This window comes from Lontra canadensis, unplaced genomic scaffold (genome assembly GCF_010015895.1).
Source record: "Lontra canadensis isolate GAN:19392208 unplaced genomic scaffold, GSC_riverotter_1.0 scaffold12, whole genome shotgun sequence".
NCBI classification, from domain to species: Eukaryota; Metazoa; Chordata; class Mammalia; order Carnivora; family Mustelidae; genus Lontra; species Lontra canadensis.
The window spans coordinates 17,121,462-17,406,342 of NW_022631006.1; the positions used below are offsets into that span (position 1 = coordinate 17,121,462).

At 42.7% G+C, this 284,881-nt stretch overlaps 8 protein-coding genes across 39 annotated transcripts in view; 4 read left to right on the forward strand and 4 right to left on the reverse strand.

Moving 5' to 3' along the window:
- Positions 1-271: 271 nt before the first annotated feature.
- Positions 272-24,986, reverse strand: PDIA3 (protein disulfide isomerase family A member 3). The gene is made up of 13 exons (XM_032856638.1): positions 24,696-24,986; positions 19,752-19,830; positions 17,423-17,540; positions 12,488-12,595; positions 10,770-10,899; positions 5,802-5,918; positions 5,369-5,494; positions 4,189-4,371; positions 3,298-3,406; positions 2,578-2,706; positions 1,958-2,037; positions 918-975; positions 272-718 (listed from the first exon to the last, which is right to left on the reverse strand). The coding sequence occupies exons 1-13, from the start codon at positions 24,860-24,862 to the stop codon at positions 605-607; spliced, it is 1,518 nt and encodes a 505-aa protein (XP_032712529.1). The 5' UTR covers positions 24,863-24,986; the 3' UTR covers positions 272-604.
- A 190-nt stretch (positions 24,987-25,176) lies between these two features.
- Positions 25,177-38,524, forward strand: CATSPER2 (cation channel sperm associated 2). 5 transcript variants are annotated; one of them, XM_032856635.1, is made up of 13 exons: positions 25,258-25,419; positions 25,865-26,011; positions 26,511-26,684; positions 26,878-26,946; positions 31,566-31,738; positions 32,258-32,413; positions 32,686-32,810; positions 34,115-34,293; positions 34,508-34,607; positions 34,926-34,982; positions 36,520-36,740; positions 37,098-37,265; positions 38,387-38,524. In XM_032856635.1, exons 2-13 carry the CDS (start codon positions 25,867-25,869, stop codon positions 38,416-38,418), a joined length of 1,599 nt encoding a protein of 532 aa, XP_032712526.1. In that variant the 5' UTR covers positions 25,258-25,419; positions 25,865-25,866; the 3' UTR covers positions 38,419-38,524. The 5 variants fall into 5 exon arrangements, with proteins under 5 accessions (XP_032712524.1, XP_032712526.1, XP_032712528.1 ...); XM_032856633.1 differs by lacking the exons at positions 25,258-25,419; positions 38,387-38,524 and adding an exon at positions 25,177-25,221 and having other exon boundaries at positions 37,098-37,941; XM_032856637.1 differs by lacking the exon at positions 34,508-34,607 and having other exon boundaries at positions 34,115-34,168.
- A 13,907-nt stretch (positions 38,525-52,431) lies between these two features.
- Positions 52,432-68,377, forward strand: STRC (stereocilin). The gene is made up of 30 exons (XM_032857044.1): positions 52,432-52,457; positions 52,688-52,698; positions 53,194-54,003; positions 54,091-54,115; positions 54,854-56,108; positions 57,107-57,169; positions 57,248-57,358; positions 57,527-57,693; positions 57,887-58,073; positions 58,183-58,298; positions 58,562-58,694; positions 59,051-59,233; positions 59,521-59,559; positions 59,719-59,886; positions 60,049-60,114; positions 60,520-60,645; positions 60,958-61,016; positions 61,785-61,908; positions 62,022-62,134; positions 63,682-63,817; positions 64,232-64,428; positions 64,628-64,718; positions 64,921-65,077; positions 65,710-65,879; positions 66,449-66,604; positions 66,983-67,125; positions 67,320-67,468; positions 67,721-67,818; positions 67,914-68,061; positions 68,257-68,377. The coding sequence occupies exons 1-30, from the start codon at positions 52,432-52,434 to the stop codon at positions 68,361-68,363; spliced, it is 5,334 nt and encodes a 1,777-aa protein (XP_032712935.1). The 3' UTR covers positions 68,364-68,377.
- Positions 68,378-68,605: 228 nt separating this feature from the next.
- On the reverse strand, positions 68,606-74,672 carry LOC116867190 (creatine kinase U-type, mitochondrial). The gene is made up of 10 exons (XM_032856646.1): positions 74,483-74,672; positions 73,338-73,655; positions 72,495-72,693; positions 72,196-72,291; positions 71,592-71,813; positions 71,380-71,465; positions 71,136-71,259; positions 69,377-69,511; positions 69,052-69,177; positions 68,606-68,848 (listed from the first exon to the last, which is right to left on the reverse strand). Exons 2-10 carry the CDS (start codon positions 73,484-73,486, stop codon positions 68,732-68,734), a joined length of 1,254 nt encoding a protein of 417 aa, XP_032712537.1. The 5' UTR covers positions 73,487-73,655; positions 74,483-74,672; the 3' UTR covers positions 68,606-68,731.
- Positions 74,673-76,952: 2,280 nt separating this feature from the next.
- Positions 76,953-123,480, forward strand: PPIP5K1 (diphosphoinositol pentakisphosphate kinase 1). Of its 18 annotated transcripts, XM_032856655.1 has the most exons (33): positions 76,953-77,060; positions 80,700-80,795; positions 81,260-81,434; positions 81,895-82,090; positions 82,514-82,604; positions 82,831-82,916; positions 83,250-83,404; positions 83,536-83,637; positions 84,077-84,238; positions 84,352-84,473; positions 85,740-85,841; positions 86,092-86,178; positions 86,296-86,371; positions 86,514-86,623; positions 86,709-86,791; positions 86,962-87,093; positions 87,260-87,381; positions 87,681-87,863; positions 92,505-92,646; positions 93,028-93,251; positions 93,566-93,693; positions 93,907-94,021; positions 94,187-94,294; positions 94,964-95,080; positions 95,236-95,400; positions 97,224-97,373; positions 97,991-98,081; positions 100,905-101,030; positions 101,741-101,803; positions 104,699-104,881; positions 106,385-106,525; positions 116,964-117,077; positions 121,479-123,480. In XM_032856655.1, exons 3-33 carry the CDS (start codon positions 81,288-81,290, stop codon positions 122,423-122,425), a joined length of 4,770 nt encoding a protein of 1,589 aa, XP_032712546.1. In that variant the 5' UTR covers positions 76,953-77,060; positions 80,700-80,795; positions 81,260-81,287; the 3' UTR covers positions 122,426-123,480. The 18 variants fall into 18 exon arrangements, with proteins under 18 accessions (XP_032712546.1, XP_032712549.1, XP_032712547.1 ...); XM_032856658.1 differs by lacking the exons at positions 76,953-77,060; positions 80,700-80,795 and having other exon boundaries at positions 81,288-81,434; positions 121,479-121,762; positions 121,826-123,480; XM_032856656.1 differs by lacking the exons at positions 76,953-77,060; positions 80,700-80,795 and having other exon boundaries at positions 81,288-81,434; positions 93,566-93,669.
- A 945-nt stretch (positions 123,481-124,425) lies between these two features.
- Positions 124,426-144,564, reverse strand: MAP1A (microtubule associated protein 1A). Its single transcript, XM_032856647.1, is given in 8 exon segments — positions 124,426-126,001; positions 126,201-126,421; positions 126,572-128,423; positions 128,425-134,736; positions 134,974-135,114; positions 135,380-135,462; positions 143,218-143,319; positions 144,290-144,564. Coding segments are annotated over 8 exon segments (9,105 nt in total). The 5' UTR covers positions 144,528-144,564; the 3' UTR covers positions 124,426-125,845.
- A 28,888-nt stretch (positions 144,565-173,452) lies between these two features.
- Positions 173,453-247,132, forward strand: TP53BP1 (tumor protein p53 binding protein 1). Of its 6 annotated transcripts, XM_032856648.1 has the most exons (28): positions 173,455-173,581; positions 174,160-174,344; positions 174,532-174,625; positions 174,867-174,951; positions 183,491-183,621; positions 184,897-185,055; positions 185,607-185,736; positions 187,189-187,355; positions 189,794-189,920; positions 190,891-190,985; positions 194,540-194,748; positions 205,490-206,813; positions 213,260-213,379; positions 214,141-214,344; positions 218,753-218,810; positions 221,317-221,409; positions 224,466-224,949; positions 228,585-228,737; positions 234,209-234,480; positions 235,148-235,297; positions 235,573-236,003; positions 238,535-238,726; positions 239,142-239,357; positions 241,036-241,251; positions 244,915-245,009; positions 245,552-245,751; positions 246,247-246,392; positions 246,776-247,132. In XM_032856648.1, the coding sequence occupies exons 1-28, from the start codon at positions 173,575-173,577 to the stop codon at positions 246,961-246,963; spliced, it is 5,931 nt and encodes a 1,976-aa protein (XP_032712539.1). In that variant the 5' UTR covers positions 173,455-173,574; the 3' UTR covers positions 246,964-247,132. The 6 variants fall into 6 exon arrangements, with proteins under 6 accessions (XP_032712542.1, XP_032712541.1, XP_032712539.1 ...); XM_032856650.1 differs by lacking the exon at positions 238,535-238,726 and having other exon boundaries at positions 173,454-173,581; XM_032856649.1 differs by lacking the exon at positions 235,148-235,297.
- Positions 247,133-248,009: 877 nt separating this feature from the next.
- Positions 248,010-284,881, reverse strand: part of TUBGCP4 (tubulin gamma complex associated protein 4) — a 37,335-nt gene continuing 463 nt past the window's right edge. The window contains exons 2-18 of one of the 6 annotated variants that reach the window (XM_032856686.1): positions 280,188-280,316; positions 277,205-277,327; positions 276,766-276,819; positions 275,501-275,557; positions 272,036-272,115; positions 269,360-269,561; positions 265,761-265,926; positions 265,415-265,539; positions 257,927-257,977; positions 257,218-257,323; positions 255,594-255,701; positions 255,030-255,168; positions 252,511-252,688; positions 251,874-252,008; positions 250,108-250,224; positions 249,333-249,472; positions 248,010-248,650 (exon numbers count right to left, since the gene is read on the reverse strand). In XM_032856686.1, the coding sequence (XP_032712577.1) occupies positions 248,638-248,650; positions 249,333-249,472; positions 250,108-250,224; positions 251,874-252,008; positions 252,511-252,688; positions 255,030-255,168; positions 255,594-255,701; positions 257,218-257,323; positions 257,927-257,977; positions 265,415-265,539; positions 265,761-265,926; positions 269,360-269,561; positions 272,036-272,115; positions 275,501-275,557; positions 276,766-276,819; positions 277,205-277,327; positions 280,188-280,316 (1,923 nt within the window). In that variant the 3' untranslated portion in view covers positions 248,010-248,637. Of the gene's footprint in view, positions 248,651-249,332; positions 249,473-249,496; positions 250,225-251,873; positions 252,009-252,510; positions 252,689-255,029; positions 255,169-255,593; positions 255,702-257,217; positions 257,324-257,926; positions 257,978-265,414; positions 265,540-265,760; positions 265,927-269,359; positions 269,562-272,035; positions 272,116-275,500; positions 275,558-276,765; positions 276,820-277,204; positions 277,328-280,187; positions 280,317-284,881 lie in introns of those variants that run through there. The other 5 variants (XM_032856688.1, XM_032856687.1, XM_032856690.1 and 2 more) reach the window with 5 other exon arrangements.

Consider the following 284,881-nt stretch of genomic DNA (forward strand, 5'->3'; position numbering starts at 1 on the left):
GGATAGAAAGTGATGAAATTTGTAAAGGATTTATAGGTTATAACTGTGGACCCAGTTAGTTGGGTCTACAGCAGCATTGACCAATGGTAGCTATTAGCTGTGTGACTATTTAAATCAATGAAAATTAAAATGTGTTCTTAGCCATATTTTAAATGCCCAGTAGCTACATGTATTAGGCAATGAAGATTATAGAATTTTCCTAACATTGCAGAAAATTCTACTGGATAGTGCTGATTTAGAAAACCTTGGTTTCCCCATCTCTTGGAAAAAAGACGGTTTAAAGGGGGCTCATTTATTGTCACTGTTCCAAATGTACAAAAAAAATTAGAAAATAACCCCCCAACTCAATCCCCCCACCCCCATAACATTCCCCCCCAACACAAACAATTTTTCCCAAAACCACAAACATCAACTGGTCCTGGTATTTCCATAAACAGTGCAGCTAAGAAACAGTTTAGAGAAAATTTAACGGGATTCAGATTATATCCATTCTGTCCTCTCTGCCCTGAGAGTAATAATCCCATATGGGTCCCAGTCCTCCCCAACAGTCTTCCCATCTCTGGTGGAAGAGTCCTTTTACAAAGTGGCATTTTTGGCTGCTGCTTTAGAGATCCTCCTGTGCCTTCTTCTTCTTCTTAGTTTTTTCTTCTTGAATTACAGGGGGATTTGTTGCTTCTCGTTGTAGATAGCTAATAAAATCACTTAATTCACGGCCACCCTGAAAACAGAAAGATCACTCTGAAAATTTAACCTTTTAAAGAACTTTGGATTTTTTTCCCCAATAGGAAGACTTTTGACTTTATAAAATAGCAACCACATATATTGACCATGAAATTGAATGTTTCCAGTTAAATAAAACTCAACTGGATATGTATGTGTATGTGTGTATTTGTGGGGAGATAAGACAACCCACTTACTTCATATTTCTTTGGATTTAGCTTCTTGTTGGCTGGAGAGAAGTAGATGGTAGGAAAACTGGATTTAAAAAAAAAAAAGGTGTTAACTCATTCAGATGCTGGAATAATCTAACATATACTTCCCCAAAAACTGTTTCTGGGAATAACTTCTCATGATTTCTATTTCTGTTCTTTCTTTCTTTCTTTGGAAGATTTTATTTATCGGACATAGAGAGCAAAAGCAGGGGGAGCAGCAAGGATAGTTAGAGGGAGAAGCAGGCTCCCCGTGGAGCAGGATGCAGGGCTGGATCCCTGAACCCTAGGATCATGACCTAAGCCAAAGGCAGATGCTTAACTGAGTCACCCAGGCGCCCCCCCCCCTTTTTTTTTTTTTTTTTGAGAGAAAGCATGTGTGCAAGCAGGGATGGAGAGGGAGAAGGAGAGAAGAATATTAAGCAGGTTCCACATCCAAAGCAGAGCCGACCCAGGGCTTGATCTCACAACCCTGAGATCATGACCTGAACTGAAATAAAGAGGTGGCCACTTAAGCAAATGAGCCACCCAGGCACCCCTTATGATTTCTCTCTCTCCTTTTTAAAGATTTATTTATTTGAGAGTGGAAAGAGCATGAGAGCATGACAGCATGATGGCGGGGGGGTGGGGTGGGTAGGGGGAAGGGGGGATGAGCAAATGCTGAGCACGGAGCCCTATGCAGGACTCAATCTCACAATCCTGAGATTATGACCTGATCTGAAATCAAGAGTTGGACGCTCAACCGACTGAGCCACCCTGGTGCCCCAATTTCAATTTCTGACCAGATACTATTCTCCAACAGTGGCTAGGTTACATCCTATCAAAACTCAGTAATAGGAGAGCTCACAAAATCTGTGGCAGTCATGTGGGCCCATGCAGTACAACTCCCAAGCCAGGAAGGCATCAGCAGTTCTGTGCTCAACTGCAATGAAGAATCCACTCCCTAAACTATGCCCAATAAATAGTTTATAACTTATTTTTTCCCTGTCAATTGCCTAGACAATTTTATTAGCATTTAATCTACTTACCCTCTGACTTCATATGGAGAAGGCACATCATTGGCTGTGGCATCCATCTTGGCTATGATAATATTTGGGTCTTTTCTGAGCTGTTAATAAAAAGGTTAGATCTTTAAACTTTCATTTTTTGGTGACTGAGGGACCCTTAGCCAAATCAGAGCTTAAAATAACCTCATTTTTAAACACCCGAATAAGTTCTGCTCAGGTAGGAATAGTGAGGCTTGTACACTATATCTAGCTTTCTACAGTGTCCTTTCTCTCTCGGTTTCTCCATATTAAGACTCTATTTACATCTACCTTCAATATTACCTGGCCTAAATAAGAAAGTACAAGGGCTAAGTCAAGAGAAACATAATGGATTCAAATAAATCACCAAAATTCAGAAGCCTGAATACCTTTAACTATAATCTTTGAGTGTTTGGAGTGGAAGGTCCAAACAGGTGTCTGAAGCACTGTAAAGGCTAGAGACACCAGGGGGCAGTCAGGAGAAAGTAAACAGCAGAGAGCTGAAAAGAAATCTAGCAGTACTTAGGTAATGAGTTCATTAGGATAACTAATTTAGCCAAAGCTGAATATGTGTGTCAACCTCCTAACTCAAATTTTATCTTCAGAATATGGTTCAGACTTACCTTCTCTCCCAGTTCTTTATACTTAGGCTCCAGATTCTTACAGTGACCACACCAAGGAGCATAAAATTCGATGAGTACATCTTTATTTTCATCATTCACTATTTCATCAAAATTCTCCGCTACCACTACCTGGAATACACCAAAGATCCTCTAGTTGGTAAGGCAAGGTGAAGAATAAAATTCACATGCTATATTTGTTTCTGGACCCAAACCCTCTCAAATGTGATGTACTGTCACTGAAAATATGTCACTGAAACCCAAATCACATTTACAGATTACATTAAGGATGTTCTGGTCATTTTCTAACTCATTCCCGTGTTTGTCACCTGTCAAACTTTGTTCAGGAAGCCACAGAAAGTAAGCACTACCCAACCCTTCCCTAATCTCAAAGCAACAATTCTGAAACTATTCTTAGAGGTTAGCTGGCTCTATCCCGAAGAGTAACTTTAGTTCTAATATAAATACCTTCCAAAATTCTAGGATTTTGTACTTTTGCTCCTTCTGAACATTGTGAACTCTGCCAATGCTTATTTTATGATACAAGGAGGGGAGGACAAACAAAACCGAAAACATGACGACCAACAAGGTCTCACTTAAACCCAGCATTTTTTGGAATAAAGAAATGAGGAGAGTCAACTCTATCTCAATAAAACTAAGCACACAGGGGGAAGTGAGGACAGGCTGCTGCTTAGAGCCTTGATGAGGCCGTGAACACCTCACCTTTACTGGCCCATCATTGCTCTCTGGGATTGGCTCAGACTTCAGATACCTCTTCAGGTTGCCATCAAAGTAATCCTGCAGGAATCTTTCAAGAGCCTTGCCATCACGCCTGCAATTAGAAAGACAAGGGTCGGCTTTCTTAATCTTCTACTGAGGATTAAAAGCAATTTCTTAGAATTGTTTCTACATATTCTAGCTTCAATTTCAACGTTAGAAACTGGAAGCTAAAAACAGGAGCTTATCTCTCAATATGCAGATCTACTGACTGAACAAAAACTACCTCCTTATATTTCTAGTGTGTACTTTGTGGATTAGAAAGGTCAGAGAAGGAAACACTGGTCTTCTGGAAATTTACTTCTGCAAAAGAACCAGGTCTTTGTTGCTCTAGAGAACACCGCCCATTTATGGTATTCTGTTTTACTGATTTGTTCACAAGGAAGATTTTCTCTGGTTTTGGTCTCCCAATGTCTCAGAAGGTGAAAAGTCATACTTTTCTAGGGTTTTTAAGACCTTCCCATTCGCTGAGTTTACTTTAGGCCAGGGTAGTATTCCAAGAAGAAAAGACATTCTACAGGGATGGGAGGGGGCTGCAATGGTCTGAAATTACATCAATCTCAGACTGTCCAATGCTCTCTATCTACTATTTCTAACAGCAGGGTAGAAACAATCACCTAAGTATCCCAAGCTGCTGTCCTTTTGTTAGTTTTCAGAATTTACTGAGGATTGTTATCCTTAAATACCTATAATTAACTGAGAAAAATGACAATCGTAGGTCTTAGCTAGAAGACCTATCCTCACATTCTAATGTTCTTTATAAATCCTTAGTAGTATAAAAGGTTTTAAGTGTCTTTGCAGAATCAAATCCCAAACCCACATTAACTTGTAACTCACGAGAACTCCTCTTGCATGACAAACTTCTCTCCTTTTGCAGTTCTGATAGCAACAACAGGAATCTCTCCAGCAGTGCTTTCCAAGCCAAAATCAGAAAGTTCGTGGCTAAAGGTTTTGCGGCTAGCTACAGCAAAGCTGAGTTTGTTTCCAGCATCTAGGAATTTCTTTGCTACCATCATCACTCTGGGGGAAACAAGATATTTATACCAAGATTTATACCCTAGTGGTAAAGCACTTCTAAAATCAAGAAGCAAGATACTAGAAAGCAAAGACTAAATTTTACAGTCCTGCTGCCCTCTGGAATCAGTCTGAACTATATTCTTGGGCACCGACACAGAATTGTGGTACACTCCAATGTCTTACAGAACGTCACTGCCAAACTGGTGGTACCAATCAAATAGTCCATTCCCACTGAAGCTTGCTAATTTATATAACTAAAATATTGTAGGCATAATGACTCATCAGAAAAGAAAATTTATAAGGATACAATGCACTAAGAGTTTCAATGGGCAAATAGGCACAATATTTTAAATATTTATTATTATTTAATATTAATCATCTAATATTTTAAGTTAAACAGTTTAATTAGCATTAAAATATTAGACATTACAGTAATTGATATTTTATATTATCAATTGATGAAAGTTATTAATAATTAATATTTTAAATCACTTAATATTTGAATATTTAATATCTATAGTCTAGATCACATTTGCATCTTTTACTGGGAAGTTAGGAACCAGCTATGTCACAAAGCAAAGGAACACCTATCCTATGGAAGATATGCCCAAGAGATTTTGGAAATAGTTTGTTACTTGTCCTTACAGTTCAATTTTGTTTCTTTTTTTAAAAGATTTTATTTATTTATTTGACAGACAGAGATCAAAAGTAGGCAGACAGGCAGGCGGGGGGCGGGGGGGGGGGAGCGGCAGAGGAGGCTCGAGGCTGAGCAGAGAGCCTGATGCAGGGCTCAATCCCAGGACCCTGAGATCATGACCTGAGCCAAAGGCAGAGGCTTTAACCCACTGAACCACCCAGGTGCCCCTTCAAATGGTTTTTGGGAGTCAACTGTTCCCATTCCTATTGGCCCTCACATCATACACTGTAACAGGATAATTAGAAGAAACTATTTACACACTAGGTAAACCTATTTACTAAGAAGAAAAATGATCCTTATTACCTGTTCCTCCAGTAGTTGGAGCCTTTAGCATTCTTTTCATAGTCCACATCATAGTAAGCCACAAGTAAGTCCTTGCCCTGTATCAAATCTTTATTGTCTTCTGTCATGTGAGGGCAGATTCCAAAACTGAAATAAATAATCCATTATCAAATCTGGTAGGTTTCACTATGTTAGGAACTATCACATATAACTGACAGCACTTACAAAGTAAAGAAACTTTCAACATAAAGGATAAGTACTGAGCAATATACCTTCTAGGGAGTCCTAGAGTCCTAGGGTCCACACATTACTGCTTTAATATAAACTTCAACTATTATTGTTCAATCCTTTGAATAAGGCTATTTAATCCAAAACATAGGTCTGCTTAATAACTGAGGTAAGAAAACTATAATGAAGCCAAGAAACCCCAAACAAGATATAAAAAGGTACTCACATGTTTTCTTGGATAAATTTTTTAATCTTGCCACTAGTCATTTTCTGTTCTATATATGCCACAGTCTTGTCTTCAAACTTGTTCGTTAAATGTGAAGGACGAAACAAAGTGATACCCCTTAAAAAAAAAAAAATGTTACTAGTAGGTAGGCAGCAGCAGAATGATCTTCCATCTTTTTTTTTGAAGATTTTATTTATTTATTTGAGAGAGAGACAGTGAGAGAAAGCATGAGCAAGGAGAAGGTCAGAGAGAGAAGCAGACTCCCCGTGGAGCTGGGAGCCCGATGCGGGACTCGATCCTGGGACTCCAGGATCATGACCTGAGCCGAAGGCAGTCGTCCAACCAACTGAGCCACCCAGGCGTCCCCCATCTTTTATTTAAAGCTCAGACTACTCTTGCTGCCACTTTTACTGTCATGATTTAAGCACACAAGTACTCTTTTCTGGGAATGCAGACTTGGCAACACGACCTCATCAAAGCCAAGGTGCTACGTCACCTTAATCTCAGGTGCAATAATTGGATATGAAGGTTTAATAAACCTTGCACTGGAAAGTTAGGAGACCTTGGTTCTAATTGTAACACCATTAATTTTAAAGACCTTGTGCTAGGTATCAATTGAATTCTCTTGGGCTTTAGCTTTTTCTTCAGTACAAAAGGGGATTTAAGGAGGTTAGAGTAGATGATTACTTTCCAAACTTTTTTTTTTTTTTAAAGATTTTATTTATTTATTTGATAGAGATCGCAAGTGGGCAGAGAGGCAAGCAGAGACAGAGGAGGAAGCAGGCTCGCCGGTGAGCAGAGCACCCGATGCGGGGCTCGATCCTAGGACGCTGGGATCATGACCTCAGCTGAAGGCAGAGGCTTTAACCCACTGAGCCACCCAGGCGCCCCTACTTTCCAAACTTTTAAAAATAATAACAGAACCCAACTTACCCCCAAAACCCAGGGTGTACAATAAAGTAGAGCTTACTCTTACTGGAAGGTACCTTGCCTGGCACGCCCCTTGAAAATCCAACTTTCCCACATAGTAAAAGAATTGCTTCAGCAGAGAAAGTATCTTAAAAGATTTCTTCCAGCTACAAAATTCCATAGGTAGGTATACAATTATAATGTTTAGCTTGAGTTCATTAGAAATTCCTTTGTTCTACACTTCTCTTATCCCAACAAACCAACTTTACCAATTTTTCTCTTGCTGGTACTATTTTGCCCCTCAACCTAAGCCATGCTCTCCTCACTCCACTGAATACTTGAAGCAAATTCCTTCTTTAATTTCTAGAATTGTTCAGCTAAAACTGAACCCCAATTTGGTTCTGACTCAAGGGTTTATATCAATTGCTAGTTTTCCCAGAAAATACTACTATTCTTACTACTAGTATCACACCTCTAGGTTTTCCTTCATTCATTCCTCCTCCCCACACTGCACACAGATCCATATACAATTTATTTATTTATTTATTTAGAGGCAGAGCACCAGCAGGAGGGGCAGAGGGAGAAGAAGACAGAGAATCTTAAGCAGGCTCCATGGAACCAGACAGAGGGCTTGATCTCATGACCCTGATGATCATGACCTGAGCTGAAATCAAGAGTCAGACAATCAACTGAGCTACCCAGGTACCCCCCACCCACACAATTTTATCACCCGTTCTTCTCTAAGCTTCAGCCCTTTAAGTCCTAATATCCTTCTCTCACTCATCCAGTATTAACCACTAAATTTATGTCAATTAAAACACAGGCACTTTAGGGGTTTCTGGGTGGCTTACATGTCTGACTCGATTTTGCCTTAGGTAATGATCTCAGCGTCGTGAAATCAAGCCCCACATCCAGCTCTGCACTCAGCAGGGAGTCTGCTGAAAATTCTCTTTCTCTCCCTTTCCTCTCTCCCCTACCCCCTCCTAAAAAAATTGAAAAAAAAAAAAAAAAACAAAAAAAAACAAAAAAACACAGGCACTTTATAGAACACAGGGAAACTACATAGCAAAGGGAACCTAATACAAACATGCTGGGCAAGCAAAAATGTGACCAGGGCTAATATTGCAGGGGTTTTTTTTTAGTCTAGTTACCAACTTCAGAGCAGTTATTCTCAAAAAATAGAAATCCAGGGGCGCCTGGGTGGCTCAGTGGGTTAAAGCCTCTGCCTTAGGCTCAGGTCATGATCTCAGGGTCCTGGGATCAAGCCCCGCATCGGGCTCTCTGCTCAGTGGGGAGCCTGCTTCCTCCCTCTCTCTCTGCCTGCCTCTCTGCCTACTTGTAATCTCTGTTAAATACATAAATAAATCTTAAAAAAAAAAATAGAAATCCAGCAGTTTCAAATATAACCTTTAATGATGTTACACATGATGATTTTAAGACACCCTTCATGTAAGGTCTTCTCAATAAGACTTCTAATCAGAAGCTGATAGGCCACTTTAAAGGCAGCCACAATGAACAACATATCTAAGGTAACAGACCGATAGGCAATGTGCTTAATGAGCCACAGGTGGCTCCACATCCATTACAGACCTGGTGTGTCTTAATCTAAAAGACAGACCTACAACTTTGCATCTGGGACTTCCTAGTTTCAAATCCTAGTTCTGCCACTTACCGGCTGTGAAGATAGGCAAATTACTTAACCTCTTTGAGTGCTTTCTCCTCTATAAAATAGTAACATATCTGTGTCACCAGTTAAGAGAATCAAATGAGTCAATAGTAAATGGCACATATAAACCAGTAATACTAGCCCTTGGCACACTTTTCTTCTTTATATGCTTACCCTGAGTGATCTCATGTAGTCTCATGGTTTCAGTAATTCTTTAAATGTTTATCTCTAGTTTAGAACTTTCCCTGAACTCTAACCTCATTTATCCAGTTGTCTATTGGGTCTTCACCATCAGGACATCTCACAAACTTTTCACTCATTAGGCCAAAATGAACTCATCATCAATCCCTTCGAATTTGTTTCTTTTCGTCTTTCTCCCAGCTTGATGATGACTGTTGTTAGCCCAGTCATCCAAGTTACAGAAACCTAGATTCATTCTAGATCTTCCTCTTTTCACACGTAGCTAGGGACCAAATTCTATTCTTTACATTTTTTTATACTCTCTCCTTCTCCATGTCCCTAATGCTGCCTTCGTTTAGTTTCTCAGTGGTCACCCTTAGTTTGGACTCTTACTGCTTTGTCATTCCTCCCCTTTCAAACTATCATCACATGGGTACCAACAATTTTTCTTCTGAAACACAAAAATCACATTACTCTCCCACTCAAACAATGACTCTCAAATGACTAAAAGAGAAAATCAAAACTCTTTTGTATGCACTTAAAATCTTCTGTAATTTGGTCTCTGCTTACCTTTCCCTATCACCTCATTTATAAACCATACTCAGTAGTACTACAGGTCTCAACATTCCTAAGTCGTTGCAAATCTTCGGGCCTTCACTTCTGCTGCTCTATCTGGAATAATGTTTTTTTTTTCTTTTCTTTTCTTTTTTTTCTTTTAAGATTTTATTTATTTGACAGAGAGACACACAGTGAGAGAGGGAACACAAGCAGGCGGATTAGGAGAGGGAGAAGCAGGCTTCCTGCTGAGCAAGGAGCCTGATGCGGAGCTCGATCCCAGGACTCTGGGATTGTGACCTGAGCCGAAGGCAGACACTTAACAACTGAGCCACCCAGACCCCCCTTCTTCTTCTTTTTTTTTTTTAAGCATTTTATTTGTCAGAGAGAGAGAGTGAGCACAAGCAGGGAGAGTGGCAGGCAGAGGGAGAAGCAGGCTCCCTGCTGAGCAAGGAGCCCGATACAAGACTCGATTCCAGGACCCCAGGATCATGACCTGAGCTCAAGGCAGACGTGTAACCTACTGAGTCACCGAGGCATCCCAGGAATAATGGTTTTGAGGATTGAACTCATGACCCTGATACCAAGATCTGAGCTGAGATGCCAGATGCTTAACCCACTGAGCCACTCAGGTGCCCCTATCTTGAATAATTCTTTTTTAATTTTTTATTTTATTTATTTTTAAGATTTTTTTTTAAAGATTTTATTTATTTATTTGACAGACAGAGATTACAACTAGGCAGAGAGTTAGGCAGAGAGAGAGAGAGGAGGAAGCAGGCTCCCTGCTGAGCAGAGAGCCTGATGAGGGGCTCGATTCCAGGACCCTGGGACCATGACCTGAGCTGAAGGCAGAGGCTTTAACCCACTGAGCCACCCAGGCACCCCTATTTTTAAGATTTTATTTATTTATTTGACAGAGATAGATCACAAGTAGGCAGAGAGGCAGGCAGAGAGAGAGAGGGGAAAGCAGGCTCCCCACTGAGCAGAGAGAGCCTGATGCAGGGCTCAATCCCAGGACCCTGGGATCATGACCTGAGCTGAAGGCAGAGGCTTTAACCCACTGAGCCACCCAGGTGCCCCTGGAATAAAAAAAAAAATTTTTTTTTGAAGATTTATTTATTTATTTGTCAGAGAGAGAGAGAGAGAGAGAGAGATCACAAATAGGCAGGCGGGGGGCGGGGGGGGGAGCAGACTCCTGCTGAGCAGAGAGCCCAATGTGGGACTCCATTCCAGGACCCCGAGATCATGACCTGAGCTGAAGGCAGAGGATTAACCCACTGAGCCACCCAGGCACCCCTGGAATAATTTTTATCTCAACTGCCATAACCTGCCTGGAAAAACTTATCTTTCAAGACATACCTCAAGAATTACCTCCTCTATGAAGTTTCTTCTGATACCACTCCCCACCCCAAAGGGGGGGAAAAAAAAAAAAATCACTGTTTTTCCAGCACACCCTGCATACATTTCTATTGTAACACCTATAATGCTCACTTAACACTTACATTTTAAAATATATTCACTGTCTCCCCCCTACTAGGTGTATCTCAAAGGCAGCAACAGTTCCTAGCACTTAGCTTAATAAATCTTTTGAAGAACCAGGCATAAAAATCACCAGTTCACACAATTAGTATTTAGAAATTTACAAGGGAGTCACTTACTCTCCATCATCATCGTATTTGTTCACCAGAGATTCCACATTGGTGTGTGCAAATCGGTAGTTATCCCTCAAGTTGCTGGCTGCTTTTAGAAATTCAGAGTGAGCTTCACTGAATAAATCGTTGAAAAAACCTATACAAAAAATGTCAAACACAAGGAAGAAACATTAAGTGCTGAAACATGATCAAACTTCAAAATTCTTCTATTTTTTTGTGCTCACTTCAGCAGCACATATACTAAAATTCCTTTTTTTTTTTTTAAGATTTTAAAAAATCTATTTGTCAGAGAAAGAACACAAGCAGGGGGAGTGGCAGGCAGAGGGAAAAGCAGACTCCCCACCAAGCAAGGAGCCGGATGTAGGACTCAATCCCAGGGCCCTGGGGTCATGACCAGAGCCGAAGGCAGATGTTTAACCAACTGAGCCACCCGGGCATCCCATAAAATTCTTCTATTTTCAAAGCCTTCATTCTATTCACAGGTAAGCAAAGTGAGACTGGCAACCGGACTGGGTCTGCATTGCTGTGACTACCTAGAATATCTGAAAATACTTTGGATGAGAATTTTCCCTCTACCCTTAAAAAAAAAAAAAATTTGTCACAGGGAGCCAAGGGAGAGGATTTGTCAGAGTTTACGGCTTTTCCAGTTTTTCACAATTAGACAGACTTGGGCAAACTGCTTAACTTCTTAAGAGTTTCAGGGACTATTTTAGGTGTCAGAAGGATCAAATAAGACAGTATGTTGAAATAAATCATCAATTACTTCACTGTATTTTTTGACTTGTCAGAACTTCAAGTCTAGAAAAGTGACTGAAACCTAAGTGTTTATTAAATGTCTGCTTATAGTTAAGCAGACTATACAGAAAATACACAGAATATATATTGAATATACAGAATCAGTAAAATCCAGACGATGAGATATAGCTTTTAGTCAAATTTAAATTACAAACCATCTTCTACTGCTAGAAAGTCAGTTTTATTATAATTATGAGATTAAGAGAAGAAAAAACAGATTTTAAGTTTAAATTTAGTTTTTAAGTCAAATAGATTATATATTACATTAAAAAAAAAAAGATTTTATTTATTTATTTGACAGAGATCACAAAAGTAGGCAGAGAAGCAGGCAGAGAGAGAGGAAGAAGCAGGCTCCCCACTGATCCCAGCCTGGGATCAGGACCTGAGCCGAAGACAGAGGCTTTAACCCACTGAGCCACCCAGGCACCCCTATACATTACATTTAAAACAAAAGAAAGAACACTCAAGATGTAGAATGTATTTAACTGCAAGTTATTTTAAGGATAAAATGATACACCGTAACACCCAAGAAAGCAAAGTACACAAATCCTACCAATTCAATCTCAAGAACCAAATCCCCTACTACTGTGAAAACAGCAGACACAGAGGTTTATTATTTACTAGTATCCTCCTATCCTAAAACCTTACTTTCAATCTTATATCTCTGAGTCTGAGATGTGATAGAAAAAGCTGAAGATATTTCTATTTTGGGTCTTTAACTAGAATCACATCTTTATTTGTAAGAACACAAAGCCACTCCAATAAAACCAATTTTTTTCCCATTATAGTAATGATGACCTAAATCTGAGTTGTCTTTTCAACTGCCCCCAAGGTTTCCTAAACTGGTTTAACTTTGTTATTTACTCAGATACAGAGGGTTTTTGAAACCAAACTGATGACTGTTGTATAATCACATATTTGCTACTTACCCACCACAGAAGCATCTTTCTCACTAATGAACTTCTCAAATTCTTCCTCAGTCCTGAGAGGAACTGAAGCTGGTCCCGCCTGCTTCTTCAGGTGGCTGACAATTCCATCTTAAAAGATAAGATGAAAGATCATAGCAACAAAAATTTCTAAATTTTGAGAAGGCAACCATTCACATAATTCAAAACGCAAAAGGTTTAAAAGGGAGGCATCTGGCTAGCTCAGTCAGTGGAGCATGTGACTCTTGATCTCAGGGTTCTAAGTTGGAGCCCCATGTTGGGTGTGGAGAGTATTTAAAAATATAATCTTTAAAACAGACATATCATGCATAAACAAGTAATTACATTTTTATTTTCTTTCTTTTCTCTCCAAATGGCAGCATACACCTATGCTATTCTGTATTTTTTGTCATTTAATATAGTTTGGAGATAATTTACGCCAGTGTACATAAAGAGCTACACCCCAGCATTTTTTACACCTGCATAGTGTTTCACTGTATGGATGTACCATAATTTATTCAACCAGACACATATGATGGACATTTGTTTCTAATTTCTTGCTATTATAGTTCTGCAATAAACAACCTTGTACTAATGTCATTTTGCACATGACTGAATAGATCTGTAGGGTAAATTCCTAGAAGTAGATTCACTGGATGGAAGAATACATGCATTTATAATTGTCAAACTACCTCCCCAAAGAGAATACTTATTTATACCCCTACCAGGGATCTATTAAAGTGTTTATAACAGTACAAATTAATAATGCCTTTTTTCATGTTATTCTCTCTGCCTAGAACACTCTTTCCCCAGATATCCTCCTGGCTCCCTTCCTCACCTCCTTTAGTTTTTTCGGTTTTGTTTTGTTTTTTAATTTTAAACATTTCTATTATTTGAGAGAGAAGAGAGAGAATGCGCGTAAGTGGGAGGAGGGGCAGAGAGAGAGGGAGTAGACTCCCGGCTGAGCAGGGAGCCAGCCCTCCTTAAGTCTTTACTCAAATGCCATCTTCTCAACAAAGTTCTCCCTACCATCGTACTGTAAACTAAAACTTACTCACCTCCAATGGTCCTGAATTCCCTTCCCCGGCTTTACTTTTCTCTATAGCACTTTCATTCTCTGTCCTCATTATTTTCATCTATCTATTCCCACGACAAAGTAAACTCAAAAGGCTTAAGTTTTTTTTTTTGTCTCTTTTGCTCAGTGATATATACCTAGCTCTAGAATAATACTTAGTAGCACGTTAAGTCTGAGAAACATCCACTTTACCAATAAATTAAGTAAACAAATCCTGTATTCTCAAGTAGCACAGAGTCACTTGTAGCCTTACATTTTAAAGGCAGAAAATGCACAAAGTTGGCTAGCTAGTACAATGGTTTAACTATATATAGGTCAAATTATGCCATGTATAGGATCCACCTACATCACATTTTCCTACTGAAGTGAAATGGGCTAGATAAGTAAAACAATTTAGAAAACACAAAAAATCATCTTACCCCTTAAGCCTAGTTGACAGACCATTAAGCTACTTCTGGGGTCCACTAAAACTATTCATAGGCTCAAAATGCCCACACGCCAAAGGCAATGCTCCTCCTCCATAATATTCCACCTCTTGCACCCCTTTCTCTTCTAAGTATTCTACTGATTTGTTACTAGCTGAAACAGAGTACTATTTAACTCTTTCAACATGATCTAGCCTATTCTGCATTTTTTCTCATGTTTCCTCCAGTCATGGACTTTTTTCCCTTGCAAATATTTTCCTCAATTCCTCACATAGAAGGGGATGCATTAACAGATTAACTGAAATTGAATATGATTTGTTTAGTCTCTAAGGAGATTATTATTACTATGTCATGATACAAATTATACAGAACTTTAACTTGTGGCTATGTTGAGAAAGTGTTACTTTTCTCCCTAAACATTTAAAATTCTATGGAAGGCTTAAAGGGAGTACAGAGCAACCAAACTGAGCAGGAGGGCAAACAGCATAGTTCGCAGAGAAGTACGTGAACAAAATCATACATTCTAAGTAGCCAAACATCTGGCCTCCTTGTCAGATATTAAGAAATTCTTAAATTTAAGAAACCTATGTTACAGGCCAAGTGACATTATCTGACCAGTAGCAGTCTCACTGGGTTCATCTATAATTTAGTTAAGACATGCTCAAGTTCAGAAAAACATTTGAGTAATTCTAACTGCTAATTCCATCCTAAATCGAACAAATAAAATCTGAATGGTAACATGGGGCTCTTCATTAATACTTTCACGGTCAGGAAAAAAATTTTTTTTTCTTTCTGTGCTTATACATATCAAATTTTAAGTGTTGGCTAAATGACCTCAGTGGAGTCAAAGTATTTTTTCATGCATTCGACAAAGAGTTATTGAGTATCTACTACATGTGAAGAGTCCGGGTGCTGGAGAAGGAGTACTAAATAAAGTAAACAAAGTCTCTGCTTTCTTAGAGCTTACATTTTAGGTAAAACTCTAAACAATTAAAAAAAATTCCCAAATAAATAATTTAAAAATCATCTAATAACCAGCTCTATGTAGAGAATTAAGAAGATGATATGATAAGAAAAAGCTGGGTGGCTACTTTAGGTCTGGTGGCATGTGAAAGCCTCTGGGAGGTAAAATTCAAGCCATGATACAAATGACAAAAAGGAATGAGCCAAGCAAACAAAGGGGAAAAACATGTCAGGCTGGGAATACAATAAGGACAAAGGTCCAAAGGTGAAACAATCTTAAGCCCATACAAGAGTTAGGTAGTAGCCATGTTATGCAGTGCTTGTATGTAACAATCACATAGACTGAAAAAATTCCACCTCCCGAAGATACCCAACTGAACCACTTTTCTCTTAGCTTTCCATCATGAAAAGGTAAATAAAATGTGCGTCATTACTTGAAAGACTCAAAGCAAAACTGTCTAAAATATTTTTTCTCACCAATTATAGGCCCTAGAGGATCCAGCCTGGGTGGCTCAGTCAGTTAAGCGTCTGCCTTCGGCTCAGGGTATGATCCTGGGGTCCTGGGATCAAGCCCCACATTGGGCTCCCTGCTCATCATGGAGTCCGCTTCTCTCTCTCTGCCTCTCCACCCAACCCTCCCTCACAGTCTCTCGCAAATGCATAAGTAAAATCTTAAAACAAACAAACAAATGAACATCTGCCTTCAGCTCAGTTCATGACCCCAGGATCCTGAGCTCGAGCCCCACATCAGACTTCCTGCTCAATGGGGAGCCTGCTTCTCCCTCTGCTGCTCCCCTGGTTATGCTATCTCCCTCCACTCCACATAAATAAAAAAATCTAAATAAATAAATAAATAAAAAGCTTCATCTAGCACCCATGCTAGTTATACTGCCGCCGCATGGTCTTTCTGTCCCTTGTACTCATCAAGCTCAGTTATACCTTAAGGCCTTTTTGTATACCTTAGAGCTTTTCCCTCTGCGTGGAAGGCTCTGGCCCAGATCTTCTCAAGGCTAGCTCATTCCCATCATTCAGGTTCAGCTCAAAGGTTATAGACAGCCCTGATAACACTGATGATGTGGTACTCCCAAACCCAGTCACTAGCACAACATATGGTTTTATTTCTCTTCTTTAATGCTCTTATCAACTAACTAAATATATCTTGTATATTCAAATTAAATACTTTTTAACTGTGGTAACATATACATAAAATTTATTATCCTATTTTTAAGTATACAGTTCTGTGGCTTTAAGTACATTCACACTGTTGCACAGCCACTCTCCAGGACTGTTTTCATCTCGCAAAACTGAAATTCTACACATTAAAAAACTGTCCATTTTCTCTACCCCGTAGTCCCTGGGAATCACCATTGTACTTTCTGTCTCTGTGCATTTTATTACACTAGGAACCTCGTATCAGTGTCATGTTATTTGTTTGTGACTGGTTTAGCATAATGTCTTCAAGGTTCCTCCATGCTGTACCACATGTCGGAACCTCCTTTTTGAGACTGAATATTCCACTGTGTGTGTGTCTATATATATATGTTTATATATATAATAATATGTGCATTTTATATGGCCAGTTATCCACTGACAGACACTTGGGTTGCTTCTACCTTTTTGCTATTGTAAATAATGCAGCTATAATAAACATGGGCGTACAAATTTATCTTCAAGACCCTGCTCTTAATTCTTTGGGGTATATACCAGGAAGGAGGATTGCTAGATCGTCCAGCAATTTTTTTTTTTTTTTTTTTACTTTCAGGTACTTCCATACTGTTTTCCACAGCAGCAATACCATTTTACATTTACACCAATAGTGCAAATGATTCTAATTTTTCTGCATCCTCGTTGACACTTGTTATTTTCTGTTGTGTGTGTGTTCTGGGATATAGTTATCTATATATACTTCTAAACTTGATTGTTGTCTTCTCTTCATTTCCCAGAATGTAAGCACATAAAGAGTAGGAACCTTGTCCGTTTTGTTTATCAAGAAATACAGAGCACCTAGTATACCTAGAATATCTGGCACAGAGTAAGTACTCAGTAAATACGTCAAATGAAAATATGCCAGTAGACCTTATAACTCAAGTTCAAATATTTCCTACATTATTTATATACTCTGTTTTAAAGAAGTCTTTTGTTAGATACCAAACTGACCTCTTAGATGAGGATTTTTAAGATTTTATTTATCTGACAGAGACAAAGAGAGCACAAGCAGGGGGAGAGGCAGGCAGAGGGAGAGGGAGAAGCGGATGTTCCACTGAGCAGAGAGCCTAATGTGGGGCTTGATCCCAGGACTCTGGGATCATGACCTGAGCCAAAGGCAGATGCTCAACTGACTGGACTGCCTAGGCACCCCTTAGATGAGCAATTTTTAGGATTACAAGTATGTTGTATAGAAAAATGTCATGTTCCTATTACAAAAACAGAGTACTTAACAAATTCAGTTTCCAAAATGTAATCCAGGATCCTTACCGGCAGTCCTGGGTCCATCATAAGCACCAGCTTCTTCACCATCTCTAAATATCTTCAGGGTTGGATATCCACTGACTCCATACTTATTACAGGTGTTTGTGTTGGCAGTACAGTCAACCTAAAGATTAAAATACACGAACCATCTGTTATCCAGATGCTTGTTGCAGGTTCCTCCTGTGTTCCCAAAATATTAAGACTGCTCAAATCATAAGAGGATCAAGCAATTCTTTGCACACATACCACAGAACATATATTTTAAAGGCTGACTGGTGCTGGGCTAGTTATATCACAATCACCATTGCTGGACCTCCTATGAAATGCATAAATGACTATTTAAATTCTTCCCTCAAAGTCTCTATTATTTAGAACAGTAGTCACCACTTTCTTTCTGCCTTAGAATATGTGAAGAATAAATCACTTAAATGACTAACAGTACCTTTCTCCCTCTGATAATGATTACTATAAAGGGGATGGATGGAGGTACATATCCTTTAGGTGGGATGGAGTATAATTTGATTTGGCAAATCATCTAGAGTTATTAGCAAAGTACCAGCACTTGAATATGCTCCCCGAGACAGTCTGACTATGGGCTAAACTCTAACTAGGTACATCTAGAGACACCTGTCAGGAAGAAGGAAAACAATATGGAAAACAATTCCTATCTATTTATCCACTTACTCTCAAGTCGGCAGTGCTACACGTACCCTGCATATGTTATTTCATTTCCTTTTCACAAGATTTGGAGGTATGGTCCCAATGCTTTAACATCAGTTGAGGTGTAGAGAAGTAATGTGTCCATAGTAACACACGCTATAGCCACACAAAGCAGGAATTAAATCAGGACTGAACTTTTTTTTCCCCCCAAGGCAATCCGCCATAGAAACATCAGGATTAAAAGCAGTTTCCAAAAACAGTCCTATATATGTATGAACTATTTATCTGAGGCTGACCAAGATGTGAGCTTTTTTTTTTTTTTTTTTAAGATTTATTTGAGAGACAGACAGAAAGGAAGGGCACGAGTACGTGGGCGAGGGGAGGGGCAGCAAAGAGGGAGAGTATCTTAAGCAGGCTCCACACTCAGCACAGAGCCCGAAGTGGGGCACTATCTCATGACCCTAAGCCAAAATTAAGAGCCTGACACCTAACCAAATGAGCCACCCAGGTGCTCCAAGATGTGAGCTTTTATACTGCAGTAACTATGGGTTTACTATAGAATAATGGCAGAATTCTAGAAGCATTACTATTATTGTAAAAGCAAATACCAAGTTTATTATAGTTGACCAGGTACATACTTAAAACAACCTGTCATTTTCCTATTCCTATCACTATGAATATCGTAAGGTAGTTTAGGGAACTCACTTATTCAATAATTTCCCTCTGACCTAGATGACTATACTTTCCATATTTGCCCTTAATTCTTTTTTACCATATATTTTACCTCTTTCTTATCCAGTAATTCCGTTAGTTTCACTACTTTTAATCTTTAGAAACCATAATTAAGTCAGTTGTGTATTTGCTCAGAAACTAGTATTCCCTTCATGTACCATAAGAGAAAAATGAATGTAAATTTCACAAACTACTATTTATACCCCCCTTTTTAAATTTAGTTAGTTAACATACAGTGCAATATTGGTTACTAGAGGTGTGCCTAGGTGGCTCGGTTAAGGGGTCCAACTCCTGATCTTTGCTCAAGTCATGATCCTCAGGGTTGGGAGATCCGGCTTGGTATCAGGCTTGCGTCAGGCTCCCAGCTTAGTGCTTAGTGGAGTCTGCTTGAGATTCTCTCCTTCTCCCTCTGCCCCTCCCCCAACTCATGCACATGCTCTCTAAAATAAAATCTTTCTAAAAAATTGGTTTCGGGGGCACCTGGGTGGCTCAGTGGGGTAAGCCTCTGCCTTCAGCTCAGGTCATGATCTCAGGGTCCTGGGATCAAGTCCTGCATCAGGCTCTCTGCTTGGCAGGGAGCCTGTTTCCTCCTCTCTCTCTCTCTCTCTGCTTGCCTCTCTGCCTACTTGTGATCTCTGTCTGTCAGATAAATAAATAAAATCTTAAAAAAAAAAAATTGGTTTCGGAAGATGTCAATGATTCATCACTTACATACAACACCCAGTGCTCCTCACAAGTGCCCTCCTTAATACCCATCCCCCATCTGGCCCATCCCCCACCCACCTCCCTCCGTCAACCCTCAGTTTGTTCTCTACCCTCAAAAGTCGCTTATGGCTTGTTTCCCTCTCTCCTTTCCTTCCTTTTCCCCCTTTGCATGTGTTCATCTGTGAGATCATACAGAAAATACCCCATTTTCTTTAATGAAGAATCTGCCTAGACTCACCTTTGCTAATGGGACTATTCCTTTTAATCTGGTTGCTGCAGCTTCATACTCAGGGGCAAGCCTCTTGCAGTGTCCACACCTATATAAATACATTAAGAAAAAAAAAAGGGCCAAATTCTCATTTTAATCCTTCAAGATTGTTAACTGTGTTTCTGTAGGATGAACCTCAAACTATAATGTTACTTTTGAACTAGTTAACTGCTTCCAAAAGCAAAAACATCACCTGAACAACAGCCATTACTGATAAAGTAACCAGAGCTCTCATGGGCAAAAGTACTATCCCTAACCTGAAGCTGACTCTACAGGACTAGTTTAGCTTGGAGGAGGCAAACTGCTCAATTAAATACTTTCTCAATTAAAAGTATAAATGAGCCTTGAATGCTATAGTCAGAATTAATCCCCACATTAAAGAGAGAAAGGGGTCAAGCCTTCTGGACCAATTAATAAGGATAAAATGAGAGCAAGATAGCAGCAATCCCATTTCTGGCAGCATTTCCCAAAGAAGGCACTTTTTTTTTTCCCTTAGGAAACCAGCACTATGATTCTTAAAAATACAGTGACTGAAACCTTATAAGGTTCCAAGTATGATATTAACTCTTTAAAAATCACTATCAGGTACTTTTTCTCCACTCCTTCAATAGGAATCTCTTTGTCTAAAAACCTGGTTTGAGAGGACAGCAGAATGAGGCCCAAAAGGCACTCATTTGCTATAGATATTTTAGCAGCTATTGGAGTCTTTTTTTCTTCTCAACTGAGTTTCAACACAGCATTAGAATGATGTATTTAAGACAGCAAGCCTTATTTTTACAGCTACACAGTTCATCTGGTTGTAAGAACTGATGGGGATAAAACATTGTCAGAGTATTTTCCCAGAGGGTCATCAGAAACACCTGCTCCTGGCCTGGGACGTCCTAAGAGTCCCATAGGCACACTGTATATGCAATGGGGGGGGGGGGGGACTCCTCTTTATCAAAGTATAATTAGCACCAGCTATGTCATCTCTTTAAAACCCACAGGGTTGCAGAGGGACCACTCTGAGAAGGTAAAGTAGTTCTGTGACCTTCCCAGATAGCAAAAACAGAATTAGAAAACAGAAAGAAACATAGAACAAACTTAATTTTATAAATTTCATAGCCAATAGTCTCAAAATTTATTTTATTAAGTGATGGACAAATAACTTGGAACATTTTGCCCCTAAAACTTGTTTAAAACAAAGGACTATATAAGAGCTTATATTCTTCAGGGTCTTTAGGAGTTCTATTCAGAAATAATCATTAGGAAGCTTAACTGAAGGAATGGGGAAGGAATGTAATAGGCTTCAACTGTACTGGCTTTAATTTTTAGACGAAGTGGTGAATAAATGGTATTCCCTATACTGTATTTCATGGATGTACATTTTACCATATCTGAAATTGGCATGTGCCCTGCAATCATGTCATAGTTTCAATGGTCGGACTTCCTTCTTTGTGAGACAGGAAATAAGGATTCCCCTCACAATCCATGTCATCTTACATGTATGTGGAATATGGTATTATTCATTACATCCTCTGTATTCCTTTATATTGCAAAATAAAGTAAAAACTCGTGTACTTGCATTACAACAAAACACAGATCCTAAATGATTTAATAAAATAACCAATGTATCTGAGAAATTCAGGCTGTGGAGAACATAAGGGCTCAAAGATTAAAAATAAAAAGGTTAAAAAATGTTAAAATTGGATCTGGGCCTTTAAAAATTTAAGGCTTCAGCCTGGACCTGTCCTGGGGTATTTTAGATAAGGGGAATAGTAGCGCAAAAGTAAAATTACTAGTGAAAATGATACTCGGAGAACTGTGGAAGGCTGTTTGTTGTTATTAAAAGATAATGTGTTATGTGTATTAAGACTACATCAGTCAGCAATATATATAACAGGAAGGGGGAAAATAGAGATAAAAATAAAAGCCACCTAGAAGATAATATATTTCACACGGCAGATTATGAAAGCTTGGACCAGAGTGACAGCAATGAGAATAAAAAAGAAAAAGAGAGATTTCTGTTGAATATATAATTTTCAAGAAGCTTGAGGCACCAGATTTAAGAATAGTTTTACCTCAACCATCTCAAAACATTTGAAGAGAAAAAAATAGTATAAAACAATTAGACTGGACCAGTGGGTGTCAACCCAGATGCATATAAAAAATACCCATGGAGAGAACCAGCGGTGTAAGGGGACATATGTGTCCAAGTATCAAGGCTGGATCTGAAAACCACTGTCCTAAGCATTTGCTACATCCATAAGGTCATCAAATGCCCAAAGGCCTAAGCTGTTTAACGAGTTCCTGAGAGACCAGAGGAGAGAGGCTTCTTCAAATTCACCAGGAATGGAATCAGGTGGAGTATGAAGATTTACCACTACTTCTTTCACCCAGTCCTAGACAGTATTAAAATAAACAATTCCACCACCTTCAGGGATGGCACCTAGCAGTAATACTGTATCCCAACAATCATTACTTCATGTGACAAATGTCTCTGACAGAAAAACTGATACAGTCCTTTCTCTATAGAAACACCAGTCTAGGAGGAGTGACAGACAATATTAGGCCCCAGCTGAGAGGTGGAAGCAACCAGTTAGTTGTCCAAGGAGCTAAATCTTGTTGAAAAGATGAATTTGGGGTGGAAGGATACATCAGAAATTCCAAGAAAGGGAATCATCATGTATAAAAAGAAATATTTCATTTTATACTATCCACAGTGTTTTTCAATATGTACTCCAGAAACACTGTATATCAAATATCATTTAATACTACTGTCCTAGAGGGTAGATCACAAATCTACAACATAAGTAGATGTTGAGGACTTAAAAGTTAATGTTGATCAATAAATTTTCAGATACTATCACATTTAAGTAGTGCTATTTATTTCCCCAGAGAAATTCATATACTCCCATCTTACAAATTACACAGATGATTAACTCCATAATGGAAATATAAGTCTACAAAGTCAAATGCAAAAAAATCTTTCACTTTCACTGTAAACTGAAAGTGCAAAAAATACCCAAAAATAAATGAGATGAAGAACTTGCTCAAAATAGGTCAATTTTACTTTCAATGGGATTCTTTAACTGTTTCTAACTTGTGAGCTAGTTCTGTACAAAGGATTACAGCAGTCCGAAAACATTTCTAGCTTTAGTATTAATCAAAATAGTTAAATGTAAAGAAATCAGGACATTATTAACAGGAGACTTCCTTGATTCCAAATTAGTCACTCAGAAAACCGATCCTGCTTGCTGGCATTGTGGAGGATTACCTTACCTTCTAGACCAATTAAAAGCAGACACCACAGCAGGGATCCACCCAATTTGGGGGGGGGAGTTTAGTGCATGATGGGATATGCAGTTTTTAGGGAAGCACATGCAACAATTTAAAGTAGGAAAGAATACCTTTAATGGGGGGGGGGGGACACACACTGCTTCAACCTAATAGTCTAGCCCATTAGTCTCCAGGAACTGACTTTATGTTGACCCCTATAGTCACAAAAGCACCACCCAGTTTTGATACAACCCCATCCAGACACTCTAAGTACAGTTACACCCCTTCAAAGTTAACAGCGAGGTTATATGATTGGGAAGTTGCTTCTAAGATGGAATGTGACTTCTGAAGATATATAACGAAAGACCACCTAAGATGTGTAATCAGTACTACCAGCTGGCCACAGGAATGCCCCGCTGGCAAAATCCATCACAAGCTGAAAACAAAATCTCTTGCCCCGATCACATCTTTCTGGTTCAGGTGGTCTTCATCACCAGACTTCTTCTAGTATTACCCCCAGCAAATCTGCTGAACCCTTGCTGAGTGAAGACAGAGTTAGAAGCAAGTGAAAGTTATACACCAACTTTTATTGATACTTTTAAATACAAACCGTTTTTCATTAAAGGTATTGCACCAGGAGTTAAAAAATTAAGTACTGTAATCAGCATGAATACATTGAGCCATCCCAAGCCTGAAAATAATCACGGCTCTCTGTGGTAAAGATTTGGGGCTTTAAAAAAAAAAAAAAATCAGGTCTACTGAGTCAGAAATCCTACTTGTTCTCACCCCCCCACCCCCAACTTTTTGAGTTAGCTGTATCCTAAGGAATTCACACACCTGTTCAGCGGTTATAGCACCCTGAAGCGAACTATTTCTCCCCATAATGGTTACTTTCTCACTGGAGTCTTTCTGGACATTTTTCAGAAATCCTAATTAAAATCGACACTTTAGACAGATTTCTGACGGCATTACGCTTTTCACCTACTCTTTTTGACGGGATTCTGTTGGTGCTGAGATGTGATCAGCTTAATGGAGAAAGTGTGCACCATGCGATGGGACAAAATAATTGTCGGCCTCAAGAAAGCACTTATTACCATTCTGCAGCCACTGAGTGACCTTGGCTAGAAACCAATGGCTGCGGGGCGTGGGGCAAGTAGAAAGGAAGTACTCTGGGGGCCCAGGGCCTCTGCATCTGGCGAAACATTCGCTTCCGACATAAGGCCTTGGGACGCCTCGTTTGCAGGATGGAGAGCATTAACATTGACTCGGCCAGAAACTGTAAAGACACCGTTTGGAAGATGGAGAGCATTAACACTGACTCAGCCAGGAAAAAGATACCAATCTAAGCGGGGTAGGGGGTGGTTAAACCCTCTGCAAATAGGAAGTGCCGCAAGAGCAACGAGGTAAAGATGTGGCCCTGCGTGAGCGGGGCCTTGGGGTTTTCTTCCCGGATCTCGTTCCCAGGCAATCAGCACCTACTTCTCCGCTCTCGGCGAGGCAGCTCGGCTCGCCGGGGGTGGGAAATCTGCCGGCTGCAGCCGGGCCTGCTGAAATGGTGGAGGGCGCTGGCGCTGCGCAGGCCCAACCGTTCCCGCGCCGTCGCCCCCCGCCCGGGCCTCCCGCCCTCCCTCCCGCGCCCCGGCTGAGTGGGCTCACCAAGGGGCGAAGAACTCGACGAGCATGAGGCCCGCAGAGCCCGTGTCGGAGATGCGACTCTCGAAGTTGTCGTCAGTGAGTTCCAGCACGTCGGAGGCAGAGGCGAGACCGGCCGCGGCGAAAAGCAGCGCCACGCCGGGGAACAGCGCTCGGCAGCGGGGGCGCATGGCTACGAGGTGAGGTTAGGGGCGGCCGGGAGGGTCGGGGCTCGGCGGGGACTGCGGAGGCCGGCCGCGACCACACAACCTGTGCCTGCGCTCGCGCGTCTGGCCCAGGCGGACCTGCAGCCGGAGGTCCCAACCCCCCAGCTGGGCTCCGGCCGCAGTGTGGCAGCCGCCGATTGGCTGTGAGGCGCCTGCGTCGGGCGGGCGGGACCAGCTGGTAACCGCCGAGTGGCCGGAGTGCGGGGCGGGGCCAAAGCGGCAGGCGCCCGGGCGAGCAGGGCTGGGAGGGGTCCTGGGCCGGAGGCTGGGGCTGGGGCTGGGGCTGGGCCCGCCTGCGAGCCGGAACCCAGGGAGAGAGTGAGGTGGAGTGGGGCGGGGCGGAATGGGGCGAACTGGGGCGGAGTGGGGCGGGGCTGAGCTAGAGATGGGGCGCCGAGGCGCTGGGAGCCGACCGTGAGCTCATCTTTCGTAGGGAGAGCTGAGTTCTGGGGGCGCCAGAGCGGAGGCGGAGACGCAGACTTGAAGGCGGGCTGAGTGGGCGGAAGAGAGCCTTGGCTGAGGTGAGGCCCAGAAGCGGGAATTGAGAGATGGAGGCTGCACCTGAGGGACGTAGTTGGGACAGGACCTGTTTTCCAAATGCCAGGCTGCTACAATTTGTCCAGTTCCTCTTGGTTTGTCTTTCGGGGGCAGCCTTAAGTCCTCCCACTGCCCCTCCTCATTGCACTGCCCAATTACCTCAGGTCCAGGTGCTGCTCCGATTTCCTCTTTGTCCAGCCCTGGGATGCCTGCCCTGTGGTCACACAAGTGAAGGTGCTTGGCCCCTTAGTCTACTGCGCAATGTCTCTCTTACGACTCTTTGCTCCTTTTGTTTGAGAAAACCTTGAGTCTGGTACAATGTGTTTGACTTCTTTAAGGGCAGAAAGGATGGGAGAAGGAGAAGTAAACCTCTAATCTTTGGTCCTCTCCAAGAATGAAATGACACTTGGTTTTTCCATTATTTTACAGACATGGCCACCAGTCACCCAACAGGACACGTGCAACTGCCCCGAGCGGATGCCATTCGTTCACGTCTCATTGATACTTTCTCTCTCATCGAGCATCTGCAAGGCTTGAGCCAAGCTGTGCCACGACACACTATCCGAGAGATAGTTGGTCAGCAGCCTGTTTCTTAACTACCATAGATTTAAGTCTCCTCGTCACACCCTCCAAAGTGTAGAAAGCAGAGACCATTTTAAGGGTGAAAAACTCAGGGAAGATTGGCTTGCTTGCTAGTTTGTAAATGATATCAAACTTGATAAATCAAAGGCTTTGTAAAGAAAGCTCTTTGAGCCCAGGAGATCGCTCACTTTTAGGCTTAGGATAACTACTAGCCCTGCCCAACTTGGAAGTTTCTATTTCCAAGACTCTAAAAATTTTGAGGGTTGAACCTGCTGCCTTTATTCTTGGGCGTGGATAGTGTTGGTCATAAGTGATATATTAGCTCATATTCCAAACTAATGTTAATTGCAGTGAGAAAGAACAGCAAGGCAAGCTCTGCACTAGGGGACCCATTATGTAACCAGTATCCCTGGCCCTGGTCCTGCCTGTTCTTCATATCCCCCAGAGAATTCTCTTTATATGTATCCACTGTCCCTTTTAATTTTTGGTCTAGATCCTTCCCGTCAAAAGAAGGTTATGTTGGGAGATCAACACCAGCTGGTGCGATTCTCCATAAAGCCTCGACATACAGAACAAATTACACATGGCCGGAGGCTGATGAGCAGGCTTCGAGTGCGCTGCAGTCAGAGGCCACCTCTTTCCTTGTGGGCTGGATGGGTCCTTGAGTGTATCCTTTTGTGCCCCTCATTTTTAATCGTTCGCCTTTACTGCCTCTCTTGCCTTATCATCTGCCTGAGGACTTATTTTCCCTTTTCCAAACTCCCATTTTCTTCTCATCCTCACTGGTTCTCTTCTTGCCCTTATGATATCACCTGTATAAGAAAGAATTCCACTCTGTATGTTTCCTTAAGAGAAGACAGGTCCTCTCTTCACAAACTTCATCATCTTTCTCATCTTTTTGAATACGATTGTACTGATGGTTGAAATAGGTGAGAACTGAGAACTGACATTGGATGGAAGAGGAAGTGGCTGTGGGTCATTTTTCCTATAAATTGATCATTTTTAAATTTTTGAATGTTACTTGAATTGTGATAGAGACAATTATATTAAGTCTTGGAGTAGGATTTATGCAACTGCTAAGATATCAAAATATTTGAAGGGCTCTCAAGAGTGGTAGATATAAAGTAGTCTAGACACAGAGTATAATAGACTTATGGGCAACCAAAGATGTGAAGACCAGTTATATTTCTTCTGTCAGTTTAATTTAATAGTTGTTTAAATTAGCCTTTTGTATTAGAGATATTGGTGCCTATCAGTGAGTGATGCAACATTTACATTTTTTACAAGTATGTTCAATGTTAAGTCCCAAATAAGAAAGCTCACAAAGTATGTAAAGTTAGCTACAACTAAAATATTAGATGAGCCAAAAAATGATTAAAGAGTAAATGATTCTAAAATCAGTCCTAGGGGGACCTGGGTGGCTCAGTAGGTTAAAGCCTCTGCCTTTGGCTCGGGTCATGATCCCATCCATGGTCCTGGGATCGAGCCCCGCATCGGGCTCTCTGCTCGGTGGGGAGCCTGCTTCCTCCTCTCTCTCTGCCTGCCTCTCTGCCTACTTGAGATATCTGTCTGTCAAATAAATAAATAAAATCTTTTAAAAAAATTAAAAAAAAAACAAAAGAAATGTATTAAAAGCAAAAGAACATCTAAAAAACAATGGCTCATTTAATTATCATCTCAAACAAACTGCTCAGAATTGATGAAAAGGGGGCACCTGGGTGGTTCAGATGGTTAGGTGTTTGCCTTCAGCTCAGGTTATGATTTCCAGGTCCTGGGATCGAGCCCCACATTGGGCTCCCAGCTCAGCGGGGAGTCTGCTTCTTCCTCTCCCTCTGCCTCTCCTGCTTGTGCTCTGTCTCGTTCTCTCTCAAATGAATAAATAAAATATGTATTAAAAAAAGAAATGATGAAAAGGACAGTAGAAATACTCCTTGTTTCATCCTCATTGTTTCAGGGAATTTTCCCACTTTAATGTTTTTTGTTTGTTTGTTTGTTTTAGACTTTTTAAAAAAAAATCTTATTTTTTTATTTGACAGAGATCACAAGTAGGCAGAGAGACAGAGAGAGAAAGGGAAGCAGGCCCCCTGCTGAGCAGAGAGCCCGATGTGGGGCTCTGCGGGGCTCAATCCTAGGACCCTGAGATCATGACCTTAGCCAAAGGCAGAGGCTTGAGCCACTGAGCCACCCAGGCACCCTGGAGTTTTCCCATTTTAAAATGGTCTTTTAATGCAATCAGCTCAAAGATATTTAAATATACAACAGTACTTGATACCCACTACAGTATGCTATATACTTTGAAGTACTTATTCTTTTTAGAGAGAGGGAGAAAGAGTATGCACGCATGTGGAGAGGGGAATGGCAGAGGGAGTGGGAGAGAGATAATCTTAAGCAGGCTCCATTCCTCAGCGTTGACTTGCAACGTGGTGTGGGGCTTGATCTCACAACCCTGAGATCATGACCTGATCAAAAGTCAGATGTTTAACCAACTGAGCCACCCAGGTACACCTGTATCTTGACGTATTTTATTTTCTCCCCATTGTGAGGATTTTGAAATAAGTCACCCATATTTCCTATTTCTTGTATGATAACTGGCATGTATTTGCCTTGTGGTGTTAAGGGTATAGTCTTAAGCCTTGGAATAAAGTAAACAGCCATAAATGTCAGGATTTCCTGGATCTAATGGACAAATAAAAATAGAATAGCACTAACCATTCTAGTTGGTAAAACAGTTGGATATGAAACATGATCACTGTGCTACAGGATAGGTAGATTCCTTGAGTGGCCATTATCTGACAAGTTCAGCAAAATTGTATCTTATTAAATACATTCTCATGGTAGAAAGGCAGGAGAGATTTTGCAAAGGCAAAGAATTTGTGACTAACAGATGTCTTTGAACAGACCAATTCATGTGATAGACATTGAGACTGTTTAAGTTTTTAAAAAAACCAATTTTCCAGATCATAGAGAATGTTGTTATAGATAGGGGAAAAAATAGTCATTAACAAACAGTTCTATAGATCAAAGCTCCCCAACCTTTTCTTTCTTTCTTTCTTTCTTTTTTCTTTCTTTTTTTTTTTTTTTTAGAGAGAGTACATATGCTGCTGGGAGTTGGAGGGTTATTAAGCAGGCTCCAAGCCCAGCCCAGGGCCTGACAGGGGACTCCATCTCATGACTCTGAGATCATGACCTGAGCTGAAATCAAGAGTTAGGTGCTTAACCAACTAAACCATCCAGGTGCCCCATCCCCAATCTTTATGGTCTTGTGATTTTGTTTCCCAGTAATACAACTATAAACTTGTAAACCTCCTTAGGAGTTTAATCATTCCATTAGTTCTCTATGAGATAAAGAAGCAAGTTGAAGTAGAAGTAATATTTCAGACTAACATTATTAAATATTGTATTCTAATGTGTATAATATACTTTTAAAAATTATAATGTTAGCACATTTTTACTTTTGCCATTTTTAAGTGATTCCTGCTGTTTTTAAATATATGAAAAAAATAAATATATGATTTGCCCATAAGTGAATTCTTTTTTAAAGATTTATTTATTTGACAGACAGAGATCACAGAGAGAGAGAGAGAGGAGGAAGCAGGCTCCCTGCTGAGCAGAGAGCCCAATGTGGGGCTCTATCCCAGGACTCTGGGATCATGACCTGAGCCGAAGGCAGAGGCTTTAACCCACTGAGCCACCCAGACACCCCCATAAGTGAATTTTTAAAGGCCATTATATATTGTTTGGCTCAGGGATCAAATATATTTATTTTATATATTATATTCTTTTAATTTAAGTTTTCTTTTTTAAACATTGAGATATAATTGACATATAACATTAATTTCAGGTTTACAGCATTATGTATTATATGTTAAGTACATCTTATATGTTAAGGTGTGGAGGAAATTTAATTATGTGTTATGGTATAAAAAAATCTACTTTCACAATGATATTGGTAATTCTACTATTCACTTTAAACATCAGTTGGCTTATTTTTATAATTTTCACATTTTGTTTCCAAATGATGAGAGGGAGAAAAGAAAGATTTGACTCATTTGCAATCCATTTTCTGAAAATAACACATTGCAAGTGTGAATAGTCCTTATTTCCAACAACAACAAAAAATTCATGTATAACGTCATTAAAATTTTTTACATTGGTTTTGAGGTTCTAGAGATATCTTGATGTGCTATATATAAGAATAATTCTCCCAAGTTTATCTCAAGATGATCTTCATCAGAGTCTATAAATTGCATTCATCTGATCAAAAACTTTATATAGCATTAGTGTTCCTTACTTCATTGTGGATATAATGAGCCAAATCTTCTTTCTTTTCTCCTCTCATCATTTAAAAAACATACATGATTTGTGCACAAATGAATTTTTAAGTGACATTATTTGTTGTTTTGGTGTGGGGATCAAATTTGTTTTATGTATTATGTATTATGTTTTTGTTTTTATTTTTTATTTTTTTTGTATTTTATGTTTTAAAATTTAATATTATGGTTATAACCAGCCAAAAAACGGTTACAATTTCAAACTATTTGACTGTCAAAATTGACAGCAGTTTGTGTTGTTCAGAGTGATTGAATATGTCCTTGTAATCTCCATTAACTGCCAAGGATATCAGTCATAGTGCATTTGGAGGCTCTCAGATTGTTCTGTTTCAAAGGGAAACGTATTAGGGGTACCTGGGTGGCTCAGCCATTAAGCATCTGCCTTTGGTTCAGGTCATGATCCCAGGGTCCTGGGATGGAGCCCCACATGGGGCTCCTTTCTCAGTGGGAAGCCTGCTTCTCCCTCTCCCACTCCCCCTGCTTGTGTTCCCTCTCTCCCTGTCTCCCTCTCTCAAATAAATAAATAAAATCTTAAAAAAAAAAAAAAACGAACAAAGAACCAAATAATTTTTTTAAAGATTTTATTTATTTATTTGCCAGAAAGAGCACCAGCAGGGGGAGCAGCAGGCAGAGGGAGAGGCAGGCTCCTCGCTGTGCAGGCAGCCCTATATGGGACTCCATCTCAGGGCCCTGGGATCATGACCTGAGCCAAGGCAAAGGTTAACTGACTGAGCCACCCAGGTATCCTAAGAACCAAATAATTTCTTGTTATAGCTCACTATGTCTCATGAATCTGGCTTCTTGTTCGTACTTCCTTATCAAACACTTTACATATCATGGCCCTACATTTTCATTCTATTCTCAAGGCCCATAGCTTCTTTGTGAAGTTTGGGACTGGAGTGCCAGTGTAGCAGAAGAGTGGTGGTAGTGAAGAGAGCAATCCCTTGGTTACTGTGTGACCTCCGAGTGGGAAGGCAGTGACTTGCAGCTGTTAGACATATTGATACCAGCAGGAGAAGAGTTGCAGCTGTTTTTCATGGTCAATTCTTTCCTTTCTTGTATTTCACAGGTTGAAAAAAAATCAATGTTAAGAAGAAAAACAAAGAAAAATGGAACAGCAATGGGCACACTGTGGTTTATAATAGTTTCTGATCATTCTATACCCTTTGGTTTCCCAGTTCCTTAACCTTTATTCATCCTTTGCTCTACTCTCACAGAATTGCTTGAATCCTCAAACGCCAAATTGTGGTCACTCAAGCTGACTCTGGAGGTGGCAGCTTGGTTCATCTTGCTTATTTTCATCTTGGAGATCCTTCTTATGTGGATATCCAGCTTTTTCCTCTTCTGGAAGAATGCCTGGAATGTCTTTGACTTTGTTGTCACCATATTGGTAAAGATAAATATCCTGAGGATTAGTTTGGTGGGTTGAGGAATGAGCCTAGGTGAATCAAAATGACAAGAAAAGTTAATTAGATCACAAGAATAATGTCATTATTTTGATATTTAAAAAAAAATTTCAGTCAGTCTTTGCAGGAGTTGTTGGTACTAGTAGCAAGACAGAATTTAACCTCAACATTACCCCAGCAAGAACATCTACCAGTTACTAAGCACTTACTAAGTGCCAAGCACCATTCTAAGTGTTTTTCATGTTCTGAGTATTTTCTCACCACTTGAGCTCCACAACAACCCAATGAGGTACGCACTGTGCTTATCCCCTTTGAAGTGCAGGGTTTTAAGTAATTTAGTAGAGGAAGGCTCAATTGGAAACAGTCCTCAGAGAATGCTGTTCAAGGGATAATGCCCAAGGAACTATGAAGAAGATGAGATAGGGGTAACTGTGAAGAAGAAGGGGTAACTGTGCATGGGTGCTTTGGGTACATTTTACTCATAATCTGTGTGTTTCCCACAGTCCCTGCTTCCGGAGGTTGTGGTGCTGGTGGGGGTAACAGGCCAGTCTGTGTGGCTCCAGTTGCTGAGGATCTGCCGGGTGCTAAGGTCTCTCAAACTCTTTGCAAGATTCCGTCAAATTCGAGTCATTATTTTGGCCCTGGTGAGGGCTCTCAAGGTGATTTGACTGTTGCAGCTAAACCAACTGGGCAGGGTGGATAAACATGGGAATTTAACATAAAACAAGGCTGGGTGGGTCAAAGAGGGACGTATAAAATGTCATTGGATGAGAAAGGGCTGGGGGCAGGTGCTGTGGTGTAGAGATAACTGGACTTGGGAGTGGAAGTGAGGGTTTTGCAGGGGGGCAAGAGAGGGGAGGATTGCCAGGGTGGGCTTAACTCTGCTGTAGCCTAGTTTGGCCCATCTCTGACTCAAGGTCATGCCCTCTAGAGCATGACCTTCCTCCTGATGTTGCTGCTCATCTTCTTCTACATTTTTGCTGTGACTGGTGTCTACTTCTTTGAGGATTACACCCGTTCTACTCGCCAGGACCTGGAGTACCCCATGTTCTTCTCGTAGGCAGGACAGGGGTGGGGAGAATTGAGGGTGGGGGGAGAGAGTTTGGGCAAGAGACTGGGAAGCTAGTCCAAAGTAAGTAATACAAAAAGTATGGTCTATTGTAAGGAATTGGAATAGAACACAGTAAGGAGAAAAAAGAAAGCAAAGGAATATGGAGTAGTAGTAGCCCTGATTTTGAGGAAAGGGTGACTAGTTCCAGGTTTGCTCTGGATTTTGAAATTTAAACGTCCCCTCCTCAGCCATCTTTTAGATAGTAGTATACTCCAGTGTCTAAGCTCTGGTTTCTATACTCACTTACCTCTTTTGAAAAATGGAAATAATAGTAGTACCTCGTCAGAATATAGGAATAAGCGTAATACACTTAGCACAGATTTTTTTTTTTTCAATCGAAACCTTGTATTTTATAAAATGGGCAATGTACAGTTAAGGAATTTAGCACAGATTTTGACACAATGTAAGTGATCAACACAGGCTACTATGACTCTGAAGTCACTGGTTTTACCCCAAAGGCTAGGTGTGGTTACACATGCACACACCTAGATTAATTCAAAAGTAAAATCCTGATAAGATCTTTGTCTAGAGAACAGGATTGCCAGTAGATAGTAAATTGGATTTCAATGAGATAATGTTACTCATGAATTGGAATCCAATCTTGTCAGCCCCTCTTAGGTATCAGACTTAAAGGGTAGCTTTGTAAGAGTATTGAGTTGGGAGAGTCCTATATATTTATCCAATGCAGGCCCAGGTATTCTCAATAAGTTGTATATGGAAGACTAGGAAGGAAAGAAGGAAAATTCAGATAACTTCCTGAAATCTTTTGTGGAACATTCATTATTATTCATTGTTTGGGATCACATGTTTATGTCACATACCTATCCATTTACTTAAGGATGACTTCATACCAAGGAACTAAATAGGAATGATGTTTGCTAAATTTTTAAGTGATCTTCTGTTCGATGAAGTCCATAGGACAGTGAAGAATGAACTTAGAAAAAACATATGTAGCTGGTGATTCATTCAATCTTTAAAAATTCAGCCACTACCTATTTACTGAGCACCTACTATGTTCCAGGCAATAATGGAATAGTGAGAGATATTCATGGATTATTCAGGATAAAGGAAAACCTAACAAAACAACTGCAAGCTTAAGAATGCTTAGCTAAAAAGTTGTTAGAAAAGAAGCCAAAGTCAGAGCAAACTACAAAGAAATGTTCTTATGTTGCTTTAAGAGTAAGAAAATACTGTTTCTTAGAGATTTAGATCTCTGTTCTGTCTGTACCCATACCTCCTTTCTCTCTAGGGACCTGCTGAATTCCCTCGTGACAGTATTCATCCTCTTCACCATGGATCATTGGTATGCACTGCTTCAGGATATCTGGAAGGTTCCTGAAGTTAGCCGTGCCTTCAGCAGCATCTATGTCATCCTTTGGTTGTTACTTGGTTCCATTATCTTTCGAAACATTATAGTAGCCATGATGGGTAAGCACAGAAGAGAGGAAACTTGGTTGTGAGGGGGTGGCTGGGAAGAAATTAGGATGAAAGCTAGTATTGAGAGATTATGCATAGAGAGAACCTGAGGTAGCAGGAAGGCTTGGGGCCTGGAATGGATATTTCACTTGGTTTCTCCCCACCCAAGCCCTCTCCCCAGGGCTAGTCACGCAATCTCCCAACTCCTAATGGCCTTTCGGGGCAGTTACTAACTTCCAGAATATCAGGAATGAGCTGAACGAGGAGATCACACATCTGGAGGTTCAGCATAAAGCTGACATATTCAAGCGGCAGATTATCCAAAGGTCTGCTGCCCCATTTTCAAACTCAAGTTTAGTTCTAAAGGGTATCCCAACCTCATTCCCTGTTTCCATTCCTTGGCCTTGAACCCATTTTTCCCTTCTCTTCCACAGAAGATTTGCCCCAGGGTTAGAATTCCCCAGCTCTCGAATATTGCCTGATTCTTTATCCACTCTTGGGACTTTCCTACTCTTTTTACCTTCTTACATCAATGTGTTCTCCTCAGTTTTCTTCACTTTATGATCTGAATTGTTTTCTTTTCCCCTTCCATGCTCCTGCATCAGTATAACTCTCTTCACTCTTCTGTGTTTTTTGCTTTGCAGGAGACAAAATCTGTCCCCTGAGGTAATGAGGTCAAGCATAAGCAAAGTGGATACCAGGTTAGGAGTGTAAATGTGAAATGGGATGGACAAATGTGAAGGAAGAGAAGGTAGAAAACCAAAGACAAAGGTTGACTTTGAGAGATAATCCATGTATTCAATAACTATTTATTGTAGTAGGTTAAGTGGTGCCCCCCCCCAAAGAAATATCCATGTTCTAACCCCTGAACCTGTGAACATGATTTTATTTGGTAAAAGGGTCTTTGCAGATGCAATTTAGGATCTTGAGATGCAATCATCCTGCAATATCCAGGTAGGCCTTAAATGCAGTGAAAGTCCTTTATAAAAGACAGAAGAGGAGAAGACATAGACATTGAAGAAGAGATGATGTGAAGATGGACATAGAAATTAGAGAATTGGAGTCATGCAACCACAAGCCAAAGGAAGCCAATGAATGCTAGGCAACTGCCAGAAGCTAAAGGAAGTAAGAAATCTTCTCCCCTAGTGGTTCCAGAGGGAGTATGGTCCTGGAGACAGCTTGATATCAGACTTCTGTCTCCCAGAATTGTGAGAGAATAAGTTTCTGTTATTTTAAGCTACCAAGTTTGTGGTAATTTATTACAGCAGTGATAGGAAACTAATACAAACACCTTCTATGAAACAGATGTTATTCTAGACCCTGAGTGCTCAGCAGTGGACAATAAAGCAGAAAGAAAAATAAGAAATTCATTCAAGAAATAATTATTTTAGGGGCACCTGGCTGACTCAGTTGGCAGAGTGTTTAACTCTTGATCTTGGGGTCATGAGTTCAAACCCCACTTTGAGCAATAATAATAATTATTATGTATATAAACTTTTTTTAATTAAGTAAACTCTGCACACAATGTGGAGCTTGATCTCACGACCCCAAGATTGAGTCAAATGCTCTACTGACTGAGCCAATCAGGTGCCCCAAGAAATAAATATTGAATATCCATTAGGTGCTTGGGCTGTAGATGAGGAAGATAAAAAGTCCAAGAGCTATGGCTTGGGGCTTCTCAAGAGATAGAACCGAGGGGGCAAAGCTATAGTTGTGGTTAAATGGGCATAGACCTGGGCACCTGGGTGGCTCAGTGGGTTAAAGCCTCTGCCTTCGGCTCAGGTCATGGTCTCAGGGTCCTGGGATCGAGCCCTACATCAGGTTCTCTGCTCAGCAGGGAGCCTGCTTCCCTTCCTCTCTCTCTGCCTGCCTCTCTGCCTACTTGTGATCTCTGTCTGTCAAATGAATAAATAAAAAAAAAATCTTAAAAACAAAAAAAGAAATGGGCATAGACCTACAGAGCAAGGAGCTGAAACTTCGCAAAATAAGGTGGAGTGTAGAATGTGGAAGCCTGAGTAAAATGGAACACAGAAGCTATGTGGTGAGGGGCACTAATAGGGATATACTACACGGGATCGTTGAAGTCAGAGGTTGTTAAAAGCTCGAATTTTGGGAGTGGTTGGGCTCTCATGACCTTGAGCTTCAGGGGATGGCAAGGGTCAGGGCCAGCGTAATGAAAGAACTAGCCACATCTCATAAATGTATCTGAAGGAATAAAATTTCTCCTTTCACTTATAGAGATCCCAATCAACGAAGGGAATCTTTGGTCTTACCAGCAACTTTTGAAGAGTCTAAACACAGTGCTGATGAAGAGGGTTCAAGAACATCTGCACTGAAAATAGAAGAGTCTTTGTCAAAAGCGAAAAAGTCCCCATCTTCCTCCTCCTCCTCTTCTTCCTCCTCATCTTCATCTTCCTATTATTCCTCCTCTTCTGAATCCAGATATCTAGACCCCATCGGTAAGCAGAGTTTCTTTCATTTGAATTCAGACTCCTCGAGGAGACATCCCAGTCTTAGTAGGAGTTCTCCCACTGTATCTACTTCCCAGTTTTCTCCACTAGTCTGATTTTCTGGTCTTAATTGCTTTCTTTGTGCTTTTGTTCATTTCCCTTGTACTTCCGCTTCACTTTGGGTAAGTGTGGCTGTGGCTGTCTTTGCTTACTATAAAAAGCAATCTCTTGGTGATGTTCCCTTTTCCTTCCCTGATTCCTGTTTACTCTTGCATCCCTGCTTTTCCCCCATGTGATTGGATCTATTAGCTCTTACCCAACTTCCACAGATCGAGACATGTGTTTAAGAAGCATTCCTCCCTCCAGGTCAGTTGGACTGGGAGACTCATGTGCACCAGAATCTGCCTGGACTAATGGAAATGGATCAGGATGACCGCGTTGTTTGGCCCAGAGATTCACTCTTCCGATATTTTGAGTTGCTAGAAAAGCTTCAGTATAACTTAGAGGAGCGTAAGCGGTTGCAGCAGTTTGCAGGTATGGATTTAGGGCAGTCATGGGGACCAGGGGTTAAGTACATTGGAGTAGCATAATGGAATAGCATATAACTGGAGAGAAGGAGAAGGGTGTCCACTATTTCAGCATTTCAGCCTGTGAATTTCCACCTCACGCTTAAAAATGTGATTCCTTGGTTTGGTATGCCACATTCTTATGTCCTGATTTTTTATAATCTAGAGAGAACCTGAAGCTTTGCTTCTCCAATAGGGAAAACCTAAATGCTTTGAGGTCTGAGAGTTTGTTTCCCAATTGCAGTTGTTGGATGTTAGGATAATGTGGGCTCTTGCTCCTTTTGTGCAGTCCACTCCCTTTTGGACCTGTTTCTGCTCTCTCAAGGGCATATTTTAGACCTAAGTGGTAGGGCCTCAACCTCAAATTGGGTAGCAATGGGGATTAGACAGTGAGCAGAGAGCTCACAAGTGCCCACTGCTCCTAGCTCCCAAAAGAGGTTTATGAATTAAACATTTTTCTTCCTATCAGCCCCTTTTAGTGTCAGCCTAGGCAAAGAGAAGTATGTACATTATTTAAATAGTAGAGTTAATTTAAGTGGAAAACTACTTGCTCAAAATTCTTTCCCCTAAATTTCACCACTGAGAGATGAATTGGGGTTAATAAATTCTCCCTCTAAAAATACAAAAACTGGAAAAGTTAGGGGTCATTTTTTATAACTTAATAGGGAGTAGTGTTGTCTTCCTCATATCTAATTGAAATCAGCTCAATGTGAAAGTAACAATGAGGGAAGAAGAATGTGTGCGTGATAGGCACAGGAGGGCAATTAGAGGAATTTATACCAGTGAAACATGGAATTTAGAGCAGGATGTCACAGACAGGCTTTGCCTGCTTCAGGTTAATCCTACTCTTTCCAATTGTCCTCCCCACTTGTTCTCTGGGTAGAAACAGGGTGAAAGAGAGGAGAAGGAGCAAAGTAGCTTCTTTAATCTGGGTTAATTAATCTATGGCAAAGATTACTGACTCATAGAGCTTAATGAAAGTAAAAGATTTTCTGTGGGGACCTAGAACCCGGAAAAACAGGGTCTACAGACATTCGGATGTCCTGAATATTCTTTGCTTCATAGCCTCACAGTCCTATTTCTTTACAGTGCAAGCACTGATGAACTTTGAAGACAAGTAAAGCTGACAATGGATGGCTTCAATTTCTTTGGCAAAAATTAATGAAAGGAAGAGTTGGAAATGGAGAATTCAAAGTATAACTGTATAATAAATACTGTTGGTAATTACTTAGTGGTCTGTTTCTGAGACGAAGGGGATACTGAAAGGTATAAAGTCAGGCTGCAAAAGTTAGTTCAGGTGCCAATGGGGCTCATGATGCTTGGTTTTCTACTCTTTGCACAGCTACTGAACCTCATTTTTTTCTTGACTTTGTCCTTGTAACCCCAACCCTTCCTGCAACCTCTACTTCTGGACAGAGTCCTAATTTTACCATCTCCCTCCCTGATGGGTATGGCCCTCTGGGGGTGGGAGGGTAAAGAGATCCCAGGAGCTATAGGGTAAGTAATGGAGAACTATTGTTTCCATTGTGCACTATGATCATTGCTTCTCCTATGCATCATTAACTTTCATCAAATATTGGGGCACTTAGGTGGCTCAGTTGGTTAAGCCTCTGATTCTTGATTTTTGTTCAGGTCATGATCTCAGGGTTGTGGGATCAAGCCCCTTGTCAGACTCAGCACTCAGCACAGTCTGCTTGTCCCTCTTCCTCTGGTCCTCCCTGCCACTCGTGTGTGCTCTCTTGCTTTCTCTCTTTTTCAAATAAATAAATAAATAAAATAAAAATAAAATCTAAAATAAAACCCTGTTAATCAAACATCATTTGATTAAAGGGTCCCTTTATGGGACACCTTGGTGACTCAGTCAGTTGAGCATCTAGCTCTTGATTTGAGCATCCAGCTTAAGCTCAGGTCATGATCTCATGGGTTATGGGATCCAGCCCCATATTGGGTTCCTTGCTCCGTGGGCGGCAGCAGGGGAGTCAGCTCTGCTTGAAATTCTGTCCCTCTGCCCCTCCCCCCACTCACTCACACATGAGGTCTCTCTCTCTCTCTCCCAAATATTTTTTTTTAGCAATTTTTATTTTTAAAATATTTTTATTTATTTATTTGACAGAGAGAGAGATCACAAGTAGGCAGAGAGGCAGACAGAGAAGGGGAAGCAGACTCCCTATAGAGCAGAGAGCCCAATGCAGGGCTCCATCCCAGGACCCTGGGATCATGACCTGAGCTGAAGTCAGAGGCCTAACCCACTGAGCCACCCAGGCGCCCCTCCCAAATAAATATTTTTTTATTTTTTAAGATTTTATTTATTTATTTGACAGAGAGATCACAAGTAGGCAGAGAGGCAGGCTCCCTGTTGAGCAGAGAGCCCAATTTGGGGCTTGATCCCAGGACCCTGAGATCACGACCTGAGCCGAAGGCAGCGGCTTAAACCACTGAGCCACCCAGGCGTCCCCAAGTAAATATTTTTAAAAGATTTGCTCTCAGAGAGAGAAAGCATGAGGAGGGGGATAAAGGGAGAATGGACTCCCCTCTGAGTAGAGAGCAGAACCCTGGAATCAATGACCTAAGCTAAAGGGAGACACTTAACCGACTGAGCCACCCAGGCACCCCTAAATAAATAAATCTTTTTTTAAAGATTTTATTTATTTGACAGAGAGAGATCACAAGTAGGCAGAGAAAGAGGATGAAGCAGGCTCCCTGCTGAGCAGAGAGCCCGATGTGGGGCTCGATCCCTCTGAGCCACTCAGGTGCCCCAATCTTTTTTTTTTTTTTAAGGGTCCCTTTATTCCAGTTCCTTGCCATTGCTCCAGGCAGTGATTCCACTTTGTAGGAGTGTTCAAATCAGTCACTGTTCCATAGATTTTTAGTGTTAGAAGAGGGACTTCAGAGTTCATTTACCTCCCATCAAATCAGGAACATCACTGAAAGGGGGGGGATACCCAATTTATGCTTACATTTGATAACATTTCTAGTTACTGAGGATTTATTATCTAGATGGGATTCCAGTCCACTGTTGGATGACTCAAGTCTTTACAAATATTTGTTATTAGACATCCTGTCGTTTATTCAGTGCTTAACATGTATGAAGATATCTATCATATATATTCATACATAAAAAACACTGAGTTGGGGGCACCTGGGTAGCTCAGTCAGTTAAGCATCTGACTTCAGCTCAGGTCATGAATCCAGAGTCCTGGGACAGAGTCCCCCATGGGGAAATCCCCGCTCAGCAGGGAGTCTGCTTCTCCATCTGCCCCTCTCCCTGCTTGTTCTCTCTCTCTCCCTCTGTCAAAATCTTTTTTTAAAAAAACCCCACTGAATTGTACACTTTAAAATGGTGAATTTTATGTTATGTGGATTAGATCTCAATTTTTTTAAAGATTTTATTTTTTAGGAATCCCTACACCCAACGTGGGCCTCAAACTCATGACCCCAAAATCAAAAGCCACATGCTCCACCAACTGAGCCACCCAGGCACCTCTAGATCTCAATTTTTAAAATGAAGTAAAGAGGGACACCTGGTCGGTTAAGCTTCTTCCTTCAGCTCAGGTCATGATCCTAGGGTCCTCCTCCCTACTCAGCTGTAAGTCTGCTCTCCCTTCCCTCTACCTGCAGCTCCCTCTGTTTGTGCTTTCTCTCTCTCTGTCAAGTAAATAAAATCTTTTACTTATTTTTTTTTTAAGATTTTGTTATTTACTTGACAGAGATCACAAGTAGGTAGAGAGGCAGGCAGAGAGAGAGGGGGAAGCAGGCTCCCGGTTGAGCAGAGAGACTGATGCGGGGCTCGATCCCAGGACCTTCAGACCATGACCTGAACTGAAGGCAGAGGCCCAACCCTCTGAGCCACCCAGGCACAATGTAAATAAAATCTTTTAAAAAATAAAGTAAAAATTGTCTAAAACCAAGAACCAACATTGTTATAAGGAAAACCGTTTTAGGCATTCTCCATTAAAATGAGAAACAAAAATGTTTCAAAATAAACATCAACATATAATATTGTATTAAAAATCCTATCATAAGAAATAGGATATAACTATTTGGAAAGAAGAGAGGGATGCATGAAATATGTGAAAAAGATTAAGAGTACACTTATTGTGACAAGCACTGAGTAATGTATAGAATTGTTGAATCATTATATCGTACACCTAAAACTAATATAACACTGTTAATTATACTCAAACTAAAAAAATAAAATAAAAATCTAAACAGGAATTTAAAAAACCCAAAAAATGGGACGCCTGGGTGGCTCAGTTGGTTGAGCAGCTGCCCTCAGCTCAAGTCATGATCCTAGCGTCCTGGGATCGAGTCCCACATCGGGCTCCTTGCTTGGCTGGAAGCCTGCTTCTCCCTCTGCCTCTGCCTGCCACTCTGTCTGCCTGTGCTCGTTCTTGCTCCTCTCTCCTGACAAATAAATAAATAAAATCTTAAAAAAAAACCCCAAAAATGTATTTAGAAATTAAAACTAGAGGGGTTCCTGTAAGGCTCAGTCAAATGTCTGACTCTTGATTTCCGCAGCTCAGGTCATGATCATGATCTCAGGGTCTTAAAATTTAGCCCTGTGTGGGGCTCCCTGCTCAGCACAGAGTCTGCTTGAGATTATCTCTTCCTCTGCCTCTTCCCCTGCTCTCTCGCTTTCTTTCAAATAAAAGTCTTTAGAAAAACTAGAAATACCATTTTTATTTTTTTTTAAGATTTTATTTATTTATTTGACAGACAGAGATTACAAGTAGTCAGAGAGGCAGGCAGGAAGAGAAGAAGAAGCAAGCTCCCCTCTGAGCAGAGAGCCCAATGCGGGCAGGGCTCGATTCCAGGATCCTGGGATCATGACCTGAGCCAAAGACAGAGGTTTTAACCCACTGAGCCACCCAGGCATCCCTAGAAATGCTATTTTTAGACATGACTGTATACCTAGAAGCCCCAAAAGAATCAACTAGAATAAGAGATAACAGAAGGATTTCAGCTGAATACAAACAGAAGAGGATTGGAGACAGAAACGGGGGAAACAGGTACATTTAAGGGATAGAAGGAGGAAAAGGAGCTGGAAGAAGCCTGAGGAGAAAAACCTTAAGAGACAGAGGATAATCATTGTGCAGTACTGTTCTAAGAGCCAAGATAGACTTTCAAGAAAGAAATGGTCCAGTCAGATCTGGATTAGAGCATCCATTGAGCCTGGTAATCAGAATTCAACAAACCTAAAAAGCAGAGTAAGGAAATATTATTATTATTATTAAAGATTTTATTTATTTATTTGACAGACAGAGATCACAAGTAGGCAGAGAGGCAGGCAGAGAGAGAGGAGGAAGCAGGCTCCCCGCTGAGCAGAGAGCCCGATGCAGGGCTCGATCCCAGGACCCTGGGATTATGACCCGAGCCGAAGGCAGAGGCTTTAACCCACTGAGCCACCCAGGAGCCCCAGGAAATATTATTTAATAAATCTTACATATGCTATCCACAAAGTAGATGCTCACTGAGTATCTTTGAGTAGCTTTGCTCAAAGTGAATCTGAGGACCAGCAGAAGTTGTTTCATCTGGGAACTTGCTGGAAGTGCAGAATCAAGTTCCTGTCCTTAGAGCCTATTGAATCAAGTGTTACTTACGCATGTTAAAGTTTCCAAAAACACTTCTTTATAGGTATTTAATGACATTCCCTCTTGGCTTTCTACAGCTGACTCACTCTTTCTTTCTTTTAAAGATTTTATTTATTTGACACACACAGAGAGAGAGAGAGAGAAAGCACTCACATAAGCAGGGGGAGAAGAAGGCAGAGGGAAAAGCAGGCTCCCCACTGAGCAGGGAGCCTGATGTGGGACTCAGTCTGGAGGCTCCAGGATCATGACCTGAGCCAAAGGCATGCTTAACCAACTGAGCCACCCAGGCATCCCTATAGCTTACTCTTTCAAATGAGTGGTCTATGCAGGCTGCCTCATTCTTTAACTTCTTAATGAAAATGATCTGGTTTCAATTCTACCAGAATGGAACTTCATTCAACAAATATTTGTTGAGTTCCTATGTTCCAGACACCGTTCTAGGCATTAGGATACATCAACGAATGAACAGGACAGAAATCCCTGCCCATCCTAACTGGGTCCTCGTAAGATCACTAGGTAATAAATGATAAGTTCCATGAAGACTGACTTTACTTCTTCTCATTCCCCCCCAAATTATCCTTTGAGCAGCCCAGAGCATGTGATAATAGCTGTACAAAACCAAAAACAAGCAAAATCTTTTCTGAGTAAAGACAAATATTCTCAGGTTGAAAAACCAAGCCCCACTGGTAATGAAGCCATTACTCCTCTCCCTCCCTTTTTATCCTTGCCCTGAGTATCCCTTCTGTAGGAATACCCTGCTATTCTAAAGGAAGAGATTGAAGCTCTATGCCAAATAATAATGAACATTCATCAGGTACATTTTGCAAGTGAAGTTACAACTTAGATATTGTTGTGATATAACAAAATTAAAATTTTTTCATTTATGGTTTGTATTGAGCTTTTATTTTAGAACATAGTTTCTCCCTTTGATCTCTTACATCTTCAAATACCATATTGGAACTCAAGCCAATGCATTGCCACTTGGAAACAGAAAAATTAATATTTGATTTATTTTATCATAAGGTATATAAAAAATAAATCAAGGAAAGAAAAGTTTATAGTAACAGTACAGCTTCTATCTACTGTATTACTGTAATAACTTTGACTTTCACTTTTTTAATGTTCAACGTGGATTTTTAGTTATGAACCTACATTAATTTTGTTTTATTATAATTCTCTGTATATTGTCACTGTGTCTTAAATTTAATATGAATGTTTTAAATTAAAAATTTTTTATTATGCTTTCAAAGGTTTAAAACCTCGGAGAATCAGTAGGTCTCAATCCATCTCTTTCTTGTGACTTTGTACTAGTTGGCCTAATGTTCACAAAGGCATTCATTTATTTTTTCAACAAAAGTGTTTTTTTAATATTTTTTTCTTTAAAGATTTTATTTATTTATTTGTCAGAGAGAGAGGGAGAGAGCACAAGCAGGCAGAGTGGCAGGCAAAGGCAAAGAGAGAAGCAAGCTCCCCACCAAGCAAGAAGCCTGATGCAGGACTCGATCCCAGAACCCTGGGATCATGACCCGAGCCAAAGGTAGCCAGCCAACCAACTGAACCACCCAGGCATCCCATCAATAAAAGTTTTAAATTTCTTTATGTCTCAGCCATGATTTTCAGTTTTAAGGATAGAAAAACTGTTCAGGGGGCACCTGAGTGGCTCAGTGGGTTAAAGCCTCTGCCTTCAGCTCAGGTCATGATCCCAGTGTCCTGGGATCGAGCCCCACATCGGGCTCTCTGCTCAGCAGGGAGCCTGCTTCCCTTCCTCTCTCTCTCTCTCTGCCTGCCTCTCTGCCTACTTGTGATCTCTGTCTGTCAAATAAATAAATAAAATCTTTAAAAAAAAAAAGAAAAACTGTACAGTATATGAATGCAAACCTTTTTACAAGTCACTTTTGGAGAGATTTCTGTTTTTTACTATGACAAGTAGAAATCTTCACAATGTTTTACATTTGTATTTTTCCTATTTAGGTGACTTAGGGTAGAATGAACATTTTTAACTTTTTTATTTTTTATTTTTAAGAGAGATTGAGAGAGCGTACACTCATGAGCCAGAGTGGGGGCAGGAGAGGGCTAAGGGAGAGGGAGAGAGAGAGAATCTTTTTTTTTTTTAATAATTTTATTTTTTACAAACATATATATATATATGTTTTTTCCCCCAGGGGTACAGGTCTGTGAATCTCCACGTTTACAAACTTCACAGCACTCACCATAGCACATACCCTACCCAATGTCCATAACCCCCCCCAACCCCCCTCTGCCCAGCAACCCTCAGTTTGTTTTTGTGAGATTAAGAGTCACTTATGGTTTGTCTCCCTCCCAATCCCAACTTGTTTCATTTACTCTTCTCCTACCACATTAACTCCCCATGTTGCATCTCCTCTCCCTCATATCAGGGAGATCATATGATAGTTGTCTTTCTCTGATTGACTTATTTCGCTAAGCATGATACCCTCTAGTTCCATCCACGTTGTCGCAAGAGAGAGAGAATCTTAAGCAGATTCCACACTCAGTGCAAAGCCTAACACAGGGCTTGATCTCACAACCTTGAGATCATGACCTGAGCCAAAATCAAGAGTTGGACACTTAACTGACTGTCCCAAACATTTTTAACTTTTTATTTTAAAGTAATTTGAGACTCACAGAAGAGATGCGAAGATATTTTCTAGGTACCTGTCACCCAGCTTTCTCTAATATTAACACCTTACATAACCAAAATATAATGGTCAAAATTAATAAATTAACATTGGTAATATGCTATTAATTTAGGTACAGGGGCGCCTGGGTGGCTCAGTGGGTTAAAGCCTCTGCCTTCAGCTCAGGTCATGATCCCAGTGTCCTGGGATCGAGCCCCACATCGGGCTCTCTGATCAGTGGGGAGCCTGCTTCCTCCTCTCTCTCTCTCTCTGCCTGCCTCTCTGCCTACTTGTGATCTCTGTCTGTCAAATAAATAAATAAAATCTTTAAAAAAAATTTAGGTACAGACTTTACTAGGATTTAATCAGTTTTTCCACTAATGTCTTTTTTCTATTCTCAGTTCCAGACCAGGATTCAACATTGCATTCAGTTGTCATATCTCCTTAATCTCCTCTGGTTTCAATAGTTACCTTAGTCTCTTCTTATCTTTCAAGACCTTAATATATTTGAGGAATTCTGGTCAGGTATTTTGTAGAATGGGTTCTTCTGATGTTTTCTCATGATTATATTGAGGTTATGAACTTTTAGGGAAATACCAGTGAGATGAAGTGGCCTTGCCAGACCACATCAGGAGGTACATCATAGTGATATAGGTCATAACTGGTGATGCTAACCTTGATCGTTTAGTTAAGGTGATGGCAACCAGTCTTCTCCACTGTGAAGTTAACTCTTTTCCCCCTTCATCAGTAATAAATACTTGGAGGGAGATACTGTGAGGTTATCCAAATTTCTCGTTTCTTCTTAAAACTTTACCCCAATAATTATAGCTCATCAGTGAATCTTGTTTGCAGTAATTACTAAAGTGGTGTTCTATTTCTCTTGTTCCTTCTATATTTATTAGTTGGAATTCTTTTTTTTTTTTTAAAGAATTTTCCCTACTCTGAGGTGAACATTTTAAGTCTTTATCTTAGTAGAAGTAGCAGTCTTATCACCATAGTAGCCCCTATAATATAGGTCAGGAATGTGTGTGGTAGAATGAATTTATATATTTAACAATGCTTTTTATTTATATATTTAACTATATATATATATATATGTGTGTGTGTGTGTGTGTGTGTGTATATATATTTAACAATATTTAACAATTGCTTAATACTATGTGCCAGGAACTGTTAGGCATTTGGGGTACAACAAGGTGTAGTCTCTGCTCAAGACCTTATATTCTAGTCTAGCATAAGATGATACTTAGATTTCTGTATTGAAGACTGGTAGATTCCTCTGAGCATATAACATATGACCCCACAAAAGCCTTCATAGGACCAAATAATACTTTATCTGACTGACTGATGTCCTTATTTTTAATATTCTCTTCAATGAGGACAAAGTGAACTTCCTCCCCTCAACCTTTGTGTCTCCCCCTCAACACTTCTAAACGAAAGTCTTCACTGCTTCACCTCCCCCACCTGAATCTTATACAAGTTTCTCTTGTTGGCCAACCATCACATGGAGCCATACAGGGAAAGGAATTCTGGGAAATCGGTTCCAGTTTAGCTAAACTGACAAAGTTCAAAACCACTATAGATCATTTGGCCATCGTACCTTCATTGAAAATTTCTCCTCCTTTGGCTTCCTGACACCACTCCCTTCAGGTTTTCCTTTGGATTTCTTCCCTTCCATTTTTGTTGCTAGCCATTTTCTTCCCAAGCTTTAAATGTGTGGTCTGCTGTTTTTGCTTCAAACTCCACAAATTCTCACTAGTTTTGTCCACTTTTATGGTTTCCACTACTGTTTGTATGCTAATGGCTTCTAATTCCATTTCAACCCAGACCTCTCTTAGAAACTCCAGGAAAATTAATCATTTGTCTATCCTTAGGCATTTCATTTGCCTATTCTTTGGTGCTTCATTTCTAATATATTCAAAATTGAATTATTACCATTCCTTCAAAACTGTTCTTCCTCTTCTAACCCCAATAAGGACTGCCAAGCAGTTTTCTTGGGTTGGGGGAGTCCTCAATGACCCCCTCCCTACTTTACTCAACAATTTCTGTATTTTTTCTGAAAATCTTTCACTTAAAACACTGCTTCTTGGGACACCTGGGTGGCTCAGTTAGTTGGGCATCTGCCTTCGGCTCTGGTCATGATCCCATGGTTCTGGGATCAAGCCCCTGGGATCCAGTCCTGGGGAGGAGTCTGCTTCTCTCTCTCCCTCTGCAGCTCACCCTGCTGTGCTCTCTCTCTGTGTCTCTCAAATAAATAAAATCTTAAAAAAAAAAAAAAGCACTGCTTCTCGTACCAATTTTGGTATTAAGATTCTTAGTGGCAAAAAAAATTTATTTTAAGCTAGTCTAATCATAGTAGTAGTAACATTTAGTGGATTTGTGCCAGTGCCTGGCACATTATAGGCACTTTAAAATGCAAGGGCACCTGGGTGGCTCAGTTTGGTTAGGTGTCTGACTCTTGGTTTCAGCTTGGGTCCTGGTCTTGGGGTTGTGGGATCAAGCCCCTCCCCCCATCAAGCCCCACATCCAGCACTGTGCTCAGAGCGGAATCTGCCTGAGATTCCCCCTCTCCCTCTTCCCCTCCTCCTGCTCATGCATGCACATGCTCACTTTCTTTCTCTCTCTCAAGTAAGTAAATAAATCTTGAAAATGCAAGGGAATTAACATAATTGGATTGATGAGTAATATCTCCATTTTACAGATGGGTGAATTATATAGACACTTCTGATTACAGGGGTAATAAATATCAAATTGCAAACATAATTTAAAGTTATCTTAATCAAGAGAAGCCTGGGTGGCTTAGTCGGTTAAGCATCTGCCTTCCACTCAGGTCATGATCCCAGGGTGCTGGGATGGAGTCCCACATCAGGCTCCCTGCTCAGCAGGGAGTCTGCTTCCCCCCTTCTCCCTCTGCCTGCCGCTCCTGCAGCTTGACCTATCTCTCTCTGGCAAATAAATAAATAAAATCTTTTTTTAAAAAGTGTCTTAATCAGGAAAGTCAAAGACTATACTGCAAAAACAAATTAATCCCGAAATCTTAGTGGCTTAACACAAGAAAGGTTTATTTCTCACTCACTGGGCAACTAACTCTTCAAAACAACTACTGTTGATTTTTATTACTTGCAATAGTTATGTTCTATAAAGAAACTCTGAATTAACAAATACTAAACCATTGCTCTTAGGGAAAATATGAGGTTCGTTCCTACAAACCTCTGGTCACAGCATTTTCCTCAGTAGATGGATATATAACCTTGCTTTGTGTATTGTGTTTTATGTAAGGTGTTTCTGTTTGAAGACTCCTTATTTAATGTATGTTGTTGATTCATTAGCACTGGCTTCTTTTTGTCAGCAGCACTGCAACTCACGCCTGAATAAAGTTCATATTTTCTCTGTAAGTCACATCGCAGGTTTCCTGTGCTTAGGAGCACTAGAAAGAACCTGAGCATTAAGCATGAGGGCCATTTTAAATAGCAAAATCACCAACAAAAAGAACAAAAATGTGAAACTTGTGGCACTAAATAGATCATGAAAAGGACATGGATTTCTAGTATGAGAAGGCAGTGGAGTATTGCCTTGAGTAATCTCAGCTGGGAACACGCACATCAGGGGAATCAAATTTTTCACCACTCTGCCTACATCTGTGAGTGATTATGAAAAAACCCAGAAGTTTTGATTTAGGTTCACAAATTTTAATGAGTAGGCTAATTCACAAATACAGAACTCATAAATAATGAGAAGTGATTGTACATGTTCTGTGATAATTTGGAGCTTGAGGCTACTTGGTCTTGTGACACTGCCATCTCAGCCTGCAGTTTCTAGGAAGAGATTACCGTAGTAACATTCACTAACTCTTAAGTTCTTTGGTCATTTAGTAGTCACTGGCCAAAACTAGTCACCTGCCCCTACCCAACTGAAAGACATCTGGAAAATGTGGGTGGGAACTTCTTGGATATCTAGTGAACAACATATAATTCAGTTACAAAAGGCAAATCAAAAAGGGAGAAAAATAATTGTAATTTTCAAAGGGAGGAATGTGTTTTTGTGAGACAGAGTACCCTAGGACAGGTTTGGGGCAGTGAGGATGTTTCAGATTTCCCAACTTCTCTGGCTCCTTCTGGGTACCTCCGTTTCAGCTGCCAGATTACAGAGCATTCCAGTCATCCCCACCAATCTTATCCATTTCACTTTAGCAAGATACATTAATTTCCTATTCTGGACCTCTGTGATTTCAGTTTGTTTAGGTTTTTCTCTCTTTCTCTTTGATCATTCATAGATTGGAACTCTTCTCACTCTTGTCACCAGAACACAGCTGACTGTCGAACAACATGGGTTTGAACTGTGCGGTCTACCTACCTACCATTGTTTGGTTTGTTTGTTTAGATAAATACAGTACTGTAAATGTATTTTATCTTCCTCATTATTTTGTTAATAATATTTTCTTTGCTCTAGTTTATTAGAAGAATATGGTATATTATACCTACAATACATAAAATATACATTAATTCATGGTTGGTAAGGCTTCCAGTTAACAGTGGGCTATTAGTAGTTAAGTTTAGGGGTAGTTAAGATTTTTAACTGCACGGTGGGGTAGGGGTGGTGCCCCTAATTACCTGCCTTTTCAAGGGTCAACTGTATAAGCAGTAACCTGCTTATATCAAATAGTTTGATACATTAGCTATAAACCCTAAACACTTTACCCTCAGTTGGCACATAGTCTGAATCCTTGGTGGCAACAGGATTGCTTAACCCACTACTTGCTCCATCATCGCATGGACTGCCAAGAATTTCCCAGCCTGGGTTGAGGGAGTACTCATTGTTCCTCTCTCTGTTTGAGCCAACTAGTTTCATACCTGTTCTCAAGGTCTTTCAGTCAAGACACTACTTCCTGGTAAGAATCTCTGTATTAATTAGGGCTCTTTAGTTTCAAATAAAATAATTAATAATGAGTTAGTCTGATAACAATAGTAGCAACATTTAGTGAATGTTTATTTTGTACCAGTGCCTGGCACATGAAAGGTGCTTATTCTTTGTTGGACGAATGCCACATACTGTGCTAAGTACATTAAGTGCATTATCTAATTTAATCCTCTCAATAAGTCTATACTAGTATCTCTCCTTTTTATGGAAAAGAACACTATGACACAGAGAGGTTAAGAAACTGCCCACAGGCATGCCTGGGTGGCTCAGTGGGTTAAAGCCTCTGCCTTCGGCTCAGGTAATGATCCCAGGGTCCTGGAATCGAGCCCTGAGTTGGGCTCTCTGCTCCTCGGGGACCCTGCTTCCTCCTCTCTCTCTCTGCCTGCCTCTCTACCTACTTGTGATCTCTGTCTGTCAAGTAAATAAATAAAATCTTAAAAAAAAGAAAAGAAAAGAAACTGCCCACAACACACAGCTAGTAAACATTGGAGCCAGGATTTGAACCCAAGCCATTTCAGTTTTTGGGCTATGTTAGCAAAAAAGGAGAATTTATCATAAGAGGGTTGTTATACAACCAAGGGCAGAAATTCAGATGGATTGCAGGATGAGCTGGAACCAGGAGATAGAAAACTATTGGGAATCCAGGTCTTATTCTCTGATTCTCCTCTCTGCTTTCCAGACTGGATATGGTAACTTTGATGGGTAAAGGGAAAATATCAGCTAAGGGGTACAATAGATCATTTCACTAATACCGAATTTTTATTTGTCTCAGAAAATCCTAGCACTGCCTCAACTTTGGAGGCCTGCCCAAGTCATTCCATTTTGTGTGTGGGGGAGGGTGGGGTCTCAATTTCCTCATTTACAGAATTAGAAGTTTTTACCACAGGATTCCCTCAGGTCCCTTCCAGTTCTAAAATTCTATGATCCTAAGTGAACCTCCTAGGGCAGAAGCTCATTAATAATATATTTGAATGTGTGGGTTTGGGGGATAGAATAGAGGAGGGTTTTGAGGAAAGAGGGACAGAATAATTGTTTAAGTGGAGCCTCAGTGTTGAATTACTATTTAGAGCTGGTATCAGGTAAAAGCCTTTGGGCTTTTAAATGGAGGACAGAAAAGACTTCTCGCCTTGATCAGACCCAATTATTCTGAATGGGATCTCTCTGATCTATGAGCAGTACTCTCTCTTTTTGTGTGTGTGAGCCTGCGTGAGTGTGTTCATTCATGTATGAGTGTGTGAAGTAGCCCCCTTGCACAGTGATGTAATCTGGCTTATATCTCTTTTCTCAGCTCAGAATTTTCTACAGGTCTTTCACCTAGGCCACAGGAAGAGAGCCAGAAGGCAAACCCAAACATTTGAATGGCCCCTTGAGCAAGAAGCACATCCATAAAATGAGAGGTCTTGTCTACGTAACCTCTGAAGTCCTTCCCCATTCTGAGCATTTTGTGGTTCTTGGACTGAATTGAAAGCAGCTTTCCTCTTCCTAAATGTTATGTCCTTGGACCAGAACTTGGTCTTTATTCCTCTTCTCTGTTTATACCTGGCTGCCCAGCTTCTTTTTCTGGGTCCCCTTTCTTCCTTGACTCCTCTGAATCCTACTTGCTTTTTAACTCCTTTGGATCCTCTTTGTTTTCTTACATTTTTCTGCAGAATGCCACCCCCCTACCAGATTACACCCTTATCTGCATCCTGGCTCTTAACTGAGGCTGTCTCCTTAGGCTCCTTAGGAGCGTTAGGCTCCACCAAGGGCCCCCTGGGATCCCCTATAACTGGTCCCTCTCACAGAAGCACACCTTTTTCCAAAGCTAGAGGATCAGGTATTCAGAGGCTCAGGTGACAAACCTGTCAGGTTACAGATATTGTTTCCTGAAAGACCACACTATAGTGTCAGTGGCAACTCGGGCTGCCTGCGGTGCCCTGCCCTTACCTGGCTATCCCACACAAGGTGAGAATAACCAGAACTCACCTCTTACCGGTGCTCACCTGGAAACATGGCTCTGAGCCTCTGGCCTCTGCTGTTGCCGCTATCCTGTGCAGGTGAGAGGAACAGCGAGCAGGGCTGGGGATGAGAGGAATGGTTGCTAAAAAGAGACTTAAGAATGCAGAGATTAACTGGTTTCTATAAAAGACAAAGGAAGGGGTACCTGGGTGGCTCAGTCAGTTAAGCATCTGCCTTTGGCTCAGGTCATGATCCCAGGGTCCTGGAATGGAGTCTGCACTGGCATTGGCAATTCCTAAGCAAGGGAGCCTGCTTCTCCTTCTCCCTCTGCCACTCCCTCTGCTTGTGCTATCCTGTTCTTTCTCTGTCAAATAAATACATAAAATCTTAAAAAAAGAGAGAGAGATAAAGGAAGATGGGCAGAGACTGGAGCTAGGGAGAAAGCGAAGGTTAAGAAAGCAGGTCAAGGGGCGCCTGGGTGGTTCAGTTGGTTAAGCAGCTGCTTTCGTCTCAGGTCATGTTCTCAGGGTCTTGGGATCGAGCCCCACATCAGGCTCCCTGCTCAGTGGAGAGCCTGCTTCTCCCTCTTCCTCTACCTGCCGCTCTGCCTACTTGTATTCTCTATCTCTGTGTCAAATAAATAAAACCTTAAAAAAAAAAAGAAGAAGAAGAAAAGGAAGCAGGTCAAGACTTCCTGTAGGCTGATTCAGTAAAGGGACTCAGCTCACCAAACCCTGAGCTTCATCTTTAGATCTAAGCTAGGGCTGGGTTCCAGGGCAAGGCTGAATTGGGTTCTAGGCTCTTCCCCTTGATTGAGCTCCTGTTTCTCTCTTTACAGTGACTCTGGTCCCTACTGGGATTCAGTCCCTGGACGCTGGGCTCTCCCTCCTGAAGTCATTGCTCTCCACCATGGACCAGGCTCCCCCTGGGTCCCTCAGCCGCTCACAGTTCTCTGCACTCCTAGCCAACATTTCTTCTTCCTTTGAGCCTGGGAGAATGGGAGAGGGACCCATGGGGGAGCCCCCACCTCTCCAGCCCCCTGCCCTCCGGCTCCACGATTTCCTAGTGACACTGAGAGGCAGCCCAGACTGGGAGCCAATGCTAGGGCTGCTAGGGGATGTGCTGGCACTGCTGGGACAGGAGCAGACCCCCCGGGACTTCCTGGGGCACCAGGCAGGTGTGCTGGGTGGACTCGCAGAGGCGCTGCTAGGAGCCTTAGTTCCTGTGGGACCCCCTACCCCTACCCGCCCCCCATGTACCCGTGACGGGCCCTCTGACTGTGTCCTCGTGGCTGACTGGTTGCCTTCTCTGCTGCTGCTGTTAGAGGGTACACGCTGGCAGACCCTGGTGCAGGTGCAGCCCAGCGTAGACCCCACCAATGCCACAGGCCTTGATGGGAGAGAGCCAGCCCCCCATATTTTGCAGGGTCTGTTGGGTTTGCTCACCCCAGTGGGGGAGCTAGGCTCTGAGGAGGCTCTTTGGGGAGGCCTGCTGCGCACAGTGGGGGCCCCCCTCTATGCTGCCTTCCAGGAGGGGCTGCTCCGTGTCACCGACTCCCTACAGGATGAGGTCTTTTCCATCCTGGGGCAACCAGAGCTTGATGCCAATGGGCAGTGCCAGGGAGGTGAGTGCTGCCAGGTCTGCTGGGCTGTGGCAGGGCAAAGAAGGGGTGAGACTGGGAGAGTCCTCTTCCTTACTGTTTCCCTCCTAGGCAACCTTCAGCAGCTGCTTTTATGGTAAGTAACTCTCTTCCCAGGAAAGGAGTTCTGATTGGGCCTGGGAAGTCAGCCTCCAGGGTGGAGGAGAGAACTGATGGGAGGGGTGTTGTTTAGTGGCTTTAGAGCATGACTGACTAGGTTGGTGTCCTAGCTCTACCTTTACCTAGCCATGTGACCTTGGGGAGATTACATTCTCATTCTATGCCTCAGTTTCCCTACTTATAAAATATAGATAATATTAGCCACCATAGAGTTGTGGAAAGAGATTAATGGGTTGATACTGTATGTATAAGCCAATTAGAACTGTGCCTCGCACACAATGTTTCATAAATGTTACCCTGTAGAGATGGGATATGGGAAGAAAGGACAAGACTAGATTCCTCCATCACTTACTATTTCAGCACAACAATGCCAGAGCATGGTCAGATTTCCTCAGTTGCTCGGCAGACTTCCTGAAATGAGGCCAACCAAGGGTTGGACCTAAGCTACCTAAAAGCATATGAAGAAAGGAGAAAGAAAGGAGCCAGGGGGACAGAAGGGACTCCAACTGGGGCTCCCCCTAGATGATTTCGTGCTTTGGCAGGACAGATCTCTCTCCCATTTCCACCTAAACCAGTAACATCTATGGTCCCTGGGAACTTTTGGAAAAGCCTATGCTTGCTACCCCCCTTGCAGCGCTCTGGGCCAGGGTCAGAATGTTCAACTGGAGAAAATGTAAACTGACCAGATGCTGCCTGCTCCTCCCTCTACACCCAGGGGCATCCGGCACAACCTTTCCTGGGATGTCCATGCGCTGGGGTTTCTGTCTGGATCACCACCCCCACCCCCTGCCCTCCTCCACTGCCTGAGCACGGGTGTGCCTCTGCCCAGGGCTTCCCAGCCCTCAGCCCACATCAGCCCTCGCCAACGGCGAGCCATCTCTGTGGAGGCCCTCTGCGAGAACCACTCAGGCCCAGCACCACCCTACAGCATTTCCAACTTCTCCATCCACTTGCTCTGCCAGCACGCCAAGCCGGCCACCCCGAGGCCCCCTCCCAGCCCCGCTGCCATCTGCCAGACAGCTGTGTGGTATGCAGTCTCGTGGGCACCAGGTGCCCAAGCTTGGCTTCAGGCTTGCCATGACCAGCTTCCCGATCAGTTCCTGGAGGCAATATGTAGCAACCTCTCCTTTTCAGCCCTGTCTGGCCCCAACCGCCGCCTGGTGAAGCAGCTGTGTGCTGGCCTGCTCCCACCCCCCACCAGCTGTCCTGAAGGCCTGCCGCCTGTGCCCCTCACCCCAGAGATCTTCTGGGGCTGCTTCTTGGAGAACGAGACTCTGTGGTCTGAGCGGCTGTGTGGAGAGGCGGGTCTACAGGCTGTCCCCCCCAGCAATCAGGCCTGGGTTCAGCATGTGTGCCAGGGCCCCACCCCAGATGTCACTGCCTTCCCACCCTGCCACGTTGGACCTTGTGGGGAGCGCTGCCCAGATGGGGGCAGCTTCCTGATGATGGTCTGTGTCAACGACACCATGTATGAAGCCCTGGCACCCTTCTGGCCTTGGCTCGCAGGCCAGTGCAGGATAAGTCGTGGGGGTAATGACACTTGCTTCCTAGAGGGGCTCCTGGGCCCTCTTCTGCCCTCCCTGCCACCACTGGGACCATCCCCATTGTGCCTGGCCCCAGCTCCCTTCCTGCTTGGCATGCTATCCCAGTTGCCACGCTGTCAGTCCTCTGTACCAGCCCTTGCCCGTTCCACACGCCTACACTATCTCCTGCGCCTGCTGACCTTTCTCCTGGGTCCAGGGGCCGGGGGCACTGAGGCCCAGGGAATGCTGGGGCAGGCCCTGATGCTCTCCAGTCTCCCAGACAACTGTTCCTTCTGGGATGCCTTCCGCCCAGAGGGCCGGCGCAGCGTGCTGCGGACGGTCGGAAAGTACCTGGAAGAGGAGGAACTGCCAACCCCGCTGGGCTTTGAACCCACTGAAAGCCCCAGCTTTGTTACAAACAAGATGGAGCTGCTGGCTTGCTTCAGTGTAAGTGATCTGCCAAGGTGAAAGCCCTGGGAACAGAGGGAAGGACCTCCAAATGATTTCTCTAATGCTGAATGGATAATAGTATAGTATACTCTAGTGGTTTAAGCACATAGCTCTGGAGTCAGACAGGCTTGGGTTCACATCTTAGTTCTATGATCGACCTTGGACAAGTTATTTAACCTCTCTGGGCAATACTTTTTTTTATCTATAAATGAGGGTGAATACTCATGCCAATTTTTTTGTAGGGTGCTGTAAGGATTACATAAGATGAGACATGTTGTGGGTTATGTATATAGCAAGATACAGAACCATGTGATAAATGTTATCTCATTATTCTGACTCTTTGACTCTCCCCCTTTCTGCTCCAAGAAAGGAAAGGGATCAAGTTGGAGGGCCCTAATTCTGTCCCTAGAGAGTGAGACTCGGAGGCTGGCAAAATAGAGGAAGATTAGGCAGAAATGAGGAAAATTCAGGGCAACTACAAATCTGAAGACTTGGGTTCTGGGGTCAACTATGTTACAAATTAGTGTGGTGTTAGGCAAATAATTTAATTTAGGTTATCTGGGCTTCTGTTTCTTCTCTGTAGAGTGAGGGGACTAGAATACATAAATATCATAAGTCATTCATTGGTTCCCTGTTTTATGAAAGGCACTTTGCTAGGTTCTGCAGGGTATGTAAAAATTCCTTACTCCACGTTGGGGCCCACCTTTCTCAAGCCCTGCACCCACTGAAATGATTTTAGACAGATTCATAGCAATTTGGTTCTGATCTCCAAGTATTTATTTATTTATTGAGCCAGCAATGGGCCTGGCATGGAAAGGGATACAGGAGAAGTTACAGACATTGTCCCTGGCCTAAAAGAATTTAATATCTGAGGAGACACACATCCTAGCTTCAGACGAAGGACAAGCATCCTAGCAAGAGGAGTTGGAGTGCCTGGGGAAGCTTCAGGAGGGACAGAGGAAATATCTCTTGGCATCCTATCTTCTCCCCACCAGCCTGTGCTATGGGATCTGCTCCAGAGGGAGAAGAGTGTTTGGGCCTTGCAGATTCTAGTGCAGGTAACAGTTGGACGGGCACATGGGTGGGCTGGGTCACAACCCCGTGAGGCTGTGTCTACCATAACCTCCCACTCCTAGGCATACCTGCACATGCCACCGGAAAATCTCCAGCAGCTGGTGCTTTCAGCAGAGAGGGAGGCTGCTCAGGGCTTCCTGACGCTCATGCACCGTTCCTGGGCCCAGCTTCAGGTGGGTATTGAGAGAGGGGGAACCGGGGTGGAGGGAGAAATCTAGGAATCAAGGGCACTTAGAACCCAGTGTGCAGAGGACTTGCCCAGTGGAAGGAGGATCTCGAGAGGAGATTGCAAGGATGCTGAGCATTTCCAGAGCCAGCATCCATTCCTGTGCCCCCCACAGGTACCACCATCAGAGGAGCAGGCCCTGGGTCGCCTGACAGCCTTGCTACTCCAGCGGTACCCACGCCTCACCTCCCAGCTCTTCATTGACCTGTCACCACTCATCCCCTTCTTGGCTGTCTCTGACCTGATGCGCTTCCCACCATCCTTGTTGGCCAACGACAGTGTGTGAGGACCCTGCACCACCCCTCCTGATCCTGCTGGGGTCAGGCCAACCCCACCAGCCTAGGGCAACCCCTTTCTGAGATCCTCTCTGTTAAAATTAGGGAGAGTCTCCTTCTTGCCTATGATTGTAGGGCTGCAGAGAACTAGGGGACTGTTTGGAACAGGGCCAAAGGTTGAGAGCCATTTCTCTCCCCAGCCTGGCTGCCATCCGGGATTATAGCCCAGGAATGAAGCCTGAACAGAAGGAGGCTCTTGCAAAGCGCCTGCTGGCCCCTGAGCTTTTTGGGGAAGTGCCTGCCTGGTCCCAGGAACTTCTGTGGGCCGTGCTGCCCCTGCTCCCCCACCTCCCTCTGGAAAACTTTCTGCAGCTCAGCCCTCACCAGGTAGGACATGATCCTTTTAACTTCACCAGCCCATCTTGGAGTCCTGGTTGGCTCCTCCCCACAAGAGTCCCACAGTGACCCCAATACAAGCTGCCCCTCCTCATCTCAGATCCAGGCCCTGGAGGATAGCTGGCCAGCAGCAGGTCTTGGGCCAGGGCACGCTCGACATGTGCTACGCAGCCTGGTGAACCAAAGCATCCAGGATGGAGAGGAGCAGGTGCGCAGGTGAGTGGTTGTGGGGTCGGTGATCAAGGTCACATTGGGAGAACGGCGAGGATGGCTGCTGGATAGGTTGGGGTCCTCGGAAGGCAGGGGCAAGAAAGTAAGCAAGGGACATAGGCAGTATTTGATTCCGGGACAGAGTCCTATCTATGGCACCCGTATTTCCTAGTTTAGTGGTCAGAGCGCCCACTCTCTGTACCCACGTGGTCCCCACCTTAGTGCCAGCTTCCGTGACCACATGAAGGCCAGCTTCGTGCTCTTCTCAGGCTGGGGTCCCTCGCCTGTTTCCTGAGCCCTGAGGAGCTGCAGAGCCTGGTACCCTTGAGTGATCCAATGGGGCCGGTGGAACGGGGGCTGCTGGAATGTGCGGCCAACGGGACTCTCAGCCCACAAGGACGGGTGAGCCCCTTGGCACAGGCCTACCAGACTCCAGGCTTTTCTTGAGTCAGTGTGGAGGGCTCGCCCAGTCATCTCAACCACACGTGAGCACAATAGTGCCAGCCCTCCCCGACCTCTGCCACCTCTGTTCCTTTATCCATGGTCATTCTTATCTGTTACCACCTCTTCCAGACCTATGCCATTTGGTTTATGAGACCCCAAGCATACCCTCTGAGATCTTCAACCCAATTTGTTCCTATCCCAACCCTGGTTCTAAGTCCCAGACCAGGCCCTTGGAAATCCAAATGTGGGATCAGACAGGAAGCTTAAAGTTCACTTATCTTTTCTCTTCAGTCCCAAAACTTCTTTGGTTACAGGTGGCGTATGAGCTTCTGGGAGTGTTGCGCTCTTCTGGAGGGGCTGTGCTGAGTCCCCGGGAGCTTCGAGTCTGGGCCCCTCTCTTCCCTCAGCTGGGCCTCCGCTTCCTGCAGGAGCTGTCAGAGCCCCAGCTAAGAGCCATGCTTCCTGCCCTGCGGGGAACCAGTGTCACACCCGCCCAGGTGGGCCTGTCTTGCTCTTTGGTGTCCACCCTCCAGCCCTGGGAACACCAGTCAAGAGAATTACATTCAGGGATACCATTAGTTCCTCTAGAGCCTCCTCCTTTTTCTCTGTCCCAAGGAGGGCCCCTCATCCCCCCTTCTTCAGATCAAGAAGATCCGTGGCCAGGCTAGTCAGTGGGGGTGGTAGAGAGGGAGCTAGAAGTTTTGGAGGGTAGGCCCTCGGGATTTGTTTCAAACCTGGCTGCCAGGACCTGAAAGCTGCTGTTTCCTGTCCCCTCCCACCTTAGGCTGTTTTACTGCTTGGACGGCTCCTCCCCAGACATGATGTGAGTAGCAGCCCCTTCTCAACATCCTCCAGAGGTCCTTGTCCCCCTTTCCCTCCCTCCTGCATCTGCCCCTTTCTTCCCTCCATGCTTCCTAACCTACCACTTTCTGTACTGGGTTTGCTGCTCTTCTTCAGGACTCTTGTCTCTCTTGCTCCCCAGCTGTCCCTGGAGGAACTCTGCTCCTTGCACCCTCTGCTGCCAGGCCTCAGCTCCCAGACACTCCAGGCCATCCCTAGACGAGTTCTGATTGGGGCCTGCTCCTGCCTAGCCCCCGAGCTATCACGCCTCTCAGCCTGCCAGACCGCAGCATTGTTGCAGACCTTTCGGGTATGAGAGTGGCAGGGAGGATGAGACCCTTAAGGATGTGGGCTCTGGGGAAGGAGCAGGGAATCTTCCCTTTGGCCAGGGAAGGTCTCCCACACTTCCCCACTTTCTTACACACATACACACACACACACACACACACACACTCTGCCAATTCTCATGCAGGTGAAAGATGGAGTTAAAAACATAGGTACGACAGGTGCCGGTGCAGCTTTGTGTATCCCTGGTCAGGTACGTGTGGCATCTCCCAAATAAACTCCTCTCCCCATCCAAGGGCGGTTTCATACGGCTGGTGCTGCTTCACACACTCCCACCAAGAGTCCAGGCTGGCTCTGTGGCATTAGTTGCCCTCCCCAGTTCCAGAGAACAGGAAAGCATGATCCACACTGGCCTAGAATGTCAAGGCCAACCACCCTGCTTTCAGATAAAGAGACCAAAGCTCAGAGAGGACTTTAGTCCACCAGGTGCCCAAATAGCAGCAAGACTTGCCTGCAGCCGCCTTGAGGTGAGGGCTCTCAGGCGTGCACCGCTCTAGTGGCACAGACCATCCAGCCTAATCCTAGCTCTGGTCCCTTCCTGCTCCCGTGGCTCCCCTTACCTACTGCTGCACTGCGACATGCACATGGCCACCGGCAGCCTATCCCCACCACCTGGCCAGACTGCCTGCTTCCCCTGCTCCCGCTGAAGCTGCTGCAGCTGGACTCCGCGGCTCTTCTGGCTAACCGAAGGCGCTACCGCCAGCTGCCCTGGTCTGAGCAGCAGGTAATTCTCTCCACTTAGCCCAGGACTAGCCCCTGTGTCCCACCTCTTTTACCCAGCAGCCCTACGTTGGGCACGTTAGCCTGAGCATCCTTTATATATTATAATGTGACTTGCTTGGCTCATTTCTTCTCCCTCCTCCCTAACCTCCATTTCTCTGTCTCTGTCTCTGTCTCTCTCTCGGAGAGGAATGTGCATTTGGGAGAGCAGGAGGCTAATGGGATCTACACGGTGGGGAGGCAAGACTGGGTCCAAGGCATCTTAAGTTCTTAGGCAACTATCTCTGCTGGGGTGCTGCTCCTTTTTCTCTTGTAGGCACAGTTTCTCTGGAAGAAGATGCAGGTGCCCACCAACCTGACACTCAGGAATCTGCAGTGAGTAACCTGTGTTGCGCAGTGAGTTTAATTCGACTAACAATTTTTGAGCACTTACCATGTGCCAGATACCATATGATGTGGTGGGAGATGTAGGGATGAATGACACATCGTGCCAGCCTGTGGTCCCCCTCTTGGCTCTTTCTCCCTTTACCCTCCTGCCCTCCCACAGGACCACAACTACCCTGATGAGTCTAAGGGATTCAGAAAACCTGGGTTCATGTCCCGGCCCTGACATGTATTTGTGATCTTGGGCAAGTCATTTAACCTCTCTAAGCTTCAGTTTTTTCCTTCTATAGAATGAGAATTAAAATAGTACCTACCTCATAGGATGTGGTTATAAGGATTAAATGAGATAAGGCATGTAAGGGACTTAATAGAGTGGCTGGCCCTGTGCAAGCTCCCAACAGACATTTGCTATTGTTAGTTTGATCTGGTTAGTTAATCAGAACCACCAGCCAAGCAGAATAAACTAACTTATACCCACAGTAGAAGAATCATGGTCTTCAGAATCTAAAGACCTAGCTCTAGGCTCAGTTTAGCATGTTTGTAGGAGAATAATGTGGGGAACTTCGCTCGACCTCTGTGAATGTTTATTTTCCTCTCTGATAAACAGTGATGATGTGGGGAGCCAATGAGAACATCCGTGGAAAATCATATCTCAAACTATAAGTTACCGTAAATGAGCATCTGTACTTGTGTTGATACAATGAGCAGACAGACCATGGCATGTGATGAATGAGCATCTGTCCACTCACACACCTACAGGGCTCTGGGCACCCTGGCAGGGGGCATGTCGTGTGAGTTTCTGCAGCAGATCAACTCGATGGCAGACTTCCTTGAAGTTGTGCACATGATCTATCAGCTGCCCACTGGGGTTCGAGGGAGCCTGGTGAGAAGGGGTGCTTAGGCATTAGTTGGAGCAGGGAGGCAGGGACCCTGGATACAGAATCCAGTTCCCAAGCTTAAGTCTGTCCTGACATGTTTCCCCACCCTGTCCTACAGAGGGCTTGTATCTGGGCAGAGCTACAGCGGAGGATGACCATGCCAGAGCCAGAGTTGGCAACCCTGGGGCCAGAACTGAGTGGGCTAGATGCAAAGCTACTCCTGGATTTACCGTAAGTGCTCCAACTAGAGAAACTGGCTCCTTAGAAGTCTCAGCTTGGGGTAGAAGATCTGCCCCTAGGAAGTGCCCTTAAGGTGGTGTTTTTTTTTCCTGACTGTTCCCTGATACTAGTTATAGCCCAAAGTAGAGGATTCTATTCAAAGTTGCTCTGTGTATTGACTGGTTCCCAGAACATGGTCCCAACATGGAACAGCTGAGGGTTGGTAACACTGTGATGTGGCCTTCCAAGCAGTCATGATATAATAGGCTACATTAATAGAGATAGACTATCTAAGCTGAGGGAGGCAATGGTCCAATTCTGCCCTAGAGGATTATAGTCTGTTTAAGCAACCATGTTGTCAGTGTGTCCAATGGAGTACAGAAAGAGAACATGTATGAAACATGCATGATAAATGCCTTCAAATACCCTAAAGGCTATCAAATAGAAAATAGATGGGCATGTTTCTGAAGGGCCATATTGGGCATTGCAAGGATGAAGGAATAAAAATCAGAGTCTTGCAAAATATAAGAAAAATTGATGTAGTGAATTCCCAACATCAACTATTCAAGAACCGTTCAAGCCTAGGTTGGATGGTCCCATAGCAGGAATGTTGTAGAGCACATTCAAGTATGGGTAAGGGCCGTGGGGAGAGAAAACTCATGAACCTGAGTCCTCCTAACACAGACTCTGGGAGTTTATGAGTATCTCTTATAGGCCTCTTTTTCCATTTTACCCCATCCCTACCCCATCGCCATCTGAACTGTAAGTCAGGGTAGAAAAAGGCTAGTGTTAGCCTTCCTAGGGATGAGGTGGTGGTCAAAGTGGTTGACTTCATCCTTACATTTTTATAGGCCTTTCCACAGATTTTGGCCCTTGTGCTACACAGCCTAGTTCCAGATTTGGCAGCCCTAGAGTATACAATATCACTCCTAATTTGGGGACAAGAGGGCTTTAAAAAAAAAGCCATTCAATTCTTTTTAATTTAGATAATTTAGAATTCCAAGGACCTAGATAAGGTGAAAGATCCTAGACCATGAGCTGGAAGACCTGAGTCCCTCATCTGTGAAAGAGTAAGAAAAATACCTTTCTTACCTCAAGATCTTGTCATAAGGATCAAATGAGAGAACACCCAAAAGAACTTGGTAAAATGTGTAGCATGATACAAATGAGAGAGGACCTCCTCCCAACAAGTAGAGGAAGGGTGGTGCTGTAGAAGAGAGGAACTGGGAGTAAGATCCCACCACCTCTGGGAACCCGTCTCCTAATCTATCAATGGGGGGAAATTTCAAAGATAGTTGATATTTGGGGCTTTGGGTTCCATTAGATGGTAGGATCATTGGTCATTTCTTTTCGGGAATACTAGAAGTATGTCATTCCTTTTGTTCCCTCCCTTTAAACACTATGATGGGAATTGCATCTTGGGCAATTTAATATCAGATCCTGTCCAGGGCCATAAGGTTTGTTCTGATGTTACCTCTTTTATCTGGGCAATGTGGCATTCTGTGGTCTCTTTTCAACAGGGCTAATTTCTGAGGGCCCTTGTTGTCAAATTGCTATAGGGTCCGGTTGATGGAGAGACTGTCCAATGAATCTATTATGTTGGTGGTGGAGCTGGTACGAGGAGCTCCAGAGCAGCTGCTGGCACTGACCCCAGTCCACCGTGTAGCCCTGGCAGAGAGGGCCCTACAAAACTTGGTAAGAGTCCAACCTACCAGACTCAGAGTTGCTGCCTGGATAATTTTTACCTCTCAGACAATGCTCTCTGTCTTCTAGGCCCAGCCCCACACTTCTGATGCCAAACAGGTTCTTGTCCCCAAGGCCCCAGCCCCTAGATCTACCTCCAGGTTCTATTCCTTGAGAACCTGCTTCCTATTTCTTATCCACGTTCACTGGAGTCCCAGAAATCCTTTGGATTCCATCTCTTAGCTTTTCTGCCTCCGCCTATCTGGGCTCCTGATTTAAGAAAGTAAACAATGGCAGCGAACATTATAGGATTTTGAGTTGGGAGTTTGGAGGGAGAGAAGAATCAAAGGTTTTGGTGTCTTGATCAAAGAGTCTGGTCGTCTGAGTCAGAGATGCATTGTCCCAAGGCCTGATGCCCCTCTCTAGGCTCCAAAGGAGACAACAGTCTCAAGGGAAGTGCTGGAGACATTGGGCCCCTTGGTTGGATTCCTGGGGATAGAGAGTACACGACGGATCCCCCTACCGATCCTCCTGGCCCATCTCAATCAGCTGCAGGGCTTCTGCCTAGGAGATCCATTTGCCACAGAGCTGGGATGGCTCCTATCGCAGGAGCCTGTTCTTGGGTATGAACCTTCGGAAACTTCCAATTCTAACTCATCCTACACCCACCCTCTTAACCACCATCATCAGTGGCAGCTCATTTAATACACTCAAGGGTCCTTGGTGTCCTGAGTCCCCAATCCTAGCATGTCCTCTTTTCCCCTTCCTTTCCATCACAGTTCTCTCAGCATCCCAGCCCCTGATCTTCTTCCTGTCCCCCAGGAAGCCAGAGTTGTGGAGCCAGGGTGAAGTAGAACAAGCTGGACGCCTAGTACTCACTCTGTCTACTGAAGCTATTTCCTTGATCCCCAGGGTGAGGTGAAGGAACAAGGGAGGGAGTAAGGGCAGAGAAGGGACTGGTGAGCTGGTTCTGGGGCGCTAAGGCCAAGGAGGTGTGGGGCAAGGGTTGTAAAGCCTGAATCTGGGGAAATTGCTAAAAAGAGACAGAATTAGAGCTGCAGCAGCTGGCCCTGACCTTCTAGGTCTCTGCACTCTCCATCTCACTTCTCACACAGGAAGCCTTGGGACCAGAGACCCTGGAGCGGCTCCTAGAGAAGCAGCAGAGCTGGGAGCAGAGCAGAGTTGGACAACTATGTGGCAGTCCACAGCTTGCGCCCAAGAAAGCTGCCTTGGTAGCTGGGATTGTACAGCCTACTGCAGAAGATCTCCCAGGTGAAATTACCCAAATATTCATAAGTCTATAGGAAAGAATATCCAGCAATGGAATCAGAATTTTAGGCTTTAGGTATGATGTACCCTTTGAGAAGATTTACACACTTTCTGTTCTCTGGGCTCGGTTTTCTAATCTACAAACCAAAGTGGTTAGCGGGATGATCTTCAAGGTCTTTTCTAGTTCTAGGGTTCTATAGCCCTAGAAATTTAGAACCCATTGCACTTTGAGCACAAGACTTCCCTTTTCCTATTCTCTTATCCCTGTTAACAGTGACCCAGCTCGTAGGCTCGGCTCTATGCTAGAGTATGGAGCTGTCTCCTGGGAAGATGCTTAGGATGTAGGAGGGAGACCCTCTGGGACCTGAGACCTGGGTTCTGATCTAGACCTGCCATTAAATCCCTAGGCAACCTCCCTCAGTCTTCCATTTATATAATGTGGAGCTTGTCCTCTCTAATCACTTACTTGTTCTAATGTCCTTTGAGTCCTGTAATTCTCACACTATAGTAATCCTTTGGCCCATAGTGTCCACATTACCCTTTTCAAAGGTCGGAGGGGTCATTCCATCTATAGATATTTCTCGGGGCATAGTTTAGTTCTACACTGACGCCCTGTGCCTGCCTTACCTCTTCAGAACCTGTGCCAAATTGTGCAGATGTACGGGGGACATTCCCAGCAGCCTGGTCAGCAACCCAGATTGCGGAGATGGAGCTCTCAGACTTTGAGGACTGCCTGGCATTATTTGCGGGAGACCCAGGACTTGGGCCTGAAGAACTACGGGCAGCGATGGGCAAGGCAAAACAGGTTAGGGATGGAGAGGCCAACATGAGGAAGCTGGTTGGGTGCAGTGTGGAACACAAGGAAATGGATAGCCGGGTAAGAGGTGGGAGAAACAGGAGATTAAAGAATTAGAGAGTTTGGATCCTGAGAAGGGAGTCAGAGGAAAAGAAGCTAGTGCAATGGGTAGAGGGAAGAAAGCAGTGGTTACCAAACTTTACTGTGTATCAAAATTATCCAGGGAGCAGGTTTTTAAAATGCTGATGCAAGGGTCCCATGCCGCTCACTGAAGAATCATCTTAGTGCTATAGGGATCTACATTTTAACAGGCATTCCCAGTGAGTCTTATGCACATAAATGTTTAGAAATCATGGACTAAGAGTGTGCTATTCTTCCCTACTGAGACTCTAGCTTTCAGTAATAGCCTAGTCAAGGAACCTTAAACCATCCTCATTTTACAGCTGAGGAAGCTAAAGACCTAGAGAGGCAAGTGATTTGCCTTCAGTTACACAGCTAAGGTCAGAGGCATGAATAAGACCCAGCATTCTGACTTCTAGACCAATGCTTTTCCATTCACATTGTTCTCTTTCTCCTAGTTGTGGGGTCCTCCCCGGGGATTCCGTCCTGAGCAGATCCTGCAGCTGGGTCGGCTCTTAATAGGTCTAGGAGAGCGGGAACTACAGGAGCTGACCCTAGCAGACTGGGGAGTGCTGAGCACCCTGGGACAGATAGATGGCTGGAGCTCTGTCCAGGTAACACCTTCCCTTTTTCTACTACCTTCCAAACATCCATTCCACAGGTCCAGGCCTCTAGGTCACCTAAAGCCCAAGGAATGTTTTCCTGTCACCCTGCCTGTCCATTCTTTCTATTTTTAAATACCTCATACTTGTGGCACTAGAAACTCTGTGATTTATTCACTTTGAGCCCCTGAACAGGTAAAACTCCCTCCTGCCTGTTCTCCCTGGCCTTCTAGTTTTGGATCCTCAACCTTCTCCATGGCTAGTGGATCTTCTGGTCTTAAGAATATAAGTATATAGTCCAGTAGCACTTATCACTTCCCTAATCACTTCCTCTTCTAAGAATTCCCCATGATTTCTCTCCTTATTCTCTGCCCTCCATCCCCGTATCAGCTCCGGATTGTGGTCTCCAGTTTCTTGCGGCAGAGTGGCCGGCATGTGAGCCACCTGGACTTCCTTCACCTGACTGCCCTGGGTTATACGCTCTGCGGACTTCGGCCAGAGGAGCTACGGCATATCAGCAGTTGGGAATTTAGGTCACCTGTGGAGGGGGGTGTGGGTGGTGGTGCTGAGGTAAAGGTGGACTCACTGGGGTTGGAAGGCTCATGAAGGAGTGAGTGGTCCCAGGGAGGAAGGGACCTCACTTGAAGCGGTCTCTACTCGCATCTCACAACCATGGGCCCTATCACCGTGGTTGAATCTTCCTCCCTTCCACCCCACTCTTCCACAGCCAAGCAGCTCTCTTCCTGGGCAGTCTGCATCTCCGGTGTTCTGAGCAGCAGCTGGAAGTTCTGGCCCAGCTCCTTGTGCTGCCTGGTGGTTTTGGTCCCATCAGTAACTGGGGGCCTGAGATCTTCACTGAAATCGGCACCATAGCAGGTAGGCAGGCCGGACCCCTGCTGGTTCTGGTTGTCATGGGTTGGTTTCTGTACCATGGCTGGACTGGGTGGAGGACTGCTCTGGAATTCTTAAGTTGGGAGTCTGAGAAGGTATTTAGGTAAGAGGTTGGAGATGTGTTGGGAAAGGTGTATGGTACTTTGGAAGAGGTTGGAGAAGGTCTGTAGGTTTGAAGAGAAGGGGGGAGGGTGGTATACAACAGAGTTTGAATGCCCATCCCACTTGCTTTAACAGCAGGGATCCCAGACCTGGCTCTTTCAGCACTGCTGCAGGAACAGATCCAGGGCCTCACCCCTCTTGCTATTTCTGTCATCCCTGCTCCTAAATTTGCTGTAAGTATTGATGGGCTGGCGTTTGGGGTGACCATGAAGAGCCAGGGCCCAACGGGGTCTACAGTGGATGCACTGATTCCTGTCCCCACCCCCAGGTGGTGTTCAGCCCCACCCAGCTATCTAGTCTCACAAGTGTTCAGGCTGTGGCTGTCACTCCTGAACAAATGGCCTTTCTGAGTCCTGAGCAGCGACGAGCTGTGGCATGGGCCCAGCACGAGGGGAAGGAGAATCCAGAACAGCAGGGTGAGTTCCCAAATGCACAGCCTGACCCTCCAACTCCTGACCCAGAATCTGACCCTGAACTTAGTTCTCTCTGGCTCATAAGACTCACTCAGGGAGATCCCTGGAATAAAGGGATCTAGGCAGATAGCTTCCATCTATTAGTGGTTCCTGGGGAACAGAGGTGTAATATTCCTCCCATTCTCTGTCTCATTATAGGTCGAAGCACAGCCCGGGGCCTTCAGGACTGGTCACAACCCTCCTGGGCCATGGCATTGACCATCTGCTTCCTTGGCAACCTGCTACAAACCTGTCTCTACAGTTAAAGAGAGAGATTGTTGGGAAAGAAACTTTAATAAAGTGCAAATGGAAATGCATTCTAATTATCCTCAGGAAGCCGATGAGGAATATGGGTAAAATGCTAATGCCTTCCACCCACCTGAGAATCAGTGTTCCTGGCATGCCATATCTGGAGACTTCTTTCCATCATAAATAACCCCACTGCTTCTTTTCCTTTCCTGGAGGCTAGTCCCTCTTCACCCCAACCATGAGAAATAACACAGACAGCTAGAGCACAGCAAGGAGTCTTTACTAGGACAGAAGGGAGTTGGGGGCATCCAAGGCAAGTAGAATGGGCCACATTAAAATGAGCAGAAGTCTTGGGGATCTTGAGTCATCTTCTGGGGAGGGGGATTTAATGCTTATTGTGGACAAGAGGAGGAGGGATGCGGATATCCTGGCCTCTCTCCAGACGCCGTTCACAATCAATCAAATAGTTCACGCCATCGATGACCAGCTGCACCAGCTCCACCTGAAAGACACTAGCCCTTGATCTCTGCTTCCCATAACTTGAGTTTCCTTCTTCAGCACTGATTTGCCTGCTCTAGGAACTCCTTTCCAGTTGCCTCCCCACTCAACCTGAATTTCATTTCAGATTCCTAGGGCCCATTCACCATCATATTTCAACCCCCACAGACCTGTATCTCTCCTCACCCTAATCCCTAAGGATCTCACCTCTGATTTGCCCAGTCGGTCCAAATTAGAGATGTCAAAGACACTGCCTGTGGCAGCTGTGTCCACTCCTCCAGTACCACGTTTCTGGAGCCTTAAATTTTCCAGGATCTTTGGGAAGCGGCTATCCTAGAGGGGAAGAGATAGGGGTTGGGGGCAGGGTCAATAGGGGCAGAGACTGGTTATACCCGGATTGAGCTCAGAGCCCTTTCCCCTGACATTTCTAGCCACAATATGTCTGGCTCCTTTCCAAAATGCTCACCCCCTCCCAACCACACACAGCCACTGTCCTCACTCACGCTCCACTCTAACCCCACAATTCCTTTACTTTGCTTAGCAGAGGCAGTTTGATGTGCACTCCTGCCCGAAGTCCAGTGCCCAGGTTAGACGGACAGGTCAAGATGTATCCCAAACGCTCATTCCACATGAACTCCCAGCCACGCTCCTGGATCAGCCGCTCCACCTGAGTCCATAAAGGCTCTGTTAGTGAAAAGTCAGGGAAATGTGAACCCTCCCTTAGCCAGACCTACAGGAACTCTAGAAGTATATCAAGAACCAGAAACTTGGGCTGTGAGATAATGACACTGCGGGGTGTGTGTTTGTGTGTAAATGGTTTGTTATTAATTTTGATGTTGCAAGCCCAAAATGGTGTGATTATAGCAAAATATCTTACATGTGAAAGAGGAGAAACTTGGGAGAATGATGCATTTGGGATGATCTAGGGAAATGAGTGGGGGTAGTAGACTGAACTGAGAAAGGGATGATTATTCAATGAGCTCAGCATACATGGATTATCTTTGCTTTGCTAATGAGCCTAGAGTTTGGAAGGGTTCTTTCACACTAAAATGAGGGTGTAGGCTTTGCAACAGGAAGAGGCAAGAAAGCCTTCTGTTAGCTGTGGAAAAAGCACATGTGAGAAGGCAGAGAGAAAGGTGCAAACAGTCCAAAAGAGCCGGACTCATAGTTAAGGGTATGCGTGAGGGGGTTGGGAGGGAAGTAGGGGAAGGGCATTTTGTTTCACTTGAGCATCCTAATCATGGAGATGGCCATTAGAGTTCAAGACACAGGGGATCTGCCAGGGTACTGGACATGAAAACTACCTGAGTAAAGTGGACCCTATTCATAGTTCAGAAACAAAACAAAACAAAACAAAACAAAACTATGGTATAGGGGGCATATTTAACAGGCTGGCCAAGAGGAAACCCTTCCATCTAGAAAAATAATAATAGGAGCTAACATTTACTGAACATTTATTATGGGCCAAGCATTTCACATGCATTATCTCACTTAATCACCACAGTAACATAAAATGTAGGAAGCCTTATTATCCCAATTTTACAGATGAGACACCTGAGGCATATCATTTGTAAAGTACTTCCCTACCCACTGACAGAATATGTTATCTGTTATTTGCCAAAAACAATAAAAACTTCCCAGCTAGAATCTAAAAGAAGAGGAGCTGTCTTTACAAGTCCAAAATAGAATTGTATATAGAAGAACATACAGCAAGAACTGGGTTTATAGGGATTTCTAATCTAGAATAGAATATGGAGACCTAATCCATATAAGACTGAGGAATTCGGTAGAGCCACACATTCTGGAACTTACGCCATTCCATCTTCCATTTACCCCCGTCTTCTTCCTGCTCTCAGCTTAAAACCTAGACATGATACTTTAGTGAAAATGACAGAATCCAGAGCCAAGAACTACCTTGGCTCAGAACTGGGTGATTGAAATTGAATTGAAATCATGGCCACACCAACCTTTTACTCCCTAATTTGATCCAGGCTCAAACTTTTCCTTATTTGAACACTCCACACATCCCAGGCACTGAGTTACTCCTGTGTCTTATACGGCAACTGCTTTATTTACTACCTTGTACTCATGACATTCTTTCTCTCTTTCTATTCTTGTGTGACCATACTGGTTTTACCTCGAGAGAGTCCTGATATATTGTCCTGGAGTGACTGATGATAATCCCCTTTGCTATCAAAAGTGTCCTGAGCTGGTTGATAAAATTATATAGTCTAGTCTTTGGTTTTTCCTTATGTCCTCCCACATAGTTCCCTTATACACTCTTCTCCAACCTCTTTGAGGCCTCGACAGAATCTTTCAAACACTTTCTTCATGTTGCCACCCTTTTCCATAGAGATGACCCTTGTATGATCCTCCTCATTCACCCAGATCAAGAAGCTCTTCTCGTTGTTGTGCCTGAGAGCGGAAAAGAAGAAAAGACAGGGATCAAGAGGCAGGTCCAGAACTGGAGGAGATAGGGGGGAAAAAAGGCACTTAAGGGGCATGGGGACAAAAGAGGTAAGGTAAGCCTCATACCAGATCCCACGAGCATCTGGCCAGTCTCGAGCCATTCCTGCTGCAGTCAGCAATGGGGACACAGGCTTATCAAATAGGAAGTGATCCTGAGGCAAGTAAAAGGACTTGGTTTAAGAATCTTCACAGTAGCCCCTAGGCCCTCTGGCCCACCCTCCCCTCTGATTCTTCTTTCCATCTGCTTCTCAACCCTGCTCCTTCTCAAGGCCCCTCACATCAATAAGCTGCTGCTGTTCAGCCTCCGTCATCTCACTGAGCCGATAGTAACGTCCAGCCAGGTCACCCTTCAGGCCACTCAGTGCATCTACTACAACACGTTCCACCTCTCGTCGCTCAGCCCGAGTGCAGGCTGGAGGAAGACTGAGTCCGCGGATACTTCGGCCAGTTCTGACTCTCGAGGACAATACATACCTCTCATCAAAGTAGCCAGAACGTATCTAGGGAATAAGAGGAATTAATGTAAGTCACAGGAGCACAGTGGGTGCGAACTGAGGGCCTTGGGGAAGGAGAGACCTTCAAGAACTGTAAGGATCCTCACGGCATGCATTAGTAGGAGTCCAATCAGCAAGTACTCCAACAGAAGGGGGCATTAGGAACCCTCCCTCAAACCGCCTACTTTGGGGTATGGTCATTCTCATCAACCCTCTCCTCTCCTCTCCATATCTGCTGCTTCTTAAGATACACTTCCTCCCCCCACACCAAGACTAAAATCTCAACAGTCTAATGACTCCGAGTCAGGAAATGATTAAGGTGAAGGGATTAGAAAACAGAGTGTTGTACATAAGGCAATGCAAATCAGAAGGGGAATGTCTGACCTACCTTGCTGGCATCCAGGTCAGTGGTATGTTTCATTGTTCGGGGGTCATATCCATTGTGTCGCTCTTGTATCACAGGATCAAACAGCTCAGCAAATACCTGATGAGGAATTAAGAGGGAGAGGGTGGTTAAAGAGAGGGGATCCCTTTCCAGGCTTTAGCTGTGGACTGATTTCACTGGGTCAGAAAACGTGCGTATGGAAGGTCCAGCCTTAAGGGAAAGTGAAGGGTCTGTAGGGGGAAGGAGCTGGGATTACTGGGAAGATGAGTTGGGTCACCAGGGAGACTCTGGGGGCCCCCTACCTCATAGGTCTCCTCATCTCCAGCTACCATGCCCACAGTCTTGATGAAGGGGTGGCCGGGGTTGTCCACGCCAGTCTGGATACACTGATCTAGCGTCCAACCAGTGGGTGTGGTCTTGTCGCAGAGCCGGGCATAGACTGCTGGGGTCAGGTGACTGGCCATGCAGTTGTTGTGCTTTCGGAGGTCTGGGTACTCAGCGCTAGGGAGGGGGTACCCAGTAACCATGGAGGGAGAGCACAGGGGGCCTAGACCCAGGGCAGTCAGCTGGGAGCTATCCAGTTAGCCATGACTGGCTTTGCTCCTTGGGAAGAGGGGAGATTAGAGGGAGCCTAAACCTTGGTAATCTCTTTACGGACTTTCAGGGTCTATTCTTTCCCAACAGTTCTAGCTTCCTCTTGCTAACCGGCTCAATTCCCCCAGATTTGCTCAGTTCATTCCTACCATTAACACGACATTAGGGATGGGGGAGGGGAAAGACCAAGGAGGGGAATTCAGGAAATGGGGGGAAACAGCAGGAAAGCGAAAAGGATAGTTCCTGGTTTCTCAATTAGGGATTTGGGCAGAGTGGGTGCAGCCAGAACTCACAGGGCCAGAGCGGGTCTTGGGGGCGGGGACTGCGGGTTACAGGTCCCCAGGAAAGCGTTTAACCTCACGGTTTTGGTCTCAATCCCTAACCCACTGAGGTCTCCAGACTCTACAGCACTCCACTCCAGAGCCTTCGTGATTATAACCCTTCTCTGTTGCCCAGGTCCTCATCTCCATCCCCACCTTCGTTCCCGTCACCACCTACCACCCACCCCACCCCCCGGCCACCCGCCACCCCTGAGCCTCAGACACTGATACCTCGGGGGATACAGCCTTCGTCGTTCACTGGCGGCTCTTACAGGTTCAGGGCGGAGCAGAAACCCAGCGGCTAGAGACCCAGCTCCAGCCAAAGCCAGGAGCCTGAGCCCGGGGCGGGCGGACAGCAGACGAGAAAAGGGACCAGCCATGCCTTGAGGGTCCGGTTACTCAATCCCGGAGCGGGAGCTGGCGGAGGGCAGGAACGGGGAGGGAGGATGCAACCCGGAGGATTGAGGACCGGAACTCGATGCGAGGCTGGAGCCGAAATGGGGGCCGGAGTGGAGGCTGGAGCGGGAGATGGAGCGTGTTCCAACCAGACTGCAGGAGAGGCGCAATGAGCTAGCGCCGGGTGGTGGAGGAGAGGGAGGCCCCAGCCGCAGTCTCCAGGGGTGGGGCTCACGCAGGCTCCGCCTTTCCTCCTGCGACCGTGCTAGGTGTGCGGGGGCAGAGGAGGTAAGCACCGCCAGGTAGATTAGGGGACCGGAGCTCCCCAACTCTAGGCCTGGGATGCGGGCCAACTTGAGAGGAGGTCGCCCAGATTTCAGCACCAAGTACAGGACAGCACCCGAGGGGACCCGAGAAAGCCGAACACCCTTCCCCCAAGCTTCTCCACTTAATCGGGAACCCGATTCGTCACTCTGGGTGTGAAAGGGTGACATTGCACAACCTCTTCTCTAGTTTTTGGCCTTCCCCAGTAACCTCTTCATATTCTCACGGGAGGCGGCCGCTGGAGAAACCGCAGAATAAGTACAGATACCAGAGAAAGACAGGAAGAAAATACACAGGCAGACACTGGAAAAGACACCGGTGGCTCAAGGTCACCTTTTCCTTAGAACCAGGAAGAGGACCAAGGAGCCCTTCTGCCACCCCTGTGCTATTCTTACAAGGTTGTGGAAGCATTCCCTAAGAGGAACCAGAGAAACATTAACTCTTGCCCATTTATATTGTGTTCCATACCCCCACTCAGCCCCCAAGCCTGAAGCCCTGTCCTGCCTCCACTTCTCATGATCTCCCGCTTTTCTCCCCCTCCTCCTCCCCAACCTCTACTTCACCTTTGATCTTTTAATTCTTCATGCTTTATCCAGGTTCAGAAGTGTTTGCTGCCCACAGGACTCCCTCTGAGTATTCTTTGCAAGCTTGCCTACCTGTTGGTTGCACTGGAAATGGAGCTTGGGGTTGGGCTGGGAATCGTTAGTTTCCTCTTTCTCCTCTCCCTTCTCTTCCCTCTTTGTAGCTTCAGTTCCTGGGCCGGAGGAGAGTGTAAGGTGAAGTGAAGGGTGTGGTAATGTGACGAGGTGTAGGAATGGAACAGGCAGGCACAGGTCTCCAACCACCACAAGTTGTTACTTTCTTGGCTTCCTAATGCTATTTAATACAGTGTGTAAAGGGGAGTGGTGTTCAAGGGCCTAAGGTTGCCAGGGAATCTCTCCCTTCCTATGGGTCCTCTGTCCTCTCTTCTCAAAAGGTGTGTATTCTGATTTGAGAGGGTGTGTTCCCACAGTTCAAAGTGTGACTTGACTTAGGTGTAACTTGACCTTTGTCCTGGCAGGAAAGAGAATGAATGCCAAAATAGAGATGTAGGGCTTCAGTATGGAAGTCAGGTAAGGTGGGGTGGGTATGGTGGTGTTAGTCCCTTATCTCAGCTATCTTGGTGTGCCCACAACATAGTAAGATACTTGGAAATCTTATTTGAGAAAGAGAAATTCCCTTCACATGGTTCTCTGGCCCCACTGAAGAGACCCTACTGAGATTCCCTTCATTTCTCTCAGGCTTCCCTTGTGTTTCTTTTTCTCCCCTTCTCATTTGCGGGTATCCTTAGAAGCCATCCACCTTTCTTTTGTGTCTGTCATTTAATTTCTTCTTCTGGTAAGAGAGCAAGTATCGGAGAACAGATAGAGTTCTACAGTTAAGAGTCTGTTTTGGAGAGATGGAAAATGTTACCTGTGGGCTCATTGTCTAGGTTAAGAAGTAGTCATGAGCAAGCAAATATAATTACTTGGAATGGTGTATGTTTACCCACATAAAGAAGGGAGATAATTTTCCAGAGTGGTAGGGTTGTTATTTGATTGAGAGGGTGGTTACTATGATTAAAGAGGTAGGAAACAAGAAGAGAGAATTACAGAAGGAAAAATAAGACTTGCCCAGAGGAATAGAGAAAGCACTCAAGTTTGGAGACTAGCCGTTCAAATTTGAATACTAGCTCCACTGAGAAAAGACATGATGTGTGTACTTTTCTTATTCTCTGTGAGCCTCTAACAGCCACATTAAAGCTCACTTTAAAAAATTATCCTATGGTATGCAGGAGGTAATTGATATATATGTATTTGATTTCTTTAATGATAATGATACCAATACTACTTAACATTTATAAAGCACTTTACAATTATAAAGAACTCTTGTATGTGTTATTTCATTGAATTGGATTGTTCCAATGGATGATCAGGGACTAAGCGTACATTTTTCAGGGTGGGGTGAGAAAGACAAGTTAATTACCTAGAAGATGGTTTAATAACTTGATTGAAAGGTTGGAGTGGTGGAGAGAACACGAGCCAGAGTAGAACTCAGGAGGATTCTATTTCCCTTAGGGACTGTCCTTAGAATCATCCCAATCTCATTCAGGATGCCTTGGGGGTCAATATAATTAGGCACCTGACTGAAAAAGTGGTAGGTGAGGTTGCAGAAGAGAAACAGGGAACTTGGAATTGTCTTGGCCAAGGAAACCTATGTAAGGATGAAAAGATAAGAATAAAAATGCAAACATATACAAAATGCTTTCATATAATCAGTACTGTATGATCAGGGTTTTTTTTTTTTAAGATTTTATTTATTTATTTCACAGAGCGAGAGAGAGTGTGAGCACAAGCAGTGGGAGTGGCAGGCACAAGGAGAGAGAGAAGCAGGCTTCCCATGGAGCTGGGAGCCTGCCGTGCTCCATCCTAGGGTCCTGGGATCATGACCTGAGCCAAAGAAGACACTTAACTGATGGAGCCACCCAGGCGCCCCTGATTAGGTTTTTAAACCACTCTCTTTCAGATGAAGAAATGGAGGCTGTTGGAAGTTCAGTGGCTTGTCCAAAGCTGCACAGCTATTAAAGGCAAGGCCAGGATTCAAACCCAGGTTTGTCTGGTGTCAAGGCTGGAGGAGGGGTAAAGAACGAGCCCAGCGTGGAGATCGGAACCATCTTGTCCAGTCTTCCCTGTCCATCCATTTTCTTGTCTCCTCCATAATAAGTCTCTTTGTTCCTTTCCTTAACTTTCTGAGTTTTCTCTTTGTCTCTTTTTGTCTCCAGTCTACTCCTCTACATCTGTTAACATTTATTGGCTAAGTATGTCATACTCCTTTTGTTTAAACAAACAAACCAACAGAAAACCTGGTTTTGTTTTCAAGGACGTGCAGTGGCACAAAATGTGCCTCTTCCTCTGCATCTTGCTTCTTCCCTGCTCTTGGTCTCCCTGTAAAGTTTCTGTCAAAAACCAAGCATCCGGGCTGTGCCGTGCCAACGCAGTTAGAAATCGGAGGAAGGGGAGCATCAGATTGCATTCCCTCCCCACAGCCGCTAGGGGACACCCTCCTCCACGCAGAAGTGCGGGCCAACGCAGCCTGACTCTGTTGCCGGTGCGCGCCCTCCGCTGATTGGTGACACCGCAGGGAAGCCGCGCTTTGATTGGGCTGCTGTCAGGTGTCGCTGACGGCAGGTTCGGCTGCGCGAGCGCAGGGAGGCGGGTGAGCTAGGGCTGGGGGCGGTGGGGGAGTGGCTGGGGGCTGGGGGCGGTATCTGAGGGGGTGGGCTGGGTAGAGTGGGCTAGGTTGGTGCTGTGGGCAGTGTTTAGTACCCGCTGGGGGCAGCTTCGGAAAGAGGCCGGGCGGAGAGGCCTCAATGTCAGCGTAGGGAGAGTAAGGCGGGGGCGGGCGAAGGCTGGTGGAGTCGCATCGGAGGGCGGTATTCGTGACCGGGAGCTCTGTGAGGAGAGACACCGGAGGGGGTCAGCGAGAGAAGAGCGGGGTTTGAGGATTTGCGGGAGGAAGAGAGAGTTCTGCGTGAGGAGCGGAGGCAGCAGAGGAGCGGGTCAGAGTGGGGAGGTCTGCGTGAGGAAGGGTGGAATGGAGTCGACGCGGGAGAGGATCGCTAGAGGCAGGGGTTGTTGCAGAGAAGAGGGGACCCTGGAGAGAGCTAGTGTGAGGACGGAACGGATCGTAGGCATTCTTTGTGGGGAATCATTGAGGGTTCGATATAAATATGTTACCAAGTGTAGTGATGACTCTGCGGGTTTCGAGAGCTGCTTAACGCTGGAGAATGACTGAATGAGAGGATTAGTTGGATTATTAATTGGATTAGTTGGTCAGTGGTGGGGGAGGGGCAGCAGTGTTGTGAGTGGTTGGAGGGGGGGTCAATGGAGAGTCACTTTTAGCAAATGAGGGGAAGAGAGAAGTATGGTTGGGTTGATAGAACAGGGCATCGGCACAGTTCATCAGTGTTAGAATATGGGTATGTATGAAGGAGTAAGCATTGCATCTAGAGGGAATTTAGGTGGGAAGAAGATCGTGTGGGTGGGCCGAGGAGTTTTATCTTGTTGGAAATATTCTGCCTGAACTGTGTATTAATGTTTCCCCCTTTAGCACTAATGGTGTCCTGTATTAAGTGCATGTCGATTAAGGAAATTAGAGGACTCCTGCAAACAACCCCGAATTCTAAGGGATAAAGAAGTTAGACAGTTTACCCTCTCTTCTGCCCTCTTAGATCTGATTTAACATCCGTGTTTCTGAGATTACCCATCTGCCTCACCCTTTCTCCCTCCCTACCTACCTTCTTCCCACTTCTGACCCTAATCTGCCTCACCCTTTCTCCTCACCTACCTACCTTCTCCCCACCTCTGACCCTCCCTTTTTTTCCGTCTATTTGCATTGATGCAGGCGGGCGTTAGACTACCCTTTAGCCCTTTTGTAGAGCTGGAAGTTTTCTTTTGTTTCGCAACAAAGTACTGAAGGAGAGGGGGATGGGGAAAAGGGCCCAGAAAACGGGAAAAGCTCTTGGAATACCACATCAAATCCCAGCCTTTCAGAGGTACATCTAAATAAATCCTGGCTTATATCATAGCTATTTCTGTCAGGCTTCTATCTTTGCTTTGTTAACTATGAATTTAGGCCTTTCCATTTCTCTTTAGCCCTATGCTTGTGAACAGACTCTTTCCCATTCTATTACACTCCACCCTGCCCAACCCCATTTTAAAGTTATAATAGAATTTCAGGAAAATGACTCTATACATTCAGTAGAAAACCAGGAAGGACTTAATGGGAAAAAAGGGTGAAGGATTAGGACTCTTAGACATGAGGGAAAACCCCTGGTTCAGATAAAGGATAAAGGGTGCAAAAAAATTCAGCTTGCTTAAACTATACAGGGACCTTGGGAATGCCATAGATCATGGAAGTTGGGTCAGGTCACTAAAAAGGAGTTCAAGGAAATAGCGTATTAATCAGGAGAGGGAAGTGTATGTGTAAGACCTGCAATAGACAACTGGAAATGTGGCAGTGGTGGTGTTTCTTTTAAGATTTTATTTGCTTACTTGAGACAGTGAGTGAGAGAGCATAAGCTGGGTGAGGGAGAGGGAGAAGATGATTCCCCACAGAGCAGGTATCCCTACATGGGACTCAATCCCAGACCCTGGGATCATGACATAGGGCTTGATCCCAGAATTCTGGGATCATGACCTGAGCTAAAAGCAAACGCTTCACTGACAGCCACCCAGCCTCCTGAGTACTGGAAATGTTAAGTCGAAGGAGCACATTGTAGTTGAGTAGTGGAGTTAAGCAGATGGTAAAGACTAGAAAGGTCAAGGTCTGCATGAAGGTTAGCTTTAACTTTCTAATCAAAGCTGCAAATCCCACTTGCAATGGAAGGATTTAAAATAAAAATACAAAGTAATTGTTGAAGACTATTTAAAAAGTCCATAAGATGAAATCCACTTACTTACGGTGTTTGTGGCTTTCACTAGAGTCATTGGTTAGTATTTCTGAGAACTTTTAGAGAATGTGAAAAATTGCTGCTGGGTGACTCAATTATATTTTTGGAAAAAAGCAGCATATACTTATCCCTGCAAGTTAGTATTAACAAATGTTAACCTTTTGTGTATTTGCCTTAGATTTTTTGACGTATTTCAAAAAATTGAAGTAAACATTACAGATAAATTTGTAAAGTTCCACTCAGATCCTTCTCACTTCATTTTCCCCTCTCAGAGGTAACCATTACCATGACTTTAATGTCTTTCTTTCCAGTCCATATTTTTAGGCTTTTACTAATTATGTATACAGTCATAAATTTATGTAATATTTTTTACTTATGCAAACTGAATTGTACTGCATGTGTATTTCTGCAGTTTGCATTTGGAAATTGTCCATATTATTACAGCTTTGATTCATTTTTAAAAACTGCTGTTTTAAAAATTGCTGTTATCATTTGTATTACTACACTGTATTTATCCATTCTACTTGTGACCTCTGAGTTTTCAGTTCTTCCTGTTACCAGGAGTAAGGTTATGAACATCTTTGCCCATGTCTTGTTATGTGGAAGAGTTTTTTACTGCAGAAATTCTCAGCCTCGACACTACTAACATTTTGGACTGGATAATTCTTTGGTGTGGGGGAATATCCTATGCATTTTAAACTGTTAAGCAGCATCCTTGGCCTCTACTCATTAGATGTCAATAGCACCAGTTGTGACAACCAAAAATGCTTCCAGTCAAATGTCCCCTGACCAACATAATCACAATTAGTTAAGAACCACTGTGGTAGGTGTGTATATAGAGAAGTGGAGCTACCAGATTGTTCTAACTCAAGTGTAAGTCTTAAGATATTCTTACTGATAATGGCTCTAGACAAAATTTTATCCCATTAGAGCTTCTGGTGTAAGGAACCTTGGCCTAGAACAGACTTGGGTCTGTAGTACCAGGACATGGTAGAGAGAAAACTGATGTTTCGGTCTAATAATGGGTAGAGGCTATTGTATGGATGCCTGTATCCTCAACCTCCCAGTCAGCACTAGACCTCTTTCCTTGGCAGATTTTTCTGGACTTGGGCATTTGTCTTTTAAAGTAGAACATGTGAGGGAGGGACAGAGGTTATAGAGGATTTTAATGTTCTGATATAATGCTAAGGACATAGGGTTCCCTTAGTAAGTCTTTTTTGAGTTAATCCTTGGTAGGAATGAAGATGGGGCTTAAGGTCAAAAGCAGTTGAGCTCTCACATTCCCTCTGCCCTTTAATTAAATTGCTGAGTTCAACACTACTGTGGGGAGATGGTAAAGGGATAGGAACATTTTGGAATGAATCCAAAATGGGAAATGTCACTCTAATCTTTTCTTCTGGTAGGAATCAACAGTAGCCTTCAATGAGGAACTGCCTTTTCCATTTGCTGCTGGAGTTAATGCTGTTTCCTGCTGGTGGAATCGGGGACATGCCAGCACTGTAAGGGTTAACCTGCTTATTCTCTCACCAGTCTCATGGTTGAGAAAAGGAAAACCTTCCTTTTTTCGTAGGCATTTTTAGTCATGTCAAGTCATAGCCTGTCAAGTCATAACTCATGTGCCTCCTTTCCTGTTGCTCCTTCCTTTTTTTTTTTTTTTAAGATTTTATTTATTTATTTGACAGAGAGAGATCACAAATAGGCAGAGAGAGGGGGGAAGCAGACTCCTTGCTGAACAGAGAGCCCAATGCAGGGCTCGATCCCAGGACCCTGAGATCATGACCTGAGCCAAAGGCAGAGGCTTAACCCACTGAGCCACCTAGGCACCCCTGTTTCTCCTTCCTATCATAGTTTTGTTTCGTTTCCCCTAGTCTCCTTGTGGTTCCCTCTTTATCACTCTGCATGCCCCATTCCCACCACTCTAATGGTGTTTGGATTCTGAGCTAATGGGATCCCTCCATTGCAGAGCGGGATGAGTGGGTGCTCCGGCGGGGATGTGGTCACTGCCGGCCAATGAGGGCGAGAGTGCCACAGCCCACTTCTTCCTGGGAGCTGGAGATGAGGGCCTGGGCACCCGTGGAATAGGCATGAGGACAGAAGAGAGTGACAGCGAGCTCCTTGAGGATGAGGAGGATGAAGTGGTAAGACTAAGGAAAATAATGTAACTTGGTGTTGGGACCCTTTTCATAGAGAGTTGAGATTCCATTGGTTGGAGACACTTCTCTGCTCTCTTGAGATGCATAGGTTTCCTGTTATAAACAGGCCTTATCCCGATTAAGTGGAGAGGCAGTAGAAATTGGTTAGATTACTTCTCTTTGAATCCCCTGCCATTATGCTCTCATCCTGTTATATCATTGTTATTGGTTCTCTGGCTCTTTTGCCTGAGCACACATTTCCTACCATGGAAAGACTCCTGTTCTTTAGGCAGTAGGAATCCCTATATGTACTCCATTCTAGACTGAGTTAGGAGACAACATTTACCCCATAGGTCCAAAGTCCTGGCAAGGAACTCTGTGCCCAGAGGAGATGAGATGGAGTTCCTTAATAGGGATGGTCTCAGTGGAAAGTTCTTAAGTTCCTGACAATACTTCTTCTCTATAGCCTCCTGAACCTCAGATCATTGTTGGCATCTGCGCCATGACCAAGAAATCCAAGTCCAAGCCAATGACCCAAATCCTAGAACGACTCTGCAGGTTTGACTACCTAACTGTTATCATACTGGGAGAGGATGTGATCCTCAATGAACCTGTGGAAAACTGGCCATCTTGCCACTGCCTCATCTCTTTCCACTCCAAAGGTTGGAGTCTGTGAAGGAAAATGGGAGGGAATAGAGTTGGGAATGGTGGACTGGGAAATTACTGTCAAATAGTACAGAGGTCATCAGCTCTTCCTGACAGACTGGAGAACAGTGCAGAGAGGTTTGCTTTCCCAATAATCATGGAAGAGTTGCTGGAGGTGGTTTAAAGGTCTCATGTGAAGCTCAGAATCTAAGTCTCTGAGGGTCTCTGACTGAACTGTGTCTCTGGAAGGACCCTAAAAATACTATCTTTTTCACTTTTTCCTGATGGATATTCTAGACTTGGGAAGTTGGGCAGAAGGACAAGTAGTTGGTTGGATGGGTGGAGGAGCTTAGTGGGAACTTTAATACATCTATTTCTCTTGATCTTTTCTCACTCTTTTTCACATTTTTTCTTTGATCTATTTCCTTTGTCTATCCCAGGATTTCCTCTGGACAAAGCTGTTGCTTACTCCAAGCTTCGAAACCCCTTTCTTATCAATGACCTGGCTATGCAGTATTACATCCAGGATAGGTATAGCTTTCTGTTGATTGGTGGGATGGTTGGCCCTGAGATCATATCCGTTTAGAGAGCCCTCTCTGGGAGGGGCAGAGTCAAACAAACATGCCTAATTTTTGTATCATGCCCTCTTGAGTTCTCTACCCTGATATCTACCAGTTCCTCAGCAAATGAAATCCCTAGCCTCTTCCCTTGGTCACGATTGCCCACCTCTCCCAGCTAATTTATTTGGGGGCAACAGGAGGGAGGTTTACCGGATCCTGCAGGAGGAAGGCATTGATCTGCCTCGGTATGCTGTGCTCAACCGGGACCCTGCCCGGCCTGAGGGTGAGTACGTGGCTTTGTCCAGTCCTGCCCTGCCTTGCGTTCTATGACTTACCCCGGTTGTCCATCCTCTAGACATCTCCATATACTACTTATCTCAGTGAGCCTTTGGTTATTGGGTTATGTGTAGAGTTAGAGCTATGGGTCCTTTAACAGAGCCTTGGACCTCTTATGTAAGTACTACTATATTTATATGCCACATAAATATTGCCGTACCTATTACTAACATATGGTCATAGAAATTGGGGGGTTATGGAGATTAAAACTCAGAGAAATGGGAGTTGGAAGTATTCTACAATTCTCAACCCTGGAGATGACCACATACCTGTCTTTCAGAATGCAACCTGATAGAAGGTGAAGACCAGGTAGAGGTAAATGGAGCTGTCTTCCCTAAGCCCTTTGTGGAGAAGCCAGTGAGTGCAGAGGACCATAATGTTTACATCTACTACCCCAGTTCAGCTGGAGGAGGAAGTCAGCGCCTCTTCCGTAAGGTATGGGAGACATTTGAGCATTTGGGGAAGTCAGATAGGTAGAAGAACAAGAATGTGGTTGTGGGGAGGGAAGCTGGAGGATGTGAGGACAATGTGGAGGCAACACTTTTTTCTTCCTTTTCTTCCTGAAGATTGGCAGCCGAAGCAGCGTTTACTCTCCTGAGAGCAGTGTCCGAAAGACAGGATCATACATCTATGAGGAGTTTATGCCAACAGATGGCACAGATGTCAAGGTTATGGTGGATATAGGGATTTAAGAAGTCACAAATGTCTGGGTGGGATGGGGTGCTTGGGAAGCAAGTAGAGGTGTATGGAGAGAGTCATAGAAAATAAAGCATGAATGTGATTTGCTTTTGTATTCGGGTGAAGATAGTGAGAGAAGTGGACCTTTACATGTTACTATCAGAACAAGGGCAATGGTAGTGTGGAAAATGGTATAATGTTGGTAAGTTATTTCTTAACGAGGACTAGATCTGGAGGCCCAAAGAGAAACCTTCATAAAGATATTTTGGTGGGACTCAGTGAGAAAAATGTTGGTCTCCTTGTTCTTTGTACTCAGAGTTTTTTATTTTTGTTTTTACTCTGAAACTAGTTTTCAGACTTAGTGCTCATATTATCTTCTCATATGCAGGATGAGCGGTGGGCATACTCAGTGATGCTATGTACCTGCAGGTATATACAGTGGGGCCTGATTATGCCCATGCTGAAGCCAGAAAATCTCCAGCTCTGGATGGGAAGGTTGAGCGAGACAGTGAAGGGAAAGAGATTCGATATCCAGTCATGCTGACTGCCATGGAAAAGCTGGTGGCCAGGAAAGTCTGCGTAGCTTTTAAGGTGGAGGAAGGCCCATGGTGGGGGGTGCTGTGGAATGAGGGCACAAGACAGGAGCAGGGGTCTGGGAAGAAAGAGTGGCTCTCTTGTTTTCATCTTGCCTCTTTCCACTGCAGCAAACAGTTTGTGGTTTTGACCTTCTTCGTGCCAATGGTCACTCCTTTGTGTGTGACGTCAATGGCTTCAGTTTTGTCAAGAATTCAATGAAATACTATGATGACTGTGCCAAGATTCTGGGGTAAGGGGCACAGTGGTCTGGATTGGGCAGAATGGGCTTAGAGAAGAGAGTTAGAAAGCTTTTGTTTTATTTTAAATATTGTAAAAAGGACTTATGAGTGAGAAAGGAAGACAGGAAAAGGGCTCCTTACCTTCTTGCCTTCCTAACGTCGCACTCCCCAGTTAAAACTGTTAACAATTTTATACATACCAATGTGTCTTCTTCTCCCATGTATAAGCAAACTATATTTATTGTACTAAATGTGATCATACTGTAATACTGTTTTGAAACTTTTTTTTTTAATTTACCACATGTTATTTAAAAATGTGGAAAGAATGATGAATATAGTGAGTATTCATGTGTTCACTGTCAAGCTTTAGAAATAGAATATTAAGAATTGGGGTACCTGGGTGGCTCAGTTGGTTAAGTGGCCGACTCTTGATTTCTGCTCAGGTCATGATCTCAGGGTCCTGGGGATCGAGCCCTGTTTTGGGCTCCATGCTCTGTGGGGAGTCTGCTTAAGGATTCTCCCTCTCCCTGTGCCCCTCCCCCTGTTACATTCTTTGTCTCTAAAATAAATAAATAGATCTTTTTTTTTTTAAGATTTTATTTTATTTTGTTTGATAGAGAGAGACACAGTGAGAGAGGGAACACAAGCAGTGGCGGTGGGAGAAGGGAGAAGCAGGCTTCCTGCCAAGCAGGGAGCCCGATGTGGGGCTTGATCCCAGGACACCAGGATCACGACCTGTGCCAAAGGCAGCCGCCTAACAACTGAGCCACCCAGGCACCCCTAAATAAATAGATCTTAAAAAAAAAAAGAATATAGTTGAGGCCCATACCTTCCCCTTGCTAGTTACATCCCTTTCCCTCCCACCCAGATATAACCACAATCCTTAATTTGGTGTTTGTCATTCCCATGCATTTTTTTTTAAGATTTATTTATTTTAGAGAAAGCGAGAGTGTGTGAGAGAGAAAGCGGGGGAAGGGACATAGGGAGAGAATCTCAAGCAGACTCCCCAGTAAGCACAGAGCCTAATGTGAGGCTCAGTCTCAAGACCCATGAGATCATGACCTGAGCCGAAACCAAGTGTCGGAAACTTAACCAAACAAACCGCCCCTGTCATTCCCATGCATTTGTTAATACTTTACTACATCTACAGGGAGTTTGGGGGGCGTGTTTTTAGACTTTATATAATGTATTCTTCTATAACTTGCTAGTTTTTGTGAGCTTTATTCACATGTGTGCTGCTAGTTCATTCATGCAGTTCTTCATGTTTCTCCTTCTAGGAACACCATCATGCGGGAGCTTGCTCCACAGTTCCAGATCCCATGGTCCATCCCCACAGAGGCTGAGGACATTCCCATTGTCCCTACCACATCTGGCACTATGTGAGCAAAAGTATAAAATCTGGAGTAACCTACTTAAGGCACCTGAGTCAAACCAGTGGTTACTTTCTGACACTGTACCATCTGACTAGTGGAGCCTGGGTGTCTTCCAGGCATTTTCCTTGACCTTGCCTATATGCCTAATCTCAAGATAGTGTTTCCTCTGTTCTTTGACATGTCAAATAAGATGAAATGATGAGAGTTGGCGTGGAGTGGGTTGGAGGAGAGGCTCTAACAACATTCCCTATCTTAGGATGGAACTTCGTTGTGTCATTGCAATTATCCGTCATGGGGATCGTACCCCCAAACAGAAAATGAAGATGGAGGTGACACATCCAAGGTAGGAAGAATGTCCTAATTTAGACAGATGCATTCTTATAAAGGAGATGGGGATGGGGCAGCTCCCCAAGGTTTTAACTGTCTCACCCCATACTGAAGCTTTTCCTTATTTCTTCAGATTTTTCAGTCTATTTGAAAAACATGGTGGCTACAAGACGGGTAAATTAAAGCTGAAGCGGCCTGAGCAGCTACAGGTAATGTGGTGACTAGCTGGGAGGAGCAGTGCTACAGAAAAGATAGAGAAAATAGGATTGGGTGCCTCAATGAGAGGCCAGGATGAAAGGGTAACTTGCCAGGACTTGGGCTCCGGCATGGATGTCCTGTTATTTCCTCTAGGAGGTGCTGGATATCACAAGGCTGTTACTGGCTGAACTGGAGAAAGAACCAGGTGGTGAGATCGAGGAGAAGACTGGGAAACTAGAGCAGCTGAAGTCTGTCCTGGAGATGTGAGAAAGGGAATAGGAAAGGGGAGCCAATAACAGTGAGAACTGGGTGCTGGGGTACAAAGTAAACTGTGAGTTTATCCTACAGGTATGGTCATTTCTCTGGGATCAACCGGAAGGTGCAGTTGACCTACTATCCTCATGGAGTAAAAGCTACTAATGAGGGGCAAGGTAAGATATAATACCCCCTTCCCATTACCATTCAAGTCTCCTCTTATTCTTAAACCTTTAGATGACTTCTACCTCAAATCACCTTTCTGGGCTCCTCAGAAGTCCTGACATTTAGACATCTCCACTATTTTCTTTAGATGAGACCTATTCTTTGCCCCTTATTCCTGCAGACCCACAGCAGGAGGCCCTGGCCCCATCTCTACTGCTGGTACTGAAGTGGGGGGGAGAACTGACTCCTGATGGCCGTGTTCAGGCTGAGGAGCTGGGGCGAGCTTTTCGCTGCATGTACCCTGGAGGACAGGGTGAGTATTTTGGAGGTAAATAGCAGGGCCTGGGTAAGATGGTTAGAGAATAAGTTGATGGAATGAACATTTAGAGGCAATGGGGAAGTTAATGGGGGAAAGAGCATTCTTTCTTCCATGTGGGTATTTACAGCAGTCCATTCCTCTTCCTCCCCTTTACCCTCAGGTGACTATGCTGGCTTCCCCGGTTGTGGGCTACTTCGTCTCCATAGCACTTTCCGCCATGATCTCAAGATCTATGCCTCTGATGAGGGCCGTGTCCAGATGACTGCTGCTGCCTTTGCCAAGGTGAATGCTTAACAGTTCTCCCACAGTCCCAGCTTCCATTAGGTAGAGAAAACAAGAGTTTGGAGATCTAGTTAGAAGATGTTAGGATGTTTATGTGCTGTCTCAGAGAAGTTTCTGCTTGTGTCTAACACATTCTATACTACTGAGAATAAGCTGAGAATAATTAGTGGGGATAGGCCCCTTGACCTGTACTCCTCCTCTCCAAGCCAGCTCCCATTTGATCTCTGGGATCTAGGCCTTCTAGGCCTAGATGAAGTAGACTGGAAGGAAAACTAATAGATGGCATGCTTCCTTTCCAGGGCCTTCTGGCTCTAGAAGGAGAGCTAACACCCATTTTGGTACAAATGGTGAAGAGTGCCAACATGAATGGGCTCCTAGACAGCGATGGTGATTCCTTGAGCAGCTGCCAGCATCGGGTGAAGGCTCGACTGCACCATATTTTGCAGCAGGATGCACCTTTTGGTCCTGAGGACTACGATCAGGTCAGGCTCTCCTTATTTTTGTGCCCAACCTACCCCCATCCCAAATTCCTAGAATTCTAAGTAGTAGTGATCAATAATGATAGGCACTGCTTTCTGTACATTATCTCCTTTAATCCTTACCCTTTGAGGTAAGTATAGTCTATAATCTCTTATCTACAATTTCAGAAACAAAAAAAAGATTGGGCACCAAGATTTATTTGGTAGCAAAACCTGACATGATAAGACTATTTCTAATTCCTGTTTATTTTGTTTAGTGTAAATAGTCATATATTGTGCTGCAGAAATATAAATATGTTTAGTTATGCCCTAAGCCCTATTGGAGGTATTATATAATATGTGGCATATGTACTGTATTAATTTCCTAAAGTTTGAAAATTCTCAGTTCCAAAACTCAGCAGGTCACAAGGTTTCTGAATGAAATAATGTTTCATTTGTTTATTGATGCATAAAAAACTATCCCAAACTCAGTGACTTAAAATAATATCCATTCTATTATCTTACTCATAATCCTAGGCTCAGCTGGTCTTGACTGGGGTGTCCCCTAAAATTGCCCTGCTATTGGCCAGGTTTTGGGGCTGAAACCATCTGAAGGCTCAACTGGGTTGCTAAGATGGCTGGACTTTGTCCTTCTTGCTCTCCCTATAGTCTTCTCCTCCTCCTTGCTCTCCCTATAGTCCCTGTAGTCCCTATAGGGGATCAAGCCCCTGCATTGGGCTCCCTGCTCAGCAGGAAGCCTCTTCTCCCTCTCCCACTCCCCCTGCTTGTGTCCCCTCTTTCACTGTCTCTCTCTGTCAAAGAAAAAAAGAAAAAATCTTTAAAAAAAAAAAGATTTTACTAATTTGTCAGAGAGAGAGCACAAGCAGGGGAAGCAACAGGCAGAGGACGAAGTAGGCTCCTCGCTGCACAAGGAGCCTGATGTGGGACTCAATCCTAGGACCTTGGAATCATGCCCTGAGCCAAAGGCAGATGCTTAACCGACTGAACCACCCAGTCATCCCATAGCCAGACTTCTTAAATGGTAGTTTAGGACACCGCAGAAGCAGAAGCTTCCAAGCTGGTTTTTTTTTAAAGGATTTTATTTTTTTAATATTATTTTTAAAATTGTATTTATTTATTTGAGCACACATGCACACATTTGGAGGGAGGGGCAGAGGGAGAGGGAGAAAGAGTTTTTTAAGCAGACTCGGTGCTGAATGTGGGGCTCAACCCTGAGATCATGACCCAGCCAGAACCAAGAGTCAGATGCTTAACTGACTGTGCCACCCAGGTGCCTGTATTTTTTTTTTAAGATTTTATTTATTTATTTGACAGACAGAGATCACAAGTAGACAGAGAGGCAGGCAGAGGGGGAAGGAAGCAGGCTCCCTGGTGAGCAGAGAACCCAATGCGGGGCTTGATCCCAGGACCCTGAGATCCTGACCTGAGCTGAAGGCAGAGGCTTAACCCACTGAGCCACCCAGGCATCCTGGTGCCCCTGTTTTTAAGGTTGTGATCTCATGTTTGTGAGCTCGAGCCCCACATCAGGCCACCCTCACTAGGGAGTCTGCTTGAGATTTTCTCTCCCTCTCTACATGCCCCTCCTGCTCATGCTCTCTCTCTCTCAAATAAATTTCAAAAAATACTTTATTTTTAAGTAATCTCTACACCAAATGGGCTTGAACTCACAGCCTCAAAATCAAAGAGCTGCATGCTCCACCAACTGAGCCAGCCAGGGGCCCCTTCCAAACTCTTTTAAAAAAGTGTAGGCCCAGAATTAATTAATATAATGTAACTTTGTGGTTCTGTTGTTGTTGTTTATTGGTTGCAAGCAGTCACAGGGCTTGTGCAGATTCTAGGCAAGGGAAGGTGACAAAGAATTAATGACTATATTTAATCCACCATAAGAACTGTGGACTTGTACTACTTTTCTCCCATTTTAGAGATGAGAAAACTTAGGCTCAGAAGAATTGAAGGAACCTTTCCAAGGTCACCCAGCTAGTATGAACCCAAGGAGTCTAATCTGAGAGCCCAGGCTGTTAGCCACTATAGTGCATTGCCTCACAGTATTAATCACAGTGGGTGCCATTACCCAGTGTCATCTTTTTTCTATGTATCCAGCCATGATTGACTAGAGATCACGTGCCAGACAGTAATTTTATGCCATCCTACTACTGGTATCTCATTTCTGATGAGTTCTTTTTTTAAAGAAAATACCTTTTTTTTTAAGATTTTATATATTTATTTGACAGACCACAAATAGGCAGAGAGGCAGGCAGAGAGAGAGGAGGAAACAGACTCCCCGCTGAGCAGAGAGCCCGATGCGGGGCTTGATCCCAGGACCCTGGGATCATGACCTGAGCCGAAGGCAGAGGTTTTAACCCACTGAGCCACCCAGGTGCCCCAAGAAAATACCTTTTTTTAACTGTAGTACCACTTGAATCATTTTCTTTTTTTTTTTTTAAAGATTTTATTTATTTATTTGACAGAGAGAGATCACAAGTAGGCAGAGAGGCAGGCAGAGAGAGAGGAGGAAGCAGGCTTCCTGCCGAGCAGAGAGCCCGATGTGGGGCTCGATCCCAGGACCCTGGGATCATGACCTGAGCTGAAGGCAGAGGCTTTAATCCACTGAGCCACCCAGGCGCCCCTTGAATCATTTTCTTAAACGATTCTTTTAAAATTTTTTTTTAAAGTACTCTTTACACTTAACATGGGGCTTGAAATCACAACCTCAAGATCAAGAGTTGCATGCTCTTTGAGCCAGTGGGCTGCTCCCCACTAGGATCATTTTTAAGCATACATTTCAGTGGCATTAAGTATATTCAGAGTATCACGTAACCATTTCTGACAGGTTCTTCAGTGAGCTAATAGCTATGCACATTGCCTGGAGAATGTCATCTTTTGTGTTTTTCTCTGAGCAAGTCTTGATAAGGGCGGACCTTGCTCTCTTATGTTCCAATCCATTGCTCAATGTCAAACTCAAAAAGCTAAATCTCCCTTGCTTCTTTTTGCTAGCAAAAAGAACCTGGGTTGAATGTATACATTCTACCCACAAGCCTCTTTTCCCTTCCCCATTCTTCATTGACTATTACTGTCCTGAAAGCTTGAGCTAGAACCTCACTCTGAGGCAGGGCCTTTGCTCTAGGTCAAGCTAGCACTTTGTTAAGAGGAATAAGATTTTGTTATCTCTGTTACCCAATCATGAAACATTCTGTGGGGATTTTGAAGGGTTTTGGTTTAATCTTTATTCCCCAGCACTTCCCTTTCTTCCTTCCTTCTTTCCTTCCATTCTTTTTTTTTAAAGATTGTATTTATTTATTTGACAGACAGAGATCACAAGCAGGCAGAGAGGCAGGCAGAGAGGAGGAAGCAGGCTCCCCGCTGAGCAGAGAGCCCGATGCGGGACTCGATCCCAGGACCCCGAGACCATGACCCCGAGACCATGACCCGAGCCAAAGGCAGAGGCTCAACCCACTGAGCCACCCAGGCGCCCCTTTCCTACCATTCATAATTCATTCATTCATTTCTTTCTTTCTTTCTTTCTTTCTTTCTTTCTTTCTTTCTTTCTTTCTTTCTTTCTTTCTCTTTCTTTCTCTTTCTTTCTTTCTTCTTGAGAGAAAGAGAGCTCACATAAGCAGGGTTCAGGGGAGGGGCCGAGGGAGAGCAGAGGAAGAATCTCAAGCAGACTCCGTGTTCCGTGCAGGGCCTCACATGGGGCTCAGTCTCACAACCCTGAGATCATGACCTGAGTTGAATTCCAGAGTTGGACACTTAACTGACTGAGCCACCCAGGTGCCCCTCCCAAGTATTTTCCATGTGTATTTTTAAAATTATTTATATATATGGGGCTCCTGGGTGGCTCAGTGGGTTAAAGCCTCTGCCTTCAGCTCGGGTCATGATCTCAGGGTCCTGGAATCAAGCCCCACATTGGGCTCTCTGCTTGGCGGGGAGCCTGCTTCTTCCTCTCTCTCTCTGCCTGCCTCTCTGCCTACTTGTGATCTCTGTCTGTCAAATAAATAAATAAAATCTTAAAAAATTATTTATATATATATTTTTAAAGATATCATTTATTTGAGAGAAAGAAAGGTAGGGGGAGAGAGCAGGAGTGCATGAGTGGAGGGAGGGAAAGGGAGAGAGAATCCCATGCAGGTTCCATGCCCAGTGCAGAGCCCAATGTGGGGCTTAATCTCACCACTACAACTTGACTGTGAATCAAGCCAAAACCAGGAGTCAGATGCTCAACCAACTGAGCCACCAGGTACCCTGACTTTTACTGGGGGTTCTGAAATACACTTGGGTGGGAGGCACATGTGCTGGACATAGAGCCATGGAGCCTGCTTAAGATTCTCTCTCTCTGTCCCTCCCCAACCCTCTCTCTCCCTCTCTTAAAAAAAAAAAAAAAAAAAAAAAAAGAGCGCCCAGGTCTATTTGATTTCCTCTGGATTCTAAGACTTTTGCCCTCAACCCTTCTTAGATGACTATATGTTAGAGCAGTCCCCTCATCCTAGAACTGATAGTATGCCCTGTAGCCTAGGAATCTTCATTAGAGTGAACCTACAAAATGGATCTTGTGGGTAGTTCCTGTAATAACCTCACAGGATTCTGGTCAATTTATACCAGTTTATACAGAGCGTATCTTGCTTTTCATCTCCCTGTTCCCCATAGCTGGCTCCTACTGGAAGCACTTCCCTCCTCAACTCCATGGCTGTCATCCAGAATCCTGTGAAGGTCTGTGATCAGGTATTTGCCCTGATTGAAAACCTCACTCACCAGATCCGGGAACGGATGCAGGACCCCAAGTCTGTAGGTGGGTATTAATAGTACTATCTTCCCTTCAAGGTTTCAGGTATGGATGGGTTCCTCAGGCATTCCTGTGTCCTCTCCTAAATGTCTGAGACAAGGCAGTCTCATCCCTCTGATTCTACTGCAGATTTTTTAGGGTCTTTTTTTTTTTTTTAAAGATTTTATTTATTTGGGACACAGAGAGATATAGAGGGCACAAGCAGGGAGAGGGAGAAGCAGACTCCCCACTGAGTGGGGAGCCCGAAGTGGGGCTCAGTCCCAGAACCCTGGGATCATGATCTGAGCCAAAGGCAGATGCTCAACTGATTGAGCCACCCAGGCTCCCAGGGTCTTTTGTTAAGAGATAAAATGTTCAGTTCATTCTGACGGTCCATCTTCCTTCCAGACCTGCAACTCTACCACAGCGAGACGCTAGAGCTCATGCTACAGCGTTGGAGCAAACTGGAGCGTGACTTTCGACAGAAGAGTGGACGCTATGATATCAGTAAGATCCCTGACATCTATGACTGTGTGAAGTATGATGTGCAGCACAATGGGAGTCTGGGACTTCAAGGCACAGCAGAGTTGCTCCGTCTCTCTAAGGCATTGGCTGATGTGGTCATTCCCCAGGTGTGTCTCCTAGCCTAGGGGTATGGGCACTGGGAAAGGAAGGGGAGAAAAGCAGAAAGGAGGGATGGTGCGGGGCCCAGGGGAAAGAAACTTAAAGAAAGAATAAGCTGAGTTGCTGTAATTCTCAGGCTCTGCTCTGGCTCTGAGTAAGTCCAAGAGGCTAGCTGAGGAGAAACCTGGAGAGGGGGAATGTGGTGGATATGAAAGAAACCCTAGACCTGAGGTGAAGAAAAACATCATTTTGGGCCTAGGAATATGAGGCAAGAGGGAAACAAGATTCACTGAGGTACTTATTCCTGGCCTGTGGCCCCTAGGAATACGGGATCAGTCGGGAGGAGAAACTGGAAATTGCTGTGGGCTTCTGTCTTCCACTGTTGCGGAAGATACTACTTGACCTGCAGAGAACCCACGAGGATGAGTCTGTCAACAAGCTGCATCCCCTGTGAGGGAGGGCTGGGAGGGGTGCTGGATGGAGGGAGGGGTGTGTCAGGGAGCCCTTGGGGGAATACAGGTTGGGACAGCTTGGGGAAAGAACCAAGAATAGAAGAGATCCTGGGGTGGAAAGGAGAGAAGTATTTGAGATGGGAGGAAGGAGTTTGTGGAAGGGTGGGAAGAGGATTATGTGATGGTGTGAATGACTTAGCTCTTATCTCAGGTACTCCCGAGGGGTGCTCTCCCCAGGCCGCCATGTTCGAACACGTCTCTATTTCACCAGTGAAAGCCATGTCCACTCCCTACTCAGTGTCTTCCGTTATGGGGGTCTTCTTGATGTAAGGATCTTTTCTCCTCCAATCTATGAACGCTTTTTCCAGCATTTTTTTACTCTCCTCATGTTTCTCTTTTACTGCAAGCTTTCTGTATTCTCTTTGTCTCCCTGCCCCTTCCTTAACTCCCTTGTCCTTGGGCATTAGTTTTCCTCTTCTTGTGTTCTGTAGGAGACCCAGGATGCACAATGGCAGAGAGCTTTGGCTTATCTCAGTGCCATCTCAGAGCTCAACTATATGACCCAGATTGTCATTATGCTTTATGAGGACAACACACGGGTGAGGAACTAACAGGGTGGGGTGAGGAGGGTGCCCCCTCTTTCTCCTCCTTCCCATTTTAGAAAGAAACTTTCACATCCTTATAATTTGTAGAATTCAGCAAGGTGTGATACGGAAGCACAGCATGTCACAGAGAGGAACCTGGAGGTTCCTACTGGAACACATAAAGTGTTTGGGGATGTTGAGTGTTGAGCCAGAGAGATAACATAGAGCATAACTCTGCATTAGGGGGGGTATAGAATTTGGGTTGATGTTATAATGAGTCTTTTTCTCTCGAACATTAACACCTTTTTTAATCTGGCTCCACAAAGATAAGTGTGGTATTGTATGAATGTGTATGTTGTATGTATGTATTAAGTGTGCTATTGTATGTACTATAGCAAAGCTGAATGACTGTGGGAGATGGATGGAAAGAGTTGTGGAACTGGAGGTTAGAAAGTCATGTGGGGTGGTGGATCTCAAATAGTGGAGGTGAGGGAATGAGGATCCTTTAACACTAGACTATAGTTAAGGGGAAGATACAATAGATCAGCCCCAGAATGGAGTAATATATTGAAACCTCATCCCTGGGAGGATGTATCCTCTGAGTTCCTTTTTTTGTCCCCGCTTGGTCTTCCACCACCATATCCAACTTTTCCCACTGCCCCTTCATCTGTTGATGCCCCATAGGATCCCTTATCAGAGGAGCGGTTCCATGTGGAGCTACACTTCAGCCCTGGAGTGAAAGGTGTTGAGGAAGAAGGCAGTGCCCCAACTGGCTGTGGATTCCGTCCAGCTTCTTCTGAGGTGGGTCCAAGTGCTGGGATTTCAAATTAGAGGACTTAGGAACCAAGTGATGGGAAACTTGGAAAGAGTGTAAGGAAGTAAAAGGATTGGGGAGTCTGGGATTAGGAGGCTAGAGGCCATAAACACCTTTCCGATCTGTACTTGTTTTTGGGTAGAATGAAGAGATGAAAACAGACCAAGGCAGCATGGAGAACCTGTGCCCAGGGAAGGCGTCGGATGAACCAGACCGGGCATTGCAGACTTCACCCCAGCCCCCTGAAGGCCCTGGGCTCCCAAGGAGATCACCCCTCATTCGTAACCGAAAAGCTGGCTCCATGGAGGTAATGGGAGGGGCTTGAGAGAAAGAAGTTGTGGAATTGCTCATAGGGCAATATCCATGAATCCTCTGAATGCCCTTGGGGGATTCTTGGGACCTTAAGCAGAGTCCTCCTGTCCCTGGTAGATATGTTTTACTTCATTTCTCTTTCACAGCTGGTCTCCCAGTAAAGCTCCTTAAGCTGGCTGCTACTTCTGAGATTAAAGAGATGCTAGTGACTGGTACTTGAGATTAGGATTTTAAAAGATGAGATTGAGGAGGAGGCCTTTGGATGAATGTGAAAATGCTGTTCTTTAAAAGGAAATATAGTAGAAACAGCATGAACTCTGGGCTGAACTCCCAGTCTGATACTTACAAGCTGTGTGACCTTGGACAGGTAACTTCTCCAAGCTTCAGTTTTTCATCTATGAAACACAAGCAATATCTACCATATAGATGCTCAGTAAACAGTAACTATAATAATAAATCAATAGCTATTAAAGACCAGGCTCTCTCCATCTCTTTGTTGCCTTGGGTAAAATTATAGCTCAGATAGGAGCAATTACATGACACTTTAATATCATCCTTTTATCCCAGAAAGGGAAGCAAGTCTGAAGGGCTCTTTGTCTTCCCTCTGTTCTGATGAGGATGGTTATTGGCCTGGACCTATGTCCACTGTTTTTGGTGTCTGTCTCTAAGGCTTAGTTCTAGTTCTCTAGCCTAGAAGGAGGAACTATTGTAATGTCACATTGTGTCCAGCTAACTCTGCTGATACTTTTGTTCAGGTCTTTTTTCTTGGAAAGATTTTTTACCCTCTTTGACTCAGTGACACTCTTTTTGACACCATGATTTATCCCTGTCTCAGGAACTTTGTCTGATTGGGGTCCTGCTTTGACAGATAAATCTATTCACCTGGCTCTGTACCAGCTCTCTGTCTTAAAGGAATTGGTCTTTCATTTTAGGAATATCTCAGAAGAATCTGTAACCAGCTTATATAGGTTCAGCCAGAGGTTTACAGTTCAGATTTTGGAGAAAGCTAAGAAGACAAACTACAGTCTGTTTATTCTTTTCTTCCTCATTATTTTACTGTAGGTTTGATGTTATGAATACTTGGAGCTTCTTTAGGAGGGGTAGGCATTGTTTTCTCTTTGAGGTGTAAGTTAACTTTGTATCCGCAGTACACTAGTCCCCTACAGACTAACGTGGATCAATCAAGTGGACAAGAATGACGTGTAATCTTCCATCAGTAAACTGCTTCTCCACATCTCAACGTCTTCCCAATTCACATGGTCTGCCAGTCTCTCTGGCACTGTTGTGCTTAACCCTTTTTCTTCTTCTGGTTTAATGAGTCAAGAGACAGGCAAAGCAGAGCTCTCTGTGTATCATCTCTCAGACTTGGTGAGTTGGCATTTGTTCTTTCAAGCCTACAGAAAGCTTCCTGTTGTAATCACATTTCTTCGTCTTAGTTCCTTGTGTTGCTTCTACTATGGCTCATCCAGGATGGTGGTTGCCCAAGACATGTTCCTCAGCTTTGCAAGAAAATCTTCTCTCTACTCCTTGGTCACACAGCCTTTTAATATTAATATTTCCTTTTCTTATTCTATAGGTATAGGCATTGCTGTTCTTATCCTTATCAACTATAACCTTCCCCCACCCATCGCTTCTCCTCTCGTCACTTCAAATTTTTGGACAGTTTTAGAATACAGAGTCTGTGCCTTCATAGCAGCTGTGCCCTAGGTGATCATCCTCTCCAGACTTAGAACTAGCTCTGCCCAATGGGCATTGGGGCTTTTGGGAGCCTGGGAGTTAAAGGAGCTGTGACCGGCTTTCCACCCGGTCTGATTGCAGGTCATGAACATGCAGTGCACGGGGAACCTGGACCTGATCCCCTTGCGGGGACGGCGCCGCAGGAGGTCAGGAGACCTCCCCAGGCCTTCCCCAGTCATCGGCCTACAGCCCCGGGCTGTGTCCACCACTCACCTGGCATCCTGCACACAGGTGTCCTCCCCCTACTTCATCTTCCTTTCCTACCTCTGTCTTTGCCTTTTGGGACCTAGGAATTCAGAACACTATCTGGGGGTGGTGGGGTATGTGTGTGTTGTGTTTCGTGTGATTAGGACCTTTGTAGCCTTTTTAGAAATGTCTCCAGACATGGAAGGGAGGGTTTCCTGGTACAGATAAGAAACCAAGTGTGGTTGCCATAACCACAACTGTCCCATGGAAAGAGAAGGTAGCCAGACTTTCCTTCTTATCACAGCTCATTTATTGTGATTGACTTTCTGAGTCCTGTGGAGGGATACATAAGATTAGGGGACCCTTTTCTGCTGACAACTGAGAATGGTTGAATAATCATTTCTCAGATTTGGGATAGAAGGGCTGTGGGGACAGGCATCTTGGAAATACAAGTGCCATCTGGTATATAGGATTCCCTGGACAGTTCTGTCTGCAAAGTACGCTCTACATTCCCTTTCCATTCTTTCTCCCCATTAAAAAACCTTTGGTTCATCCAGACTTTCTGACATTGCTTGGCTTTATAGGGGCAGGAATTCGTGACCTGGGTTTTAGTCGTCTTGTTTGAGGTGGCAAAATGATAATATAGAGTCCTTTTTCTCCAGGTGCTTTCTGAGACTTCATCTTCGAGGCCTGGTGGCTATCGGCTCTTTTCGTCTGCACGGCCACCAACAGAGATGAAGCAGAGTGGCCTAGGTATGGTTTTCCAGCATTTCAACTGTAGTTGAGAAAGGGTGTCTGTCTGTTCTAAAAGGTCCCATTGTGGGAAACCTTAGTCGCGGGTGTTGGGGTCATCTAGTCAATGGAATTGTTGGGTGGGCTAGGGAGGATGAATTGGGAGAAGCCATGTTTAGGTGTGAACTTTGATCCCAGGTGATTGTTTCCATTTCCAGGAAGGTGTTTGTCTTTTGGTTTTTTTACACCCACCCCCATTTCTCTGGCTCAAGGGCATTTTTCTGGCTTCCCCTCTCACTCCTTATCTGTCCTCCCGGTCTAGCCCATACCTTAAGGGACCATGTAGACTCTGAAACTTCAGAGTTATCAGAGACAAAACTATAGAGGTACTTGTTACCTCCTCATAAGTGTCCTGTTCCTCATTTGGAGTTCTTGTGCCATGTCTTCCTCTGAGACCTGTGTTTATTATATCCCTGCTCTGGCCCCTCCTACCTCCATGCCCTCTCCTTCATCCTCTCCTAATTCTGTAATTTTTTTTTCCTTCCTTCCTGAAATTTGAGGGACATATCTGAGACTGGTGTAGTGGCAGAGGCTTCTCTCAGGACTTTGAGGGAATGTCTCTTGATTTTTTTGATTCCTGGAGAGGGGTGGAGAACATCATTCAACCTTTCCTAAGAACACAGACTGCAGGAAGGACCAAGCCTCAGAGGGTATTGTATTCTTTGGGAGTGGGGAGTGGTCCTTGGGAGGGGCTATCTTTGAATACAGGGCCTTGTGAGCCAGTAAGTAAAACTGGCAGTTTGAGACAATTGTGTGGGGTCTGGACTTGGTCCTCTGGCTTCTATCTTGTCCTATTATTCTTTATCTCCTTTCATTTTTCTGTTACTTTTGTCCTTGACACCCAATTTCCTGGCTGCAAAATGGTTAGCTTTTGGACCAGCAAGGGGGAAAAAGATTTTTGTAACTTTTCTGGCTAATTTTATGGAAGTAGGTTGCCTTCTGGATCCCTGAAATGAGGTAGATGGATTGGGACATGAAAAATAAATGACAAATATATAGATCTGTGACATGGACTTCTCTTCCCAGAAGTTTCAGTAAAGAATTGGTTTCAGGTAAGCTGAAAATGAGGATAGTTGTGTCTGGTCCAGTTAAGTAGGAATGCTGTCAAGAACGAGACGGAAGTATGAACGTGGTGCTGGTTGACAGAGGTGGTGGTAAGGTAGACACTACTGTCTGAGATGATCCTAGGCCTGGACAGGGCAGGATTGGCAGGACTGCACCAGAAAATTATTTAGTGAAGGAAGTAAATGTAGAACAAAGCTCTGGTGGTCTGAGATAAAGCCAGTTAGTTTCAGCTTCTCTGAAGAAAAGTAGACATATTTAATAGTCTTTATTACTCTCTGGAACCCCATTCTAGAGCCAATTTACATATGAAAGGTACAAAAGGTTGCCGCATAGAGCAGCAATCTTGAATTCCATATTATTAGCCATCGAAGTTCTCTTGATTTCTATAGTGGCCTTGAAATGCTAAGACCCCTGAAACCATGACCTGCCCCTTGTGGGCTCAAAGGAATTTGACCTTCTTTCCATTCTGACCGTCTCTGCTATGTTAAGTCCCCAAGCCACACCCAGGTTCTTGGCTAAGATGGATTTGGAAGTAGAGGGCCAAATCCCATAAACTTGGGTATCAGTCTCGCCTCTTCCTCCCACTCTGTCCTCATGACCTAGAAGTAGAAGAGAGGACTATAGAGTCCCAACCCTGTTCTCAGTCGTATTTGGAGCATTGACTAGTTTATTTGCTTCAGAGATTTTTAAAGTTTTATTTACTCCTCTGATTGGCAGTATAGCTCACTTTGCTTTCTTTGAACTTAATGTATAGGCTTTGAGCATAGGGCTTATAAGGCTTATAACTTTTGAGAGTAGAAAAAACATGGCTTTTTTTGTTGTTCCTATTTACCAGGTGCTCCTCCTTATTAGGGCCCTCAGCACATAGTAGGCATGCCCTCCATGTAATCACATGACTCTTTACATGTCTTCAATTTGTGTCTGTCTTCACTTCTTTCTTCTTGATGAAAAAATAGTTGTTTCTTTTCTGACTGAACACAATTGATCTTCAGAATCAGGAGACCTGGATTCCAATCTAGTTTAGCTTCTGGGAAACTGTATGAACTTGAGCAAATAAGATCCCTTTTGAATCTCAGTTTCTTTACCTCTAAAATGAGGAGACTGTACTGGATGATCTTTGAGTCCCTTCCAGCTTTAAAAATTCAGTGAGTCTCATACATACTTCTTTTCTTGAGAAAAGTGAAAAAGGCCTGAAGAGAGATAGAAGGAAGGGAATGGAAGGACTTAGGAGGAATTGGAACTTACGTGAATTTGGAATTTGAGCTGAGTGCTCAACACCTAGTCTCTAGTTTCAATCAAAGTTCTTTCCTTTTAAGTCTATAAGGGACTATAACTCTGGCTTCTTCAAACTCTATATCCAGGTTAAGGAGCACTGAATTAAATCTAGAGAGATCTACCTATTCTTTTCGTATTCCTAAGTTGTACCTGGAGAGCATAGTCTACCCCTTTCAGTAACTTTGACTCCCCTAATATGACTAACCCTGTATTTGTAGTGACCTCTTGTATCTACCATGTAGATCTTCAGCAGAATCCCTACCTTGCTTGCCCAGTGTAGCTATGGACAGTAGTGAAATCTGTTTGTGGTTATGCGTAGTGGCCACATATGGGTGGCTCTGAGTGACTATGTGTGTGTGTCTTCATGTTGGCATGTGAAGTTATGTGTACTTCTTGTGGTAATTGCAGCTTTGTGTGGCTACTAATGCACTCCCGGCCTTGCAGGCTCACAGTGTACAGGGCTGTTCAGCACCACAGTGCTGGGCGGCTCCTCCAGCGCCCCGAATCTTCAGGACTACGCCCGCAGCCATGGCAAAAAGCTACCACCTGCCAGTCTGAAGCACCGAGATGGTATGTGGGTGGGTTTTGGGGGGCAGCTCTTTTCATCATTTGTCCCCCAGCACAGATACAGCTCAAGAACCATTCATACTTAAGATGGCACTGACACTGGCCTTATAACAAGTTGCTTCATCAATTATAGAGGGGAGAAGGAACCAAGACCCCATCCACCCCTCCATTTGCATTCCCTCTCAGTGCAATAAATACTACTTATTTACGCTTATCCCTTCATAATCTCCCACATACAGCCCTGCTACATCAATTTACTCCACCTCTATATTCTTTCCTGGATTCTGGCCTGTAGGAGTAAGGACCAAGGATGAAGATCCATGGTCAGGAAAAATGCAGTGGAGTCTTGACTCAAATCTAGGAAATCAGGGATGGGGAAGTTGGTCAGTCAAGGCAGGAAAGATGATATGGAAAGAGATTGGGGGAAGGGATGAAAGGTTTTGCACAGATTTTATTTCCAAATGACCAGAAAGAGGATGTGGTGGTGAAATTAGGGTTGTCTGTGGAGCCATATTGTGGTAGAGATGACACATAGATTCCTACAAGAAGATTATTCCAAAGGAGAAGATTGAAATGTGGTAGTCAGGAATCCGAGGGGGGGTTGGAGCAGGTCATATACTAACTGTAAAGAAAAGAGTATATTGCGGGCAAATTCCAGAGCAGAGGGTGGGGCCAGGGGTGGGTATAATCCCCATGATGTCTTTTCTCCCCAGAGCTCTTGTTTGTCCCGGCCGTAAAACGATTTTCTGTGTCATTTGCAAAGCATCCGACTAACGGTACGTTTGCTTCTGACTCAACGTCATTCCCCCACATCATGTCACCTCCAGACACTTAACCTCTGAGTTCTGACACTGACTTTGCCTCTGCCTTCCACTATGTTGACAACATGCTGTCTCTGAATGAACCACTCACTAAGTGTCCCTCTTGGGGCATACCCTTTGTTGTGACAAACTTTAGTCTTGGCTGCAGCCTGGCTGCCCTATCTGTGTGGCAACTCAGGGACTTATGTCCATGGTCACCATCATCACCATTCTGTCACTTTTTTTAGCATCATCCCCAAAACATTAATTAAACCCTTCCCTTTCCCATCACATGACTGCTGGGCTTTATACAAATTAAACAATGGTTCTCCTTCGTAGGAAGAGAATAGTATTTTCTCTATCATCTCCATGTCTTCTTTTCCCCCCCCTACTCCTCAGCTTATACAATTTTGATCTTTCTGTTTTTTTCTCCAGCTCCTTGTTGGAGTGAATGACTCATTTGTTTCTCTTAAATGGAGCAGTGCTGCTGCAGTTCCCCATTCCCAAACATACCCCTATGGGTACTGGTCTTGAGTTTATGGTTTTCCATCACCATATTCTTACCACCTATCATTGTATGTACTTTATGTGGCTCTTGTGCTCCCAACATCTGCTTTATGTTACTACTAACTTAGGGTCTGGGCCTAGAAAATAGGAGCCCAGATTGATTCGGGATAAAGAGAGAAAGACGGGAGTAGGAGGCATAGGTAAAAGAAAAAGGGATTGTACCTTGAATTATACAGCCTAAATTACCATACAGTTTCCCTGTAGCCCCAGTCTACCTAAGACACTGGTATCTCAGAGAAGCTTGAAGTGCAAGTTGAGATGTCTCCTGGGAATTCTGGGGGAGGGGGGCTTGGGAATGAATAATATTTCAAAAATATTGAAAAATTGATCTAGCCATACAAAGGTGTGAGAGTTTAGAGATCTGTGTAAACCAAAAACTAAAGGGCAGTGGTCTCTTTGTAGGGTGTGGCAGGGCTTACTCCCTGTTTTATCCTTTATATTCTTAGTTTCTCTCTGTCTTGTATCTTGTTTTCAAGGTAAATCCAGTTTTCTTATACATGGTTTTCTTCTGTCCAAGTACTAAGTTTCTCCAAAGGAGGTAAAGTTAGCTTGGCTTCCTGGCTGGAAAAAACTCCTTAGCCAGTGGCAACTGCTAGATTTTAGCCCAATCAGGCCATACCTCTCCACTAGGCACTGCCAAATTTCCTTAAGTTGGCTAACCCCACCCCCCACCCCAGCTCCCATTTGTGCCTGTAATAGGAGCTCCCCTTTCAGAGTGGCATGGCTGTGCCTCCAGATATACTTTCAAATTCTTCTGGCCTTCATGTGCCCAGTCATCTCCAGAGTAGAACCTCATGCACCAGCCCCAGACCCACAGCCTGGGACTTGGACTTAGGAGAAGTGTTACTTAGAGTATAGAATCTAGTACTGGGAACTTGGGCTCCTGAAATCAGAGTTAAATCACTGATCTCCTAGCTCTTAGGCTTTGTGAGAAAAGATCTAGATTCATAAAACAGATCCTCAAACCTATTTATCTCCAGTTCCCCGAGGCCTTGATTAGCAGCCTCACCAGTTAAAGAAGAGATGAATTAATTCTACCAAAAGGAAGAGAAGAAGAAAGACCTGGATAATTCAGTAGAGTACAGGAGAGTAAATTCAAGATCTCTTCCAACACCCTGCATACTTCTTCAGGAGCCTTCTGGCCATTCTTCTTCTTGTACTTGAGTTTGGAAGCTGAAGTGCTTGAGAAGCCAGAATCTGGGATCTCCCTGCTGGTATCAGGAGAAATGTGGAGCTATTCTGTCACTTGCTGAAGATTACCTAGACTTAATTTGTTCCTAAGGACAATATGAGGGCTCTATCCCATGGTCAAATCTTGCTTGACTGACCTAGCAGTTACAGAGGGGATGCTCTGTCTGCAAATACTTAGGGCACATTAGTGACAACAATATGCACCCTACTGTCCCATTGTTATCATCTCTTTGCTGTGCTGTCTCGCTTTGAAAGAGCAGCTGGAAAACCGGAACCTAGCTTTGTAAAGGAAGCAAGGCAGTGCTGTCTCCTTACCTTAGTGACAGAACATCTCTCAGCCATCCCTGCTTCAGTAGTGGATACAGAGTCCCCCGAATCCTGAGATTTATATGAACATTTCTTTAAAATCTGTATATTTGGACAAGAGTAAAGGCTGATTAGTCAGTATCTTCATTTTCACATACTGATTCTGTTTTTTACATACTCTATTTTAAAGGACCTTTATACCTGGTGTCCTGTCAATCTCCTTTGCCATTTGCTTAACACCAGCCCTGTTTATGGCTATTGTAGAGTCTCGTCCAGAAGACCTGGCCTGAGCCTTTTTAGCTTCAAACTTGACCTTAATACCCGATACCATTCTTGACCCTCTTCTCTAAGTGACTTTGAATCTTTGCATCTCTATACCAACTTTATAAATACATTGGTTTGTGAAGCAGTTCATAAGTAGGGTTTCTCCAGGAACGAACAGGGGCCCTAGAGCGCTAATCAAGACTCTAGCTACAAAACTGCCCACTTACCCCCATCCAGAATGATGTGATTGCTGTCTGTAAACACTGACTTAATTATGCACAGTGAAAGAGGGGAGGGTCTTGCTGTATGATGATGTCTCCCTAGCCCCTTCTTTTAGACTCAGTGTGATGCTGACACTCTTCTTCCCTGCAAGAGATACCCAGTTGTTCTGACCACCTCTGCTTCTCTCTTAGCTCAACTTGGAGCTGAGTGGCCCCACCTCCCAGTAATGCTTGTGCCACTCAGTGCCCCCCTCATTGTCTCTCCCTCTTCTCTTTCTTTATCTTTGTGCTTCCTGCCGTGGTCCTCCCCCATCCCCTCCAGAGCTGCTGGATGACCAGCACCCTGTGGTCCGGTTGCTGCGCAGTTTTTCCTCTGACTGTCCAGGGGGCCGGCCAGTCTCCTTGGATGCCACGCTGGCGCATCACCTGCACCAGTGCTCCTACCACCTGCGCCTCTTCCGGAACTGGCTGCGCTCAGGCCAGGATGACCCCGAGTGCCTCTACGGTACCCCCTGCCACCAAGCTGGCTGCTGCCACTGCCCTGGCTGGGACTGACTGCTTTGCTTATTGCACTTCTGGCAGGAGAGCCCACCTATTCCTTTCTCCTATTTACCCTAAGGTTATGTGACTTGCATTTAGTTGCTTGGATATGGGATTGGGCCAGACTGCCTCGTAGCTGTAGCATTGGCTGCTCTTCCCCTTACTGTTTTCCTTCCTTATTGCCTCCTAATGTTACCCATTCCCAATTCTGTTCAGTGTAGGAGTAGTCTCTTGCCCTGAAATCTGTTCTTGTCTCTATAACCCACTGCTAATTACCATCCTCAGATGCAAACGTTTTTCTAGTAGCCATGCTGAGGAGCTAGAGACTGTACTTCTCTGCGCTCCTGTCACAAGAGTACGGGGGGTGGGGGTCGGGGCACGGAATTGAGGCACAAAGGTCTTAATTGAATCTTTGAAGCAAACAAGGGCCAGAGTTAGAAGATGGTCAGGTATAATCCTTTCTAATTACAGGTTTTACTCGTTAGTGAACAGGAGGCTATGTCTTACATAGATATTGCTGTCCTGCCTACTATTAGTTTCTTTAAGGAGTTATAAAGAAACATAGGAAAGATTGCAGGCTGAAACAATGCTTAAGATGACAATGCTTCTTGAACCTCCCATGGAAACATTTTTTTTCATAAACACGCTCTGGGATTAGGGTTATTATATTTAGGTTTACCCTTTACCCTAACCAGACTGGTGAACCTACATGGGGATTGTTGGGTTCAAATAGAGAATCAGAATTTATTCTTCTTCCTAGAGATTTTCCTCATTTTCCTGATGGAATAGAGAAATCCTAGCAAGTCTGGGGTTTTCCAGTGAGAGCAGAAGGGAGAAGCTTTGATGTGATGGAAATGACCAAGAAAGAACTTCCATCCCCCAGCCTGTTCATGCATGTTTTTTTCCCTTGGCTGAGCTTCATGTGTATTGCATGCTCTCCAGCTTGCTTCCAGATATTCTAGCCTTTCTACCCATATCCCAAATCTGCATGAATCCTTCTTCAGATTCCATGCCTTCCTCCTTAATCCGGTTCTCTTTACACAATCCCTAAAATCTGCTGTTTCTTCCCAGCTCCATGACCTCCCTACCTCATTTAGACCTTCAGTTTCACCCCTTACCTCTGGACTTTTGTTTTATTCCCCTAGAAAGAGCAAGAGCAATATAGGTGCTTACCCTATTGGAATTCTGTTGATGTTTCCATGGGTCATTACAGGCTCTCCATGGGTAGGATGAGAGGTGATTTGATTCACTTGGAGGCCTTAGCAGGCAGATTTCTTAGGATTCTGGAGGTGAGAAACAGACACCTGTAGGGGCTCTAAAGAGTTCCCTCTCCTGAAATCTTGGATACCCCATACTCCAAAAGCCACGGATTCTCCTGATGGCTCTCAGGGACTCACCATGCTTCCTTGGACAGTTGGGGTATATCTGGCAGGAATAACATTGACTTTGCCCACCTCTTTTCTAATAGGATTTGAAGGGTGTTCCATGGTGCCTACCATCTACCCCCTGGAAACACTGCATAATGCCCTTTCCCTGCGTCAAGTGAGTGAATTCCTAAGTAGAGTCTGCCAGCGCCATACTGATGCTCAAGCACAGGCATCTTCTGCAGGTATGGAGAATACTCTTCTTATCTTGTACCCCTGTCTCTGTCCCTATTCCTATCCTTCCTAGAATGTGAGTAGTAAATTAAAAAGATAGGCGCTCCAAAAAGACACAGAACTAGCCTTGAAAAATTATTTAATTGCATAGGCCATTCAACATCATAACTTCCCAAGTTAATTTATAAATTTAACATGATTCCAATAAAAATGCTGATGTTTTTCTAAAGTTAGACAAATTGAAAAGTTTTGAAAAGGTGTTTTTTTATATATATATTTTTTCATTTGAGAGAGAGAGAGTGTGTGTGTGTCTGTGCACGAGCTGGGGGGAGGGGCAGAGGGAGAGGGAGAAGCAGCTCCCTGCTCAGAGAAGGGACCCAGGGACTGGGTCGATCCCACATGGGGCTCAATCCCAGGACCCTCGGATCATGACCTGAGCTGAAGGCAGGCACTTAACCAACTGAGCCACCCAGGCACCCCAGAGTAATGAAAAGCTACTAGCCCTATCAGATTTTATAACATTCCATAAAACTTCTATAACGAAAACACTGTTGTATTCATACATGAATAGAGAGAGACCAATCAAACAAAATAGAAGACCTAGAAATAGATGAAGTTAGCATTTCAAAATATTGGGGAAAGACAGACTTTTTTTTTTTTAAGATTTTATTTGATTATTTGAGAGAGAGGGAGCGAGCACGAGGGGCAGACTGAGAGGGAGAAGCAGGCTCCCCACTGAGCAGAAATCCCCATGGAGGGCTCAATCCCAGGACCCTGAGATCATGACCTGAGCTGAAGGCAGACACTTAACCGACTGAGCTACCCAGGTACCCCAAGATAGATTTTTCAGTAAGTAAAGTTGGCACAGCTAAGTGGTCATTTGACAAAAATTAAAATTGAAATCATACTTCATGCTATATATGAAGATATTTGTTCATATATATATATATATATATGAACTCCATATGTTTCAGAAATCTAAATGTAAAAATTAAGCAGTAGGTTGCTCCAAGGGTTTGTCCTTCACAGAAACACCAAAAAATCAATCAAAAACTATCAGAATCAGCTTTGTCAGACCTCTGGAAAATAAAAGTTTGTAGCAACCAGAAAAATGCTAAATCAAGAAAGAGGCACCCTAAGAATGGCAGGAAGCTTCCTATCATTTTTCTTTCTCTTATCCTACCCTCTCCCCAACCTCAACAGCAGTCTTAAAGATAGCAGAGCATGGAGTCAGTGTGAAACTCTGGTCCCTAGTTCCTAAAGGAGCAGAACAGACTTTATTCTCAAAGAATTGTGTTTGTCTAACTTATCCACTCCAACTTGTCTAACTTGAAGAACTGTCACAAGGTGCTTACCTTTGTTTCATTGAATCAGGGCAGGAAAGTAGCTATGCAGAAAGTGTCCCCTGAAAACATTGTAAGGCAAATGAACAACATACTGCTGCCTGGGACAAAAATTATAATTGAGGCAGACAATAAGTGTGCTGAAAGCCTGGAGTGAAAACTTAGGTAGAGAGTTTCTTTGGAAAATTAAGGCATTCAAGGGATGCCTGGGTGGCTCAGTCAGTTAAGCGTCTGCCTTCAGCTCAGGTCATGATCCTAGGATGAAGTCCCTTATCTGGCTCCTTGATCACTGGGGAGCCTGCTTCTCCCTCTGCCTGCTGCTCTCCCTGCTTGTGCTCACTCTCGCTTGCTCTCTCTCTGACAAATAAATAAATTAAATAATTAAATATAAATATTTAATAAATAAAATATATATAAATATATAAAAAATATATAAAAATATATATAAAATATATATTTATTTTAAATATATATATTTTAAATATATATATATTTATTTAAAATTTAATTTTAAAATAAAATTTAAATATAAATTTTAAATATATATTTAAAAAATATATATATAAAATAAAAAATAAATAAAAATTAAATAAATAAATTTAAAAAAGGAAAATTAAGGCATTCAAAAGCCCCCACATATACTAGGGAAGTTAGAAGCCATGTGCATGCCTAGGGAGGGACACAGGCACAGAAAACACATGAGACTACCCTAAGATTTTTCCTCTGCCCGAACTCTAGACTCAGTGCAGGCAAGAATTGAAGGCTAAGAAGGATTTGTAAACAGTCTAGCTAAATGTTGAAGGAATACCTCAACAAAGAACCAATCTGCAAAGACAGAGAATTCCTCTCCCCTCCCTTGGCCTCCTTTCCCCCCATCTTCCTCTTCCCTTAATTTGGTTCTTGGCAGTCAAGGAAATTCTTGTCAGAATACTAGCTGTGGGGCACCTGGGTGGCTCAGTTGATTAAATGTTTGACTTCAGCTCAGATCGTGATCTTGGGGTCCTGGGATCAAGCCTCGTGTCAGGGAGTCTTTGGGGAATCTGCCTCTCACTTTTCCCCTCTCTCTGCCCCTCTCTCCCTGCTTGTTCTCTCTCTCTCTGTCTCAAATAAATAAAATCTAAAAAAAACCCCAAAAAACAAAAAACCACTAGCTGTGAAATAAGCTAAAGGAAAGCGATTTCAGAGACCACATATGACAAAGACAGACGTAACAAAAATAGCTTAGAAAAGTCAATAAACAGCCCCAGCCCACAGCAAACAAGCCCTGGCGGGGGGGATTAATCTGATATTCAGAGTTAGCAAAATTACAATGTTCAAAATGTCCAGTTTTCAATAAAATATGCAAAGATACAGGACAGTATGGTCCATTTATAGAAGAAATGAACAGAAACAGTTGCTAAAGAAGCACAGATGTTAGACTTACTGGGACAAGGAATTTAAATCAGCTATCTTAAATATGTTTAAAGAGCTACAGGGAATGATAGAGAACTGAATGAAATCAGGAGAATGATGTCTCAGCAAATACAGAATATCATTAAAGATATAGGAAATATAAAAAGAAACCAAACAAATTCTGAGAGTGAAAAGTATAACAGAAATGCAAAATTCACTAGAAGGTGTCTTAGAAGATAGAAGCAGGCGAAAGAAAGAGTCAGCAAAATTAAAGATAAGTCATTTGAAAATGTCTAGTCTGAAGAGGAGAAAGAAAAAAAGAACAAGAAAAAAAATTAACAGAGCTATAGAGATCTGTGGGACACCATCAAGAATATGAACATACACAGTTGCCTGGGTAGCTCAGTCAGTTAAGCATATGCTTTTAGCTCAGGTCATGATACTGGGGTCCTGGAATCAAGGCCCACATCAGGCTCCTTGCTCCTCGGGGCACCTGCTTCTTCCTCTCCCTCTGCTCCTCCCCCCAGCTCGTGCTCCCTCTCTTTCTCTGTCAAAACAAAAACAAAAACAAAAACAAAACAAAAAAAAACAGCATATGCATGATCAGAGTCTCAGAAGGAGAAGACAGAAAGAGGCAGAAAAAATATTTGAAGAAATAAGGGCTCTGAAGAGCCCTTTCTCAACTTGGATAAAGACACAAATCTATACATCCAAATAGTTCAAACACCAACAAGGATAAATTCAAAGAGATTCCCACTGAGATATACTATAATCAAATTGTCAAAAGACAAAAAATCTTGAAAGTAGCAAAAGAAGAGCAACTTATCGCATACAAGGGATCTTTAATAAAATTAACAACCAATTTCTTTTTTTTTTTTTAAGATTTTATTTATTTATTTGACAGGCAGAGTGAGAAGCGTGCTCCCTGCTGAGCAAGGAGCCCCATGTGGGGGCTTAATCCCAGGACTCTAGGATCATGACCTGAGCCAAAGGCAGATGCTTAACCCACTGAGCCACCCAGGTGCCCCTAACAACCAATTTCTCATCATAAATCACAGAGGTAGGCTGCCTGAGTGGCTCAGTGGGTTAAAGCCTCTGCCTTCAGCTCAGATCATGATCCCAGAGTCCTGGGATCGAGCCCTGCATCAGGCTCTCTGCTCAACAGGGAGCCTGCTTCCCTTCCTCTCTCTCTCTGCCTGCCTCTCTGCCTATATAAAGTGCTAAAAGAAAAAAAATGTCAACCAAGAATTCTTTGTCTAGCCAAACTGTTAAGAAATGAAGAAGAAATTAAGACATTACCAGGTAAACGAAAGTTGAAGGAGTTTTTCACAAGTAAAACTGGCTTACAAGAAATGCTAAAAGCTTTTTGGGATGAAATAAAACGATACTAGATAGTGACTTGATACCATACCAAAAAATGAAGAACACTGGTAAAGGTAATTACATTGGTAAATCTAAAAGTCAGCATTTCTGTATTTTTGGTTTGTAACTCCTTTTTTTGTTTCATCATAACTTAACACACAAATGAATAAAATAGTCATTACAAGTCTGTATTAATGGGCATGCAATACATAACGATATAATAATTTGTGACAATAACATAAGGTGAGGACTGAGCTTTATAGGAGCAGAGTTTTTATGTTACTGAAGCTAAATTTTCCGTCAATTCAAACAAGATTGTTATAAATTCAGGATATTAATTGTATCTCCATAGTAACCACTATAAAATATCTAAAAAATGTACAGAAAAAGAAATAAGAAGGGAATCAAAATGATACACTACAAACAAATCATTTAAACACGATGAGGGGTGCCTGGATGGCTCAGTCAGCTGGATGTTTGCCTTCAGCTCAGGTCGTAATATCCAGGTCCGGGGGTTGAGCCCTATGTTGGCCTTCCTACTCAACAGGGAGTCTGCTTCTCTCTTTCTCCCTCTGCTACTCCCCACTACTTGTTCTCTGTCTCAAATAAATAAAATCTTAAAAAAAAAAACAAACCCACAAAGATGTTAGTAATGGAGGAAATGAGGAACAAAATACAGTCTAAGATATATGAAAAATAGTGAAATGGCAGAATTAAGCCCCTCCTTATCATTGACTAGTCTACAATGTAAATGAATAAAACTCTCCAATTAAAAGGCAGAGATTAGCAGAATGGATTTTTTTTAAGAATGGATTTTTTAAAAGATTTATTTATTTATTTTAGAGACAGAGAGAAACTGAAGATGGGGAGTGTGGAGGGACAGAGGGAGAAGGAGAGAAGTCCCAAGCAGACTCCCCACTGAGGGTAGAGCCTGATGCAGGGCTCAATCCCACCACCCTGAGACCACAGCCTGAGCTGAAACCAAGAGTAGGATGCCCAACTGACTACCCCCAGGCCACCCAGCAGAATGGATTTTTTAAAAAATCATCCAACTGTATGTTGTCTACATAAAACTCACTTTAGATCCAACAGTACAAATAGGTTGAAAATGAAAGAATAGAAAAAGATATTCCATGCAAATAATAACCAAATGAGAGCTGGGGTAACTATACTAATGTCAGACAAAATAATCTTTAAGTCAAAAATTGTTCTAAGAGACAGATGTCATTATATATTGATTAAAAGGTTAATTCATCAAGAGTGTACAAAAATTATAAATATATATCCACCAAACAACAGAGCCCCCAAATATATGAAGCAAACATTGACAGAATTGAAGGGATAAGTAGATAGTTCTACAATAACAGTTGTAGACTTTAATATCTCACCTTTAATAATAGATAAAACAACCAGACAGAAGATCAGTAAGAAAACAGAGAGTTTCAGTAACACTCTAAACCAGCTAAACCTAAGAGACCTATAGAACATCCTACCACCAACAAAATACAGATTCTTCTTAAGTGCACATGATACACCATATGGTAGGCCACAAAAAAAAGTTAAATAATTTTAAAAGATTGAAATCATACAAAATATCCTCTCTAGCACAGTGGAGAATGGTGCTAGAAATCATTAATGAAAGGAATATGTTGAAATTAAACACATTCTTAACCTTCTTCAGGTCAAGGAAGAAATCACATGGGAAATTAGAATATACTTTGAGATGAATGAAAGTGAAAATGCAACATTCCAGAAGTTATGGAATGCAGCAAAATCAGTGCTAAGGGAGAAATTTACAGCTGTAAACACCTACATTTAAACCCAGGAAAGATCATAAACCAAAAACCTAACTGTATACCTTAAAGAAGTAAGAAAAGAACAAACTAAACCCAAAGCTAATAGAAAGATTGAAATAATAAGGATTAGAACAAAGAAGTAAAGAATAGAAAACACAATCAGCAAAACCAAAAGTTGGTTCTTTGAAAAAAAATAAACAAAATTGACAAACATTTAGCAGACTAAGAAAAATTGAGTGTTGATGCAAAATAACCAAAATTAGGAATAAAAGTGGGGACATTGCTACTGACCTACAGAAATAAAAAGAATTATAAGAGCACTATGGGGGCACCTGGGTAGCTCAGTCAGTTAAGAATTTGCCTTCAGCTCAGGTCGTGTTCCCAAGGTCCACACATCTGGCTCCCTGCTCAGTGAGGAGTCTGCTTCTCCCTCTCCCTGTCCCCTCCGCCCCCCCTCCCGCTCCGCCCCCACTCATGCACGCATGTGCTCATTTTCACTCTCTCAAATAAGTAAATAGAATTTTTTTAAAAAGAGCACTATGAACAGTTACATGCCAATGAATTACATAACCTAGATAAACAAATTCCTAGAAGCACATAAACTATAAAAATTGACCCAAGAAGAAGTGGAAAATCTGAACATAATCTATAACACAGAAAAAGACTGAATCAGTAGAAAAACTTTTAACAAAGAAAAGTCCAGGATAAGATAGCTTCACTGGTGAAATCTACCAAACAGTTCTAGAAGCCAGCATTACCCTGATATGAAAGCCAGACAAAGACACCGTAAGAAAACAACAGACCTGAATCCCTTATGAATATAGAAGCAAAAATTCTCTGTATTTTTTTGGGTAGGTGCCATGCCCAATGAGGGGCTTGAGCTCATGACACTGAGTTGAAGACCTGAGTTGAGGTCAAGAATCAGATCTTTAACCGACTGAGCCAGCCAGGTGGCCCAGAAGCAAAAGCTCCCAATAAAATACTAGCAAACCAAATCTAACAGCAAGTTGACAAAGTGAGATTTATCTCAAGAATGCAAGGGTGATTCAAAATAAGAAAATCACTCAGTGTAATATACTATATTAAAAAAACAAAGGGAAAAACTCAAAACCATCTTAATTTGGTAAAATTAAGATTTGATAAAATCTTAATTTGATAAAATCCACTACCCTTTCATGATAAAAACAACCAGCAAACTAAGAATGGAAGGGAACTTCCTCAACATAATAAAGGGCATTTATGAACAACCCATAGTGCACATTATACTCATTGGTGAAAGACTGAAAGTTTTTCCCCTATGATCAGGAACAAGGCAAGGATGCCCACATTTACCACTGCTGTTCAATATTGTACTGGTAATTTAGGCAGAACAATTAGGCAAGAAAAAAATTGGCTTAGAAATTGGAAAGGAGAAATTAAAACTATCTCTATTCGCAGAGGACATGGTCCTATGTAGAAAAAATGCAGAGAATCCTCAAAAAAACTTCCAGAACTAATGAACAAGTTCAGCACAGTTTGTAGAGACAAGATCAACTCACAAAAATCAATTTTGTGTCCCTATACCAGCAATGAAAAGTCCAAAAAGGAAATTAAGAGAACAATATAATTTATAATGGCATCCACAAAATAAAATACCTGGGAACAAATTTAACCAATAAGTTTAAAGACTTGTACACTGAAAACTACAAAACATTGCTGAAATAAAGATGATCTAAATAGGTAGAAAGACATCCCATGTTCACACCACCCTTCAGTCTTTTTAGACATTCTTTTCCTTAGTAACCTTCCCACAGGAAATTTTAATACCACAAATATACAATATATGTCTGTTTATGGTCCATGGCTATGTGATGGACCACAAACCAATGGAATACCTAAAAATTTTTTTGCCCTTACCAAGAACCAAGTTTGTTGAGAATACATGGTCTAGGGCAAGGAAAGTACAAGGTCATCCTGAGGCATGTTGTAACAGAAGCGAGGAAGCAGTCAAGCCTGAAGAGGCTCTTACCACAACTGGAACATTTTACACTTGATCTTAGCCAAAAGGCCAAGAAGTGATACAACTGGAACATTTTAGCATTCAAAATAATAAGTTACTATAATTGACTAAAGTACACTGAAATATAAAAATCCACAAACTCATAATAAATAATAAGTAAATAATTCTACAAAAAAGAAAGCAAAAATAAAATAATAAAAATTAAATAAATTAATTAATTAAATAAATAAAAATAAATTTTTAAAATCTGCCACATTTGGAAAATACTTTTTACCACCTCTTTTCTCTGAAAACTAATTAAAAGGAAATAAACACTTATTCTACCTTTTCAGTAGGAACTGCATTTCAGTGTAATCAAATAGCCCCAGAGGGAAAGCTCTTTTTTACAGAAAATATACCAGCTAATAAATGTTGGAGGATTGATAGAATTAGAAAATCACCACTTGGGGTGCCTGGGTGGCTCAGTTGTTGGGTGTCTGCCTTTGGCTCGGGTCATGGTCCCAGGGTTCTGGGATTGAGCCCCACATCAGGCTCTCTGCTAAGCAGGAGGCTTGCTTCTCCCTCTCCCACTCCCCCTGCTTGTGTTCCCTCTCTCCCTCTCTCTTTCTGTCAAATGAATAAGTGGAATCTTTTAAAAAAGTAGAAAATCATGACAAACCATAAGAGACTCTTAATCTCACAAAACAAACTGAGGGTTGCTGGGGTAGGGAGAGGGTGGTTGGGTTATAGACATTGGGGAGGGTATGTGATATGGTAAGTGCTGTGAAATGTGTAAGCCTGACAACTCACAGACCTATATCCCTGGGGGAAATAATATATGTTAATAATAATTTTTAAAAAAATTAAAAAATAGAAAATCACCACTTAAATAATTAAGAATCATCAATGGATACTAACACAATTAGGCAAGATGTTGATGGGGTTGCATGGTGCCGAAGGATTACCTCTAATCAGAAGGGGAAAACTTTATGGTGAGATCTTGTGGCTACCACTTTAACCCAGTTAGTAAACTTAGCTTTACTTAATGGGACAGTGAGATATTTTGTCCTTCTAATATGATATAAAAGTACATAGGATTACCTATTTGGTATTTTTAACAAAGTTATTTAAATTGAATCATCCAATCAAAACTTTTATATATAACTTCCAGTTTATAGGCACTATAAGCAATAATGAAACAAGTTAAATGATTCTATGAGGGAGCAATCAGACAAATCCAGAATGTGAGACATGATAGTTCTATGAGACAACTGATCTGTTCTTTTCAAAAAGTCACTCTGAGAGGCATCTGGATGACTCAGTTGGTTAAGCATTCAACTCTTGATTTTGGCTCAGGTCATGATCTCAGGGTCATGGGACCAAGCCCAGCATCAGCTCCATGCTCAGCAGGGAGTCTGCTTGAGATTCTCCCCCTTCTCCCTCTGGCCCTCCCCCTGCTCATGTGCACATGCTTGCTCTCTCTCTCTCTGTTTTTTAAAAAATTTTATTTATTTGACAGAGAGAGATCACAAGTAGGCAGAGAGGCAGGCAGAAAGAGAGAGAGGAGGAAGCAGGCTCCCTGCAGAACAAAGAGGCTGATACAGGACTCAATCCCAGGACCCTGAGATCATGACCTAAGCTGAAGGCAGAGGCTTAACCCACAGAGCCACCCAGGCACCCCATGCTTGCCCTTTCTCTTAAATAAATGAAGAAATTTTTAAAAAATCACTTTGAAAAAAAAATCACTTTGAGGAAAATAAATGGTGTTGGGGGAAATAATATGCTAGATTAAAAGAGAATTTGGAGATGTAACAAAATGCAATGCATGGTTCATATTTGGATATTACTATAAAAGACATTTTTGGGGGGCACCTGGGTGGCTCAGTTGATTAAGTGTCTGTCTTCAGCTCAGGTCATGATCCTGGGGTCCTTGGATCAAGCTCCATATGGGGCTCCTTGCTCAGCGGGAAGCCTGCTTCTCTCTCTCCCTCTGTTGCTTCCCCTGCTTGTTCTCTCTCTCTGTCAAATAAACAGATAAAATCTTTTAAAAAATAAAAAATAAAAGACATTTGGGGAATAATTGTGGGAGATTTAAATATGAATTGGGTATTAGATGATATTAGGGTATTTTTAAATTTTATAACGTTTGTTAATGGTATGTGGCTATGTAGGAAAAATTCCTTATATTTTAGAGATGCATATTGATGTATTTCGAGGTAAAATGTTTCATAATGTCTGTCATTTTTTAAAAAGAACTTCCGCATGAAGAAATGGGTGAAACAAATATGGCAAAATGTTAACACACTATATAGGAGATGAAGATATCAGTATGAATTGTACTGGTCTTCCAACAACTTTTTTTAAAAAGGGGGAATGGGGAGAGAGCAAAAAATGTTTGAAAATATTCGTAATATAAATTTTAAAATATTAAAAACAGTTTAAATGAAGGATCCTTAGGAAATGCTACTTTTCAGCCTGAGAATGTGTAAGTTGGTTTTGACTTATGTTGAGAATGGTGACTCTTGAATGCTTCCTCAAACTCTTTTTTTCCTTCCTTCTTTCTCCCCTGTCTATCCAGCCCTCTTTGACTCTATGCACAGCAACCAAGCCTCAGATAGCCTATTTTCCCCACCCCGTACTCTTCATTCACCCACCCTACAACTCCGGCAGCGCTCTGAGAAGCCCCCTTGGTGTAAGTAATCCTTTTGGAACTGCCTGGAGAAAGGCCAAGAGGTATGGAGGGATTGGTGAGTGAGAGACCTGTCTCATGAGGGAAATGAAGATGAGGGTTGAAAGACTAAGAATAACCAGTAGGGAAACCAGTCTCATCTGTTTCCAAGGTGAAGGGAGGATCTGTTTACTCTATCTCATTATCTCCATTCTCTATGACCCCTCTGTTTCATTGGAGAGGCTCCTAAAAGGTAGTGTCCCAGAGGGTACTTTGGGGGAACAAAGGACAGAAACTTCATTCTCCTCAGATTCCCATTTGGTCTCTATACCGTTCTCAAGTACAGATGACTTGAGAGGATACCTGAGTATATAGAAAAGCTGGGAGAAGGAAACTAGAATTTGCTACTACTTTCTACATATCCCTTTTCTCAAGTTGTCTGTTCTCAGCTGTTCAAATTGAAGTGCTGCTTTTTCTCATCTCTTTATAACCTCTAGCCTATCACAAGGTCCCCCAGGTGGCACAGTTGGTTAAGTATTTGACTCTTGTATTAGGCTCAGGTCACATCTCAGGGTTGTGAGATCAAGTCTGCTTCAGAGTCTCTCTCTCTCTACCTCTGCCCCTCCCACTGGTGCTCTCTAAATAAATAAATAAATAAACAAATGAACAAATAATATCTCTAGCCTATCACTAATTTTCCTTGGTAACAGTGTGAATAGTGGAGTCACAGGGACTTCCTAGTGTAATTGTAGGGAAGGGGAGATCCTGGTGACAGAGGGAGGATAAGGACCAGAGACACCAATCCTTTCCTTATTCAACCTGCCTCCAGAAAATAACTAAAAATCAAACATGGCTTTTATTATTTCATTGGATAGGAGTGAAGCAGAGATTCATATTTCAGCATTGGGTTAAACAGTTGCAGAATTGGCACCCTGTATGCAGAAGAAACATTCTGTTCCGACACCAAGAGCTCTTCCACTGAATTTCATATTACCTTACATTCACCTTGCCATTGCTCCTTTTATCTCTCTCCTGGAATGTTTACAGGTTTTATGCCCCTGGAAATCTTTTTTTTTAATAATACATACATTTTTTAATTTGAGTATAGTTGATATGCAATGTTATACAACATACTAGTTCAATAAGACTATACATTATGCTATGATCACCACAAGTGTAGCTACCATCTGTCACAATACGATGCTAGTACAGTACCATTTACTCTATTCCCTGTGCTGTACCTTTTGTTCCTGTGACTTACTCATTTTATAACTGGAAGCCTGTTTCTCCTACTCCCCTTCACCCATTTTGCCCAGCTTCTCACCACCCCTTCACATCAGCTTATTCTCTGTATTTTAGGTCTGATTCTGCTTTTTATTTGTTTGTTTATTCTTTTTTTTTTCTTTTTGGAGTCTGCATATAAGTGAAACCAGTGGTGTTGGTCTTCCTTTATTTCACTTAGCATAATATCTTCTAGGTCCATCCATATGGTCACAAATGGTAAAATCTTATCCTTTTCATGGTTGAGTTATATTCCTCTGTGTGTGTGTGTGTGTGTGTGTGTATCTTTTTTTTTTTTTTAAATACATCTTCTTTATCCATTCATCTGTTGGTGAACACTTGCGCTACTTCCATAACTTGGCTATTGTAAATAATGCTACAATAAACATAGGGATGCATGTATCTTTTGAAGTTAGTTTTCATTTTCTTTGGGCAAATACTCAGTAGTGGAATTACTGGATCATATGGCAATTCTATTTTAATTTTTTGAGGAACCTCCATACTGTTTTCTGCAGTGGCTACACCAATTTACATTCCCACCAGCAGTGCACAGACTTTCCCTTTTTTACACATGCTCTCCAGCACTTGCTATTTCTTGTCTTTTTTTTTTTAAGATTTTATTTTAATTCTAGTTAGTTAACATAAAGCGTTCTATGTTATTTCTTGTCTTTCTGATTCTAGCTGTTCTGACAAGTGTGAGGTGATTTCTCACTGTGGTCTTGATTTGCATTTCCCTGATGATTAGTGATATTGAACATCTTTGCATGTGTCTGTTGGCCATCTGTATGTCTACTTTGGAAAAATGTCTGTTCAGGTCCTCTACCCACTTTTTAATTGGATTATTTGGGGGTTTTTGGTGTTGAGTTGTGCAAGTTCTTTATATATTTTAGATGCTAACCCTTTATTGGATGTAACATTTGCAAATATCTTTTATCATTCATTAAGTTGCCTTTTTGTTTTGTTGGTGGTTTCCTTTGTTGTGCAAAAGCTTTTTATTTGAATATAGTCCCAGTAGTTTATTTTTGCTTTTGTTTCCCTTAGCCTCAGAAGACATGTCTAAAAAAATATTGCTACGGCTAATGTCAGAGAGATTACTGCCTGTGCTTGCTTCTAGGATTTTTATGGTTTCAAGTCTCACATTTAGGTCCTTAATCCATTTTGAGTTTATTTTTGTGTATGGTGTCAGAAAGTGGTTCAGTTTCATTCTTTTGCATGTAGCTATCCAGTTTTTCCAGGACCATTTACTAAAGACTGCTTTTCCCCCTGCTATATTCTTGTCTCCTTTGTCATAGATTAACTGACCATATGAGCATGGGTCTCTATTCTGTCCCATTGATCTATGAGTCTTTTTTTGTGTCAGTACTGTTTGATTACTACAGTTTTGTAGTATATCTTGAAATCTGTGATACCTCCAGCTTTGTTCTTCTTTCTCAAGATTGCTTTGACTGCCTCTGGAAACTTTATCTTTCTCCTGCTTCTGCTTCTTTCTTTCTTTGAGAGGGAGAGAGAGAGAAAGCATGAGGTGAGAGGGGCAGAGGGAGAAGCAGACCCCCTGCTGAGCAGGGAGTCCCATGTGGCGCTCCATCCCAGGACCTGAGATCATAACCTGAGCCAGAGGCAGATACTTAACCGACTGAGCCACCCAGGTGCCCTTCCTGCTTCTGCTTCTGTCTGACCTCTTTGATTTGCCTGAATCAAACCACTAAGTGGATATTAAGGCTACTTCTATCCTTGGGTAACTCTTTTTCTTCTTGTTTTTAATCTACTATCACATCTTTGACTCAGTATGAGGTATGTAGCCTCATTGGTAAATATTTTCTTGAGGGTTTGTCTGCCGTAAATAGGCCCTGTTGGCCCAAACCATGTTCCTCTTTCTTCTGCTTGAAGCATGCCACCTGTGGCCCTTTATAGAAAAGAGAAAACTGGCATACCCTAAACTCAATGACTGATTCAGCCTTTGCGGCTCAGGCTTGCCAGCTTTCCCAGGTTCTTTTTGATGACAAGATATTCAGGTGCCCCCTATATCCAAAATTGATCATTATTTATATTAGAATACTTTGAATATAAAATTAGAATACCATTAATAAATACATTTACAAAATGGAAAGTAGATTAGTCCCCTGCTAGAGGTCAATGAAGTAGTAGAGATTGGGGTAGGAATTGTCCCCCAGTGTAATTGAGCCCTTCATTTTATTACCGTCAATATGGGATAATTAATTTTTGTGTTGTATATATCTGTAACATCCACAAGCCTCTAACATTGTGTGTCCCAAGACTTAGAAGGTCTTGACCTTGGATCCATGGATGGATTTCAGGGTAAAGTCTTTGAACCCCAGGAATTATTTGTGAAGATTTGTATGAATATCCATATGTATATTTTTCTGGGAAGATTGCCCATGACTGTCATTAGAGTTTCAAAGGGTTCAGTGACTGCCCCCCCCCCCGGAAGATTAATTAAGAACCTTTGCCATTTAGAGATTCCATGGAAGTCTTCAATCTTCGGGTAATTTTCCTTCCTGCTGTTTTCATTCACAATATTTTTCTACATTCTCCTGCTTAACTGCCTCTCGGGCTATAAACAATGATTACCTTTGCCCCAGAGATACATTGATTGCTTTAAAAAAAATGATTCTTTACAAAAGATGTACCTCGGATTTAATTGGGAGTATTTCAACAAAATTTAATTGGGAGTATTTCAACAAAAAACAAAAGGCCATTAGACCTCATTCCCTCTCCACCCCACATGTTTACCCTAAACCTACAGAATTAGAATCTCTAAAGATGGAACCTTGAAATTCGTATTTTTAAAAATTATCTCATTATGAACCACTGGGATACAGCTTGGTATGCTTCCAAAGTAGGAAGTAGACCATGTGAATTCAGAGTTGCATTGGGAGTATATTTGTGAAAGAACTGGATGAAGTGGGCCTCATCACTCTCTCCTGAAGTCTTAGATGTACCTTAGTGCTCCTGTGTACTCATGTAGCTTACATTAGGTCAGAGTAACAGTTCCCTGAGCTGGGCTAATTGAGCAATCTCTGCATAGCTTGGGAAGAATTCAGACTCTAGCATTTGAACAGCATACACAGAATAGAGCCTACTCTTCCAAGTTGCCTGACTTGGTCTCCTGACTTTGTTTTACAGATAGCAGTGGCCCTTCCAGCACTGTGTCCAGTGCTGGTCCTTCCTCCCCCACTGCAGTGGATGGTAACTGCCCTTTTGGCTTTAGTGATCAACCTTCTGTAAGTTCACACATGATTGAAGAACATCAAAGCCTTGGGATGCTCCCTAGGAATGGAGAACAAGAGTTCCCCATTGAAGGGGTGCAAGAGCCTTTTGAACCAAGCCAGTCTTCACAGGAACCACCTGTGGAAACCAGCCAGCCATGCCAGGAGGTTGCTGAGGTGATCAGCCAGCCCTGCCAAGAGGTTCCTGACATCAGCCAGTCATGTCAGAACATCCCTGAAGAGGTCAGCCAGCCATGCCAGGAGGTTCCTGACATCAGCCAGCCATGCCAGAAGAGCCATGACAATGTTGACCAGATATGTCAGAAGGTTCCTCAGATCCACCAGCCATGCCAGAAGGCGAGCCACCTGTGCCAGAAAATCTCTGATGAAGCTTGCCAGCTTTGCCTGGAGAACCCTGAGGTCAGCCATCCATCCCAAGAGGTCCCTGTGGAAGTTGGCAGGCTGGCCCATGGGTTCCCTCGAGAGGTTGGTGACCTAGTCCAGGAAATCCATATGGAAGTTGGCAAGCCAACCCAAGAGACCCCTGAGGAGCTCAGCCAGCCATGCCAAGAGTTCTTTGCAGAGGTTAGCAGGCTGACCCAAGAGGCTTCTGCAATCAATCTGTTGTCTCAGGACATTCTTGAGGCTGATAAACCATCCCAAGAGTTCCCTGGAGAGGATGATCCGCAGGTCCAGGAAGTCCCTGAGATTAATCAGGAGTCCTGGGTGGCCTCTGAGGTGATTGACCAGCTGCCTGGAGAGGGTATTCCCCAAGCCCAGTATCCATCTAGTGATCCAAACCCTCAGAGCCAGTCTTTAGCCCATGACCAGTACTCATCCCTCCCACCAGCAACATGTGATTAATCATGTTCTCATTAGTGGTATCACACTATACCAGCTATTTGAGCTAGCAACTTCTTCTGTTGGCTAACTCACCTGCCAGTGTAAGACCTTGGATCTCACCAGAGGTGTCTGAGGAAGCAGCCCTCTTGGCATGAAGCCAAGAACTGTGCCGGAGCTGGGCTTGTGAAGGAGCCAGTTTGATGCTCAAAGCAGCCATTGACTCCTCACTTGACCATTAGACTGGAATAGGATTTCCATCAAGGGGTGGGCTGATCTATCATTACCCAACCTCCTCTGAGCATCCCAGGAAATTCCAGATTGTTAAAGGAAATGCCATTTAACTGCTGAAGACACCATCCAGGGACAGCAAGTGCAAAAGAGGGCTTCAAGGTCTCCACTTTTCTGGGGAAATATTCACAATTTCACAAGGTACCCTTAGACCATATGTGCATTCAGGAGGACTCTTGTGTTTGCTAGCACTCCTCAGGTGGGCCCAGCATGTCTGTCTGAAATGTCTGGGAAAAAAGAGAGTCCCCTTCCCAACAAACATCCACTGTGGCCACTAATCTTTAGATTGGGCTTATGGGTGTTTTGTTTATCATCCCAAATTCCCCCTCTGCCTCAGACCTGTCCCAATAGCTCCAGGGAGAAATAGGTATTAGATTGCTGTGAAAATTTAAGAATAACTACTTAAAATGCTCTGGGGGTTCTTGGCCAGTCTGTGAAGCTGGGCCTCCTTTTGTTGTGGGGCTACTTGGCTTAAAAGATGATGTAGTAGAGAAAATCAGGTTCTATTTTAAGCAATCTGCAGAGATCAATATTGTACAGACATGAGCAAAGATTATATATATTTCTGTAGTGGTGCCAGGGACAGACTGGCCAAAGACCAAACACTCCAGGGTCCCCAAGAGGTATTTCCTTTTATCATTGTGTGTTTAGGGTCAGGTGTGATTATGAAGCTTTTCCCAAAGATATAGGGATGGGAATGGGTGTGGGTAGGAGGAGTAATGCAGTCACTGGAGTGGGGTGGCCGGAACATTATGAGTGCTCAATAAATATGAAATAATAAGAGTGGTGATGGTGGTGATGATGTCCTTTTGAGTTCAAGAATATAAACCCATCCTGTCTGTGACTGAATTAATCGGAACTACTCAAAAGCTGTTGTAGTTGAGTGGAAAGGGACCATAAGATAAAGAGATCAGGCATCCTAGAAGGTCCAGAGGTCTCTGTGGCAGTCAGCCCACCATCCCAAAATGTCATCTGAGTGGTAGTGTCAGGGAGAGAATTTCTATCTCTGTGAAGCACCACTGAGTACTTGCCTTCTCACCAGACCCTTGGAATCACCCTCTTAGTTTTTCACTCTGATGCTTTGGAGTGTCTGGAGGAGTTGATATAAAGGGGTTATGGTCTTTCTTTGCCTCCTTGACATATTTATATTGGGAAAGCCCAGAACACTGGGAGGACTGCAATATCACCTTTCCCAGATATTTACGTTCTCAACCTGGCCTCTCCTGACATACCCAGGACTATAAAGGGTTTCCCTGCAGGGCAAAATCCAGCCTTTACTCAGTACAAGTCCTAACTGCACAGGTAGTGCTCTTTACAACCTCATTAGACTCTGGATCTCTTAGGGCTTCTCAACTGTTTGCCTGTTTGGTGTTCCCTTATCCAGGTATTTAATGGTGGTTATTCAGTCCTTGGCTCTTGACCCCAAAGTAGGTATATCCCCTTCCTAGAACCCCTGCCCCTCTTCCCTCCCCGAAACCAAATGTATCTCCCCATCCTAGGCCCCTCTTACTCATACTCTGGTGTTCTCATTTTCAGAAATTAGCTGGCTCCCCATGTCTTTTTCTCCCTTTATCTACCCTATGTTCTCTGGCCTCCCTGGGTCCTGGAGCTGCTTTCAGTTATCAAAGACATTGAGATAAATGACAGTGGTGGGAGAAGCAGAGAGGTAGAAGCCAAGGGCCAGCAACTAAGCAATGTATACAGTCAGAAAAAGCCTAAGCAGCACTACAGCATCTGTAATGAACTTGATTTTATTGTTAGAATTGGAGGCGGCTCCATTACAGCAGCTGGGAACTATAGCAGGGAAGTGTGGGGAGGAGCAGAGCACAGCAGCACAGGGAGGGTGGGAGCTAGGAAGAACACAGGCCGGCTCATTTTGGTTTCCACACAGTCATTTGGCAGAGAGAGCCCTGGCGAGCGTCTGGATTTCTCAGTCCGGCAGTAGTCTGGCAGGGCTGCTCATTGGCTTGCTTGGGGAGAGGTCCTCTCCTGGGGTGGTTTTTTTTTTTTTTTTTTTTCCAGCCAGTTTTCATCTTACTCAGTAGGAGTTCAGCTTTAGCTCAGCTTTGTCTCCTTCTTCCCTTCCTCCCTCTCATCTTCCCCAAGTTCTCTGGCATGGCCTCAACCTCCCAAATCCTCTGTTCAAGAGTTTGGGGCTGGAAAGGCAACAAGTGTTCCCATTTCAGCTGCAGGATGGCACAGTGGAATGTTGGGGGAGTCACACATTGCTGGGGTGTCAAATGTTGGGATGTCAGGCAGTGGCTTATTTTTAACCCATTACACACCAGGCCACAGCAGATGACCACATGCAGAGAAGCCAAGCAGGGGACGAAAAGGGATGAGGATAACTGGAATGGGTGGGTGAAAACTTCAAAAGGTCAGGGAGCTTGGAAGAATTCAGGGATTGGGGCTGGGCTCTCCTTGCCCCTTTGTGCTGCCCAATAGGCCTGGTCTGAGCACAGCTCTGGGATGTGAATGGTATGAAGCAGGGACTGGGAGGATAGGCAACTTTCTTCTCTCACCAGTCTATTGGTCAAAAGAGCTTCAAGTTTTGGACTGAGACATTCAGATATGGAGGGAAGCAGTGGGACAGTGTAGCAGCGGTGGACCCCTGGACCCCTGCTGGAACCCAGACCCTGGTGGGTAAGGGATTGGGAGATGGAGGAAAGAGCGCAGCTCTGGGCACCTCACTGAAAGAATCCTGCCCCCCAGGTCACATAAATTACTACTGGAGATCCTTCCTTAGGATGCTAAATAAATAGAGATAAAGAGGTCCCCGGGTCTGGGGATATGATCTCCCTCCATGAGGGAGGAGGTTGCTGAGACCCACCCTTCCTCCCCCCACAATACAAACTCTTGGTAGTGTTAAGAGAAGGGGTGCTCGGGTTCTCAGGCATCAGATGATCTCCTATCCTAATTTTTACCCTCCTTCTACCCTCTCCCTGTTGCCTTTAGTTTTGAAATTCCTTTCAGGTATGGATGAGGGGGAGGGACAACCCTTCCATTTAGCCCAGCCCAAGTTTCCACAATAAGACATCCTGTCCCGTCTCTCCCACCCCAGCTCCCACGTCCCTCAACCCCAAAGGACTCAGCAATAGCCATTCTCTAAGGGAGCTGGGGGAGCAGATCCTTGGGGAAAGGAGAGTAGTTCTCTCAGAACTCAATCTTGCAGGCTGGGAAGGACTCATCCTGCATGACCACGGTGCTGCTGCTCGCCAGGACCAGGACGTTCAATTGTTGCTGCTGCTCATGAGTCTGCTGGTACCACTCACGAGTCACCTCTGTGTCATGAGTAGGGATCAGAGTCACCTAGGAGGGAGACAAGAAGTGCCTGATGTGACAATGTGAAGAGAAGTGAGGAGGATGGATCATCATGCCTGATGGTCTAGGAAGTAATCGCACTGCCCACAGAAAGGGCTCAGTCCTTTTATGAATAGAGACTGTGTTCCACTGTTGCCTCTGAGTAAGCTTTGACCAGACCTCCTCTTCAGCATCCCTTGCCACTCACCTGAAGATTCTCCCCCCACTGGGCCTTGCCCTCCAGCAACGCATCCAGCACAGCCCGGCTCGGCTCTCCATTGACAGGGTCATTCCCACTGACCACATAGTAGGATGCACGCACTCGACGGAAGAAGTCAAGGTCAGCAGTCTTGCCACTGCAATGATTTGGGATATAGGCGAGATCCACGTACACAGGGGGGCCAGAGCCTCCTTTGGAACCCAAGGCTGCTGTAGAGATAAGCCAGGACTCATTGGAGAGGTAAAGTAGAAAACTTTTAGCAATCTTCTTCCTCCCACAGTCCCTCTACTCCTGGAGTCTTTGACCAGCCACACCCAACCCCAACCCACCAACTCTCCCACCTTTCATGTTATACTTACATGATCCTGTTTTGAGTCCATTGACTAGGCCTTTGGACATGGGGCTGTGTCCATCCTTTTCCTCTGCTGGGGTGACCTGGCTTGGAGTGCTGCGTGGTCGGGGTGGGACCCGGGATGCTCGATCTGCAGTCCCTTTACCAGGGGTGGGTGAGCGTTTTCCCCGAAGATCCAGACGTCGGGCAGGAGATGCTGGCTTGGCCCTGCCTGGGGCCCTGCGCCCTACTCTCCCCTGTGCCTTCTCCTTCTCCCGTAGCTTTTCTACCCTCCCAGATTCTGAGCTGAGCCCCTCGGGGTCAGCCATGCACACATCAGGGCGAGGAGGGGATGGGCGGGGGTCTGGTTGAGGGATAGGGGGTGGGTCATGGCCAGGCCTGGGATGGTGAGTTCCACTGACCCCCCCAGCTTTGTCCACAGGCAGGAAGTCCCCATCTTCATCTGAGTCGAGGGCTGCCTCAGCTGTGATGGATGGACACTCCTCAGTTTCTGGTGGAACATCAGAATCTGATTGTGAGGAGCCTGAGTCACTGGCTGATGTTGGGGGTGTCTCATCAGCCACAGGGCATGGGCCCCCTGTGGCCCCTGGGCCCCCAGCCCGGCGCCGTCCCCCTCTTCCTACTAGCCGAGCTTCTTCACTTGAGAGGTCACCTTCATCTGTGGATTGGGGCAGAGGCGGGTTCAGAAAGGATGGGGAGAGTTCCCCACGGTGTGGCCGAGGCTCAGCAGCACATCCCTGGGGCCCAGCCTCAACCTCAGGGGAGACACTCCTGGGTTGACCTCCAGAAGCCCCTCCAGGGCACAGTGGCTGCTCAGGGGAGAGCAGCGTCTCAGGCCGGGAACTCCTCTCTGCTCCCTCAGGCCAGTCCCCACGTTCCCAGGCAGGGCAGGACTCAGCTGCTTCTTTCTCAGCCTTGGCCAGGGCAGGGCCTGGGGGGTTGGGGCTGGTTTCAGTTGGGCCGTTGGCGGCACAATCCCCAGAGGGACTCTCGGAGGGGCTTGGCTTCTTGGTGGGGGTCCCTGTGCACTCCAGGCGGCAGGGCAGAGTGCTATCATCCGTGTCTCCAGGCAAGCTTGGTGCTGGAGCTGGGGCCAAGTCCAGTGAAGGTGGGGGTGCTGGGCTCAGAGGAGTGAGATCCCAGATGCTGTGGGCAGCTGGTTCCATTCCTGGGACCAGCTCTCCAGACCCCCGTTCCGCAGCCTCCAGGCCAGGAGGGAAGCGCTCAGCCACACTCGAAATCACAGGTGTGGTGGCCTCTGAGGAGGAGCCTTCAGACAGGGCTGGTGAAGCAGGTCGTGGCAGACTGGAAAGGAGAGGGGCCTCAGGAGAGCTGGGTGATGGAAGCTGGGGCAGCGAGGAGTCCAGGCTGGGGGCCTTAGTCACTTCTAGATATTCATCATGCCGGGCTCTGGTGGGGGGCCCCGGAGCCAGAGCCAGAGCTCGGTCCCCGGAGAAGGCGAGGGAGCCACAGGGTGCCGAGCGCGGTTCAGCAGGAGAGGGCAGCTGTGGGGGAGCTGGCTGCAATGAGGAGAAGCCAAAGGCTGAAGCAGGGAAGTCCAGGCTGGGTCGGGCAGGACCCAGGTGTGAGTCTGTGAGAGGGCTGGAATGTACCTCACTTTCAGGCCACAATGTGGGGGGCCCTGCAGAGATGGGGTGAGGGGGACTTGGGGACTGGGCCTCTTTCTCTGGCTGTTCCCGAGCCCCCTTCTCCAGCTCCGAGTCACTAGTGCTATCTTCCCAGTGACCCTGGCCTGATTCCTTGGGGGATGGGGTTCTCCTGTCTGGGCTACAGCTCAGGATATTACCATTAAGAGTGGGGCTTGGGCCTTTGCTCAGTGGGATAGGAACACGGGGGGGGCACTGCAGGTGGGGTAAGGCTGGGCTCCACACTCGGTCCTGGCTCAGGCTCCTGTCTGGGGGGTAAAGTGGGTCCCGCCAGGGCTGCATAGCTAAAGGCTGGAGTGTCAGATTGGAGACTCTTGGGTGAGACAGGAGATGAAAGCTCCTTCTCTGCAGATGGGTTTCGGCCAGCAGCCTCCTCCTTGGCTGAGATGTGTGGCAGCCAATCCCCAGCTGCCCCAAGCGGAGGCTCTCTGGTGGGGCATGCAGGGCCAAGCCCAGTGAGCATCATCTGCTCATAGATGTCTGCATACTGAAAACTTCTGTCATCAGGATAGGGTGTGGGCTCTCTCTCCTCGGGCTCCATCTGCTCAGGCTCCTTGGTGGCATGGCTCTCGCTGGCCTCTGGGACCTTTGAGCTTTGAGGGCTGCTGCCAGAAGCACCAGTTCCACCTTCTTCTTCCCTTTCCCCTTCAGCCTTGCGGTAGTCCTTCCCCAAGGGGGAGTATGGCCCACCTTCCAACTCTGCAGCTGCCTCTTGCACTGCCGTCACCACACTGTCATACTCAGCTGTGCCCCAGGAGAAGGGCGCAGGAGTGTGTGGCTCTGGGGCAGGTGTCGGGGGAGCTGGAGCTGGGGAGAGGGGTGCAGGGGGCAGGGGTCTGTCCTTGGGCACCCATGGTGGGATGTCAGCCAGCCACGAGGGGGTGGTGGGTTCGTTCCTCACAGGAGGCATGGGCTCAGGCTCTGGGATAGGGCTTTCCTGTCCTGGGGCAGGAGGAACCCTCTGTCCAACCATCTCAGGTGGGGATGCTGGAGGAGAAATGATCTCAAAAGGAGAACGGGTCAGCTTGTCCTCTTCCTCTGGTGGCAGCCCAACTGGTGACTCAGCAAGCCAGCGCTCCACCTCCAGCCCCTTCTGTGGTGAGGGCTCCTGGAAACCCTTGAAGTCTGAGGCCCAGGGGCTCTGGGGCGCATGCTCCAGTGTGGGCACTTCTTGTTCTTCATCTGGCCCTTCATCGAGGAAAGTGCTCTCCCGCTCTTCTGTGTACCGTGGCCGGGCCCCCTGGCCATCCAGCTCATGAGGAAACCATACCTTGCGCTCACAGCTCAGCTCCCTCCAGTATGTGTCCTGTTCCAGGCCCACATCCTCTCTGCCCCTCCAGTACCTGCCCTCCTGCTCAGGAGAGGTGTCCTCCCATGTCCGGGCAGCCTCTTTCTGTTCTCCAACTGGCTCCACTCTGGACGGGGATGTTTCTTGCCACTCCTGGACCACATCCCGCTCCTTCCCATAGTTTTCTCCCTGATCCCGGGCCTTGTCCTCCTGCACTGGGCTCTCTTCCAGACCCAGAGCTCTGGTATTTTGTAGCAGAGCTTCTTCCTTCTGCTGTATGGCCTCAACTTTTTCTGGAGATTTTTCCTCTAGGATCTTCTCCTTTTGTTTCATGGTTTTCTCCTCGTGCACTGGGCTCTCCTGCTCCTGAGTTTTGTCCTTGTCTTCCAGAGCCTTGTCTTTCTCTTCAGCAGCCTTATTGTTTTGTTCCAGAGCTTCAGCCTTCTGTCCCAAGGCCCAATATTTTTGTTCTAAGGCCTCATCCTTCTTTTCCCAGGCCTCGTCCTCCTGTTCTAGAGTCTTGTCTTTTTGTTCCAAGTCAATGTCTTTTTGTTCTAAGGTCTTATCCTTCTGTCCATGAGCCTTGTCCTTCTGTTCAGGGGCTTCGTCTGTCTGTCCTAAGGCTTTGCCCTTCAGTTCAGGGACCTTGTCCTCTGGAGCCTTGTCTTTATATTCAGTGTCTTTGACTTTTTGTTCTAAGGTTTCATCTTTTTCTTCTAGGATCTTGTCCTCCTGTTCTAGAATTTTGTCTTTTTGTTCTATGTCTTTGTCTTTTGTTTCCAGGGCCTTGTCCTGGTGTCCCAGGACTGTGACCTTTTGTTCTAAGTCTCTGCCTTTTTGTTCTAGACACTTATCTTGCTGTTCTACAGCCTTGTTCTTTTCTTCCAGAGCCTTATCTTTCTGACCAATGGCTGTATCCTTTTGCTCCACAATATCCCTCTGTTCCAGAGTTTTGTCCTGCTGTAGGACTTCATATTTTGGTTCAGGCCCCTCGTCCCTCTGCTCTGGGGTTCTGTCTTTCAACTCTGAAACTTTACCTTCCCATTCCATGGCAATGCCCTCCATGGCAGGGCTTGGCAAAGACTCAGGACTCTTGGTGAGGGAGCTATCAGGTGTCAGAATGTGTTCACTAGGGCTGGTGATTACACCAGGTGAATGCTTCCCATCTCCCAACAATGTAGAATAAAAGAAGGGGCTGGCAGGTAATTTCCTATCAGGGCTCTCATCTGTGGTGTCTGCCAGAGCAGGGAATGCAGTGGTCCCATCTGGGAAAGGCGACACTGCGGCTGCATGGGGTTCTGGAATAGATGCAGGCACTAGATGGTGAGAAGTGTTCTCAGCCTGCATTAGAGGCCCCTTTTCTTCCTTTCCAAGGCTTAGTTCCCCAAACTGGAGGGTGCCAAGGTTTTCTGGAGAGAGCTGCTTAGAAGAGATATCCAGAGAAGTCTCCTTGCTGGGACTCTCTTCTGAGAGAGAGAGTGACTGGGTTACTTCTGGAGATACCTCTGGCCAAAGGTCTTTGTGTAGCTGCTGCTCTGTCAGGCCACAGGGAGACCTGGGGATGGCTTCTTGGTGGGCTCTATCTGGGGAGACCACACTGAGTATAGATACGGAATCCGCATCTTCAGGGGAGAGGCTTTGGTCAGGAAATTGGAGCACTTCATCTTTCTGAGTTTCACCAGGTTCTTGGAGTGATGTTCTCAAATCTCTGGGAAGGGCTTCTGTTCCCAGAATTGGGCCTGGGGGCTCTCTTGCCTCCATAGTCTCAAAGACTATTGCTTTGTCCTGTTCTGGCAACAGCTGGATAGTGCAGCCTGTATGTCCCCCAACAATGCTGACAGGTGCTTCCTGGGCAGGGGGATTCTTGGGAGAAGGCAACTTTTCCTCCTCCTCTAGTGTGACCTCTTCAGGCCCTGGCTTAACTATCTGCTCTATAGCATCTTCCTTGCCTATACCTGGTATACACCTAGTTCCTCCCCAGGAGCCTGCTTCCTGGAAGTCTTGGGGCTCAGACTTTTCTTCCACTGGGGACTGATGAAAGGGTGTGTGGGTGGCACTGGGTGGGCCAGATGGTGGAGGAGAGGCCATCTTCACTGTGCTATCATCTGGGCTGAGGCAGCGCTCCTCCACCTCTCCAAGGATTGATTCCCCTGGATGTAGGGTATGCCCAGGGGCACCAAACATTGGAGCTCCAAATTGACTAGAAAGTTTCTCAGACTTCTCTGCATTTGTGGTCTCCTCCTCTTCCTCTTCCACAGCTTTCTCTCCAGGCAACCCTTTCCCTGCAATCTCTCCTTTCTTCTCTGACTCCCCAGTCACAGAGAAATCCTCACAGGGTGGTGATTTGAAGCCCTTGTCTTCTTCCAGTGAGGAGGTAGGTGAGATGGTTCCAGCCGATGGCACATAGTCCAAGCCCTGAGTGGCTTCAGTGCGGGATGAGGGGATGCTTGTGACCGTGTCAAGCAGCAGGGAGCTCTTGCCTGTCTCCTCTGTCTGGGGAGCTGTGAGCGAAGCCACAGACTGGTCCTCAGCCACGGATGTGGCAAAGGAAGAAAGCTTGTCACACTCAGTGATTGAGGTGGCCGAGGACACATGCTCCTCTTCAGCCAAAGGGGCGGCCACCATGTTGGGGGGGTAGGTGAGTTCAGTCTCTGGCGCTCCGTAGCCTTTGCTGGAGGCAGTAGGAACAGCACTGTCTGTAGGCTGGCTAGCTTCAAAGGGGCCAGGACCTTCAGCCCCAGGGAGGTCATACGTACTTATAGGAAATCTAGGTGGAGCTGGGCGCTCTTCTGGCTCGTCATGAATCTCCTCATCTGAGATGGTCTGCTCTGTCTCTGAGTAGCCAGGGATTGTTTCATCCTGGATGTAAGAGACATGCTCAGTGGCTCCTGCAGGTGTGGCCAGGCTGCTTAGGAAGGACGAGGTCTCCTTCTCAGGAGCTTTGCCCTGGAGTCCTACTTCCCGGCCCCCAAGGGCCTCCCTACCCCTTGGAGTTACCTTCAAGGCTTCCTGCATATGTTTTTGGTAAAAACCCTCAGCCTTTGTCTCTTCCTCTTCCTCCTCATCTGAAGGGTGCAACTCCTCCATTTCTTCTAACTCGGCCTTCTCTATCACATCCTCCTTTACCTCAGGTTCACTTTCCTCTCTGGCTTCTATTCTATCAGGGAGCCTCTCTGTTTCCTTCTGCTTCTTTTCCTCCCAGGTCTCTTTCTCTTCCTCTGTTTCAGCCCCAGAGTCTGGGCCTCTATCCTTGCTTCCTTGTTCTTCAGGGACATCTGAGACAGCCTCTTTCTCCTTCATCATAGGTTCTTCGTGTTCCAGCCCTGGGACAGAGGGTGGTATTCCCTGGCCATTTGTGCTCGGGGGTCCCTTCTCTGCAGTGTCTGGAGGGAATGGTTTCTCTCCTAGTCCTGTGTCCCTTTGTTCAGCCAGCAACCCCCTCTCCTCACGCTTCAGCTCCTCAAAGTCCTGTGTGAGGTCCTCTGGTGAAGACAGAGCCAGTTCCCTGTGCCCACTGACTACTGGGGGTGGTACAGCCCCCTTCTGGGCTGGGGGTGTCCGGGGCTCGGAAGACAGCTCCTTCTCTGCACGAGCAGCCCGACTCTTGTCCATTTTGACCCTGCCAGGGGCCTTGGCTTTGTAGAGGGTCTTACGAACCTCAGGGGTAAAGGGCTTAAGGTCTGGCTTGGAAATTTTCTTGACCTCAGGTTTGGTATCTTTCCTCTTCTCCTCCTTTTTGGCATCCTTCTTCTCCTCCTTCCTTCCTTCATCCTTCTTGAGCTCCTTTCTCTCCTTCTTGATCTCTTTTTTCTCTTTGTCTTTTTTTTCTTCCAGCTTTGATATCTTTTCTTTCAGGTGCTTCTTCCCCACCTTGTCTTTGATCAGCTTTCGCTTCTCTGCCTTCAGGGCCTCACTCGACTCTGTCTTCACCCTCTCAGGCTTGGTAGGCTTCTCTGGGGGCTTCTCGGATGACTCCTTTATTTTTTTCTCTGTCTTGGCTAACTCCTTGGCCAGTTCTGAGCGAGCTTCCTTGGCTCCCTCTTCAGCCACCTCCTCCCGTTTGGCCAGCTTGCTTACAGCTGTTTTGGCAGTGGCCTTGAGGCTCTCCTTGCTGTCAGCCCGCTGTTTGATTTTGCTGGGTTTGAGGTTGGCAGGCACTGCACCAGAGGCCAAGTCCTTCTGTGTAGCCACAGGGTACCGCAGGAAGTCCAGGTGCCTCAGCTTTTCCAGGCCTTCCAAGATCTTGTTCTGGGGAGCATTCCCTGGAAAAAGCACACGTACAATCTTCTCAGTGGGGTTGGCTGGTAGCCAGACCACCAGAGCAGTGATAGAGGTCAGGTAGGGCACCGAGATCTCAGCCTCCTTCCCGTTAGCCAGCACAATGCCTGTCTTAGCTTTACTGTTGCCTGCCCACTTTTGCATGAGGAACTGCATCTCCTTGCTGTCCTTGACAGGGTTGAGGACATACATGTCCAGCCGGCCCACACCCATTTTGTGAAAGAGGGTCAGTGGCTCAATGGTGTTGCTGACCACACGGTAGAGAGGTTCAGCCTGGATGCCCAGGCGGTTTAGGTGTTGCAGAGTGAGGCAGGCCTCTTCAATGCTGCGCTTGGCTTTCCGGGAGGCATCAGGCAGCCGCAGTTTATCTGGCACATTGAAGAAGACAACTCCAAGCTCAGGGGAGATAAGATTCTTCACCCAGTCGCTGTAGCTGCTAGAGCCCTGGGACTGCTCCTCCTCCAGTTCTGCCACTTTGCGCTGCAGGAGTCCATTGATGCCTGGCAGGTTGTCTGCCCCGATGTGTGTGAGCAACACTGAGTCAATGCGGTCCAGGTGCCGCACCAGCTTCCAGAAGCAGGACTTGCGATCAGAACCACCATCCACCAAGATGTTGAAACCGTTGACGGCAAAGAGGGCAGAGTCCCCGCGGCCACCAGGGAAAATGTAGCAGCAAGGCTTGGAGAGCTTGAGGAAGCCCCCTGAGGTAGGGGGCTCTAGCAGGTCAAAGGGAGATGGCACATCCACAGTCTCAGAGACATACTCAGAGAACTCGGCCACACCATCCATGGTGGGCAGCGTGGGCTCAGGGTTTAGTCGGAGGTGCAGGGTCTCTTGGGAACTGGATAGTCCCAGGTGACTCCAATCACCCTCCCCTAAGCAGGAAACAGTGAGGAAGGCCTGGATCCCAGGGTCTCTATTGCTGAGCAACTGGGCAATCTAGAAGAATGGGAGATGAAAGGCTGATCAGGTCAGGTAGAGACCTGGGGTTGCCTTAACCCGACTTAGATTCAATCTGCTAGTCTCCACCGCTTTGTGAGGGGATTTCCTCCTACCTTTCTGCCAGCGTTCCCTCTGGTCAAGCAACCTGAGATTTTCCCATGCTTGCATCCCTCCCCACAGCTCTAGTCCTACCCCATATTCTGTTCCTCCCAGATATGCAGATGTGGAGCTTACCTCTGGGTTGTGAAGGACCTGGGCAAAGTTTTGATAAGAGTAGGTACCGCTCTGAAGGATGAGGTCTCCCCCGGGCTCTAAACTTTGCCCACTCAAGATTAGTAGTTTGTGAGCTGATGGACTGCTAAGGAGATGGTGAACCTGGAAGGGAAAGACGGGAGTAGTCGCGGATGGAGGAAACCCAGGGAAGGGCCCTGGTTATTCCTGCTTGCCCTCAGTACTGCTAGGACACATTCCCCACTTGTTGGCCCACAACGTCTCTAGTGTGGGGCTGGGGATCATAAGGCAGCTTAGATGGTTCAAAGCCAAGTCCAGGCACTTTGGGCCTTCCAGCAGTAGTACTGGCAGAGGCGGGTTATAACATTTCCAGCGAGCCCTAGTGGCAAGGCTCAGGCCCCGATCTTACCTCAGAGCTGATGCTGTCGGCACTGGGGTTTACCAGGATGATGGTCTCTAGGATCTCACTCTGGTGGGAGAGAGTCCTCTGGCCTGAGGGAGGAGAGATGCAGGATTTTGTATTGAAGAGAGTGGGTATAGACTAAAAGGGAGAGGCATTGTGTGGGGCAAGAGAGAAAAGAATATAGTATCACAAAATGGGACGAAGGGGAAAGAGAAGCCCAGATAGCCTTAGATCCTGCCACTCTGGATACTGCTGAGTAAGGTCTAGGAACTGGCTCCTCCAGCCCTTCCCTTTCAGGGTTTCCTCCTCCCCTCTCCCACACCAGCAGTCTTCTCACGCCCTTCATCTGCCACACCCTCTGCCTGCTCAGTCTGGTACCCACATCCCCTCAGCCCGGAACTCCTGCCTCAGGCTGCCCTATTGACAAGAAGCTTTTGTCCCTCTGGAGCACTAAGCTCCTGGTGCTGCCTGGGGATGGGGGGCTCAGCTGGAGGGAGGGCTCCCGGGATCATGATCCTTACTCAGCTCTCTCCTCACTAGCCTGCCTCTGTTCTGGGCTTTCATGCCAGTAGAATCCCTGGAAATAAGGATATAAACACTTCTTTGCAGTGTCTACAGACTCCCCATCCTCCTTTCCATCCCCTATCCAAGGCCAGAATTCCCATTCCAAAGACTCAGTTTCTATCTCTCCAAACCTTTGGGGTTTTACGATTCAAAGAGGAGAAACAGGACTGTAATTTCTCATTCTGTTTTCTACTTCCTCAGAGGCCAAGCCTGCACTTAAAAACATACACACAATCATACTATTGCCACCACCATTCCCTCTCCCTCCTCACCTCCATATCCTCAGGTACAAGAGAGGCTTGGTTCACTGCCCCACAGCCCATTCCCTGTGAACAGTGTCTTCTGTCATCCTTACCCCTCTCCCACGGGCCCTTTGCCATGGAGACAGAAAGCCACAAACTGGAGTTAGGGGCCCACCAACAAGAAACAACCAAGGATGGAGAGATTGAGAGTGTTTCCCAGGCCATGGAGAAAGACAAGACAGCCTCAACTCCCCTATCTACTTTCCTTCTCCAGACTCACAGGAAACACCAAGCAGTGCAGCAAAAAGGTGGTGGGTTCAAAGATAAGGGAGGAGGATGTGGCCATCCCCTGCTCCGGGCCTTCCTAGCTGCTGCATGCAGACTTGAACACTCGGCCTGCAAGGGGCTATCTGGGAGATAAGAGTGGAAGAGCTAATAACCTTCCCCTAGATTATGTGATCCAGCTCTCCTCTTTCTGGGGTTTGGATGAGAGAAGCCTGGGGCCAGGGCCTTTGTTAGGAGGACAAGCCCTAGTGCCAGGATCAGGCAGATCTGGCAGCTCGGGGCCAAACTTGCAGCTGCAGGGAAATGAGCTGTGGATGGGGTCAGAAGAACAAACCTCACGGATGGTGGGTGTGGGTGGGGCCCAAAAGGAGTTCAAGGGTTCTTTTCTATTAACTTGGCAACTGAAGGAAGCTTTGAGGTCAATTCAGAGGATGAGAAACACATTAGAGACAGGCTGGGGCAGGGCTTGGGCCACTGAGGGGTATCAAGGTTCAGGGAAGGGCCAGGCTAGCCCTGGTCTGGTCATAGGCACAGGCAGTTCCTGCACTCCCCACAACACAGATGCACAGGCCCACACAGTCAAGCTAGGATGGTCTGAAGAAAAATATCTGTGGTACAGACTGATTTGCTTTCCTCTTCCTCCCCTTAGCAGCCCGTTCCTCATAGTCCCCTGTATGACCATTAGACTTCTCTGATCCCTGTTCCTGTCTTGGCGAAAGACCCTGTTCCTCACCCATGTGCTCTCCAATTCTGACTGGCAACGAAATGGTCTGTATCCTGTACCCCTCCTTTTGAGGCCTGGGAGAAAGCCTGATTTCTCCCTTCTGCTCCCCCAGCAATCCCACCGAAGGGAGTGGACTTGTTTTTCCTTTTTCTTTGGAAGGGACTTCTTGTGAGGCAGGGGCACTTGCCATGGCCAATGCTGGGATGGAGGCGGGCCGGGTGCTGAGGCTGAGCAGGCAGGAGGGCAGGTGTCTCCGCAGTGAGGCAGAAGGGGAGGGGGGGCCGCTTGGGCAGCTGCAGTGTGCCGCAGTGTGTGAGTGTATGCGAGTGTGCGCGCTGAGCTCAGACTCCAGCTCCGCCCCCACCCCCCACCCCAGCATGACAAGTCATTTTCTTGGCTGCCTCTGCATGGGGGGTGGGGGGGGACGCAGAGAGGGAGAAGAAACTGGCGCCTCTGTTCGAGAGCCCCCATCTTGGGAAGAGAAGCAGAGATGGGGTGGGGGTGGGGCTGAGACTTGGAACCTGTGAGGTTGACAGGACTTGGGAATGCAGGGCAGCTGCTGGGGAGGGAGTGCTCGCGGTCGCCGGAGGGAGCCAGAAGCGGGGGCTTAGAGTCTAGGTCTCAAGCTGGCCGTGGGGAATGGGAGCGGGGAGCCCACTGCGAATAGGTTGGTCTGCGAAGAGGCGAGTGCCACGTCTTAATGACCCTTTACTCCCTTTCCCTCCCCCCCCCAGTGTCCCCCACCTTCCCTTACTTGGCAAAAGCTCGCTATTCTGCTCACCCCCAGCATAGAAGCAGCTGAGCAATCCAGCAGCTGACACCAGAGACCCTCCCATTAGGCGCAGTCCCATAACATCCGCCTTTCCTTCAGATTCTTCTGCTTCTGCCCAAAGACATAGCCCCTAAACTCCTCCAGCACCGCAGGCTGCCAGACAGAGCGAGGGACACCACCCTCTGCTGCTGACCCTCGGGTGATGTCTCCCGCCCCAGCCCAGCCTGAGATGGGACTGTCATAGTCCTGGGTCCAATGGCCTCCACCTGGTCATGGGTCCAGGCCGACCCCACAGCCAGTAATGTTCATCTTCCCTCTCGGTTCCCCCACTTTGCCCATCGTGCTGGGCTAATTCCAAACAAACCAGATTAGGTATTAACTCCTTTCCCGTTACTCCTACGGCAGCATTCCCCCCACCCCACCCCATGCAAAGCCCTTTGGTTAGGTTCTTACCCTGGGGTGTGGGCAGGAGCCCCTCATGGAGGCTGCAGCTCCGGCCTCAGCCGGCAGCTTCAGGGAAGAGTCTGCCGCACTTGGGGTGGGAGTGGGGGGGGGTGCTTGATGGGGAGGGCGGCGCCTGGGCGGGGAAGAGGGGCTGGTCCATGACGAGGCACTGGAGACTTAACTCTTTCTTTGCCTTCATCATGTCATGCTCTGGGGCTTCTCTTTGGCTCCGGGGGGCTGAGGAGTTGTCTAGCAGCTCAAAGAGCTCAGGTGGTTTCCAATGGCCCACAGGGCCCTTCTCCCCCCATGCTGTTTAGTCAAGAAAGACCCTTTTAGCATCAGTCAACAGCCCTGTGCTAGGGCACACTGCAGGGACACAGGAGGTATGGGCTGCCTGGCCCTCCCCCTTTCCTCAGGAACCATCTGCCGCCTCTCCCTTCAGACCCAGGGAATGACCTTCAATTCCTGAAGGAGCAGGAGACAAAGGGACTAGGGACCCGCAAGAATGAAGAGTGAGTGGACCACTTGAGATAAAGGCTGGGGAAGGGTTTGTGCTGAGCTCTGTGGGCTTCTGAGCCACAGCTGCAGAAACCCGGGGAGGGTAGAAATAAGTCTCATTTTAGATTGCAGGGTAGGTTGAAATTCCAGAGTGGACACTTGTCCCTAGCCCATCCGGGGCGGGGCACAGGGATCCTGGGAGCTGCTTGTAGTTCTATGTCAGTGCAACATCACACAGTAGCCACACTAGCACTGATACTTGGAATTCTTGGATCATTGGATCTGAAGAGGCTGGGTGGTTTCTGCCACTCAGTGGCCATTCTGCCACTCACTGCCATTCAGTGAAAGAGTTAACAAGGACCAAGGAGAATCACCAGGGTCCCAGGCCCAAGCAAGATTTACTTACTATAGGCCAATTATTAAGTGCAGCATAAAGTACGTGTTTGGGTTATAAAAAAAGTCTTATGACTTTGTAGGGTCTTGTGTCCCTGTACTCTCCTTGTTTCTGTACTTTTTTATTTCTCTCTGATGTCTCTTTCTTATACTATCTTAATCCTTCCAATGTTGGTCCTGTTTCCCTTAGTCTCTACTCCTGTCTCAGGACTCAAAAGACTCAAAGGGAAGATCTTGAGAGCTCTAGCACAAGGTTCCAATCCAGTGATGCTCATGTTCACACAGAGTCCTTCCTCACCCTCTTCGCATCCATCAACCATCCCCAGTCCTGGCCAACTCCTAATGCCTTCCACACATTGACATCCACCCACTCAAACCCCAGCACCAGCCCCACCCTTGCCCCAGACTGCCAAGAGCTGCTTTTGAAGGTCAGAGAAGCCAAAATAGTCTCTGCTCTCAGCATCCCCCATCCCCCCCTTAACTGTAGCCAGAGGAGAGGAGGAGCTGAGTCACCAGAACTTGGTGGGGGGTGGGGGGGGGGAGTAGGGAGAACAGAGGAGGAGGAATCCTTGCTCAGATCCGGAGATGCAAAGCAGCAACATGGCAACAGCCCCATTTGGATTGAGGAGGCCATCTGCAGAGATACACAACACAAACCAGGCTGAGTTCTGAGCATCACAAAAGGAAAACTCCTCCCTTCTTCAACTTCATATTTCTTATTTCTTCCCACCTCAAACCTTCTATCTCCTACCTGCTTTCTAGGGCTCTCTGGAGTGTGCTAAGAAGGAAACTTGAGTAGACATTTGGCTTGAGAACAAAATAACATATCCCAGCCCAATGCAGAGCCCACCCTTATTCTCAGCTGCTGCCCCCAAGGGCCACACCCTGGGCATAGTTCCAACTCACACTAGAGTCTTCCTTCAGCCCTCACCCTCTGAACAGCCACCCACCACAACTGACCCTCCACCTGCTGTGTTCCTAGGGTCTCGGCAATGAAATGGTGAGATGCCAAAGAGAGAGACGCCTGAGCTCAGACTCAAAATGCGACTACAAGTCCTGGATTTGAGACCTGACTCTACCATTTTATTAACTGTGCTGTTAAACAAGCCACTTAACCTCTCCAAAAGCTTGCTTCCTGAACTATAAAATGAGCATAGCGTTAATACCATCTAATAATGCAGGGAAGAATGAACAGCATGAGAGACAAAAAAGTGCTTCATTCCTAGAATCCTGAACCTGAAGTGCACAAATACCCCTGGAAGTCTGTCTCTCTTTCATGGAGAATTTATGACCAGGGAAATCCTAAATCAGAATCTCAGACCAGACCAGCTCTAGAGTATACCCTTAGCTCCCAGGCAAACCCAGAATTGGAGATGTCTGCAGGAAGGGACTTAAAATACTACACATATTTACTGCTTTCCCTTTTCAGACAGCAGTGCAGACCCCCAGTTGTATGGGCTAATGAGCTACTATATTAATATAGAATGGCTTTCATGTTTGCAGAATAACAGAACTAACACCTTCAGAGCACATCCGTGGTCATGGAGAGTCACACAGAAGGCCTACAAACTGATCCTTCAGTATGTTTCTTAGAGTCTTAAAATATCAATCATGAATTATAAATTACGAAAGTCTCTTCATTTCCTGTAGGTGCGCAACAGAAGTATCAGAGTGTTGTTTAAACTCAGTTTTCCATGTCTTAATAGTTTCTGGGTTTGTTTTATAATGCTTGGAAGCTCCAGATTATCCTCAGAATTTAGAAAGGAAGGCTCCAAGTCACCACTGGAGACTTTCTGGCGCAAAATTCACCTTGTAAAGCCTTTACCAGATTTGACCGCTAGAAGGAGCTGGGCCACTGACTCTCCATCAGTGGGTCCTTCCTTGTCTGTGTTCCAGACAGTGAGGAGTGGATAGTGGATAGGAATGATTGCACTTGCCCTGATACTGTAGGATACATGTTTGTCCCCTTTCTCGGCTTTTTGTCCCAGGGTTGAGGAGAGGTGAGAAGTATGGTGGCCTCGCCTGTGGGGGTGGGGGTGGGGGCAGAAAGGATTAAGTCATAACGGACTAACATATATCCTTAAGCCCATCCCAGCAGCCTGGTTCCTCTTGCCTCTCTTCTAACGGGAGGCTGAAGGGCGGGCACTGTCTGCAGCTGCTCTGAGCTGACTGTTGTTTGTGGGGACAGCTGAAAGAGGAGCCAGCAGGGGTGGGGCTGTGGCTGTCTTGAGCCTTGTGGGTTTTTCCAGGAAATTCTCCACTGTTCTCCAGGGACATAGACAGGCCACCATGAAAATGTCCAAACCTAAAAAAAATTCAGTATGCTAAAGTGAGCCCTGATCTTGGGACTATTGCCCTATGCTCCTCGGGAACACTATGGTAAAAATCTTTGATTAAAAAAGGTCAAGTAGGTGTTTATATAGTAGCGCTCATTTCTGAAAGGTGCCTGAGGGTAACTATGCACCTCTCTGTTAAGTTTCTTCCCAAGGATCTCTGAATGTTAATCTGAAGAATGGGTAAGCGTTTTGGTTTAAGTTCTGTTCATTCTTACACCATTCCAGAAAGCAGCCTACTCTTAAATTTCTGTTCGGAGGACAAAGTTAGAGAATTCAGTGTAAATTGTCAACATCAGCAGATAACCCCCAAACTTCAATACAGTCATTCATTTCAACTGCTGTCATCTCCTTATCCAGCTTACACCAGAGATCCTAGAAGTAATAAACAGCAAAACTGTCGATTTTCAATCATCAGTGCTAATGGAGGGAGCCATGACATGACTAATTTTAAAGAGAAGGCAGTCTCACAACAGTGAGTAGCTAGCTTCACGGGAAGCCAGTCACATGAAGGAGATGCCAGCTTCATTTTTTTAAATGCTGCACATACTCCTAGGATAATGGAATGTTAGTCATATTAACCCTCTCATAGCCTCTCTCTAGGAGCATCTCTAGAGGAGTCAGTGATCAGGGAAATGACTAAAGATGGGGCAGTTAGCAGGAGGAGTATGAAGAGAAGGGGAGGTGACTATCCACTACACTGGCTAATTGAGAACTATCTGTATAAGATATGATTTCAGTCATTTGGTGGCAGTGACTGTTGAGTGGTTGGATTTTACATTCCATAAAGGCACTGGCACATGGACTGGTGTGTCAGCATTTACCAATATCATGACCAGATGCCCACCACTTTTATAATGGGATATAGGGCTTTCTGCAGTCACCCTACAGATACTGACATGGAATGATAACTCCTAAAATATTTTCTTAAATCCCTAACCCATTTTTCCCACCCAGCAGAATAGGAAACTGAATCCTGTGAACTTTGATCTCAGAGCCAAATCTGAGTGTGACCAGCTCTTGTGGCAGCAAATCCAGGAGACCCTGCTTCCACCCTGGATTTGATGGTGCTCATCAGCCTTTGGTACCTGGATTCTGCTCTGCTCTGGAGATCTGTTGGCTGAACCAAAGAAGGAACCAGAAATCCTGTGCAAACTGAGGGAAAGGCGCTAAACAAGGACCTGGGAAGGTGACTGGGGGACTCACAGTTCTCTATAAAGGGAAGCAAGAAGGCTAGGATATACAGAAAGGGGAACACAAAAAGAGTGTATTTTTGCATGGGAGATGATTGATCACTCAAGAGAAGTACCTCATTCCCTTAGTGCATGTCAACAGCTTTCCTTAAACCACCCTCTTCTCAGATAGACATTCTGTTCTCCAGGCTCCCTCCACCATTATACCATCTGTCTGCAAAGGGTACTGGGTATGCAAGGATAGCTTTGGAGGTTTGCAACTTTCCCCTCAAGAGTCCCTCCCTTCTGCCCAACCCAAACCTCTCACAAAGCCAGCTCTGCCAGAGAGACTGGAACTCTGCTCTTCTATAACCAACCCTCACCCAAAGAACTGAAACAAATGACACTAGTCCTAACCTTTGACCTCTGAGGAGAAGTGAGCTAGGTGCCGGGTGATGAAGAGTCTCAATTGTTGGTTCAAGTCAAAGGATGATAAGTCAATATTCCAGGAGAGAATCCCTGTGAGAGAGAGAGAGAGAGAGAGAGAGAGATAGAGAAAGGGCTCTAGATAAGGTCAGTGGAGGTGGACTTAGGGGAGTACTTCCAAAGCTCACAGAAGGGGCAAGGACAGTGAGAGGGTAAGGATTGCCATGATCAGCCTCAGTGACGTCTTTAAGAAAGGTGGCTGGTACTTATGTCTATTTTCCATCTCGTGCATTTCTTGAGCTTTGCCTCAGCCAGAGAGAGAAGGGAAGAGTTTAGGTTAAACTTGGTCATTAATGAGTTTGTATATAGTCATTTTCTTGCAGAGTTGCCCAGATGGGATAGAAGTGACAAGGGCCGGTTCCCAGATATTGGGGGCTGCCTTCCTGGTCTTTACAGTTAAATAATATTCTAGACTCTCCTTCTATGCCCTCTCCTTGCCTCCACCCCTCCCGGGCTTGCTTCCACCCGCAGGTGGCTCCGCAGCACTGCGCCATAGGCAGGCAACTGGAGAGGGAGGTGAGGACTGAGGAGCTTCTGGCCACGAAGGTCACTCTCAGGTTTACCGCTGGCACTGAGAGATTTAAGATTTGTCTGCGGCGTTCAGAAAGCACCTTGTTCCTGTTCAGGGACCCTAAAGAAGAAACTAAGGTAGGAACATGGACTCTGCAGGGGATGGTGAGGACCCTCAAGACATTTGGCCTGAGACACTGCTAGTGGGAGGGGTGTGACCAGGGTGGCCCCAGGGGAGCAGAGCTCCCTAGCCTCCGGGAGATTGCAGAACGCCATGGGATGTGCGGTAGGGATGAGGAAGCGAATGTTAGTAGCTAGAGACGATATGGACGCACGACATGAAAGATGCAGGTGACCGGGACTGATGATACAGATTAACAGGGAGCGCAGATCTCAGTCCGTGCAACCTAGGGATGGAGAATGCAGACGTACACAGATGGCGGGGAAGCACGGGATGGAGGATGCCCCAAGCAGGGCCAGGACAGCGGCTCACCTTGTTCAAGGTGGGCCCGCACGGCCCTCAGCTGACTCTCTGTACCGATATCACCGATCACGATGAGCAAAGAGTGTTTCCGCAGGTCCCAGCGTGCTGCCGCCACTGCGGCTCCGGCCTCGCACAGTGGCTCCGCGGGGTTCTGAGCCAGGAGAGAGCCGGGGCTTCGGAGCCCCAGCCCGGGACTTGTCTCCATGGCAACGCCGCTAGGCCGCCCAGGCCCAGCCTCGGTCTCCATGGAAACTTCGTTGGAGTGCTAGCCCGGCAGCGTCCGCTGCAGGGAGAGTGTGAGCGGTTCTTAAAGGCCGGCGGCAGGACCCGTTCATTGGCTGCTGCCTGTCAGGGGGTGGAGCCCTGGCGCCGCAGGGTCCCGGTTGGGGCAGCGGCGTTCTGGCCCTGCGGACACCCGCGGCGGAGGGGTGGTGACTGCCCCTGTCATCCCCCTCTCGTTTTTTCCATACGGAGCTTCCACCCCGACTTGGGCAGGGGTGGGGCTCTGAGGGACCGGGTGGAGGGGCGAGTCGATTGCCTCGGCGCCGGAAGAAGCTTCTAGTTAGGATGTTTCCCGGATAAGTACTGTCTGGCAATTCCGCAGCCTCGCCAGAACTGAGGGGAGCCATATTGTCCCTCCTGTCTGTCTCCCAGTTTGTATCGTTGTCTCCATCTGTGCCGGTGTATTATCTTTGTCTGGTGCATTTTTTTTTTTTTTCCGGTCCTAGATTCCATCCTTAGTTTACTTGTCCTCATTGCCCCAGGCCCGGGGGATGCTCAGGAAGGCTGCGCAGTATTGGAGGGACAGAATGACCTTCCAGCCCTGAGTCCCTGGTGAGTTGTTATTCCGAAGATAGTGGTTGGCTAGTCTCCATCTCTGCTGAGTGCAGGAGTCCAGTGCAATGAGCTCAGACTGCAGCAAGGGGGATTTGAGTAAAACGCAGGAAAGACTTCCCGACTACGAGTAATGTGACACAGTGAGTCTGGTAACCTTGGGAGACAGTGGTGTTACTTCCCCCAGGGAATTCTCAAAACAGAAGGGGCAATGTTTGAACCGAAGAGGCTGACCAGTCCAAAACCCAAGAACCGCGGATGGGAGAGGACTGAGGAGGCTGGCACTGTTTGATGACCGACTAGAACGTTCTTAGGAAAACGGTGTGTGTTTAGTCTTACCTCCCCTGTTCCTCAGTGTGTCCCCATCACTTACTCTGCACTCCAGCATCTTTTACCCAAGATTTGGAATCATTCTGTACATGTATGTATCAGAGAACCTGTCTTTCGTGCTTGGGCTCCAGCAGCACTTTTTTTTTGGTGGGCGGGGGCGGATTGGGGGATAGTACAGGGTAGAAAGGAGCGCAGTTCCTGATTCTAATCCCCCTCCTATCTGGAGGCCCTGAGGAGGACTAGACAGTGCCTGAATATTAAGTACCTCACTGCAGTCCTAGTCCTTATCATGGGGCATGTATGAGAGCAAAACAGCCAGTCTGCTCTGCAGTCTGTTTGGATATGCCCTTATTTGGAACGAATATTACATGTCAATTATATCTCAATTTGAAAAAATGGACATGGCCCTGAAAATCCTTTCCATAGCAGAGAAGGAGAAATAAGAGTACTAGCAAAATATCAGATGGTGGTGGTGCTTCACCTTGTGTGACACATGAAACAATGTTCTTCTACATCTCTGCCCCACCATTTGCAGATCTGAATCTGGCAAAGCTTGGAGAAGAGATGTGCAGGCCTCATCTTCCGCAATCAGACAAGAGTGCCACGTGGAGGCAGAAAGCCAGAATAGGTTAGGGAGAAGAAGGGGACGGTTTCCATGGCAACCGCAGAGATGAAGCTTTTAGCTAGCTGTAGCCTCTGTATAAGGGTCAGCAGCAGTTAACCACAGGCTCTGCTTCCATCGAGTCTGACAACGAGGTTAGACAATAGATCTGAAAGGTATAGGGAAGGACCACACACTGATCAGATGGATGGTAAGGGCACAGATTCAGGTCTATGATCTCAGGCCCTGCTAGAATTAGGTTTTGTTAATTACAGTTGCAAAGGCAAATGATGATAATACTGAAATTGCACATACATGCTGGATGAGCATTCAGCAGGCTGTTCTTTAAAAGACAGAAAATGTCCTAGAAAGACTGACTGGGGGTATCTCTTAATTACCCCACTCTTTTCTTGGTTTCGTGGTTTTCTTGGTTAATCCCAGCCATTGGGTGATGATCCCAGTGTCATCATCATATTATCAGAAAATATTTTCAAGCATCAAATGGCACACAGCACTGTGTACACAATGCTCTATAAAGAAAACTATGGTGTTTAGCATCACTATCTATGTTTCAGAATTTTAAAACCGAAAACAGTAAACATGCACATATGTAAAAGGCACAGAAAGCTGAATAAAAATATTGAAGAAATACATGCATGAATTGCAAAGTACATAAAAACCCATTTTGTGTTTAGGAAGAGGGTGCTGTGGCAGGAGCCTAATAATAAAAGGATGTCACTCAAAGACCAATCCAAAGGGATTATTGGGCACCTGTGTTATGCATGATTGTGAGGAACACCCATTAGTATGTGGTGGTTATAGAGCCCACTTCAGTATTTCCTTCAACTGTGGACCACTGGAATGACCAAATATGATTTTTTTTAAACATTTTATTTATTTACTTGTCAGAGAGCACAAGCAGGGGGAGAGGGAGTGGGAGAAGCTCCCCACTGATCAGGGAGTTTGACTCGATCCCCGGACCCTCGGATCATGACCTGAGCCAAAGGCAGATGCTTAGCTTACTGAGCCACCCAGGCTCCCCAAAATGATCTTTTGGGAACTCCCTTATTCTGTAGTTTCTTCCACACTCTTGTCATGTAGAATTAACAGATATAGTGATTATAACTAATGCTTTTCAAACTGTTTGTGGTGAAGGGCTCTTGAATTGTAGAAGGGGTCTCTAGGGATCTACTGCTGAAAGGGGAGGTTAGAGGATGCAAAAGGAAGATACTAAAAAAAAAAAAAAAGGAAGATGCTATAATAGGCTCTTTCCTTGGGTGTGCATTGCAGTGGGCATAAGGCAGAAAACTGTATAAATCTGGAATAGTATGAAAGGTAATTGTAGCCTTGGCTAAGTGTAAGTCAGTTAAAGGATTCTCAGAACTTCACCAGTTCATAATATCTAGTGATAAGTTATCGAATGGGTGAATTATGCACATATTTAACAAAGTCAGAGGGCCATATTTAAATATTTTCTGGAAACAATTTCATATTTGGCATTTAAATTAAATGTTTAGTTGTCCTCTTAAGAAAATTGGAACTTTGTAAAGATTAATTGCACTCATCCTAAATGATGTGTATGTGGAAGAGGAAGGCTTTCAATGCTTAAGGTCTCCATAGGACTTAAGCCAGCTCTGATAATTCATAAAGAAGAGACACTGACTCCTCCCTTACTTCTAGCCTGATGAATGTCATTAGTTTTTCTGAGGATCTGAGCTCATTTGGCAGAATTCCAGCCTGCTCTTCTGGATTGCATGGTCTTATCAACTAAAATATCCATAAAGGAGATGCATGCAGCTCAGATTCCCACCCTGTACTCTGTTCTGCCTATAAAGCGTTCTTCACATAGAGAGAGGAGTGTTGGATTACAGGATTGCTGTGTCAGAGGTTTATCCTTGGCTTTTGGGGAAAATAGTGTGATCATAATGTATACTGGCAGCCATAGGGTCACCTCTTAGCATGAACAGCTGGTTTATCTGCAGAGGCACTGAGTAGAATCATCTCTAAAAAGGTTGAGGTGGGGGAGAAACTTGCATTTATTACTATGTCTGGCACACAGAGGAGGTCCACAGTAATTATCTGTTGGATAATTTTCCTAATTGCTATTTGCTAACATTAAATAATGGGAAAAACACAGGCATTGGATTTATCCTCTCCCCAAAGAACATTGCAAAAGGACAATGAAGGTATTTACCCCTTTTTCTCCCTCACTTCCCTCATTCTTTTGTTGAAGAAAATAATTCCCAAGAGTAAAAAAAAGGAACATCTAGAGATACTATTTTCCTTTACCCATTCCTTTAGCCTGTGAGATGGAAGTTAGTGTTTGTCTGTGGTCAGTACTTTCCTTTTGCCTTCTGAGCAAAGCTACCTCTTACTATAGGAACTTCTATGGGTTTTCTTGGGGGTGGTAGAGATGCTGGTCTTAAAGGTAATCCAAATCTAAGTGTATAACTTAGTTTTGAGGCCATGCCTGTGTGTGAATCAAATTTTACATCATTTTTTAAAGGTATTTGTAGAATAGTTACTTGCCTTGAAGGAGTGCTTGAGTTGAAGAAGTAACATTCCCTTCTCAGTATCACAAAACCACAATTACCCTTTCCCTTCCTTCTTAGTTCTTTCTTTAGCTTCCTTCATAATATACCCTAACTTCCCTTTCTAATATTACCTCTTTATATTTTTAAGATTTTATTTGTTTAACACACACACAGAGAGAGAGAGAGAGAGAGAGAGAGAGAACAAGCAGGCAGAGCGAGAGGGAAAATGGAGCTTGATCCCAGGACTCTGGGGTCATGACCTGAGCCAAAGGCAGATGCTTAACTGACTGAGTCACCTAGGTGCCCCTCTAACATCACCTCTTGCAAATACTTTGCATTAACCCTTAGTCAGTCAATCTGAACCACTTGTGTTTCCTTCACTCTTTCTTTTTTTTTTTTTTAAGATTTTATTTATTTTAGACAGAGATAGAAAGCATGAGTGGGGGTTGGGGGGAAGGAGCAGAGGGAGAGAAAATCTCAAGCAGACTTCATGCTGAGCATGAAGCCCGTGGTGGGGCTTGGTCCCACAACCCTGAGATCATGATCTGAGTCAAAACCAAGAGTCGAATGCTTAACCGACTGAGCCACCCACACCTCATCCCTCAGTCATTCTTACACTTTATGTTCAGGCTGTCTCTTTTTCCTTGGATGCTTTGGTTCACCCTCATTCTTATTTAGTGATTTATTTATTTTACCCTTTTTATTTGCTTTGTTTATAGAACAAGTTCCCATCTCATGCCACAAAGGATTTAAGGAGTATGACCAAACTAAAACACAGCTGCTTCTATGAAACTAACTTCCACAGTTGCCAACTGTGTGAACTTGGGCAAGGTGCTTATCCTCTCTGTGCTTTAGTTTCCTCTTCTGTAAAATTATAATAATTGCATCCCATCTTATTGTTATTTTGAAAATTAAGTGGGACAATCTCTTGAATATGCTCAGAACGATGTCTGGAATTAATTTACTTATTCATTCCTTCAGTAATATTTATTGAGCACTTACTGTGTGCTAGTGCACACAATACACAAAGACTCCTGCTCCTGCGGGGCTTGCAATCTAGTGGGGGAGACAGATAATTAGTAAAGAGGTAGATGATATAGTCTGTCAGAAGTGATTAGTGCTGTGGCAAAAAAGAAGATAAGTGTGACTGAGAATGTTGATGAGGGCTGTGGTGATGGGGAAGAATGGTGAAGGGATAAGAGAGGTTGCAGTGTTTGTTTGTTTTTAAGATTTTATTTATTTATTTATCCGAAGAGAAAGCACAAGCAGGGGAGCAGCAGACAGAGGGAGAAGTAGGTTCCCTGCCAAGCAAGGACCCCGATATGGGACTTGATCCCAGAACCCTGGGATCATGACCCAAGCCAAAGGCAGATGCTCAACCAACTGAGCCACCCAGGCATCTCGAGGTTGCAGTTTTAAATGGGCTATGTGTTATTGAGGATAAGAGACTTGAGCAGACTTGAAGACAATAAGGGAGATGGCCACTTGAATATCTGGCAGAGGAGTCTTGTAGAAAGAGAGGATGGGTAGCACAAAGTAGCGGTGTGCTTGGTACATCCAAGAAATAGCTGGCGCCCATTGTAGCTGGAATGGAAGAGTAAGGGAAAGAAGAGTAAGAGATGAGATCAGGGGAATAACAGGGACCAGATCACATTGGGCTTTCCCTTTTTTTTTTTTTCTTAAAGATTTTATTTATTTATCTATTTGAGCGAGAGGGAGAAGGAGGACAAATGAATGGAGGGGCAGAGGGAGAGGGAGAAGCAGACTCCCTGCTGAGCAGGGATCCTGATGTGGGCTCTATCCCGGGTCCCTGGGATCATGACCTGAACAGAAGGCAGACATTTAACCAACTGAGCCACCCAGGCACCTCTCTTTTTTTAAGATTCATTTATTTTAGAGAGAAAGCACTCAAGTGAGCATGGGGGTAGGGGTAGGGGCAGAGGGAGAGAGAGAATCTCAAGCAGACTCCTCACTGAATGTGGAACCTAAGGCGGGACTCGATCTCACAACCCTGAGATCATGACCTGAAATGAAATAGAAAGTCAGATGCTTAACTGATTGAGCCAAGCAGGTGCCCCCATAGGGCCTTCCTTATAGGCATTGTTGGACTTTGGTTTTTTCTCTGAGTGAAATGGGGAACATATGCAAGCTTTTAAACAGAGGGGTGAGGGGCACCTGTGTGGCTCAGTTGTCAGGTGTCTGCCTTCAGCTCAGGGTCCTGGGATCAAGCCCAGCACTGGGCTCCCTGCTCAGCAGGAAGCCTGCTTCTCCCTCTCTCACTCCCCCTGCTTGTGTTCCCTCTCTGGCTCTCTCTCTCTCTCTCTGTGTCAAATAAATAAATAAATAAAATCTTTTAAAAAATAAAAATAAACAGAGGAGTGATATGGCTTGACTTAGATTTTTACGAAATCACTTTGGCTGCTGTGTTGAGAATAGACTGTAGATATTATAAGGGCTACAGTGGGAAGTCTCTCAGGGATCTTGCCATGATCTGGGTAAGCAATGATGTAACTCAGACTAGAGTATGTCAGTGGAGATGGTAACATTCGGTGAGATTCTAGACATATACTATTTTAGAGATTTTTTAAAATTTTTATTTATTTAACAGTGATCACAAGTAGGCAGAGAAGCAGGCAGAGAGAGAAGGGGAAGCAAGCTCTCTGCTGAGCAGGGAAGGCAGAGGCTTTAACTGACCTGAACCGAAGGCAGAGGTTTTAACTCACGGAGCCACCCAGGTGCCCTAGACGCATAGTATTTTAAAGGTAGATCCACCCTGATTTCCTGTCTGATCAAATGAAAAGGGAGAGAAAGAGAATAATTACTCCAAAGATAAACCAAAAACTTAAAAAGAAAATAAATCACTCATAGGAGGACAGAAGAAGCCGACTGTGAGGCAGCCAGGGATGGGAAGGTAGACTTTTAAAAATTTAACTTATTTTGTAGATTTGACTTTGAAATAGAAATGTTTTAAAGAAGTATGAGCCAAAATGAACTCAAAATGACCAATCTGACAAATAAGTGATCCAGAGTATATTTTTAAATCTAGACATCTATAAAGAAAGATAACCCAATTATAAAGTGGACAGTTTGAGTGGATAGCCACAAGAGAAGATGCACACATGGCCAATAAATACAGGAAAAAGTGTTCATCATTAGCCGTAGGGAAATGCAATGTAAAACCACAGTGCAGGGGCCCCTGGATGGCTCAATGGGTTAGGCCTCTGCCTTTGGCTCAGGTCATGATCTCAGGGTCCTGGGATTGAGCCCCACATCAGGCCCTCTGCTCAGTCCCCCCCACCCCCTGCTTGCCTCTCTGCCCACTTGTGATCTCTGTCTGTCAAATTAATAAATAAAATCTTTTAAAAATTAAAAAAATATAAAACCACAGTGCACTATCACTTAACACCCACAGAATGGCAAAAGTTAAAAGACCTATAACACCAAGTGTTAGCAAGGTTGTAGAACAAATAGAACTCTCATACACTGCTAATAGTAGTATAAAATGTTATAACTACTTTAGAAGAGTATTTGTAAGTTTCTTGTAAAATTAAACAAATACCTGTCTTATGACCTAGTAGTTCCATTCCTGGACAGTTACCCAAGAGAAATGAAAACAAATGTGTCTGCAAAAAGAGTTGTGATGGCTGTTCATAGCATCTTTATTCATAATAGCCCCAAACTGGAAACAACCCAATGTCCATCAGTAGGAGAATGGATAAACAAATTGTGGTATCTTCATGCAATATAAAGATAAATAAGAAACTACAAATGTACACAACATAGATAAAAAGTAAAAAAACATCATTCTGAACAAAAGAAACAAAATACAAAAGAATATTGTTAGTTGGTCTCCTGGGGAACTAATGCCAAGACATAATTAGATGTGTAAAAGAGGGGCTCTTTGGTGGCTCAGTTGGTTAGGCAGCTGCCTTTGGCTCGGGTCATGATCTCAGGGTCCTGGGATCAAGCCCTGTGTTGGGCTCCCTGCTCAGCGGGGAGACTGCTTCTTCCTCTCCCTTTGCTACTCCCTCTGCTTGTGCTCTTTCTCTCTCTATCTTTCTCTTTCTGTCAGATAAATAAATAAAATCTTTTTTTTTGGAATATTTTTTTAAATTATTTCTTTTCAGCATAATTATTCATTGTTTTTGCACCACACCCAGTGCTCCATGCAATACATGCCCTCCTTAATACCCACGACCTGGTTCCCCCAACCTCCCCCCCCCCCCACCCCTTAAAAACCCTCAGGTTGTTTCTCAGAGTCCATAGTCTCTCATGGTTCACCTCCCCTTCCAATTTCCCTCAACTTCCTTCTCCTCTCCATCTCCCCATGTCCTCTATGTTATTTGTTATGCTCAACAAATAAGTGAAACCATATGATAATTGACTTTCTCTGCTTGACTTATTTCACTTAGCATAATCTCTTTCAGTCCCATCCATGTTGCTACAAAAGTTGGGTATTCATCCTTTCTGATGGAGGCATTATACTCCATAGTGTATATGGACCACATCTTCCTTATCCATTCGTCCATTGAAGGGCATCTTGGTTCTTTTCACAGTTTGGCGACCGTGGCCGTTGCTGCTATAAACATTGGGGGTACAGATGGCCCTTCTTTTCACTACATCTGTATTTTGGGGGTAAATACCCAGTAGTGCAATTGCAGGGTCATAGGGAAGCTCTATTTTTAGTTTCTTGAGGAATCTCCACACTGTTCTCCAAAGTGGCTGCACCAACTTGCATTCCCATCAACAGTGTAAAAGGGTTCCCCTTTCTCCACATCCTCTCCAACACACGTTGTTTCCTGTCTTGCTAATTTTGGCCATTCTAACTGGTGTAAGGTGGTATCTCAATGTGGTTTTAATTTGAATCTCCCTAATGGCTAGTGATGATGAACATTTTCTCATGTGTCTGATAGCCGTTTGTATGTCTTCATTGGAGAAGTGTTTGTTCATATCTTCTGCCCATTAAATAAATAAAATCTTAAAAAAGATGTGCAAGAGATTTATCTGGGGAGTATATTGGTTATCTATCAATTTGAAACAAATCAACACAAAATGTAGCAGCTTAAAATGGCAAATATTTATCATCTCACATAGTTTTTAAGGATCTGAAACCTAGGAGCAAATTAGTTGAGTTATTTTGGCTTAGGATTTCTCATAAGGTTGTGGTCAAGTTGTTGGTTGAGTGTATAGTAATCTGAAGGCTTGACTGAGGCCGGGTATCTCCTTCCAATATGGCTCACTCACGTGGCTATTGGCCAGAAATCTTTAGTTCCTTCACCATGTAGGCCTTTCCCTAGGTCTACTTGAGCACCCACATGACATGGCAGCTGGCTTCGCTCAGAGCAAATGAGCAAAGAGAAAAGAAGGAAGGAGACACAATGCCCTTTTATAGCATAGTTTTGGAAGTTAGACACCATTACTTCTGTCTTATTCTATTTATTAAAAACAAGTCACTAAGTCTAGTCCACTCTCAAGAGGAGGGAAATAAGCTCTGCCTTTTGAAGGGAATGTCAATGAATTTATGTGCATATCTTAAACCACTACAGGGAAGGATCAGGGAAAGACAGAGAGAGCCTTCAGACCAAGCTACAGGTCTGACATCTGTGGAAGGAGAAAAGGAAGAAATAAATCTTTGAATGGAAGAGTCTTGTCCTACAGCATCATTCCAAGAAAGGTTTGGACTGATGAAGAACCTTTAAGTCAGGCAGGTGGGCAAAATGGGTGAAGGGGATTAATTGAATGGTGATGGATGGTAACACCACACTTACTGATAAGTGATCACTTTGTAATGTATACAAATATTGAATTATTGAGTTATTTTATTATATTGAGTAACATATACAAATATTGAATTAATTGTGGTGCTTGGATGGCTGAGTCAGTAAAGCACGTGACTCTTGATATAGGGGTTGTGAGTTCAAGCCCCAAGTTGAGTGTAGAGATTACTTAAAGATAAAATTATTTTAGAAACCCCAAATATTGAATTATTATGTTGTATACCTGAAACTAATATGTCATACACCATTTTACCTTTAAAATGTGAGCAAATCTATTGGCTTAATGTACCCATTAACCTAAGACCTAATGAATATTAAAATGGCCCTGAAGAACAGGTCCTAGCAAGAAAAAAAATTCAATAAATATTACATCCTTAAAAAATTGCCTTCAAGTCAAAAGCACCTGTTGGAGGCATCTTGCCTATCACAGCATTGGACCTGCTTGTATAGCCCTGCTGTGCTCTGTCATTGGCTGGGATCAGCCTGTGGGAAGTGTGGCTTTGGTGCAAATGTGGTGGTAGATCCCAAAAGGCAGCAGGTGGGGTCATTAGTTATTTATGCCCCCAAACGCAGATTTCAGTGGTGCGTTTTCATGGTCACTACAACTACATACTGCATGGTTAAGTTTTTGTGTAATTCCAGAATGGGTGAAACTAATCCACAGTGATAGAAAGTAAGTAAGTGGTGGCTTGGAGCTGGGGAGGGTGTGATAATTGATTGCAGAGGGGCACAAGGGAACTTTTGGGGAAGGTGAAAATGTTCTATGTCTGATTGTAATGGTGGCTACACACACACACACACACACACACACACACATTTGTCAAACTTATTAAAATGCTACACTTAAAATGGGCACATTTTATTGTACACAAATGATATACAAAGTTTGCTAAAAAACACAATGAGATAGGACTTTACCATGACAATATCAAATGGTAGTGAGATGTGCAGCACCAAAATTTCTCACATGTTGTTAGTGGGAGTAAAAAATTATACAGCCTTTTGGAAACTTTGGCAGTTTCTTACAAAGTTAAGCAAATGCCTATCCTGTGACCCAACTGTTCCACTCTTAGATATCTATGCAAGAGAAATGAACATATATGTCCTTGAAAGACCTATTTGTGAATATTGCAAAAGTTTATTTATTTATTTATTTATTTATTTATATTAACATAGAATGTGTTATTTGTTTCAGAGGTACAAGTCTGTGATTCATCAGTCTTTTTTTTTTTAATTTTTAAAGATTTTATTTATTTGTTTGACAGACAGAGATCACAAGTAGGCAGAGAGGCAGGCAGAGAGAGAGGAGGAAGCAGGCTCCCTGCCGAGCAGAGAGCCCGATGTGGGGCTCAATCCCAGGACCCTGGGATCATGACCCGAGCCAAAGACAGGCTTTAACCCACTGAACCATCCAGGCGCCCCGTGATTCATCAGTCTTACACAGTTCACAGTACTCACCATAGCACATACCCTCCCCAGTATCCATCACCCAGCCACCACTCCCTCCCATCTTCTTCCACTACAGCAACCCTCAGTTTGTTTCCTGTGATTAAGAGTCTTTTATTGTTTGTCTCTCTCTCTGGTTTTGTCCCATTTTATTTTTTCCTCTCTTTCTCCATGATCCTTTGCTTTGTTTCTCAAACTCCGCATATCAGCAAGATCATATGATAATTGTCTTTCTCTGATTGACTTGTTTCACTTAGCATAATACCCTCTAGTTCCATCCATGTCATTGCAAAAGGCAAGATTTCATTTTTTTAATGGCTGCATAGTATTCCATTGTATATATTACCGCTTCTTCTTTATCCATTCATCTGCTGATGGACATCTAGGCTCTTTCCATAGTTTGGCTATTGTGGACATTGCTGCTATAAACATTCAGGTGCACATGCCCCTAAGGATAACTACATTTGTATCTTTGGTGTAAATACCCAGTAGTGCAATTGCTGGATTGTAGGGTAGCTCTATTTTCAACTTTTTGAGAAACCTCCACACTGTTTTCAGAGTGGCTGCACCAGCTTGCCTCTCCACCAATAATGTAGGAGGGTTCTCCTTTTCCTGCATTCTCACCAACATCTGTTGTTTACACACTTGTTAATTTTAGCCATTCTGACTGGTGTGAGGTGGTACCTCATTGTGGTTTTGATTTGTATTTCCCTGATGCCAAGAGATGTTGAGCATTTTTTCATGTCTGTTGGTGATTTGGATGTCTTCTTTGCAGAAATGTCTGTTCATGTCTTCTGTCCATTTCTTGATTGGGTTTTTTGTTCTTTGGGTGTTGAGTTTGATAAGTTCTTTACAGATTTTGGATACTAGCACTTTATCTGCTATGTTATTTGCAAATATCTTTTCCCATTCCGTCTGTTTTCTTTGGGTTTTATTGACTGTTTCCTTTGCTGTACAAAAGCTTTTTATCTTGATGAAGTCTCAAGAGTTCATTTTTTACCCTTACTTCCCTTTGTCAAATGCATTTTCTGCATCTATTGAGAATATCATATGGTTCTTGTCCTTTCTTTTATTAATGTATTATATCACATTGATTGATTTGAGGATGTTGAACCAAACTTGCATCTCAGGAATAAATCCCACTTTGTTGTGGTAAATAATACTTTTAATGTACTGTTGGATCCTATTAGCTGGTATTTTGGTGAGAACTTTTGCATCCATGTTCATCACAGTTATTGGTCTGTAATTCTCCTTTTTGATGCAGTCTCTGGTTTTGGGATCAAGGTAATGCTGGCCTCATAAAATGAGTTTGGAAGTTTTCCTTCCATTTCTATTTTTTGGAACAGTTTCAGAATAGGAATTAATTCTTCTTTCAATGTTTGGTAGAGGGCACCTGGGTGGCTCAGTTATTAACCGTCTGCCTTTGCTCAGGTCATGACCTCAGTGTCCTGGGATCAAATCCCGCATCAGGCTCTGTGTTCAGCGGGGAGCCTGGTTCTCCCTCTGCCTACCTCTCCCCCTGCTTGTGTCCTCTCTCTGACAAATAAACAAATAAAATCTTAAGAAAAAATAAATGTTTGGTAGAATTCCCCTGGGAAGCCATCTGGCCATGGGCTCTTGCTTGTTGGGAGATTTTGATTACTGTTTCAATTTCCTTACTGGTTATGGGTCTGTTCAGGTTTTCTATTTCTTCCTGGTTCAGTTTTGGTAGTTTTTGTTTGTTTCTTTGTTTTGTTTTGTTTTGTTTTGTTTTACAGATTTTATTTATTTATTTGAGGGAGAGAGAGTGAGAAAGAGCATGAGAAGGGAGAAGGTCAGAGGGAGAAGCAGACTCTCTGTGGAGCTGGGACCCCGATGTGGGACTTGATCCCGGGACTCCAGGATCACAACCTGAGCTGAAGGCAATGGCTTAACCAACTGAGACACCCAGGCACCCAGTTTTTGTAGTTTATACATCCATTTCTTCCGGATTGTCTAGTTTGTTGGCATATAGTTGCTCATAATATGTTCTTATAATTGTATTTCTTTGGTGTCGGTTGTGATCTCTCCTCTTTCATTCGTGATTCCTTTCTCTTTTCTTTTTGATAAGTCTGGCCAGGGATTTATCGATCTTATTAATTTTTTCAAAGAACCAGCTCCTACTTTCATTGATATGTTCTATTGTTCTTTTGGTTTATATTTCATTGATTTCTGTTCTGATCTTTATTATTTCTCTTCTCCTGCTGGGTTTAGGCTTTATTTGTGGTTCTTTCTTCAGCTCCTTTTGTAGGGTATTTGAGACCTTTCTTGTTTCTTAAGAAAGGCTTGTATTGCTATATATGTTCCTCTTAGGACCACCTTTGCTGCATCCCAAAGATTTTAAACAGTCATGTTTTCATTTCTATTTGTTTCTATGAATTTTTAAAATTCTTCTTTAATTTCCTGGTTGACCCATTCATTCTTTAGTAGGATGCTTTTTCACCTCCATGTATTTGAGTTCTTTCCAACTTTCCTCTTGTGACTGAGTTTGAGTTTTAAAGCATTGTGGTCTGAAAATATGCAGGGAATGATCCCAGTCTTTTGGTACTGGTTGAGACCTGGTTTGTGACCCAGGATGTGATCTATTCTGGAGAATGTTTCATGTGCACTAGAGAAAAATGTGTGTTCTGATGCTTTGGGGTGGAATGTTCTGAATATATCTGTGATGTCCATGTGGTCTAGTGTGTCATTTAAAGCCCTTATTTCCTCATTGATCTTTTGCTTAGATGATCTGTCCATTCAGTGAGGAGGTGTTAAAGTCCCCTACTATTATTATATTATTATTGATGTATTTCTTTGATTTCATTATTAATTGACTTATATAATTGACTGCTCCCATGTTAGGGGCATAGATATTTAAAATTGTTAGAACTTCTTGTTGGATAGAACCTTTTAGTTTGATATAGTGTCCTTCCTCATCTCTTATTATGGTCTTTGGTTTAAAATCTAATTTGTCTGATATATGGTTGCAACTCTCTGAAGTGAAGAAAATGTTTTATATCTTGACTGGTATGTAGGTTTCACAGATATATACATTTGTTAAAACTCATCACATTATACAACTAAGCACTGTGCATTTCATTGTATTTAAATTTAATCTTGGGGCGCCTGGGTGGCTCAGTGGGTTAAAGCCTCTGCCTTCGGCCCAGGTCATGATCCCAGGGTCCTGGGATCGAGACCCTCATTGGGCTCTCTGCACAGCAGGGAGCCTGCTTCCTCCTCTCTCTCTGCCTACTTCTCTGCCTACTTGTGATCTCTCTCTCTGTCAAATAAATAAATAAAAATCTTTAATAAAAGATAAATTTAAAAAATGAATTTCATCTTAGTTAAAAAAATAAAAATAGTCATAAAATAAAAAACAAAATGAAATAAATTAACCACTGCATTAAATTAGTAGAATTATTTCAAATGACTCTAAAATACACTAATTTAACTGTACTGTTTTAAAAATTTTTTATTGTAAAATATACATAAAATTTACCATTGTAGCCATTTTTTTTCCATTATAGCCTATTTTAAATGTATAGCTCAGTAATACTAAATATATTCATAGTGTTGTGCAACCATCACCATCTCTATTCCTCTTTTTATTTCATAAGACAGAAACTCTGTACCCATTAAATTCCTCCTCTCTCCCCAGATCTTGGCAGCCACCATTCTACTTTCTGCCTCTATGATTCTGACTACCCTATATAATTATATAAGGTATATAAGTACCTCATATAAGTGGATTTGTCTTTTTGTGATCAACTTATTTCCTGTAGGATAACGTCTTCAAGATTCATCCATGTTGTAGCATAAGTCTTAACTGTACATTTTTTATGAGATGTGCCTTAAGGAAAAAATTAAACTGGAGAGGAATGTTAAACTTTTTTCATTAATTGTCTCATTAGTAATAATATTGGTATTTTTCTGAAATGGTTATATATATATAGAGAGAGAAAGAGAACAGAATAAAGATTAAAGATAATGTTAACATTATCAGGAACCAAGTTGTTAATCATAAGAGAGATACAAATATAAGATCAAGAAACTTTGGTAAAATCCCTGAAATCCTAAAATTTAATTGGAAAAAGCAAAACAGTGACCAATCCAATGTTAGCAGTAAGCTTTCCAACCATCCAAATTGTGGTCTCTAAATGTCATTTACTACTAAAATGAACCAAGGCTTCTCAGAACATCTGATTCCAGATCTGCAGCAGGAAATGAACAAGGTGAACTTGGAACATCTTCTTACAACAGAGAACAAGGAAGCTACCAACGACCACTGGAATCGAGTCAGAAGGACTCTGGAGCTAATCTGAAGGGATTTCCACAGTCCAAAGATGTGATGATATGCATTTCAAAATAAGCAATAACTGAAATGTACTGGATATGCTAAATGTGTTAAAATCCATGAGTTCATAATGAGACTAAAACCAAAAATCTCATTGGTCATTTTTGGAGTATGCTAAGGAATTTCATCATTTGGAGAGCTATTCTCTATTAGTAGAGAACCTCAAGTCATCAATTTGAAAACTAGCAAATCAAAAGAAAGAATCAAGCATTTATTCTGCCTTTCCTTAGGTAATCAAATGTTTGATGAAGGAAAATTTCTTAGTTACAAAAGAATTCCAGCTAATAAATGAAGACAGTATGTTAAAATTAGAATATCACTATTTTGCAGCTCTTCGTGAGATAATACATCTAGGTAATGCTTACCAATGACTGCTAAACTATCAAGTAAAAAAAAAATAGTCATATTTGAGCCCACTTATCAATTATAACAAAACAAAAATACATTCAACAAGATGTTATATGTCTCCTGATAAGATGCAATAGGAAGAAACTAATGATGTAGTATATATGAGCTAATTGAATTTAAATTTTTAAAAAAGGTGCAATAGGAAGTAAATGATAGAACCTATGAAGTATTCTTGCCAAAAAAGAAAAAATGGAACAACTCTATATCTACTGTCCATTTATAGGAAATAAGAAGAGACAAAGAAATACATCAGATGACACCATGGGGATGCAATAAAAAGAAACCCACACTGCTGGAAATTTTACAGAACAAATGACCTAGTTTCATCAACAAATATATAAATTGCAGGAAATAAAAATGAGGGAAGATTTACAGATTAAAGGGTAGCTAAGAAAAGAATCATCCAAATGCAATGTGTAAATCTTGTTTTGGAACTGCAAAAAAAAAAAAAAGAGAGAGAGAGAGAATTGGAGAAATTTGAACACTATATGTTTGGTAACATTAAGAAATTACTGTTAATTTTCTTTGTGTTAATGATATTTTTAAAAGATTCTCTATATTTTACAAACAAATACAAGTATTTATGGATGAAATTATATGGTATCTGGAATTTGCTTAAAAATAATTAGTTGGGAAAGAGGTGGGAAATTGGATGAAACAAGACTGGATGTTTGTTGATAATTGTTGAAGTTGGTTGATAAGTACATGGTTATTTATTTTCTTTTTCTATTAAAAATAAAAAGAATATCTCTAAGCTTTTTGTTATAAGCAACAGGAAGGATGAAGTTTCATCCCCATCACTGAGATGGGGAAGGCTGCAAGTGGAGCAGGTTTAATAGAAAAGATGAGTTAAATTTTAAGCATATTGAATTTGAGATGTCATTTGAACTCCAAATGGAGATACTGAATAGGCATTTAGATATATAAATTTGGGATTTGGGAGATAGGTCTAGGCTAAAGATATAAAGTTGGGAGTCATTAACCTGTAATGACATTTATAGCAATGAGTGGATGAGATCAAAAAAGGAACAAGAAGAAACATAGTAAGTGCTCAATAAATATTCATTATAAATATGATTAAAACTATCACTTTTGATTTCTTTCCTCTCTGGACTCCAACAATACTTTTATTATATTCTCTATTATAGTTACTGTAATATATTTACATATTATATATATAATATAGTTATATTATGCTCTCTATAAAATAAGTTCCGTAAATGTGGGAAATATATATATATATTTTTTTTAATTTATTATTTATTTATTTATTTATTTTTAAGATTTACTTATTTAGGGCACCTGGGTGGCTCAGTCAGTTAGGCATCTGCCTATGCTCTGGTCATGATCCCAGGTCCTGGGATCGACCCCCATGTTGGGCTCTCTGCTCGGTGAGGAGCCCGCTTCTCCCTCTCCCTCTGCTGCTTCTCCTGCTTATGCTCTCTCTCTGTGTGTGTGTCAAATAAATGAATGGATTCTTTAAAAAAAAGATTTACTTATTTATTTTAGAGAGGGAGTGAGGTGTGGGGAGGGGTAGAGAGAGAGGGAAAAAGAGAATCTCAAGCAGACTACCTGCTGACCATGGAGCCTGAGGCTCCAATGAGCTCAATCTCATATCCCTGAGATCATGACCTGAGCCAAAATCAAGAGTCAGATGCTTAACTGACTGAGCCACCCAGGCACACTGTGGGAATTAATGTCTTAATCGTCCTTATATATTGCTCTCCTTCCACTACCACATGGACCCAGAATGGTGTCTTGCATATAACTGACTTGAAATCAATAAGCGAACTAGAGTTTGTAAAGAAATTTCTGGTCAGTGCTATGGATTTTCTGGCTTCAGTTTCATGAGACTCCCTATATTGATGGGCTTATATGTTAGCAGGGCCAAAGTGTGTTACTGTAGCTCTTGCTAACGGCTCTGTATAGCCTAAATCAGCCTTTGGGATCCAGCCCTAAGATAGTACAGAGGAGAAACAAAATCATGATTATATGGTCAATTAATCTTTGACAAAGGAGGCAAGAATATGCAACGGGAAAACATCTCTTCAATAAATGGTGCTGGGAAAACTGGACAGCTACATGCAGAAGATCCAAACTGGACCACTTTCTGACACCATACACAAAAATAAACTCAAAATGGATTAAGAACCTAAATCTGAGACCTGAAACCATAAAAATCCTAGAAGAGAGCCCAGGCAGTAATCTCCCTGACATGGGCCATAGCAATGTTTTTCTAGATATGTCTTCTGAGGCAAGGGAAACAAAAGCAAACCTAAACTATTGGGACTATATTCAAACAAAAAAGCTTTTGCATAAAAAAGGAAACCTTCAACAAAACCAAAAGGCAACCTATTGATTGGTATAAGATATTTGCAAATTACATATCCAGTTAAAAGGTTAGTATCCAGAATATATAAAAAATTTATATGGGACATAGGGGTGGCTCAGTTCTTTAAGTGTCAGCCTTTAGCTTAGGTCATGATCCCAGGGTCCTGGGATTGAGTCCCACATCAGGCTCAGTGTTCAGCAGGAAGCCTGCTTCTCCCTCTGTCTGCCGCTCCCCTTGATTGTGTGTGCACTCTCTCTCTCTGACAAATAAATAAAAAAAATCTTAAAAAAAAGAAGAACTTATAAATCAACACCGAAAAACCCAAGTAATCCAATTTAAAAATGGGCAGAAGTCTTGAACAGACATTTGTCCAAAAAAGACATCCAGACGGCCAACAGACACATGAAAAGATGCTCAGCATCACTCATCAACAGGAAAATGCAAGGCAAAACCACAGTGAGATACCATCTTACATCTGACAGAGTGGCTAAAATAAAAAACACAAGCAACAAGTGTTGATGCGGATGTGGGGAAAAAGGAACACTCATGCTCTGTTGGTGGGAATGCAAACTGAAGCAGCCACTATGGAAAACAGTATGGCAGTTTCTCAAAAAACTAAAAATAGAACTACCGTATGATCCTGTAATTCCACTACTGGTTATTTACCTAAAGAATGTGAAACACTAATTTGAAAAGATATATGCACCCTTATGTTTATGTAGCATTATTTACAATAGCTAAATTATGGAAGCAGCCCAAGGGTCATCAATAGATGAATGGATAAAGAAGAAGTATATATATATAATGGGCCATTACTCAGCCATAAGAAAGGATGAAATCTTGCCGTTTACAACAACATAGATGGATCTAGAGTGTATTATGCTAAGCTAAATAAGTCAGTCAGAGAAAGATAAATACCATATGATTTCACTCATCTGTGGAATTTAAGAAACAGAGGACCAGAAAAAGAGACAAACCAGAAAAACAGACTCTTAACTATAGAGAACAAAACAAGCAGTTATCAGAGAGGAGGTGGGTGGGGGATGGGTGAAATAGGTCAAGGGGATTAAGAGTACACATTTTTTTTTTTAAAGATTTATTTATTTAGGGGCGCCTGGGTGGCTCAGTGGGTTAAAGCCTCTGCCTTTGGCTCAGGTCATGATCCCAGGGTCCTGGGATCGAGCCCCACATTGGGGGGGTGGTCTCTGCTCAGCAGGGAGCCTGCTTCCTCCTATCTCTGCCTGCTTCTCTGCCTATTTGTGATCTCTGTCTGTCAAATGAATAAATAAAATCTTTTTTAAAAAAATATTTATTTATTTATTTATTTGACAGAGAGACAGTGAGAGATGGAACACAAGTGGTGGGAAGTGGGAGAGGGAGAAGCAGGCTTCCCGCAGAGCAGGGAGCCTGATGCCGGGCTCGATCCCAGGACCCTGGGATCATGACCTGAGCTACCCAGGCGCCCCAGGAGTACACATCTTGATGAGCACTGAGTAATGTATGGAATTGTTGAATCACTATATTGTACACCTGAAACGAATTTATTTTTTTTTTTTTAAGATTTTGTTTATTTATTTGACAGAGAATACAAGCAGGCAGAGCAGCAGGCAGAGGGAGAGAGAGAAGCAGTCTCCCCATGGAGCGGTGAGCCCAGCTTGGGGCTCAATCCCAGGACCCTGGGATCATAACCTGAGCTGAAGGCAGACATTTAACTGAATGAGCCACCCAGACGCCCCCTGAAACGAATCTAACACTGCATGTTAACTACACTGTAATTAAAATAATAACTAAAGGGGTGCCTGGGTGGCTCAATGGGTTAAGCATCTGACTCTTGGTTTCAGCTCAGGTCATGATCTCAGGGATGTGAGATGGAGTCCCGTGTTGGGCTCTACCCTCAGTACAGAACCTAAATGAGATTCTTTCCTCCTCCCTCTCCTGCTCCCTCTGACCCTCCTTCCCCAACCCTCAAATAAAGAAATATACAAAATCTTTAAAAATAATAATAGTACTTGAAAAAAAGTACAGAGAGGGGATGGAGACAAAGAGTGGCATGAAGGGCAATGTGACATAGTGATATGGGGAGTAGGATACAAAATTGACACCATGTATATGATCTTATATATACACACACTTACCTCAGAAGATGAGTAAATATTTCATGGTTTAGCCACCCATGCATGAACAGGAATTAGCTTGGTGTCCTTGTCCCCTGAAGTGTTTTATTTTCTTCTTATATTTCTCAGCTCCAGAACATTCTCCCCATTGGGACTTAAGAGTTCAGGAATAGCTTTTTGTTTTTGTTTTTGTTTTAATCTGCAAGAAGACTTTTCTCATTTTCTCATTTTCTCATTACCATCCTGGCTCTCATTCCTGGCATTTTCCAAAGACTCTAAGAATATTCCTTTTCTTGCTCTCACCCTATTCCTATGTTGGGTTCAGGTAAAATTTTCTTGGAGTTTTGGCTAGTACCACCCCTGCTCAGCTCCGATCTTGGATTATTTGGTATTGTTGCAGGATGGCAGGGTCCTTGTCTCAGGGAGTCAAAGAATGAATCTCGTGGACAGAAAAGGGTGAAGTGAAGTGAAAGTTTATTAAATGAAGGTGAGAGCAGAAAGGAAAGAAAAACTCTCTTGGGGGCCCTGGGTGGCACAGTCAGTTTGGCATCTGCCCTCGGCTCAGGTCATGATCCCAGGGTCCTGGGATTAAGCCCCAAGCTGGGCTCCCTGCTCAGTGGGGAGTCTGTTTCTCTCTCCCCTACTCCCCCTGCTGTTGTTCCCTCTCTCCCTATGTCTCTCTCTGTCAAATAAATAAATCTTAAAAAAAAAAAAATGAGGGTGCCTGGGTGGCTCAGTGGGTTAAACCTCTGCTTTTGGCTCAGGTCATGATCTCAGGGTCCTGGGATGGAGTCCCACATTGGTCTCTCTGCTCAGCAGGGAGCCTGCTTCCCCCTCTCTCTCTGCCTGCCTCTCTGCCTACTTGTAATCTTTCTCTCTCTCTGTCAAATAAATAAATCTTTAAAAAAAAAAAGAAAGAAAGAAAGAAAAAGAAAAAGCTCTCTAGAGTGATAGGGGTCCCAAATGTGTTGCTACTAAGGGTTTTAAGGGCCAGTCTTTTATTGAAAACTTGTAGGAAACTTGTAGCCTTGAGATTTTTCTGCCATCTTGGTTTGAGCAGGGACTATTGGTAGCCCCCTTAATGACTTACCTCTTTGAGGTCTGGTCATTTTCTATGATTTCAGTATAGCCGCCAATGAAAAATACTCCCTAATATCCCGGGCCAGGTGGTCTGCTCTACTCCCTTATCTATTTTTCACTCTGTCTTAGAGCTTCTGCCTGCCAGGAATAGTTTCCAGCCTAGTGAGGGGCCCCCATCTCTCCCTGCCTATACTTTAACCCTTTCCTAACTCAGTACCACTCTATTGTCTCCTTCTTTCTTTTCTCTTTCTCTTTCTTTCTTTCACATCAAGATCAGGAAAATAACATTGATTCAATACTATTATATGATCTACAGGCCTTATTCGACTATCATCCATACTTCACTGAAGTTCTTTATAGCAGAAAGAAAACCAAGTTCTTATCCAGGGTTTGGTTCTGGATATCATGTTGCATTTGATGGTTTTGGGTCTTATCTCCTTAGTCTGTTCAAATCTGAATTAGTTTCTCAGTCTTTCTTTGTCATTCTTGATCTTGGCATCTCTCTCTCTCTCTCTTTCTCTCCATTTCTTATGTCTCTAATTGAGGAATAAGGGCTGGTTATTTGCACAGCATCTATCAATTTAGGCTTATCTGATGTCTCCTTAGGGTTAGATTAAGGTAATGAATTTTTGGCAGGAATACAATTAAAGTGATGTTATGCCCTTCTCTGTGCATCGTATCAAGTGACACAAAATGGTATTTTATCCCATTATTGGTGATGTTAACTGGAATCACTTGATTAGGCTGGTGAATACCAAATTTTTTTTTCACTGCAAATATACTATTTTATGTTTGTAATAATTTAATACATTTTAGGGAGATATTTTGAAACTAAGTAAATACCCTCTTTTCTACCAATTGTTAGTTTTAGCACAAATGACATGTATTTAAGTCATCTCTATTGTGAAATATAACACACATAAAAATGAATAAAATATATACATAGAAAGGCATGAATATAAATTGTATACCTGTTAATGCCCCTGGTAATAAAAATAGAACATTTCCAAGCACCTTGCTTGCCTCTTAAAGAGTTAAAACCCTGTTACCCTTCTAAAATTAACCACTAGTCCTGACTTTTATTGCAATCATATAGTTTCTTTGTTATTATTATTTTTTGTGACCTAGGTGCACATTTTTAAATACTGAAATTTAGTGTTGTTTCATTAAAAAAAAATTTTTTTTTCTTAGAGGCAAGGGACAGAGAGAGAGCACAAGCACATGTGTGGGGGATTGCTGGAGGCATGGCAGAGGGGGAGAGAGAGAATCTCAAGCAGGCTCCCTGCTCATCACAGAGCTGACTCAGGGCTCCATCCCATGACCACAAGATCACAACCTGAGTCAAAATCTAGAGTTAGATGCTTAACTGACTGAGCCACCCAGGTGCCCTCATTAAAGATCTTTTAAACTAGAGAAGCCTGGGTGGCTCAGTTGGTTAAGCATCTGCCTTTGGCTCAGGTCATGATCCCAGGATCCTGGGATGGAACCCCATATCAGGCTCCCTGCTCAGCGGGGAGTCTGCTTCTCCCTCTGCCTGGCACTCCCCTGCTTGTTCTCTCTCTCTGAAAAATGAATAAATAAAATCTTTTAAAAACATCCTAAATTGTAGTACAAGACATATAATATAAACTTTACCATTTTAAACATTTGAAAAAAAAATTTTATTAAAAAAATTTTTTGAAGTAATCTCTACACCCAGTGTGGGGCTGGAACTCACAACCCCAAGATCAAGAGTCACATGCTCCCCACACTGAGCCAGCCAGGTATCTGCATTTTAAACATTTTTAAGTATACTGTGTAGTAGCATTAAGTACATTCACCTTACACAACCATTACTACCGTACATCTCCAGAACTCTTTCGTCTTTCCAAACTGCAACTCTGTACCATTTGAACAATAACTCCCCTTTTCCTTCCTCCCCACAGCTTCCAGAAACCACTCTTCTGCTTTCAGTTTCTAAGAGTTTGCCTACTCTAGGTACGTCATGTAAGTGGAATCGTACAATATTTGTCTTTTCATGTCTGACTTATTTCACTTAGCAGAATGTTTTCAAGTTCTATCCATGTTGTGGCAGGTTGGTATCACTCTTAAGCCTTTTCTTGTAGTACTGAATTCCAGGGAGTTATGGATTGGAAAGAAAGCAAGAGGGAGGAGAACCAGGAACTCTGGAGTCACTGAATGAGAATTTTAAAGAGGAGGGAATCAGCAACACCATCATACACTGTAAAGGTCAAAGCTAACGAGGTGATTTGACAAGAAATTTTCAGAATCGGTTATTAACAAACCTTTTTAGAGTAACTGCTTTGTGCTCGGAACTGTACAAGGCACTAGGTTTATGGACACAGAAGCCAGATTGCAAAGGATTACAGAGTTACTGGTATGGAGAAAGCCAAGTTTGGAGGGAAGGAAAACAGAAAGCCCGGGAACTTGATAAAGAGGTAAAATGGAGAGGAGATGCTACCGGGATATGGATATTTGAATACTTCTAGAAAAAGAGGAATAATCAGGGGAAGGATGGCAATCTCCGTCAGTATACAGATAGGCAAGGATTCCATCTCCTCCCTCCACCCCACCCCAATACCACAATTTTCTGTTTCTGTATCCAGGTAAGTGGCTCAGAGTGGAGTTAAACTCTTCAGACTGAAATCTGAAAAGGTGGAAGACAGAAAACTGCAGCTAATACCGCAGTCACAACTGTGTTTGGAATTGCCTATTTGAGAGAGACTCCCGCTGGTAAGAAGGCCTACAGCTGATTGGCTGGCTGGAAAATGAAGCTAGCCGGAAGGGGGCAGTGTGCTCTGCTCATGTCCTTCCACGGCTTCATCTGTGGCAAATTTGGGGCTGTGGAGAGATTAGAAAAGTGGGTAAAAATTGACAAGGATGACAAAGAAAATGTGATTTATACAGGGACACCTGGCTGGCTCAGCTGGTAGGGCATGCGAACCTTGATCTCAGCATTATGAGTTCAAGCCCCAAATTGGGTGGAGAGATTACCTAAAAGTAAGAAATTAAAAAAAAAAAAAAAAGTGATATGTACATATAATAGAATACTATTCAGCCTTAAAAGGGAAGGAAATTCTGATACATGCTTTTAAAATTACAATATGGATGAATCTTGAGGATATTATGCTAAATGAAATAAGCCAGACACAAAAGGACAAATATTGTATGATTCCATTTATATGAGGTACCTAGAGTTGTTAAATTCATAGAGACAGAAAGTAGCAGTGGTGGTTGCCAGGGACTGGTGGGAGGGGGGATGGAGGAGTAACTGTTTAATGAGTACAGAGTTTTAGTTTGGGAAGATGAAAAAATTCTGGGGATGGATGGTCGTGATGGTTGCATAACAACGTGAATGTACTGGGACGTCTGGGTGGCTCTGTTGGGTAGCATCTGTCTTTGGCTCAGGTCATGATCCCAGCGTCCTAGAATCGAGTCTCACATTGGGCTCCCTGCTTGGCGGGAAGCCTGCTTCTCCCTCTGTCTGCTGCTCCCCCTGCTTGTGCCCACTGGTTCTTTCTCTCTCTCTCTGACAAATAAATAAGTAAAATCTTTAATAAAAAAAGTGAATGTACTTAATTCCACAGAACTGTACCCTTAAAAGTGGCTAAAATAGTAAATGTCACGTTATATGTATTTTATCACAATAAAAAAAATTGAGTAGGAGCAATTTGGGAAAATGTTAACGTGTGAATCTAGGTGAAAGGGTTTATGAGAGATCACTTTACTATGTTTATTATACTATTTTTGCAAGTTTTCTGTTGCTCTGAAATTCTTTTCAAAATAAAAAGTTTACTTAAAATGAACAGGAGGCAGTTCTATAGAGATAAGATACAGACCAATGGGCTTGCTTCTACTGCCTGGGTTGCAGGTATCAAGTCTGCCAGGCTCATGTTAGGAAGTTTATATAGTACCATAGGCAATTATTGAGTACCTTAAGAAATTTTCTCTCACGTTTTAATTACATCATCACCTCTTTGTTAACTTAACTTCTTCATAAGGATGTAGAGTTGACAACTTTACAATTTTTCCTCTGTTTTCTTCATATTATTTTAATTATTATGAATTCCTAATGCACTAGGGACTGTGTTCAAATTCTAACTCTTACTAGCTCTAAGACACTGCAAATTATTTCATCTCTCTAAGCTTTAGTGTCCTCATCTGTAACCCTTAGAGAGTGTGAGGCTTTTAGGTGGGAGAATGAATGGAAAATAGAGCACAATACCCGCTGCATAGTAAAAATGTAATATGTTATTAGTTAATTATATCATTGGTATATGACTGGACATGATTGTATTGGTCCAAGTGCAACAGAAGGTATCCCAGGGGTCAGAATCAACTATACCTTAAATGTAAGTTGAAATGTAATACTTTAATATTGTAGCTTAAAAGGGATCTATAATAGTTTTTCATTAAATTCAGTACTTGTCATATCCTCAGTAAAGTTCTCTGCCACTGAATGCCCAAACTGAGTTTCCAGATGAAAACAATAAAGCAAATTTAAGGGTTGGTGTATTCACAGACACACAGTGTCTGTGAGGTGGGACTAAATCATCTGGGGTTCTTTTGCTTAGAGAAGTCTGTGATGAGACCTCAGAAAAAGACTAACGGGCACCTGGGTGGCTCATTCACAATCTCAGGGTACTGGGATCAAGCCTCTCATTGGGTTCCCTGCTTGGTGGGAAACCTCCTTCTCCCTCTCCCTCTCCCCCTGCTTGTGTTCCCTCTCTCGCTGTCAAATGAATAAATAAAATCTTAAAAAAAAAAAAAAGACCAGCAAAGGAAGTATATAGCACTTATATTTATTGTTTGATTGGTTGAAATATATTATAGAATTATTGGACTAGATAATTCCAGCCTTATGAAAATTTATCCAGTTTTTAAAATTACCAATTAAAGACAGTAGAAGAGGAAGTAGCTTTAAGTTCTAGAATAAAGGATTTAGATTAGATGATTAGAAGAAAAATTTCTGACAATGAGGCTTACTAAATTTTAAAGTGAGTTAACATAAAGTCTGATGGGGTTTTCTTGTCTTCAGAGGTAAATTAGATTTCTCTCTCCCTGAGGTGGCTTAGGTAAAGATGCACCTGCAGGTAGGTAGCCCAACTGATGGTCTTTGACAGCCTAAGAGTCAATAAAAATCTTTGGCTCACCTAACCACAATTAGTCACAGTCTCAGTGGGTAACCATCTTGCCTGCATTTTCTAATCTTCTTGGGTGATTTAATGATTAATTTGTTATACTGGCTACCAAGGAATTCCCAGTTTTTTGGTTTGTTTTTTTTTGACACACACAGAGAGAGAGCCCATTCACATGCTCACATGAGGTGGGGCTGAGGGGCAGAGAGAGTGTTGTAAACAGGCTTAAGTAGTGGTGGCTTAAGTAGGTAGGCTCCACACCCAGTGTGGAGCCCCAAGGTAGTGCTCCATCTCATGATGTTGAGATCATGACCTGAACTGAAATAAAAAGTTGGACACTGAACTGACTGAGCCATCCAGGTGCCACTCACAGTTTTTCTTCACAGTTTTATTTAGTAACGAGAATGGCTCAGGTTTATTTATTTATTTATTTTTAGCTATGTTTATTGAGGTTCAGTTTATCCTTTTTGGTGCACAGTTTTGTGAGTTTTAACAAACATATATGGTTGCCTTTCAAATAATCAAGAAAGCCTATTTATTTATTTCTTGCTTGGGGAGGGATTCGATAGCAAGACAGAAAAGAGCAATTATATAGTGACTTTTGGGGTATTTTTATGAAAATTGAGGTCAAGATTTGCCGACAGTAGGAATTGACTGCTTGAGCTCTCACAAGTGGAACAGATGAATTCACTTAAGTCTATCTCGTGTTGTTAAATTGACCTGCCCTGGTCCTTTTAGAATTAAATTTATGTGGTCACTGGTCTTCTGCAGCATTAGGAGTGGAAGAAAGGAGGAGTCAATTATAAATGATTTCAAGATTAAGAAGTAGGTGGTGTCTCTGTGTGTTCTATTCCATTTTTGTTCCACTAGTAAAACATTCCAGGGACTCTAATTATATTCTAGTTACAGCAACAATAGATTTTGGATTCTTCAGGACAGATTCATTTCAAAGATTCCGTCCTGTTGTTTCCATAAGTAACGTAAACTCACATGATATACTTTGGTTGTTGGCTTAAAAAATGTGATCACTGTAATTTATAACAGCAGGGAGAAGACTGGTTTATAGGAAGCTCCACTTCCTCTTAGCCTGTATCAAGTGCTATACTAGGTATTTACAGGGTTGGAAGATGGTGGTTGGGCTGTACCTAAGTCATTCTGAGCCTGGGGTAGAGAGAAAGAACTACCTCCTACTGAAAGCCTGCTATGCTTGGCAGAGTGTTAGGTGATTTCCCTGTTGACAGCTGCTCTGGCTAGAATTCCGTTCCAGATGTAACCACCACTTAAATAAAACAAAACACGTATTCCTCATGGTGTCTAGTTCATTAATACAAGTCACAGCTGCCACACCCTTTATAAGACCCTGGCACCATAATTAGGTTAATAGAGACTCTTAAGGTTTGAAGGGATCTTTGAGGTCATCTAGTTAAAGGGGTGGCAGCTGTTCTCTTCACCACGGAGTCTGCAAATCAATGTGCTCAATTATTTCAACGGAAGTGCAAAAAATGTCTGGGGATATATTCTCCTTGGGCGTCAAGTTCATATAAAAGATAGAACAATGATAAGCAAACGTGAAGCTCGAACTATGTTCCAGACTGCAAAGGGCAATAGGGACCCCCCCCAAAAAAAAAATCTTTACTGGGGCCCTCAGACAATATAAAGGAAAACAACAACAGCAGCACAAACAAAAAACCTCCCAAAACCAACCCCAAACTGGCGGAGACCTAATGTGAGGGCCTGGAATACAGTCAGAGGCCCACATAAAAGGATCCTGAGGGACACAGGTAAAACCCAAAGCATCCTCCCTCTCTTCAGTTTTAACAGCTCTGAAGTACTAGGCATCCTGGATCCTCTTCCTCACCCTTTTATTAGAAAGCCGGGGAACCCTCTCCTTTTCTATGGAAGAGGGTGACAGAAGGGGCCGCAAGGTGCAGGTACGATAGGAAACAGGTCTTTTCTCTTATGTCTCAGTACAAACAATTTTCCTAGAGGCAGGGGAATACATTTCACGCCCTCTCAAGGTCCCTTCGGTTCAAGGATACTGTCATTCTCCGGCAGTACTAGGGGGAGGGCCTGCAACGTCCAGGCTGCCATGGAAACACGCCGCGGAGTTCCTTTTTCTTACGTGGGGCGGGGCACTTTGCCTCAACCACCAATTATCCACAGGGTTTCTTGAGTGGCGGACAGCAGCAGTGAATGGGGGAGCTGATACTGCGTGACGCGACGGGAAAAGGGGGAGCTCGCGGCCGGCGGCGGCGGCGGCTACAGCGGCGACCTGGGGATCGAGCTGGAGGGAGCTGGGGAGCGTGCAGGGACCTCTAGCTCCAGCGCGAGTGATCTCCCGCCGGGATGCCTGGTACTATTTGTAGAAAAGTGGGGATGCAATGAGCTCTGAAGGCTTGGGTTTCGGGTCTGAAGGGATGGCTGACCGGAGGGGGCGGGGTGACAAGCATGGCGGCGGTGACGGGGAAAGGGTTGGAGGGCCCTGAGAAGGGGGTGGGGAAGCAGTAGCTGGGAAGGCTGGGTGGTCTTGAGGAAGCGTGAAGGGCTGTGGGTGTTCTGGCGAACAGAGATTACAAAGCAGCCTTTTGGGGGGCCATAGAGGCGCCATAAGGACGTAGGGAGGGTTGTGGGGGATGGAAAAAGAGGCGGGGAAAGAAGAGGTTAGGAAAGGGAGGAAAGGGTGTCTACGGGGAAGGTGATGGAAAAGAAGAGGGAGAGAAGGACTGGCAGGCTGATAGTAAATAACAAGGAAATCAGGCATTGGGAGGTGTGATAGGAAAGTGTTTGCAGCGATTTTAAATATAATCTAATTAGAGCCCTAGACGGGTCACCTTTCCTAGCTCTTGCACTTCCGCCCCATTATTTAAGCTCAAACTGCGTGAGGAAGGCTAGTAGGTTACACCGAACTGATCTTTTGTTATTCCATTCCAGGGGAGCAGATGGACCCCACTGGAAGTCAGTTGGATTCAGATTTCTCTCAGCAAGACACTCCTTGCCTGATAATAGAAGATTCTCAGCCTGAAAGCCAGGTTCTAGAAGATGATTCTGGTTCTCACTTCAGTATGCTATCCCGACACCTTCCTAATCTGCAGACACACAAAGAGAACCCTGTGTTGGTAAGTGATTGAGGAGAAATTATTTTTCATTTAATCAAGACCAATCAGCAAACATAAGTACTTAGGAGATCACTATCTTTTGGATTAAAATTGGTTGTAAAAATGAAATCAACACATTCACAAAAAGTATGCCTCATTTTGGATTATTTCATATATAGTGGGGATATTAAGTATGTATATTTTCTAGGATGTTGTGTCCAATCCTGAACAAACAGCTGGAGAAGAACAAGGAGATAGTAATAGTGGGTTCAATGAGCACCTGAAAGAAAACAAAGCTGCAGGTGAGGTGTTTAAAGCTATTAGTCCCTTTTGCAGGAGTGCTCTTGTGGAGCTGGGTGGTTCTAAACATGTGGTTGTGGTGAATGTACATAAGGAGGTTTAGCACAGTATTTGGTGCATAGTAGGCACTCAAACAGTTGATTTTTAATGTAGCTGGTTAGATTGGATTGTCTACATTTCTAAACTTGCATTGAAGTTTGGTGATAAATGCCTTTTATACTAATACCCAGTTATTTTTTTCAGAACCTATGGATTCTTCTCATTTGGACACATGTAGTTCCATCAGTCAGGTCATTGAACAGTTACCTCAGCCAAACAGGACAAGCAGGTATACTAGTGTTGGCAGGAATTTATTTAAATTTATTAGTGGCTGAATCCTTTCATTTGTGCCTATTGCCTTATCCCAAGGATAAAAGGATTAATCTTATTTTTGTGAATTAGAAAGTGGGATTTGAGGAGTGTATTAACTGGTACATTAATACTGACAGCTAGAATCTCTTTTGTAAAGGTAATAACATTTTTACACCTGTATTATTATTTTTGTGACCTACTTTGTGCATGTAAAACAAAATAAGCATTTTTCATTCTTGGCATAGATATGACTTAGTAGGAAAAAAAATCATCAAAAAAAATTTAGATATATATTATCAAAACTGTTAGGCATGCTTTTGATGTACCAACTAAATTATCTTACCTTTAGAACCACAATGTTTAATTCATACCTTAAACAGTGTTGAATTTTTACTTTGTCTTATGTTTAGTTTTATATTGTCCATTTATTGAGTTTATCCTCTGTTAAGCATTAGTTGGATGTTTGATATATAGTCCCATTTAATTTCATCTGTAAAGTAACTGTATTGTGAAGACTTTTTATTATTTCCATTACATAAAGGGGGAAACTGATGGGTGAGGAAGTTAAATAACTTGCTGTAGCATACATTGGTTGTAAGTGATGGCTGAGCTTTGGACCCTCCTGACTCAAATGCCTTCTCTTTCTTTTTTACTACTCAGTATTTCTTAATCTTCCTCCTAAAATCTAAGATCAAAGGAGAACTTAGACAACCTCAGGGACCTTGTGATGGCAGGGTAGAAAAGGGAGCAGTCAGAGAGGAGAATGTTATGTTGAGGTGGTGAAAGAGTATGGTTTTCTCTTAAGAAAAAAAAAATTATTTAAAAAAAAATTCTATTTAATACTCTGCACATAAATTTTTTCTCCCAAATAACCAGTTGGATACTTTAGAACAAGCTACAAATTGGTGGGTTTATTTTGGCCTGCAGGTTGTTTCTGTTTGGCCCACACATGGTTGTAAAATATATTTACATTAATTGATAGAATTTTAAAATGGGGAAATTTTACATAAAACTTGGATTTTCATCTTCTGGCATTAGCAGTTCAGAGGTAATACAGCTGTTATATTATTGCTAACAATTGGCTGGAGCTTTGAGTAGCAGCCTACCTCTGCTTAGATGGGCATGAGAGTTATGGTCTGTTATAGACCCTGTAATTCACTGTTGACTATTGAACATGGACACTGAAGCCAAGTATTCACTTACTTAATTTATTTTTTTTAAAGATTTTATTTATTTATTTGATAGCGAGAGAGCGAATACAAGCAGGGGAAGTGAGAGAGGGAGAAGCAGGCTTCCCGTTGAGCAGGGAGCCTGATGTGGGGCTTGATCCCAGACCCTGGGATCATGACCTGAGCCCAAGGCAGACACTTAATGACTGAGCTACCCAGGCCACCCCCAAGTATTCATTTATTGTAGTGCTTTTGCTTTTCTTCTTAGCCACTTCACTCATTTATGTAACCTTGTTTTGCTTTCTGTAGGCATTTAAGTTTATGGTACTTCTTTAGGAACATGTGCTTTGCTTATGTTTTTGTGTCCCCTTGGTTTGAACTAGTGGGACCAGGAATTATGCGTACCCCTTATTGTATATGAAACAGTGCTGTCAGAGAAGGCCCATGCTACTACTTTTCCCTTTTTGCATCAATATGTTGCCCTTTCTCAAAACAAAACAAAAACCAAAAAACTCACAAAACACCTTGAATGTTTACATTCAATAAATGTGCAGACACTGTGACAGGTGTTTTAAAGGGGCTTTGCCATCATGGAGCTTATAATTTAATAGGGAGACCATTATTGAAATCATTATATAAGTAGCTATGCAGTTACAATTGTGATCCTTGCAAAGGAGGAAGGAAAATATAATATATAACCTATTTTTGTGTGATAGAGGTAGGCTTCTCTAAGGAATGTAGTCTAAACTATAAATATGAATTTGTTAGCCATAGTTGAGGGGTTGGGCAGAAGTTCGGCATATGGGGGGAAGGAGCTTTCTAGACAGAATTATATGTGCAAAGCCCATGAATCTAGAAAGGATTTGGAGTTGATTTCAAGAGATTGAAAGCCCCTCAAAACACATGTATGTTTATTTTTTAAATGTTGTCTTTATTCATTAATGCAAGTATTTTGAAAAAAGCTGTTTGTGAACTTTTCTACATAAAATTCCAAAAAGATCTTCCTCTCATATCTAGTGTTCAGTTGATATAAGCTGATGGTCCTAAACATGGAGCATCCTAAAATATACTGAAGAACTATAGATTGTTTTATTTCCCTGTCAAACATCTTACTTTATTTTTGTAAAAATTTTGAAATTAAACAGTCTCTACACCCAACATGGGGCTTGAACTCATAACCCCAAGATGAAGAATTGCATGCTCCACTGACTGAGCCAGCCAGGTGCCCCTTTCTATTAAACTTTTTAAAAAGTTAAGGTTAAAACATGCAGTTTTAAGAAATAATACTTGGAGATCCTTTGTAAACTTTGCCGTTTCCCAAATGGTAATGTTTTGCAAAATAGTACTATAAAATCATAACGAGGCTATTGACATTGATAAAATCCACTGAATGTACTTAGGTTTCCCTAGTTTTACTTGTGTTTGTCTGTGAATTTTTATAAAGTCTAGTTACCTGTGTATCTACCACTGTGGTCAACATACTGAATGGTTCCAGCCCTCCAAGGATCCCTAGTGCTATCCTTTTATAACCACTAGTGAACCTCTGGTGATCACTAATTAAGACTGTCCTTCATTTGTGATATTTTGTCATTTCAAAATATTATATAAATGGGACCATACATTATGTAACCTTTTGAGATAGGCTTCTTTTCATCCACATAACTCCTGGGAGATCTGTCCAAATTGTTGCATGTATCTGTGGTTCATTCCTTTTTATTGCTGAGTAGCGTTCCATGGTGTGGATATACCACAGTTAAACCATTTACCTAATGAAGGAAATATGGGTTGATCTGGTTTATAACTATTACAGATAAAGTTGCTCTGAACATTTGTATGCTAGTTTTTGTGTGAATGTAAGTCTTCAAAGCTGGGATAAATGGCCAGGTGGTCACCTACATGTTTAGTTTTTTAAGAAACTGCCAAAGTGTTTTCTGGAGTGACTGAATCATTTTATAGTTTCACTAGCGGTATAAAAGACCCATTCTCTCTTCATTCTCACTGGTGTTTGGTGGTGTCACTATTTTTTATTATGGCTATTCTGATAAGTGTATAGTAATAATCTCATTTTAATTTGAGTTTCCCTAGTGGCAAGTAATGTTGAACATCTTTTCATGTGCTTATTTGCCATCTGTACATCCTTTTTAAGGAAATATTCATGTGTTCTGTCCATTTTCTAATAGGATTTTAAAAAATTGTGTTTGGAGAATTCTTAATATATTCTAGTATTAGTCCTTCATAGGATATGTGGTTTGCAAATATTTTTTCTCACCTGATAGCTTGTCTTTTCATCCTCTTCAGAGGGTTTTTCACAGAACAGATTTTTAATTTTGATGAGACCTGTCAAATATTTTTAACAGAGCAATAAAATACTTAATTAATTAATTTAAAGAGTTTATTTATTTATTTGACAGAGATCACAAGTAGACAGAGAAGCAGGCAGATAGAGAGGAGGAAGCAGGCTCCCCACCGAGCAGAGAGCCTGATGCGGGCTCGATGCCAGGACCCTGAGACCACGACCCGAGCGGAAGGCAGAGGCCTTAACCCACTGAGCCACCCAGGCGCCTCAAAAATACTTAATTTATTTAAAAAAGGGCTTTTGGGGGGCGCCTGGGTGGCTCAGTGGGTTAAAGCCTCTGCCTTTGGCTCGGGTCATGATCCCAGGGTCCTGGGATAGAGCCCCACATCGGGCTCTCTGCTCCACAGAGGGCCTGCTTCCTCCTCTCTCTCTGCCTGCCTCCCTGCCTACTTGTGATCTCTCTCTCTCTGTCGGATGAATAAATAAAATCTTTAAAAAAAAAGGCGGGGGGGCTTTTGGGGCACCTGGGTAGCTCAGTTGGTTAAGTGTCTGACTTTGATTTCAGCTCAGGTCTCCAACTCAGTATTTCAGGGTCATGAGGTCAGGCCCCATGTTGGGCTCCATGCTGGGTGTGGAGACTACTTAAATAAAATAAAAATAAAAAGATAAAAAGTGAAAAAGAGCTTATAACGAAAAGCAGGGTCCTTTTCCACCCTTGGTCCCCTTTCATAGAGGCAGCCATTTAAGTGTGTTTTAACTTCTTTGAGAGGTTGTTGTCCTAGCACTCAAATCTTTTGTAAAGCTAACACCATTATACTGCCATTTCTTATTTTATCAAATTAAGACAACTGAATTTCATAATGAAAGATGAGGATTTAACTCAAAACACTCCCAAGTTTTGATAGTAATTATTTTAGTTCTAAATTTTATTAGCTACTTTTATATTTCTAAATAATGTATTTAAACCTTTGTTTTCTTTTCCATCAGCTTTAGACAATGGAAAAAAATTTAACATCAGTATTTTTTGTCTATAATCTGATTTCAGGCCTTTTCAGATTCATCTAATCATTCTGTGAATATTTGTTGGGTATTTCCTATATGCCAAGCACTGTTGAATTTTGGAGATGAAAAGGACCAGAAGAAATAAAAATCATAGACCTTAATAGAGCGTACATTCTTGTATGAGAGATACAGCAATTCATAATAAGTAAATGTTAAACACTGATAAGGGCTGGAGAGAGAAATATAGCAGAGAAGGGGATAGGAAATGTCAGAGGATTTCCAAGTTTAGATAGGGTGACATAAGGAATGTTTCACTGATGTGACATTTGATTAAAAGTTCTTAAGTGATGTCTGCTGTTATCTGGGATAAGTGCAGTCCAGGCATAGAGAACAGCAAGTGCAAAGGCCCTGAGGTAGCAATGTGCCTGGAATATTTGAGAAATGGCAAGAAGGTTAGTGTGGCTGGAAGAGAGTGATGGAGAGAAGTGGGAGAAGAGGTCAAAGAAATAAGGGGGGAGCCAGAATATGTAAGGACTTACAGGACAGTGTAAGGAATTCAGGTGTTAACTCTTATTGGGATAGGAAGGCATTTAAGGGTTTTGAACAGAGGAATGACATGATCGGATTCAAGATTTTAACACGATCACTCTGCTGCTGGATTAAGAATAGACTGAAGAGTGAACAATTTTTATTTGTTGATTATGCCTTGTTAAAGCTGGAGAAAAAAATTAGAAGCTATTTAAATAAAATTAAAGAGAAGAATAGACTGAAGGGGGAGCAAGGGTAGAGGCAGGAAGACCAATTAGGAGACTACTGTATTTATTTATTTATTTATTTATTTATTTAGTTAGTTAGTTAGTTAGTTAGTTATGGAGGGTCGGTGGCTGCCTTTGGCTCAGGTGGTGCTCCCAGGGTCCTGGGAGCAAGCCCTGCATAGGGCTCTCTGCTCAGTGGGCAGCCTGTTTCTCCCTCTCCCTCTGCTCTTGTTCTGCCTGCTTGTGTTCTCTCTGTCAAATAAACAAAACCTTTAAAAAAAAAAGGTTTATTTATTGTAGAGAGAGTGAGAGTGTACATGCACACAGGTGGGAGGGGGAGAGGAAGACAGAACCCCAGGCAGACTCTGCAGTGAACATGGAGCTTGGCATGGGGCTCGATTCCATAACCCTGTGATCATGACCTGAGCCCAAACCAAGAAGTTGGACGCTCTACCAGTTGTGCCACCCAGGCATCCTCTGAAAATATTAGGCAACATATGCCTGTGGCTAGACCAGAGTAGAAGTGGATGAGGAGTGGTGAGATGCTGGGTTTTTTGATTGGATGTGGAATATGAGAGAGAGGGTGGTAACAATGATACCACATTTTTGGTTTCAGCACTGGAAGAATGGAGTTGCTGCTAGAGGAGATGAACAGGAGTGCAAGAAAAGGTCAGGTTTAGATGTATTGAAGTTGAGCTGCCTTTTCATTGGACAGTTGGAGGCAATTGTTGCAAATCTGGATGGAGCTCAGGGGGATGGTGTAACTAACAGGAGGTTTAAATTGCACAGTCATAAGTATGGATGACACTCAAAGCCGAGTCTGGGTAAGATCATTAAGGAAGTGGGTAAAGGTGGAGAAGAGCTCCAGGGACTCACTGAGCCTACCAGCATTTAGAGGTCAGGAAGGGACATGAAGCCAAACCACCAAAAGATACTGAGGAAGAGCCAAAGTATGTGATTTGCATTGTGTTTCATTGCCCTTCTACATTTTGTCATGTTTGCTTTTGGACTTTTCTTTCCCTATATTTCCCAAGGTTATGTAACTGGTCTAATTGGTTATAGGTAATGTTCTATTTTATTTTTGTGGAAATCTTTACTTAGTCCCATTTCCTTGGATCATGGTCCCCAACTTCGCAAATTTGTGTTTTCACTTCTTTATGCTCATTATAGTTATGTTTAGTCATCTTTGTATGAAACATTAAATGTGTAGATAGTTTTAAGGAAGTGAAAAATGTTACCTATAATTCTGCCACCCAGAGGCTAATTGCTGTAAACATTTTGGCATATTTTCCCTCTTTTTTTGTGTGTGCACTCGATATATGTGTAGTTGACATGTGTAAAGTAAAAGTTTGTTTGTTGACCTTTTTGTTTAACAACATGGAATTGTTCCCATGACAGTTAAAACTCTTAATAACATTTTCCCCAAGTTTTTTATTTTAAAAGTTTAAACCCACGGAGAACATGAAAGGATATTACACATTTGTTCTCTCTCTGTATGTATGTATACACACACATATATAAACATGCATACATAAAATACATGTTTTGGGCGGCTGGATTGTTTGAAACTAAGCTGCAGACATCTTAGTTACCCTTATATACTTTAGTATCATTCCCTATCATGTAATACATTATCTTACATTATTGTAATACTGATACCACACGTAAGAAAATATTAATTCAGTAATACCTAGCAAAATAGTTCCTACTTATATTTTCACAGTTGTATCAGATGTCAAAATATACTTTATAATGAACATTGTCTCAAGTATGTTTATTTATCTATTTAGTTATCCAGGATCCAATCCAGGTTTTCTACACATTGTATCTGGTTTTTTTAAACTTTTTTTTTTTTTTAAGATTTTTATTTATTTATTTGACAAATAGAGATCACAAGTAGGCAGAGAGACAGGTCGGGGGGCGGGGTGGGAAGCAGGCTCCCCGCTGAGCAGAGAACCCGATTTAGGGCTCAATCCCAGGACCCTGGGATCATGACCTGAGCTGAAGGCAGAGGCTTAACCCACTGAGCCACCCAGGCGCCCCTCAAACATTTTTAATAGCTGCATAATATGTAATTTTATGGATTAGGAAGTTATTTAATTATTTCCTTAATGCCGGCCTTATAGGTATTTCTTAATCACAGTAAACATTGAGAAATAAGTTTGTACAAGGATTTTTGCACATTTCAAATTATTTCTTGAAATTATTGAAATTATTGGGTTATAAACATTTTTTTAGAGCTTTTTTAGAAACATCTTTCCAAATTGTTCTCCAGAAGGTTCTTTTAGTTTACAGCAAACTAAATAGTTTAGTGTTATAAATAGTATATAATGACAGTGTTTATCTCACCTCAGGTTTGGGCAATGCTGAATGGTAGTATGGTATTTATAATTTTTTTTAAAGATTTTCTTTATATATGTGAGAGAATGAGAAAGAGAGAGAGCATGAAAGGGGAGAAGGCCAGAGGGAGAAGCAGACTCCCTGCTGAGCAGGGAGCCTGACGTGGGACTGATCCTGGGACTCCAGGATCATGACCTGAGCTGAATGCAGTTGCTTAACCAAATGAGCCACCTAGGCGCCCTGTAATTTTTTTTTTCCCTAATTTGATGGGCAACAATCAGTTTCTCTGTTTTTCTACACGTTTAAAGATACTTGTATTTCTTTTTTTATGAGTTGTCTGTTCATTTATGTCTTAGGGTTCTTCCTATGAATTCCTTATGTTCTTTGGACACTGTTCTATTTGTTGGAGTATTTTTTCTAATTGTTGTCTTCTACTTTTGTTTATAATGTTTTTTGACCTTGTAGTGTTAATTTCCTTTAAATATACAGGCCTCTTACCAGAATTTCATTCAGACTGATTCTATATACGTACTCTAAGGGTTTTTTTTTACTAAAATATTTTTGTGAACTGTGACTGGTTCAGTTGATGTATTTTTGAGTCCCTTCAGTGCACATCTAATGCATATCTTCTCATGTCACTTGTCAGTAATTCTCCTGAGAGTAAGATTTTTCTCTTCCTGGTTCTATTTTTTCAGAGAAAGGTAAAATTCCAAGTATGTTTGTTCCTTTCTTCTGTTAAGTATTTGTGCTATTTAATTCTGCACAATGTTTTTTGAGTTGCTGTCAGGTGCTTTCTGTAGAAAGAAGCACTAATGGGGGCCACGCCTTTTACGTTTTTCAAATTTGCTTAAGATGTTGGTGTGTGGGGATGTCACAAATAAATTTCGAAAGATGCTTTGAGCAAAGTGTCTGAACCTGTCTGGAAAGACATAATTGTGTCTTTCTGCTGTTTAGTGTTTTGGGAATCTCAGTGGAATCTGCTCCTCCTGTGGGGGAAGAGAAGGAAGAAGACGTGGAAGAGGAGGAGGAGGAAAAGGAAGAAGATACTAGAGATGGTACTATCACACACTCCCTTGGTGCTGAAGGTAGCTTTATGCTTTTTCTGGATAGTAGATTGTTCTAAGTCCCTTTAACATAAGCATGTAGATATCTAAATTTTTCTTTATCGGTGGGGCACCTGGGTGGCTCAGTCAGTTGAACGTCTGCCTTCAGCTCAGGTTATGATCCCAGAGTCCCTGGATCAGAGCCCCACCTCGGACTCTCTGGTCTGTGGTGAGTCTGCTTCTCCCTTCCCTCTGCCCCTCCCCCTGCTCCTTCTTGCTCTCTCACTCTCTCTTAAATAAATTAGTAAAATCTTAAAAAAAAAAAAATCCTCTTTATGGGGTCTTAGATTTCTCATCATTAAATTGAGAATAGTCATTAAGAAATTTGCAGTTGTCTAAGATACTCCACCTAATTTGATGTTCAGGAATTTGATACTTATTGGATAGTCCCCATTCTGCATATTGACTCTTCATTTTGCATTTGTTTTTCCAGTATTTTGGGGATGTATGCTTTGCGTGTGGAAGTACAATCTGAATTGCTGTGTGTGGGTATGGTTTATGTATATTTTTAGAAAGTAGACATAGACTACCTATATATTAGGTGCTCCTAAGGTTTTATAATATGTAATTTTTTGCTTCATTACATATTTTTCCTCTTCATTTTTAGTGCCTTTATTCTTTTTATTTGTTTTCTGTTTTTTTAAAAGATTTATTTTTTTTAAGCTTTTTTTTTTTTTTTTTTTTTGGTAAAGATTTCATTTATTTATTTGACAGAGACAGACACAATAAGAGAGGGAACATATGCAGGGGGAGTGGGAGAGGGAGAAGCAGGGTTCCCGCTGAGCAGAGAGCCTTATGCAGGGCCTCTTTCCCAGGACACTGGGATCATGACCTGAGCTGGAGGCAGTCGCTTAATGACTGAGCCACCCAGGCACCCCAAGATTTATTTATTTTAAAGAGAGAGAGAGAGAGCGAGTGAGCACAGGAGCTGGGGGAGGGGCAGAGGGAGAGAATCTCAAGCAGACTCCCAGCTGAGCATGGAGCCCCGCAGTGCTAGGCTCTATCTCATAACCCTGAAATCGTGTCCTAAAGCAAAATCAAGAGGTGGGATGCTTAACCCATTGAGCCACCCAGGTACCCCCCACTTTGAGTTCCTTTATTCTTAATTTTATTTTGAAAAGCTTTGGGGCAAAGCTTTGGTGTGGAGGACTTAAAATGACCCCCCCTTTTTTTTTTTTTTTTTTGCTAAGGAACAGCACCTTACACAATGCATAATATTGTGGGATGCTACCTAATTTCTTGGGATTTTATTTCTAGATTCTGCCTCATCACAGTTGGGCTTTGGAGTTCTGGAACTGTCTCAGAGCCAGGATGTTGAAGAACATACTGTGCCATATGAAGTAGCTAAAGAGCCTCCACTGTCAGTAACCACCAACTCTACTTATACTAGGCTGTCTGATGTGGATGCTAATACTGGTATGAAACATGTTTTCTGGCATTTGGAATTGTGTATAAGCATTTTTCTCCTGAGCTAGAGCTAGTTGTTTTTTTCCTTGATACATTTTATAGTTTCTAAGTTAATATAATCTAAGTTAATATAGTAAGGTTGTCTGGCAAATACTTGTCAGTTGATGGCTTGCAGATTAAGTTTTTGTAAGTGGGTTACTGGTTATTTTTTTAAAATGATGCCTGTATATATTTTGAAATTGGACTTCTCTTTTTATTAAAATCTTTGCCATTAAAAAAGCATTTGGGGGGGCACCTGGGTGGTTCACTTGATTAAGCAACTGCCTTCGGCTCAGGTCATGATCTTGGAGTCCCAGGATCGAGTCCCACATTGGGCTCCCTGCTTGGCAATGAGTCTGCTCTCCCTCTGAGCTCTCCACTCTCACACTCTGTCTCTCAAATAAATAAATAAATAAATAAATAATTTAAAAAAAAATAAAAAAAAAAACAAAAAACATTTGGGACTGCTGCTAGTACCTTGAAAAATTAAATGTCTCCTTCCTGTCTTTTAAAATTTCAAGGGAGTAAGCATGAAGAACAGTCCGGTGAAGATACCCCCACAGCAGCACAGCCCAGCAAGGGTGTCCCTGTGGCAGCACAGCCCAGTAAGGATGTACATGTGGTTGAAGAGCAAAACCCACTGCCTGCAAGGTAAACCCTGCTCTTTCTAGAAAGTATTTTTGAGTTTCTGTTTTAGGGTCACACTTGCTTTACTTGGCTAGGTGGAATCATATTTAGAAATTGTTGCCTTTTCTCCCCCTTATAATGTGCATATTTCTGGTCTGGTGGAAACACTGATTATTTACAAATTCTTGCTGTGTCCTCATCTCATCTTTAGGTATATTACAAAATCATTTTATTGCTGCTATAACTATAAGCATGACTCCTCTTTTTTTTTTTTTTTTTTTAAGATTTTCATTTTTAAGTAATCTCTACACCCAGCACGTGGGCCTCGAATTCACAACCCCAAGATCAAAAGTCGAGTGCTCCACCAACTGAGCCAGCCAGGTGCCCTATAAGCACGACTCCTTAATCTTTGCTTGTTACTTCTCTCTGATCTTTGTCTACAGAGGCACTGCTTATGGGAGGACTTCTACCCTCTCTAGTGTTATGAGAGGTCACATGACTATTTGAAAATCTGTTCCTATATTGAGGAGCACCCAGATTGCTTTGGGCCCTCAGGTATCCTGTGTCTGAAAGTTTCTGGTATAGCTGTAAAGAGGTGTTCTTTTCCCAAGTCCTCTGGGCCCTAACTTGGTAGGAATTAGGCATATTTCTCTGCTCTGCCTGTGGTGATTGTTGTATCCTAAACTTCATTACCTCTGGTCAGCAGCTCAATATGGCAGAGGAAAAGTGGGATGTGTCCAGTTTAGGGAAGGTAGTGAATAAACATTCAGTATTGTTTGTAATCTCTTGCAGTAGAAAAGGTGAGGAATGGGGTCCTGAATAAAGCAGAGAAGTTGTCTTTCCAATGCAAAATACTCAGCCTAACTTGGGCCGACTTTTTAGGCTTTTCTTAGGAAGTTGCTCTTGAAGCTAGTTATGCTATCACTTTAGTATGTGAGTCTCCCAAGTCTCTGTAAAGGGGCCAGGATTGAGAGTCTTACACGTATGAGTAGTTTTGGTATGAAGGATTCTTGGTTTGGGGCTTAGGTTGAGCAGATCAGATGGTAAAGGCCAGCAATAGATGGTGTGTGGTAGTAGCACCGTGGATGATTCACACCCAAGCTCTTTTTTGTGGAAGGTCCTCATTAGGACTGGCATTGTTGTGGTCTGGATCAGAATCCTTCATACTTCCCTAGATAACAGTATATGTAACACAAATCCTTAAATCACTTATGAGAAATCTTGGCCAGCATGCTGCATAGCAGTGAGCAAAGTTGAAAAGAAATATTGGTGTGAGAAACAGGCTTTGAAATGGGCTGAGGATTTTATATTACAAAAAGTAGCTTAATTCACTTCCAGTGATTATTTATATAAACTGGAAGCACTGGAAATTTTGAAATTATTAAAGGAAAACACAAAACAGAAGAAGCTTGTTAATTCAGAGGTGAATGCATTTGAACATAGCAACTTTTTCTCCTGATGATTTGAATTTCCTAGGTCAAAGGATATGCCTTCTAGTCCCAAAGTATCTCTTGCTGCTATGGAAACAAATGAACGAGTAACTGCTCAAGAACTCTTGCAAGGTGGACTGAAGATTCAGAAGTCACCAGAGCCTGAGGTTTTGTCAACTCAGGAAGACTTGTTTGACCAGAGCAATAAAACAGGTACAAAGAGTAATTAGTTGCTGTAGCTCCTCTTCTCCAAAGATCTAAACTTTATTTCTGTTTGGAGGCTACATTTAAGTTAGAAGGCACTTTATAGGTATGTAGACTTGTTTGTAATGTGGAAGGAAAATATGTTTCTACCTGATTAATGAGAAGGGCTTTTTGAGAATGGTTGCTGGTTAACATTTTAACATAGTTTTCTCTCTCTGTTGTAGATGGAAATAGGAATAATAATAATAGAGTAAATTTAATATTGTGGACAGAGTAGCTATTTCTGTCATCATAGATCTTTAGATCTTAACTATAATGATAATTGAGGGTAAGTTTTCATAATCACCTGGACAACAGTTTACCTTCTCATCTGTCAGAAATAGGAAGTTACAGCCTACCAGAAAGAACATAAAACTTAGAAGACTGGAATGGTGTTTGTTTCACATTGTGTTAATCTCCACCATTCCCCCATTCTGAGACCTGACAGAGCCAGAGAGCTTCAGTAACAGCCAGCAAAATATATGTTGGTTATAAGGAGGGAAGAAGAGAAGGTTATATTCCTTTACTCTGCTGTGAATATGTTCAAGACATTTAGAGGGTCACCAGAAAAACTTTTTTGGCCTCTCACTGAAGCTATTAGGTTGTATTTAAGAAATTCCCTTTATTTTATTTAATTTTATTCATTTAAAAGATTTTTTTTTTTTTTATTTGAGAGAGAGTACGTATGTGCATATGTGAGCTGGGGCCAGGATCGGGGGAGAGAGAGAAGCGAAGACCCCCCCCCCCTTCCCCTCACTGAACAGGGAGACCAAGGTGGCCCCAATCCCAGGACCCTGGGATCATGACCTGATACCAAGGCACATGCTTAACTGACTGAGCCATCCAGCCAACCCAAGGAATTCCAGGTGCCCCCAAGGAATCCCCAAGGGATTAATGCAGCTGATACTCCCATCTGTTTCTGAGGAGAAAGGACTAACAGAAGATTCTTCATAGTATAAATCAGTGATGGCTTCTCATATATCCTTTTACTAATGCATTAGTATTTTCTGTCTCCTCTGAGGAGGTTCAGGCTCTAATCTTGAAAATTGCTGCATTTATATCATCAGGGTCCCCCCCCCCCCCCCCCATTTTATTTATTTATTTGTCAGAGAGAGAGAGAGAGCGAGCACACACGTGAGCACAAGCAGGGGGAGTGGTTGGCAGGGGGAGAAGCAGGCTTGCTGCTGAGCAAGGATCCCAGTGTGGGGCTCAATCCCAGGACCCTGGGATCATGACCTGAGCCAAAGGCAGACACTTAACCGACTGAGCCACCCTGGCATCCCTGTATCATCAGGTGTTATGCTCATTGTTTTGACGTCTCCCTTCTGCATCATGGTATGAGCTTTACATCACCTTAGGCAGACCTTGGAATAAAAGGATCACTTGCTGTTTTATAATAGAAGCTTCACAAGACAGAAGAGCAGCCAAGCAGAGGTATTAGGATTCTGCCTTTTTCCTCCAAGCTTTGGTCATGATAGAACTAAGAAGGGGCACCTGGGTGGCTCAGTTGGTTAAGCAAGTGCCTTCACCTCAGGTCATGATCCTAGAGTCCTGGGATTGAGCCCCACATTGGGCTCCCTGCTTAGCTGGGGAGTCTAATTCTGCCTCTCCCTCTGCCTATGCTCCTGTACTTTCCTGCTCACTCTCTCTCAAACAAAATCTTCAAAATGAAACAAAACAAACACTAAGGAAACATTTGGTCAATTCTGTATTAAAGAAACCCATATTTTAGGGCCCCTGGGTAGCTCAGTGGGTTAAACATCTGCCTTCAGTTCAGGTCATGATCCTGGGGTCCTGGGATTAAGGTCTGCATTGGCTCTCTGCTCAGCACAGATACTGCTTGTCCCTCTCCCTCTACCCCTCCCCTCCACTTACGCACACGCCTCTCTTTCTCTGTCTCTCTTTCAAATAAATGAGTAAAATCTTAAAAAAAAAAAAAAAGAAAGAAAGAAAACCCATAATTTAGCAGCGGGGGGGGCGTTGAATGGTCACTCAGAATTTGTGTTAGCATCCATTTCATTGACTATACTACAGTCAGAAAACAGTTTCTGCCCTCTTGGAACATGGTTAGAAACATGGATATTACTCTTCTTGCCGTACACAGTGGCTTCTTTCTTTTTCCCCTTCCCTTGCCTTTCCCCTTCCCTTGCCTTTTCCCTTCCCTTGCCTTTTCCCTTCCCTTCCCTTTTCCCTTCCCTTCCCTTCCCTTTTCCCTTCCCTTCCCTTTTCCCTTCCCTTCCTTCTTCCCTTCCCTTCCTTCTTCCCTTCCCTCTTCCCTTCCCTTCCTTTCCTTCTTCCCTTCCTCTTTCTTTCCTCTTTCCTCCTTTCTTTAATACAACTCCGTGATGTCAATCTGAGAAGCAAATGCAACTAGAATTTCTCTCTCTCTCTCTTTTTTTGAAAAATAGCTTCTGATGGTTGCTCTACTCCTTCAAGGGAAGAAGGTGGATGTTCTCTGGCTTCCACACCTGCTACTACTCTGCATGTCCTGCAGCTGTCTGGTCAGAGGTCCCTTGCTCAGGAGAGTCTTTCCACGTAAGTAAGCCTAAAATAACTCTGCCAAGGAAACATGTATCTGAGGGTCTTAGGCTAAGGTTGAAAGAGCTAAAATTGTCTATTAGTCCAGAATTCTTTTTAAAACTAAAAGGCAAACTCTGGGCTTTAGAATTTTTGGGTTAAAAATTTAGTGGACCTATTGAAGGCAGGTAGCTCTTCTTTTCTGTTTTGAGATTTTATAGTAGTAGCCCAGAGGTTCCACTAGGAAGAAACTGCCCAGTTTATGTTCTCTTACACATCCAAAACGAGGACTCTGCTCCTCCATTTGACCAGCAGTTCTTTCCATTTAGTAGCATAGGGGTGGAGAATAGGTTATACTAGAGTTGACAGTAGTTAGAGCTCTTTATTTATGGCAAGAGGTTGCTTTTTTTGTTGTTTTGTTAAGATTTTATTTATTTATTTGACAGAGAGATCACAAGTAGGCAGAGAGAGAGGGGGAAGCAGGCTCCCTGCTGAGCAGAGAGCCGGACGCGGGGCTCAATTCCAGGACCCTGAGATCATGACCTGAGCTGAAGGCAGAGGCTTGACCCACTGAGCCACCCAGGCACCCCTGCTTTTTTTTTTTAAACAAAAATGTGCATGATCTTTCTAATTAGGAAAAAATGGTGTTAATCCCAGTTCTGCAGATGAATTTATTTTTTAGCACTTTCTCTTCTTTGTAATCATGATGTTCTTTTGTCAGATTGTTTATTTCTCTTATAATCATATGGCTTTATCCTTACTCTTTTTTTCTTTTTTTCTTTTTTTTCCATTCTAAGTTTGGATAGGTCTGGTATGAGAAATAGTTAAGTAGTATTCATGGCTCTTCCGCCAACCTCTGGTAGCTGTTTGAGAGATTGCTAATAAGATTTGTCTGATTGACTTAGATATTTTTGCTGTTAAAGTAAAAAACAAATACAAAACTGTGGCTATAGTAAAAATAACCTGTGAATTCTCTCTTTATATAAAGGAATTCCTCAGATCTTGTTGCTCCTTCCCCTGATGCTTTCCGATCTACCCCTTTTATCGTTCCTAGCAGTCCCACAGAGCAAGAAGGGAGAAAAGGTGAGCTCTCTTGATTTGTCTGTTGGTCTCAGATTAGAAGAGGAAGAACACTTCTGCCTTGCAAAATGTACTGTTTCTTTATTTGCTTGAACACTGTGACATTATTCAGTAGGGCTTGTGTCTGACTCACCTTCAGAGATGTGGCCTAGTTTAAAGTGCTTTCCTTAGTCCTCTGCTCTTCTAGCACTGCACTGATTCTTACACCAATTCTGTATTGTTGATTTAATTTTTAAAAAGATCCTTAAGGCAAAATGTTTATGTTTTTAAAGTTTAACTCAAAGTAGTATATTATAGTAGTATATTAATGAAGAACTGGGTTTATTACTAATAATCCAGTAGTTTCCAGCAGCATGTTGACATGCTTCTGGTGAAAAGGAACCAAAAATTATTTTGCTATTTATTTATTTATTTTTAAAGATTTTATTTATTTGACAGAGAGACACACAGCAAGAGAGGGAACACAAGCAGAGGGAGTGGGAGAGGGAGAAGCAGGCTTCCCGCTGAGCAGGGAGCCTGATGCAGGACTCGATCCCAGGACCCTGGGATCGTGACCTGAGCCGGAGGCAGATGGTTAACTGACTAAACCACCCAGGCATCCCTCTTTTGCTCTTTAGAGGTTACTTTTGCTATCATCAAAGCAATTTTAGCCAGGGAGTGGCTAGGAGGTAGGGGTAGACATTTTAACTTCATTCACATCATCCTTCGCGGACCTAGTGATTTTATATTATTTTATTCACAAGAAAGAATTCCTTTTTACTTAATTTTTCTCACTAAACCTCTTTCATTCTGTCCTAGTCTCATATCCATTCACTCAAGATATATATATATATATTTTTTTAAAGGATGTATGTATGTATGTATTTATTTTAGAGTGTGAAATCATATATACACAGGGGAGGGGCAAAAAGAGAGGGAGAGAAGGAATCTGAAGCAGGCTCCCACCCAGTGCAGAGCCTGACATAGGTCTCAAATCTCATGACCCTGAGATCATGACCTAAGCCAAAATCAAGAGTCTGATGTTTATCTGAGACACCAAGGTGCCCCAGTCACTTAAGATATTTTTAAGTTCCTGCTACTTCTGCATGAAAACTTTTCCAATAAATTTCATGATTTTCTTTTTCATTCTTTCACTTACCAAAAATGATGTAATAGTTAATATTTATTGAGCACTTAGTGTATGCCAGGCATTGTTTTGTGTACTTCTCTTTGGTTCTAGGTGCTTTTCTTTGTTTTTGTTTTGTTTTGTTTTTTCATTTTCACTGAACCCTCACAACAATCCTGAGAAGTAGGTGCTACTTTTATCTCCATTTTACAGATGAAGAAATTAGTCATGAGAGAATTCACAACTAATAAGTCATAGAGGCAGGATTTGAACTCAGGCAGCTGCTTCCAGGGCCAGTGGTCTTATCTGTTGTTTACCTGCCTTCTGTAATACCCTGCTGTCTCTACTGTCAAGTGATGTAAATACAGAAATATGTTTAGCTGTTTTTCAGGTGTAGTTTACCCATGACAAAATTTAATCTTTCTTTTGCCACTAAGTTTGTGTCTGGCTATTTGTCTTGAAATCAGTTGTAGGTATCCAAATGGACTAGTACAACTTTAAGCATAACATGATTAATGATATCTTTAGTAAAAAATAAAAGTAATCCATTCTACAAAAAAATTCCAACCCAAGATAAGTTTGATTTATACTTAAAACCATTTCTTCTACTCATAGTGTGAACATTGAAGATACATAAAAGTTACATTAAAAATACTTTCTCCCTGGGTGCCTGGGTGGCTCAGTGGTTTAAAGGCTCTGCCTTCAGCTCAGGTCATCATCTCAGGGTCCTGGGATCGAGTTCCGCATCAGGCTCTCTGCTCAGCGGGGAGCCTGCTTCCTCCTCTCTCTGCCTGCCTCTCTGCCTACTTGTGATCTGTCTCTGTCAAAGAAATAAATAAAATAAAAAAAAAAATACTTTCTCCCTGACTGTAAAATAGTTAATACACACTGTGGAAAGTTTGGAAAGCATATAGGAAAGTAATGAGCAAATAAAAATCATGTGGATATCGCAGTCCAGCTACAGTTAATATTAGGATATATTTACTTTCAGAATGTTTTCTATGCATAAAGAAGTATTTTACACAATTGGGAATATGTTAAGCATATGATTCAGTGTTCTTTTTTTTATGTAACATACTCTATTTTCTCCTGTCAAATGTATTTTAGAGTTAATGTATTTGCTTAATATGTGCCTCTTTGTGTGTCTATATTTGCGTGCTTCCTTTTTTTTCTTTCTAAAATTATGAACCTAAAGCCTTATTTATTTACTTATTTGACAGAGAGAGAGAGAGAGAGAGAGAGAATGAACAAGTAGGCAGAGAGGCAGGCAGAGAGGGAGGGGGAAGCAGGCTCCCAGGGAGCCTGATGCAGGGCCAGATCCCAGGATCCTGAGATCATAACCTGAACCGAAGGCAGCCGCTTAACCCACTGAGCCACCCAGGCGCCCCCTTAAAGCCTTTTTTATATGTGGTGCTTTGAATAGTGGGTCTTTAATAAGTGCTTTGTCATGGTGACAGATCAAAAGATGTTATGAAAATACTTACCACAGCTGAAGTAGCATGCTAAAGACTGGTAGCACCAGATTGCAACCTAGCATTAGACTGGGAGGTTGAAGTCAAGCAAAGCAGCAGGGGTAGGTATTGAAGTGAGGCATAGCCAGTACCGTGAGTGTACATTGCAGTGAAAAACCTAGTGGCATAGATAGTTTGTGAGAGTGGTCTAGAGGGAAGCCTGTTGGGGTCAGGTTGTAAAAAGGGGGGAAAGAGTTGTTGAATAGCTATTGGGTAGCTACCCAGCTAGCTAGGTGGGTTCTGAGGGAGAGCCTGTTACCCTGCAGGTGGGTAGTATATTGTGGGAACACAGTGGGGAGGTGGTGGTGGGTGTGTGGGTGGGTGTGCGTGTGCGCACACTAACGTGTGTGCACACTAACGTGTGTGCTTTCCCCCTGGGCAATTTGTCTCCTGATTAGTGGCTTGGTACTTCGTTCTTTGATAAATCACTGCCGATGGGCATTGTTAGATTTTTTTTCTTCTGTATTTGTCCTTGCATTCATCTCTCTGTGGTTAGCAGTTGTTAAGGCAAATGTAATGAGTTCGTAAATAAGTAGATACTGGAGTGGTGACAAGTTCTGCTTTTCAAGGCCTGTGGCAGAATATACGATGGTTAATTAGAGGACATTAATCTGGATGTTCTTATGCCAAATATGAAAAACTGAGTTATAGTAGGGAAAGGGGTTCAGAGGAGCCGAGTTAATGTTTCATGTGGATGAGTGGATATCCCCAGATGAACCCCATTTTCATCTCTATCTCAGAATTTTGGAAGTGTGGCCCTTCCTCCTCCCACGGAAAGAAAGAATTGCTAGATTTCTGTGATTCAATGTACTGTTTATCTATTTGCTTTTCTGAAAATTAAATCACAATTTTTTTAGGAATGGAAATTTCTGTAACATAATTGTTACTAGTGGTATTTTGAACATGAGTGATACTGATTTGTTTTTCCTGTTTTAAACCAGATGAGCCAATGGACATGTCAGTGTTATCAGAAGGAAAAAGAGAGTCTTTTGAGAAGAAACTCCAGGATGATGAACCAGTGGAGACAGAAAATCCCCCTCTCCCACATGAGTCCACTGTATCACCACAGGCCTCAACACCAGTATCTCAGAGCACACCAGTCTTTACTCCTGGGTCACTTCCTATCCCATCACAGCCTGAGTTTTCTCATGTGAGTATTATAGAAAGAGTGTTTTCTTCCTAATGTTGTTGTTGTTTTTTTTTTTTAAACCATCTTTGAGGTATAATTTATAAATCATAAAATTCACCTATTTTAAATATATAATTTAGTGATATTTAATACATTTACAGAGTTGTGCAGCTGTCATCACAGTCTAGTTTTAGAACACTTCTAGAGTCACTTATGTTTAAATTTTGTATTATGTCTTGAGCTTTTTGAAAGTGTGCAAATTGGAGGGGATGTTAATCATAATTCGACTGTAACACAATTACTATCATTTTTGTCTTTCCACATGCCTACTTTTTTTTTTAAATGAAGTTGCTAATAGTGAACATACAGCTTTAATCTTTTTCCAGGTAATATTGCATCATAATGATTTTTCAGTGTTACACAGTCTTCATAGTATCTTTTCCTTTTCCTCCTCCTTTTTTTTTTTTTTTTTTAAAGATTTATTTATTAGAGAGAGAGAGTTCATGCATGGGGAAAGTGAGAGGGAGACAAGCAGGGTCCAACTCGGTGCTCTGTCTTAAAACCATGAGATAGTGACCTGAGCCAAATCAAGAGTTGGATGGATGCTTAACTGACTGAGCCACCCAGGCACCACCATACTACCTTTTCAAAACTTGTATAGTATTTCTCTGAGTGGATGTACCATAAGCTAATTAATCACTCCTGGACAGAGGGTATTAAGATGATTTTAAGTTTTCAAATGAGAAGTTTTCTTCTAAAAGCAAGGGAAAACTAACATCTTTTCTGTATAATTTTAAGTATTAAAATAATAGAGTGCAGGTTTTATTCATAGTGAATTGAAAGTCCTTAACTAAATCTAAGTGAGTATATTATATTTTCAGTCTAAATGCCTCTTCTTATAAGACTGTAATCGGGGGGATTATTTTAGTGTTACTAGGAGAACTTCTTTCATGCCTTTCAATTTGTGGGTATTGTACGAAAGTTTATATTTAAAAAGGAACAGTAGTGAAATATACTATAAATTCAGTATAGAGATAGTAGGAAGAAAAGTTTTAAAATTTCGGAGCACCTCGGTGACTCAGTTGGTTTTCTGCCTTTGGCTTAGGTCGTGATCCCAGGGTTCTGGGGTCTGGGCTAGCTTCGCTTCCTGCTCACCAGGGAATCTGCTTCTCTCTCTCCCTCTGTGCTTTCTGTGCTCTTTCTTTTCTCTTTCACTCACTTTCTCTTTCAAATAAATAAAATCTAAAAAAAAAAGTTTAATTGCTTTCTACAGTTTTTAAGACTTGTGTGTTTTGTTGGAAATTCCTTTTTATGCCAATCATTAGAATTGACTTGGTGGGGTGGTTAAGAATGATGCTAGAGTCAGAACTTCCTAGACTTAGTTCTGGCTCTGCCATTACTGCCATTGTGACCAGTTGGAACTGAGTCTCAGTTTCCTCATCGAATCAAATTGGGATATGGATACTACCTACCTCAAGGGTAGTTGTGAAGGTTACATGGGTTAATATATATCAAGTGCCTAGATTAGTGCCTTGCATGATCCAGAAGGGTTAGCTTTGCCAGCAGTGAAAGAGTGAAGACATGGCTACCTAGAGGTGAGGTCAGTGTGCATACACTGTACATCTTTTAGTTTTTTGTTTTTCTGTGAAAGTTGTATGTGGATATATATAGTTCTAAAGAATCATCAGAATTTAGGGATGAGCTATAAGCACTGACCAAGAGCACTGAGAAGAATTTTCTAAAAAATGTAGCTGATGTGAAAGAGACCAGTTACAGATGTTTATCAGTGATCAAACATGACTTACATGGAAATGTGTATCTTTGCAAAAAGGTATCCCTACCAGGAGAAGTGAAGCCTGGCCACAAAGAGATAACTGACTTTTTGAAGAACAAGGCACTGTTGAAGGAATTGCTTCACCTTCAGCATTTACTAAAGACCTCCAGAGCATTTATAAAACCAGCAATAAAAATTTGAGTCAAATAATGATGTTGAACATAGTTCAAAGGTCCTTTGAACCTAAGATGACTTAGATTTCTTTGGATTTATATTTTGAGATGCCTCAGTCAGTGCAGTGGTCCATGTCTCCAAAAAAAAAAAAAAAAGAAAACAAATTAAAAAAGTACCTTTACAAATCTTTCAAGAATACCTTAACAGTTTTTATGTTAAGGCTCTGTTTTTACTTAATAAACCTTATAAAAGCCAAAAAAGGAGTCAGATGGTTAAAACAAGTCTCTCTTCACCCCCACCCAGAGACAACCACTTTCAGTTCCTTCAGCTTTTTCTCCATAACTCTGTATATCATGATTATATTTTTATGCACTTTCTATTTTTAATTTTTTTAAAAGATTTTATTTATTTGTCAGAGAGATTGAGAGAGAGCATGAACATAAGCAGGGGGAGCTGCAGGCAGAGGGAGAAGCAGGCTCCTCGCTGAGCAGAAAGCCCAAAGATGTAGGACTTGATCCTTGGATGACTAGGTCCCTGGGATCACGACCTGAGCCAGAGGCAGATGCTTAACCCACTGAGCCATGCAGACATTCTTCATGGATTCTTTAAAAAAAAATTTAGGGATGCCTGGGTGGCTCAGTTGTTTAAATGTCTGACTTGATTTTGACTCCGGTCATGATCTCATAGTTAAGAGATTGAACCCGGTGTCGGGCTTCACACCCAGCTGGAGATTCTGTCCCTTTCCCTCTGCTCCTCCTTGGCCCCCCACAAAAATTTTTTTAGCTATTTCCCCATCTTCTCAGTATAGTTACATCATAATTTTGTTTAAATCATTATTGAATTTACATATTATGAATGTTGTTATAAACACTATTCAAAGCAGAATCTGTGGAATATTATTTTTCATGTTTGTATAATTTCTTATTTTCTCTGGAGTTGATAATAGAGCTTTTTTATTTCTTTAGTTTTCTACAAATTTCTCACTTCATCAACCCTAGGCTGTCCACCAATTGTCAAAATCTCCTTTCAAGATGTTTGAGGGTCTCAAACTTCATCTCTTTGGAGAAACCTCTTTTGGAGACTCCTGATTTCTGATCTTTTCTTTTCTTTCTTTCTTTCTTTCTTTCTTTCTTTTTTTTTTTTTTTAAGATTTTATTTATTTATTTGACAGAGATAGACACAGCTAGAAAGGGAACACAAACAGGGGAAGTGGGAGAGGCAGAAGCAGGCTTCCTGCTGAGCAGGGAGACTGATGCAGGGCTCGATCCTGGGACCCTGGTATCATGACCTGAGCTAAAGGCAGATGCTTAATGACTGAGCCACCCAGGCGCCCCATTTAATCTTTAAAAAAAAAAAAATTTTTTTTTTTTTTTTTTTTTTTTAAGATTTTATTTATTTAAGAGAGAGAGGGAGAGGGAGAAGCAGACTTCCTACAGGGCAGGGAGCCTGATACGGGGCTGGTTCCCAGGACCCTGAGATCATGACCTGAGCTAGTGGCAGATGCTTAACTGACTGAGGCACTCAGGCACCACCCCCCGCTCCTGATTTCTAATCTTTCCTGTTTTCTTCTATGCCTGGTGTGTTAATTCACCTCCTTTTCACCACAGTCCTTGGAGATTGTCTTTATGTGTCTTTGTGTTGGATTCTTTTTGGGTTCCATGTCTTGCTTGGTTACTCTCTGTTTGGTAGAGGACATTGTTTAGTAGCATACTCTCTATTCTCATTTTTTTTTTAAGATTTTATTTATTTATTAGAGAGCACATAAGCAGACTTCCCTCTGAGTGGGGAGCCTGATGTGAGGCTTGATCCCAGGACCCTGATCATGAACTGAGCTGAAGTCAGATGCTTAACCGACTGAGCCACCGAGGTGCCCCTCTACTCACATTGTTGATTCATAGTTTGTAGAAGTATAGAATCCTAGGTTGGAAATAACTCCTTTTAATTTTTGAAGGCATTGTTCCACGGTCTTCAAACTTGCAGTGTTGTTGTTGAGTAGTGTGCAGCCAGTCGGATTTTGATTTTTTTTTTTTTTTTTTTTTAAGATTTTTTATTTATTTATTTGACAGAGAGAGAGAGATCACAAGTAGGCAGAGAGGCAGGCAGAGAGAGAGGGGGAAGCAGGCTCCCCGCTGAGCAGAGAGCCCGATGCGGGGCTCGATCCCAGGACCCTGAGATCATGACCTGAGCCGAAGGCAGAGGCTTAACCCACTGAGCCACCCAGGTGCCCCCGGATTTTGATTTTTAATATGTAAGCTGTTTTTCTCCTTAATGAAATCTTGTAGGACTTACTCTTTTTGTCTCTAGTGTTCTGAAATTTCCAATTCCACAGCACAGGTTTATTTTCATTGTACTGGGTAGTTGTTAAACCCTCTTAATCTAGAAATTTGGGTCCCTTCAGTTCAGGGAGATTTGTTTAATTCCTTCCCCTTTGTCATTTCTTTCTTTTTTTTTTTTTTAAGATTTTATTTATTTATTTGACAGAGATCACAAGTAGGCAGAGAGGCGGTGGGGGCAGGGTGGTGGTGGTGGTGGGAGGAAGCAGGCTCCCCACTGAGCAGAGAGCTGGATATGAGACTGGATCCCAGGATGCTGAGATCATGACCTGAGCTGAAGACAGAGGCTTAACGCGTTGAGCCACCCAGGTGCCCACCTTTCTCACTCTTTTTAAAATTTTTTCTTTTACTAGAATACCTGTTTTTGGGATTTTGAAACTCCTAGAATAGTCCTGTAATTTTCTTACTTGTACTTTACATTTCTGTCTTTGCAAAAAACAATTGGTTTTTTTTTTTTTTTTTTTAAGATTTTATTTATTTGACAGAGAGCAGAGGAGGGGCAAAGGAAGAGGGAGAAGCAGACTTGCTGGTGAGCAGGGAGCCCTGTGCAGGGCTCAATCCCAGGACCCAGAGATTAACGCCTGAGCTGAATTCAGACGCTTAACCAACTGAGCCACCCAGTCGCCCCCCACCATTTTTTAAAGTGTATAATCCAGTGACTTCTAGTATAGTCACAGAATTGTGCAGTTAGTCTCCACAATCTAATTTTAGAACATTTTCATCTCTCCCCCTCCCTCTAAAAGACCCCATGCCCATTAGCAGTCCCTCCATTTCCCCTATCCCCAGCCCTAGCCAACTGCTAATCTACTCCATGTCTCTGTAGATTTGTCTGTTCTGGATTATTTCATAAGTAGAATTATGCAATATGTAGTCTTTTGTTTTCTTTAAATTAGCATGTTTTCATGGTTCTTTCATGATGTGGCATGTATCAGAACTCCATTCCTCCCTTTTTTTTTCTTCATTCCTTTTTATTCTGAATAGTGCTACCAGATTCTATGTATATAACACATTTTATTCATTCATCAGTTGATAGACATTTGGGTAGCTTCCCATTTTTGCTTATTGTGAATATGTTACTGTGTACATTCATGGACAAGATTTTGTGTGCACATATGTTTTTATTTCTCTTGTATATGCCTAGGAGTGCAGTTGCTGGGTTCAATCTTCTTTAGACCCGAGTTATTAATTTCTTCTTCTGGGTTTTTAATTTAGGAACTTTTTTTCTCTGTTCTTTTTGTTAAAAAAAAAAATAGCACGTTGTCTTGTTTTATGGGTATACTATCTTATCTGCCTCAGGATATTATTAATAGTTTTTTGAGAAATTTTCTCTTTACTGCAATAGTCGCTATTTCTTCAAATAGATTTTAGTTAGTTTTGATGTTTGACTTTAAAATTAAAGGGTTTCTTCAAATGTCTGATAATCCTTGATTATCTGCTTTGAAAGTATAATACCAGAACACTGATTATAAGTTCTGAATTGGTGGTTGATACTTCTATCTGGGATTCACTGTAAAGTGGTCTGCTGGGCAATTTTGAGGATCCCCTTGTATCAGTATTTTGATTTGTTTCAGCATGGTCAGTTTCCCCAGAAAAATGTCTAATCTCCTGTCTCCTGTCTGTCATTGTTCTAGAAGTCTGTTGATGGAAGAGGGCTGGGGGTGTTGGAATGCAGGTGCAGGTTCCATTCAGTATGTGAATTTTCACTTCATCTCTCTGTATCTGAGAGTTGAACAACAACTACTACTACTTCTTCTTCTTCTTTTAAAGTTTGTATTTTATTTTATTTTATTTTTAGTAATCTCTGCACCTAACATGGGACTTGAACTCACTACCCCAGAGATCAAAAGTCACATGTTCTTCCACCTAAGCCAGCCAGGCGCCCCTGAACTGCTTCTTAAATAGCTTTCCAACCAGTCCTGCTGTTTTTAGCTCCACCCTCCCCACCACTTCCAGAGTCACCTGGTGCTGCTGCCAAGTCCTGAATCTTTTTTTGGACATGGTGGTTCTGTGGTGTAATTTGGGTTGCTTGGCTTTCTCCACTGCTGGCTTAGAATTCAGCTTTCACTAGTCTGTGAAATAGATGATGACTCTTCCAAAATTTTGTTGCAGTTATCATTTCTTCTGTTCTTTTTCTTGAAAATACATGTTTTAAAAAAAATTTACTGGGGCACCTTGGTCACTCAGTCGGTTGGGCATCTGCTTTTGGCTCAAGTCAGGATCCCAAGGTTCTGGGATCCAGTACCTTGTCTCGCTCCATGCTCAGTGGAGAGTCTTCTTCTCCCTCTCCCTCTCCCTCTGCTGCTTGTGCTCTCTCACTTGCTCACTCTGCTCTCAATTGAATAAATAAAAAATTAAAAAAAAAAAAAAAGTTACTGTTTCTGGGGCTCCTGGGTGGCTCAGTGGGTTAAAGCCTCTGCCTTCGGCTCAGGTCGTGATCCCAGGGTCCTGGGATCGAGCCCTGCATCGGGCTCTCTGCTCGGCGGGAAGCCTGCTTCCCCCTCTCTTTGCCTGCCTCTCTGCCTACTTGTGATCTCTCTCTGTCAAATAAATAAATAAAATCTTAAAAAAAAAAAAAAGTTTACTATTTCTTAGTGGGGTTTTGGAAAAGAGTTAAGGTAAATGTGTGTATTAAATCCACCATTTTGATTTTTTGTCCTTATTTATTAAACTTACTACATTTTATTCTTAATGGCTAACCTTTGCACATCTGTTATTCTATGCCTTGATTCCTGGAGTCCAAGTCAACCCAATTATGATGTTGTAAGATCTAAATACTTAAGAGATAAATACTGATCAAAAAATAATTAGGATAAAGGTAATTTTGTGTATTTTTTTCTTTCTTTATGTATTTGTTAATTGCATCGCCTCTTTGACCCTTCACAAGGGTGTAAAGATTTTATTTATTTATTTGAGAGAGCATAAGCAGGGGGAGCAGCAAGCAAAGGCAGAGGGAGGAGCGGGCTTCTCACTGAGCAGGAAGACTGATGTGGGAAAGGATTGGTAAAATATGGTTTGATACTTGACACTTTTTTCATATCTGATATACATGTTAATTCGGGGTGGACAGATTACAGATGACTATGAATAGCTCTTAAGCTCTGTATATGTGAGACCAGTTTTTGCCTGGTTGGGTTCTATGGATTTAGGTCTGTACTGAATCTAGACTTAAAGATGGACTCATACTGAGCGTAGACCTGACAGTTCTCCATCACTCTTTGTTCAGAGTGCTGGGGAGTTTCTGTTCACTTAGCTCAGTTATTCTGACCAGGCCTCCAGGGAGTCTCAGCACTGTGGATTATTATGGGCCAAACACTCTTGAGGCTAGATCCAGGCAGTCCTTAGAAATTGACCTTGTTGATAGGCTGGTTAGCCCATGACTAAAGTTCCACTATATTAAGCAAAAGCAAAAATCCTGTAAAAAAATTACACCAGTATTTATTCTAATAATGCTTATAAGGTATTCATAATTGGGGGGGGGCAACTGTTTAATGGATATATGGTTTCCTTTTGGGGTGATGAAAATTTTTTGAACTAGAGGTGGTAGTGGTTGCGCTGCCTTGTAAGTGTTCACTCTGAAGTGGTTAGTTTTCTGTTATGTAAATTTCACTTAAAAGATATTTGCAGTTTAATAACAGTGTCTTATATGTAAGCATTTGTAAAATGATTTACTTTTTGCAGTAGGGAAAATTACATATTTGTTGTAGAGCATGTCTAATATATGGATAAATGAAAGTTAAGATCATAATTATATTGGGGCACCTGAGTGGCTCAGTCTGTTAAATGTCTGCCTTTGGCTCAGGTCATGATCTCAGGGTTCTGGGATCGAGTCCCACATCAGGCTTCCTGCTCTGTGAGGAGACCGATTCTCCCTCTCCCTTTGCTTGCTGCTCCCCCTGCTTGTGCTCTCTCTCTCAAATAGATAAATAAAATCTTTAAAAAAAAATCAATTACTCTATATCAGAAGTAACTACGTTTAACCTTTTTTTTTTAAATAAAAATTTTTTTTTTTTAATTTTGTTTATTTACTTGACAGACAAAGATCATAAGTAGGCAAGAGAGGCAGGCAGGGAGCCCGATGCGATCCCAGGACCCCAGGATCATGACCTGAGCCGAAAGCAGAGGCTTTAACCCACTGAGCCACCCAGGAGCCCCACGTTTAACCTTTTTATGTATATATTTATTAATGTAAGAATACATGAAATTAAACATGTATAAAAAGAGTATAGTAAAATACATATTCATGTACTTTTTTTCCTCCACTGAAATAGAGACTTTCTATTTGGTGCATAGCCTGAATGTTTTCCTCTTTTAATGTTCATAAAAGTAACTTTCTTTTTAAAGATTTTGTTTTCTTGTTTGACAGAGAGAAAGACAGAGAGGGAACATAAGCAGGGGGAGTGGGAGAGGGAGAAGAAGGTTCCCTGCTGAGTGGGGAGCCCAACGCAGACCCCAGGGATCATTGAAATACTTTGTGTCACAAGTTTTACATGAATCTCTTTCTTGGGGCACCTGACTGGCTCAGTCAGAGGAATATGTGATTCTTGATCTCAGGGTTTTGAGTTTGAGCCCACACTGGTTGTAGGGATTAGTTAAAGAAAAATAATAATAAAATCTTTAAATGAATCTCCTATTAGACATTTAAGGTGTTTTATATTGTTTTCTATTTTAAATAAGAAATTTGGGGCGCCTGGGTGGCTCAGTTGGTTGAACAACTGCCTTTAGCTCAGGTCATGATCAAGAGTCCTGAGATAGAGTCCCACATTGGGCTCCCTGCTCAGCAGAGGGTCTGCTTCTCCCTCTGACTGCCCCCCTCTCATGCTCGTTCTCTCTCATTCTCTTTCTCTCTCTCTCTCAAATAAATAAATAAAATCTTTAAAAATAAATAATAAATTTGCATTGAACAGTATTGTAGCTTAAGTCCCAGTTCCATCAAATCATTTCCCCGAAATGGAATTATTGAGTGAAGGGGTATATGAAGTTTCAGGACTGTTGTTTATTGTCCTAATGGCACTTAGAAACACTGAACCAGTTTTTATTCAGTCATACTCGAGAGTCTCAAATTAATGACTTTTATCACCTGAGAGGGTAAACAGTAACCTCAGACGTTGAAATGTAAGTGGTTATGGAATATATGGAATGTTTGGCAACCTGTTTTGATTTTCTCTTTCTGTTAAAAATCATAGGCAATTAATGCCTTACCAGCTACGTCTAGAGTTATATAGCATTTATGTCAGGCAAAATAACACACTAAATGTAAGTTCTTACATAAAAACATGTCTAAGCTTTGAGTTATTTTCTCTTTTTTTATATTAAGGTATTATTTAAAATAAAATGCCATTTTAAGTGGATAGTTTGATGAATTTTGGTAGTTGTGTACAAATGTATAAACTGCCACCATCAATGTGTAGAAAAGTTTCCTCACCCTCAGAAGTTTCTTCGTAATCTTTACAGTTAATTCCTCCTCCCCATCCTCCTGATCTCTTCAACTTCAGGCAACCACTCCTCTGCCTTCTGTCACTGTAGTGTTTTTCTTTTTTGAGAATTTCACATAATTGGAATCGTAAAGTGTATATGGTGTTTTGTGTTTTAATTCTTAGCATATTTTTGAGGTTCAGTCGTATTACATGTATTAGCATTTTATTCCTTTACGTTGTTGAATAGTATTCCGTAATATAGATATCCACAATTTGTTTATTCGCCAGTTGACAGATACTTGAGTTGCTTCCAGTTTTGAACTATTATGAATAATACTGCTATACACATTTGCATACACATTCTAGGATGGGCATAGGATTTTATTTCTTTTGGGTAAATACTTAAAAATGGAATTTCTGGGTCATATGGTAATGTATGTTTTACTTTGTAAGATACTGTCCTGCTCGTCTCCATTTTGCCTTCCCACCAGCAGTGTATGAGAGTTGCACTTGTTCACATCTCACCCACGGGATGTAGTCTTTTTAACCTCAGCTGGACTTGTTGTTATATAGTGGTGTCTGTTGACCGATGATACTATAAGCTTTGGATTAACATCTGTTTTATGAATGCTAGCCTGTTTTGAAACAATACAAAGTAAAATAAGTGTATATTCCCACATTGTAAGAACTGAAGTGGGCTGTGTAAGCATTTGTTTGAATGATTACTATGAAATTGAAGGCCCACCAAACATATGAAATGATTTTAGTAGCTTGGTGATGTACAGTTAAATTTAAGTGTCTTCCTACCCTTAGAAAGATAAGGTTAATACTTCATTGTTTTTGTTTATATTATGCTGATTCTAGGTTAGTGGTTCACAGGAAAAGGATTAAACAGAGTGACTTGTATTGTTGAAAAGACTGGTGATTTATGAGCTTTGTATTTCTGAGATTATGACCCTAGAGTTCTATAATTCTTGAACAATTGGTTGAGAAATTTTAGATGAATTCAGAGATTAGATATAAAAGAAATATTATGAACAAATGATTTATTTCTTTTTGTTCCTCAGGACATTTTCATTCCCTCTCCAAGTTTGGAAGAACGATCAAGTGATGGGAAGAAGGGTGGAGATTTGCATAGTTCATCTTTGACTGTTGAGTGTTCTAAAACTTCAGAGATTGAACCAAAGAATACCACTGAGGATCTTGGGCTATCTTTGACAGGGGATTCTTGTAAGTTGATGCTTTCTACAAGTGAGTATAGTCAGTCCCCAAAGATGGAGAGCTTGAGTTCTCACAGGATTGATGAAGATGGAGAAAACACACAGATTGAGGATACTGAACCCATGTCTCCAGTTCTCAATTCTAAACTTGCTCCTGCTGAAAATGATAATATCCTGATGAATCCAGCACAAGATGGCCAAGTAGAACTGAATCAGAATGATAAAACAAAAGGGGATGACACAGAAACCAGGGACGACATTAGTATTTTAGCCTCTGGCTGCAAAGGCGGAGAAGAGACTATAGCAGAGGATGTTTGTATTGATCTTACTTGTGATTCAGGGAGTCAGGCAGTTCCTTCTCCAGCTACTCGATCTGAGGCACTCTCTAGTGTGTTAGATCAGGAGGAAGCTTTGGAAATTAAAGAACATCATCCAGAGGAGGGGTCTTCAGGGTCTGAGGTTGAAGAAATCCCTGAGACTCCTTGTGAGAGTCAAGGAGAGGAGCCCAAAGAAGAAAATATGGAAAGTGTCCCATTGCACCTTTCTCTGACTGAAACTCAGTCCCAGGCGTTCTGTCTTCCAAAAGAAATCCCAAAACAAGAATGCCAGGAAGCTATGGAAGTTGAAACCAGTGTGATTAGTATCGATTCCCCCCAAAAGATTCCAGTACTTGACCAGGAATTGGAACATAAGGATCAGGAAGCGTGGGAAGAAGCTACTTCAGAGGATTCAAGTGTTGTCATTGTAGATGTGAAGGAGCCATCTCCCAGAGTTGATGTTTCTTCTGAACCTTTAGAGGGAGTGGAGAAATGCTCAGATTCCCAGTCGTGGGAGGATGATGCTCCAGAAATAGAACCATGTGCTGAGAATAGAGCTGATGCCCAGGAAGGAAAGAGTGCAGAATATGAAGGAGATCTGAAATCAGTGACTGCAGAAAAGGAACCTGTAGAAGTACATTCTCCACAACCTCCCTTGACTTTAGAGAGAGCATGTGATGCTCTGGGACCTGACCTAGAGATGCAGGAGGCAGAACCTCCAGAGAAAACTGATAACGCGTTAACAAAAGACTCAAAAATAGCTAATGCAAAGCAGCTGGGCTCAAGTGTAGAGGCCCCGGAACCGGAGAAGGGCTCTGCCCATGCTTCGCAAAGCTTCTGTGAAAGCTCTAGTGGTGAGTGTGCTTGGAAATTGTTGTGTGTTTCCAACCAAATTGTAACTTGGAATGGAAGGTAGGAGGGAACTGTGCTTATATCAGGGCAGAAAATTTACTTGGAGTTATGGTTATGAATAGCCAATAATAGTTGTAGGTCATCTTTGTAACTTAGGAATAATCAACATGAATTTTCTAAGTATTTGGAAATTGTATCAGTCTTGTTTTCTTCTTAGGTCCCAACCGTTTTTTATATTTTTGTATTTTGACAGTTTCCTTGAAATACAAGGATTTTTTTTTTTTTATTACCCTACATAGTAAAATATTTAGAACTCTGTTAATGAGTGTACTGTTACTGTTTTTTTCCTCTTTATGGGCAAAAGTTATAAATTTGGTTCAACACATATATATATTAAATGTTAAACTGGAAAAGGTATTAGTTTGTGTTCTTTACCTACTTTATCTAAGATCAGAATAAGAATATAGATTACTTTCTTTTTTTAAGATTTTATTTTATTTATTTAACAGAGAGAGCACAAGTAAGCAGAGGGGCAGGCAGAGGGAGAGGGAGAAGACGACTCCCCGCTGAGCAGGGAGCCCCATGCACGGCTTGATCCCAGAACCCTGGGATCATGACCTGAGCCGGAGGCAGGCGCTTAACCGTAATGAGCCACCCAGGTGCCCCATAGATTACTTTCTGAAATATTTGTAGAATATTCTATATGACATTAGCTGAAAAGAATCCCAACTTTCTAAATGCCAAGAGTTCGTATAATTTAAAAACAAAGTTTTTAAACTATGAGTTTAAAAAGCGATTGAGTTCGTATAATTTAAAAACAAAGCAAACTACAAAAATAAAAAAAATAAAAACAAGACACCAAGTTAAGAAAATAAGCCTCTAGGAATATGAAAATGCCATATTTGGGCATCATAGCTATTAGTATGGGTGATGGGACTTTCTGGTGGCTTATACTTGTCTAGGTGTGATTATTAGTAGTACTTTTTTTTTTTTTTGGTACCTTTCAGAATTGCCCCTGTTTGTTAGGAGTTAGGTTTTGTAATCAGGATTCCTACTCCCCCCCCCCCGCCCTCTCGCCCCCCCCCCCGCCGCCTCCCTTTTCAGAACAAGAAAATGTAGCTGAAAAAGAAGTTAGGAGTTATGGGTTCAGTCTTTTCTTTCTAAAGTCAGGACTAGTTAATAATTACGGTGGGATTAGAACATACGTCTCCTGATTCTGAAGTCTCTGCTTTTTACTCCTGTCAACTGTGTAATATAGTTTCTCTGAATCTGACGAATAATGGCAACCATCTGAATGATCTAATATTGTTGAATATTTTTGTAATTGTGTTACATCTGAATATTGTTGTTGACCTAGGTTAAGAAAATATTAGAACCTATAGATTGTTTTAATATGGTTACTTAAGAAGATTTTTAAATTATCTTAGCAGTTGTATGCAAAAGAAGCTTCTAACATTGGGATGTTAGTTCTGTCACATTAACTATATTCTCCATGAATTCTTGCTTACACTATTACTTGGCAGGGACAGTTTTTATCGTGGACATTCCCATAGTAAAACTTATTTTTGCTAATATTTATCTAGATTGTTGAAGATACTAGTAAGTTATTTTCTGCTTCAAGATTTTAGTTTTTTGGTTTTTTTAAAAAGATTTTTTTTAAAGATTTTTCTAAAAGATTTTTTTTTTTTTTTTTTAAAAATTTGTTTTTTTTTTTTTTTTTTTTTTTTAAAGACTATTTGACAGAAGGAGACACAGGGAGAGAGGGGAACACAAGCAAGGCGAGTGGGAGAGGGAGAAGCAGGCTTCCCGCCAAGCAGGGAGCCGGACATGGGGCTCTATCACAGGACCCTGGAATCATGACCCAAGCTGAAGGCAGACGCCTAACGACTGAGCCACCCAGATACCCCAAGATTGTAGTTTTTGAGCAAACAACTAAAAATAGTAAAGCCAGTAGTTGGACTGTTAGAGAATTAAACTAAATCATTCAGAAGAGCATTGCTAGAAAAATTATTCTATACTTAAAATACAGTTATTTAGTTGCTAAAGTTAAAGAGAGACTATTTAAATGAGAGTAAACTAAAAAGTTAATGGCTCTTTCTGGAAAGACAGAATGAAAGGTATGAATTGGTTGAGTCCCAGGTTTGTTTAATAAGATCTCTGTATACTAAAGTTAGAAGGGTACTTCTGTTTTTTGTTAATAGCTTTATTGATTAAAAAAAAAAAAAAGGTACCTGCTTAAAAAGTTCAAACAGTAAGGAGAAGAGGGGGATTTGGGAGAGAAAAGGAGACAATCACTGTTAAGTGCCTATATCTACAGATAACTTGGAGACCTTTTCAGACATCTGTTTAAGAAGTCTCTCTTTATAAGATTTTACTTATTTGAGGGAATGAGCGAAAGCGTGATGAGCAGGAGCGAGCAGGTGTGCGTTTTAGAGCTGAGCAGGAGGGAGGGGCAGAGGCCTAGGGAGGAACAGATTCCCTGCTGAGCAGGGAGCGGGATTCTGGGCGTGATCCCAAGACCCTGAGATAATGACCTGAGGTGAAGGCAGGCGCTTAACTGACTGAGCCACCCAGGCGCCCCTTAAGGAAGATACTGAAATTTGAAAAAGCAAATTTAGAAAGATGGTACTTAGAAACTTGCCTTATTCAATATAAAATACACTTTTGGTAGGTTGATTATGTGAAAAATTGTGACAAGTTAACAAGTCTGTAATTAAATCCACAAGTGGTAGTCTGTGATAGGTTAATAATGATCAAGGAAGCTAGTATGTTTTGTGCTTTAGCTCTAACCTTTACTGGCTTACTTTATGGAATTATCATTCTAATTAGCGATTAATGTCACAGAGAGACTCTTAGGGTATACTGTTTATGCATGATGTCACCCAGTATAGAAGTTCTTGTATTTTTAATTAGATGGTTTTTAATCAGTTGTAAGAAGTGACCAGTTCTTTTGAGCACAAAAGAAGATTAAATGGGCTATAGATTGTAACAAAGTTAGAAGTTGGGGAGACCTTCCTGACATTAAGAGCTTTAAATAATTACTTTGAACTAATGAATTCTCTAAAGTCCTTAGTAATAAGGACAAACACCCTGTTCAGCTGGCTTGATGATTGATATTCAATTTCCTTTTGTTCATTGCTGTCTTTCTTCATAGGTTGGTATGCTGGCATAGAGTAGGATAGCCCATGATAATCTGGGATAGCAAGAAGGGACTTGATAATTTAAACAGTAGGCATGCTAAATGTCAGAGAAAGAATTAAATATGTGGAAAATTCCAGTATTAAGGGCTAAAATATTATTTTGCAGGATGGTGATAACTTGACTAGATTAGCGGTGTCTTTCAGTTGAGTTGAACAAAAGCAGAGAAATGGGAAAGCATTTGGAGGACACTGAATAGAGGCTTTCTGAATATGAATAATTAAAGGCTGCATCTGATTAATTGAATGCTGACTAAAGACTTAGGAATTCATCTTCTAGTGGAAATTTTGGCATTTTGACAAGGGGCTAACATGTTCAAAGTAACATTTTATAGGAATGTTGCTTTGGTTATTTTGTGCTGAAAGTATTCTGGGTTGGGGAAAGGGGAAGACTTGAGACAGAGCATGGAGTTGATAGGCTGTTGTAATAATCCAGGAATGAGTCATTGAAGGCCCAGATAAATAGTGTCAGTGTTGCCTATAAAATTAGACTCTTTTTTCCTATTAAGCTGTAGGAATGCAGCGGGGTCAGTGGTACTAAAATAGTTTTTCATAAGTGTTATCTTGTGCCGTGCAAAGGAAACCCTCTTACAGGGAAATATAGTGTTCAGTAATTAGTGTTTGCATGTTATGTTTGCATATTATAGTATGACATAGAAGGATGGATTTAAACATTTCATGTAGATTTTTTTTAAAATCTGCATGGTCAAACATAATAGGAGGGATGGTTCCTGTCAATAAAACAGTACAGTGCAGGTGATTGTTCCTGGAACCAAAATTTTGTAAAATACATCTTTGGAATGTTTGATATTTGTGTTTTGTGTGTGTGTGTGTGTGTGTGTGTTTTTGTCAGAGAGAGAGAGGGAGAGAGAGTGAGCACAGGCAGACAGAATGGCAGGCAGAGGCAGAAGCAGGCTCCCTGCAGAGCAAAGAGCCCAATGTGGGACTCGATCCCAGGACGCTGGGATTATGACCTGAGCCGAAGGCAGCTGCTTAACCAACTGAGCCACCCAGGCATCCCTGGAATGTTTGATATTTGTGAGATGTTTTTTTACTTTTTAGTTTCTGTATCTTTTCTAAGTTCTTCTTTATTAACCTAAAGGACTTGCTTTTTTAGGGAATTGCCAGAGAATGAATCCTTACCTACCTGCCCCATTTCTCTTTTTTCTGTTACTGTAGTGGTTTTCTTTGCCATTTAAGATGTGATTCTTGAGGGGTGCCTGGGTAGCTTATTTGGTTAAGTGTTGTCTTTTGATTTTGGCTCAGGTGGTGATCTCTGGCTCTGCTGCCCGGCAGGGATTCTGCTTGAGGACTTTTTCTCTTCCTCTCTACCTATCCTCTTGCTCATGCTCCCTCCCTCTCTCTAAAGTAAATGAATCTTAAAAAAAAAAAAAAAAAAAAAAAAAAAAAAAGCATGACTTTGTGATTCTTCACTCATACTCTTTACAGTTCCTTTAGCTGAGCATATATACTTCTCACCCTTTATTTCTAAAGTGTTTTTCATTTTCTCTTTTCATCCCTTCAGGTTACTAATTCATTTTCTTTCATATGTAGATGTAAGAGATGTTTTTTGTTGTTTTGTGACTTTGAAGAAAAAAGTATCAAAGTGCTTTATATAAAAGATAATCAAGAACAGAAGTGGAATTGGAAAAAGATGAAAAGAGAAAAATGTATTATCAGAAATAAACTTGTTAATCATCCAGTTCCTGGCACAGAGCTCCAAAAATCCTTATAATTTTCTAAGTGATAGGAGTATCTTTTGTTATACTTTTTTTTTTTTTTAAGATTTTATTTATTTATTTGAGAGAGAGAACACGAACAAGGAGAGGGAGAAGCAGACTGCGCTGAGCAGGGACCTGATGGGGCTGGTTCCCCTGATGCTGGGATCCTGAACTGAGCCAAAGGCAGCTGCTTAACTGGCTGTTCCACCCAAGTTCCCCTCTTTGTTATTCATATTCAACCCTTTCAGACACTTATGAGATTATGCGGATGAGGTGATTTAGGGTGGAATTCCTACACAGCCTCAGGACTGGGCTGTATACCAGGAAGACCTAGGGGGTTGAAACTTTCAGCCCTGCCCACCCTTCTCCTGGAAGGAAGGGCTGGAGAGATAGATAAAAGCTCTGTTAAAAACTCTTGAATAAGATTTAATAAGGTTTCTCCTTGTTAGGAGCGAGGAGGGTGGGTATCTCATCCTAGTTGCTTGGGGCATAAGCTCCTGAGATCAGAACCCTTCTGGACTTCACTCTCTGTACAGCTTCATCTGGCTGTTCATCAGTGCCCCTTTATAATTGGTAAACGTAAGTAAGTGTTTCTCTGAGTACTGTGAGAAGCTCTTGTAAGTTAGTCATTACCTGAAGGAGGCTGTCGTAGGATCTTTAAGATACAGCTAGTTGGTCAATAACACCGGTTAACAACCTGGCTTTGTGATTGGCATCTCTAGTGGGGGCAGTCTTGTGGGACTGAGTTTTTAATTTGTGGGATCTGATTCTGTCTCCAGGTAGATAGTGTCAGAATTGAGACACCCAGTCAGTGTCTGCTGAGAATTGGAGAATTGCTTGGTGGTATTAGGATACACAATGGGCAAAATGTTTGCGAAGGAGTAGTGACTGAGTATGGCAGATTGTAGGTATTTTGAGCCATCAAAGGAAAGTAAGTACAAATTTTCGTAAGTGATGTTTTAATAGGAGCAGTCTGGCACAGTTCTTTTTTTTCTCCCAAACTTGGTCATTTTATTAAAAGAGGTAAACAAATCAGGAAAATGTGATTTTGGCCATTGACTAATAGGATTAGTAAAAATTTGGAACCAAGGCCTAGTTAAAAAGTGAAGTTTTATATCTTAACAAATGTTTTATGTTATTGATGACTAACCAAAATGTGTATAGGGAATGTTCATATATGTGATATTTACCACTGTGTAGACATTTAGGTATGAATATTACTGTCATGGCCTAGAGTGAGTGCTGGTCAGTACATGTTACTTCTCATCTCCTGTTTCTTAGGGCCTCTAAACTTTGGATGTCTTCAATTTTTCTGTTTTCTGATTGTATGCTTTGTGTCAGTCCTGTTGCTGGCTATAATGAGAGCACAGAGAATAGTAGGAAATTGGTTGGGTGGTCTGGTGAGGGGGGTTGGGAATGAGCCCAATTTAGGGAGCACAGGAGAAGAATAATTGAAATATTTCTTGTAGTTCTTTTCAGTTTTACTTTTTTTGATAATTCCATTTTGGTCATCTTTTTTTCCACCTCCAGAAACTCCGTTTCATTTCACTTTGCCCAAAGAAGGTGAGATTATCCCACCATTGACGGGTGCAACTCCACCTCTTATTGGACACCTAAAATTGGAGCCCAAGAGACACAGTACTCCTATTGGTGAGTGGCTAAAACATAATGGTAATTTACAGCAGAATTTCTGAGGTACCATTCTTTATGCAAGTGATTCTTTTAGATCTGAGGAGTTGGGTCTGCCTGATAAGGTTGGTTTTTGTCTTAGGAAGAATAAGGTTGTAGTATTGGATTCTATGAATTTACTCCCAAAAGATTTTGAGCAGTAATGAAAAGAAAGAAAGGGTGTAAGGAAGGAACAGAAAGACTACTTATGAGGATTGTATTCTGTTACTTTTAAGGCAGTAGAATCTGAGTGCTAAGGAATGATACAGAGCTATTTTTATAAGGTAGGGTCAGGAAATAGGGTAGAAGTACTCTTTATTCAGTACCCTGGCTATCAGTCTGCTGCTTGACAGGGCACGAAAACTTAGATCCTCCTTCCCTGAAGCAGCCAGTAGTCTTCTGCATTAACCTATTTGTTTTCTCTAGTCAGTGCTGGGAGGTAACAATCATGCCGTCTGGAGTCTCCTGCTACCTATGCCTGATGCTGGCAGATGTGGGTTGGCTGAGGGCTCATGCAGCATCCTTTGTCCAGATGCAGAAGTGGAACTGAATCCTGTTGCTCCTCTTAAGACCAGGTGTCAAAACTAGTGCGTAGTTGTTGATACTGTGACAGGATCTATCCTAGGAACCCCCTGCAGTCCTGCAGAGCTGTGGAGCCAAACAGGCAAAATGATGACCTTGAATTGTAGTTTTTCCTGTTTGTATTTTAGTGTTCTTTCTTCCTCCTGCCTCCCTTGTTTCAGGTATTAGCAATTATCCAGAAAGCACCATAGCAACCAGTGATGTCATGTCTGAAAGCATGGTGGAGAGCAACGATCCCATACTTGGGAATGTAAAAGGAGATCCTGGGGCTGCCCCAGAAATGGATGATAAATTGTGTCTAAAAATGAAACTGGTCAGTCCTGAGACTGAGACGAGTGAAGAATCTTTGCAGTTTAGTCTGGAAAGTAAGTTTATTTTATGTTAATCTTGGGTAATTAGTAGCTGCAGATCATCTGAGAAGTATTAGTTATCTTCTAGTTACAGTGATTAATACTTGTATTATTAAATGTATCTCTGAAGTCTTGTTCTTAGAGATTTAATTCTTTGCTTTCGGCTAGTCACTGTAGTGTTACTGAAGACACTTCATTTTATAATCTTTTGTGCTGTTTGTTTTTCTGTAGTAAACTTGTATCTCTAAAGTAATTGGTTTCCATATTCAGAGAACAATTAAGAGGGTAGACACTGTAGGATTGTGGATTCATGTTGTAGGCTTATGTTGACTGTTTTCATGTTAATTAATTGCACATCCATTAGTATGGCTAAAATGCAGAGAAGGTACAAAGGAGGCTGCAAAGTAGGATCCAGATTCGAAAAGGCCTTTTACATGATGCTGAAACACTGAAGAATTTTAGGTAAGGGAGTAATACCAGATGTGTTTTTTTATTTTTATTTATTTATTTTTTAAAGATTATTTATTTATTCATGAGAGAGAGAGGGAGGCAGAGGCAGAAGGAGAAGCAGGCTCCCGTGGATCAGGGAGCCCAGTAATGTGTGATTCCATCCCAGAACCCTGGGATCATGACCGGAGCTGAAGGCAGACGCTTAACTGACTGAGCCACCCAGGTGCTCCATATTTGTTTAAAAGGATCAGCTGAGTGTCTAAAAATATTCTGCCTTTGCATTCTTCCTTGCCTTGCCCATTTCCTGTTCTCCTGCCTGGAAAAGTCCCTCTTTGTTTAACCAGGAAGTAGGGTCACTACTAGAGGAGGGGGAAATGAGGGGTTGAATCTGAGAGGTGAATAGTAGACCAGAGAGAACCTTGGGACAGGGAAGAAAGAGGGTCGGGGGAAAAAAAACAGTATGAATTTATATCAGAATTTAGTTTTTATGATAGTGCTCTAAAGTAGATATTCTTATTTCCAGACACAGAGAGCATTACAGTTACATACCTAAGGTCACAATAACTTTTTTTTCTTTTTTTTTTTAAGATTTTTATGTATTTATTTGAGAGAGACATAGAGCATGAGCTAGGCGATGAGGCGGGGCAGAGGGAGGAGGGATGAGCAGACTGCCCACAGTGTGGAGGCCCACGAGGGGCTTGACCCGAGGACTCTGGGATTGTGCCTAAGCTAAAGTCAGATTCTGAAGTGACTGAACCATCCAGGTGCCCCAGTAGTTTTTAAAAAAATATTTATTTTAGAAAACAGAGAGGTAGGTGGGGGAGAGGAAGAGAGAGAGCGTCTGAAGTAGAATCCATGCTGAGCACGGAACCTGAAACGTGACTCCATCTCAGGACCCTGAGGTTATCTGAAACCAAGAGTCTGATGCTTTAACTCACTGTGCCACCCAGGCACCCCGCTAAGGTCGCAGTAATTGCTAAGAGGTAGTCCTAGAGTTTGAATCAGATCTGTTTGACACAGAAGTTTATATAATACTTCCACTAGGTAGTTTCTAAATGCTATTTAATGGAGTTAGAGCAAGAAGTCTTAAAGGATTGTAAAGGAACATTCAACAAAGAGGACTAGAAGAGTATGAAGATGGAAGTCTATGGGGAGGAGAATTAAGAAGGTAACAAGGTGAGACACAAAAGTAAGGATCTGATAAGGTATATCTGAAAATGAACAGTGGATTTGACAGTTAGAATCCATTTGGTGACTCTAGCAAGAACTATTTCAGTATGGTGCTTTGGGTGGATGCTATACTGAAGGTAATTGAGGATTGATGGGGGAAAGAGATAGCAGATACACTATCCTTTAGAGAAGTTTGAGGAAAGAAGGAAAAATATGCCAAGTTAGAAATTCAGGATTGGAAATATTTTTTCATTTTTATGCCTATAAACATAGAGGCCTAAGGAGATTATAGAGTGGAAGAAAGTCTCCAAAGAGATTGGTTAAAGATGAGGGATCAAGGGAAATAGTTGGTGGATCAAAATCCTGGGGGCATTGGGAAAGGAAGTTTTCAAAGACTACCGCTAGAATTGGTGGACTTGAATAAGAAGTGCCTTGCATTCTCTGTGGAGACCAAAGTAAAGAAATTTTAGCCAATATACTTTGAGTTCTTAAGATATACTAGGCAGTTTACATGTACAGCTCAGTTTACATGTACAATCTCACAATAAACCTGTGAAATAGGTCCTTTATTACCCTCATTTTATACTTGAGGAAACTGAGGCATAGGGAGACAGCAGCTTTCCTAGAGTCGAATGCCTAGTAAATAGAATAGCCCAAATTCAAAGTAGTTTTAAGAAACAGGAGTGCATGGCTGGTTCAGTTGGAAGAGCATGCGACTCTTTGATCTTGGGGTTGTAAGTTCAAGCCCTGTGTTGGTTGTGGATTCAACGTAGAGATTCCTTAAAAAAATAAATTATTAAAAAAATAAAGCAAAACAAAAATGGGGTACCTTGGTGGTTCATTTGGTTAAGCATCCAGCTCTTTGTTTCAGCTTAGGTTATGGTCTCAGGGTTGTTACATCAAGCTCAGTATTGGGCTATGTGCTCAGTGGGAAGTCTGTTGGAGATTTTCTCTCCCTCTCCTGTTGCCCCTATCCCCCCGACACCCTGTGCACACGTGCTCGCCCCCCCCAAATATATAAATCTTTTTAAAAAATTAAAAAACAACAGTCGTTTTAAGAACCAGAAGTCTGGGTCTGAATTACATTGCTATTCTGCTTTTCAGTGCTTAGTAATTTGAATCTTACTACTCAGAAATTAAAGTATTACATGTTTCCATTTTTATTATATCTAATATCAAGTGGGGTCTATCAAGAGAGTATGTCGTAGCCTTGAACCTTTATTTATATTTACTTTTAATGATTTTATTTATTTTTTTTAAAAAATATTTTTATTTATTTATTTGGCAGACAGAGATCACAAGTAGGCAGAGAGGCCGGCAGAGAAGAGAGGAAGGGAAACAAGCTCCCCGCTGAGCAGAGAGCCCAATGTGGGTCTCGATGCGGGGCTCGATCCTCGGACCCTGGATCATGACCTGAGCCAAAGGCAGAAGCTTTAACCCACTGAGCCACCCAGGCGCCCCTTAATGATTTTATTCTTAAGTATTTTCTACATTCAACATGGGGCTTGAACCCACAGCCCAGAGATCAGGAGTCATGTGCTCTACTGACTTAGCCAGACAGGTTCTCCTCCCCCACCCCCTGCTTTTTTTAAAGACTGAATCTTTAGATTTGAAATTATAACTGGGAAGACCTTAAATGGAGCTAACGTTCTGGATGATAATACTGCCTTTCTTGATACCAGGAGCATTGTATCAGGCAAGCACCGTACTTTCAGTTTTACTCATTTCATCCTCATGACAAATCTGTGAGGTTGGTTCTGTTTTATCTCTGTGTTCTAGATGAGGAAACTGACTAAGAAGATGGAGTGTATTCCCAGGTTGGACTACTAAATGCTGGAGCCAGGGCCTGAGCCAGGTTTCTGTTTCAGAGCCAGGGCTCTAACCACTAACATTTTAACTCCCACCTTGTTTAGACTATGTCCAGTCATAAATGCTTTAGAAATGTTTAAAAATATTTGCTATTTTCTCTAAGGCTGGAATAAATTGCACATGAGCAAATTTTAATTCTTTGGCATTAGTAACATTGGTTTGAGAATATGGGATTTTTTTCAGTATCACCCTTAATTCTTTGCTAGAGATTCTTTCTTGAAATTGTGTTTTGTATTTTGAGTATCTGTCGCAAAGGCACTTTGGGAAGAACTTGAGTACTGTCTGTTTTGGGTTCTGTTAAAACTGCCCACTATTTAAAAGTTGTGCATCAAAAAAGATAAAATTTTGTGCATCAGTTTAAGACTTTTTTACCTAAATTTTAGTTTTGTTTTAAATTTTGTATCTTTTAAAAAATTTTACTTATTTATTTGAGAGAGAAAATGAGAGAAAAAGTATAAGCAGGTGGAACAGCAGAGGGAGAGGGAGAAGCAGACTCCCTTCTGAGCTGGGAGCCTGATGTGAGACTGGATCCCAGGACCCTGAGATGATGACCTGAGCCAAAGGCAGCAGCTTAACCAACTGAGGCACCCAGGCGCCCTGAATTTTTTTTTTTTTTTACATAAAATTTTATACATCTTGTATGAGAAGAGAGGAATTGATTCAGGAGTAGTTTGATTGTCATTTTTACATGTCACTGTTTAGTAATTCATTATATTGTATTTCTGGACAAACTCTTCTGTAGGAGGTTTGAAAGAAAATTGATTTGGCGCAAGTGAGAAAAACTTGTACCATTAAATGATAAATCTTTGTTCACTTATTCTTGACCTCTTTTTGTCACTTGTTGCAGTTATTAGTAGAGCAATTTTTAAGTGTGGTGGTACTAACTGAATTCCGTTTCTGTTTACTTTCTGTCCTTGCTTTTGTTTTTATTCAGAGCCTACAACTGGTGAAAGAAAAAATGGATCTACTGCTGTTGCTGAGGCTGTTGCCAGGTAACCAGAGCTGGTTGCTATTTAGAGGAGTTTAATATACAAAGCCACTCTGGTAATAAGGAGAAGATGATTTATTGATAGGGGAAAAAACTTACAATGAAACTCCAGCATAAAGGATTTAGCAATGTGTTGAATCTAACGTAGGTTGTCTTACTAATACTTTCAGTCTAATAAAGCTTTTACTGTACTTAGAACTAAGATATTTAAAGATGTTTCTCTTTCTCCCTTTTGTTCATGTGGGAGTACCTTTTTTCTTTTTCCTGTTGATGAGAGAGGTTATTGCTGCTTATTGGTAAGGTAATAAAGGGTTTAATAAGAGCTAGCCTTAGACCTTGTTCCTTCAAAGATTCCTGACTCAGCTGCAACCTCAGGCCATTTTCTCTTCTGCCTGCCAAGTTAATTACTGTGTTGAACTGTTAATTTTTGCTTTGTCATGAATGCTGTAATGCTTGGAGGATGAGTTTGACCCCATCCTGAGGCTCTTGTGGTAAGCTTTGCCATCTGGTGGCTGGGAGAGTAGAACTGTTTCGTTGTTTTATAGCATGAGTCATCCAGCATGAACATACTAGCAGCAGTCGTTGGTGAAATATAGGTGAGGATTCTTAAATGGGGCTTGGCAAGTACAGTAAATAAGTAAAGCAGGCCGGGTGCCAGAGCACAGAGTATTAAGGACGTTGGCTGGCTGAATGTGTGTCCCATTTGAACATGTGCCCCTGTTCAACTCCAGCTGGTTATTACCGTGCAAGAGTGCAAACTTACTGTTGCCAGACCTTTACACTTTTAAAGAGAAAGCTGGATTTTTAAAATAAAATCCTTGCTTGTTGGGTCAAATAGAACATGTCTGTGGACTAAATTTGACCCTCAGTTGTAAGTTTCTGACCCACATGTAAATCCTTTGATCTATACTCAATTCTGTTTTAGAGAGATGGTTCTCTGGGCTCTTGCATATTTAATCTGAAAGATAAGCAGTTGAGGGTCCTTACTCAGTAAAAGACTCTTTAACGTTACAAGTTAAAGAAAATGGAGTATACACTTGCTTAGGTTTTAACATAATTATATATCAGACATGACTTGTCATTAGTCTGTGCATGTGCACATTAAGAGGGAACAATGTGTTTTGAACCTTTTGTGCCAAATGGAGGGATGAAAAATAAGGGTAAGACTTCAGTTTGGAGGATGGGTATTGGGGAGTCAGAATGAGATGAAATTCATTGGTACTGTTGTTAAGGAAATAGTGTATATGAGAATCTAGATTTTAAGTCTTTGACTATTCACTTTACAGTTAGGTTCACCATAGAAATCATTTAAGTAAGCTGTGCTTGAATATCTTATCTATCTATCTATTTATTAAAAGACCTTCTTTATTTGACAGAGATCACAAGCAGGCAGAGAGGCAGGCAGAGGGGGAGGGGAAGCAGGCTCCCCGCCAAGCAGAGAGCCCGATGGGGGGTCTCGATCTCAGGACCCTGAGACCATGACCTGAGTTGAAGGCAGAGGCTCGACCCACTGAGCCACCCAGGCTCCCCTCTGCTTGAATATTTTAAATGATTGCTTCTTTTGCATTTAGGTGAAGCAGTACCACTGTTATAAAGTGTCATCTGTTAACTGGGCTCTGTTCAGATTACTTGCTGTTATCTTCTTTTTCTCTTAAACATTTCATTATTGAAGGTTTCAAGTATATACAGAAGTAGAAAGAATAGTAGAATGCACCAATACGTATTCACCACCCAGTGTCAAAAATTACTAACTCATTGTCTTGGTTCATTTATAAATACTTTCATCACACTCACCCTCACTGGATTATTTTGAAGCTAATTCCAGCATATCTCATTTTATCTATAAATATCTCGCTGCTATTTCTAAAGAATAAGGATTTTTTATTTTGAACTTGACCACAGTGCTATGATAATACTTTTAAAATTGGCAGTGATTCCTTGAAAAAAAAAAAAGTTCAGTGTTCAGATTTCTCTGATTGCCTCATAAAAGGTTTTTTTACATGGTTAAATCAAGATCCAAACAAGGTCCACATACTATGTCTCTTAAGTTAAAATTTGATTTGATTTGTCTCATCAGATCTGATTATGTCCTTTTTTGTGTTTATGTGTGTGTTATGTTAGTCACCATACAGTACATCATTAGTTTTTGATGTAGTGTTCCATGATTCATTGTTCTGTTGGGATCTCCTCCCCCGCCACACACCCCCCTTTTCACCCTAGCAATTTATTTGTTGAAGAAACTGAGTTGTTTGTTCTATAGAGTATTAAAGTTTGGACTTTGCTGATTGCATCTTTTTGGTATTTGATACAGTCCTCTGCCCCATCTTATTTCCTGTGAATCTTTTTGGGAGTTTTTAACTGTGCTAATTTGAAAAAAGTATGAAGGGTATTTTGGTATAAGGTGGTTTGGGATGCAGAGCTAGGATTTTATTCCCTTTGTGCCTAAAAAGGATAATCGCCAGAGGTACTTTGCCTTTCCATACTAACCCAGTATTGCTTTATTATCTTAGTTCTCCGAAGACTGTGTCTGTGTTTAGCTGTGTTTGTGAAGCCCAACAAGATGATGAGGCTCGAAGTCAGAATCCTTCCTCCATGCCCATGAGGTGAGCATTATTTTCATAGCCTCTTTTGAGTTGTATTGATTTGCAGAATGATTGGTACCAAAATCTAGAATGTACATTGCTACCGTTTTGTGAATTTGAGCTTACATTTTTATCTGAGGGATTGTGACATTCTAGATGGATTTATAAATGAGATGTTGTGAGAAATTTTATTTAATATTTTATAGGTATAAGTTTTTGTCTTGATTTACTTATTCTATCAATTTGAAATGATTCAGTCTTCATAAATTTATGAAAATATATCATTCTAAAAAAAATCTGTAGTTCTATATTTTCAAAATCACACCTTTTTTCTTAGTTTTGGAACTGTTTGCTTTTAATAAGACTTTTCATTTTTCTTTAGTTTCCCAAAGGGCAAACTGAGATGTTCATCCCAAAATTTAAAGTTTGTCATACTTGATGGAATTAAGATTTGCCTGATTTCTTTATTCCATAATCTCTTAGAATAGCTCTGAAACAAAAAAAAATTTTTGAGTTACAAAGTATTTTTTCTCTATTTAAATAGAGTATCTTGTTTGGGATAGACAGTTCTTACATTTAGTATAAGGAAATAAGGCAATGGAAATAAGCTTGTATTTTCATTATTAGATGGTGTTCAGTGATTCTGTAATTAGAGAATTGGATAATGTTTTGTCAGCGGGTATGTTCCTAATGTTATTTGCAGCATAATTTTAATGTTATTGACATAAATATTCAGAAGGAAATATGTCAGAGCTTTTATTTATTTGTGTGTGTGTGTGTGTGTGTGTGTGTGTGTTTTTTTGGTCAGTGCTTTTATTAGCATTCTGATTATTAAATGTGAGTTTGTTGGTATTCTTGAGAATCAAATAGCCCAGGTCACATTCTCACAACGGGGAGCAGCAGGCAGAGGGAGAAGCAGGCTTCCTGGTGAGCAAGGAACCTAATGTAGGACTTGATTCCAGAACCCTGGGATCATGACCTGAGCCAAAGACACTTAACCAACTGAGCCACCCAGCCATCCCTCTGTTCAGAAGTTCTACCCTAAATAAACAGCTTCTGTAAAATGTGGTAGGCTTCTTTAAGGGTGGGAAACAGTGGTAATTGAATTTTTCAAATAGTTAATCAAGTACTTTTCCTTCCAGCTTTTGACTTTCATTGTTGTTCAGCTATTGATGTTCGCTGCCTGAAATACTCAAACATGAGTATTTAGGTCATAGAAAAGATGAATAGAATTTTCTTAATTGCTTTGTTTTATTCAACTAGTATTGATTTAGCATCTGCTGTGTACCTAGCCTTGTGCTAAGTAATCGATATATATGGTCACTTACAACCTCTTCAGAGGTAGGTTTTATTCCTCTGTCTCCTGGTGGACTCTTACCTTTTGTTTATTGTGTTATATATCCTTATTCATTTGAGGTTCCTGACAGGACCCAAGCTATGACTACCAAATTTTTACCAGCCTGTCTTGGGCTACGCCTCTGTTCTAAATCTCTTTAATATCCTGTTTTGGTAAACTGAGCTCAACAAGATATACATCTCAGAAACTTCTTTTCTCTTTCTTATTCAAGATCCAGAGCAGGGCATTTCTCCAAGAGCTCTTCATGTTTCCTATTTTCTGCCTGCATTTGTCAGCTCAATTCTTAAGGGATGAGCTCTCCTTCCAGATTGGAGACAGCTTTCTCTTTCTCAATGACTAGTTCCATCTTTCTCTGGCCAAATGCTCTCAGCAACATATGACATGGTTTCTAGATCCTTGATTATACTGGCCGTTCTCTTCTAGGTGTATCTCAGTTTATGCCGTATAAACTATGATACTCCAAACTGAAACATCCAGATATGGTCATACCATGGTCAGTTTAGAATGGATTCCTTTTATCTTTTTTCTGGCTACTATGCATTTAATGTAGCTTAAAATAGGCATTTTCTATATGAATTTGCTATTTATACAGTTAGTTTACTTAATCTGAGAGTTGATTTTTACAATTACTCAGTCTCTTAATGGAGAGAACATTAATTCTTTTGTTCATAGTACATTTATTAAACACTTAATGTATAATGAGCTCTGTGTTAGGTGTTTGAAATAGAGATGAATAAGACATGAATGTTAAGTTCCTGTGTAACCTCACTTGGAGTTAATCTGGGCCTTTTTATTCTGGTTAAGGACATCTTAAAAAGACCCTAGGCACCTCAGAGCTTGGTGGTATCTGTTTTGAGGAGACATTAATCAGATGCTTGTGGGATAAGTGAACAAGTCACTGATGGCCCAATGGGAAGACTAATGAAAAGAAGTAGGCTGTATCTTGAGAATGTCTTTAAGAAACCAAGTCATTCTGAATTGTTAGTTGTAAGATATACCAGTATAGCTAGCAAAGCTGGAATCTCACCTATAACTCTATGCTGTATAAATTAAATTTCTTTCCCTAAAATTATTGGTTGGGGTAGGAGGTAATGGAAAGTATCTTGACTGCTAGGAGTCATTTAAGAACGTTAGAACCAATAAAAACCAAACTATACATCTTGACCTAATTGAGCTTTTTTGAAGTAGATCCCTAAACTGCCTTCATTGACTTTGACTTCAGGAATAGCTTTACATCTTTCTGTTTACCTTATTTTCTGGTGTCAGATTTCAGAGTTCGTAACTAGTGATGAGAAGAAATTTTATGACTATTTTATCATCATGGTGGGATAGTCCTATGTACCATTATTTTTTCGAGAGTATAGTTAGGTTGGGGCACCCAGGTGGTGCACGTGGTTGAGGGACTGACTTCTGGTTTTGATTTAGATTGTGATCTCAGGGTGATAAGATCAAGTCCCAAGTCAGGTTCAGCACAGATTCTGCTTGAGACTCCCTCCCTCTCCCCACTGTGCTCTCTCTTTCACTTTCTCTAAAAGAAATATATCTTTAAAAAAGAAAAAAAAGGTGAAATTATGTTGAACTTTGTAAGGTGATATTCTCGGTCACCTTCTTTCCTCCCTTCCCCACATTTCTCAGATTGTCAAATTTGTGTACTTCCTCTTGCCAGTAGACACACACACTTGCTTACTTGACATGGCTTCTTCCTATGGTTGATTTTTAGGGGGAATTCGCTCAGTTTTCCAAGTACTCAAGATGAAGAAGAGAAGGAAAAATTGGAAGGTGAACAAAGGACCAGGAAGAGTCAACAGCCTATGAAGCCCAGTTGTCCTGTCAAAGACCCTCCTTCTCCTGTCTCCCAGCAGGTGGCCACACAGGGGCCATCCAGTCCTCAAGGGGAAGCAATGGAGACAGATGTGCTAGAAGGCCAGAAAGAAGGCCAGAATACCAATCAGGAAAAACCTAGTAATGCCTTGATTGAAAGGCCCAGCCAAAATAACATAGGAATCCAGACCATAGAGCATTCCCTGTGGGTCCCAGAAACTGTTTCAGCAGCAACCCAGACTGTAAAGAATGTATGTGAACAGGGGACCAGTACGGTGGACCAGAATTCTGGAAAACAAGATGCCACAGTTCAGACTGAGAGGGGGACTGGTGAAAAACCAGTCAGTGCTCCTGGGGATGATACAGAGTCTCTCCATAGCCAGGTGAGACAACATACAGACTATCTTAGGGGCCCTGTTTTTTGACTTCATGGATTGCTGGAGAATTGAAGATGTGGTACTTGTACCTAATGATAATTCTTAAGGGTTTTGTACAGAACAGTCATTAAAAACAATTTTTCCAGGATAGAGATAGGGTAGTGAAAATTATGGGTGGCTGTATCCAGTAGGTAGTCTGAAACAGTGTTGGAGTTTGTCAAGTAGGACTTTATTGGAAAAGAAAGCCAGGAATATAGTCTAGTCTTCTACATTTAACTTTTTCTGCCACGATTTTTCATCTTCCCTTATAAGCATCATAGCTGATTGCTTCCCTCCCAAGTTTATTTCACCAAGGTTCCCAGGAACTTGAGAGAGGACAAAGCAGAGGAGAAGGGATAGAGAAGCATGAAGGATACTGTACCACGGTATTAGAAACAGAACAGTAAGAGAGAGAGGAAGGAGTGCTCCGGTGACGAGGACTGCAGAAAGAGGCTACAGCTAGATATAATGGGAGGAAAAGGATTGGGGCTGATGGAAGTAAGACTGGAGGAGCAACAGGTTCTTGGGAAGAGAGTTGGGAAGTGTAGGTAGTAATAAAAATTGAATGGGTAAGAAGCTGTGGTAGAGCTGTACCTATTAACAAATAAGAGGAAGTTCATAAAATCTCATCAGATGGCATTTGGGTTCCATGGCAGGGAAAATTTGGAAGTTATTAATAGTGCTTAAATTGCCTTTTCAGTTGCTCTGGTAGACCATCTTCACTTGGAATCTGCCTAGAAAAGCTTCATTAGTGATGTGCCTCTTGTTCTAATTGTCCAAGTTGTTTGTTTTATAAAAATAATACAGTTCCTCTTTATTGAACACCTAAAGTGTATCAGCATTGTGCTCAAGACAACCCATGAGGTTGGTATTATTATTCCCATTTCACAGGTAAAGAAACCGAGCTGAAGAGAGGTTAAGTAACTTGCCCAAGATTTTGCCATCAGTAGGTGGCAGAACTGGAATTTGAACTCAGCATATCTGACTTCAGAATCGGTATTCTTTTCATTATGCTATGTTGCTTTTCTCTTTATTAATCATGGCCTGTGTAGTCTTGTTCTGTTTATCTGTGCCTCTCCAGGAACTCCAGAAATTATGTTTATATTATTAGCCTTTCAAGGTAACACAGTCTATGAGACCTAAGTCTTTATCAGTTTGTACAGATTAAAAATAGCATAGCTTTTTGAATATAGGGGTTATAATAGATCAGACCCTATTTTGCACCTATTTTTACCATTAAAGTGTTTACAGTCTGCCATGTAATAATGTGGTTTCTCTACCTTTATAAAAAGTGTTAAACTTGATCCTAAAGATAGCAGTCTTGTTGAAGCCACTAGATTATGTCTTCCTTTCTTTCTTTGTAAAATAGGGAAATAATCTCTGCTTCTATCTCATGATGATGAGAGCAGGAGCTAGTGAGCCAGAGTGGTTAAGCCTAGGCTGTGGATTCAGACCACTTCTATCAGGAGTATTGTGAGGATTAAATGAGATAAGGCATGTGAAGCCTTTACTTAACACTACACCTGGCACATAGTAGATAGCTCAGTATATGTTGGTTACTGCTGCTGCCTGTTGATTATTATGATTTTAAACACCACTGCTGATACTGTATTGCTATTGTGTCATACAGAGTGAAATAACATATTTAAGAGCTAATTTTTCCTGCTAAGAAAGGTGCTAGGAAAATCTAGGTGGTAAGTACAGTTTCACTTGGGAAAGGTGAGACATTATGGAGGTGGATTATGGTGATGTTTGCACAACAGTGTGAATGTGAATGTCACTAACTGTATGCTTACAAATGGTTATAGTGGTAAACTTCGTGTGTATTTTACTAACAGATGAGGTGGGTACGGTAACAAATCGGCATTGCTATGCTGTATTTTGAAGAATGTTGGAAAGTGAGGAAGGCTCTGTGGAGGTTTTCCAGGTGCCAGTGTTTTTGTATCCACTGCATTCTGGGTAGGACTCGGGCCAGTGCTGGGGAAAAGCATAGGCAGCCTACCTTATACAGTCCTTAAAATTTCACTTCTGTATCCAGTGAGCCTAGAGCCGGGCTTTTAATGAAGAGAAAGTTTGGTTTTGTTTTCATTTTGTTATCTTCCTTTTATAATGCTAAGATCATCAAGGTATTTATCTTTACCGAGACCTCTTTTCAGAAGACTGTTTGAAGAGACAGTAAGCATAGCTTTCTTTTTATCTGCCCCCTTTCTTTTCTCTCCTTTCTTATTCTGTCAGACATGTTTATGTTTAAGTGTCTCTCTTGAAGTGATCATCTTGTCTGGCTGTTGTAGTGGAAGAATGCAGGAAGTCTTGAGAAGTCTGAACACAAGGAGTGTTGATGTATCCCTGAAACCTTTAAGACCTCTCTGTGATTCAGGGCCTGGTTCTCCCTGTGTAGGCAGGAGGTCTAGGCTGTCATGGTTCTGATACAGCAGCACCCTGATGATGGAGCTGTGACAGACCAGAGCTCTGACCACCCATTAACCAGAGTGGTGTATACAAAAGTATTTTAGTGTATGTGCTGCCGAAGCAAGCACTATACAAAAGTATTTTAAGAAATTAGTTGATTTATGTTTCTGTACTTTTTGTTTTCTTTATATCATAATTTAGATACCCATTTTAGTAGATACTTTACCCCTAAGATGTAGTTGGAGTGGGAATTAGGAAAATTACTCAGAGTTTTAGGTAAATTACTACCATATTGGTCAGTAAAAACCCAGGATCATCATCATTGCAGTGGTATATATAGTTCTTTGGAAAGACTTGGATACCTTGACATTGACTGTTAAAAAAAAAAAATCCGTCTACTGTGTGGAAGTGGGAGAAAAAGTGCATTTTCTCCTCAGAATTAGAGAGCCAGTGGAGGGGGTGAGGGGAGGGCATGGATGCTGTCAAATGTGGTATATGCATAATGAGAAAACATGTATGTAACAGTTGGCATAAAAATGTAGGGTTTATTTAAGCTATTTATTCTTTATAGTACAAGTAAATACAAAATCCTTATTAATGTTTTCTGTTTGTGGACACTAGCTTGGCTCTTAAGTTATAATTATTACTTGAAACAGATTAAATATTTTATATTTAATTCTGAGAGAAATCTGTATCTAGTTCTAGGCATAATTAAACTATAGTTTTGGTGACTAATGTGGGAAAAACAGACTGCAGTGAGATTAATAGATTACTCTGTTCTTACTGTAAAGTTCTAAAGAATGCCTTGTATTTAAAGAGATGATGCAAGTATAAGTTTGTATACTGATTGACAAGTCAGCATCAAAATCCGAAGGATTATAACCTAAAATGTACTTTTATGGGGGTCAGAGTCTCACTTAAATATCCTTGATATAAGTGCTAGATGTTATGATTTTGACTTAGACAGAAATAGGTTATTTTAAGTGATAAACTGTTAAAAACTCTTCCTAGTTTCTGGCTGTATAGCTAGTCCATCCCTGTTCTTACCTATAGGTGAGTAGAGTACAAAACAGCTAGAAAATTCCGTCACACTAGATTCATGGAACCTCTAAACAATGCTCATCATGAAGAAATTGAGCTAGGATTCTTTTTGCAGTGAGACCCATGCTTGTGTTCCGTATTTTCTGTCACAGGGAGAGGAAGAGTTTGATATGCCTCAGCCCCCACATGGCCATGTCCTGCATCGCCACATGAGAACAATCCGTGAGGTTCGCACGCTTGTCACCCGTGTCATCACAGATGTGTATTATGTGGATGGAACAGAAGTAGAAAGAAAAGTAACTGAGGTAATACATACTTTGGGTCTATGTGGCAAATTGCAGTAGAAAAGTTTCCCTGGCTCTCCATGTCCACCTCTACCCACCTTTCTTGTACAACTAGCTTTTGTGTTTTCCTTTGTCTTGTTAGAAAGATGTAAGAACTTGGTAAGAGGAGAGTCTTTTTTTTTTTTTTTTTTTTAAGATTTTATTTATTTGACAGAGAGATCACAAGTAGGCAGAGAGGAAGGCAGAGAGGAATGGGGAAGCAGGCTCCCCGCAGAGCAGGGAGCCCGAGGTGGGGCTCGATGCGGGGCTCGATGTGGGGCTCGATCCCAGGACCGGGAGATCATAACCTGAGCTGAAGGCAGAGGCTTAACCCACTGACCCACCCAGGCGCCCCAAGAGGAGAGTCTTCAATTCTCTTTTTCCCAACCATGAGCTTACTGTTTGACCTTTGATCATTTATTTAACCAGTCCCATCATGGTTTCAGTTTTTGTAAAGAACAGATTGATGAATCTCTGTAAATCCCTGTCATGTATAAATAACAGTCTGTGTATTATTTTTAATCCTTGGAAAATCTTAAGGAGCTTTAGAACTCTTCTGCTTTACTCCATGTGTTTTCTCATTGCCTCTCGCTGTTTTCTCAGTTGTGTTTATGTTTATTCATTGTGTCCTTTCTTGGGTCTCCATTCATGTGTGGTTATACCTGCTGGTAAAGATGCACCTTTATTTCTTAGTAGGATTCATTATGGACTCATTCCCAGTGTTGGCAAAATATTGGCATTTATTCATTGACACTGGACAGCATTATACGGACTTTGTTTAGATCTCATACTAGCTGAAAGTAAACACATTTTCTAGAATTAAAGATGTGGCACCATTCTTGGTACATATGTTAATTTCTAAGAACCATTTTATTAATTGATAAGATGCACAGCTACTTACTTTCCTTCCTTTACTCAGGCACTTTTTAAAAAATCTGCCAGCTAGCCATATGGGAAGTAGAGCTCAGGGAGAATTAAACTTGTATGTAGTTTATTAAATGGAACATATTACTGCTGCTGTTCATTGATGGGCCATTGTGCCCCTCACAGCAGAAAGGATTTGACATTAGTTTGAGAAATTGTCTTGTATTCTTTCTTTATTGTATACCAAAATCCCGGATGTTATCTTCAGTTTTACATTTGTGGAATTTTTTTTGGTGTTACTACTATTTTGGAAAAACTGGGAACTTAACAGCAGCTTTAGAAAAGTGATTTGCTTTCATGGATAGTTTTTATAAATACTGTAATCTAAAATGTTACACTGTAACATTAATTTATTATTTGTTGCGCTTTTTTTTTTTTTTTTAAGATTTTAGTTATTTATTTGAATGAGAGAGAGGGAGCAAGAAAACACAAGTGGCAGGCAGAGGGAGAGGGAGAAGCAGACTGCCCGCTGAGCAGGATCCCAGAACCCTGAGATCATCACCTGAGCTGGAGTCAGACGCTTAACCTTCTGAGCCACTCAGGCGCCCGATGTGTTCTCTAAAGTATATTTCTGGAAACAGCAGGTCTTTCAGATACTCTGAGAGGAAAAAAATGTTCCATGGTCAAAGTTTGAGAAATACCAAATGCTGTAAAACCTCCCATCCCCCATGAAAATTCATAGTGCATATTACATTAAAGGCTCTAAGAAGTCCTTTACTAAAGATGTTTATTTTATTATTTAATACAGAAGTTAACCAAACTTATTTGACAACTGAACACTTTTTAAGGTAGTACTTATTATACCCATATGGAACATAGTTTGGAAAATGCTGCCATAATTAAATAGAGTAATTACAGGAACTAATGTTTTTGGAGTACTAACTATATGCCAAGCACTATTGTAAGGACTTTAAGTGATTTAACTTATTTAATCCTCACAACTAAGCTATGAGGTAGATGCTGTTATCCCATTTTCTAAATGAAGAAATGGAAGCATAGCCAGTAAAAATAACCTACTTTAGGTTACATAGCTAATAAACAGGAACTAGAACTCATCCCATGCAGTCTAGGTCTGGAGTCTGCATTCTTAACCACTACATTTGCTCACTTTCAAGAGTAAAAATGATGTATGCAAGAAGTGATGTGTGATTCATACAGTAGTGTGATGAGGAAGAAACTCATCTGAGGGGAATTTTGATACAGTCTTTCTGAATGATGTCTAGAAAGCATTTGAGTTGGACACTGAAGGTTTTAGAAGTTGGGTTGATAAGGGGGAAAGGCATTCCATATAGAAAGCTTGGTGAGTAAAGGCACAGATAAAGAGCACACAGGCACGAACAGTCTAGTTGGTAGGCAGCAAAAAAGATGCATGAAGGAGTGTGAAGATTGAGGTCAGAGGATTCTGGGAACTTAACTTTCCTCATATCTTGTATCCTTTGCTTATTATCTTTTAGAGATTTTATTCATTTGTTTACCAGCAACTTCTTTTTTACTGTGTTCCTATACTGTGGCAGGCCCTGGGACTATGAAGATAAAAAAAGACTCCTGTTCTTTAGGAGCAACGAATCCAATGTTGGTTGCTGAGGTAGGGAGTAGAAAGATGTGTTAGAAGAGGGGGCAGAACCTGCCAGCTTACCTGAAGGTGGCTAAAAGATTTTTCAGAAGATGTAGTATTCAAAAGTAGCAGATGACATTGAGGGGTGGGGGAGAAGGACATTATAGACAGAATGAAAAGTTACATAAATATGTAGATAGCATGATATGTTTAATGAATATTTAGAGGCTCAGTATGACACTACAGTCAGGTAGGGAATGGTAGAGAGTGCCATCGGGGTTGGTAAAGGCCCACAGCGTAAGGGCTTTTGTATACCATAGAGGAGTTTAGATTTTTATCTTTGGTGTGATGGAGAACCTTGAAAGAATTTTGGAGAAAAGAGTGATGTGCTCAGATTTGTATGTGGGAAAGGTCAGTTTAGTAGCTGTTTAATCATGGATTAGAATGGGTTGAGGCAGAGTTGAGACAATAGGTAATGAGTGCCAGATTAGGACAGTGGTGGTAGGGGTTGAGAGGAGAGACGAGATGCAAGAAATAGAGGGTAAAATTTTGATAGACTATGGTAAATTCCTGAATGTGGGGATAAAGGGAGAGGGAGGAATATAGCATGGTCCCTGGGCTTTTTGCCTCTGCAGCTGCATAGATGGTGGTACCACAAACTGTGTCAAAGAATGTAAATAGAACACTGGTTTGAGAGAGAAGATCATTCAGTAAATATTTCCTGAGGGTCTCTTTTGTGGCATGCACTGTGCTGGATTTGGGGGATATACATACCCAGGAAAGAAGACAGTGTTACCATCTCTGTCTTAACAGGGCCTCTGTAGTTTGGAAGAAGAGACACACAGGAAAACAAGTAAGCAAATACGTTAAAAAGATCTTAACAGGCCAGCTTAGTGCCTGTGTCTAAGTCATTAGGAGAGCAGTGGCTTTGACTGCAGGACAGTTGCAAAGGCAGGAGTAGCTTGCTACTGTTCCTGGCGCTTACTCTCCAACAGAGATAGAGCCTGGAATCCCAGCCTTTTAGGCTGACCATGCCTTTACACATTTGTCCTATCCAAGTGAAGAGATCGACTTTAGTTCTGGGCTCATAACACCTGTTGTATTCAGATGATGAGACTGGAATCTGGCTGAGAAAGACAGTTTGGTGAAAGGAGACAGTGATTTGAGAAAGTCATATTTATCTCTGACACTTTTTACAGGTGGTGCAGTTTCTGGTAAAGACCCTGAGGACACATGGCTGAGGTAGTGGAAAATGTTGATGGTGGTAATCAGATCAGGAACTTGGGAATTGCTAGAAGGGTCATCTGATGAATGTAAGCCACAGAGGATAGTGACAGATGTAGGGATAGACTGGGAAGGGAGGCTGTGAACCAGGAATTACAGTGTTCATTCATGAGAGTGAGTGGGTGGGAGGATTTGGTGAGTAATGGGGAGAGGAAAGTTGAACAGAATGGCAAATAGTAGTTTAGTAGGAGCAAGAGGTGGGGAGATAGAAATGGTCTGTTAATGGCAGTGGGGAGCAAGGTTGCCTCTTACCTCCAAACTCTTGAATTGAGGTTGGTTGAGAAAAACCAGCCTCTGCAGAGAGCCGTAGGGGGTGTGAGATGCACTGGGCATATCCAGGATTCATTCATTGAAGGCAAGGAAATGGAAAGAGGAGGACATTGTGTTTTGGATGGGTTAAACGTCAGTTGTGCTTAGTACATCCAGAGAGAAGACTTTATTGGGTATTTGTATCTGTGAGTTTGGAGCGGAGTCGTCATTGTGTGTTGGCACACACAGGGGTGAGTCTGGTAAGACCAGGGAAAGCACAGTAGCGTGAGAAAGGAATGAGAAAAGTCCTGTGAAATACTATTTCTAAATCAGACCAAGAAAGAGGAACCCCAAAAACAAGCACATAAAGAAGTACCCAAAGAGGTGGAATGAAAGTAAAAGTGACTTTGTAGATTCCCAGGGAGAGATTTTCAAGAAGGGAGTGGTCAAAGATAATCATTTAATTATCTTACAGCATCATTTAAATATGTGTGCTTTGCATACTGTATGCCCAGGGAGGCTATAAATAGGCTCCGCCGGAGGAGAGTCTGTCTACATGTCTCCCTGTCTTCTCTGATGATTTGGATAATAATGCATGGACAGTCTAGAGCAGGAAGGCAAATATGGAGCACCTGGGCTGTAATTCTCAGTCTTATGCCCAGAGAGGATGTTGCTGATTGGTCCGAGAACCTTTTAGCAGAAGCCTGGGAATTAGCCTCTGAAGACTGCTTAAAACTGAGCTCCATTTACCACTCCATCAAAGTAAGCATATGAGATACAGTCAGTTTGACATTCCTGTCTTCTATGATACTGCAACCTTAAACGTTTTATTACCTTTTTGGTTTTCATTTTTCTAAACAGTAGCACCATTTTTAGCCCATTTTTGCCTAGTTTTCTGTTTCCTTTATCGTTTATGGAAAAGTAATATAACTAATTTCGAAAAACATGTAACTTTATCCACTCCTGATCAAATACCCAGAAGGGCCCCTAACTACTTGTTTTCCTCCTCTAACTTTATTCTTACCTCTCTTCTCCCAGACAAAAATTGCCTCTGTAGTCTGGATTAGAATCCTTACTGTTTTCTTAGTAGCCAAAAGTTGTGAACTTGTTGAGTAAAAAGATAATTTAACTTACTAGCTTATAATAGAGGTCTCTTTCTTTGCAATCCAGTACCACCTTTATTTATTTTTTATTGAGCATATATAATCCCCGTAGAATGCTCAAGTCTCAGATGTTCAGTTCAGTGGCTTTTGACAATTAATTGTACATAACCACTACTCAGAACGAGATGTTACAGAACATCACCATGATTCCAGAAAGTCTCCTGATTCCTGCCTTTCTGAATTGAAATTTCTATCCATCTCTAGGGTTTTTCAACTTCCACATTAGCATGATGTCATTGTGGCTTCTTTTAGCTTTTGTATCCATTTCTTTCTTGCAGGAGACTGAAGAGCCAATTGTAGAGTGTCAGGAATGTGAAACCGAAATTTCCCCTTCACAGACTGGGGGCTCCTCAGGTGACCTGGGGGATATCAGCTCCTTTTCCTCCAAGGCGTCCAGCTTACACCGCACGTCAAGTGGGACAAGTCTGTCAGCCATGCACAGCAGTGGCAGCTCAGGGAGAGGAGCCGGACCACTCAAAGGGAAAACCAGCGGGACAGAACCCGCAGATTTTGCCTTGCCCAGCTCCCGAGGAGGCCCAGGAAAACTGAGGTGCAGACAGGGTCTCCAGAGAGAGAGCTACAGCAGGGGCAGGGTTGCTGACATTTTAATATCACAGGAAAAGGGGAGTCATGGGAACCCCCCCCCAATTCTCCAACTAGGATAATTCAAATCCTCTTCCTCCCCTTTTGTTCCTCTCCTGTTTGGTTTTGCATGGGAGGTAGGGTGGAGCTCTGTGGGAGCTAGACTTCTAAGAAAATGTAGGAAAACAGGTGAGGGGACTTTGGGAGTGCTGACATATGCTGCTGCCATCCCCATTTTATGTAGCCTACAAGTGTTTTGGTTGGGAATACAGAAAGTTTAGGGTAGTGACCCCAACTTGACACATTCCTAGCTTCTTGTTATCCTCTGCAGGTGTCTAGAGCCTGAAGTAGAAGAGGAGGCAGGGCGGAAATGGGTGTGCTGTTTTTGAGGGCAGCAGTAGGAGGCTTTGTCAGGAGGGAATAGACTTGTGCAGAGGAGGATGTCCTTTCCTTATTATCCAACACTCCCACTCCCTGGCTGATAGTTTTGGTGGTGGGTGTTCAGACTGGCTTCCTGCTGCCCTGGAGGGCTAGCACATGTTGGCTTGGCATGTAGTTTAAGGGCCGTGGGGAGAGTTTGTGAAGAAAGGACCCAGTTGCAGGCGCTGTCAGACTAACCTGTCTTCATTCTCTAGTCCTAGAAAAGGGGTCAGTCAGACAGGGGCGCCAGTGTGTGAGGAGGATGGTGATGCAGGCCTTGGCATCAGACAGGGAGGGAAGGCTCCAGTCACGCCTCGTGGGCGCGGGCGAAGGGGCCGCCCGCCTTCTCGGACCACTGGAACCAGGTACCCGGGTAGTGTGAGATAACGCTTAGTCTATGACTTGTTCCGAAAAAAAGGGAGTAGAGAGAAGAGAGGGGAGTAGAGAGTATGTGGGGTGTCAGAGGGACATGAGGGGTCCGCACTGACTGGGGAGTGGGCAGGGACCAGAGAGGCTACCGAGAGACCAGGCTTATGCCTGTGCCGGGTCCTCCAAGAACGGGCTGACAAAGGAGTGGGAAACCTGGTAGATAAGTACTTTTAATTCTTACTGCTGCCCCCTGTCTCTTATCTCTCTTTAGAGAAGCAGCTGTTCCTGGCCCCCTGGGCATAGAGGACATTTCACCCAGCATGTCACCGGAGGATAAATCCTTCACTCGTATTGTGCCCAGAGTGCCGGACTCCACCAGGCGGGCAGACGTGGGTGCTGGTGCTTTGCGTCGAAGTGACTCTCCAGAGATTCCTTTCCAAGCTGCTGCTGGTCCTTCTGATGGTTTGGATGCCTCCTCCCCAGGGAATAGCTTTGTAGGGCTCCGTGTTGTAGCCAAGTGGTCGTCAAATGGCTATTTTTACTCTGGGAAAATCACTCGTGATGTCGGAGCTGGGAAGTATAAATTGCTCTTTGATGATGGATACGAGTGTGACGTTTTGGGCAAAGACATTCTGCTGTGTGACCCCATCCCACTGGATACAGAAGTGACAGCCCTCTCCGAGGATGAGTATTTCAGTGCAGGTAATAAAGGGGTGGAGTCGGTAAGAGATTTGCTGTGCTGGGGCCAGTCTTCAGTCAGTTACTACCAAGAGCCCTCGATCCAGCATAATTCCTCTGCGGGGGTCTCCAAAGCCATTCCATTCCTACTATACTGGTTACTTCCACACTGCCTTTTTTGTTTTCCTTTGTTGCTTATTTTTGAATGAACTTACTTTGGCATAATATTATTATATTTACAGGAAATATACAGAGTACTGTGCTATATATACAGGAAATATAGCGTAGGGAGTTGCTGTCCACCCCTCAGCCAGCTTCCCAGCTTTCCCTGTTGTTAATATCTTCCATTAGCATGGTACATTTGTCACAACTAAGAAACCAACCTAACGCCTTATTAACTAAATTCCAGACCTTGTTTGGATTTCACGAGCTTTTACGTCTTCTTTTTCTGTTCTAGGATCCAGTCCATTAGCCCTCATGTGTCCTTTGATCTCCTTTGATCTGTGACAGTTTCTGAATTTTTTCTTCTTTTTCTTGACGTTGTCAGTTTTGGGGGGTTAAATATTTTGTAGAATATCACTCAGTTTGGGTCTTCTCCTGTTTTATTTGATTAGATCAGAGTTTTAAGGGTTTGGAAAGAATGCTGGGAAGGTGAAGTGCACTTCTTTTGACATCACATAGAGTAGAGGGGCCATGACATCCACAGGACGTCACTGGTCTCGTTAGTCCTTATCCCTTGGTTAAAGTGGTTGCCAGTTTTGTCCACTGTAAAGTTAGTGTTTTTCCTTTTCCCCACTGAGACTTACATATAGTACCTGCCTTGCTGGGAATGTAGTAGGTGAGTGGCAGATATATTGAGATATTTTTACTTAGGAAGAAGTTGTTTCTACTGTGTTTTTGTGCCTGCATACCTACCGACCATTTACTGTCTAGTTTGAAAAATGGTACCTTTTTTTTTTTTTCTTATAGTAGCCAGTTCCCCATAATCATGATGGTGACAGATCTGTATTTGTTATGACTGTTTCGTGTGCCAGTTCTTTGAATATATTGCCTCTTTTCTGTGAGCTAATTTGGACATAAATGTTTGTGTTGAGTTTTGTCATTTAAAAATACCATTTCTGGAGATTGTTTGGAACATAGATTAGGATATAATGGGCAACAGTGCCTCCGTTAAAGTATCTTCACACCTTCCTGTGATGTAGACTCCTGAGTAGTTGTTTCCCCTTTATTTTGTTGTTAAACTTAACCTTTTAGCGCTGAATAACAGCTCTATGTGGCTTTAGTTAGTAGCACGTGGATTTAGGTCTTTTATGGTCTGTAGCTTATGTAGTTTGTATCAAATATATTCATTCTTCTTTTTCAAATGTAAAGCTTATCTTGGAGGTCCTCTTAAAAGACAGACAGTCTGTATCCAGGGTGAATTACAGCATCGGAGTTGGAGGGAGTCTGTGTCTCATTTATTAGGCTGTCTACTAATGTCAATATTAGCCACCTTTAGTTTTAGTAACTCTTTATCAGTATGAAGTTTATTTTTGCTTTGGGCTTCTTTGTCCTTTTCAAGGGGGTCTTTGTGATTTAGTTTCCTGATAGAGGTTTAAACAAGGGGAAAGGGAGTGGTTGTGTGGCATAGAGAACCAAGGCTTGCTTTCATGTCTGTATTTCTTTTCCTTGGTGGCATATGCTCTGGGTTTCTTTTAGCCCTTCATTCAAGCACAGGCTAATGGGGGAAAACAAATGGACCCTTTTAAAAGGTGTTCATGATAATGCATTGTTTTTACCTCATATATGTGTTTTCTCACACACACACACACACACATATTGCACACGTGTGTGTGAATTGTTTGATAGGTAGAGGGAACTTTTCATAGGTTTCAGAATGGGTTTTACCCAAGACCACACTGCTTGGTGGTGGCAGAATTAGACCTAGGCCTTGGTCTCCTGAATTCTAGCCCTGATCCCTTTTATATTCCACATTGTGTTCCTTCTAAATGAGAGGCCTTATTTTTAGGTTCTGAATCAGAGCAAGAAATAGATAAGAGGGAAAATTAGGCAGGAGAGGCAGAATTTATTTATTTTTTCCTTTCTTTGCTCTGTATCTCTGTTTTGATTTAGCCACACAGACACATGTTCTCTTTTAGCGTGATGTCATCTTTCACCTATAGCTTAACTCAAGAATTATCACTCAGCCTCCAAAGAAGCCAAGAAGGAAAGGTTTAGTAAGTTATAATGGGATTGTTAAGAAACCACATGTCTCACTTGAAAAAATAATTGAACTACTAACAACTCATAAAGGCTGGCTTTAGGAAGTTATTTTATAACTGAAGAGTTCCTTCTGTTAAGAACCTTTCCATGTCCCAACTCCAGGGTAGTAGCTACATACCTTCCTAAGGGGTGGTGGTGTCTGGGATTGACCACTGGAATTTCTTTAAGTACTGGCTTCAGCCCCCTGTTGTACCTTTTAATGCCTTGCCCCAGCCTGCCGTGCAGAGCCATGGTGAGTGGGTGCCAAGCAACCTAAAACAACAGCAGGCCACTCTTCTGTTGTTCCCATTCAGGGGTGGTGAAAGGGCACAGGAAGGAATCTGGAGAATTGTACTACAGCATTGAAAAAGAAGGCCAAAGGAAGTGGTACAAGCGAATGGCCGTCATCCTGTCCTTGGAGCAAGGAAACAGACTGAGGGAGCAGTATGGCCTTGGCCCATACGAGGCAGTAACCCCCCTCACCAAGGCAGCAGATATCAGCTTGGGTAAGACCTTTGCTTCCTGAAAAACTGCCCCCAGGCCCTGCTCTGTTTGTGTTAGGAGGAGTGAATTCTAGAGTAGTAAGCATGCTTCCCTAAATCTTACTACTCCTGTGGTGTATGAGATGCTGATGAGCTGCTGTTTCTGGAGCTATTGCCTATCTCTGTTTCCTTCCCTGGACCAGACAGTAAGTCCTCAGATTCTTCTGACCTCCCCAGTTTTCTGCCGGGGGCCAGGCATACTTCAATCATGACTGAGACTGAAACAGAAAAGGTGGTGGCTTGAAGAGAGGTTTTGTGCTGCCTGGGGAGGTGGAGGAAAGGGTGTGGTGATCTCTAACTCAGGCCCTGCCCAGCTTCTTGGAGTCCAGGGCCTCATGGTCTCACGGAGTTGACCAACCTTTGGCTTACCCTATCCTAGACAATTTGGTGGAAGGGAAGCGGAAACGGCGCAGCAACATCAGTTCCCCAGCCACCCCCGCTGCCTCCAGCAGCAGCAGCACAACCCCTACCCGCAAGACCACAGAAAGTCCTCGTGCCTCCTCGGGAGTTCCCTCAGGCAAAAGAAAACTGATCACCTCTGAAGAGGAACGGTCCCCTGCCAAGCGAGGCCGGAAGTCCGCCACTGTGAAACCTGGTGAGTGCTTCCTTTTGTCTCATTCTCCCTCAGACCACTATGGAATGCAGGGCTAGCTGCCGGAGAGATGGAGCCTGAGAAGTGGCGGTGGCTCCTCTGTCCTGGCTACAAAGATGGGGTCCCATACAAGCCCCAGGAGGTACTCCGCTTACTGCATCCACCTTTATGCATCTCCCAGCAGAGTCCAGTAGAGGTAGATAGGACATGAAATCTTGGTTGGAAACATTCATTGACTTCTGTGTAGGTTCTAAGAGGGGGAAAGAAGTACTGAATTTTAAGCAGATTCAAAATAGGTGAAACTGGTCTTACATATCTTCTTTACCTGGCACAGTCTTCTACCTCAGGAAGCTCTGCTTCCCCCTCCCTTGCACCCAGGGTCCTCTGGCTCTTCCAGACTTCCTCTTGAAAGCTAGTACCTCACTCTGCATCTCCCATCCTCGTACTGTTCCCAAACAATTGCTTTCCAGTCCCTCATGCTTCCTATTATCAGGAATTTATCTATCTTTATCTATATTTGTTTCATAGTCTCTACTATGATCCTTTCACATCCATTGGGGTTCTAGAGACACAGGGGTAAAGTCCTCCTGTCTGCCCTGAGGCAGCCCTCTCAGTCCCACAAACTGAAGGACTTCATTGATTGTTACATGTCCATTGTCCTGGCACCAGAACTGCTTTTGTTTCCTGTGTATTTGGGTTGTGTCATCTCCATATATATCTCACACTCCTGTTGTGTTCAGGTTATATGAGGCATCGAACTAACTGCTTTACACATAAGACCTCAGATAATCCCTATGAGGTATAGATGTTAGAATTCATGTTCCAGTTGAAGAATCTGTGGCACAGGAGAGTGGGCTGACTTCCAAGGTGACCGAGTCATCCAGAAGTCACACTCAGGCAGTTCGATTTTGAAGTCAAAGCTTATACATACTGCATCAGACTGTGCTTCTCCTGCTGGTTTTGTTTTAGGGAGGCATGACCTGTCTGTCATCTTAGCCTCCTAATGAGGCTATGATTCCGCTTCTCCAAATCAGGTATTTGTTTTCTTTCTGTGGACTTATTGGGGCACTCCTAGCATGGGTGTTCTGGGAGTCCTGGGCTGGCTGGTTCACTTACCCACCACCAGGGGTTGGAAACTGGGACAATTGAAGCAGGCTGGTTTGATGGTGCTCCATCAGCGTGTAAGAACACTTTCTTACCATGTATTCTGTGCACCTTTCTGGTGAGGGTCAGGCATAGGATGGACTGTCTGCCAGGGACATTTCTTGGTAATAAAAAAGGTGGGCTTTTTGTTGTCTGTTTTTAAGGGCTGTTTCAAAATAACACATATCTTGGGGGATTCTGAGCACTGGGCAAAGAAAGTGGGCTGAAGATTTCCAAATAGTTTTTCATTCCTACCTAAGCTTCGTTTGTATTAGAACCACCACCTTCTTCAAATGATCTCGGAAGTATTTGGTTTGGCTGTATAAAAATAATACTAGTTGATTTTAATCTATGAAAATAATGTATACATCATCATGACTGTAAAACTTAAATATATCCCATTTCTCTGCACTGTAAATTGGGTCCTACGTTATTGACCATATAGCTCAAAAAAGTTGGTCAGGACCTTCCCAGCCCATCCTGTCATGCCCAGGCAGTGGTCTGTAGCCTTCTAGTAACTGTGCTCTGTCCTTTCCAGGTGCGGTGGGGGCAGGAGAGTTTGTGAGCCCCTGTGAGAGTGGAGACAACATGGGTGAACCCTCTGCCCTGGAAGAGCAGAGAGGGCCCTTGCCCCTCAACAAGACCTTGTTTTTGGGCTATGCTTTTCTTCTCACCATGGCCACAACCAGTGACAAGTTGGCCAGTCGCTCCAAACTGCCAGATGGTCCTACAGGAAGCAGTGAGGAAGAGGAGGGTAAGTCCCTAGGAAGCCCTGGGGACTCTGACACTTGGGCACTTTCTTCCTTTCTAAAGTTCACTTTATGAGCCTACAAAGGTGGCAGTCCAGGTGGCATCTTGGATCTTGGTCAGGGAAAGTTAATGAGCCGTGCCTTTTGATTTATAGACTGTTTCCACAGAATTCCTCTTGGTGGCTCCTCAAAACAACCCTGTGAGCCAGATGGGAGATAAATCTTACCGTCTGCTTTACAGATGAGGAAACCAGCTTGGAGAGGTTAAATAATTGCTTTTTGTCTGCAGTAATGGTAGAATTGGGACTAGAACCCCTGTTCATTTTACCCTACTATAGTCATCCGGATCCGTCAAGTTTCTGAATGCCTTGCCGCTTTCCCATCTGCGTGCTAGGGGCAACTGCTAGAGAAGACCCACGTGAGGGCTGAGTGCAGTCTCTTGAGGTCTGAGTGTAAGACTAAGAATGTAGGGTGCCCAGAGCCCCTGGGTGATTACAGAGAAGCAGCTTCTAAGCCTTTGCAGCTCTTGTACCTCTCTTCAACCTTAAACCTCATCTGTATATTGCATTTCTGTGTTGTCTGTTACATAGGGTTTGAGTGAAGGCTGCAGTGGGGAGAATTAAAAAATTGTTTCAACTGTCTGAAAAGTGTGATCTAGGAGAGAAAATGGACAGATAAAAATGTATACACTGTAAGTGACTCAGCAGCATCCAGATGGGATGATGTTCTGCAGGTTAGAGTTGAATCTTGCAAGAGGGGATCACATTAGGGAACATGGTTATCGGAAAAGAGCAGCACTGCAGATCTGTGATGGTTGGCATGTCAGGTGCTTGGATGACTCTCTGCTAACTAACCAAAACTATATCTCACCCACTGTAGCCATGTGGAGATCTTTATAGGGACACAGATCTTTACAGGTGGTCAGGGAGTTGCAGTTAGGGTTTATGCTGTTCGGAAGGTGCATACACGGAGTCAGCAGCAGAGCGTTTCTAGCGTGCGGGAGCAGGTGGCATGTGTGGGGTTTCAGGGTTGTGCACCCAGCCTTTTTTGTCAGAATTGAGATAGGTATAGGTCCTACCTATAGGCAAGGAGATAAGGTGTCTGTTTTCCTAGCCAAGAGTGTAGTTTTACATTGCTCATAATGAGTCCCTTGGGGATTGTGTGAGATGTGTTGTGGGATCAAAACAGTGTGTGTGGTCTTGTTTTCTTTCCCAGTATTGCTAGACTCTGGACCTTCCTTATTCTCCAGCACACTCCTAGCCATTCCCTAGACCCAGGACTTGGCAGTTCTGTAGATATTTTTATTTGTGGGTTGGTACAGCATGGTCAAGAAAGCCAGCTTTGGTATGAGATGCAGACTGTCCAGTTCCTTAAACGTCTGTGACCATATGTAAGATTAATAAACTCAGCTCAGAAGAATTCCCTCCATTGCTGATACATGAAATGTTTTTAATCCCAACCTTCTAACCAAACGTGAGGGGAGGTAGGCTTTGTCTAAATGAGGAGGGAATTGGACTTTTTTTTAGAGAGATTTCCAGGTTATTTCTTCTTCTTCTTTTTTTTTTTTTTTAAAGATTTTATTTATTTATTTGACAGAGTGCACAAGCAGGGGAAGCAGCAGGCAGGGCTTGATCCCAGGACCCTGGGATCATGACCTGAGCCCAAGGCAGACGCTTAACTGACTGAGCCACCCACGTGCCCTGATTTCCAGGTTTCTTGTGGAAAATGTGGTTGTAGTGAACACATCTGTTTTATGTTGCTCCTTTATTTTTGGATTATTGCCCCAAAGTACCAAAGTCCTTGATACTTTTAGTATGTTGAAGGTCCCTCAATCTCAAAAAGCCTAAAGACATTTGTACTAGAACAGTCTTCTAACAGAATATTAAGTTTTAAAGAAACCATGTGGTATGACTTGCAGATAAATGGAAATCTCTTAGATTTAGCTACTTTAGATAAGGAGCTCATAAAATATTTGAATTCATTTAATGAGACCTATTTATTCATGAATTAAGAATATGGCACTTGGTATTGTTGGGAGGCATACCATCAGCGACCCATCAGCCATGGGGATTTGACTCTCGAGTTGGGTTCATTTAGTACCTTCATCCTTTAGATGATGGAATTAAAAACCTGTTCATTTTAGCCTCTGGTGGGGCAGGGCCAGTCATAAGTCGCAAATAAAGAAAATTTAAATCCAAAATGAGAAAAAGTAGAGTAGACTACTGCTGCCTAGGTGGGATAATGTCTGATTACACAGATGCAAGGAACATAATTGGCGATTAAAACCAAAGAGGTCAGGGCTAGAAACAGACCTGGATTAAGCAGATGTAACATAGAAGTCTTGGGAAAAAGAAAGGACCACGCGAGGCCTTGGCAGTGACTCAGCAGTAGAGTGTTGGTACTAAAAATTGTGACGAGGTGTATTGAGATAGATCAACAGGATGCAGTGACAAGCCTGAGCAATAGTCCTGCTATATTCTGAGTTGTTTACAACCATTTAGAGTTTCCAGTTTGAGCTCTCATTTTAAGAGGAACATGGAGAATGCTTAGTCAAGAAAAGAGCAATGAAGGTGAATGGGCCAGCCAGTCAGACCTTCCCGGAGGTGTAGAGTCCTGACTGTGGGGCACCAGCACTCTGGGCGGCTCCAGCAGGCAAGGAGGGCAGTACAGGGCCGGCCTCAAGGGGTCTGCTCTGCCAGTATTTACCACTGGGCATGAGGGGGATGGGAAGTGGTCCTGGCTCTGAACTCTTAATGAATTTGGTTGGGTTTTTTATTTGTGATAAGTTCATTAGAACTTAATTTCTCAGAAATCTTAATTAACTAAAATCTCTAATGTCTTGCTTTTTTCTTTTCTTTTTTTAATGTGTTATTTATATATGAGAGGAGCAGATATTTGGTCAAAAGAAGCAATTTCTAATTGCCTAGGGTCCTTACAGCTTCAGCCTCATCTCTCATAACTTCTACTTCACCCTCAAGACTGTAATGCAGTCATTGATGTTCAGTGTCCTGAGGTACTTCAAGATCATCAAAGGTAGATAGTTTTCAATAAAAAGGTTGAAATAGGATTTTTCTGGCTAACCTTCACTTAATCAGTTACATTTTAGAAACCCTACTTTCTTTGAGCTTTCTGGTTCATCACAGTTTTAGTGTATAGAGGGTAAAACTGCTGATGAAGGGGGAATTTGAAGGCTGTGTTAGAAAAAGTGTGAATCAGCTATTCTTTATCTCCACAAGCAGGCAGAATTAGAGGAAATGGGCTTAGTTTGCAGGAGAGATTGAGGGTAGGCATAAAGGACAGCTTCTTGATGGTAAGGGTTACTCATATTGGAATACCCTCCATGGGAACTGGTTGTGTGTCCATCCTTGTTAACAGCCCTATGACTCAGTACACAAACCTTTGATGTTTTTTAGGTCCAGGACCTACCGCATTTCTCATCTTCCCTACCCCTTCTGCTCTTGTCCCTTCTTTTGGCAGCATTTTGTAGTCCTCATGACAGAGCTCTTTCTGACCCATGGGAAAGCCCTTGATCCGTCTTTGGGATATAGTGCTATAGAGATAGTGGGGGAAGTGTGAAAGGAGGCAGTAAGAAGCAGTCTTAAAGTAGCGAATAAGATACCAACTAGTAATTATGATCTTGGTTTTTTGTTTTTGTTTTTTTTAAATAGAATTTTTAGAAATTCCTCCTTTCAACAAGCAGTATACAGAATCCCAGCTTCGAGCAGGAGCTGGCTATATCCTTGAAGACTTCAATGAAGCCCAGGTGAGGAGTTTCTTTGTGTAGCTTCCCGGGTGGGTCAATGATGAGAAGAACCTGAGAGGAGGGGATGGGTGTCATAGGCAACCCCATGAAAACCCTTTCCACAGTTCAGGAACTGGGAAACTGCTACAAGGTTTTGCATGAAGTAAAATTTTTACTTTTATGTAAAGAAGAAAAGTTGGAACCCTTATTTGTTAAAGGCTGTGGTTCTGTTTCTGGGACAAAAGCAGATTAAAACTGTGTTTAATAGAAATCCCCATTATAGTGTTGTTGATTCTCAGCCTGGAAGATTGACTACCTGGGCTTGGGTTGTCCCTTGAGGGTTTAGGCCCCCAGAAAAACCTGCAGGTGAGGCAGGGAGAGTATCTAGGGCAGTGCCTTGGGCCTTTCATTGAGAGAGGAAGTGTTGGGCAGAAGGATAGGCTCAACCCTATTTTGGGTAGTATTTGGAAGTGTTCAGATCTGTTCTCTGGAACTCAGGGCTGCTATTCAGGGGCTTTCTGTAGAAGTCACCAGACCTATTGGTTCTGTTCCTTTTCTTCCAGTGTAACACAGCCTACCAGTGTCTCCTAATTGCGGATCAGCACTGTCGAACCCGGAAGTATTTCCTGTGCCTTGCCAGTGGGATTCCTTGTGTGTCTCATGTCTGGGTCCATGATAGTTGCCATGCCAACCAGCTCCAGAATTACCGTAATTATTTGCTGCCTGCTGGGTACAGCCTTGAGGAGCAAAGAATTCTGGATTGGTGAGTATTTGAGAGCCCATCTAGGATGGTAGGCAGGAAGACAGCAAGCTTTTGGAGGGGGGAGAATCTAGGTGAGAGTGTATTTGTAGAAACTATAATTGTCATAGGATAAATTAGAGAATTTCAGTGAGTTCTTTTCATCAGTTCATCTAATTTATGTTCCTGATGTATCCTGGTTAAGGACCTTTTGAAAATATGTGAGGATCCATGTAGGTTCAGTATTCTTGACCTCTAAGGTTAGGGGACTAAGTTTTAAGCAAGGCATTTTATTCTCAGCCCCAGGATGGATCTGGACAGCAGAAGGGCTGAATTAGAATGCCAGGATTCCAGAAAATACATGATTCACAGGAGAGAAGGAGAGTGGTATCCTAATGCAGGACTTTGGGAAACATTCACATGGTCCCAAGTCCTTTGGCAGAAGGGCTCTTGTTGGAAGTAATCTGTCATGCTAAGGTCTTTTCCAGTTCTAAGATGCTGTGTCTGACTCCTTCATAGGCAACCCCGCGAAAACCCTTTCCACAATCTGAAGGTACTCTTGGTGTCAGACCAACAGCAGAACTTCCTGGAGCTCTGGTCTGAGATCCTCATGACTGGGGGGGCAGCCTCTGTGAAGCAGCACCATTCAAGTGCCCATAACAAAGGTGCGTCCCTGCAGAGTGTGTGTGGTGGTACTGCTCTAAGGAGGGCCTCAGACCCGGGGGTGCTCGGCCTTGTGGTCTGACTGGCTGACCTTATCATCCATGTTTCTGAGAGAAGAAAGGTACCACCCTCAAGAGGTAAGCCACTAGGAGTGAGGCCCTGGATTGTTGATGCTTCTGCTGCTGTCCAGTGCTGTACTGATAAACATGCCTATAAGGTTAGCATCTAATGATGGTGACTTTTCACTTTGGGTTGTGATCAGTAACACTGACATGAAAAGCTTGAGTTCGGGCGCAGTGCTACGCACTGGCTAGGAAGCATGTCTTTTTCCACGGAAGGCTAAATCCAGTCTCCTTTCTTCCCTCACCTTCCCCTGCTTCTGCAGATATTGCGTTAGGGGTATTTGACGTGGTGGTGACGGATCCCTCATGCCCGGCCTCGGTGCTGAAGTGTGCGGAAGCATTGCAGCTGCCTGTGGTGTCACAGGAGTGGGTGATCCAGTGCCTCATTGTTGGGGAGAGAATTGGATTCAAGCAGCATCCAAAATATAAACACGATTATGTTTCTCACTAAGGATACTTCGTCTCATTGATTTTATTCCCTGATGTTGTGGAGATTGTGTTTTAACCGGGTTTTAAATGTGTCTTGTGTGTAACTGGATTCTTTGCATGGATCTTGTATATAGTTTTATTTGCTGGACTTTTATGATAAAATAAATGTTGAATCTCTTTGGTTGTAGTAACTGGGATTTCTTCATCCATTTCTTTGAACTTAATTGCAGAACAAAAAGCAAGACAAACCCAGTACCTTCTGCGGTTTTCAGTAGGCTTGTTCATAGTAGGAGGACAGCTAGCCAAGGTAAATAAGTGAAATTTTTAAAATTTTCTGTGGTATCTTTGTCAAAAGGTTATTCTGGGCTAAAATTCGACTTTCAAAAAAAAAACCTGATTTTACAGTAGGCCCAAATCAATAGATGGAGCAAAGTTAAATAGAGTTGGGCATCTCCTGTTACTTAAAAAAAATCATCTTAGAGCCGAGCTCACGGACAGCTGACCTGTGGGTACTGTACTCTGAGAACTAAAAAGGAAAAAGCACCAATTGCTGTGAAAGGGCAGTGACTATAAGCCTGATGGGATGACTTTCTGCAAGGATAAACATGAGAAACGCAGGGACAACACTTGGAAATGTTAGCAGCTCTGGCCAGAGGTCCAATTTTATAACTGTTATTGCTGTCATGGTTCCTAGAAGCTATTCCTTTCCTACCCCTAGCAGCATCCCTGTTGATGTCCTGTCATTCTCTGAAGCAGGAGTTAAAAAGTTTTCCCTGATAGTAAATATTTTAGGCCTTCTGGGCCATTTGACGGGTCACAAAACCTTTGCCATGACAGCATGAAAGCAATCACAGACAACAGGTAAATGAGTGTGGCTGGGTTCCAGTAAAATTTCATTTACAAAAACAGGTGGTGGGCCAGAGTTTGCTAACTTCTCCACGGACAGCAGTGGAAAGGGTTACCTTCAGCACACAGTGTAGGAAATAGGATACAGTATGTGGTAGAGAAGGACCAGAATCACTGGCTACAGACTGAGGCTGGAATGCTTCATTCTTTTTCATTATAGAGGGAGTTGTTCAATAAACATTTATTTTTGTTCACACCAATATGAACATTAATAATTACAGTAATGGTTGGGCCAGATTAGGGGAACCTTAACTTTTGTGGTTTTTCCAAGAGGGGATAATAAGACTCGCAGTTTTCAATATTTGGAACCTAGAAATTTGACCTCAGGCTTTTTCATAAGGACTCCTTTTCTTTGTTAAAATAGGAATAATTAAACACGTCATCAATAGCTAGAATTGCCCTTTTTCCAGTCTGAAATAATTGGAAGTTATTACTTACTGCTGTCTCTCGCAGCTTGAACAGTACCTAGGCGCATAGTAGGTGCTCAACAAATGGACGTGTCTGACAGATGTTCTCCATGTAATGGATCTTGCAAGGTCAGCAGAGGGAGAGCTGGCACATGTCTTCCATGGTGGGTGAGTTAAGAACTCCCTTAAGATGGGGTAGACTGTTCCACACGGGAAGGATTTGTACCCATGAATGTTCAATAGTAGTAGCTTCTAGGAGGAAAGGTAGGGCCCTCAGTAGATGGCAGGCATTTGCAGAGCGGCTGGAGAGTGGGATGTTTTGAATTTTCTGTCACTGATGTGGGAACGCAGTGAGAGACTGCTGGTTTGTGAACCAGTTATTTTCACATCCCAAAACTATAAAAGAAAAAAAGAACCTCATCAAATATGCTTTCCCAAGATTTTCTTCAAAGAAAGAGTAATCAGGACAGCCTGTAATCTACCTAATGTCATCTTCTAAAACAGTGTTTCTTGGACATTTCTGCTTAAAATCACTTAGGAAAAATCTGCTTGAGGACATTTGAGAAACAAAAAGGAGAACAATAAAATGCTTTTTAAAAATAGGAGAGACCTCTGAGAAAAGCCAACCACCACTGAATCTTGGTGCTGGTTCCACTGAATGTTGGATTAAAAAGCTAAGAACTTGAAGGGGTAATCACCTTTCCCATGCATGGAAGCTGGGTACTAGAAGCCAGGGAGGCAGCGTGCCCGGCGCTGCAGAGCTGGTTAATGTCCGAACTGGGAACCAGCTACAGCCACTCCACTTCCCAGTTCGTTCTTCCTGCCCAGCTGAGATCTAAAAACCCATCTCAGCATCAGGAGTTTTAGTATTTCACTATGATGGTGGCTTTTACTAGAAGCTTCATTAATATAAATAAAGATGATCAGACACAGCCCTTTATCTCAGCCTTAGTTTCCTTGTTTATAAAATGAGGCCATTTAGACAAGACGATGGCTAACGTCTCTTAGCTCTGGAATTATAAATTGTTCAAAAGTCACACACACAGCATCCACAAACTTCCCCAAGGCTTGTTCGTACCTGCCCAGAGTTCCACCGGCTTGGGTGTAATATTTGTTATAATCTAGTCGTAAGAGTAGTTGAGCCAAATCTGAGTTGATCTGATGGTTCCGAACACTGGAGAGAATCTTGAATAGCAGTGAAGACTGGCGGCTGAAGCCCTGAAAGGGAGAAAGAACCAGGCTGTCACTCCTCTCAGACTCACCAACTGTCCATGTGGAGTGAGGTGGGAGCGGGGGAGCTCCTTGAAAAACTCTTCCTCAAAATTCTACAGCACCAGCTGGCCTTCCCACAGCCTCGATTCTCTTAGCTCCTAAAAGGTCTTCTTAGGACGGAGTCCACAGATAGCATGACTTTCTGTGAAAGTACATTCCCATGCTCAGTAGGAAGTTAGCATCCGCTTTCAAATTAATGTATTCTGTTGTATACTGGGGCTGGGGAGAGCCGGCGGCTTTTTGTTAAAGATAATTAAAATCCCAGTGAAGCAGAGTTCGTTCAAGGAAGTAAGGAGGTTGGATAGGAGAATGTGAGAACAAAGCCAGTGCATGTTTGTGGGCTGAAGAAACTATTCACAGCTGAACTATTTTTGAACGCTGAGATGATGGCACATAATTAGCTGCTTCAGAATGAACTGATACCAACATTTTAATCTTTGTATCTTGTTATTTCTGTGTGTATGTATGTATTGGGGGAAATGCTTTATTGACTCTGAGGAAAAGATGGTGATTCCCCACTGGCAAAACCTCCTCCACCCTCTGGACAGGGCTGCATACGGCCAACAGCCAGGCAGACTCACCTTCACCAGGATGCCCAGCTGGGCAGCCCCACGTTCATCCAGCGGGCCCAGGTTCTGACTGACCAGCGAGCAAAAGCCGTGACAGAGATCTAGGATTTCGTTCAGGCAGTGAAACACCTACCCAGGAAACGGTTGGTATTAGGAAAAGAAGGAAGATACATGTAGGATATTAAAAGATCTGGGAAAACAGTCTAAGAGCTATCTTATTCCCACTCTTTGACCTCAGGAGAGACAATGTCACGTGTCAGTCCTGCTGGCCCCTCAAAATGCAACAAGTGGAAACCAAACTCTTCCCTTCCTGCGAAGATGCTCTTATTCTCTTAGTCACCCCTGCACAAGCCTTCCACTGTAGCCACATCACACTAGTCATCATTTCTTGGGCCCACCCAGTGTGCTCCTGCCCTGAGCTTTGCTTTCACTGTTGGTCCCTATACCCAGGATCCTCTCCTTGAAGCCGCTTCACATTCTGCCTTCTCGGTGGAACACTCCTTTCCCCATGTAGCCTTTAGTGACCCCTGCTTCTATTATCTATACTGTTCTCTTGGCCCCTGTTCAGGCCGCCTGTGTTGTTACTGGTTTATGTATGTATGTATGTATGTTCTGTTTCTCCAACTAGATTGTGAGCTCCTTAAGGGCAGAGCCATGACTTATACCTCTTTGTATCCCCAGTGCCTTGCACACAGTAAGCACTCAATAAATATTTAATGGTGACCACCTGCTCTCATCTTCTCCTTTTCCCAAGGATGCACTCCTGCCATTTGAGGACAGTCTGCCTGTCCCAGTGGCTTTCGGTGTTGTCAGTTCACAGAAAGAGCCATTGGGAGTGGCATCTGTGTAACCTGCTCTCCCTTAGTGCAGCCAAAAAAAGCTTAGAATAGGAACAAAAGAGAAGTCTGCAGTGCTTGTGGTGTGGCAGAACGGAGGGAGAAGAGCTGGCTGACATCAGAGATGAAGTGTAATCTATGTAGCCCATATAATCAGAGAATCTATGAGGGGTTATTTCAGCCTTCCCGCTTTCTATTCTGGAATTGGCATGCATGTTGAACTTTAAAAAAAAAAACCCACCAGGGGGCACCTGGGTGGCTCAGTGGGTTAAAGCCTCTGCCTTCAGCTCTGGTCATGATCCCAGGATCCTGGGATCGAGCCCCGCATCGGGCTCTCTGCTCAGCGGGGAGCCTGCTTCTTCCTCTCTCTCTGCCTGCCTCTCTGCCTACTTGTGATCTCTGTCAAATAAATTAAAACAAACAAACAAAAACAACAACAACAAAAACCACGAGGCCCTGGGTTTCACTCCAGAGATTCTAATTTAAGTGTTCAGGGTCCCAGATTTTTAAAGCTTCCAGGTGATTCCCATGTGTAGCCAAGGTTGAGGGTAATACACACACACGGGCAGGGAGACACTACTCCTCTTGGCTGTGAAAACAACTTGGAACTTGTGCATCCTGGCCCAAAAGATTGCTAAGAAAGTACTGTATGTGCTTTTGTTAGTCTTTCTGTGGTGTCAGGTTTTTTTTAAATTAAATCCTTTCAGCACATACTCTATCTTCTGTAGCTGCTCACCACATCCCCAGGATACAATATTTCAGAAATTCAAAGACATTTAAGTTCCCTTTTAACATTCCCTTTTAGTTTTGCTTTAAGTTGTTAAAAGGGTCTGAAAGTGGAGACTCAGCAATTGTTTAATGATAGTTAGTATCCTGGCAACTCAGGATCTAAGGGAACAGTCAGGCGAGAAGTAGTCTGAGGAAACCAACAGGCCTACTTACAGGTTTCAACAAGATAAAGGACTGAGCCAGCAGATTGCTGAGGAAATGGTCATGAGCCAATCGGATGCTTTCAAAGTCACGGGTGGAGTTGATCTGATGCAGAAGCTGTGAGAACTGAGACTCCAGCACGTCCACCTGTGATGGGCAGGGACACAGGTACTTTCAGGACCCAGCACCTTCTAAGCACTCAAGGACATTAAGATGCCTGACAGTATGAAAGAGAAAGTCTCCCTCCTATTCAAGCCACTTTAAAGCTGACCAAAGACCCCTTTGCGTTGCTTAGCTTTCTACAAAGTTACCTGTCTAATGCCTAAGAAGCTCCAAAGTTCTGGCAGATCGCCTCGCCTCATGCCACATCCCCTCCACCAACTGACGTTCTAGCCAACTCTAAACATGAGGGTCAGATCAACAAGAATCAAATACTGCACTGCTGACAAGAACCCTAGACTCAGTCTCCTTCCCTTTATTTCCACTTTCTTCTAAAATGCCACCAAGAAGCCCTGCCCAGTGATAAAATCTGTGCCTTTTCTCAACCCTCAACATTTCAACCACTGCAGGGTTGCAGTCCCTCTTGAGTCAACCCTGTCCACCTCCCAGACTTTGGTCGCCCTTCCTCTAGACAGCCCTGGGCCCGGACCTGGAGATAGTACTGAAGATTATCCACCAAGAAGGCCATGTGATTTCTCAGGCGCCACTTGACAGCGTCTGTCTGGTTGGACTTGAGGTGCTTGCGCTGCATCTGGAGGGCCCAGCAGTGCTGCAGCTCGGCCTGCACCCGGCGCACGCTCAGTAAGTACTTGAAGACGACATTATACCTGCGACAGAAATGTCAGGCTCTTCAGGAATAAAACTTCATTACCCACCTCACCTGCATGACAGACCCTAGGACTCTGGGCCTGCCACCCGTTCCCTGAGAGGCAAGGGAGGCAAGGAGAACGGCTAGAGCTGTGGCCGAATGGACTGTGGCTCACTGAGATGGTGGAATATTACATAGCTGTCAAAATGAACGTGCTTCAGCAGCACAGCCCAAGAGGACTCCTAGCAGTAGGATTCTGAATAAAAAAGGTAAATCTCAGAGTACATAGAGCCTTTTATACTTTTATTCAATAAAGCTTAAAATAAGTGGGTAGGAAAAAAACATACTTTGAGGGAATATATATTGATGTTATAGAACTAAATATTAAAAGGACAGAAAACGGGACTGTGGGAGAGGGGGAGCCAAGGGAGGGAGACTAAGAAAGACCGTTACTGTTGGTATTCCAGTTTCTGTGCTGAGGAGTGCTTTTACAGTGTATGTGAAAGGAAGGCAGGAGGGTCTTGTGTGGCCCAATAATAACAATGTGTTAGTAGGCAAGGATTTCAGTTAATCGAATTTTCTGTCCCAAAGAAGAGAATGCAATTAAGGGCTCCCTAGCTCCTCCCTCACGGCAAGCTCAGGACCTAGCTGCCTCATGCTGAGCCCCACGCTGAGGACACACATGGGAAGAACAGCTGATTCCTAGTGAAACTGGATATATTTACTTGTTCGTAGGCAGACTTGCAGAAACCAATATGATTTGGTTTTTAAGATAATCTATTTCTAATGGAACAACCTAGTAAAAATAGTACACTTTGTTTGGATTCGGATTTGAACAAACCGAAACATAACAAGACATTTTTGGATAACTGGGAAAGTTTCAATCTGTACCAGATATCAGATAAGGACTCATTGTTAATTTTACTGGCTGTGGTAACTGCGCTGTAGTTACACTGACAACATACTGGCTCTGCATCGCACATTGATGGAGTCAAACAACACGCCTGGGCTTTGCTGTCTAAGGCTCTCGCTAAAACAAGAGACGGAACAGGTGACGCTGACAGACGGTGCAGCTGGATCATGTATACGTGGGGGCCATTATGGTCCATGCTTTTGTTTATGTTTGGAAATTCCCATAATAAAAAGTTTTTAAAACTACATCAGAGATTGATTTTTTCAAGGGTGTTCAGAGCTTATCAAGTGAGGATGTACGTGTTTGCCTGTGGGACACTGGGAGTGGTGAAGGCTCAAGGACAAGGAGCAGCTTCCCTCGTTGGGCTGTGGGCCCTGAACCTGCCCCCAAACTCCTGGGACCAGCCTTGTCTTCTCCAGATCATGCCTAGGCTCTCATACCCTAAGCTTCTCTACTCAGAAAGGTAGAGAGGACTGGGAACAGGAGCAGAGGGTGGAAGAGAGGCCTTTTTGGTCATCATTTCCCTTTATCTCCATTTCTCTGGCCTGAGCACAAAAGCTACTGTCCTCCAGCCACAGCCCGGGCCAGGACAGGATTTGAGAGATCTGTATAAGTGTGGGGACGGATTCCACAGGTGACCACTAGCCAAGCCTGCTTCTCCACCTCCCTTCCCCTAGAGCTCTGGTTTCCTGCCTCAGGGACAGGAGGTCCTGATGGAACTGAGCAACAGCACCTGGCAGGCTCTCAGGATAAAGAACAAAGCTGATCCCAGAGCTTCTTACCACACTGGTCCCGCTCCCATATTCCATCCCAGCTTAGCCATCCCCACTGACTCTCCCTGGGGGTAAGAAGGCGAGCTCCTCTGCAGTGGCTCAAGTCCACAGCAAACATCTGGGATTGGAAAGTCTTCCCAAGTAGATCAACAAAAAATTACACAAGTTTTAGGGAGGAAACTTGCTAGTCTGATGGAATTGGCAAGGGCCAGATTCTTCATAAGGTGCTCAAGACTACATCTTCCAGAGGCCACAGACAGTGTGTAAACTGCTGATTGTGCGACTTAAAACATGACAACGGGCACCTGGCCGGCTCCATCAGTGGAGCCTGCGACTCCGGATCTCGGGACTGTAATTTCAAGCCCCACACTGGGTACAGAGATTGCTTAAAACATAAAATCTTAACAATAAACACACACGCCACCACCACACTGGTAGTTTGAGGGTCTGACACTTCCATTCATCCCAGCACCCAGCACTCAGCAACCCCCACGGCCTCGTGTCCGCAGCTTCACTTGCTAAGCTTTTCTGTCCAGTCCCTGAAGGCAACTGCATTTGCAACCTCTGACTTACAGACTGTACGACCACCAGCCGCGTGGTTATCCTGTGCCCAACAATTCTATTCCTGTTTATTTCTACCCTTACTAACCTAGGAGAAATTCAGAAATACTCACTTTTCCAGAACAGCAGGGGTGAAGAGAATGTGTAGCGGCCACTGCACTTTGTAGGAGAGACCGAGGGCTGCCCAGCCAGATGCAGGGGCTTCCCGGGGAGATGTTTCCCGAGAAGGCCCTTCTCTTGCCTGAGCAGCATCTGTTAAGAAAAGACAATGTTGCTCATTCAGAACCAGGGCTTCGACAAGGTGAGTCACGTTCATGAGAGAGTGCTCATCACTTGAGCCTATAGTGTCAGAAGCATACAGGCGACAAAAAGGGGACTTGCATTAGAAGGCAAGTGAGATTCTCTTAGGAGGTCTCTCAGATTCTTTTTTCAGCCTTAAAAGTCTGGTGGCTAGAAATAAACAGAGACTATTCCAGCAGCAGGGCAAAAAAACCATGGTCTGGGAATCCTGCCTCGCCTCTCTGGATTTCCCTTTCCTCCCATACAAAATAGGTCCCCAGACAACGTGACTTCTAAGGTCCAAAATGAAATGGTTTCTGTGGAGGTGGGTGGAAGCACGGGTGGGAGAACAGATGATGAACCCATAGGACAGAAAGATGCAAGAAAGAACAGCAAACCTTTATGCTCCTTTCCGTGATACTCGATTGTCAAGTGCAACAGAGGGAGAAGGTTGTCATCATCCAGCAGAACCTTGTGTGCGGACTGCTGGAAGGCCACATTCACATCTGCAAAGGGGAACACAGTGGCTGACAAGAATGCTAGGCTACGTAACAGACCCAGATGCTGCTGGCTTTCCACTTCTCTAGCCCACCTGACACTAATGCTGGGATGCGTGGAGACAGGCTGCTTTTACCTGTCTCGCACGCGTTCCCCCTTCTCTTGCTGATAATAGCACCCAGTTTTCCCTAGAGAATCACCCCTCCCAGTATTAGCCATGTGGTTCAGTGGGGTTGACAATACCTGATGCTAGGGGTAGGCAGGAGACCCAGGCATGCTCAAGGGAATGTAATACTCTAACTTGTTACACTATTTTGTTTAGGGATATGAACATGACTCCAGCCAAGCCAATCCAGAGGCTCTATTCAGAGTAGAGTTTTTCTTTTTCTTTTTTTTTTCTTAGATAAACTGGGATTTAGTGGGATGTGAGCTTGGTTGGAGGCCATCTTGCTACCATATGGAGCAGGCCTGTCTGAGAAAAAAAGGCAGAGGTGAAAGATGGAATGGCACCAAGTCCCGAAGGCATCATGTGAGCCCCCGGATCAGACTTTGCCTAAAACCTTCATCCTCTGGCCTTTTCAGCTATCAGAATCAATACATTTTTCTTCCCCTTTGCATGAGTTTGAATTGAGTTTTCTGATATCTGCAATGAAAAAAGTCTTGTGTGAATACAGTGGCCATCTATTGTTTATAGAGTCAGAAAAAAGGAAACCTTAGTCTCCCCCCCATTTCCTTTTTTAAAATTTTTATTTATTTATTTATTTTTATTCTGATCCTTTCCCAACTCTCCTCACATAGTCTGAATGGGAATGGTTGTCATTCCCATTAGTCAAGGGTGAACACTTCAAGGGTGTATCTTAATGTCGGACATCTTTGGTGCGGGGGTATGTTTATGATCTGGACTGGGCTAATCAAAACCCCCTCCTGGAATCTTTTAATTTACTACCAGAGACGCTGGATTTGGCTCCTCCAGTAGACACTGTGAGGTACTTGCTCGAAACTATTGCTGGCCATGTTTCCAAATTGGAGTGGAAGGCCATCAGAGAGCATGGAAGAGGCACACACAAGATACGGTAAGAAAGAAAATTCGAGCAATATTCAAGTCCCTAGTTTCTGTTGTCTGAAGCCCAGCTATACTATCCCACTGGAATTACAGATGAAAGAGCAGATAAATTCCCCCTTTCTACATAGGTTGGTTCAGGTTAGGTTTCCATCATTTGCAACCTAAAGAACTCGAATATAACAAGGGGCAGTAAGTAGCGCTATGTCTGTCCCGTAGAGATGTAGGACGACACTATGATAACATCATACCTGATTTATACCTACTCTTCCAGGAAGGATCAAGAGGCAATTCCCAGCAACTTCAGGGTGCAGCCCACCAAAGGGCTTTCCGTCTTTGGACACCCTGCTCTCTAACTCACCAGGCTGCTTTTATTGTGGAACAGACGGAACGATTCAGCAGCAGTCAAGAAACCCCCTACAACATCAGTCAGCCGGTAATTCTCAGGCCCAGAGGGCAATTACCATGTTCAGTTACTGCAGTGGGTGGTGTTTTTAACATGTGTTGAGCTGTGTCAATGAAGGCCTGAAACAGTTCTCCACGTCCCAGAAGATAAAAGTCTTTAATGATCTGCAGAAAGAATGTCAATTTACAGTTCAGTGATCTAGAAAGCAGCTGCTCACCGTTGTAATTACACATGAAGTTGCTAATCTCATCAGTGTGAGCCCAGCCCACAAAAGGATACAGGCTTTTGGCATTTCACAGGGGCACACTTCCCAACTCGTCAAGGCAGGACAACTGGTGTGTCTTTGGTGTCATTTATTCAATGGCGACACAAGTCTGTTCTGCCAGAAGAAAGTAAACACCCAAACCTTTGTGCTACAGTACATGTGTAATATTAGGGAGAATTTGCCCTCTTGGGTGAGGACATGTGAGGCCACTCTGGAAGTCTGGGTACAGGCAACCAATGCTCTCAGGGAGAGCCTACAGAATAAAGTCGCTGCCCACCAGCATCATTTTAAGAATTAAAAGATGGGGGCGCCTGGGTGGCTCAATGGGTTAAAGCCTCTGCTTTGGCTCAGGTCAAGATCCCAGGGTCCTGGGATCGAGTCCCACATCGAGCCTCATAACAGGCTCTCTCCTCAGCAGGGAGCCTGCTTCCCTTCCGATCTGCCTTGTGATCTCTGTCAAATAAATAAATTTAAAAAAAAAGAATTAAAAGACAGCTATTACCTTCAGCTGACCCAGTAAATCTGACTCTTCTACCATGAGCTTCCAGAGATGCTGTGAAAAGAACAAAACAGGAACAAGGTTTCATTCCAATGAAAACTTCTATAGAGAATGGTTTTGTGGGGCACCTGGGTGGCTCAGTCATTAAGCGTCTGCATAGAGAATAAAGTCATTGCCCACCAGCAACATTTTAAGAATTAAAATGGGGGTGCCAGGTGGTGGGGCTGGCCGGGTGGCTCAGTGGGTTAAATGCTCTGCCTTTGGCTCAGGTCATGATCCCAGGGTCCTGGGATCAAGCCCCAGGTCAGGCTCTTAGCTCAGCAGGGAGCCTAATTCACCCCCTTGCTCTGCCCCTCTCCAACCCCACCTGCTCCTGCTCTCTCTAATAAATAAAATCTTTAAAAAAGCTTCTGCACAGCAAAAGAAATAATCAAAAAAATGAAAGACAACATCCAGAATGGGAGAAAATATATGCAAACCACATATCTGATAAGGAATTAATATCTGAAAGATATAAAGAAGTCCTACAACTCAACAACAACCACCACCACAAAACACAAACAATCCAATTAAAAAATGGACAGAGGAACTAAACAGGTTTTTTTTTCCCAAAGAAGATATACAAATGGCCAATGGGTACATGAAAAGATGCTCAATATCATTAGCCAACAGGGAAATGTGAGTCAAAACCAAAGAGCTATCATTTCACACCTATTAGAATGGTTATTATCACGAAGAGGTAACAAGCTGTTGGCAAGGATGTGGAACAAAGGGAACCCTCGTGAACTGATGGTGGGAATGTAAATTGGTTCAGTCACCATGGAAAACAGTACGGAGGTCCCTGAAAAATTAAAAATTGAACTACCACGTGATCCTGAATTCCACTTCTCGGTGTGTACACAAAGGAAACGAAACAGGATTATCAAAGAGATACATGCACTCCCACATTTACTGCAGCGTTATTCACAACTACCAAGATACGGAGACAACTAGGTGTCCATGACGGGTGAACAGATAAAGAGATGTGATATATAATGAAATATATATATTTCAGTTACGAAAAAGGAAATTCTGCCACTTGTGACAACATGGATGGACCGTGAGCATATTATACTGAGATACGTCAGAGAAAGAAACACTGCATGATATCATTTATATGTATAGTCCAAAAACGCCAAACTCATAAACACAAAGTAAAATGGTGGTTACCAGGAGCTGCAGGGTAGGGGGATAGGAGAGATGTTTAAAGTTACCAACTTGCAACTAGTAGGTAATTGAGTCCTGGAGATGGAAGTCGTGGTATAGTGAATATGGACAACAATGCTGTATTATAATCAGATTTGCTAGGAGACTAGATCTTAATTATTCCCACCACAAAAAAGAGATGATAGTTATGGGATATAGCAGAGGTGCTAACTATCCCTACGATGACAATCTTCTTAGAATATATAAATGTGGGGTGCCTGGGTGGCTGAGTGGGTTAAAGCCTCTGCCTTTGGCTCAGGTCCTGATCCCAGGGTCATAGGATCGAGCCCTGCATCGGGCTCTCTGCTCGGTAGGGAGCCTGCTTCCCCCTCGCTCTCTCTGCCTGCCTCTCTGCCTACTTGTGATCTGTCTGTCAAATAAATAAAATCTTAAAAAAATATATATATATAAATGCGTCAGATCAATATGCTGTATACCTTAAATTTACACAATGTTATATATCAAATACAGTTTGATTAAAAATAAAAGCACATGTATTAATGATGATAATAAATAAAAAAATAAAAACACATGTAATAAAGATCCTCAGGAAAAGATCAATAAAGATCCTCAATAAAATAAAGTTTAAAAAAATTGCATGCTCAGGATACGTTGAGAAGAGCGTTATTTCAGGGAATGGATGTGCTTGTTCTCCCACGATGCATTCAGAGAAGTGTTTATAAACACCTGTAATAATGGTATTTATAAAAGTGGTACCTAATTGCTATGACATGAGTGTTTAAGTACAGAGATGTGTTTACCATTCGGCAATGCATTTAGAGAAATGTTTAAAATAATGATATTAATGATGGTTATAGAAATATTCTGTACAAGCTTTAAAAAAGGAATAAACTATTGATACATGCAACAGGGATTAATCTCAAAATAATCATAAGGAAAAACATCCTGACCCGCCTCCTCCCCCAAAAGAGCACCTATTGTTTGGCTCCATTTATATAAATTCTAGAAAATGCAAACTAATCTCTAGTGACAGAAAGCACATCAGTGGTTGCTTGGGGCCAGGGAGGTAAAAAGAGTTGCAAAGAAAGGATGGAAGAAGATATGAGGTAAATAATGACCTGGAAAAGAGGTGGGTAATGATTCTTAACTAATAAAATAGAATTTAAGTTTAAAAAATATGTGTGTATGTGAGTGTATATATATGTATGTACATATATATATATAAATATACAGAAATAAGTATATAAAGAAGACATTATATATACATAAAAGAAAAACAGTAAATATATATTCATTACAAATATGCACATGCCTAACATACAGCTCGGAAATGATATATTAGAACGGGCACAGAACTCTAGACTCACAGAATATACACTCTCTGGGCACAGGTAGAACTAAAAACAAAAATGGGCCCTACATTAATCCATAAAGGAAGCCTCAATCATCTCCAAAGGACGGATCTACAGACTGTGTTCTCCAACTATACTGCAATAAAAATTAAAGCTTAATAAATTCCTGGGGTTAAAAAGAAAATCAGAAAGAAAATAAATTATTTAGAACAGGATGATAATATGTATATACTCCATGCCAAAAACTTGTGGGACAAGGTCAAGGCAATAAAGTTTTACATATATTTCCTAGGAAGCAAGGGTTACAAATAGAAAAGTCAAGTTTCAACCCAGGAAACTGGCAAAGAGTAACAGAAAACTCAAAGAAATAAGAAGGAAGGAAAAACAGGGCGTCTGGGTGGCTCAGGTCATGATCCCAGCATCCTGGGATCGAGCCCCTGATTGGGCTCTCTGCTCAGTGGGAAGCCTGCTTCTCTCTCACTCCCCCTGCTGTGTTCCTTCTCTTGCTGTGTCTCTCTGTCAAATAAATAAAATCTTAAAAAAAAAGGAAGAAAAATAATAAAGGCAGGTATCAATGAAATAAAGAAAAAAGGTAATAAAAACACAAGCTGGCTCTTCAAAAAGATTAGTTAAGACTGAACAGTAAAAGATTAAAATAAAATACAAAATAAAACAAATAGCTACAGACAGATTTTCTAAAAAAATTAAATCTAGACAAAATGGGCCTTCCTAGGAAAGCAGAAAATACCAAAATTGGTGTAAGAAATAACAGTCTTGAACAGATAAATACAGGTTTAAAATATGTTGACTTGGTAAAGATTTCCTTTTCTTTTTTCTTTTTTTTTTTAAGATTTATTTACTTTTTGCGGGGGGCATGAGCGGGCAGAGGGGCAGAGGGAAAGGGAGAGAAATCCTCAAGTAAATGCCTCAGTGAGTGTGGAGCCCCACTTGGGGCTCGATCCCTGGACCCTGAGATCGCCACCTAAACCAAAATCAAGAGCTGGACGCTTAACTGACTGGGCCTCCCAGGCACTCCAAAGATTTCCCCTTCTTAAACAATCTAGCTTAGATAATTTTTCAGATAAGTTCAATCAAACTTCCAGTAACAACTCCTGTCTTATACAAATTATTCTAAAAAAAAAAGAAAAGTGAGAGATACATAGCTCATTTATAAGGCTCTTTATTCTGCAACCACATGGGAATAAAACAGGAATCATCTAATTTCACTTGTAAATGTAGATGCAAAAGTTCCAAGTATTGTATTGTCTAACCAAATCCAACAGTGTTTTAAAAAATAAAAACTCATGTTTTCAAGTACAGTTTATCTCAGGAAGATTCAACATCTGAAAATCTAACCAGGAATTCACCCTATGAACAGACTAAAGGAGAAAAAGAACCTAGAGCAAGAAATTGCACCATCATCGACAAAGAAAAAGCAGGTGACAAAATTCAACATCTATTTATGACAAAAACACATAACAAACTAGAAACGAGGTTAACTTTTTTAACCTGATAAACTTATGTGCCGAAAGCCTCCAGCAAACATTAAAGTAATAGAGAAACTGTTGATGCACGATCTTTAAGGGCCAACAAAGCAAAAATGCCCACTATTGCCTCCACTGGTTAACACAGTTTATACCAACTTATCACTCCAGCTGTTTAATATAGTATTAGAGATCCAAGACTGTAAGAAAAAGAAAAGTAGAAGTCTAAAGGTTGTAAAACTCATTATTTGCAGATGATATGATCATTATTTAGAAAAATCAATAGAAACAACAAACTGTTAGAACTAAAAAAAGACTTCGAGTTGTCACACAGATTAATCCACAAAAATACTGCCACTTCTCTACATAAAACAGTAAGCAACTAAAAAAAATCAAAATAACCAACTTAAATATCTAGGAATTAAGTTTCAAAATCTTTTCATTTAAGTACTAAAAAATATACAGAAAGTACACAAATAATAAGTTTACAGCTTGGAGAATTTTCACAAATTGGACATACTTGTATAACCAGCACCCTGAAAGCCCTCCTCCTGCCCTTTCCACTGACCAAGGTCAAATTCTATTCTGACATCTAACATCAGATTAGTTCTGCCTTCGAACTTTTTTTTTTTTTTTTTTTTGAGAGAGAGAGAGATGGACAGTGGGATTGGGAAGGGGCTGACGGAGAGGAAGAATCTTAAGCAGACCCCATACCCAGCTCAGAGCCCAAGTCAGGGCTTGGATCTCACAACCCTGAGATCACGACCTGAGCTGAAATCAAGAGGTAGACGCTTAACTGACTGAGCCACTCGGCGGCCCTGCATTTGAACTTTTATATTAAACTTTATTTACATTAACTGTTTTTGAACTTTATATAAATGAACTCATAGAGTATGTATACTTAAAAAAAAGAAAATCAAGGGGCACCTGGGTGGCTCAATGGGTTAAAGCCTCTGCCTTCGGCTCTGATCTTGATCCCAGGGTCCTGGGATCGAGCCCCGCATCAGGATCTCTGCTCGGCGGGGAGCCTGCTTCCTCCTCTCTCTCTCTGCCTGCCTCTCTGCTTACTTGTGATCTCTCTCTGTCAAATAAATAAATAAAATCTTAAAAAAAAAAAAAAGAAAAAAGGGGATGAGTATGATATATATTTGTAAGACACTCCCCTTTTTCCTTCTGAAAAGGAAACTATTTTCATTACTATAAAGTGTTACTTTAAGAGAATAGCTCTGAAAAAGGCCTATTAGCTACAATTATAAAAAACTTCAAAGAGTCTGAACTTCTACTCTTCATCTATCATTTTTATTTTTATTTTTTTATTTTTTTAAAGATTTTATTTATTTATTTGACAGACAGAGATCACAAGTAGGCAGAGAGAGAGGAGGAAGCAGGCTCCCCGCCGAGCAGGGAGCCCGATGCAGGGCTCGATCCCAGGACCCTGGGATCATGACCTGAGCCGAAGGCAGAGGCTTTAACCCACTGAGCCACCCAGGCGCCCCTCATCTATCATTTTTAAACTGGAAATGTAATTTCTACCAATATCCACATTTCAGAATTTCACAAGAAAAAAAATTTTTTTGAAATCTTGTATTATTCATTCAATACGATTTTTACTTTCCTCCATGAATTAACTCCAAAGTTATCACAAGAATCATGAAAGAACAGAAATAGATTTAATAAAATAAGTTGGAAGGACCTCAAGACACCAGCTCCTTAGACAAGAGCTGCCTTAGCTATAGATGGAGGGGTAGGATCTTGAAATTACAAAAGGACAAAAGCATGTATTCTAAAGAGTTTAAATAATTATTTGCCTATAAAGAATCAAATGAAGTGATACCTAAAGGTCAACTTATGATCTAATATTCTGTCAATATCACATCTATCTCCCATACCTAGAATTTTTGAGACAGTGACTAGAAAAGGAAATCATATTCATGATAGATTACTGTGCTTCCAACTTGAGGATATGTGCTGCTAAGTTGCTCAGTTCTGGAGACTGTAGTGCGCTGGGTATGCTTCACCGTCACCTGCAGTGGTTTGTTGGCTGGTTGTGCAGTTGGATGGTATAAATACACATAGCTACTCCCTCCCTCCCAACGCAGATCTACCAGTCAGCAGCTCTGGAGGTGAGGGCCGAAGTTGAAAACCACTAATACAGGGTGCCTCGGTGGCTGAGTTGGTTAAGCAACAGCCTTTCGCTCAGGTCATGATCCTGGAGTCCCACGATGGAGTCCTGCATCGGGCTCCCTGCTGGGCAGGGAGTCTGCTTCTCCCTCTGACCCTCCCCCTTCTCATGCCCTCTCTCATTCTCTCTCTCTCAAATAAATCAATCTTTAAAAGAAAAAAAAAAAAGAGAAAACCGGTAATATAGTAAACAAAACAGCTGACTAAACTAAAAATCCCATTTCACATTATCACACACCTGTGAGCCAAATTTTATTTTAGGCCACAGAACAGATGCACATCTGAAAAATTACTGGTCACAATCTAAGTCAGTGGATAAAGCAGAATTCACTTAAGAATACTGAACTAGGGGGCACCTGGGTGGCTCAGTAGGTTAAGCCTCCGACTCCTGATTTTCACTCAGGTCATGATCCCAAGTGTCCAGGACTGAGCCCTGCATCTGGCTCTCTGCTCAGCGGGGAGTCTGCTTGTCTCCCTCTCCCTCTGCCTGTCCTCTGGCTTATGCTTGCTCTCTCCCTAATAAATTTATCTTAAAAAAAAAAAAAGATTTATTTGAGACAGAGAGAGAAAGTGCACGAGCAGGGGGAGCAGTAGGTAGAGGCAGAAGCTGACTCCTTGCTGAGCAGGGAGCCTGACTCTGGGCTCAATCCCAGGACCCCTGGATCATGATCTGAGCGGAAGTCAGAGGCTTAAGGCAGACACTTAACTGACTGAGCCACCTGGGGGGCCCCTAAACAAATTAATATTAAAAAAAAAAAAAAAAAGGAAGAAAGAAAAACACTGAACTAGGAGTTAAGATACCTGCTTCTGAATTCACCTCTGTTACTGTGCAACACTAGCCAAGTTAGATTTCTATTTTATTCATTTGTAAAAATGGAAAAATAAAACTTATTCTATGTTCCTCATAGTTATTATACCCATTAATGAAAAAGTAATAAAGCCATCTAAAATACAAGCAAGGTGCTAAATTTAGTCAGAATCCATTGATTCCTAGCCATTATGGCCAACTACATTGACAGATTCAAAATGCTAACTGTCTGAATTTGAAAGTGAGACCTTCCTTTATTCAAGTAAATAGCTAACTAGAATCCTGTCAGGTGTGAAGACTAAAGCAGTTCTTTGTCTATTACGAAAAACTTGCCCTGCAACTCTCACAATTCCCTCCAAGCTAAGCTCTAACCACTTCAAGAAGCAATGGAAGTCAAGTGCTCAATTTCTGGGGGCCTAGACTGTTTTCCTGCTAAGAAAGCCTACTAGGACATACAAACCTCGGCCACGGTACTACGAACACGATCCACCACCTGCTCGAAATCCACGAGGCTGAAGAGCGGCTGCTGTTTGAGCCGATGGAGCTCTGCAGCAAAAGTGTCCTCCTGGTTCTTCAAAATGGATCCTACAAAGCAGGCAGGCACCATCAAAGGAAGGCAGAGAACAGCAGGACGGGAAAGGACTTCTGGTCCCCCTGGGGCATCTCCTTCCGGTTTCTCACGTAAGTGCGTCTTGGTCGTGCTGCAATCTCAGCGCAGAAACCTTATCAGCCATGCCCTTGGAGGGGCCACGTGCTATTAAAAAGGGCCTTTGAAGACAGGGCCCACTGGGCAAGGAGGTTCTTACCTTTCCTCGTCAGGTTTACATTTTGATTCTCAAACATCTGGACAGATTCTCCAACAAACAGGATTTTTTCAGCAACCCTCACTGGAATGTAGGATGGCAAAATCTCCACTCGTAAGGAAAACTGTTTTAGGGATGGAGCCAGCATGTTCTCTTCCTCTATCAGGCGCTACGCAAGGAAATAATCCACATCAGACATGAAGTATGAAGAAAGAAGTGGAAGGCAAGAAAACATCAACTCTCCCAACCCATGATTTCTATTTTTTTCTAGAGGTATGGACTTGAATTTTTAAAAAATTATTATATAGAGAGAGGGTGTGCTCAAGTTGGGGAGGGGCAGAGGTGACAGAGAATCTCAAGCAGACTCCGTGCTGAGCACAGAGCTGCACATGGGGCTTGATCTCAGACCTGAGCCAAATCAGGAGTTGGATGCTAACCAACAGAGCCACCCAGGCGCCCCGAAGCAGGGACTTACTTTTTTTTTTTTTTTTAACGATTTTATTTATTTGATAGAGACACAGTGAGAGAGGGAACACAAACAGGGGGAGTGGGAGAGAGAGAAGCAGGGTTCCCACTGAGCAAGGAGCCCCATGTGGGGGCTCGATCCCAAGACCCTGAGATCATGACCTGAGCCGAAGGCAGATGCTTAGCGACTGAGCCACCCAGGCGCCCCCAGAAGCAGGGATTTAAATCTGAAGTTGCACAATGCCTGAACTACCAGTGTCAGAAAGATGAACATACTTCCATTTTCAGACAGCTGGATAGCACAGTGGAAATAACAGTCTTGTTGGTTTTTTTTGTTTTGTTTTTTGCTTTTCAACATTGGGATTTTAGTCCTCACTCTGCCTTTACTATGTAAGAATTTGTGTAGCAGATTGGGAACTCAGTTTCCTTACCTGTAGAATGGAATCATTAGTCTTTATTTTTCCAGGTCTATAGGTCTATGATGTCATTATCTCGCCATTTATGTGGGCTCTGCCCAGCTCTTCACTAGTACGTAGCCAGAGTTATTAAGCCAAGTGGTTCTCAAAGTGTGGCTCCCAGACCAGCAGCATGAGCCTCACTTGGAGACTTGTTAGAAATGAAAATTTTCAAGCCCCTCCCCAGATCCAGGACAATCTGGGAGATGAAGCCCAGCCACCCCTCTGTGTTTTAACAAGCTCTCCAGCTGATTCTGACACACGTGGAAGTTTGAGAACCACTGAATCGGCTCAAGAAGCCCCAGATGCCCAACACCCAATCACTCAGTGCCCCCACCCCCCTTCCTCCTACTTGTTTTGGGTTTGACCCTTATCCAACCAGGAGCTTTGGGCTCCACAATCCTGCCTTTGAGCTCTGCTGTTCACCCTTCCTGTTCTGCACTTTAATGCAGGTGGTGCTCAGGGCATTTTCCTATCCATCTCCTAACTCTTCTTAAACAATCCTATCTTTTTCCGTCACTGAACTGATCATTGTAACAGGTGTTTTTTTGTTTTTGTTTTTAAATATTTTATCTACTTGATAGAGACAGTGAGAGAGGGAACACAAGGCGGGGGGTGGGGTGGAGAGGGAAAGTAGGCTTCCCGATGAGCAGGGAACCCAGTGTGGGGCTTGATCCCAGGACACCGGGATCATGACCTGAGCAAAGGCAGATGCTTAATCTGAGCCACACAGGTGCCCCGTAACAGGTGTTTTAAATCTTTTTACATCGCAGGACTCTCTGCCATATATAAAAGCTATGTACCTTCCAGGCAAATATACAAACATACATTAAACAGAACCTCCTGAAGCCACCCATGGGCCCCAGGTTAAAAACTGCTTCGTGCTGATGACTCCTTAAACTTATCTTCAAGCTAGACTGTTCTCATGAATTACAAGCTCAGCCCACTGGACATTTCCTGCAAGTACCTCAAACTCAACATGTCCAAAAGTAAATCTTTCTTTTCTTTTTTTTTTTTTTTTTTAATTAGGCTCCAAACCCAGCATGAAGCCCAGTGTGAGGCTTGAACTCATGACCCTGAGATCAAGACCCCAGCTGACAGCAAGAATCAGATGCTTAAGGGGATGAGCCACTCGGGTGCCCCTCAACATTAAATCCATTAGATGGACCCAAAATTAGATCCACCTCTTTTCTCTCAATACCTGCCATACACATTCCGTATCATCTCTACCCACCTAGCTGCTGAAGGCAGAAACTGGGTAACATTCTTGAGCCTTCCCTCTGCACCGCTATCCAATCACTAAGGCCTACCCATTCCATGTCCTGAATCTCCCTCAGGCCACTTTATTCTTCTGCATGTTTACTGTTACCACCCTTGGTTTAGGCCACCATTATTTTTCACCTAAGTGTCCCCAACATTCTCTTAACTGGATCTACCTGTTGCTAGCCTTGATTTTTTAAAAAACAATTTCCCCACACACTATCCAGAGTCATCTATCATAAAGTCTGATTGTGTTAACCTCTTGCCTAATATTCTTCACTGGCTCTTAGTTCTTTTGAGGTTCAAGTCCAAATTCCTTCCCATAGTTTACAAGGGCTTTCATGATCTTATCTCAATAGTTTCATTGACTGCGACTTCCCCAACCCCCTCCACTGTCCTTGCATTTTGTATTTCAGCCTTTACTTGACCGTTTCAATTGAATTACTACTGGTTCCTCAAGTAAACCATCTTTCATGGTCTCTGTACTTTGTACACATCCATCCCCCCCTGCCTGGAACATTTCTGGACCTCTCCTCCCAAACTCTTTGCAATCTAGATGTACATTCCACTGCAAAGCTTCTCTAGCTACCCTAAGACCAAGTTCTGAGAACACCCATAACTGAGCTTTCCAGAGCACTTAGTGCACTGTAATGTCACTGTTGACTTTTCTATGATTTCCACTAAACAGTAAGCTCTTTGAGGATAGGTTCTGCTACATTTTATTCATTTACTTCAGTTCAACACCCAGTAACTCTCCTAGAACAGTGCCTGGCATATATGTAACAGGCATTTGAGAATATGTTGTAGCAGGACAAATAAATAAATAAATGTATCAATGGATGAATAAAGAATACAGAGCTTTGGGGACTCTAATTGAAATTCCAAGCTGCATTTAAAAGTTATAGGGTAGGGGCTCCCCGGTGGCTCAATCGTTAAGCATCTGCCTTTGGATCAGGTCATGATCCTGGGGTCCTGGGATCAGGCCCCATGTCGGGCTCCCTGCTCAGCCTGAAGCCTGCTTCTCCCTCTCCCTCTGCCTCTCCCCCTGCTTGTGCTCTGTCAAATAAATAAAATCTTAAAAAAAAAAAAAAGTTATAGGGTAACTACATGGCTACCTTAAGAGACAAGACTTATTAACCTCAGAAATGCACATACTGGGTAAAGGGGAAACAAAGGAATCTCACAAATATATTTTCTATTTCGTAGTCTCACATTAAGTTAGGCGTTAAGAATGTAACTACAATAAAACCAAGTTCAAGTGTTTATATCTGCAGAATCTGTGAAAGGTGCTTCAACTACTACGAGCTGGGAACGGCAGGGGAACAGAGGATTGGGGGGGTTGGAAATCACTGAAAGGTCAACTAGCTCTAGACTTTGCTGACTTCCGGCAGGAGTATATTAGGCTTTCTGCTATACTCTCACCAAGTCCTGGAGTTCTCGCAACTGTTTTCCTGTCAGTCCCCCAATGCCCAGATCCTCCTCATCCTCTTCTGGCTGGGCACTGACATTACCAGAAGAGGGACCTTGTTTGATAAAGAACTCTTCGTGCTGGTCCAGGAGGAGTCCATGTAGCATCCAGGCTGAGAGCTGCTTATACATGACTCCATGACACACGGCCAGGATCCTGAATGGAGAGAAAAGCAGGAGCCTTAGAAGTCCTCTTAACAAACATTAATCCCCACATCGGCACCGAGGCCATGCTCTAAACTGCGACAGGATAAACAGAGGCCTGAGGGTCTGATGACTCAGAAGGAAAATAACCAATTAAACTAAAAATAATTGTGCTATTTTAATTTAAATGTTTGTGGATGAACTAGTGATTAAATTTCCCAAACTTGTAGGCTATATACTGAAGTCTAAATGTTCGGTAAATGTTCTACTAGTTTTTTAGAAGAGACACATTTTCTTTCCTCCTTTTGTGTAAAGTGAGTTTCAAAACTAAGGATTCTTGTTAAAATTAAATGCTCTTACAGGAGTCTTTTCGGCTGACACAATATTAAATTTGTTTTTGTTGGAATCACACAGAGAGAGTAGATTCACTCTGTGAGAAGCAGGTACACCTGAAGAAGGATAATCCAACAAAACGCAGAAAGGTTGTTGAAGAAGGTGATATTCTCATGGTTTCAAAGGACCACTTCCCAGATAACATGAATTACAAAGGAAAATGTGCCTTTAAAATGGAGAGATCTGACAGAAAACACTAAACCAAGTGATCAAGCTTTTACAACACCAAAAATGGAACACACTTACTTTCTGTGCCTTGTGATGTGATGCAACAAGAAATAATGTGGCCTATGGTATGTAGTGTTCTTGCCAAGTATCAGGAAATAATCAGAAAAATCCGGATCGTGTAACAGTTTACAAGACAACCAGTCAAGACTTTTAAAATGTCAACTGTCACCAAAGATTTAAAAGGTAAGGAAAGGCACTGTTCCAAATTAAAGGGGACTAAAACAAGGTGACTGCCAAATGCCACATGAGAAAACGTACTGCGTCTGGGAGTACAAAGAAAAACAATGGGAGAGGACTTCTGGTGGACAGATGGAGACATTCAGATTTATCCTGGATAATACACTGTTAATGTTAACTTTTTGGGGTGTAATATGGTATCAAGGTTATCTTAAGAGAACTGAGATTAGATAAGCCTTTTTTCTAAAGAGATACAAAGCTGAAGTATTTGATAGTTAGGCCTTTCAAATGATTTTCTAAAAAAATGTGTTGTGTGTGTGTTTGTATATTTATATATACTTACATGCATATATTTCATACTCCACATAGAGGGGAAAAAGAAAAATGGGGTCAAATGTTAATTAGTGAAGCTAAAGGATATACAGGTGTTTATTACACTGTTCTTTCAACTTTTTGTAGACATGGAAGTTTTCAAAATAATTTGGGGAGAAAAGAAACTATGAGCTTGAGTCTGCTATTTATAGTAAGCTAACTGGATGGAATCCCTCTTTAAAAAAATCAAATGAGAGGCCATTTACATTGTGCACATTTGAGTATTTGGTCTATAAAATTTGGTCCCTGCAAATATATAACAAACATGCACTTATCACATGATCTATGCAAGATTTTATATTCCATGCATAAAACTATATATATTTACATAGAAAGAAATATATAGCAGAAGTTAAATTGTTTATCTCAAAGATCAGAAAATATTTCTTCTCTTTGCATGTATCTTCTATAATCAAAATGCAGTTCTTTTATTAGAAAAAAAAAAAGCCCTGTGATAGAGAATTAAACAGAATTAAGCATTTAAATGTTCTGGAACATTTCCTTTGGTGGATTCTAACAATAATGTAGTATTTTTTTTTTAAAGATTTTATTTATTCATTCGACAGGCAGAGATCACAAGTAGGCAGAGAGGCAGGCAGAGAGAGGAAGGGAAGCAGGCTTCCCGCTGTGCAGAGAGCCCGATGCGGGGCTTGATCCCAGGACCCTGGGATCATGACCTGAGCCGAAGGCAGTGGCTTAACCCACTGAGCCACCCAGGCGCCCCAATAATGTAGTATTTTTAATTTTAATTTTATTTTATAGACTATCAAGTGAATATACCTCTATTTTGCTTTCTTCCGGCTACTGGTAATTTTCTAATTTCCTGATAGAACAGACACCATTACAACGAGTGTTTCTACATATGGTTATTTTCTTCTTTCGAATAACTGTTAGGATAAAATTCTTAAGAGTGGCATTATGGGATTATAGAGTATAAACATTTTTAAGGTCCTTGATATGAAATACCAGCTACTCAAAATACACATGATTAGAGATAGCTACTTTATCCTGCACATGTAATGGAAATTCTCCAAGGATAATGATAAGGATAAAAAGCATTGCTTCAAGGTTATCTAGGCAATTAGATCCTAGCTTTGATACTCAACACTTCATAACACTCTTTATGCAGTTTCCAAGCCATCATACATGGGGGCTTTTCTATCCTGCTCTACACAGAAAACCTCATGGATCTCTTCTATCCTGGTCATAACTTTCCCCAGGGGAAAACCTGAGATGACCTGAAAATGAAACAAGTACAAAGTCAAGTCACTTGATCACCCGCCCCCGCCCCCAATTCCCAGTTAAGCCATGACTTACTTTTCTAGCGCACTGCGAACAGGAGGCAAACCTCCACAGCTGTGTTTGTATACCGTTTCCAGGATCTGACAACCATGAATCTGTGCAAAATACAGCCTTGTCAAACTTAATTCCATTTTAATAGTTCATGTAGCACAAACTCATATTCTATATTCAATCCAGATGGTACAATCCAGTGGATAATGGGGCCAAAGATCTATGTATAGTTCTGATTCTGACTCCAATGTATTCGTGGGCCGGGGGGGGCGGTTTCCCCTACAACACCAAGCAATTCTTGAACAGCAGCTGGGTGTCCTACAGGTCAACTCGATTCTGACACTACCTACCCAGAATAATATCAGATTCTAAAGTTAGGGGGTCGGTCCCACAAGGCTGTCCTCTGCCTCTGACACCAGTCTCAAGCCCAGGACTGACCGGCTGATAAATCACAAGTTCCCATGAGCCTTTCCCTGGGTTCCATTAATTTGCTAGCGCAGCTCACAGAACTCAGAAAACCCGTTTACTCACTAGATTACCTGTTTACTAAAAACATACTAAAGACAGAATCAAGAGTCAGCTGAAGAGATGCACAGTGTGAGGTCCCAAACAAAGGAGTTTCTGTCCCTGTGGAGTGTGGGCCCAGCAGTGAAGCACAAAGTGTTCTGATTCATCGAACCACAAGCTCTCTGAAAGCAGACCTTCTGGGTTTTTACGGAGGCTTCATTACAGAGGCACAGGTGATTAAATCACTAGCTACTGGCAACCAAACTCAATCTCTAGCCCCTCTCTCCTCCCCAGAGGTCAGGGGCACGCAGCCTCAATCCTCCAATCAAATGGTTGGTTCTCCTGGCAACCAGCCCACCCTTAGCTATGCTTTCCAAAAGTCACCGTATGATCATAGACTCAGGTGTGGTTGATAGGGGTTTGTTACGACTATCAAGACCCCTTTATCATTCTTGTCATTTAGGAAATTCCAAGTGTTTTAGAAGCCCTGTGTCGGAAAGGGGATGGAGACCTAACCTACATTTCTTATTATAGATAACAATATCACAATAGTTGTTCTCAAAAGTATGGACCCTCAACCCTCCCTACTCCTCTCCACCCACCTGTATCCCAGCAGCAGCAGCAGCCGGGGCAGCACCTGGGAGTTTGTAAGAAATGCAAATTGTTGGGCCCAACTCCAGCCTTACTGAATCAGCGTCTCTGGGGTAGGGCCCAGCCATGTGGTTCTAACATTCAGTTCCAAGTGATTCTAATGTACAATGAAGTTTGAGAACTATTTGCGCTAGAGAAACCAGAATCATTTAGAGTTGAAATTCCAAGCTAAGAGGTAAAGAAAGCTCTTTATTTCAGATGAAGGCCTAATTCAGACTATTTATAAAAACAAAATTTTCCAAAAATCTGTTTCCTCCTTCTATGTCCTTTTGGCTTTTTTTTTTTTTAAGATTTATTTATTTATTTGACAGAGAGATCACAAGTAGGCAGAGAGACAGAGAGGGAAGCAGGCTCCCTGCTGAGCAGAGACCCGGGTGCAGGGCTTGATCCAAGGATCCTGAGATCATGACCTGAGCTGAAGGCAGAGGCTTAACCCATTAAGCCACCCCTTTTTGGCTTTCTTTTTAAAACTGCTTTATTGAGGTTTAATTTATATACCATAAAATTCATCCGTTTTAAGTATACTATTCAACGATGCTTACTAAATTTACAGTGTTGTGCAATCATTGCTATAATCTAGTTTTATAACATTTCCATCACTCTAAAAGGATCCCTTCTGTCTGCTGGCTATCATCCCTGTTCTCCCCCCAACCCATGTTCTTAAGACCTCATTTTTTTAACTCTCTAGAGCCAGAGCACACCGGCTTCTCTACCACTACCGTGGGAAAGCAGGAAGATTTGCCCATCTGCAGTCGCTCTACTCAGTTTCTACTCTTCTTCCTGTGGCCAGTGGAAACTGGAAGTCAACTGAGATGTGCAGCTAAGCACGGAACCATTACCGTGGCTCTATTTATCTAGAAGGTCCCCTCCATCTTGGGAGGAGAGTTTAGTAGAGCGGTTAAGACCATAATCTTTTGAGCCAGACATATCCGGGTTTAGATTCCTACTCTGCCATCTCCTACCATCTGTGTGACCCTAAGCACATTCCCTAACCTACTTGACCTGGTAGAGGACTGAAAGGGATCAAGTATGTGAAGCACTTAGCAGTGTCTGGTATACAGTAAGTACATAATAAAAGCTGAGTGTTATCTGATGAGTGTTATCAGCTTTGAAGGCCAAACAGCACCTCCCCTACTGGCTTTGGGGGCTCAGAATGAGCTCAGCACAGCAGAAATATCTATATTCACACAGCACAAAAAATGAAGAAGCAAGCTGGCAAATTAATTAGTTATATTTATCAAGGTAAACACTCCTAATAATCTAAGGCACAAATATAACAGCTTAAAAACATAAATGAGCTAAACATATTTAATCCATCTGTCCTTTTTCATTCAGTTACGGACTAGCAGATTCTTCTACTGTGAAATCTCAAAGCATTTTTTCCTTAGTTATTACCTCTGCCCAGAAAAGACATTCTCCTGTTATTGGGGACCCTCACTTTTTCAATGCACATGATAAGAACTTGTGATAAGAGCAGGCATATTAAATAAAATAAGCATCTGGGTTTCAACCAATGATCTAATTCTCAGAAAACTGCCAGCACCCTAATCATAAATCTATTATTCTTTCTTTTTTTTCTCTTTTTAAAATATTTTATTTATTTATTTGACAGACAGAGATCACAAGTAGGCAGAGAGGCAGGCAGAGAGAGAGGAGGAAGCAGGCTCCCCACTGAGCAGAGAGCCCGATACGGGGCTCGATCCCAGTACCCTGGGATCATGACCTGAGCCGAAGGCAGAGGCTTTAACCCACTGAGCCACCCAGGCGCCCCTCTATTATTCTTTCTAAAGATGAACTTTCCACTTCCCAAGATCCATATCCAACAATTTTTCTTAAAGATTTTATTTATTTGAGAGAGAAAGCATGAGCCAGAGGGAGGGGCAGAGGGAGAAGCAGACTCCCAACTGGATGGGGAGAACGACATGGGGCTCAATCCCGGGACCCTGAGATGGTGAAATGAGCTGAAGGCAGATGCCTGACCTACTGAGCCACCCAGGCATCCCCATATCCAAAACGTCTAAATCCTTAATGTAAAACACTCTCACCTCCCAATACCATCCATATCATTTTGCTTTTACCCACCAGTATTCTGGGGTACATCTGTTAACATCAGCCCCATCTTCAGATCAGGAGGTGCTTAAGGGCAGTGTCATAACTTCTTTTTGCATTTCTGACATTTAGCATGATATCCAAGCAAATATTATTAAAATAATAAATAAATAAATGAAAACTACTAAAAACTAGGGTCCTCAAAAAGGAATGTAAGGCAAAATTTATTATGAATACGTCCTTGGTGCTTACCACAGCAAAGGAGAAAAGGAAAGTTCTCACCTTTTGACTTTTAATTTGTTCTACCACGACCATTACAGAGGGAAAAAGGAGCTGGAACTGCAAAGCACAGAAAAATTAGGAAGGCACATAATCAAATATAAGGGGAAAAAAATGACTCAGGAGATGCTTTTGTTTCTAAATAGTCCCACTTAACACAAAGACGGCAATACGGCAATACCACAGAACAGCCAAGATCCAGTATCCTAAGGCAATTCGATACGGGTTTGGCTGCAGAGAAAGAATGACAGAAGCAGTTTCTATTTCTGAGGCTAGCATAACTGTTAATATTGAAGTCAACACAGAGCATTAATATCAGACACTGGATTTTTACTAAATTTGGAGCTTTCTAAACAGTTCTGATCTCAGAAAGTATACAAAATATAAAATGCCAGGCTCTGAATCCAGAAGGAAAAATGTTCTCAAAAAATAATGTCTTAAGTTATTCTTCTTTTTAAAAATAGGTTTAATTATAATTTTAAAAATTTTTTTAGAGAGAGGGGGTGGGCAGACGGGGAGAGAGAGAGAGAGAGAGAGAATTATAAGCAGGCCGCATGCCCAGCACAGAGCCTGACACAGGGCTTGATCTCACCACCCTGAGATCATGACCTGAGCCAAAATCAAGAGTCAGATGCTTAAATGATTGTCCCACCCAGATGCCCCTCTTTTTTTTTTTTTTTAATTCTTCACTTTAAAAAAAAAAAGATTTTATTTATTTATTTGACAGAGAGAGAGAGACATCGAGAGAGGGAACACAAGCAGAGGGAGTGGGAGAGGGAGAAGCAGGCTTCCCGCTGTGGGGCTTGATCCCAGGACCCTGGGATCATGACCTGAGCCAAAGGCAGATGCCTAACAACTGAGCCACCCAGGCGCCCCATATTCTTCACTTATTTTTTATTATTATTATTAGTTTTTTAATTTGACAGACAGAGATCACAAGTGGGCAGAGAGGCAGGCAGAGAGAGAGGAAGGGAAGCAGGCTCCCTGCTGAGCAGAGAGCCCAATGCGGGGCTTGATCCCATGACCCTGGGATCATGACCTGAGCTGAAGGCAGAGGCTTTAACCCACTGAGCCACCCAGGCGCCCCTTCTTCACTTATTTAAAAAATTTTTAAAGTAATCTCTCCACCCAACATGGAGCTCAAACTCACAACCCTGATAACAACAGTCGCATGCTCCACTGACTGAGCCAGCCGGCCACCCCTTAAGTTAGATTATTCTAACAGTTATCAACAGATCCTAAGGTATTTTATTATTCGGGCAGCATACCTGATCCAAGGAGTAATTGACATGTGATATGGAAAGATGGGGGTCAGCCAGGAACTGCAACAAAAACCACTGTGATTAGGGCTCCATATAAAACATCTCAATCTATTTGATCTTTGAAAACTAGATAGGAATCTGAGAATGGGCTCTGTGTTAGTTTTAGGCTATCGAGAATTGATAGTTCGTAGAGTATTAATTCTGATTTTTCAGGTGACCAAAAAAAACCAAGACAGGGTTCTGATAAACTCACTCAAGAACCTTTGCCATGATCTGCATGCCACTTTGACCGTGGCTTGGGCAATCACAGAATATACTGTACCCTGCAGCCATGCAGAAAATAGCTCTCTCTTAACTACCTCACCACATCAAAGGGTATTTCAAATTCAAGAACATGCCCTAAGCAGCTGTCCCAGAGACGCCTTTCCCGTATCTCCTCTCTCACCTCTTGTTCCAAATCAAGCAGTGCTTGGCGATAAGGCTGCAAAACGGAATCCAGCCCCGTGCAGAAGGCCCTTAGGTAGATTCCATGTAACCCACCTTGGCCCTGCTGAGATGGATGGTGATCCTGAAATCAAACACAGAGAATTCAGCCTATGTCTTACACTCTAAAACCTGAGGAAAACATTATCCTTTGTTAGTGTTACTATTTTTGCTTGATTCCATAGCAAAGCCGTGCTTCAGTGAGAGGAAAAACCAACTAGAGAGACAGATTTTGAGTTTTTACCTTTTAAAATGTGATATTTTAATTTCCCATGCAGCCTAGATGTTACAAACAATCAGGTAGGGGGCACCTGGGTGGCTCAGTCAGTTAAGCATCTGACTCTTGATTTCGGCTCAGGTCATGATCTCAGGGTCATGAGATGGAGCCCCACATGGGGCTCTGTGCTCAGCATGGAGCCTCCTTAAGATTCTTTTTCTCCCTCTCCCCTTTTCTCTCTCTCTGCCTCTCTAAAATAAACAACCAGGTACTACCTCATATTGTCAGAGGAGATTTTTCTACAACTAACCTTATAACTTCCAGCTTAAATCCCTTTGGTGGCTTCCCATTGCCCCAAAATAATACCTCAACTCCTCTGCATGGCATACAGTGGCTTCTACATTCGCACCCCTAACTATCTCTCTAAAATTATCTTTTACTGCTTCCAACTTCACATTCTCATTTCCAAACTACCCACAGTTCGCCAAATGTGCCTTGCTTCTATTTCTCACCCCCATGAATCTGGATGTGTTCCACTTATAACAGTGTACTCATCTTTGTGACAAATACCTACTCTTCCTACAGGACCCAACTCAAGCATCTCTTTTCTCAGAGCCCTTCCTAACTCTCCCAAGGAAACGAATCACCCCGACATTGTTGCTTTCAGAGCATCTCTGTGTAGTGCTGGAACTGTACTTTGGTTTATATGCCCCCTTCTCTAGACCAAGAGTTTTGTGAGGGAAGGACACACACTTTATTCATCTTTGTATTTCAGCTTCTATATAGTTCTTTGAACACAGGGTAAATTTTTACTGAATAAATAAAATGACCTCAATCGTCCTTCTAACATCCCTTCTCCCGCCTGGCCTGGTAACTCATCAGGAGCACGAATCTGATCATTAACATGAGGAGTGGTAAGACCCTCACCAAGAGCCTACTCGCGAATATGGCTGTCTTTCAGGAGACCTGCAATTTTTTTCGAAGAGTCTCTTCTGTATTTTACACAGGGAATTGCAGAGGGAGCTGACTAGAGGCCATGATGACCAGCCTCTCGGGCTATGTTCTTCTGACTTGGTGATAATTGCAGAGGGAGCTGACTAGAGGCCACGATGACCAGCCTCTCGGGCTATGTTCTTCTGACATGGTGATCAGGCTCTGGTAGCAGCAGATACAATCACAGGACACCACAACAAACAGGGTAGGAAGCTCAGCCTCAGGGGTCATGAGGCCTGGTATAGTCAGAGGATGCTGCAAAAGGTACTAGCAGTTCCTGGAGATAAAGGTTCACAGCTATAATAAGACTGGCATGGGTATAGGGTGAAATAGACCAGATGGGCTTGAAACCAGCCAATTTTGTTTTGATCTTCTGTCATTCCAGAGAACTAAACGTCTTCATTTATCACGAAATGAAAGAGAAATTAAGTATACCTTTTACTGTTCCAAAAAAAGAGGCACTACAGCTATCTTTAGAATTTGGGAAAGTAGGAATTCATTTATTATATAAGATAAAATCCATATAGTCACAGGAATACAGGACAGCTTTTTCTCTTTTAAGTGTTACTTAAGAAATTAAAACTAGAGGCCTTTTCATCTGTAGATATATATATATATGGTCCAACTCTGATAATTCATGTGCCCTCATTAATATGATTTTATAGCAAAATGGCATTGATTAGATTTTAAGCTCACATTTCGCTTACACATTCCCAATAAAATACTTTTGAGAGAATCAGAATCCCTGTCCCAGAAAGGAAAATATAACGTATTATTCTCCAACTCTTCTGCCCCACAGATGAGCACCAAAGGCCTGACAACCAATTTAATAAGAGAGAGTACTGATTGCATTATTCCAGGAATCCTTCCTTTTTCTTTCTAGAAATCCCCACCTTTCTCCCCAACCAGAATCATTGTTTCAACTGGGCAACAGTCATCACTGAATCACAGTCACACAATTGTGCAATCTTTTTATTTACCACAGACAGAATTACAAACTGCTAAAAACGAAAGGGAATTTCAAAATTTCTCTTTAAAAAAATATGAGTGCTTACTATGTTCCAGGCACTTTGCATGAATTACCTTGTTTAATCCTTACAATTCTGTGAAATAGGTACACTTATTACCCCTACTTTATAGGTAAGTGAACTGAGCCAAAGTTACTGAGCATTAGGTTACTGCCAAGCAGTCTATGGCCAGTAAGTGATAGAGCAGGACACAAATCATTGACCTCTACACCATTAATCACAATTAACATATACACTTCCAATGAACTCATATTAATGGATACTATTTAAGTGCTTGCTACATGCCAAGCACCTTCTCTAATTTAACTCTTTTATTTTCAAATAAGAAAAATGAAGCCCAAAGAGCTTAGTGGATTGGCTTAATGTGACTAAGGAAGTTAGAAGCAAAATAACAAAAAGTTCTGAAATGATGCTTTGTTTTTACTGCTGGAATTGGAATTCTGGTCCAGCTCAAACTAATTTAACTCAGGTTTCCTGAAACTCAGGCAAAGCATATTTTCTCTTATACCAATCTGCCTAGATTGGTCCCTGTGTATATTTTTTCCCTTGTTTGAGCTAGTTACCTGGCCCTCACTTGAATAATTCCAATGGTAAGAAATTCATAACATCTTAAGACTCATTTCATATCAATTACCAATGGATTCACTCAAAACCTGACATGGCTCCTGACCTCTGGGGGTGTCCATTCCCTGGGACCGGCAGCCTACCTGTTGCTGCACATGGCCTGTGTACTGTTCAATGAACTCGGTGAAGCGAATATAGTCTGTGCCCAGCCGGCAGAGGCGATTCAGGACGCTGGTTTCACTGGGATGGAGAAATGGGAAGTCCTGTGACACCTGCAGAAGAGGACAGGCTAAAAACACGGATGCCCACGTATCTCGGGGTGCTTCAAATGCTTCATACTATCAATCACTCCCCTTCTCAAGATGCCCATTTAAGTTTGGTAAATTCCAAACTGCTACAAAGGTGTTGCTCCCCATCCCTGACCTAATTAGGTTTATTGAAATAGGTGGTAACACTCGGTAAAGAATTCAAACACTACCAAGTGTTGCACATTAAAAACATGCCAACCTCCCCACAGGTGGCTACTGTTACTTGTTTCTTTTGCAATCTTCCAGGGATGGCCTGTAAGAATATAGAGTTTTTTTACCTGATTTCAACAAAGTCTCTTTAGCGCTACTGCTCAAACCGGGATCTACAGATTCTAGGGGTTTCTCAGACATATTCTTAAGATTTACAAATTCTCTATTAAATTTTAAATTTTATTTTCATTTCCATAAAAATGTAAAATTAATGTAACATACTATAATCTATAAAAGCACCCTATAACTGGACATATAAATGTAGTGTCCATATTTTCATTTGTATTTGGTATTTCATTTCATTGGATATTATTTTAATTGAAAGGAAGGCCAAATAATAACCTACTATGTTTTAAAAAGGTTTCATAGCAGACCGAGTACAACAAAGTAGGAGAATGTACTCATTCAACCACATTTTTTTTAATATTGTGGTAAACTATACATAAAAGTTACCATTTTGGCTATCTTTAAAAGTACAGTTCTGTGGCATTAAGTGCATTCACACCGTTGGGCCTCCCTCACCACTATCCAACTCCAGAACTTTCTTATCTTCCCAAACTGAAACCCTGTATCCAATAAACATTAACTTCCCATTCCTCCCTACCCCCAGCCCCTGGCAATTGCTTGCCTCTATAATTTTGACCATTCTAAGTACTTCAAATAAGTGTAAATACAATATTTGTCCCTTGATGACTGGCTTTTTCACTTCATATGGTGTCTCCAAGGTTGATCCATGTTGTAGCATGCATCATCTGAATTTCCTTCCTAAGACTGAAAAATATTCAACTGTATATTTGCTCAGCATTTTGTTTATCCAATTCATCTGCCAAGGGATGCTTGAGTTACTTTTACCTTTTGGCTACAGCAAATAATACTGCCATGAACGTGGGTATACAAATATCTGGGTATTGTATACGATACATGTTTGTGTCTCTTCTTTAACTTTTTTGGGGTATGTACCTAGAATTGAAATTGCTAGATCATTTGGTAGTTCTATGTTTAATTTTTTTGAAGAGTCACCCTATTATCTTCCACAAGGGCTGCACCATCTTCTGTTCCCACCAGTAATGCACAAGGGTTCTTATTTTTCCACGACCTCACCTGCACTTGTCATTTTGTTTTTTCTGAATGGGTATAAAATGCTATCTCATTGATCTGTATTTCCTTAATAATCAGCCATATTGATAATCTTTTCATTTGCTTATTGGCCAGTGTATATCTTCTTTGGAGGATCAACCGTCATTTAACCAATACCTACTTATCCCAGGCACTGTGTTAATATCCCGAGATTAAATAGTGAACAAAATCAGATGTAGTTACTATCCCCAAAGACCTTAGCATATTACCTATTTATATCATTGAGTACTGTATTTTGTGGATGTCATCTTTACATAATAGTAAATGTGGTAATAAATAGGAGCAAAGAAGAATTTTTCGGTTACCAAATCCATAATATGTTTAGGAATCCATTTTTAAAATATTTTACTTATTTATTTGACAGAGAGAGACACAGCGAGAGAGGGAACAGAAGCAGGAGGAGTGGGAGAGGGAGAAGCAGGCTCCCCACGGAGCAGGGAGTTCAATGTGGGGCTCCATCCCAGGACCCTGGGATCATGACCTGAGCAGAAGGCAGCTGCTTAATGGCTGAGCCACCCAGGTGCCCCTTAGGAATCCATTTCATGCATATTTTAATGACACAACACTAACCATATCTTCAAGTTAATAGCTTAACAACACAGTGCTTAAGAATCTGTCTTTGCGGGGCACCTGGGGGGCTCAGTGGGTTAAAACCTCTTCCTTCGGCTCAGGTCATGATCTCAGGGTCCTGGAATCAAGCCCCACATCAGGATCTCTGCTCATGGGGGAGCCTGCTTCCTCCTCTCTCTCTGCTTGCCTCTCTGCCTATCTCTCTCTCTCTGTCAAATAAATAAATAAAATCTTAAAAAAAAAAAAAAAAAAAAGAATCTGTCTTTGGGAGGCCAACCTAATTACTCTGTTTAGTGCAGTGTCTCCCTTCAGCTGGAACTATACCCCCAATAAAGCCCTGCCTGTGGCTTTCAAACAAACAAACAAACAAACAAAACTCATAGTTGGAGTCAGAGTGCCAGTTTTGAACCCCTGAGTTGCTGCTTACTTGCATGAAAATTTAGGCATATTATAATAACTCTCTGTGCCTCAGTCTTCATACCTAGAAAGTGGAGATGGTAATTGTGGGGATAAATGTTAATACATGTAAAGCCATGCACATTGCAAGTGCTCAATACATGAAAGCAATTTTTTTTTATTATTAGGACAGCTCTACACAGTTATCAAGTGATAATTCTCATTAAAACTGGAATTTTGAGCAGTGCTTTGTTGGCAGAGTTTTAGAAAAGTTCAAGGTCTAGTTATTCTGAAACAGCAAACAGTACTTTGAAGTTATTGATACCATTTGGTACAACCTACTTATATGAACAGGCATTCTTATTTATTTATTTGTCAGAGAGAGAGACAGACAGGGACAACACAAGCACAGGGAAAGGCAAACAGAGGGGGAAGCAGGCAACCCGCGGAGCAAGGAGCCCCATGTGGGCTCAATCCCAGAACCCTGGGATCACGACCGACCGGAGCCAAAGGCAGACGCTTAACAGACTGAGCCACCCAGGGGTCCCTGAACAGACATTCTTTACCACAGACTTACTGATGTCAAAACAGAGATCTGTAGCAGTCATACTATTATTAAACTCAGTGTTGGAGATTTAGTTTCAGCAAAACAATAGTATATGTCACATTACATCACCAGTTCTCAATCAGGCAATTTTGCCCCATTTGGTAAATGTCTGGAGTTAGTTTTGATTGCCACAATTCAGGGGGTACTACTGACATCTAGTGGGTAGAAGCCATGGATGCTGCTAAACATCCTATAATGCACAAGCAGGACACACTCCCACAACAAAGAATTATCCAGTGTACAATGTCAATAGTGCCAAGGTTGAGAAACCATACATTAATGTTATTTTGAATTTATCCATTTGGTAGTTTTGTTTATTTTGTAACAAATAATTGGTTTTACAGTTTTTATTTATTTATTTAAAGATTTTATTTATTTGACAGAGATCACAAGTAGGCAGAGAGGCAGGCAGAGAGAGAGAGGAGGAAGCAGGCTCCCCACCAAGCAGAGAGCCCAATGTGGGGCTCGATCCCAGGACCCCGGGATCATGACCCAAGCCGAAGGCAGAGGATTTAACCCACTGAGCCACCCAGGCGCCCCTGGTTTTACAGTTTTTAAAGAGCAATATGCTTGAGTTTATACTTAGGTTAATGTGTACATATATTCAATATTATAATAAAATGATTTTTATCAATATTAGGCATTCATAACAATTTTCCCCTTTATGATTGTGAAAAACATGCTCTGCAGAAAGTATGCAATATTTTCTGTTTTTAGTAGTCTTTTTTTCTTCCATAAATATCTGAACACTTACTATATGGCAACAATACCCAGTGTTCATCATAAGAAGTGCACCCCTTAACCTCCTCACCTATTTCACCCATTCCCCCATGTCCCTCCCCCTCAGGTAGCCACCATTTTTTTCTCTATAATTAAGAATATGTTGCTTGGTTTGGAATTGGCTTGACTTTGTGAGCTAGATTCAAATCTTGTGAGCTAGATTCAAATCTTGCCATTACAAGGACTAGTCACCATAAATTTCTCTGAGCTTCAGTTTGCTCTTTCGTCAATTCCGGCTAACAATACCTAAGTTACTAAGTTATAAGAGGACTGGATAATATTACAGAAAGCAGAAGTAGAAAAAAATGGTTCAGATACAGGAGCCAAGCAGACCTGGGGTTCAAGACGAAGCTCAATTATTACTAGCTACCAAATACAGGGAGTTAATCTGTGAAATGGAGATAGGTGATTGTGAAGATTAAATGAGATAATGCATATAGTACCTAGCCCTTCCTCCTCATACATTCCTGGTTATATGAAAATCGCCTTCCAAATTCTCCTAGTGCAGAAATTTCCTGCGAAAGGAGCAATGAGGGAAACACTCTTCATTTTTTTTTAGTCAACAAAACTGGATGACCCCCCACATAGTGTGTTAAGAGCTACGTATTTGGACTGTTTTCAAAGTTCACTTTAAAGCACTGCAAGCGTGAAAACGGGTGAAAGCGCCTCCTTCACTTTCACATCCAGTTCCCCAGCAACTCTCGCTCAGACACCTCAACCTCAGGCAGGGTCGCGTGCTCCCTCCTCCCGCGTCCGCCTTCTCTACGCCAGCCGGGGCCCAGCCCTCCAGAGGTGTGGTACCGCGAGCCAACGGCCCTGAGGCACTTCC

What these genes read in the sequence shown, in the direction of transcription:
- PDIA3 (XM_032856638.1), bottom strand. Translation starts at nt 24,862, where the DNA reads ATGCGCCCCCGCTGCCGAGCGCTGTTCCCCGGCGTGGCGCTGCTTTTC. An exon ending in TGATGGACCCAGGACTGCCG is followed by an intron (nt 12,596 to 17,422) that starts GTAAGGATCCTG and finishes TTATCTTTTAAG; the next exon opens with ATGGAATTGTCAGCCACCTG. An exon ending in GAAAGATGCTTCTGTGGTGG is followed by an intron (nt 10,900 to 12,487) that starts GTAAGTAGCAAA and finishes TTTTTTGTATAG; the next exon opens with GTTTTTTCAACGATTTATTC.
- CATSPER2 (XM_032856633.1), top strand. Translation starts at nt 25,867, where the DNA reads ATGGCCACCAGTCACCCAACAGGACACGTGCAACTGCCCCGAGCGGAT. An exon ending in TGTACTGATGGTTGAAATAG is followed by an intron (nt 26,947 to 31,565) that starts GTGAGAACTGAG and finishes CTACTCTCACAG; the next exon opens with AATTGCTTGAATCCTCAAAC. An exon ending in ATAAGCAAAGTGGATACCAG is followed by an intron (nt 34,983 to 36,519) that starts GTTAGGAGTGTA and finishes TTTCACTTATAG; the next exon opens with AGATCCCAATCAACGAAGGG.
- STRC (XM_032857044.1), top strand. Translation starts at nt 52,432, where the DNA reads ATGGCTCTGAGCCTCTGGCCTCTGCT. An exon ending in CTTTGTGTATCCCTGGTCAG is followed by an intron (nt 60,115 to 60,519) that starts GTACGTGTGGCA and finishes GGCCACCGGCAG; the next exon opens with CCTATCCCCACCACCTGGCC. An exon ending in CGATGGGCAAGGCAAAACAG is followed by an intron (nt 65,880 to 66,448) that starts GTTAGGGATGGA and finishes TCTTTCTCCTAG; the next exon opens with TTGTGGGGTCCTCCCCGGGG.
- LOC116867190 (XM_032856646.1), bottom strand. Translation starts at nt 73,486, where the DNA reads ATGGCTGGTCCCTTTTCTCGTCTGCTGTCCGCCCGCCCCGGGCTCAGG. An exon ending in GAGATGAGGAGACCTATGAG is followed by an intron (nt 72,292 to 72,494) that starts GTAGGGGGCCCC and finishes ATTCCTCATCAG; the next exon opens with GTATTTGCTGAGCTGTTTGA. An exon ending in AACAGCAGCAGCTTATTGAT is followed by an intron (nt 71,466 to 71,591) that starts GTGAGGGGCCTT and finishes TACTTGCCTCAG; the next exon opens with GATCACTTCCTATTTGATAA.
- PPIP5K1 (XM_032856655.1), top strand. Translation starts at nt 81,288, where the DNA reads ATGTGGTCACTGCCGGCCAATGAGGGCGAGAGTGCCACAGCCCACTTC. An exon ending in GTCAGCGCCTCTTCCGTAAG is followed by an intron (nt 83,405 to 83,535) that starts GTATGGGAGACA and finishes TTCTTCCTGAAG; the next exon opens with ATTGGCAGCCGAAGCAGCGT. An exon ending in CCTACCACATCTGGCACTAT is followed by an intron (nt 85,842 to 86,091) that starts GTGAGCAAAAGT and finishes TCCCTATCTTAG; the next exon opens with GATGGAACTTCGTTGTGTCA.
- TP53BP1 (XM_032856648.1), top strand. An exon ending in CTTCTGTGAAAGCTCTAGTG is followed by an intron (nt 206,814 to 213,259) that starts GTGAGTGTGCTT and finishes TTCCACCTCCAG; the next exon opens with AAACTCCGTTTCATTTCACT. An exon ending in TCTCGGACCACTGGAACCAG is followed by an intron (nt 235,298 to 235,572) that starts GTACCCGGGTAG and finishes ATCTCTCTTTAG; the next exon opens with AGAAGCAGCTGTTCCTGGCC.